Source organism: Lissotriton helveticus, chromosome 8 (assembly GCF_964261635.1).
Source record: "Lissotriton helveticus chromosome 8, aLisHel1.1, whole genome shotgun sequence".
NCBI classification, from domain to species: domain Eukaryota; kingdom Metazoa; phylum Chordata; class Amphibia; order Caudata; family Salamandridae; genus Lissotriton; species Lissotriton helveticus.
Window position 1 is genome coordinate 12,660,189 of NC_136069.1, and position 288,358 is coordinate 12,948,546.

Here is a 288,358-nt window from a genome sequence, read left to right on the forward strand (position 1 = left end):
GTCCACCTCTGGTATGCCAGTTTCCAGTCCTCGTGAATACTACGAATATCAGGCCTATGTAAAGTTACGTTGCCACGTTTCTTAGTGTGCACGTTATTCCATTATAAAGTCCCCGTTTCTAGGCCTCAAAAGGGCCCGGACCCTAGATTCAGCTCCTGTCTCCTGAAAGCCTCGCTGAGGAGCGATACAGCCCCCACCTGTATCCTCGACCCTTCACTTACTTCCTGCCTCGCAGTGCCCGGTACAGCTTGGCTCTGCCTCTGAGTCTGCCAAAAGTATGTTATAGTTCCAGCTATCAGTTCAGTCCTTCTCCTCTGCATTCCTAAGCTACTGAACTGCATCAATAGTTTCCGTCATTGTCTAGCCTATTCGGCTCCACGTTAGAGAAATACTGTATTTAAATGGTCATTTAGTATTCTTCATCACGCACTACATGTAGAATAATGCATGGTCCAGTCTTAGAATCAAGTTAGCTTTTCCCCTCATGACTTCTAGTTTATATCAACATGTTCCCTAAACATCAGATACCAGATAGGGTTTAGGTACATGTCGCTCCGACCCTCCAGACTCTAGTCTCTGCTCCTAGCACAGAGTTCATAGCCCCCAGCTTCTCCTAGTAATACGTCATTGCCAGTTTACGCGCACCACCAGGTTAGAGGTCCCGGCTCCTTAGGTAGCCCCCTCCATGGTTTCCGCCCCATTCATGACATATTCTGTTACGTTTGCACCACATGTTTATGTATACGCCCAGTTACACCCACTTTTACTGTTATCTCTCGCGACTGCTACGCGTCACGCCTTCTGCTCCACCCACTGCTACGCCTACTGCGATGTAATGCTATGTGTTTGCGCTATGTATATAAGTTGATGTATTGTTATTAAAAGTTAGCGCGCTCATCCCAGACCAAGCCCCGGCAGCTGCTGGGCCCCAGTTGTCCTGCTGGGCCCTGTCACTCTGTTCCTATGCAGGTTGTCCTGATCCTGTCCTTATGCTGTAATAAACCTGCAGAAACTCCTACTACCTCGAATCTTGACTCTTATTTATTGAGCTATCTGATATGATATATGTCTAGTCAAAAATAGGGTATTATTTATTTATTTACCACATAATGGCGCCCGAATAGGGACTTGCCCTTTCCCCACGCGTCGGTGAAGCCACGCCGACCCCCTGACCCTCTGCAGCCGTGACGGAACCATACCGGCCACGTGCAGATATTTCTGCTTCAAGTATCCCTCAGGCCCACGGAGGAGACGGAGGAGGCGGTCCAGCATCCAAACGAGACGGTGGAGGAACGCGGCGAGTCCCGACCAGAGCCCAAGCCGAGAGTTCAAGGTCCGAGGTATCCGGAGGCCCACCCGTAACTGAAGTCCGAAGTCCGAAGTTCGTCGTCGTAGCAGTCCAGTCCCGTCCGAGGCCTTCCGTTCCGTGCTGCCCGGTGAGTACCATTGCTGGGGTAGTATCTAGACAGGACCAATCTAAATTGACTCCTGGTCCGTGGGTTGGTGGTGCCCAGACTCACAAACGAAGTGTTCACCTAGGTGGATACGGGTCTTGATGCGTCCCTTTATGGGACCGGTATGTTCCGTACTGTTACAGCAGTGCATCCAGTAATTCTAGTCTGTTCCGTTCTCGAGAAAATTCTTGTATTTCTGTTCTCAGTATTTCAGGTAATATTCTGTTCGAACTGCTATTTATAATGTTCTTCATGTATTTTAATGTTGTGGTATGAGTGTGACGTGATTTCGTGTTTTTATTGTGTATTGTATTGTGTCTAGATTACAGTTCAGTCATGCCTATATTTTCTAAGTTACGACAGTTAAAAACTAGAAAGGGTCTGCTGGAAGCAGCAGTTCCTGTTCCGCCTAGGGACAGTCCAGGTCACTTTATGTATCAGAAACATGGCATAAGCGCCATATTGTATCTAGATTTATGGGTAGAGTATACCAAACAGTTAGAAGAAAAGTATAGATGGCCCGTATCGGGTACATGGGATGCCGAATGTATCATGCGAGTAGAAGAAGCATTATGGAAAAAGAAAGCCAGACAGTCACAGAAGGATGCCATCGAGTTATGGCGTAAAGAAGCGCATAGAAGAACCGAAAAGGAAGTCAGAAAGTCAGAGTTAAGTAGAGAATCCCAAGAACGAGCCCAAGAAAGAGAATTAATCGAGATAGGTGAACAAGTCAAAGCCGAACAGTCAGACAGACAGAGGCATGCCCTCATTAAGGGTATGTATCCTCTTCTTGCCGAGGGCTTGCCAAAAGCGACCCCAGAGGCATCCAGTAATTTCCCGCCACCATTAGTTCCGACCAAGCTACGTCACAAACCGACCGCAGCTGATATTTTTATTTCGTCCTATCTGGACGACACAGTCCCAGAATATACAAATCCTGTTCGCACTCCGCCAGTCCCTGTAAATCAGGCACTTCCCGCTCCTCCAGACACCGGAGTACCTGCTACGGTACCCCCGGTCCAGCCAGCATTTCAACTTCCCGCTCCGCCACGAAGAATGTCCGTCGATGATTCTAGTTTAGGGGCCGCAGGAGGAGGTCCTCCTCAAACCCCGCCGCCACACAAGCGTTTAACGTTAGCCGAATTACATGCACAAGCATCCCAGCGTACGCCTAGACATCAGACTGTTGCAGAAATAAGAAAATCCCTTGCCGAATGTTGCTATGATCCAGTCCCAGGCGAGGATAATATGGTTTTATATTCATTCCGCGTAAGAAAGGTGGCCGAGTATCTAGTCACCTTACCGAATATGAAAGAAGATCTAGACAGAATATATCGTTTCATCCGTACAGGGGATGATCCAGAAAGTATTAGTGAGACTATGTCTCAAAGGAAAGCCGAGATCCAGCTCATGATATTAAAGTTCCTGATAAATTGTCTAATAAGAGAACAAGATTACCCGTCTAAAGATTCAGCCGAAATGAGAATCCTGACAAGGTGGAGTGATAATATAGCCGAGGGTAAGCACAAGACCGTCGGTGCTATGGAAAGTATGTACAAGAAAATCCGTAAAGAGATAATAAAGATACACGAACAGCGTAAAGCAGCACAAGTAAGCGAGAAAGAAAGTATCTCTGATCCTGAAGAGGAAGACGAGAATCCCGCCAGAATAGCGTATGTAGGAAAATCTAGATTTCCAGATCGCCATTTACGTCTAGAACCCAAGTCCATTTTCCGACATCCAGCACCAGAACAAGGTTCTCTAGAACAAGTATTTCAAGCTACCGATCACATTCTGAAATCACGAATCGGTTATAGTGAGTTAAGTACCATGCATGAACAAGAACTAGCCCGATCAGCCGTCCGATGGATTACTGATTCTACCACTTTTCCAGACGAAATAGTGGCACAAATGTTTCTGAAACTGCCCCCAGCCGAGCAGCGACTGGTGGGTATGTATATGATTCAGCACCTCATTACTCTGTATGAGGGTCAACACTCTGATCCAGGTCCGTTACATGATGTTCTGAACGAGTTACTCCAGTATAAGTGGAGAGGTCTAGGTACCGATTTAATTAGTGTCATTCTAGAACAGCGTCACAAATATAGAACGTTCCTGAACCCGCATTTTGTTCATGTCTCACCCCCAGAAAGTAAACCATTCTACATAGACAGACAGAATCCGTTACGAGAAGTCCACCCAGTCCAAGGGGCGGGTGGCGAAATGCAACGAGTGTTTGTATACACTCCGATTTCAAAGATGGAACTTCTTGAAATGAAGAAATTAATTCCCTGTCATGACAAAGATCCAGCAGGGTTCCATAGAGAATTAAAAGACATGCTCCGTATGGGAGAATACACTTACCCAGATATCATTAAAATGTTAAAAGTCCTGTTACCCGCAGGGGTGTATGAAAAGTTAAAGGAAAAAGAATGGGAGGTGGGAGAGAAAAAGATCGATTGGACAGCTCTAGAAGCTGAAGACAAGGCACGAGTACCAGGTACCGGTCTTGGAGATAAATGTAGAGAATTACCAGAATTATTGATTCAAGTTTTACCCAGATTATTGACAACGAGAAAAGAAGACTGGGATGCAATCTCAGCCTGTAAACAGAAACAAGATGAAGATATTAGTGATTTTTATTCTAGGTTTGAAAAATGTTTCAGTATTAACAGTGGTCTCAAGACAAGTAGTGAGTCATACCCTCACCTTTTCGTTACTAAATTAGTCGAGAATTCAAGTCCACAAATTAAAAATCGAGTTTTGAAAGTCGAAAGCACCTGGCAAGCTAATACTCCGTCCCAGATGCTCCAGATGCTTCAGTATCACCAGAACAGAATCAGGGAAGAGCAAGAACACGAGAGAAAACGTATGAAAGACACGAAAATGAAAGTACTAGTTGCACAATCTGTTCCTCAAGACAGTCAGAAGAGGGGTCCGAATCAAGCCAGTCATCCTGCAGCTCCCGTTAAAGGGAACTGCAATTATTGTAAACAGCCAGGTCATTTTATAAACGAGTGTGCAGTTCTGAAACACAACATAGCTACTGGTAAGACTAAAGAAAGACCACGTCCGCCTAGACAAGAACAAGTTTCACAGATTCCTCAGTCACAGAATGCACCACAGACAGTTACAGTACCGCAGCCTATTGCTGCAACACAGCATGTCACATCACAGATGTATCAGTATGCACAGTCCGAGTATCCAGAGTACCAGCAATATTCATGAAACAGCCTAGAGAGGGAGGTAGGCTTGCCTCTCATCGAGATACCTGTAGATCAAGAAGGTCCCTATGTTCATAGTCAAGTATTAGGGAAAGACAGAAAGTTTTTGATCGATACAGGGGCAAGTAGGACCACAATTAGTCATGCCGAAGTTCCAGGGGCTCCGCTCTCAGGCTCAAGAAATGTTTCCCTTGGATTTTCAGGAAAGCCAATAGTTAATGAGATATCAAAGCCAGTTACTCTAGAAGTAGGTCCATTGTCCCGTACTACTGATCTGTTACTTACTAAGTCATGTCCAGAAAATCTATTAGGCATTAAGACACTGAAAGAGTTAGGTGCAGTTATTTGCTGTTCCCCAGAGGGAATACGTCTGTTCCTACGTGACTTTAAGGGTCACTATGTATTACGAGATTTTGATTCAAGATTGTCTAATGTTCCGCGGCATTTATGGGCACAAGGCCCAACTGATGTAGGTTATATGCAAATCACACCCTATCGTGTGACTCTCAAACCAGGTGTAGTGTTACCACGAATCAGACAGTACAGATTGCCACCTGAGGCTGTAGCAGCCTTATCCAAAATTATAGACGAGCTCATTGTTCAAGGAGTAGTTGTAGAAACTGACTCCAATGTATGTAATTCTCCGATCATTCCAGTCATGAAACGTACTGATCCGAATGCACCCCCAGTATATCGACTAGTGATTGATTTACGAGAGCTTAACAAATGTATTATTCCTCAGTACCCAGTTGTTCCAGATATCTCTTTCCTATTAACAGCCATTGATTCCGAAGCCACGTTCTTCACTGTTATTGACCTCAAGAATGCATTTTTTAGTGTTCCCATTCATCCAGACAGCCAGTTTCTTTTCGGATTTTGTTTAAATGGAAGGAGCTATATGTTCACACGCGCTCCTCAAGGTTTCACAGAAAGCCCTAGTATTTACAGTCAAGCACTTAAGAGACAACTAGACAACATTCACATGCCAACTGACACTGCCCTGCTCCAGTATGTCGATGATCTCCTGATCACAGCCCGTTCTGAACGTGATTGCGAGCGAGCGTCACTGACAGTCTTGTATTTCCTAGCCGAGATGGGGCACAAGGTGTCACCTTCGAAGCTTCAATTCTGTGTCCAGCAAGTGGTATACTTAGGACACTTGCTGTCCAAGAGGGGTAGGCAGTTGACATCAGACCGTATCCAGTTAATAGCGAGTCTTCCCCAGCCCAGAACCCAGAAGGAGGTACGTGCTTTTATCGGCCTTACTTCTTATTGCAGACAATGGATTCCCCAGTATGCATTTTTAGCCAAGCCACTGATACAGTTAACGACACAGGAGGCAGCCGTATCGACTGTCCTCCCTTGGACATCTGAACATACACTTAGTTTCAACGAGTTAAAGAAAGCCCTATGCCAAGCTCCAGTTTTAGCTACACCGAACTACAGTAAGCCTTTTACACTTTTCGTTACTGAACGTGAAGGTACAGCATTATCTGTTCTTACACAAGATCAAGCAGGACAATACAAGCCCTGTGCTTATTTTTCGAGCACATTAGATCCAGTCGCCCAGGCGTTGCCTGCGTGCCTCAAGTCAGTTGCAGCCACAGCACTAGCTATCAGACAAAGTGATTCCATAGTTTTAGGACACTCCCTGACAGTACAAGTCCCACATTCCGTAGAAGTTCTTTTGAACCGAACACAAACTCAGCACTTGACAATTGCACGTTTAACAGGTTATGAATTGACTCTGTTCCAGCCTCACATAGAAATTAGACGCTGCAACGTCCTGAATCCTGCTACACTGTTACCATCAGTCAGTTTGAACCTTGACCCACATGACTGTGTGGAAGTAGTTAACATTACGACAAAGCCAAGACAAGACCTGACAGACATTCCGTTACCAGATCCTGACCTGACACTTTATGTGGATGGTTCATGTATGAGAACTAGTACAGGAGAACTAGTCGCCGCGTATGCAGTGACTACCGACACCGAAGTTATTGAAACACACCGTATTGATACCCTGTCCGCTCAAGCAGCAGAGCTAGTCGCTCTGACACAAGCCTGTATACACGCCAAGAACCTGAAAGTTAATGTTTACACAGATTCACGTTACGCATTCGGAGTTGTACACGACTTCGGAGTACTCTGGCAGGAGAGAGGTTTCATGACTTCTCATGGAACCAAGATTCAGCATGGTCTCCTTATCCAAGCCCTGTTAGATGCCATACATTTACCGACATCCATTGCCATCATGAAGTGCAAAGCACATACGAAAGTTACTGACATTATTTCCCAAGGTAACGATCTAGCAGACCGCACAGCCAAGCTTACAGCACAGACTCCAGACATTCCAGTTAACATGACACATACTCCAGATCCAACTACATGCATGACAGTTAAGGACCCTACTCAAGATGTCATAGATATCCAGTTACATGCTACTCCCGAAGAAATCAAGAAATGGTCTGAACAAGGAGGGGTCCAGACAGATCAAGGATGGTTAACGAAGGGTAGAGCCACATGGTTTCTCCCCGACTCTATGGTTCAAGTCATTATTAATACCGCACATAGTCCAGCACATTTAGGAGAAAAAGCTATGTTAGACAGTATCCAGAACATTTGGTTCAACAAGCATTTACGAGCTGCAGCCAAGCAGAAAGTCCGTACCTGTATGATATGTTGTCAGTTTAATCCAGGTAAAAGTGTCCCGGTGGAACAAGGTGGTTTCCAGCCCCCTGACCACCCTTTTGAGGTCCTCCAGATGGATTATATTCAGATGGAGCGATGTCGAGGTTTCAAGTATGTCCTTGTAGTTGTATGCGCTTTGTCCAGGTGGACAGAAGCATATCCAGTCCCAGATTACACAGCCGCGACCACTGCCAAGCAGTTGGTTCGTGAATTCTTCCCTAGATACGGACTCCCTAGAGTCGTATATTCTGATAACGGTCAGCCATTTTCATCCGAACTCATGAAGCACGTTTCCCTGTTGTTAGGGTACCAGTGGAAGTTCCATTGTGTACGCCATCCTGAAGCAGCCGGTCTGGTCGAGAGACATAATCAGACCCTGAAAATCCGTATTGCAAAAGTCTGTAAAGACAAAGGTGTGGACTGGCTAGTAGCTCTGCCAGTTGCTCTGTTTTATATGCGCATGGTCGCACATTCTAGATCAGGTCTGTCCCCGTATGAGGTCGTATTCGGCCGTCCCCCTAATATGTGGGGTACTCCTAGACCCCGAAGTATTACCGATGTTTCATGTAATATGCTGACAGATTACCTAGCTTCCTTGATGTCTGCCCTCAACTCATGTCGTTCACAGGTTGCCGCCGCATTTCCAGACAACACCGAGGTGGCACCGCACGAGATCGTTCCAGGCTCCTTGGTGATGATCAGAAATTTTGACAGATCAAGTCCGCTGGAACCACGTTGGAAGGAGCCACGTCAGGTCCTCTTGACCACCCGTACTGCCGTCAAGCTGGAAGGCAGGAAGGGGTGGGTCCATCTTTCTCATGTAAAACTTTTCAAAGGATTGAAACCGGTTTCCAAGAACATTTCCCAGGATTCCCAGGAATATAAAGACTGTCAAGACATTGTTTTAAAGGACTGTCCCGCACAAGACATTATTACAACCCCTTCCTTGTTAGAGAAAACTCCGCAACAGGAGTATAAGTTAAAGCTCAGGTCTAATAAGTCAGTCAGTTTGATTGTATAAGTCCTCCCCTAGGTGAAACGGTTAGACTGTTTCTGACATGTATAAAATAGACCCCCATAGTGAGAGAGTCAGTAATAGCTCAATTCAATGTATCGTTTTTCTGAGCTTCATATTATTCATCAGCATCTTGATTTCCTGCACCAGCTATGCATTCTATCTGTATTTTCCAGTTCCTCATGTAAATATGTCTGCTAATGCTACAGTAGAGCACACGTTTAGTGATCTGCCTCCTCACGAATATTCTTACCGCCTCGCTATGCGTCACAACACATTTATCCGTATGTTACATTACTCACATCAGACCAGCAATGCCACTAATTGTTGGGTGTGTGGTCGACTCCCCCCTTTCCAGACACCGAAGGGAGTTCTGCCACTTTTTCCTTATCCATTCTCACATAATGGTTCGTGTGGAGCATGGTCCACGTTAACGTCATCCTCAACAGATATGTCTTTTCTTAACAGTACATGTTTCCCAGACAAGCAAGGTTTCACCCACAGAACAGGTTTAGATCTAGAAAATGAAGTGTATAATTTAGGTAATTATTCGTCGAATTTCATGGTCCTGAATGTTCAGTCTGATACTACTCCAGACTCACCTGCTATTTCAGTACTACCAGTCAAAGGCGAATTATGTGTCCGTAGTTATGGTTCCATACACGTAGGACATAGTGAATGTACTACTGTTATCCAGTATAGTGACAGTGGGAAATCTGTTTTCAAAGCTTCACGTCATTCTTATTTTATTTGTGGTCAAACCGCATATGTTCGTCTGCCCCTCGATTGGGAGGGAACCTGTTACATTGCCTTCCTACTGCCACCTGTTTTTCTAGCCCCACCTGACTACCATAGGAATTCCTTCCTAGTACACACTAGACACAAGAGAAACCTCCCGATTGTCGATTATACTGAAACTGCCGCAGAGCAATTCATTGATATAGATAAAGGTGTTTTCCCTTATTTAGGTACAGTTGTAAATAGTAAGCTAATTCGTAGATTAACAAGAACCCTTGAAGCAGTAGTAGATGAGACTGCCTCTGCTCTAGGTAACCTAACCGAAGAGCAATCCTTTATGAGAATCGTTGTTTTACAGAATCGTCTCGTCCTTGACGTCATACTGGCCGATAGGGGCGGGGCCTGTAGAGTCCTCGGATCTAGTTGCTGCATTTTCATTCCAAATAACGCGCCGTCTGTTTATTCAGCTATAACCAGACTCCATAAAATTGCCCATCTGTTACACCAAGATCCAGGCACCTGGACATGGTCCGGTTGGTTCTGGAATATAATTTCCGCCTGGGGATGGAAAGTCCTGTCCTTTCTAGGTATTGCAGTAGCGATCATATTTAGCTGCTGCCTCTGTATACAATGTGGCCCTGCGATTTGCGGCATTTGCGCTACCTCTTGTATTCCTAGTCCCAAGCCCCGTTCTAAATCCCGTTCCAAGACAATTCGAGACGAACAAATGGTACTGTATGAAATGATAGATGGTATCATGAATATTGATGTTTCCTGATGGAAACGTAGTGACAAGGAGGGAATGTGGAAAAGTAAATTTTGCCATGTTCTGTGTCCCTACGCCTCATCCATCATATGTTATGTGTGCATGACCAATATGCATATGTTATTCCCCATGTCTGATCAAGACGCAATTATAGTTGTGTCCACCTCTGGTATGCCAGTTTCCAGTCCTCGTGAATACTACGAATATCAGGCCTATGTAAAGTTACGTTGCCACGTTTCTTAGTGTGCACGTTATTCCATTATAAAGTCCCCGTTTCTAGGCCTCAAAAGGGCCCGGACCCTAGATTCAGCTCCTGTCTCCTGAAAGCCTCGCTGAGGAGCGATACAGCCCCCACCTGTATCCTCGACCCTTCACTTACTTCCTGCCTCGCAGTGCCCGGTACAGCTTGGCTCTGCCTCTGAGTCTGCCAAAAGTATGTTATAGTTCCAGCTATCAGTTCAGTCCTTCTCCTCTGCATTCCTAAGCTACTGAACTGCATCAATAGTTTCCGTCATTGTCTAGCCTATTCGGCTCCACGTTAGAGAAATACTGTATTTAAATGGTCATTTAGTATTCTTCATCACGCACTACATGTAGAATAATGCATGGTCCAGTCTTAGAATCAAGTTAGCTTTTCCCCTCATGACTTCTAGTTTATATCAACATGTTCCCTAAACATCAGATACCAGATAGGGTTTAGGTACATGTCGCTCCGACCCTCCAGACTCTAGTCTCTGCTCCTAGCACAGAGTTCATAGCCCCCAGCTTCTCCTAGTAATACGTCATTGCCAGTTTACGCGCACCACCAGGTTAGAGGTCCCGGCTCCTTAGGTAGCCCCCTCCATGGTTTCCGCCCCATTCATGACATATTCTGTTACGTTTGCACCACATGTTTATGTATACGCCCAGTTACACCCACTTTTACTGTTATCTCTCGCGACTGCTACGCGTCACGCCTTCTGCTCCACCCACTGCTACGCCTACTGCGATGTAATGCTATGTGTTTGCGCTATGTATATAAGTTGATGTATTGTTATTAAAAGTTAGCGCGCTCATCCCAGACCAAGCCCCGGCAGCTGCTGGGCCCCAGTTGTCCTGCTGGGCCCTGTCACTCTGTTCCTATGCAGGTTGTCCTGATCCTGTCCTTATGCTGTAATAAACCTGCAGAAACTCCTACTACCTCGAATCTTGACTCTTATTTATTGAGCTATCTGATATGATATATGTCTAGTCAAAAATAGGGTATTATTTATTTATTTACCACACTACCCTTGATCCATCCCTCGAAAGCTCGGCTGAAATAGTTCACATATTCTATCCAGGTTGTACCCGGGATGCGGGTGCAGTTGCGGAACCTCTGGCGGTACATCTCGGACGTCAGCCCATATCGACTGAGGAGGGCGGCCTTCATGTGGTCATAGGACATCATTTGATGGTCCGGAAGCTGCAGCAGGGCATCACGGCCTTCATTGACGAATCTCCCCCATAGACCGGCCCCCCAGTCACTTCGAGCGATCCGGTGGGCAGTCATGGCGATCTCGTAGGCCTTGAACCACTGCTGTATGTCGTCGTTCCGGACATATTCCCGGACCACATCTTTGGGGATGTGGACCTTCTGTTCGGTAGTACCTGGGGGGCGCGGTTGCTCGGGCACCCCTAGGTCTCTGTTCTGTTTGCGCATCTCTATCTCCGCTAGCTTGCACTCGTGTTCGTATGTCAGTCTTTTTTCTTCGAGTTCTCTCTGTCTCTGCTTCTCCTCTCGCTCTTCTTGGAGCCGTAAGTGTTCTAAGTTCATCTTTTGTTCTGCCAGTTTCAATTCTCCGTCTAATTTGAGCCGTGCCAGCTCTAACTCGTGAAGTCTATTTTTCTCTCGTTCTCGGATCTCTTCCCGGGAGAGATCCGTTCTCCTTTCTTCTGTCAGGGTGGTGTTTGTTTCCGGGGCTTCGAGGTCCCGGGGTCCGGCGGTATTTGTCTCTGCCCAGGATTCTAGGGCGTGTTTGAAGTCCTCTTTCGTGCTCAGACCGGTGGTAGCAATGCCTAGTTCTATGCAAAATTGTTTTAGCTCTCGGTGGTTGTACTCTTCCAGTTTTTCCATCTGGAATTTCTCTGCAGATCCGCTCTCTCTGGTCGTCATTGTGGATTAGTCGTAGGGTGAGTTACTCTCTGTACGGTACGCGTTGGTTCGGATCGCGCCGCTGGCCACCAATGTTAGACGGGGACCTGGAGGGTCGGCCTAGCACAAGGGGAGAGGCCTCCGGTGAGGGCCGTCTCCAGCGAGCGTACAGACAAGTAACTTCCCCCCCACAGATGGACACCACACGAAGATCAGTTTAACACCTTTTATAGGCAATTCTTTGAGTAAGGTGGTACGATACAAGGAGATCAGGACACGATGATCCTCTCAATTCTAGTCTCTATTAGGGGAAGGGGGTAGCGGGACAGTCTTGGTACCTACAGGTACTGAGGTGAAACGGTGGTAGCTCACAATCCTCGAGCTCGGCGTTCGGACGGGTCAGACCGCGGCAGCGCCAGCAGGTCCCGAAGAGGTCGTAGGTGGCAACGGGCCGCGGCAGCGCCAGCAGGTCCCGAAGAGGTCGTAGGTGGCAACGGGCCGCGGCAGCGCCAGCAGGTCCCAACGAGGCTGACGGTTACAACGGGCCGCGGCAGCGCCAGCAGGTCCCACGAGGATGAACGGTGCAGAAGGCCGCGGCAGCGCCAGCAGGCAGGACAATAGTTCACAAGGCAGGGCTGCGGCAGCGCCAGCAGTCCGTCAAGGATGAGTTCTTCTCGGTGTCTCTCGACTCCAGGATACAACTGCCTTCCTGCTCTGGGGCTGCCTCAGTTATAGGTCTGGCGCCCTTTGATGTCCGGACCCTCGCACTGGGAGGTCGGGAGGTCCGGGATGAGGGAGTCCAGACACCCAGCAGGGGGGTGGAGCCAGCACCCGGGGAGGCTGGGGGCGATCGGCACCTGGCGGGGGAGAGCCATCGACACTTCTTTCTCCCATTAACCTGCCAAGTGGTCTGTTCACCTCCTGGATGGATGGTGGTGCCGGGATGTCGGGGCCCGGCCAGGCCCAGGGTTGGGGTCGAGCCGAGGCCACGCGGCCGCGTGGTGCAGTGTCCAAGATGGCGGCTGGGCCGGGCAATGGGGTTGACGGGGGCCTGGGCCCGTGGCACAGAGATATCCGGGAGCAGGCGTCCCGGAGGGGGACGGGTTGCGGGTTGTTTCTGCGGGTAGCACCCGGAGAGCCGATGTCTGGGCTCTGTCATGCGGGGAGGGAGCGAGCCCTTCGTGGGGCCTGTCCAACAATAAACATTCCAGGTAGGTATATAGTCCATGTGCACGTAGTGGTCTTCCTTCTTTGTGCAGCGAACAAGATAACTTATATAAATAACTTAAAGAGCATTGAAGGAATAAACTTGAAGCCATAGAACTTGAGGGCATCGCAGGAAGCTTGTAGAGAAATTAATCTGTAAAATAGAAGTAACAAAGATAAGAGAAAAATCACATCCCCAGGTTGGGAGCAAGAGAGGCGGGATAATCTTAGCCTCCGTGTCTTTAATAAAATCCAGATTTTCTGCCCAGCAGGCTGTGAAAAATCTAAATTTCATGGCATGACACGGAGGCCAATATTATGCAAGTTCAAAGTGTGTTCAAAACATTATCAATTACATTTGATACAGGTTTAAAATAACATCTTTTGAAAATACATTTGTTCGACCAATCCGCAGCCCTAAGGATATCTTGGAGGCCACCACCCAAAATAAAGACCTTTGAATTTGAAGCGCCTCTAAGAGAATGAGCGCCAAAAATTGAAACATCGATCCCAGCTTCTTTCATGACGTCCTTAACCCATCTAGCTAAGGTGGGAGAAGAAACTGCTCTATGAGGATACTTATGGGAAATGATCAGTTGATCTACAGAACCTCTTAGACCTAAAGTCCTTCTCTCATACTCCAACAGGCATCGCACCACACACAAGATTTCATTCTGAGGGAAAAAGGGATAAAAAACAAAAGTTGACATAGTTTTAGTACGTCTTTTAATGAAAAAACAAACACCTTCAGGTTGAAAAGCCCTACTAGAGAGATCTAAGGCTTTTACGTCTGAAGTACGCCTGAAGGAAACAAGGCACAGTAGAACAGTCAATTTGTAGGACAGTTTTTTTAAGGAGAGAGAAGAGTTCTCGCCCCAAGAGGAGATAAGTCTAAGAACATCCCTCACGTCCCAGAGAGCAGAGTATTTAGGCTGAGGAGGATTTAAAACTCGCATACTCCTCATAAGTTTTTTGGTCAGAAGGTTTTGGCCTACGGAGGTACCATCTTGCAAGCAGTGACCCGCTGCAATTGCCGATCTATAAACGTTAACGGTACGATAAGCTAGACCCGATGCGAAAATTTCCGTCAAGAAGTTAAGAACTTGAACTACATCAGCTGAAACGGGATCGTAACCCCGTCGAAGGCACCAGCAAACCCATTTACGCCAAGCCAATCTATAGGCTTTTCTGGTACTAGGGGCCCATGATTCTGACATGAGTCTGAAAGCGCCCTCCGAAAGTCCTGGGATCTGCCACTGACTCCTGAAATCTTCCAGGCCATCAGGCTCAGGATGCCCTGAAGAACTAGTGGGTGGCACTCTCCGTGAGGTCCTGTCAGTAATTCTTCGAAAGTGGGGATGAGAATTGGAAAATCCACACTCATTTCTAGAAGGATGGGGAACCAAGCCTGAGATTTCCAGAGGGGTGTTATAACTACTACAGATTCTCTGTTCCTCCGTATCTGAACGAGGAGGCGTGGGAGCATTGCAAAAGGTGGGAATGCATAGGGTCTCAGACCAAGCCAGTTCTGAAAAAATGCGTCTATTCCCAGGGCAAGAGGGTCCGGCCTCCAGCTGAAAAACTTGGGTAGTTGAGAATTGAGACGGTCCGCAAAAAGGTCTATTCCGAAGGGACCCCAGCGAGATCGAATCGCAAGAAAAACTTTCCTATCTAGTCTCCAGTTGCTTGAATCTACAAAGTTCCTGGAGAACCAGTCTGCTACCCCATTGTTCAGTCCCGGAACGTGTTCGGCAAGAACCGAGATGCCCTTGTTGAGGCAGTAAGTCCAAAAACTCTTGGCCAAGTCCGAGAGGCCTTTCGAATGAGGGCCTCCCATTTTGTTCATGTACCTCACTGCGGAAACGTTGTCCATGCGAAGCATGACTGAGCATTTCATCAGGTCTTTGGTGAAGCTGTGGATAGCAAAGGACCCCGCGAGAAGTTCCAGGCAGTTGATGTGCAGGTTCTTCTCCTGTGAGGTCCAAAGTCCCCCTGTTGAGGAATCGCCGCACGTTGCGCCCCAACCTTCTAGGCTCGCATCCGAGTGAATAACTAGGTCCGGTTCTTCTCCGAAGATTGCTCTGCCATTCCAGGCTTCTGCATTCTTCAACCACCAAATTATCTCTTTCCTGGAGTCTGTGTCCAGGCAAACCATTTTAAAATAGGATGAATTTACTCTGAGGGCTTTGGCCTTGAGTCTCTGTAGTGCCCGATAATGTAGGGGACCCGGATAAATCGCTTGGATAGTTGAGGACAGTAGGCCCAGAATTCTTGCTAAGGTCTTTAGAGGAAAGGTGCGAATTTTTAGTGCTTTCCTTAGTTCTTTTCTGAGTTTCCTGAGTTTGTCTCCGGGTAGTTTCAACTCCACTTGGAGAGTATCCACCGAAAAACCCAAGAACTGAGTGACCTGGGTTGGAGACGTAGAGGACTTCTTTGTGTTTATCACAAAGCCTAGGTGTTCCAGAAGATTTATTGCGAGGGTAGTGTGTTGTGAAGCAACTTCCCTGGACCCGGCCATTATTAAGATGTCGTCTAAGTATAGAATTAGTCTGACCCCTTTGTTCCTTAGCCATCCTGCTATCGGGGCGGAGTATCTTGGTGAAGCACCAAGGGGCCGATGAGAGACCGAAAGGGAGGCTGCAAAACTGCCAAAGTTTGCCCTCCCAGAAGAATTGGAGGAATTTCTGGTGAGGGGGCCAGATCGGGATTCTCAGATACGCATCCTTGAGGTCCAGGCGAGTAAGCCAGTCGCCCTTTCTCAATACATCTCTGAGAAGGTGAATTCCCTCCATTTTGAAATGGCGGTAGATCACCCACTGGTTTAGTTCTTTGAGATTTATGACGGGTCTCATTTTTTTGTCTTTCTTTTCTACTAGAAAAACGTTGCTGACAAGGCCAATCTCTTCTCCCTCCCGAATTGCACCCTTTAAGAAAAGGTCTTTGACTTCCTGGGATACTAGGGCGGAGTCTTTCTGTGAGAAATGTATTTTTTGTGGGAGAGTTCTTTGGACAGGAGAGTCGGTAAACTCTATTTTGTATCCCCTCACGGTGTCTGGTACCCAAGGGTCCTGACTCACCATAGTCCAGTTCCCAGAGAAAAGGGCTAGTCTCCCGCCCACCTTTATAGGGATATCTGAAGGGTCTTTGGAGGTTCTTACCGGTAGAGAAGCTTCTTCCTCTCTTTTCGTCTCTGAAGCCTCTTCCTCTGAATCTTTGTCTCTGGGGAAAGAAGGATGACTGGTACCCATATCCTGACTGGAAGGATCTTCCACCGCGTCCTCCAAAGGGTCTTGATGAAGAATTTCCACGGCCGGGGAATCAACCCCGCATCCTCCCGGCCCGTGAAAAAACTCTGTTGTTAAAGACTCTCTTGATATCTTTTTGGGACTTCTGGATGGAGTTGAAGGCTCCCACATACTTTGCCATTTCCTTGATAAAGTCATCTCCGAAGAGAAGGCCTTGAGATGATGCACCCCCTTCGTTTGTGGCAAGCTCAATCAATTTCGGGTCAATCTTTAAGAGTATGCTCTTGCGTCTTTCATTAGAAAGTGCAGTATTGGCGTTGCCTAGGAGGCAGATCGCTCTTTGTGCCCATTGGCGTAGTCTTTTGGGTCAATGGGGGTATCAGATACATACGCCCCTTCCGCCAGCTCGAACATTTTAGTGAGTGGACCGGTGATGTCTAGCAGCCTGTCTTGACAGGATTTCAGCCCCTTATCAAGTCCCCTTCTGGGATCCTTGCCCGTCTTGGCAATGAAAGCCACCACTTTATTATCTAGGTCAGGGGTGAAAGCAATTTTGTCGGGAAGGGAGGGTCGGGGACATTCGGATCTCAGGCGGGCCCTGACTTCTTTTGGCATTTCTTTACGGAGCCAAAAGGAAAGATATTCTCCAATATGTTGTGAGGGGGTCCATTCTGGCGAGAGGGGGTGTTTAATAAGTAGAGGGTCGAACATGTGTTCCCCGAAGGGGTCAAGTATTCCCATTTTAGACCCAGAGGCCTCAGATGCCTCACCCAAACTCTCTCTGATTTCACCTTCCTCTCCATCTGAATTAAAGTCTGAGGAACAAGAGAGGTTTATGTCGTCTTGTGATCCGTCGTCACTATCAATGGGGATAGGAAAAATTGGGCCTTTAGACTGCCCATCTTGTATGCCCGAGGCATCATTATTGTCACCGCCAGAGCGTGAGTTCTGAAGGTTAGAGATAGAGCTCTTAGACTTTTTGGCATCATCAGGGGGGTTATTATAAATGTGCCTTTTTCTCTGGATAGAAGTAGCCTTTGAAGAGTCCCCTTGGGCTCTTTTCTGTTGCCAATCTGGTTTTGCGAGTAATTCTAATTTTTTGTTTATGGTCTCATCCAGAGACCCCATCACTTTGTCCAGGGCTTTGTTCATAAGTCCCTCTAATTTGTCTTCCATAGCGGAAGTTGAAGGATCTGAAGCCATAGTAAAGGGTAGATGTGATAGCTGTGGTAGGTAAAAGCTAACTGTCAGAAACAAGAATGTTAGTGACAAAATGGAGGTAAGTAGTCATGGAAACGAAGTCGGGTGCCAAGGGGCTTTCCTTTAATGTAATGGAGTCCTTACTCTGTTTCTTGGGTTGTTAATTAGGTTCCTGATCATTTGTAATGTACTTTCCTCTAAGAGAAGAAGTAGTCCTATTTCTATTTCCATGTATTGTAAGGGTGTTCCTAAAACGATCGTCTTTTCTACTTTTTTTTTTTTTTTAATGGGAAGGAGGACGAGCGTAATATAGGAGCTACAGAGGATTAGGCATGTCGAAATGCGTCAGCGGTAAGTGTATGGCTCCTCTGATTAGCCCCTGTATACATGCCGGTAAAAGTCATTCATGGGTCGCGTCTCCATGGAAACCCAGCGTGGGCCTGTTACGCAGAGGAAGGGCCGCGCTGTCATGGAGACGCGTGCAGAAGAATTAGAGGTATGCGGCCGGCGTTTCAAAAGACGCCGGTCTCGAGAAGTACGGGGCCGGCGTTCAAATGACGCCGGTCCCGAGTGGTTTGCTCCTATGGCCTGAAGCGGCCAAGGGAGCAAAGGGATTATAAAATCTGGGCGCGGAGCTCGGAGGCAGAAGCGGTTCCTTGGTCGCGACAGCGCTAGTCAGATATGACGCGAGCCCGCAATTGAGTGAGCAAGGGGTGAACACAAGCATGTAGGCAGAAAAAAGTAACGCTCGAGAGAGAGAGAGGCAGAAAGGGTGGGCATAAGGGGGCACCGAAAGGGACCCTGAAGAAAAGCGACAGAAGAGCTTAGGTAATAATCAGGAAGTCATGATAAAATAGCGTTTTCAGAGATATAGAGTTGCTAAAGGGTTAGGGGAGGGGGAAGGGGATCCACAAAACCTCCCATAGCTCACAATATATACCATAAACAACAGTCAAACAGACAAGAGCATAGAGCAAAGAAGGTTACTTATCTTGTGAGCAGCAGCAACAAAGAAGGAAGACCACTACGTGCACATGGACTATATACCTACCTGGAATGTTTATTATAGTTCTAGAACCCTTCATTGTTGCTGCTGTGAGCTAAGCAATAAAGGAGATTGCATAATATTGGCCTCCGTGTCATGCCATAAAATTCACCACATTCTTGTTACATGTTGACTTATGTATTTGTCTCCTCCCAGAACCCCTTAAAGCACAACTCCTGGAAGCCCGCCGGCACAATCCACTGTGTTTGTTCTGTACTTTTTCTGCAGCCCCCAGGCTGAGGCAGCGTGACTCTCTCTCAGTGACGACGGGCCCTCTCACAGCGGTCGCATGATCATGCAGCACTCTCCCTCACCATGGTCTCGAGTCAGTCGGCCGGCCCGGGCTGCTCTGAAGTAATTCGCCGGCGGGTGGCGTGGCCGCCAATAATTCAGCTCCTGGGCCTATCAGTCCTGCTCCAGTGTGGGCAGACTTGCAGGGCAGGACAGGGTCTGAGGTCACTGCGAAAAGCAGCATGGTTGGTGCGAGTCAGCCGCTGAGCACCATGATGCCCGGGCCCCTGGCCGGCCCCGCAAACCAGTGAGGCTGAGTAAGGAGTCGAGCCGCTCAAAGCAGAGTCTTTACAAAATGAAATAACTCCCTCTGCCCTTTGGTAGCAGGACGTCACGTCACGTGCTCCTGTGGCACTACGGCAAGTCTGAAACTTGTGTCACTCAGCCCATGGCGCCACGAAATCAAAAAAGATACATTGTAGCAGAACTAGCTCATGCTGCCGCTGTGAGGCTGAGCCTGCTCAGCTGCTGGGAGCGCCTAAAGGCTGTGGGAGAAGCCAGTGCAGGCACTCAATCGCGCTGCCAGCTACCACACACAGTTGTTTGCAGCACGCTTTTTGTGACAGCAAAAACTACTGCATTATGCGTGACAATGCATTTCCGTGCAGTGTTGCGGAGCACCACACTGAAATGCATTAGTGTCACGTCTGTTGCGTGATACCTAGCAGGACTGCTTTATTTTACCTGTCTCCCACTTGAAATTGCATTTTCTACAATAGAAGTCAATAGGGAATTTTCATTCTCCCGATTTTGTATTTTAAATCTCTCACGTCCCTGTCATGAAATGTTGGCATGTATGCAAAGTATCATATTTCAAATGTTTTTATTAAAATATAAGTTTCATATCAGAAGTTACATACAGTACATTATAATGCAGAAAGAAAGAGGTGAGAAAGAAAGAGAAAGGGGTGGGGTTTGTCGTTAAGTCCTTCGTGACTCCAGGTATGTGTCGAGGAGCTCCCACATTCCATCTTTGGCATTGTGCTCCTTTGTGAACTTGCTGGTGATGTTGTCTGCGCCTCTGAGGAAAGTGACCCAGTTTATCCATGTTTTGAAGTTTGCTTTGGCTGTGTTCTTCCAGTTTGTTAGGATGATTTTTAGTGCTGCCGTTAGTAGGATGTCTACCAGGTCTCTCTCCTCTTTGCTGTCCAGGTCGTCCGCCATGAAGCCTGTGGTGAGGCTCACGAAGGTTAGCTTTATATTCTTGTTGGTGATGTCATTGATAAAGTTGTTTACTCTCGCCCAGAACTTCTTGACTTTGTGGCATTCGAAGGTTAGGTGTTCCAGGGCCCCTTCCTCTTTATCACAGTTCAATCAGATGCTCGTGTCTTTTATGCCTACTTTGTGGAGTCTTGCCGGGGTCCAGTATGCTCTGTGGAGGAGCCAGAACTTAGTTTGTGCCAGCTGTGGCGTGACCTTGTTTGTTGTTGCCGACCGCCACAGTTTGCCCTTTTCTTCCTCGTTTAGCTGCCTTCCAAGGAGTGATTCCCATGTGTTCGTTACTTTCTTGTTTAGCGAGGATGTTTGAGGGTTGAGAAGCTTGTATATTTTTGCTGTGTGGTGGCCAGTCGCGTTGAGGGCTTCCATGTATTTGATGATGGTTGGCGGGATTTTGCTTAGTTTGCCTTTGTAATGGCCGTTTTCATTTTCAGGAATGTGTATAGTTCCTTTGCCGGGAGGTCGTGTAGTTGTTGCAGGTTTTGGAATGTGACTGGCGAGTTTTTTGTTTCCAGTTGGTTGGGTGTGGTTATGCCTTTTTCCATCCATGTTTCACTGCTTAGTGTCTTACCCTGGTACGTTATTTTTGTGTTTAGCCAGATCGACTCCCAGGTTGAACCCTTCAGTTTCTGTTCCATTTGTTTGTCTATTTTAATTAGTGCTTCTTTGGTGTGTCTGATGATTGGGTTGAATCGGTGAGGGTGTTTGTTCGCTGTGAGTAGCGCTATGGGGTTGAGCCCCCCCAAGATGTTTTTTTCCACCTTCAGCCACTCTGGTTCGTATTCCTGCAAGCTGGTCAGCCAAAAGGTGCCCTGTTTCGCTAAGCAAGCCGTCTGGAAATTTTTGAAGTTCATTGGATTGAGGCCTCCCAAATTTTTTGTTAGCCTCAGCTTTTGTAGACTTATTCTCGGTCTTTTGTCTCTCCAGATGAAGCCATTGATTAGTTTATCAAGTTTCTTGCGGAATTTGTCTGTCGTAGCCAGGGGCAGAATGCTGAGCGTGTAGTTGATAGCTGGTGTAACCATCATCTTGATTGTTTCAATCCTGCCCCACCAGCTTATGTATTTGGGCGACCAGGTGTCCAGTCGCTCCTTTATCTTTTTCAGGATGGCCTCTTTGTTGTGTTCCAGTGTTGTCATTAGGTCCCTGCCGAAGAGTAGGCCTAGGTATTTGAGCGGTTTGTTTTGCCAGGCTAAGCCCGACTGGCCCAGTACATCTTTAGTGGTGTGCACGTTCATTGGCTTACACTACGACTTGTCCTTATTGAGTTTGTATCCCGAGGCTGCTGCGTATTCCCCTATGGTCTTGATAAACATCAAGGCCAGAATGAACCGCGGTAGAAACAATAAAATCAAGGACCTAGAAGAAGAGATTATCCTTCTGGAAAAGGGGCACTGCGCGAACCTGACAGACTGGAACACCCTAACGGCCCTAACCAAAAGGAAATATGAACTAAACAAGATACTCAGCGAGAGGGCAGGTACGTGGATAAATAAATTCAGGGCTAAACCTATGAGCAGCCAACAAGGCGGGGAAACAACTGGCGTCTTACCTGAAGGCAAAACAGACGCAGCACACAATCGCGGCCATAAATGACAAATTAAACAAATCACAAACAAGGGTATCCTAGAGGTCTTCAGACAATTTTACCAAGAACTATAATGCGCTGACAAAAACTTAGACGCCGATGGAGGCTCAAGCCTACTCAGCAAGACCAACCTGCCAGCCCTCACAGCGGCTCAAAGGGATACACTTGAGGAAGACATAATGGATGCGGAAATCGAGGCAGCAGTCACCCAACTCAAACCCAACAAAGCTCCCGGACCGGATGGGTACACGGCAGACTTCTACAAGACATTCAACGGCCAACTGAGACCGATCATGGCCGCAACCTTCACGCAATGCATTCACAGGGGCAGAGTGACAGACTCCATGGCCGAAGCCAACATCATTGTGATACCCAAAGAAGGGAAAGATCCGCAACTTCCACAAAACTACAGACCAATATCCTTAATCAATGTAGAATGTAAAATATACGGGAAAATCCTGGCAAACAGACTGAACAGGGTCCTACCACTACTCATCCACAACTCACAAGTGGGCTACATCAAGAACAGACTCTCCCAGGATAACACGCGACTACTATGCCATCTCATCAACCACACAACACACAGCGAGGACCAGGCAGTAATGATAGCTCTAGATGCTGAGAAAGCCTTCAACAGAGTATCACGGCCCTTCCTCAACGCATGCATGGAGAAATTCGGACTAGGTACAAAATACAGAACAATGGTAATGGCCCTCTACAACAAACCAAGGGCAAAGGTGGTGGTGAACGGATGCACATCGGAGACACTAACGCTGGAAAGAGGCACAAGGCAGGGCTGCCCCCTATCACCCGGTCTCTTCCTCCTGGCACTAGAACCACTACTAGCCAGAATAAGAAACAACAACGACATAACCGGTGTCAAAATCAAAAACAAGACGGTGAAACTCGCTGCCTACGCAGACGATATCCTCATCACCACCACGGAGCCCAGGCCCGGACTGGCCGTTGCAGGCCCCGGGCAATCCCCCGGTCGGCCGCATGGGCGGGGGCCGGTTTTGGGCCCCAGGGGGCCGTTTTTGTTACAGGGCCGTAGCCATAGCTGCAAAAACGGCCCTGTAACAAAATCGGCCGAAAACCGGCCCTGGCAAAGAGTGCGGTCGCACCCCCAGGGTAGAGGGGGTCTGACTGAGCACTTTGCCAGGGCCGATTTCGGTTCCCAGTCCGGCCCTGACGGAGCCCACCTCATCAATCACAGGCCTAATGGAGACCATAGGGGAATACGCAGCAGCCTCGGGATACAAACTCAATAATGTATGCAAAGTATCAACTTAAAAAAAAGAATGCCCCCAGAGCTGAACGTGGCACAGAGCTCTCTGCAGCAGGCAATGAACCCCCTTGTGTCACCTTGGGAGATAGTATGTCTGGAGCCCCAGCCATAGGGTTAAAGGCACTGGCAAAACCAACGTGGCATGGGCGAGACCTGTTGGCTCTGCCAATGCTTGTTTGCATGGAGTGTGACATGTCAGCTTTGCCAATGCTTGTTTGCATGGGGCACAACCTGTTGGCTTTGCCAATGCTTGTCTGCATGGAGTGTGAGCTGTTGGCTTTGCCAATGTTTGTTTGCATGGGGGTGTGACACGTCGGCTTTGCCAATGCTTGTTTGCATGGGGTGCGACCTGTTGGCTTTGCCAATGCTTGTTTGCATGGGCACGACCTGTTGGCTTTGCCATTGCTTATTTGCATGGGCGAGACGTGTTGGCTTTGCCATTGCCTATTTGCAAGGCGCGACGTGTTGGCTCTGTCAATGCTTGTTTGCAGGGGGGCGACCTGTTTGGTCTGCCATCGCTTATTGTATGGGCGAGACCTGTTGGCTTTGACAGTGCTTGTTTTTAAAGTGGTCCGGTCTGTGGATGAATGGCCTCCAGACAGGGCTTCAATGGACCCGCGCGCGCACAGACACGTGGCCACTCCTCACTGGACCCGCTCGCGCCATGGAGACGGAAGGCGAGCGGCGCTGCGAGCGTGGCCGCCATCTTAGCGCAGATGGAGCTGTGTCCGGGGCTGGGGAACGATGGACGCTCCCTCAGTCTCTGCCGAATCCAGCTGGCCTCGAGCTGTACTGAGCCCCAAACTTGAAACTGGGAGTTTTGTCCCTCGGCTGAACACGAGGAAGCTGCAGATGGCCTGCTCCTTTCCTTCGCTTCCTGTACCAACATGGCGACAACAAGCCTCTTCGTAGTCCGTCTTTTGTGTCACGTCTATGCCTGTTTAACCGCGCGTGGCGTCACAGAGAGCGACGTCGGCGTCACGGGGAGCGGCCTGCAGCCGGGCCCCTCCCACGGGGCGGAGCGATGGGCGGGGCTTCCGTATCAGAGGAGAGGGCGGGGCCGCAGAGGTAACAGAGGCAGAGCCCGGGACAGAGAGAGAGGTCAGTGCTGGGGGCAGTGCCAGGGGGGGGAGAGGTGCCCAGGGTCACAGGGGCGTCTGAAGCCATCCACTGCTGCCCCAGCACCAGCAGAACCACTGCAAGGCCCAGAGCTGCCCTATACCTGCCCACACCTGCCCATACCAGGGCACCTAGGGGCAGAGACAGGGGGGGAGAGGTGTCCAGGGTCACAGGGGCGTCTGAAGCCATCCACTGCTGCCCCAGCACCACCAGCAACACTGCAAGGCCCAGAGCTGCCCTATACCTGCCCACACCTGCCCATACCAGGGCACCTAGGGGCAGAGACAGGGGGGGAGAGGTGTCCAGGGTCACAGGGGCGTCTGAAGCCATCCACTGCTGCCCCAGCACCACCAGCAACACTGCAAGGCCCAGAGCTGCCCTATACCTGCCCACACCTGCCCATACCAGGGCACCTAGGGGCAGAGACAGGGGGAGGAGAGGTGCCCAGGGTCACAGGGGGCGTCTGAAGCCATCCACTGCTAACCCTGCAGCAGCAGCAACACCCCAGGGCCCAGAGCTGCCCAGACCAGCCCACACCTGCCCATACCAGGGCACCTAGGGGCAGAGACAGGGGGAGGAGAGGTGTCCAGGGTCACAGGGCGCGTCTGAAGCCCGTCACTGCAGCCTCTGCATCAGCAGCAACACTGCAGGGCCCAGAGCTGCCCACACCTGCCCCACTCCAGGGCAGTGACAGGGGAGAGAGAGGGGTGCCCAGGGTCACAGGGGCATCTGCAGGAGTCCACTGCTGCCCCTGCACCAGCAACATACCAGGGCCCAGAGCTGCCCACACCTGCCCACTCCAGGGCACCTAGGGGCAGTGACAGGTACCAAAGGTTCATCCCATCCCCTCTGCTGGAGCATTCAGACCACCTGTGCCCTGTCCAGCTGCCCCTGAATCCCCTGACTCAGTACAGGGCAGTGCCAGAGGCCACTGCCCATACCTGCCCACCTCAGGGCATTTAGGGGCACTCACAGGTACTCAAGGCGCATCCCACCCACACAGCAGGGGCATTCAGACCACCAGTGCCAGCGTCCAGCTGCCCCTGCATCACCAGCCCCCCTGCAGGACAGTGCCAGAGGCTACTGCCTCAAACCTGCCCATTGCAAGGCAGTAGGGGCATTGACAGGTGCTTCAAGTGCATTCCATCCCAACGACAGGATCATTCAGGCCACCAGTGTCTTGGTCCAGCTGCCCTTGCATCACCATCCCCATTCCAGGCCCCTACTGGACAGTACCACATGCTAATGGCTCATACCTGCCCACTGCAGGGCAGTTAAGGACATTGACAGGTACTACAAGTTCATCCCATCCCCACTGCTGGTACATTCAGTCCCCCAGTGTCCTGGTCCAGCTGCCCCTGCATCACTAGCCCCTTTCCAGGCCCCTACTGGTCAGTACTAGATGCTAATGGCTCATACCTGCCCACCGCAGATCATGTAAGGGTACTGATGGGTACTAAAGGCTCATTCCATCCTCACTGCAGGGTCATTCGCGCCACTTAAGGTCTGGTCCTGCTGCCTCCTTATCACTGCCTCCCATCATAGAGTTCAGTCCTCAGGATCTGCCGCCCAGCATTACCCTACTGACTGCGGGGCCATTCGAATAGAGCCAGGGACCCTCAACCCAGGCTATAGTGGCACCGGGAGCTTTACTGCCCCGGCCCCATTACCACCATCCTAATAGTATCTAATCTATTCCACTCACCATCAAGGCCCTGTTTTCCATTCTCCCTCTGCAGTACCAGCCTCCAGGGTGGTTTCCAAAGGTGCCCCACCGGGGCTCCTCTACTGCCGCAGTAATTTGAACCTTATTCAGGGCAGAAAGATACGGCTTCCTCGGCCGCCTCTGGACATCTGACCCTCTATACTGCCCAAAGTTGCCAATTTCACCACATGGCGTTTAACAATCTTTCAATGTGGGGTGGCACTGGGCCTCCGTCTCCCATTGTGCCGTGTTGCTAATGCCAGTAGTTGATGTCCGTTAAGGGTGTCTGCGATGGACTGCTGCCCGGGAGTGCCCGCCATTAGAGCACAGCTGTAAATCCTTTCATCTGCACCATGGACGTGGAGGAGGCTCTGAAGCTGGTGGGCGAGATGGGCGGATACCAGTGGTACCTGTGCTTCCTGCTGGCGGTGTTGCTCCAGGTGAGTGCACTGCATGTGATGTCACTTCTACACAGTGCCAGGGTCTCGCCCAGCACATGATGAGATGAAATGTTCATGGGACTATGTGCTAAAGCACTTGCATGCACAGCTGTTGACTCCTGCTTAATTGTTATACTAACCATGTGTATAGTGGAAATACAGACATATTTTAACCCGTTAGATGCTGTCGTCGGCCAACGGTCGTTGCGAGCACTACCTTGGTAGTGCTGCTCACGTCCGTTGGCCGACGCTGCCCCACCCGTTTTTCGAACGTTCACCACTGGAGCTGAACGTTCGACGCAGACAACGGGTTAAAAGAGTTTTGGTGTGGCCATTTTGGAGTTGTTTTGGTTGCATGCACAATTTATTCATGAATATCCACTCTGTGTCACGTGTGAGCAGCGAGCCGTTAGTAACGCAAACTGCTTTTTACGCTCTTTCTTGTGGTCCTTTGTTCGTTACATTTGTCAATCAGATAAAACTGTTTACCCATTGTATTATTTCCCAGATAAATTAACTTGTGCCACTGATCAGCGGTCGGTGTGTCAATAGAGTGGCTCGGGGGTAGACGACGGATGAATGATGAGACAAACAAAAAAACACAATAAAACACTTACCCGTCGCATCGCGCTCCTCTCCCCTGCAGGCACAGGCTCCCAGACTCCCCTGCGGGCAATCCTGGGTTTGCTTTCATGCTGTTGGAAGCACCGAAAGGATTAGCTTGAGCGCCGATGATTTGCACTTCCTGTTAGACTGAGAGCCTGCGCCTGCTCTCTCCTACCCGGCAACACAGCTCTGGTTGGAGAGAGCTTCAGTGCGCATGACTATTTGGCCGGCCAGATCGTTATGCACACTGAATAGCAGTGCAACCACTCCTCCACCAACCTGTCACCCCCCTATCCCCGCCCCCAAGCTTTAGCTCCAAGAGCAAACATAAAACAATACTAAACAATGGTTTAGTATCATTTTATTTGTCTTTTTTTTTTATTCTGGCAGGTGGGGTGACTCTCCACCATCATAACGGAGCAGCCACTGCTGATGTGAAATTGATTATATTACAAATTATATACAAAAGGTAACGGAACAGTAGTGTGGGCTATATGGGCTGCACCAGTAAATAAGTCCTCAGAATCTGATACAGCACAAAGGTGCTCACGCTTGACTTGATCCCACTACTGAGCGGTCACATTTCAGAGAAATCGAATTTCTCTTCTAATAGCAAATATAGTATCAAGGAGCACGCTAATATCTAAAGCAATTCAAATGCCAAGTACAATATAATCTTTTAAATCATGGCATTAATGAAACATATTTAGATAGGAGTCTTGATAGTTCTTGAATTCAGTTATGTTGCTTTTATTTTCGCAATTAGAAGAATGAATACACGCATCAGCCCAGCCAACGCGTTTCGTCTGTAAAAGGTATACCATACCATATTGAGCACAGTACACCTGCACTCTGATGCTGTAGGAAGGTGGCTACCTGACTATGGTTACCCCAGATTTTTTGCCTGTGTTTAGCTGGTTTTTTGACTTAGTTGACCTGGTTCCCTGCTAATCAGGGCCCCAGGCCATCTGCTCTCTCTGTAAAATGGATTCCATGTACCCTAGGTACATACCAATTGGAAATGGACTCCTTGTCAGCCCCTGTAGAATGCACTATAGGTGCACAGGGCACAGGAGCCACTAAGGCCTACCAGGGGCTGCAGCATATCTTTTGCCACCCCTGGCTGGTTCTTAAATTGACACAACTGGCTGATCCCTCAGCTGGGGTAAGGTGGTGTACACACCCCTTGCTTAGATATAGTATACCTATGTCTAAACCCATATCTGGACACATGTAAACCTGTGAGCCACTCCTATAGACAGGCCTCACCAATCCTGGAGGCTGGGTGCATGGTTTTTATGTGAGATGGAGCTCTAGCATGAGCTGAGCCTGTCTGCAGCCGTCGGGAACAAATCCCTAAGCTGTTTCAGGATAATGCCATACCATATACTATTAAGTGCCTTATAATCCTCGCGGTTATTTAGCAACTCTGGTTTGGCTTTATCAAAACATGTCGTGTAAGGTGTCATACGCTTTGGAATACCATCCCCTCGCCAGTTCTGGCGACGGGGATGGCATTCCACCCCTCTAGAGGGGTAAGACATGTTACTTCACTTTAATGCGGTTGATTTCTCCAAAGGCCTTAAGATCCACAAAATAGATGCCTCTGCCACAGACAAATGTCTGGACCCCTGGAGCTGACCGAAACCCAGTCAAGGGGGTCCTGGACAAAGGGTTTCCTGTCACAGGAGGGTGTCACCGCCCTCCAGACAGGAGATAGTGTATTGTAGCAGGGAGGTTTGAAAGAAACCAGACACTGCCTGGGGCGCACAAGGCTGCCCCTTGCATAATCCGGCCAAACCGGTTCTGGGGCACTCCAGCCCTCGTGCCAGGGCGGCCTGGATCAAAGGAAGGGGGTGTATCCACCCACTTCCTGGGTCCCACCCATAGGAGGGGACCTAGCAGGTAATCACGCCCACCAGATTCGAATAAGAGTGGGAGCAGTGCCAATGCACATCAGATTTCCTGGAAGAAACATTTGAAACGATATTCTGGACCCTTCGCCCTCCATCTCAACGTGGAAGCCCGAAGAATCTCCCTTGTGGTCAAGGAGTGACCACCCTGCAGCAGCAGGCACCATCCAGCCCTCGACGTCTACTTGGTTGCAGTTCCCGCCGGAACTCGAGCGACTGAGATCGACGAGATCAAGCCTGCCCAGCTTCTAACAGCCCGATCCACAGTCCCTGCAAAGCTGAGACCCGTGGAGGCGACCGGAAGCGTGGGGCACGCCATCTTGAAGTGACCACGAGACGCTGACCGTGCAGCCCACGAGTGACCCTCGAAGCTGTACACCGGGGTTTGAGAAGCCCCCACCCTGAGCTACTCCTGAGCCGAAGTTCAGCCCTCCACACTCGACGAGTGCTGCGTGGGGCCCTTTGGCACGATTTGGCTCAACGCGTTGGCCCGGTCACTTGCCAGCTGGCTTGTGGTCCCTGTGCCGACGAACTACAAAAGAAGACTCGTGATTCTGGTTGCTCCAGATCCACACCAGCTCCCCTGAAAGGGAGCCCCGACTCTGACCTTCCTGGTCCGAGTGAGACGCCATCTTCCAATCCCGCGTGGATTGCTCTTACCAAGGCTTGTTTGCTCCAAACCGGAAGCCGACTGCACCGACGGTGAGAGCCTGCGTGGGACAGATCGTGACCTGCTCCTGGACGTCGCAGATGCCCCAGAGCCCACGTGACAGCGAAGAGAAGCGCCTCGACGACCACCTGATTGCGCCCGACATTGCCTGGTTCCGTCCTGGTTCCACCCTGGTCACTGCTGAGTGACCCAGACTCTGTCCCCTCTGCTTTCAGGTACTCTACAACTTGAGTCCACTCTTGGACTCCACCGGACACTTCGTCTTCACCCTGCCTGCAGCCCTTTCAGCTTCAAGCACCAAGAGCCTGCGTGTCAAAACCCGACGCCACTTCGACCCTGTGCACCCACTTCCTGTGGGTGAGGTAACTTTGCTCCGCCGGTGTTCCCACACTGGTGCACACCTCTAGGGTCTGTGTGTTAAGTTTTGTTCCTCTAGGTTCAGCGGAAGTGTCCTTAAACTTTAACTATTTGACTTTTACGCACCATTGGTTAACATTGGTGCATGCGTGCGCTTTCCGCACATCTCCCGAATCCCGAGGGCCATTCCCGACTTCAGCATTGCTTGTCCTGACTGCTCCCAGCGATTCCCTAGGCCCTAGGCCTAACCACTGTTCGAGTGGCCTCTCTTATACCACTTGTTTAGTATATGGTTTGAGTGGCCCCCCGCCCTCATCCATAATTGTGCAACTTTGTATGTTTAAACAGTGCTTTTGATTTAACGCTTGTGCCCCTTTATTCATAAAGAATACTGGGGATTGTTTTTAGTAATAAACACATATATTTTTATAATATATACTTGTGTGGTGTCCTTTCATTTGGTATTACAGGATTGTATGTGGTAAAACAGCTCGCTTAACACGACCTCTTAAGTTAAGCCTTTAGGCTGCTTAGTCCATGCTACCACTAGGATAGCTTGTCTAATAAGGTTGACTTACAACCAGACACCATAAGGGGATTGTTTGGTCAGGTAGTAGGTGGTTCCAGAATTGGAAACATCCCCTACCAGGCCAACTTCTCACATTGGTGAGCAGCGGTGCGGATTTGAGCTTGCTGTTGTTTTACCATTGCAATCTTTATATCAAATTGAAAGATCACATCAAGTACCTCTAGGTACATATAAAATCAAAAGCTTAGCATATTAAGTTCTACTGAACTTAGTAGTTGTAGGTTGAAGGGAGTAGCACACCCCTGACTACAACTCACTAGCAAGGTCCAGTAGGAAAACACTTAGTGTAGGTAAGTGCACCACTTACACCTCACTAGTAACCATGTCTGACACAGGAAAGGCCTCAGGGTCTAGTCCTGTGACAGTTGACCCTACCCAGGCAACTTTTGGATATGACAAACTAACCCGCAGAGACTTGATTGCCTTGTGCAAAGCAAGAGGGTTAAAAAGGGGCAGAAGCCCCACCTGCCTAATCCTGGTAGAAATCCTAGAACAGGATGACTTAGAGAAGGCAAAAGCAGCTTCCCTAGATACAGGAACTGGAGGGAACCCCCCTGCAGTTGATCCCCTTGAAGAGGAGGATGATGATGACTTGGATGAGGACTCAGATGTTGAGGACTTAGGAGTACAGGATCAGGGTAGCCAGGTTCCAGTTGGTAGGCTTAGCCAGGCCAACTTGGACCTACTGGGGACTGGAGAGGGCCAGCACCTCCCCAGAACCCAACATATGATTCCCCCAGGCAACAGAAGAGTGAGATCTCCCTCAGGGGACTCTCATATTTCTAGTGCCTCCAGAGAATCACAGAGAAGCATGGGTGCTTCTCAAAAGCTAGAACATAGGGCCAGAATGAGGGCTGTCAAACTCCAGATAGAGAGGGAGGAGGTAGCCTTGGCTCAAGCTAGACTTGCCTTGGCAAGAGAGCAAAAATTGTGTGGCTTAGGTGCCACTGGTGGCAGCAATATTCCTAAAGAGAAACCCAGGTCCTATGATAGTAGAAACCTGACAAAGATTGTGCCCCCCTACAAGGAAGGGGATGACATCCACAAGTGGATGACTGCTCTTGAGAGAGCCTGCATGGTACAGCAGGTTCCTGAGGAACAGTGGGCAGCAATCTTATGGTACTCCTTTTCAGAGAAAGGGAGAGACAAGCTCCTCACTGTTAGACATGAGGATGCAAACAATTACAAAGTCCTGAAGAGTGTTCTGATAGATGGGTTTGGCTTAACCACTGAACAGTACAGGTTGAAGTTCAGAGATACCCAGAAGACACAGACTCAGGACTGGACTGATTTTGTAGATTGTGCTACTAAGGCTCTGGAGGGTTGGCTACATGGCAGCAAAGTACATGACTTTACAGGATTGTATAATTTGATTATGAGGGAGCAGATCCTAAGTAATTGTCAGAACCAGCTCTTACACCAGCACCTGGTAGACTCTGATCTGACCTCTCCCCAAGAATTGGGAAAGAAGGCAGACAAATGGGTCAGAACCAGGATTAGGCCTAAGAATCAGGACAGTAACCAGAAGAAGGAGTCTACCAAGCCTCAAGATAAGGGTGGGGATAAAAGTAAAGAAAAGACTTCCCCAGGGCCCCAAAACTCCAAGGATGGGGGTGGGTCCCAAGACACTTCTTCAACTGATAAAAAGCCCTATTGTTATCCCTGTAAACAGGTGGGGCATTACAAAACAGACAGCTGTTGTCCCAAGAATAACAATAAAGAAAATATACCTCCAAAGCCAGCTTCAACACCTCCTGTTACTGTCAGCAGTAATCCCCCAGGAAGTGGAAGCACACCCAGGAATCTGGGTGGGTTTACTTTTGGAAATCAGGTGGACCCTGGCCTATCCAGGTCCCCATCACCCACTAATCTTGTTTATGAGGCTGGCATGGGGTTTGCCAACTTCTCTGCTTGCCCAAATACTTTGAGCAAGTATAGACAAGAACCCATCATCAATGGTTTAAGAGTTGAAGCTTTTAGAGACACAGGGGCTAGCATCACCATGGTGGCTGATGGCATAGTCCCCTCTAAGCAACTTTTACCTGGTGCCACATACCAGGTAATAAACATTGATGGCATCCAAACAAATCATCCCATGGCAGTAGTAAGTCTCAGCTGGGGAGGTGTCACTGGCCCAAAGAGAGTGGCAGTGTCACCAAACTTGCCTGTGGACTGTCTACTGGGTAATGATTTAGAAATCTCAGCCTGGGCTGAGGTTGAACAGGAAACCCATTCTAGAATGGTGAATTCCCATGGAAAGGTTAGTGAGGCTGTACTGGCTACAGCCCCAATCCAAGATGTCCTTCCTGAAAAGGTTGGTAGGGCTGAGAAACTCTCTGCCCCATCTTTAGTAAAAGCTCTTCCTGAACAGAATAGCAAAGCTGTTATGATAACAGCAGAAACCCAAACTGAGTCTCCTCCTGAAAAGGTTGGTGGGGCTGTGATGGCCACAGCCCAAACTCAAACTGACATGTGTGTTGTGAAACCTGAAATGATGGATAACTCCACACAAACTGAGAGCATGGAGGAGGAAGAGAAATCTCCCCCTCCCCAGACTTTAGGACAGGATCAGCCTCCTCAGGGAACTGATCTTACCCCTGATGAAGGAGCTGCCCCAGAGGTGGTTGGGCCTAGCCTGACAGAACCTCTGATGTCAGTGGACCCTTCTCAGGTGGGACCCAGTCTGGAGCAGGTAACCTGCCCCTCTCTACCTTGCCTTAGCCAGCCCAGGGCTGCAGAGGACAAGAAGGACAGTGAGACCCAGAGGGCCCCCTGTCAAATAAAGCACCCCCATCAAAAGATTAGGTGCACCAAAACTAGTAGCCCTAGTAAGGTGAAAACTTTAAAAACTCCTGAGGGACCCCCCTTAAAAGTAGTTAGGGACCTCCCACAGATGGATTCTGTTGGGCACAGCCAAACCTGGGACCCAAGGGGCCCAAACCTGAACTGTCCCTCCAGCAAGCCAAACAGAGGGACCCAGCCTCCAGCTTTAGGTAGCCAGAGGCTGACCCTGAGAGCACAGTGCAACTCAGTTAAAGAAAGAAAGGCACACCTGGTGGAAGATAATTGGAGGAAGCCAAGCCCTAACTTAGTAGAGCCTAACTTCAATACTCCATATCCAAACCAGCCTTTAACTTTGCATAAACACACCCAAGGTAGTGATTCCCTATGGTGGAGACCCTCTAATACCCAAAGGGTGAGGGACTGCTTAGTGGACCATGAGACAGGGGGTACCCATGCTAGTGCAGGTACTTCCTTATATGGCCACTCAGGCAATATAGGCTTACCTGGCCAAGGATAGCCTTATCTCCTTTCGTTTGGGGGGGGGTTATGTAGGAAGGTGGCTACCTGACTATGGTTACCCCAGATTTTTTGCCTGTGTTTAGCTGGTTTTTTGACTTAGTTGACCTGGTTCCCTGCTAATCAGGGCCCCAGGCCATCTGCTCTCTCTGTAAAATGGATTCCATGTACCCTAGGTACATACCAATTGGAAATGGACTCCTTGTCAGCCCCTGTAGAATGCACTATAGGTGCACAGGGCACAGGAGCCACTAAGGCCTACCAGGGGCTGCAGCATATCTTTTGCCACCCCTGGCTGGTTCTTAAATTGACACAACTGGCTGATCCCTCAGCTGGGGTAAGGTGGTGTACACACCCCTTGCTTAGATATAGTATACCTATGTCTAAACCCATATCTGGACACATGTAAACCTGTGAGCCACTCCTATAGACAGGCCTCACCAATCCTGGAGGCTGGGTGCATGGTTTTTATGTGAGATGGAGCTCTAGCATGAGCTGAGCCTGTCTGCAGCCGTCGGGAACAAATCCCTAAGCTGTTTCAGGATAATGCCATACCATATACTATTAAGTGCCTTATAATCCTCGCGGTTATTTAGCAACTCTGGTTTGGCTTTATCAAAACATGTCGTGTAAGGTGTCATACGCTTTGGAATACCATCCCCTCGCCAGTTCTGGCGACGGGGATGGCATTCCACCCCTCTAGAGGGGTAAGACATGTTACTTCACTTTAATGCGGTTGATTTCTCCAAAGGCCTTAAGATCCACAAAATAGATGCCTCTGCCACAGACAAATGTCTGGACCCCTGGAGCTGACCGAAACCCAGTCAAGGGGGTCCTGGACAAAGGGTTTCCTGTCACAGGAGGGTGTCACCGCCCTCCAGACAGGAGATAGTGTATTGTAGCAGGGAGGTTTGAAAGAAACCAGACACTGCCTGGGGCGCACAAGGCTGCCCCTTGCATAATCCGGCCAAACCGGTTCTGGGGCACTCCAGCCCTCGTGCCAGGGCGGCCTGGATCAAAGGAAGGGGGTGTATCCACCCACTTCCTGGGTCCCACCCATAGGAGGGGACCTAGCAGGTAATCACGCCCACCAGATTCGAATAAGAGTGGGAGCAGTGCCAATGCACATCAGATTTCCTGGAAGAAACATTTGAAACGATATTCTGGACCCTTCGCCCTCCATCTCAACGTGGAAGCCCGAAGAATCTCCCTTGTGGTCAAGGAGTGACCACCCTGCAGCAGCAGGCACCATCCAGCCCTCGACGTCTACTTGGTTGCAGTTCCCGCCGGAACTCGAGCGACTGAGATCGACGAGATCAAGCCTGCCCAGCTTCTAACAGCCCGATCCACAGTCCCTGCAAAGCTGAGACCCGTGGAGGCGACCGGAAGCGTGGGGCACGCCATCTTGAAGTGACCACGAGACGCTGACCGTGCAGCCCACGAGTGACCCTCGAAGCTGTACACCGGGGTTTGAGAAGCCCCCACCCTGAGCTACTCCTGAGCCGAAGTTCAGCCCTCCACACTCGACGAGTGCTGCGTGGGGCCCTTTGGCACGATTTGGCTCAACGCGTTGGCCCGGTCACTTGCCAGCTGGCTTGTGGTCCCTGTGCCGACGAACTACAAAAGAAGACTCGTGATTCTGGTTGCTCCAGATCCACACCAGCTCCCCTGAAAGGGAGCCCCGACTCTGACCTTCCTGGTCCGAGTGAGACGCCATCTTCCAATCCCGCGTGGATTGCTCTTACCAAGGCTTGTTTGCTCCAAACCGGAAGCCGACTGCACCGACGGTGAGAGCCTGCGTGGGACAGATCGTGACCTGCTCCTGGACGTCGCAGATGCCCCAGAGCCCACGTGACAGCGAAGAGAAGCGCCTCGACGACCACCTGATTGCGCCCGACATTGCCTGGTTCCGTCCTGGTTCCACCCTGGTCACTGCTGAGTGACCCAGACTCTGTCCCCTCTGCTTTCAGGTACTCTACAACTTGAGTCCACTCTTGGACTCCACCGGACACTTCGTCTTCACCCTGCCTGCAGCCCTTTCAGCTTCAAGCACCAAGAGCCTGCGTGTCAAAACCCGACGCCACTTCGACCCTGTGCACCCACTTCCTGTGGGTGAGGTAACTTTGCTCCGCCGGTGTTCCCACACTGGTGCACACCTCTAGGGTCTGTGTGTTAAGTTTTGTTCCTCTAGGTTCAGCGGAAGTGTCCTTAAACTTTAACTATTTGACTTTTACGCACCATTGGTTAACATTGGTGCATGCGTGCGCTTTCCGCACATCTCCCGAATCCCGAGGGCCATTCCCGACTTCAGCATTGCTTGTCCTGACTGCTCCCAGCGATTCCCTAGGCCCTAGGCCTAACCACTGTTCGAGTGGCCTCTCTTATACCACTTGTTTAGTATATGGTTTGAGTGGCCCCCCGCCCTCATCCATAATTGTGCAACTTTGTATGTTTAAACAGTGCTTTTGATTTAACGCTTGTGCCCCTTTATTCATAAAGAATACTGGGGATTGTTTTTAGTAATAAACACATATATTTTTATAATATATACTTGTGTGGTGTCCTTTCATTTGGTATTACAGGATTGTATGTGGTAAAACAGCTCGCTTAACACGACCTCTTAAGTTAAGCCTTTAGGCTGCTTAGTCCATGCTACCACTAGGATAGCTTGTCTAATAAGGTTGACTTACAACCAGACACCATAAGGGGATTGTTTGGTCAGGTAGTAGGTGGTTCCAGAATTGGAAACATCCCCTACCAGGCCAACTTCTCACAGATGCTTTTTGCTCCTTATGACTGTCTTACTGTTTGAGAGAAATCTTATATTGTGTGGATAGCGAAGTAAAAGGCAACATACATCTTCTTGTGGGACAGTGTTCTGGTGCCTGTCATTGCTCTCACCAGTGTGCATATCCATGCCCGGTCTCTGATTCGTGCTCATGTCCACTGTCCAGGTGTGTAAGTCACTGTATATGTCCCACTGTGCACATCAGTCTTGTGTTATCTCAGCGTGCATGTCAGTGTCTCTGCCACAGTGTGCACATCATTGCCATCTTGTCTCAGTGTGCACATCAGTGTTTCTGACCCAGTGTGCACATCATTATCCTCCTGTCTCAGTGAGCATGTCAGTGCCTGTCCCACCGGGTATATCAGTGTCTTTGTCCCAGTGTGTACATCATTGTTGTCCTGTCTGTGAGCATGTTGGTGTATCTGTCCCAGTGTGCACAACCTTTTTCGTTCAGTCTCGGTCCGCGCCCCCTGTCTGTCCCAGCGGACATATCATTGTTATCCGATCCCAGGGTGTTAGTCCAATTGTGGCCCGCTGAGCCTATCAGTTTTATCCCTTCCCAGTACGAATGTCTGTCTCCGTTGCTGTCCATGTCAACTCGCCCAACACCAATGTTTGTTTGCCCATACTCAATGCCACTGATTTCTGATCTAGTGTCTGTGTATTTGATGTCCCAGAGAGGACATTTGCCTGCCCTTTCCAAAATGTCTTCCAATCCATACATATCTTGAGGTGGTGACAGTAATCTATCTTTAGGACAGAAGAAAGTGTTGCATTTTAGACGACACAAACGTCTTTACTTACTGGAAATGACCGGGATAGGGCACATCTGTGTTTCTTGGAGAAAATGCTCTTTGCTCTCCAGGTTGAGACAAGCCCCAGTTCATGAGCTGATAAAAGCATTGAACAGAATGCCTGGGTAAAAACGTGACAGGCTCTGGTTTGGAGACAACCAATTTCTACTTTGTGTGGCTAATGCCGGTGGGTCTGCAGGAAAGTAGTGGAAAGTATTTGGTGTCTTCATGTTTAGTACCTGGGATTTCTTACTGATGGCTCCACTAGAAGTATTCCCGACCGAGTGCTATATTTTGAACATGCCGTGGAGTCTGATTGGCCAAGGATTTAATTAGTGACTTTGAACACTGTGAGAAGCTGGCCTGGTATATGCTGTCCACTAATGTAAGTGGGCACACTTCACCAGTCCAGACAACCGTTATGGTGATTTAAGAGGTCTCAGACAACCGTAGAAAGCTATCCAAGTGGTAGCTGTGGAGAACAGCCTTCAGGCTTAGTCCTGAAGGAGTGTAAAGCAGCTTGTTTTACCAGAATGCAATCTTATAGTATAGATTAAATGAAAAGAAACTGCAGAAAGTATTTATAAAATATGTATTTATTATAGAACACTCTCTAGTACGTTACAGTATCTCCTACACGACGGTAGACACAAAGCACACAATACTTTAGCAAAGAAATCACAGTAAATAGCACTAATACACAGTGGGCCCCAGGGGGGGGACCAAACCATATACTAAGAAAATGGTATAAGAACCACGACTCGAGCCAGGACAATGTCGAGAGGACGTAGTGTAGTGTAGCTCCTATTTTCCCAATAGGCTCTGCGCATTGGAATAGTACCTACAGCAGTAAAGACCTAGGCCAGACGTTAACTAGGTCTACTACTGTCGAAACTAGACTTAATTTTTGGGTTTGCCAGCTAAGCTCAGAGTTCGCTAGAAACTTTCTCGAATGTTCAAGGAAGGATTAACTCCCCTGATTAGACAAGAAGGGATTTAGTTTCTGACAACCATAGAACATGACAACTTTGCTCTCCCCTAATCAAGAGTCAATCTCGAGAGTCGTGTGAGCACAAGGCAATTATTTTACTCAGTCAGTACGTGCATTCTTAGTCTCATCAGAATGTAGAGAAAAGGAAGAGACGGGCGTGTTCAATAAAAGATGTTATTTATTGACCAGTCTCTTTTCTCGTACAAGAGAAATGGATCGATATTATTGCAATACTTATAGTTAAGTAAAGTGCATACATTAGAAGCAATAGTATAAAATAATACTGTAAAAACATTGATATGGTTTCTGAGCCATATGATGTTTAAAATGATTAAAATATATTTACATACACATATACATTTGACTAAACGTACTCAACTGGTGTTTCTAAATACGCCTACCCCGTGTACCTGACCTAAGTCTAATGCGTGGGCGGGAATAGAAAGTTACAGTTTAGTTTAAGTTTGTTTTTGCCAAGTGAATAACTAAAGAATTCTCTAGGAGGGGTTATTCAGTTCTGTACCTGGAATTTAGGATTAATGAGGAATGGTATCTCTTTCTCTGCTCTCGATATTCCAGGCTGCCTGCGAGGGCTGCCCAGAAGCGCCGGTGCTGGGTCTCTCGGCTTGAGATAGCAGCGCGTCTCTCAGCGCGTCAGGAAGGCGGGGCTGCTGCCTGCGGGGTCTGCTTCTGCTCTCGGCTTCGGCAAGTATGGCTGCTCCGTCTTGTCACCACGCGTGTGTTTGCATAGGGCAAGGTCGGCAATATTTATACCTTAAAGGTGCCGAGATTGACGTAAGGATGGACATAGGTACGTCAATAAAGATGTCATACGACTTGCTCGTTAGCACATTCTTTACTAAAGTTCTCTGTGAAATCAAAACAATGGCCGCACGGATTATCCAGGTTGTCATAGGTTTGATTTGTTATGAGAACGTCGTATGCCTTATCAGGGGCTGGAGGAATATCGCTTGTCTAATTAGATCTCAAGCGTTATGACCTAATCAGATAACACGTTCCTGTGCCGTAGTGTGACTGCGTCAGATAACGGTATCTGCATCATGGGGGATTTCTTGCCTCATGGGCTGACTGTTAGTTAACTAGCTAGTAAGTTTAACCAGAATAGGGTCAGGAATAGGGGGATTGAATCAGAACCTATAGAAATACACGACACCCACTCCACGCTAACTATGGTCATATCTACTAATCTATGCATAGTATAACATAGTACAACATACTATAGAGTATAGTGTATACCTTACCACCCCAAAATACATAAATGCATTTCGAAATTTTCAAATATACTGAAAAATTGCAGTCATATATATTGTATGCACTTAAGCTATGAATTAGATGCAAAAGTGAACACGCATTGTTATGCATTATTGATTGTTGGTATATGAGAAATACACATGAAATGGCTCTTAATATGGCTATACAGAAAAAAAGTCGAAACCATTTCATCACATAAAATCTATTGCGAACATACCAGCGGGCAGCTAAAGTCTATAAAGTCTATAAAGTATCTAAAATAGAAATCTTAGTTCTCTAGGAATAGTCTCTTACTTTAAGCAGAAAATCAGTGTCCCGGGAAAAAATATATAGAAAAATATTTTAGGGGCTTGCTGAAAAAAGTTGCTGTCCGTGAACTGGATTGTAATTGTTCATGTGACTTTATTTTTAAAGTTGAAGGCCGAATTCAGGGAACGCCGTGTGCGAGTTTACTCAAAAGTCTCTATTTCTGTTCCGGAGAGAACATCATATCATTCAGGCTTTCGAAAAAACTGTCAACAGCTTCATGGGAAAGTTCCACTAAGTCGGAAATAGGGGTAACCATGCATTCATGCGCATGATTGTCTCCATTGACATTCTGATTTGCATTGCTGACAGAAGGTCGTACCTGTTCGATGCTGCTTTCATCTTGAACTTCACTACTCTTCAATCGTAGTGGTGAAGATTCCAGGAATGCCGTCATCAGAATTGGCAGCCTTTGAGGGCAGCACAAAGCGTGAACCTTGGTAGGAACCAACAGTGTATCTGCATCCACTGGCGCATCCGATTGTAGCGTCAGACAGGTGTCTAACACGCATTCTTCTCCGCATAGCAGACACCTTAGTACAGGTAAAACACACCTTTGCCACATTGGTCGAAATGATAGAAACCAAGTCATGTTTAGGTCTCTAAGCCGGGATAGTCCCAGGATTTTTGATATCCGGTCCCGGTATCCAATGGCTAGGATCGTATCTTCCATTGTCGCGAGAGTTTGATCTGTGACATGGGTTGCCATAACGAAAAATAAGGACTAGGAATAGGATTCCTGCAATTAGTCCTAGGATCAGGGGAAGTCCGCCAAAAATCGAATGGACGAAGTCTGGAAAAATACCCAGTATGGCTTTGAATGGTGTTAATGCCATCGAAAATACTGTCTTAAATACCTTTGAGACCCCTGTGGTATCAGAAATATTTAAGATTTCGCTCAGGATTTCCGCGAAATGTACGGGGGAATTAGTTGATAATAATGTATGTATCTCTGCAGTCGTCCTTGCGACTTGTAGATCATACGTTTCTTTAGATGACGTGAGCCTTGTAGGCGTCTGAAGAAGCACTGTTTTCATTCTGCTTAAAGTGTCTATTCGAATAGAAGTAATTTTCAAACTGGGCCATGCCCTCGCCTCCCTGTCTGGAAAGGAGCTGGGGAACAAAGAACGTCCACAGCACTTGACCTTCGCCGTCGTAGTGACGAGATAAGGAGTCCCGGGCATAAGACTACAGCATCTGCGGTCTACAATAAGAATGTAACTCCCATTATAGAGTCTTTGAAAGAATGGTTCTATTTCAGTTGCAGGTGCGCCTTGCTGGTGACATGAAAGGTTGTATGAATTCCCTTCACAGGCTCCGTGCAAACTAATACCGTTACACAGAAGCGTGCCGCTTAGTGACATAGCACAATTGATGCCACTAAGTAACACTTTCTGTCCTTTGTTACTGACACATGCATGTGAATAGGGCAGGTTCCATGTTGTTTTAAGGTACCCCTTTCCCAATTTCTCGTACATGCCAGCCTGTATATATTTTTGGCAGTATTGAAACCTGAAGGTTGAGATTGGAATATTTATGATTCCGTGGATTATCCATTCACTGACAGGTCGTTCTGACATTGTCAACGGTAATCTTTCTAGTTTTTCAATGCTCAAGATTGTATAATCAGCACCCTTCTGCGCCATACCGATTTGTCTATCAGTAAGGTTAAAGATTTGAAATAGTGACGTTGTGTTGATTAAACGCCAAGGCACATAGCCTGAACGCAGATTTTGTAACGTCCAGCCAAGCTGTACAATAGAACGCAATTGTGACTGACCATGTTGTAATAACAGTAAGTCTTGCGATAATATATCGATTGCTGAAGACACAATGCTGTCCAATGAAAAAATTCTGGAGGACAGAGTCATTAACCCATTGTCCACTACAGAAAGTGATTTTTCCAAATTAATACGGTCAATTTCCCGTATTCTTTCTGCTGTCTCAATTTGAGTAACCTTCCAGGCCTCATTGTATGCTGCATATACAGAGGCTGCTATGAAACGCTTTTGACGCTGTTTGCGTGGTCCCATTATGAAATCACGCAAGTCAGCACCATCAGTAAGTAAAGTTAGGTGTTGCTTAATTTCAGGCAGTGTGGAAGTTTGTAGCCATTGAAGGCATAATTTGCCCACACTGTAGGTTGTTATTATCCCTGGGTGATGTCTTTGGGGATATCTAGGGTCTGGCCTGGTCATTTTGAAACCCTGTGTTTTATTCAGGAATCTATCTTGACAGTTATTTGTATCTGTGGGCCAGATCAACCATTGTTTCCAATCAGGATGTGTTCTGTTTTGGTTAAGTATATGGTTTATGTCTATTTCTTCATCTGTTTCAGAGTTATTGCTAAACATTGTTGGCTTTGGAATAGACAGGTTATTTAAATCTTTGATTTTGGCTAAGCCAAGACAGGTGGTTTGTTGAACGGTGTCATTTAAAAATATCATTTGTTCTGGGATCATGCAGGCTCTAAACAAAGCTTCTATACCCTGTACTTGCCATTCTTTTGTACCCCAAACACTTTTCAAATCAACATGTTTGTCCCAATAATCAAATCCAAAAGTATTCATTTTTTCAAAGAAAGAATCTGAATATATCAATTTTGTGTTGGTTATCATGGTTTTCATCCCTGTCTTGTTTGACAATTTGTAATAAAATGTTTCAGCATTAGTTATGTTAAAACCTGAAAAATATGAATATTTGCCATACACGGTTCTAGAGCTCCCTTTTGGAGGTGTAGCACAATGTTCCCATTGATTAAAATTTAAAACATTTCTAGGTTGTGCAGATTTATGCAAGAAATGGTTACCATAATGGTTATAGCAGTACATGCTGTCATAATTTGTAGAACCCTGCAAATAATCATGTTTTGTAAATTTAGCAGACATTACTAAGTCAGACATCATATTGTTTATACTTTCAAAGTCCCAATCATCAGCAAATGAGTTTGGTTTTGCAAAGTCACTCAAGGAGATCTTGATTTGGTGTGGATATTTCAGGATCTCGACCGGACCATAAATTTCATAGTCAGTGTTGTCCCAGGCTACCCCACCAGATATTGGAATTGCTGTGAAGTTGGCTGAAGAAAGTTCTGAAGAAAGTTCTCTTTTCTCGACGTGTGAAGATGTGTGTGGTTTGAGGACCAAGTTGATGTTCTGACTTGCTGTGTCCATTTTAGCATATTTTCCCTCAATGAAGCGTCCCAAGGTAAATACCATGATGAGCCAAAGTGTGAGGATAAATGCACCAAAACCCACCCAAAATTCAATCCATGGAGAAACCAGATATGTTTCTTTCAGTTGTTTCAAAAGTTCCTTCGCTTTGTCTTTAAAGGATTTTGATGATGGCTGTGTCTTTTGTTCGCTGAAGCCTTCAGAGGAATCATCGAAGTTGATGAAGTAACCGGATGCAGTTCTGTCAATTGTTCCAATTGGTTCAGGATTTTTGTTTCTCGCATTTTCACTTGGTACTTCTGTATAGATTGGTGTGTCTCTGCTAAATGTCTTTATTTGGGTTTTCAGAGGTCTAAGTTCTATTGCATTGTTGCATAGTCCTTGTTGTTCTTCTGTAGGCGTTTCGAATGTGATGAGCCTCTTTGATAGGACCTCTGTACTGGTAGCAAACCTTGGTGTTCTGCTACTTATTGGGAGTCCACTTGGCCTACTGTTGGTTATCGGCCACATGTTGTGGTTTTACCAGGTCGATGGATACAACTCGGTTCTCCTTTTTTCCAGCAAGTGGCGGTAGTACAACTGATCTTGTCCCGTTGACAGACAATACAGGAACTGCTTTTCTGTAAGAAGGCCCAAATTCCTTCTTTACCGTGATCTTCTCCCTGACTAGATCCCCGACTTTTGGAATCCAGACAGGTCTTGCTGGGACAGGTGGTGATTCTTCAGTGGTCGTTGGCTGTTCTTTCAACTGTATGTTGCTCAGGTCTTTTCTTGTTTTGTTTAAGTCCTGCAAAATAGCCAAACGGTCTTTGACATCAAAGCTTTTTTCTGTTACCACTGAAGTCTGACTATCAAGGTCAGAGATCAACATCCTAGTTCCGAATAATAATTCGTACGGACTGAATCCCTTCAGAGAATTTCTTGGCAAGTTATTTAGACTACGTTGGACACTTATTAGATGTTTGACCCACCCAGCTCCCGAACCTAATGTCCTTTCCATTATAGATTGCTTTCTGCCTTGGTTTTTTCTTTACACCATCCCATACCCTCAGGAAGGAAGTGAGAAGATTCCCGCTGGGCTGTGCTCATTTGGCCATTCTTTCCCCCCCCAGGCTGGTTTGCCTGAGTGAAAAAAAAAATGGTCGAACGTAGCATGCTCTTAGCGTATATGCCATTTAGACTCGCAAATCTTGTATAACAGTCCGGACGTCAGCCGAGTGCTGTGGATCTACATTATAAGTGGAACTAGCCTGTGTATGTTAATCGCAAGCCATTCTTTTTGTTGGTAATATTATCTGCCTTGATACGACGAGGTATTAAACTGCTTCTCTCCCCACTGCGATCTCTGTTGCAGTTTGGGCAGTTTTTTACAAACATGGTGTAGTGCAGGCTCATGCCTGGCCACCAGTACCGTGATTGTAATTCTTCCAGAGAATCTTTTAATTTAAGGTGTCTGAGACCCTCGCCCATGTGTGCGTCTGCGATTAACAAGTTTCTCCTGTCCATGTTTGGAATCACTCTATCCCCCACTCCAGGGATTCGAGCAAAAGGGACGGAGTTTGCATCGATTATGTATGTATAATTGAGTGGATAATTGATCGGTAACGCTGAGCAGTCGCCTTTTGATGACGTTTTCACCGCCAGCAATGTTTCGCCGTCAATGTATTTTAATGTACGCATTTTTCGATCTACGGGAGCCGGTTTACTGGCTGCCGCTGCGGCTGTTTCAGCCAATGAATTCCCTACAACGTGAACGCCATCACGCTGGTGACTCAGTGAGTGTGTCACGTGAGTCTTTGGTAGTTCTTTTTTCAAAAGAGCTACTTGTTCCCAGAGCAGTCTCTGCTTTATTGGTGCATCTGTGTCATCTTTGTAACCGTTCTGAATCCATGTCTGCAAATCCTTGTTATATGCTTTGACGCAGAAATATGAATCTGACACTATAAGTGTCGGGAATTCGCGATCCGCATTATCTAGCGCCATTTTCAAAGCTATTATTTCAGTTTGTAGTTCTGAATTAGTTTCTACTGAGTGTGATTTTGTTAATAGAGGTCTTAGTTTACCTCCGCGCCACACTTCTTTTGTAATCTCACATGTGGGATTGTATGCATGTTCTCCCCAAACGGAGGGTTGAGCATGTCCGTCTGTATAGATTACACAGGCGTAATGTCGTAGAGGCAGAATGTCGATTGGCAGAGGATACGTTTTTTCATATTTTAGATTTTTTAATTCTTCTAGTTCTGGATCAAAGAAGTAATATACTTTGTCCGTTGTGATTGAATTTACCCATTGTAACCATTCTGGATCCAATGTTGCTGTTGGTAAATTACACGGTGTTGTTAATGCCTCAAAGGCTGATTCTGCTGTTCTGACTGTGATATGTCTACCGTCAGCTATGTCTTTTTCTCTAGCTATTGCGGTTTGAACTGCTTGAACAATTTTTCCTTTGTTGCTGAATCTCTGTTCAGCTTTTGTGTACAAATGTGATTTGAATGCAATTGGTACCTTATCTCCCTCATTAGAGGTTAGGTATGTGAATCCGCATCTCCCTGGGATGACTCGGATCACAAGGTTGCGTGTATTATCACGGGTTTCTAATTTTGTTTTAATTAGCATGTCTGTTTGTAAGGATCTCAAAATTTCTGTGTGTGCTTGAGTCCAACTGGATCTTTTAAAGTCTGGTTTAATTAGATCGTAAAGGGGTTTGACCCTTTCTGCGTAATTTGCAATGTAAGTTCTTCCGAAATTTAGGAAGCCTAGAATTGACTGTAGGTTTTTTAGTGTTTTAGGAGCTTGGATTACGGCACATTTCTCTAGGAAATTGTCTGCCAGGCTTTTGCCTTCCCTTGATAACTCATATCCTAAGAATAGGACCGTCAGATGGGCAATTCTGGACTTTTTGAAGTTGAATTTGTAACCCTCTGCAGCGAAACCAAGTATTATGGTGTTCACTCTTTTCAAGTGAGTTTCCAAGTCATCATCTGTTAAGTAAATGTCATCGACATAAGATAATGCTTCATCATCATATAGTTGTAGTAATTCTGTTACTCTCGCTGAGAATACCCCCGGGCTGTTCTTGTACCCCTGGGCTAACCGACAGAATTGTTTTTGAGTGCCATTTACTGAGAAAGCTGTTAAATATCTGCTCTCTGGTGCTATGTTTTGACAAAAGAATCCATTGGAGATGTCCAAGGTTGTTTTGTATTTTTTGCGCACTATGTTATTCATTAGTGCAGCACTGTGTGAGTTTTGCACTGCAAAAGTTTTGCAACATGTGTTAAGGTGTCGGTAATCCAAAACTAGACGGTACGAATTGTCTGGTTTGGAGACCGGAAACAAAGGATTGTTCATTTGTGAGGTGCAAGTTTCAATCACCCCCTGGTATTCTAGCTGATCTAGTATTTCATTTACTTGTTTTTTAGCTTCTTGCTTAATTGGGTACTGCCTTTGTGCAGTAGGTTGTGATTTTAACTGGACTTTGTGAGGAGGAGAATCCTCATCCCATCCTACGTGATTTTTATATAAAGCAGGTGCTAAGGCCACTGCCCACTTTCTAGCAAGTGTGTATTTTTTATGAATCGGTATTTGATTCGAGAAGGCAGGCATAATTACTTCTTCGCCATGAGGGCACTCCCTGACAAACTCCGGTGGCCAGTCTTTTTCAGCTAGAAGGATGTCATAGCCCTTGGATAGGTTATCCCAAAATAGTCCCCTTATTTTCCTAGTCTTATCTCCCTCTATACGTAATGTTATCTCGTATATTTTGTGGGGCTTGCTAACTCTGGTATCTGCAGTTTCCACTTGAAGGTATTCATTCGTGTCCACTGTCTCCAGATGATTCATAAGGACTTTGCGAGCTATGCTCACCTCTGCTGCGCTGTCTAGCATTGTCTGAGCCCATTCTCCGTTTTTCAGTTGTGTCCTCAGTATTCTCGGCATTGTTAACTACCTTGATACTGGCTACCTTCTTTTTTGGAAATTGTGATTTCTTTTTCAGTTGAGCAGGTTCCTTGTCTTTGGACTTGGCGTGCTCTTCTGATCGTCCTCTTCTTTCCGATTTCTGCGAGGAATTCTGAAAAGATTGAGACGGACGTGTATCAATGTCTTGATATCTATCAGGTTTTTTAATATTATCCCTATTTCTAAGATTATATCTATTCCCAGAGGGTTCACTCTGAGGTGACCTTTGTCTCGGGTTTGGAGATTTCTCTCTTCGCCTAGGAGACCTTCCTCTGGACTGGAATTTCTTTTCTTTAGGATTGGATTGTTTATTTCCATCCCAGTTCTTTTTTGGTGAATTATTATTAAAAAATATTTTTTCTGGACTTGTAGTCAGTTGCGGTTTTACTGGTATTCCACCTAGACTATCTCTGCCTAGTTCTTCATAGGATTTTTCTATGATTCTGGCAATTTCAGCTGGTTGGTCTGCTATATCTGTCTCTTTTAACCTCTGGCGGATCGCCACGTTTGCTGCTTCACCCTTTATGTTGGCTAGTAATATAGCCGAGACCTGCTTGAAGTCTTTCAGTAATTTCATACCAAGAGTTAAAGCAGGTTCTGGACCGTATTCATCTTGAATTTGTTTTAGCACATCTGGTATTACCGAAATGGATGGAACACCGTGCGTTTTTGTGTAGATTGAAGCAAAGACCGTACCCCAAGTGTCACAGTCCTCAATGTGTGGTGCGATTCCCATTGGGAGACATATAGTCAGAATCCTGTGCTTTTCTAATGGGGTGGTGTCAGGAAACACCGCCTCTATTTGGGTGATTTTCTGTGCCAACCAGAATGGTATCTGTTCCCGTTTAGCTGGAACTTTACCTAGGCAGGATTGGATGTTCTGTGGTGTGATTTTATTTGTGTTCCCCTGGTGAGGGGTCAGCTGTGGAATTTTAATCGCTGGCTGAATTGTTGAAGTCCGCATTACATACTGAACTAATTGTCTGTGAATTTTTAGTAGTTGTTTTAGCTGTATTAATAGCTCTGGTGCAGTCATCTCGTCGATGTCTGGATGTGGTGTGTATCCGGCTAAGACCGGCCACGTTGCTCCTGGTCTTCCTAAAGGACCGAGCCTTGTAATGTGATTATTATGTTTTAGGGCGCCATCAAATAAGAGCAAATGCTCTTGGAATTTGAGTGGTACTTCCACCTCCTCGAAAGGAGTGTACGTTTCAGGAGGTTCCTCTACTTTGTAATAGTGGAAGTACTTTGTTACAGCATTTGCTGCTGGAAAATGTATCCATGTATAGTATACCTCTGTCTGCCGATATTCGTGTGCCTCAATTACGAATATGACTGTGCCACCTCTAGGTGTCAGTCCATTTTCTATAAGTTTTAAGGTTATAGATCTCCTTTTGGCGACCTGGATGAGTATTATATCCGGGTCTGCTGTTTGCATGGTAGCATCAGCATCTGCTATTTCAGTAGCTAATCTAATTGCCTCTCTTTCTCCATCACTGTCTCCCATTTTACTGACAGGATGGTATTATTTTTATTTGCAGATCAGGTTTCTTTATGGAAACAGAGATTAGGTGCACAATATTTTGGAACTGTTTTATCCTTCAACGTTGACTAGACCAAGAACCGTACATAGGAGTTCCCTCCTGCGAGGTTTTGGAGGATATAATAACCTTTCACCCACTCCAGACGTCTTTGGAGTATTTGGGAAAAGGGGTCTGAGTGAGAAAGCACGACTGAGTTACTCTAAATGTCTTACGTTAGTTTTATCGCCCTTTCCAAACGCGTTGGGCGCCATGTAGTGTAGCTCCTATTTTCCCAATAGGCTCTGCGCATTGGAATAGTACCTACAGCAGTAAAGACCTAGGCCAGACGTTAACTAGGTCTACTACTGTCGAAACTAGACTTAATTTTTGGGTTTGCCAGCTAAGCTCAGAGTTCGCTAGAAACTTTCTCGAATGTTCAAGGAAGGATTAACTCCCCTGATTAGACAAGAAGGGATTTAGTTTCTGACAACCATAGAACATGACAACTTTGCTCTCCCCTAATCAAGAGTCAATCTCGAGAGTCGTGTGAGCACAAGGCAATTATTTTACTCAGTCAGTACGTGCATTCTTAGTCTCATCAGAATGTAGAGAAAAGGAAGAGACGGGTGTGTTCAATAAAAGATGTTATTTATTGACCAGTCTCTTTTCTCGTACAAGAGAAATGGATCGATATTATTGCAATACTTATAGTTAAGTAAAGTGCATACATTAGAAGCAATAGTATAAAATAATACTGTAAAAACATTGATATGGTTTCTGAGCCATATGATGTTTAAAATGATTAAAATATATTTACATACACATATACATTTGACTAAACGTACTCAACTGGTGTTTCTAAATACGCCTACCCCGTGTACCTGACCTAAGTCTAATGCGTGGGCGGGAATAGAAAGTTACAGTTTAGTTTAAGTTTGTTTTTGCCAAGTGAATAACTAAAGAATTCTCTAGGAGGGGTTATTCAGTTCTGTACCTGGAATTTAGGATGAATGAGGAATGGTATCTCTTTCTCTGCTCTCGATATTCCAGGCTGCCTGCGAGGGCTGCCCAGAAGCGCCGGTGCTGGGTCTCTCGGCTTGAGATAGCAGCGCGTCTCTCAGCGCGTCAGGAAGGCGGGGCTGCTGCCTGCGGGGTCTGCTTCTGCTCTCGGCTTCGGCAAGTATGGCTGCTCCGTCTTGTCACCACGCGTGTGTTTGCATAGGGCAAGGTCGGCAATATTTATACCTTAAAGGTGCCGAGATTGACGTAAGGATGGACATAGGTACGTCAATAAAGATGTCATACGACTTGCTCGTTAGCACATTCTTTACTAAAGTTCTCTGTGAAATCAAAACAATGGCCGCACGGATTATCCAGGTTGTCATAGGTTTGATTTGTTATGAGAACGTCGTATGCCTTATCAGGGGCTGGAGGAATATCGCTTGTCTAATTAGATCTCAAGCGTTATGACCTAATCAGATAACACGTTCCTGTGCCGTAGTGTGACTGCGTCAGATAACGGTATCTGCATCATGGGGGATTTCTTGCCTCATGGGCTGACTGTTAGTTAACTAGCTAGTAAGTTTAACCAGAATAGGGTCAGGAATAGGGGGATTGAATCAGAACCTATAGAAATACACGACAGTAGAATTGCTGGGGATCAGCAGAACCACCCACGGTAAGTTGATAGGGGCTCCACGGAGAGCGTGTGCAGTGTGAGAACACGACTACGTGCTCCACAGAAGTTTATGTGCCAATCACAATGGGAATTTTAAAGATTAGGGACCCTTCCCATTGGACCTTGAAGAAACCCAGTGGAAGACAGAAGGTTGTATACTGTGGTACCTAAGTTACCTATCCCCATGGAGGCCGGGTGCCTAGGTGTGAAGTGGCGTCAGAAACCGCAGTCGAGCCCAATTGAGGACTTCAGAAAAGTGCTGCTGCTGAAAGAGGAGAAAGTGTCCAGAGGAATCCAAACCTGGATTCTTGATGAGGAATACCTAAAAGCAGAGGGGACAGAGTCTGTCACTCAGGGGTGACAAGGAGACTTGGAAGATGAACGCCCTCCGATGTTGGGTGCTTCAGGAAGGATGGAGGTGACCGTGACTCTGCAGCTGCTGGGACCGGGCGACGCTGAGGATGACCAGGACCCGGATACGAGCTGACCCATAAAGGAAGTCAAGTGCTGATGGGTCGGTGTCCGGCGGAAGCACTAACAAGCCTTGGCAAACGCTGGAAATCAAGAAGGTGCACATTTGGAACCAGAAAGGTCCAGGAGACTCACCACACGCAGGGGAGTCAGGGCAGGCTTGGAGCACTCGGGGGAGCCCAAGGAAAACAAAGGGGATCCGCAAATGAACCCACAGGCCGAGGCACAGGAGTCACAAGAGGACCTAGAGCAGCTCACCAGCAGGAGCAGGTCACTGTGCCCACAAGGCGATGTGGCTGAAGACCTTTGTGGAAGAAGTTGCCGGACGTTGGGGCTACTTGGAGCCCAATGCACTTATCGCAAAATGCCAACAAGCATATGCACTTGCAAAAGTACGCGGTGCAGAGTAGTTTGGTTAATGCAGTCTCCACGAGGGATTTTGACCTCAGACTTGGTGAGAGGGCAGCTCGGGCCTCCGGAGACGCAGATAACCACCACCTTAGTTGTTGAACCCTCCCGAGTCAGCAGTGTTTAGCTGCCTGCAAATGCAGGGAAGTGACTCCTTCACTTCAAGGGAGATTATCTTTAAGTGTCTTGGATGCTCCACAGGTCCTGCACTGATCCTGTATGGTTCACAGGCACAGACCATGCAGCAGAGTGAAAGGTAGACGAAGTCCGGCCCAAACGAAGTCCAGCGAAGTCCAGAGTCCCAGATGATAGAAGTGCAGTGGTTTCAGCTCTGAATCTTGTCCACGATGAATCTAGGGAACCTCCACCCAGATAAGCCTTTAAGTACCCAAAGGCAAGAGTTTGAAAGATTCAGGGGACCCTCCCAGGGGAGGGTCAGGACAGGGGGGAGGCTACTCCCATGTCCTTTGTCCAGTTTTGTGCCAGAGTGGGAGCCAACTGCTCCCAGGCCTGGTTTGGGTTGGACTATTCACAGGGACACAAAAGCGCCCATCTTGCAGACATTTAGGCGCTGGCAAGCGCACCCACCCAGCCCTAATACACAAAATCCTATCTGGGAGGCGTTCACACCTCTCTGTGACAGAATGCCTATTGTTCTGCTTCCTCCTGCTCGAGCTTGGCTCAGCAGCAGGAGGGCAGAAATGTTTCTCTGGTCGGCAGCAACCATTTTGTGCTGTCTGGGTCTAGAAGGCTGATACCGGGAACACAGAGAGCTTAACGGAAGTCTCTTCCAGTGCTTGGAATCACACCTCCCACACTGTTTACGGTGTGAGGGTATGATTCCAAAATGTGTGTTACCAAACATGATAGGATTTGTTGCAGCCATTTTCCAGATGGTCATCGCTCGGTCACGTGATGCCCCACTATATAGTATATGTCTGCTTCACTGACTATCTGGGAGAATGGACTCCCCAGGCTGCAGGGGTGTCCTGCTCATGCAGGGGCACCCACTGACTTAGAACCAAGCACCCTGCCCTCAGGGTTGTAAAGGCCTGCTAGATGGGTGAGTTATAGGTTTTAAGTGCAGTGACCCTTTGATATAGTAAACCTTTATATTTTGTAAGTGGTGCATGAACCAACTTACACAGGCTGCAATTGTAGTTCCATTTTGAATGGTCTCTCAGGGGTGGCATAATACAGGCTGCAGCCCATGGGAGACCTCCGGGGTACCTATGCCCTGGGTACATGGGTACCATATACTAGGGACTGACAAGGGTACCCCAGTATCCAATGTGGGGTGTACCTAGGTACATAACACAACAGTTTAAGGTGAAAGCAGATCGACTGGGGTCCTAATAAGCAGAATCCCAGTCAGACTAGTCAAAAACAGCATCACATCAAGCAAGAAGTGAGGGTAACCATAAGAAGCAGATCCTACTTTCCTACAAACATGTACTAATAGCAAAATGTTTACTGCCTCTTTACATGTTGAGCATTAAAAGAAAGCCAACTCCTCGACGAACAAGTGCTCTCAGACGGCCAGTTGTAACAGATGGAGAAGATGCATTTTAACTGTCCAGTGTGCTACTCTTAGGAAAGTGCAGTATTTTCATTTCATGCCAAAGGAGTGCACATATAGAATTTCCTGTTGGGTGAGACTATTGTTAGGACAGTGATGTTTGCAGAGCTTTATGGTTGGCACTTGAAAACAAGCATTGCTCAATAAAAACCGGACATCCTTTAGACCACCAGTTTGAGACGACCTGGGCCGTTTGTTGGTGGTTTGGCACTGGTTCTTAGTTTGATGCATTGCCAGGAGTCCTTCAGATAAAGTCACAAAGTACCACATGTCTCTTTTCAACTTCCAATAAGAGAATTTCAAGGAGAAGAGGAAGGGGGCAGCTGCCAATTTAATGTCCGGACCAGAGGCAAGGATTATGCATGTCTTTCTTCACTTTGTATTACACCAGCAGTTATACGTAAACACAAAAACACACTGTAAAACTTCAAGTCCCATGAGTCCTTGGGAAGTGGCCATAGTAACCATTAGAAAAACAACTGTGGACAAACCAAATTTAACTGGTTATCCAACACTGTTGTGCCTGGCACCACAAGAATTTTTTAAAATAACCCTCACACACCAACCTAGTTGGTGCCATGCTTCATCATCGGGGTCCCAGCTGAGTAGCCAAATGCCTGTTCCTTGAAACCTGATCTGCATTTTCGTATTTCAACGTGTAAATATTGTGGTTGTCCTCAATGGCGGCAATCCAGTCAATCGTATTATTACATAATTACAGTAATATGCACGGCGCGTCGCAACCGGCTACACGTGGTTTCACGCAGTATACAAATAGTTCATGTGTCATGTTGCACACTCCACATAGTTTTTACAGCACTGTTTTGAGAAAACCTCAAACTTGCGCCTTGATCAGTCTTGTCACATGCATGTTGCTTCACATAATATTTTTGAGTGCATGTCATGTGTATGAATGACGTTACATGCCTATCTGACACTGAATGCCCTAGCAATCACCTTAGAGGTAAAAATGACCTTGGCATGTGTCATAAAAAGTATTCCAGACTACATATCATACGTGTCTTGTTTTTAAGTTGTACTGTTCTGTATTGTCTTATTTTCTTTCACAGGAACACGCAAAGAGGTGGACGCTTATTATGGTTAACCCATGCAGCATAGAGCACACCTTAGCGTTTGTGCTTGAACTGCATATACACGTGGTTTAATTTTTTTTTACCACTCACACTTTTTTCACTTTTTTCACTTTCACCTTTTATGTGAGAGAGGTCCTGAAGAAAGCCCTATTAAATCTAAAGGATGGCTGAAACATGTCGACCAGAGATAACTAAGATACAGTTATTATTCTAATTAGTTATCAACTCATTGTTTTTAAACATACCCTGGGCCACTGGGAATACAGTTACTATAGGTAGAAACCCAGAGGTATTTTTATATTTCATCACTTCATCACACCTACACAAACAAACAGCTGCACTGTAACTAGGTGTTGCAGCACAGCTGAGTAGCATTCGGCTACTTAGCTGGGAACCCGATGATGAAGCATGACACCAACTAGGTTGGTGTGTGAGGGTTCTTTTTAAAAACCCTTTTGGTGCCAGGCACTACGGTGTTGGATAACCAGTTAAATGTGGTCCAATCACAGTTGTTTAGGTCTCGGCTGGGGGCTGCGCACATGTGCAGTCTCGCTGGCGAAATGTAATGATTTTAAGTGAGCTTCAGTATCGAGATTTAAGCCCCGCCCCTCTTTCCCATTGGCCGGCATCACCGTTTATGCTAAACGGTGGCCTGCCATTGGGAAAGAGCTTTTGGTGACGTTGAATTTTCTCTTTTTCAGACGGCCACTTGGACGGGCTCGTCTGATTTACGTTGGTTGCAAAAGCTTTCTTATCTTTATGGAGCATGGCCCCATAAAGACAAGAAATCGGCGGACCATGCTTGTTCTCCTAGTGGAAGCGGGCTGTTCACATTGACCGGTTTGTGGTAAGTGCTCGATGTAGACACACAGACTGTAAACATGGCGCAGTTTTATTTTGCGCTTCTATGCAGTTAGACTGGAAATATTGCGCTGCCAATATTATGCGTGCAGCTTCGGTGTGCGCACACACTAAACATTTGTCTCTTTGATTGCATTCACATGTGCACGAGGTCTGTGTACATTGGACTGCTTGTATTACGTGCTCACTTCAGGCATTCGGATTGTAAACTTTCGGCTGTGTGTTGTAACTGCACACCCTGCAAACACTACGATGCCTAATGTGTGCTCAGTGTAAAAATATTGGTGTTTACAGTCCACGTGCTTATTGTGTGCATCTTAAGGGCTCCCAGAGTGTAAATAATGCGCCGTCCCTGGATGCTCAGGAGGTCACGCACCTCGCGCACAGCCCTTGAGGAGTGTAGAAATGTTTTTGTTGAATCAAAGTGTTTAGGGGAGGCAGACCTAATTCACCTTCTCGGGAGAAAGCCGGCACAAGGTGGGGGGGTATTGTGCTGCACAAGCACTCCGGGAGGGGGGGGAGTATTGTGCTGCACGAGCACTCTGGCGGGATGGGAGCTGGCTTCACGAGCTGCACACTTGGGGAAAGCGCTTAACGTGCCCCACACCTGGGAAAGGGCTCAATGGTGCCCCACGCACGTCCGGGGAAGTGCTGCACGTGCACCACGCCGAGGGGAAGGACTTCGCGTGCACGACTCCGAGGGTTTTGGAAGCACGCGCACCACACAGGGGGTTGGTGGGGATGGGAGTTGTGTGTCCCCCTCCCCCACTCAAGCGGTCTTGCCTTAGCTCGGCAGAAGACAGACTGTCCCGGTGACCGTGACCGCAACAGGGTTGTTTATTTGCCTTCCATTTTTCGACTTCATTGTTTAATAAATAGCAGCGTTTCAAACAAATGACGCGGCTGAGTAATGCAAACAGCATGTTGGAGCGGAGATGGATGCCAGTGCTTCCAGTGCCCCGGGGCACCAACTCTTGTTTGTTCTGCGTCAGTCTGCCTGCCTGGCGCATGAGCCGCCTTTATTTATGCTTTAAAGTTTTCAAAGTTTGCCAACGGCCCTTCCCCAGCTGTTCCAGGCCTGCTGGGACACATGTGGTCACCATGGCAACGGGAGCCAGGCGCAGGGTGCTGCGGCAGGAGAGGGGACCCCGCTCGTTTCAGAGCTGGGACGTGGGGGAGGGTCAGTACCACCTGTGCCGGCGGGGGTGGGTTGGGAATGTACCAGGTGGATTTGTAATGGGGACCAACGCCCACTTGTTCAAAGTACTCATTGTGGGCGATGCCACAGTGGGCAAAACCGCCCTGGTACTGCGCTACTCCAACGACTCCTTCACCAAACATTACAAGTCCACCGTGGGAGGTAAGCAGACGTTCGATTATATGTGTTAAATCAAGTCAGTGATTGAATTTGACAGCTAGTAAGATATCAATATTTGTGTTGCGCCTGCTGCACAAATGTGCATGTATTCTGCAGTCACCTGTCTTAGTCTGATTAAGATACGTAGGGTGGGTAATGTCTTGCTTCTTTTCCTTATAGGATGAGTTGTGTTACTGAAATCTCATGCATTTACTCTAGTGGTTTGAATGAGAAAAGTTTAGCTGAAGTGGATTAGGAAAGAAAAGAGATGCGATTTTATTGGGAGGGGTGGATGTGTGCATGTGTTAGTCGGATGAATTGGGCAGATCAGAGGAAAACTTTTAGAAAGCATGTTTGAGAGTCCATAGTAGTCCGAGACCTTTGGGAAGGGTCGGAGTGGACGGAAAGAAAGAGGTGGAGATTTTTTAGCATACAAAATGAACATGTATACAGACACACACACCAAACTACATAGATAGACGTATACTACATCTATACAGACACCCAAGTACAATTAAATTTAGTCCCATCTCTGTACAAGGCATAAACCCATATATATCCATCCTTATGTAATAATATTTTCATGTCCGTGTATGTTGTGCATAAATATATAGGTGGTTGGTATCGTTTTCGGGCCACGAAGGGCTGCTGAGTAGGTAGACCGCGGGGAGTCGCCGGCTAGAAAGTTGCATGGCGTGAAGATAACCCCTGCCGTGTAAGCCCACAACATGAGAATCCATTGCGAATTCAATATGGGGCCCCAGAAAATACTGGTTGTGCCCCCACGGGTAAATCCGTGAGTAAAATCTCAATTTTTGCTAAAAAATTTCACATTATTATCCTCACGGCCGGGCATACCACCGGGGTATTAACAGCAAGGTCCTGACGAATGCTGAGCGAATTTAGCTCAAGAACAGAAACATGTTGACCATTTTTTTCAGAGGACTGGGGTTTTCAATCATAAAACTCAGCTAAGTCCCATCTCACTTGTTTTTAACCAATGCCAGTTAGACTCTTAATAAAGTGATTATAAGTCACAGCTAGGCATCTTTTAACTTCACACACATTTAATACTTAATTGGTTTTTCACTGTTTTCACACACAAAAGAACCAGCTCTGCTGTAAACAGGCATAGTAGCATACTAGGGGGACATTCGGTCCCTCTAGTGGGAACCCAATGATGAAGCATGTCACCAACCAGGTTGGTGAGTGAGGGTTCTTTTAAAAGAATTTGTTTCTTTTTCACTTGGTTATGTGGTATTTTTCCCGGTGTTCCTAGTTTAATCTCCTTTGGAGGTGAATTAGTGGTAATTTATTGTTATTTTTCTTTACATCACTCTTTTGTTGTTATGAGTGCATAAATATATATACATATATTTATTCAAACAATGTTTTATTCATATATACCGTTTTAACCTGAAGAATAAACTCCTATACATACACACAGGTATATAGAAAACCTGTATATGGCCAGCCATCGATATTTTGTCTGTCAAAGTCCATGAAACCATAGAGGCAGCAAAGCTTCTCGTGGTAACCATGTTCCAGACACATTCAAAATGTTTCCAATAAAGCATTCTGTAGTTAGAATTCAAGAAGGCAGCTGATACCCAAAGGGAAGATGGTTGACACAGATAGTCCCCTGCCTCCCCACTACCGTGTTGCTTCGGTCTAAGAGCCGCAAGCCTGTCATGGGCCTACCCAGAGACTTCACAAGTAGCCTGGACATTTTAGTTTGAAGTGGCATGTGTATAATGCTTTCCCGCCCCTTGCAAAGTCTGAAGAGATTTGCTGGCATCGGGTCCATTTGTATAGAGTAGTTAAAAAACCTTCAGTTGAGGTGGATCCTGTGCTGTGTTGTGTGTGATGCACAGAGATTGTGTCCGAGCATGTTGCGCAGACATGCAGTGGCGCATTATGGGAATTGTGCGAGGGCATCATAAATATATTTAGTGGGGTCTGTCCAGGAGCTGAAGTCACATTAACCACGGGCACGTAAAGTCTACCCCACCAGTAGATGGGTCTGTGGGGTCCCCCCCAGGAGCATAAGATATGTAAACCACAGCCACCTAAAGTCTAAACCCCCAAAATGTGGGTCTCTGGGTCTATCCAGGAGCGTGAGGCAGGTAAAGTCTACCCCACCCATATATGTCTAGGTCTGTCCAGGAGCGTAAAGCACGTAAACTACGGGCACCTACTCTACTACTCTCTACTACTCACTTTCTACTACTCACTCTCTACTACTCTCTACTACTCATTCTCTACTAGTCTCTACTACTCACAACTACTCTCTACTACTCACTCTCTACAACTCTCTACTAATCACTCTCTACTACTCACTCTCTACTACTTATTCTACTCGCTACTACTCACTCTCTACTACTCACTCTACTCGCTACTACTCACTTTCTACTACTTTTTACTACTCACTCTACTTGCTACTACTCACTCTCTGTTGGACCCGGCCTCGTGGCGTGGTCCTCCCTGACCCATAGTGACCCTTCCTGACCCGTGCAACTCCCCATGACCCTGATTCACCCGACCATTCCCTCCATGACCCCCACCAACGACACTGGGCTTCTCCGTCCTCTCCCGCCATCTTCCTGGTACCCGAGGCCGATGCCCATGTCCCTGCACCTAAGATGGCCGCCCCCGGCCCCAGCACGACCTCGGCCCTAGACGCGCCATACCCGGCTGGGGGGTAGAGCGCTCCCCCGTGAGCGAGAGAGGGAGGAGTAGTGCGATCACACCTCCCACCTCCCCTCGAGAGATGAGTTTCGATCGCCCATCCGGCCTCCCTGAGGGCTGGCTCCAGGCCTGCTGCGTGTCTGGGTTCCCTCCAGACCCAACTTGAAAGGATGAAAGGAGCCGCCTAGGCGGAACCCACAACAACTGACCCCCAGGTGCTAAGACCTCCTCCTGCGAGGACTCCGGACATCAAAGGGGAGCAGTCCTATATCAAGGGTTGCTTCGGGATGATCAAGTCAGTTGTATCCTGGAACTACGAGAGCCCTGCTGACGTCGTCGCGGCTCCTACCTGGCAGAGAAGGACTTCTGCACGAAACCATCTGAGCCCTGCTGACCTCGTCGCGGCTCCTATCCGGCGGAGAAGGACTTCTGCCCGAATCCATCTGAGCCCTGCAGACGTTGTCGCGGCTCCTGCCCGGCAGAGAAGGACTTCTGCCCAAATCCATCTGAGCCCTGCAGACGTGGTCACGGCTCCTACCCGGCAGAGAAGGACTTCTGCCCAAATCCATCTGAGCCCTGCTGATTCGATCGCGGCTCCCTACAGACCGTAAGAGCTGCCTCATCCTTGCTCGAGCCCTGCTGATTCGATCGCGGCTCAGAGACTATCCTGGTCCGGCTGGACCCACGATCTAACCGTATCCCCCGGCTCGAGGATTGAGAGCTGTGCGCCGGATACGCACCCGCATTGACTTTGAACCTTAAGACGGTCCCGCTACCCTAACCCCTACCGAGACTCTTTGAGCCCTTGCTCTACTTGTACCTAAGAATCTGCGGATCATAAAGATCCATTTGCTTGAAGAGATAAAGAATACGTTCTCTTGAATCCTACGGTGTGGTGTCCCTTTGTCGTGTGGTGCTAGCTCAGCGCGTGCGATCCTAGATTCGAGATCCTCTCCCTGAGGGATCTCCCGCCAGTGCTCGGCAGTGTTCCTAGGAGAGGTGGGTCACAGGGTGGTGAAGAAAGACATGCATAATCCTTGCCTCCTGTCTATATATACCAAGGGACAAGGGCGGCCCGGCCCGTTCACGGTCCTAGCTCTCCCAATTGTTTTATCCCATAGTAACCATTAACCAATAACAGCACGTTCAGTCCATTGTAAATGAATTGCCTCTGCGTTCTTAGAGAATAAAAAGTTTCCTTCTCTACAGCTAGGAAATTTCTCAACGAGTCTTTCACATAAAGGAACAAAAATCCTCTCCAATGAGAGAATTTCAACGAGGGAGGAAGGGGGCAACTTCCAAATGAGTCCTCTAGATAAAGTAGCAAAGTGCCATGCGTCTTTTCAAGTTCCGATGAGAGAATTGCAAGAAGGGGGCAGTGCCAAATGAGTCCCCCCAGATAAAGCAACAAAGTACCAATCATCTCTTTCTCTTGCTGAGGTTAAACATTTAGCTGTTAAAGTTGAAAAAAGAGACATAAGTCCAATACTTTGCACACCATGCCATATCAGTTTGGATTTAACCATCTTACGGATCATTAAGTCCAATCCATTTTGGTCTTTTTGATAGCTTTGCTCCGAAGCAGCTACAAAGAATACCCTGTAGATACTTAACATAACATAACATATGTATTTGTAGAGCGCACGTTCACCACTACGGCTATCTTGGCGGTGAATAACAGATGTTTGTTGTTACCCAACTCAATGGTACTCATTTTATCGACCTCAGATGGATGAAAGGGTGAGTGGACCCGCCAGGATTTGAACCTGTGACCATGAGGTCGAACACAGGCCCCTGCAGTAGACGCATTAGTCCTCTGAGCCACCAGACCCTGGTTCAAAGGCAACCATAACGAGGTAAGGCGTCACTTAAGGCTTGCTGAGAAATCATGGAAAGACTTTCTCCTTAGCACACCTCAAGTACTTAAGGTTGGCAAGAAGCAGCTCCAAAAAACTCACTTGAGTATCAAATACTTTAGGACGCAACTGGAAAATGCTTAAATATAAACCCAAAAACGTTTTGGAATCCTCTGTGATGTATTTCCTATGGGAACTGTATCGATATTCCTGTTTCTGACCCTTGTCCGGTTAATAAATCAATAGTAGCCATACAACGGCACAGAAACCCGTTTTCTGATTAGGTCATAGCGCATGCTATCACATTAGGCAAGCACTATTCCTCCAGCCCCCATAGAAAGCATACCGAGTTGTCAAAACAAATCAAAACCTTCAGCAACCTGGGAAATCCCCCGCAGCTATTGTTTTGATTTAGCCAAGAACTCCAGTAAAGAATGTAAGAACGACCAGTTCTTATGACATCCTTATTGACGTATTTATGTCCATCCTTACGTCAATCTCGGCACCTTTCAGGTATAAATATTACCGACATTGCCCTAAGCAACACACGGTGGTGGTGACGAGATTGGAGCAGCGCGACTTGCCGAGGAGCCCAGCTGATGCAGAGAAAGCCCACGGACGCTGCCCCTCCTTTTTGACGCGCTGAGAGAGAGACGCTGCCTTTTCTCTTGCCGAGAAATCCAGCTCCGGCGTTTCCAGCCGCCCTCGCAGGCAGCTGGGATATCAAGTCCTGAGATAGAGATACCAGCCCTCCAGCCTTCTAAATCCCAGGTACAGAACTGAATAACCCCTTACAGAGAATTCTTGAGTCAGACCCTTGGCAAAGTAAACTTAACTTAAACTGCTACTTATCTACTCCCGCCCACGTATTAGGCTTAGGGCAGGTACACTGGGGTAGGCGTAGTTAGAAGCACCAGTTGAGTACGATTAGTCAATGTATATATGTATGTATCTATTTTATCCATTTTAAAGTATCATATGGCTAAGAAACCATATCAATGCTTTTACAGTATTATTTTATAATTCTGCTTTTACTGTATGCACTGTACTTGACTATAAGTATTGCAATAATAGCGATTCATTTCTCTTGTACGAGAAAATAGACTGATCAATAAATAACACCCTTTTATTGAACACGCCCGTCTCTTCCTTTTCTCTACAATCTGGTGAAACTAAGAATGCACGTACTGACTGAGTAAAATAAGTTGTCTTTTGTTTTCACACGACTCTAGAGATATACTCTTGATTAGGGGAGAGCAAAGTTGTCATGTTCTATGGTTGTCAGAAACTAAATCCCTTCTTGTCTATCCAGGGAGGTTAAACTCCTCCTTGCCTATTCGAGAAAGTTTCTAGTGAACTCTGATCTAGCTGGCACACATAAACTTTAAGTCTAATATCGTCAGTAGAAGACCTAGTTAACCTCTGTCCTACGTCTATACTATTGAAGATATTATTCCAATGCGCAGAGCCTATTGGGATAATAGGAACTACACTACATGGTGCCCAACGGTTTGGATAGGCGATAAATCTAACGTAAGACATTAGAGTAACTCAGTCGTGCTTTTTCACACAGACCCTTTTTTCCCATAATACTCCAAAGACGTCTGGAGTGGGTGAAAGGTTAAATCCGCCAAACTTAGTAGGAGGAGACTCCTATGTATGGTTCTTGGTTTATTCAACGTTGAAGGATACACTGTTCCAAAATATTGTGCATCTAATCTTTGTTTCCGTAGAAACCTGACCTGCAAATAAACAAAATAACCTTCCTGTCAGTAAAATGTCAGACAGTGAAGTAGAAAGGGAGACAGCTAGAGTAGCAGCTCAACTCCTAGCAGATGACAATAGTCTCCTACAGCAAGACCCGGAGGCAATACTAATCCCGGTCAACATAAGAAAAACTATAACTTTAAAACTTATAGAAAATGGACTTACACCGAGAGGTGGTACAGTAATATTCGTAATTGAGGCACACGAATATCGGCAGACAGAGGTATTCTACTCATGGATAAACTTTCCAGCAGCAAACGCTGTAACAAAGGACTTCCACTATTACAAAATAGAGGAACCTCTGAATGAGTATACTCCTTTCGAGGAGGTGGAAATACCACTCAAATATCAAGAGCACTTGCTCTTGTTTAATGGCGCCCTAAAACATAATAATCACATCACCAGGCTCGGTCCACTAGGTAGACCAGGAGCAACGTGGCCGGTCCTAGCCGGATACACACCACGTCCAGACATTGAAGAAATGGCTGCACCAGATCTTTTAGCACAGCTAAAACAACTAATTAAAATACATAGACAATTAGTCCAATATGTAATGCGGACTTCAACAGTCCAACCAGCTATTACAATTCCACAGCTGACCCCTACTCAGGGGAACACAAATAAAATTACACCACAGAACATACAGTCCTGTCTAGGAAAAGTACCCGCAAAACGGGAACAAATTCCATTCTGGTTAGCACAAAAAAATCACTCAAATAGAGGCGGTATTTCCGGATACCACCCCTGTTGAGAAACACAGGATTCTGACTATCTGTCTTCCAATGGGAATCGCACCACATGTGGAGGACTGTGACACTTGGGGTACAGTCTTTGCTTCCATTTACACAAAAACACATGGTGTTCCATCCATGTCAGTAATACCAGATGTGCTACAACAAATTCAAGATGAATACGGTCCAGAACTTGCTTTAACTCTTGGTATGAAATTACTAAAAGACTTCAAACAGGTCTCGGCAATATTACTAGCCAATATAAAGGGAGAAGCAGCAAATCTGGCGATCCGCCAGAGGTTGAAAGAGACAAATATAGCAGACCAACCATTTGAAATTGCCAGAATCATAGAAAAATCCTATGAAGAACTAGGAAGAGATAGTTTGGGTGGGAAACCAGTGAAACCCCAACTAATTGAAAATCCTGAAAAGGTATTTATTAAAAATAATCTAAACACTCAAAAAAAGAGCTGGGATGGAAATAAAAAATCCACTCCAAAGGAAAAAAGATTCCAAACCAGAGGAAGGTCTCCTCGGCAGAGAGAAAGATCTCCGGACCAAGGACACAAGTCTCCCCAAAGGGAGCCCTCTGGGAAAAAATACAACCTTAGAAATAGGGATAATATAAAGAAACCTGATAGATATCAAGATATTGATACATGTCCCTCTCGATCTTTTCAGACTTCCTCGCAGAAATCGGAAAGAAGAGGACGATCAGAACACAGGGAAGAGCACGTCAAGTCCAAAGACAAGGAACCTGCTCATCAAAATAAAAAATTACAATTCCCAAAGAAGAAGGTAGCCAGTATTAAAGTAATCAAACATGCCGAGGATACTGAGGACACAGCTGAAAAACGGAGAATGGGCTCAGACAATGCTAGACAGCGCAGCAGAAGTGAGCATAGCTCATGCCGAGGATACTGAGGACACAGCTGAAAAACGGAGAATGGGCTCAGACAATGCTAGACAGCGCAGCAGAAGTGAGCATAGCTCACAAGATCGTGATGAATCATCTGGAGACAGTGGACACGAATGAATACATTCAGGTGGAAACTGCAGATACCAGAGTTAGCAAACCTCGTAAAATATATGAAATAACATTGCGTATAGAGGGGGATAAGACTAGGAAAATAAGGGGTCTATTTTGGGATAATCTCTCCAAGGGCTATGACATCCTTCTAGCTGAAAAAGACTGGCCACCAGAGTTTGTCAGGGAGTGCCCTCATGGCGAAGAAATAATTATGCCTGCCTTCTCAAATCATATTCCAATACATAAAAAATATACACTTGCAAGAAAGTGGGCAGTAGCCCAAGCTCCTGCATTATATAAAAACCATGTGGGATGGGATGAGGACTCTCCTCCTCACAAAATCCAGTTAAAATCACAACCTACTGCACAGAGGCAGTACCCAATTAAGCAAGAAGCTAAAAAACAGGTAAAAGAGATCCTAGATCAACTTGAATACCAGGGGGTGATTGAAACTTGCACCTCACAAATGAACAATCCTTTGTTTCCTGTCTCCAAACCAGATAATTCATATCGTCTTGTTTTGGACTACAGACACTTGAACTCATGTTGCAAAACTTTTGCAGTGCAAAACTCACACAGTGCAGCACTAATGAATAACATAGTGCGCAAAAAAATACAAAACAACATTAGACATCTCAAACGGATTCTTTTGTCAAAATATAGCACCAGAAAGCAGATATTTGACCGCGTTCTCAATAAACGGCTCGCAAAAAAATTTCTGTCGTTTACCACAGGGGTTCAAGAACAGCCCAGGATTATTCTCAGCGAGAGTAACAGAGTTACTACAAATATATTATGATGAGGCATTATCTTATGTCGATGACATCTATCTAACAGATGATGACTTGGATACTCACTTGAAAAGAGTGAACACCATAATACTTGGGTTCGCAGCAGAGGGTTACAAATTCAACTTTAAAAAGTCAAGAATTGCCCATCTAACTGTCCTGTTGTTAAGATATGAACTATCAAGTGAAGGCAAAAGCCTGGCTGACTATTTCCTAGAGAAATGTGCTGTGATCCAAGCACCCAGAACACTAAGAAACTTACAATCATTCTAGGTTTCCTAAATTTCGGAAGAACTTACATTATAAATTATGCAGAGAGGGTCAAACCCCTCTATGATCTAATAAAACCAGATTTTAAAAGAATCAACTGGACTCAAAAACACACAGAAATTTTGAGATCTTTACAAACAGACATGTTAGTTAAAACGAAACTACAAACACGCGACAACACACGCAACCTTGTGATTCGAGTCATCCCAGGAAGATGCGGATTCACATACCTGACCTCTAATGAGGGAGAAACGGTACCAATTGCATACAAATCACACTTGTACACAGAAGCTGAAAAAACGTTCAGCATTAAGGAAAACATTGTTCATGCGGTTCAAACGGCTATAGCAAGAGAAAAATGCCAAGCTGACTGTAGACGGATTACAGTCAGAACAGCAGAATCAGCTTTTGAGACATTAACTACCCCATGTAATTTACCGACTACGGCACTGAATCCAGAATGGATACAATGGGTAAATTCTATTGCTACAGACAAAGTGAAATACTATTTTGATCCAGAAATGAAAAAATTAAAACATCTAGAATATGAGAGAGAATACCCTCTGCCAATCGACATTCTGCCCTTACAACAATACGCCTGTGTAATCTATACAGACGGACATGCTCAACCCTCAGTTTGGGGAGAGCAAGCATACAACGCCACATGCGAAATTGTAAAAGACGTGTGGCGCGGAGGTAAACTGAGACCTCTATTTACGAAAACACACTCAGTGGAAAATAATTCAGAACAACAAACTGAAATAATAGCGTTAAAAATGGCGCTAGATAATGCCGATCGCGAATTCCCGACACTTATAGTGTGCGATTCGTATTACTGCGTCAAATCATACAATAACGATTTACAGAAATGGATTCAAAACGGTTACAAAGATGACACAGGTGCCACAATAAAGCAGAAAGCGCTTTGGGAACAAGTAGTTCTTTTACAGAAAGAACTACCAAAAACTCATGTGATACATTCACTGAGTCATCAGCGTGACGGCGTTCACGTTGCAGGGAATTCATTGGCTGAGACAGCCACAGCGGTAGCAACTAAATCGGCTTCCGTAGCTACAAAAAAGCGTTCAGTAAAATACATTGACGGTGAAACTGTGCTGGCGGTGAAAACGTCATCAAAAGGCGACTGCTCAGCGCTACCGATCAACTATCCACTCAATTATACATACATAATCGATGCAAACTCCGTTCCTTTTGCTCGAATCCCTGGAGTGGGGGATAGAGTAATTCCAAACATGAACAAGAGAGGCTTGTTAATAGCAGACGCACATATGGGGTGAGGGTCTTAGACACCTTAAGCTTAAAGATTCTCTGGAAGAATTACAATCAGTGTACTGGTGGCCAGGCATGAGCCTGCATCATCACACCTTTGTAAAAAACTGCCCAGACTGCAACAGAGATCGCAGTGGCGACCGAGACGGTGTATTACCATGGCGTTTCACTCCAGATTGGATCAACAATAAAAAATAAAAAACCCAGTATGAATAATGCGTCAAATTAACATGTAAAGGCTATTTTCACTTATAATGTAGACCACAGCTCTCGGCTGACGTCTGAACTGTTATACAAAGATTTGCGAGTCTATAATGGCATATACGCTAGAAGCATACTACGTCCTGACCAATATCTTTCCTTTAGCTCTCGAGCTTATGGGGGGTGCCTGGCCAGAATGAGCATTGCATTGCGGGACTCTTCTCACTTCCTTCCTGAGGGAAACGGGATGGTGTAAAGAAAAAACCAAGGCATGAAGCAATCTATAACAGCAAAGGTATTAGGTTCGGGAGCTGGGTGGGTCAAACATCTAATAAGTGTCCAACGTAGTCTTAATAATCTGCCAAGAAATTCTCTGAGAGGTCTCAGTCCGTACGAACTATTGTTTGGGACTAGAATGTTAGTCCAGGACTTAGATAGTCAGACTTCAGTGGTTAAAGAAAAATGCTTTGATATCAAAGATCGCTTGGCTATTTTACAGGACTTAAATGAAACAAGAAAAGACCTGAGCAACATAAAGTTGAAACAACAGTCAACAACCACTGAAGAGAAACCACCTGTCCCAGCAAGGCCTGTCTGGATTCCAAAGATCATGGATCTGGTCAGAGAGAAGATCGCGGTAAAGAAGGAATTTGGGCCTTCTTACAGAAAAGCAGTTCCTGTCTTGTCTGTCAACGGGACAAGATCAGTAGTACTACCGCCCCTTGCTGGTAAAAAGGAGAACCGAGTTGTATCCATCGACCTGGTTAAACCACAATCATGTGGCCGATAACAAGTAGTAGGCCAAGTGGACTCCCAAGAAGTAGCAGAACACCAAAGTTTGCTACATCCACAGAGGTTCAAACTGAAAGACTAATCACATTTGAAAAATCTACAGTGAATCAACAAGGACTATGCAACAAAGCAATAGAACTTGAACCTCTTAAAACCCAAATCAAAACTTTTCATCAAGAAACACCTACCTACAATGAAGTAACAAATGACTATGCTGATGAAACAAAACACATTCCTAAAGCAAAAAGGAACACAGAAACAATTGGAACAATTGACAGAACAGCATCCGGCTACTTCATCAACTTCGATGATTTTTCTGAGGATCCAAGTGAACCAGAAGTACAACCGACAACAAAAACTTTTAAAGACAAAGCAAAGGAACTTTTTCATCAACTCAAAGAAACCTATCTGATTTCTCCATGGATTGAAATTTGAGTGGCACTAGGTGTATTTGTCCTCATACTTTGGCTCATCATGGTACTATGCTTGGGACATTTCATTGAGGGAAAATATGCTACAATGGACACAGCAAGCCAGAAAATCAACTTGATCCTTAAACCACACACATCTTCTCACGTCGAGAAAAGAGAACTTTCTTCAGTCAACTTCACAGCCAATCCTATACCCGGCGGGGTAGCATGGGACAATACTGAATACGATATATATTGCCCGGTTGAGATCCTGAAGTATCCACACCAATTTAAGATTTCATTGAGTGACTTTGTAAAACCAAGCACATTTACTGATGATTGGGACTTTGAAAGTATTAATGATATGATGTCTGATCTAGTGATGTCAGCTAAATTTACAGAACATGATTATTTACAAGGTTCATCTAATTACGATCAAATGTTTTGCTACAACCACTATGGTAACCATTATCTGCATAAATCTTCTCAACCTAGAAATGTTTTAAAATTTTACCAATGGGAACATTGTGCAACTCCACCAAAAGGCAGTTCAAAAACATTTTATGATAAATACTCATACTTTTCAGGGTTTAACATAAGTAATGCAGAAACATTCTATTTCAAATTGTTAAATAAGACAGGAGTGAAAACCATGCTTACAAACACAAAATTGATATATTCAGACTCATTTTTTGAAAAAATGAATACATTTGGTTTTGATTTCTGGAACAATAACATTGAAACAAAAACGATCTGGGGCACAAAAGATTGGCAAGTGCAGGGTATAGAATCATTGTTTAGAGCCTGCATGATCCCAGAACAAATTATATTTTTGAATGACACGATTCAACAGACTACCTGTCTTGGCCTAGCCAAAATCAAAGACTTAAACAAACCGTCTATTCCAAAGCCAACAACGGACAGTAATAGCATTACGGATGTTGAGATAGACGTAAACCATATTTTAAACCAAAATAGAACACATCCGGAATGGAAACAATGGTTGATCTGGCCCACAGACACAAATAACTGTCAAGACAGATTCCTGAACAAAATACAGGGGTTCACATTGACCAGGCCAGACCCTAGATACTCCCAGAGACAACATCCAGGGATTGTAACTACTTACAGTGTGGGAAAGCTCTGCCTTCAATGGCTACATACATCCACACTGGCAGAAATTAAGCAACACCTAACTTTACTTAAAGAAGGTGCTGACTTGCGTGATTTCATTATGGGACCACGCAAACAGCGTCAAAAACGTTTCATAGCGGCCTCTATATATGCAGCTTATAACGAAGCTTGGAAAGAAACTCAAATTGAGACAGCAGAAAAAATACGGGAAATTGACCGTATTAATTTGGAAAAATCACTTTCTGTTGTGGACAATGAGTTAATGACTCTGTCTTCCAGAATATATTCACTGGACAGTATTGTGTCTTCAGCAATCGATATAATAGAGCAAGACTTACTGATGTTACAACACGGTCAGTCTCAATTACGTTCTATTATACAGCTTGGCTGGACATTACAAAATCTGCGTTCAGGCTATGTGCCTTGGCGTTTAATCAACACAACGTCACTATTTAATATCTTTAACCTTACTGATAAACAAATCAGTTTGGCACAGAAGGGTGCTGACTATACAATTCTGAGCATTGAAAAACTTGAGAGATTACCATTGACAATGTCAGAACGACCTGTCATTGAATGGATAATACATGGGATAATAAATATTCCGATAACAACTTTCCAGTTTCAATACTGCCAAAAATATATACAGGCAGGCCAGTATGAAAGGTTGGGTAAAGGATACATTAAGTCAACATGGGACTTGCCCTATACACACACATGTGTCAGTAATAAAGGACAGAGTGTATTTCTTAGTGGCAATAATTGTGCAAGATCACTAAGCGGTATACTTCTGTGTCAGGGTATAAATTTGCATGGGGCCTGTGAAGGGACTTCAAATAACCTTTCATGTCACCAGTTAGGCACACCTGAAACACAAATAGAACCATTCTTTAGGAGACTCTCAAACGGGAGTTACATTCTAATTGTAGATCGCAGATGTTGCAGCCTGCTGCCCGGAAAACCTTATCTCGTAAGCGTGACTACCAGGGTCATGTGCTGTGAAAGAGTATTGTTCCCGAACGATACTCCAGACAGAGTGGCAAGGTTATGGCCCAGTTTTAATTTCTCTTCTATTCGAATTGATACTTTAAGCAGAATGAAGACTGTGCTCCTACAGACGCCAACCAGGTTGACGTCATCAAAAGAAACGTATGATCTCGAAGTTGCAAGGACAACGGCAGAGATTCATTCATTATTATCAACGAATAGTCCCATACACTTCGCAGAAATACTAAACGAAATCTTAAATATTTCTGATACGAGCGGTATCGCAAGTGTATTTAAGACAGTTTTTTCAGGCGCTTTGACCCCATTCAAAGCCATCCTTGGTATTTTTCCTAACTTCGTCCATTCCATCTTTGGCGGACTTCCTCTCCTGTTGGGACTAGTAGCAGGCGTCCTATTTTTGCTACTTTTGCTTCGCTATGGCAAACCATGTCACAGACATGACTCCAGCAACAATGGAAGAAACGATCCTAGCTATCCGCTACCGGGACCGCATAACTAAAGTCCTTGGATTAGCACGGCTACGAGATTTAAATATGACCTGGTTTCTTTCATTCAGACCCTTGTGGCAGTCCTGTGTTATGCCTGTATTAAGGTGCTTGCTATGCGGCGAGGAATGCGTGTTGGACACCTGTCTCATTCTACAATCAGAAGTGCCATTGGATGCAGAGACTTTGTTGAGTCCAGTTAAGGCTCATGCATTGTGCTGTCCCAGCGGCTACCAATCCTGATGACGGCATTTGTGGAGACTTCACCACTGCGATTGAAGGGTAGTGAAGTACAAGATGAAAGCAGCATCGATCAGGTACGACCTTCTGTCAGCAATGCTGATCAAACCATCACTGAAAGCAATCATGCTCATGACTGCATGGTTGCGTCATTTTCCAACCTAGTCGAACTCTCACCAGAAGCTGTTGACTGTTTTTTCGAACATCTTAATGATATGATGTTTTCACCAGAACAGAAGGAATGACTTTAAGCAACGTGCACACAGCGTTCCCTGAACTCTGAATTTGGCCTTCACACTTTGAAAACAAAGCCACTAAGAATTTTTGCAAGAAAATTTTAACTTTTTTCCACAAACCAAAATATTTACACATTTTTTGGGCACTTATCTTCTGCTTAAAGTAAAACTATTCTTAGAGAACACAAACTTCTATTTTTAGGTACCTCTAGAAGACATTACCTCGACCTCTAGGTTGTTTTCGAATAGAATTACATTTCTATGTGATGAAATGGTCTCGCACTTTTTCTTCTGTATTAAGAGCCATTTCATGTGTTATTTTCGCAAACCATTCGTGCTGATATAAAAAGTGCATCCTCTTTGAATGATTACACTGCTTGAATGCATACAGTAACTATATTCATATTTTTCATGTGTTACGCTAATCCAATTAATGCAAATGAATGTATTTTGGGGCGGTTTAAATACACATACATTATTAGTTATGTTTACTATGCTTAGGTTAGTAAATATGGACATAGATTCCGTGGAGTGGGTGTGATGTATTTCCTATGGGAACTGTATCGATATTCCTGTTTCTGACCCTTGTCCGGTTAATAAATCAATAGTAGCCATACAACGGCACAGAAACCCGTTTTCTGATTAGGTCATAGCGCATGCTATCACATTAGGCAAGCACTATTCCTCCAGCCCCCATAGAAAGCATACCGAGTTCTCAAAACAAATCAAACCTCCAGCAACCTGGGAAATCCCCCGCAGCTATTGTTTTGATTTAGCCAAGAACTCCAGTAAAGAATGTAAGAACGACCAGTTCTTATGACATCCTTATTGACGTATTTATGTCCATCCCTACGTCAATCTCGGCACCTTTCAGGTATAAATATTACCGACATTGCCCTAAGCAACACACGGTGGTGGTGACGAGATTGGAGCAGCGCGACTTGCCGAGGAGCCCAGCTGATGCAGAGAAATCCCACGGACGCTGCCCCTCCCTTTTGACGCGCTGAGAGAGAGACGCTGCCTTTTCTCTTGCCGAGAAATCCAGCTCCGGCGTTTCCAGCCGCCCTCGCAGGCAACTGGGATATCAAGTCCTGAGATAGAGATACCAGCCCTCCAGCCTTCTAAATCCCAGGTACAGAACTGAATAACCCCTTACAGAGAATTCTTGAGTCAGACCCTTGGCAAAGCAAACTTAACTTAAACTGCTACTTATCTACTCCTGCCCACGTATTAGGTTTAGGTCAGGTACACTGGGGTAGGCGTAGTTAGAAGCACCAGTTGAGTGTGATTAGTCAATGTATATATGTATGTATCTATTTTATCCATTTTAAAGTATCATATGGCTAAGAAACCATATCAATGCTTTTACAGTATTATTTTATAATTCTGCTTTTACTGTATGCACTGTACTTAACTATAAGTATTGCAATATTAGCGATTCATTTCTCTTGTACGAGAAAAGAGACTGATCAATAAATAACACCTTTTTATTGAACACGCCTGTCTCTTCCTTTTCTCTACAATCTGGCGAAACTAAGAATGCACGTAGTGACTGAGTAAAATAAGTTGTCTTTTGTTTTCACACGACTCTAGAGATACACTCTTGATTAGGGGAGAGCAAAGTGGTCATGTTCTATGGTTGTCAGAAACTAAATCCCTTCTTGTCTGTCCAGGGAGGTTAAACTCCTCCTTGCCTATTCGAGAAAGTTTCTAGTGAACTCTGAGATAGCTGGCACACATAAACTTTAAGTCTAATATCATCAGTAGAAGACCTAGTTAACGTCTGGTCTAGGCCTATACTATTGAAGGTATTATTCCAATGCGCAGAGCCTATTAGGATAATAGGAACTACACTACACCTCAAACAACAAACAATTGACAAACCAAACCACCTCTTGGAAATCACTGAACCATTGCCCAGCGAAGACAAATTCTCCTCCCATTTCACGGAAAAGATGAAAAAGATTGAACCTGAATTGCGACTTGCCTTGCTGCGTCTACTAACCCTGATCCAGCCCCGGCTCCTCCCAGTGCAGCACCAGATGGGACCCCCTTTTTCTGTTCATTCTACAAAAATAATACTACTTGGAATACGTACAAACTTCCAGAAGAAGCTGAGATACTCCAAACATGAATCTCAATACAACCCTCCACTTCAATGATCCTTCGCCTGCCAAGCTATTCAAAGAGCTCAGATCTTCCATTCTCCGCTCTGGTCTAGGATTGTCATTGCAGCTCTCTCAAGGCATGGTTCCTGACTGCTTAAAGATAGGTCAAGTTCCCCCTATCCTAAAAAATCCTACTGCAGACTCATTAGACCTCAACAATTTCTGTCCGATCACAAACATCCCGACTCCGGCAAAACTACTAGAGAAATGTGTTCACTTGCACCTCTGCAACCACATAGGCAATGATAAAGAAGATGACAATGCTCTATCTGAATTTAGAATGAGACACAGCACTGACGGGGCTCTTACACACATTGTAGATGAAGCCCCGAGATTGCTTGGTCAGAACAAATCGTGCTTGCTTAAACTTCGTGATCTCTTCTCTGTGTTCGTTACGGTTAAGCATGAAAATTTGATTGGCCTTCTGTAGCACAGGGTGGGGCTTTCTGGTACCGTTTTAAACTGGCTCTTCTTGTCCCTACATACCTGAACACAAATAATTAAAGTTAGCCAAACCCTTTCTGACATTACTGTAGTCTTGATTGGAGTACCTCGAGGATCCACGCTCTCACCCAATTTATTGAACTTGCTCATGGAACCTCTTACCGAAATTCTGAAACCTACTAACATTCAGTACCACATGTATGCGGATGAGTCACAATTGTACTTGAACATTTCCTCACCAGAAGATATCAAAACTCTCAACTGCACCCTATCGAAAACCCAAAAATGATTAACTCTCAATCACCTTATACTCAACAAACTCGAAACTAAATTCCTTCTGATTGCCCCTCACAAACACTCTGCTCCCATAGAAGAATGGCTGAAACAACTTACAGCTCTCAACTACGACCTCCACGTTATTGACTCTACCAAATCTCTGGGTAGAACGCTGGAAAAATACCCGAATATGCAAGATCAGGGAGATCAGTCGACATCTTTGGAAGTGTTTCATGGCTGCCTGCGTGCCACGGCTCATTGGCTGAGGGACAACTCTCTGCAATTTAAAACGGGAAAGACCAAGGTGCTTTACTGTTCAGTAGGTAAGGTTCCTTCCGTGTTGCCTGGAAAGTTCTGGCCCATAGAGCAATCAACTGCATTGAGGCCGGTGGATAAGGTCTGTACCCTGGGCGTTATGTTTAACAACAAACTCACAATGGAGGCTCAGGTTACCAAAACGGTGGGAAGTTGTTTCGCTATTATTAGGTCTTTGCAGAAAATGTTCTCCCTGTTGCCCATCACGTGCGAGCGCTAGTGGTACAAAGTACCATTTTAAGCAGATTAGACTATTGTAACGCGCTGCTGTTAGAATCCCTGAAATATCTTTTGGATAGACTTCAGAGGATTCAGTCAACGGCGGCCAAGCTAGCCTTAGGATGGCCCAGAGGTTCCTCCTCCTCATCGGCCTTGGCGGGGCTGCATTAGCTCCCGTTGAGACAGAGAATCCAGTTTAAGTCTCTCTGTCTAGTGTTCAAAGCTTTGCATGGGTCTGGACCTGTCTCTATGCTGAGAAAGTTTGAATGGTATGTTCCAGGAAGAAGCCTTCGTTCCTCATTGGCTAGATTGGTGAGAATACCGAGAGTTAGGAAAGTAAAATCAGGTGGCAGAAAATTTGGCGTAGAAGCCGCCAGGCTCTGGAATGGACTTCCATTGGAGACAAGTCAGTGATCTCCCTCTTTTTAGAAAAAGACTAAAAACCTGGCTGTTCCCTAAAGTCTAACTTGGCTGTAAGCCTTCGGGCTCACTTTGAAACTGTTCTTTGGGAATGCCAGCGCTAGGATGCCTGCTCGGTGATAGCGCGCTCTATAAACGAAATAAATAATCATATCAGTGCAACCAACAGTGGAGCCAACTACCATCTGAATACGTTTTTGCCTCTGGATGAACTTCTCTTAGCTGTTTCCCAAGTAGACTACGGGAGTGCTGCACTTGCAGGCTTACCTTAACAGCACTAAAGGCCATACTGAACTCCACTGCCAGGCTTATTATAGGATCCAGACATTTCAACCACACTTTTCCAGTCTTAAAACATCTGAATTGGTTCCTGTTTGAAGCAAAAATCCAGCTGGAGATAGCCTGCATTACTCGAGGCCCTGCACCGTAACACTCCGGCTTACCTGGCCAATAAACTAGAAATATCTGGTGGTTGTCGTTCTTTAAGAAGCACCAACTCCCCACTGCTGAAACCACGGAAGTTCAACAAAAAGAAAACTTGCAATAGCTCCTTCTCCGGTCAAGCCCTAAGATTTTGGAACACACTGCCTCCTGCAATTAGATCTAACCCATGACTTACTCCTAAAATGCATCTGATGAATAGATTCCTTAAAGAGTAGCCCTTTAGCAACTCAGCTTGAGTAAGAGTAATGCAATGTATTTTCTTTTTTACCCTATCACTATGGTACATCTCCCATTGACTAGTTTCATCCTCTTGCTGTCATGGATGTCGATAGTCGGAGGGAAGGAAAAGAGGGAGTGAGGGGGAGGCACTCCACCCTGCTGATGACGATGGAGCACAATTCAGACGTTTCTTTGCAATGTAGGTTAAGGGGTGAGGGTCAACTGCATTTTTAAGTGGCCAAAGTGTCTTGGTCGGCTTGCAAGTCCTGCAGCAGAGCATCCCAAGACGGTACCAGGGGAACCCTGCGGAGCATTCAGACCTCCACGTGACGTAGTGTCACTGCGTCTGCCCTGCCCCAATTTAAGGTTGCCGCACACCAGTGCTGCATGGGCGGTATGGTATTTGCTTTCCAATGCGTTGCTATAGACCATTTGCCAATGAGAAGTCCCAGGTCGATAAACAGATTGGTGTCTCTCTGGGTTCTACACTTTTCATACAGACCCAACAGGACTCCTTCCATGGTAAGTATGTCGGAGCGCACCGTTATTTCAGAAAGAGCGTCAGTGATCTCCATCCATCTAGTGGCCACTACAGGACAATCCCAGAACATGTGAGTTAGATCAGGGAGTGGTGCCCAACATCTGGGGCTGTGAGTGGAAGAGCCATCCATTTTATGCAAACTGACAAGAGGTGAGGTACACTCTGTGCACATGTTGTGTTGAATGTATTGGAATTTCAAGTTTCGATAGTGTTTGCACAGGTATTGAAGGACTTTATCCTACTCCTTTGCCGCGAACTCATACCCCAAATCCCCTTCCTAGCATCTACGTGTCATTAAAAAGGGGTTGCAGGTGCTATATGCCAGTGCATTGGCGAGCCATGTGACAAGTCGGTGGCCAGTGCCCATGATTTGGAGGGTAAGGACCATCTGGTGATGAGCTGGCTTTGTGTCCTTTATGTGCTATAAGCTGCCGTGCACTGCCACCAGAGTCCCACCTGCTAGGAAGTGTCCCATCGGGAGACATGTTCCTCATGCAAGTGAGCAGATGGCATTAGTGTACCATCATGGGAATTTTTTCCAACACTTTGCACTCCTGCATCAGCCCATGTTCGAACACCTTCCCTTCCAGTGTGTGTGCAGAAGGTCGAAATAGTGTCTAGTCGTATTTTGGGTGAGTATGGAGTATGGCTTGTCGTAAGGCGCAAGCCCGCTTGTAACTGTTGTATGCCACCTGCATCAAGGAGTTAGCCCCGGTGGGGAGTCGCACTTGTGGGAGCAACGTTGTGTCTATAATTTCTCTTGCTCTATTCACCAGCATCAGGTCTATTCCCTCTGTAGGCCGCCCTGGTAGCCATCATGCCAACCATTGCAGCTGCAACGCCAAATAATAGTCCTCCCTTGTTCAGTGGTAGCTGCAATATGTGCAGCGCTACTCTTCTTCCTTTGTTCCAAAGGAAGCAGGCAAGAGTTGATTGCAGGGCGGGGAACGTGCTTCTCGGAATATGAATGGGGAGATTGTGAAAAAAATACAATAACCGAGGCAGCATCACCATTTTGGCAAGGGCTACTCGCCCCGGTACCGACAATTGCAGTGTGCTGCACAACTGCTTTTGAGGATGGAGAGAGGAGACTGTGCTCGTGAGGTTACTATCTATAATATCTTAAGTGTTGTGATAAATGCGGAAGCCTAGATACCGAAAGGAGTTGGGTTCCCATTCCAAGGTGTGGGAGTCCACCTGTATCACTTGGGGGTTGGCATTCCAGTCTCAAGGGGAAGACACATGATTTAGCCCAATTAACAGCAAGGTCAGAGGCAGTGAGAAAGTCTTGGAGGATCTGTTAAATTTCCGCGACCCGTTCACAAAAGTCATGTACATATATTAGTACGTCATATGCATCTAGGGCCGCTACATGGAGCTCATCAGGCAACGGGATCCCCAAGGCCATGCCTTGTAGGTGCAGGTTATGGGCCAATGTCTCCATTGCCAGGGCGAACAGAAGTGGGGAAAGGGGCCATCCTTTTCAGGTTCTCCGGCTCACTGATAGAGGTGATATCAAGCGCCTGGGCTTTAGGGCCTGTGTTAAAAAGGTGAGTTTGACTGAGAAATCGGCCATTAAAGCTGAATCTGGCTAGGACAGAAACAGGTCCATCCAGTCCTCTGTGTTGAAAGCCTTTTCTAGGTCCAACATTAGACAGGCTGCATGTGGATTGCGATGCGAGGCTAACTTCATCACTCTTTGAAGCCACTAAATTTTGCGAGTAGTGGATCTCTCTGGTACAAAGCGATTTCGGTCCCTGCGCACCAACCGAGGTAAAAGCTCCATTAACCTTAGGGCTACAATTATATCTTGTAGTCTGTCCCTAACGTTGAGAGCTGACGGTAAAATGTTACCACCAAGGGGTCCCTGTTCGGCTTATGCAAGGACACTAGTAGTGATTCTCATAAGGTTTGCGGGAGACATCCCTCTTCAAGAGCAGCCTGATGGAGCTCTGGTAGTTTCGGGGCCGAGAGAGTATTGTAAGCTTTGTATAACTCAACAGGGAGCTCGTCGTGACTGAGGGCTTTCTTGGTGACAGCTCTTCTGATGGTTGCCCTGATCTCTTGGATAGTCCGTGGAGCATTTAATTCTACCCTTTCGAGGAGGTTGAGGCACGGGAGCTCGATATCTACGGGGAAGTCATTGACGGAAGGTTTTCTGTCTAATGGAGTAGGGTCATATGATGCCTGGTAGTGTGTAGTAAAGGCAGTGTGTATATCTGATTGGGTGCTCAGTAGGCATTGTGTTGCCTCCCTAAGCATGGTGATAGGTGGTATGGGGTTGTGCTGCTGAAAAACCATGCCAGCAGTGGCCTGACTTGTCTCCTTCAGCACACATCTTGGCCTGGCAGGCATGAAAATCGACGCAACACAATTGGTTTATCAGATGGGCATGCCTCTCAGACGCCTTTGTCAGTGTTGGCCTGGCCTCCGGGTCCTCTCTAGAAGCTCACTCAAGCGTTCTACAACCTTTACACCGCGGTCAAAACATCGCTGTGCCATTACAACGTGTCTTTTACAACGCAAGTCGTTACCACGACTTGCGCTGGAGGGCGCTCTAGACTAAGGAATAGTAGATTTACTATTCCAACACCTTCCCTACTGTACGTAGGCTGGAGTTGGAATAGTAAATCTTACTATTCCTAAGTCCAGCACCCTACAGCGCAAGTCGTGGTAATGACTTGCGTTGTAAAAAATGCGTTGTGATGTACCGCGATCCTTTTGATCTCGTTTTAACATCGTACATCCCACTCAAACGCTCCCGGAGACATCTAGACTTTCAGCAAGTGTCTGTGGATGTCAGCGTGTACTCCGCCACGTTGCGGATACTGTGCCCCCGGACCACCACCTCCAGCGCCTCCCGGCCCTCAAGTCTTGAGGTGGCCGACCCTCAGTTCTCAGTAAAGTAGTGTGTTAGGGCTTCACATGTGCTTACCCTAAAAGCTTGATCCTCCAATACAGTGGTTTGGAGTTAAGTGGGGACAGAGGGGGTGGGGCATATCACATTCAAGGCGAACCTGTTTGAAATTGTGGTCCGAAAAGGTTTTTCCTAAATACTCTGCCCCTGTTACCTGTCTGTGCAATGTAGTGTGAATGCATTTGCACTTCCCCCATGACCTGCAGTGCCTGTATTTTAGAGGGGGACCCACCTTTCACAAGGTCGGCTTGCTAGTTGTTTTCTGCACGTAGGTGATAAAGGGGCATGCTGACGCGACTGCGCAGCGGGTGAAGTATTTGTTCTAACTTTGCTTCTGAAATTGATTGAAATTGCTAGACGCTGTGAATGCGAATGCTTCTAAATTGTTTTAAACTGCACCATTGCACTTTGGCTCACAAACCTACTGCTTGATTGACCGCATTTGTACTCCCCCCCCCCCCCCCCGACCTGCGGTGCCTGTATGTAAGAGCGTGTCCGCCTTTCTCAAGGTCAGCAGGCCAGTTGTTTTCTGCGCGTAGGGTATAAAACAGCATGCTGATGCGTCCGTGCAGCCACCGTCCGTCGATGCGCCAAAGGCAGGCCTATCTGCGCCCGCCAGTGCCCGGAATGTGCCATGCGCCAGGACCCCTGCCTTTTTTCCCCTCCATGCCTACACTAGGAAACAGCCACTTGCTTACAATAAGGGTAAGTGTGTTAATTCCCATTTATGGGTGGGGAAAAGGGACAACCTTCCCTTTCAGTGTAACTCCTGTAACTTTACCCTAGCGGTCACGGATACAACTAACACTCCCACAGTCAAACCCTCTCCAAGTCCTTCTAAGAGGGACAGCGACGTCATAGATTTAGCCACTGGAGCCACCTCTACATCAGTGCACTCACCTACAATTTAAAGAGAGAAAATACATCCCACGACCCTGCTGGAAACTTCCTAAACTCTTTCTTGCTGAATACTAGATCTCTGATCAAGCACAAATATGAGTTTGAATGCCTGATGCAGACGTCTAAACCTGATCGGAAACCTGGGCTAATGAAACGTCCGAGCCCAACTGGACTACAGCACTACCTGCAGGCTATGACCTGGCCAGTGTGGACAGGAAGCGGCATAAGGGTGGTGGCATGGCAATTATATACCATTCCTCTTTGCAAGTCACTTTTGTGCCTACTCAGCTGCTTGGAGTAGAGGCTATGGCCTTTAACATTAAAATCGCTAACACTTTGTCCTTCCCTGGCCTCAGGGCCGGCTTTAGGGCAGTGCGACTGGTGCGGCCGCACAGGGCGCTGACCTGTGGAGGGTGTGCCAAACTCAGGGGGGGCAGTGTGTTTAGCAATAACTTTTCAGAGAGATGAGGGGAACCTATGCCCGGTGTGGTAGTGAGCGAATCTGAGGAGGCGGTCCTCGGGTGTGGGGGCGCTGAAAATGATTCTCGCACTGGGCGCCACTAGCGCTAAAGCCGGCCCTGCCTGGCCTGCTCCTCTGGGGCCGAGAGCCCTGTTTACAGATACTTATGGAATTATGCCTAGATTCCCCTACCTTAACGATACTGGGTGATTTTAATTTTCACCTTGAATGCGGAAACAGCGCAGATGTATCTGTTTTGCTAGATAATATGGCAGGATTTGGGCTGACTCAAATTATCCGGAACCCATGCACAAGGCCGGTCACACACTGGACTGCATTTTCACCAAGAATTCTAACCTTACCCTGGACAAAATACTGCCCCTAACATGGACTGACCATAAGGCCATTTTCTTCAAACTCCCTCGCCCGGAAAGAAAGGTGCCACCCCCAAATAGGCCGTCTCCTGTTAAGACCGGACCATGGCACAAAATTAAGAAAAAAGATCTAGTTGAGGCCCTTGATAGAAACTATCCCCTGCTAGGCCCAGACAACAATAAGCTGCTGACAATCTTGATAGATGGATCAGATCAGCAATTGACCAGTTGGCCCCAGTAAAAATAAAAAACAACGAAGCAACCAAACCTCAGCACTCTGGTACCGTTCAGAACTAAAACTCATAAAATCAAAGTGTAGTCGACTAAAGCGCACTTGGAGGACAGACTATAGCGAGCAGGGTAAAGTCGCTTACAGATTAGCCATAGTTGAAAACAAGGAAGCAATTAAAAGCGCTAACAAGAATTATTTCACAAACAAAATAGAGGCGGCAAAAAGCTCAAATAGAGAGCTTTTCAACACCGCCACCGCCTTGTCTAACTTTCTGCGTAGAATCAATTCGCAACAGATCAAGCCTTCTGTTACAAAGTGGCTAACTTTTCCCAGACCAAAGTTCAAACGGTCGACAATGAACTTGCAGGGAGTGCCCCAAACAAGGCCAACATTATGCTAACAGATGACATCATTCCTGAAAACTCTCTCTCCTGCCAATTGTCTGATTCCTCCCCTCTAACCGCGTAGAAATAAAATGACCTGCTATTATCTACTAAATCTGGTCCCCCAATAGACCCGCTTCCTTCTCCTACACTCTGTCTTGCCTCGGACAGGGTTAGTACCCATTTGTCTGCACTCCTGAACAACGTGATCATGTCGGGGACCTTCCCTGGCTCGTGGAAGAAAGCCTGCATCAGGCCCATTCTGAAGAAACCCTCTTCAAATCCCACCAAAGTAAAAAAAATACCAGCCTATCCTGCCTTCCGCTCGCGTCTTAAGACTTTAGAAAAATCCATCAATCAAGAACTGGAGAGGTGTGGTGCAGTGGTCAGGGCAGCTTACTTCGGAGCACAGGGTTCACGGTTCGATCCCCGGCTCCGGCGGCAGATCAGCTCAGCACCATGTGACTCTGGACAATAACTCACTTAATTTCCACGATGGCCCCCAGCGCCTTGAGACCCGTAAGGGTGGGTAGTTCTGCGCTTTACAAATAGGGATTTTACATTTACAAGAACTAACCAGTTACCTAGAGTCCAATGACCTCTTAGACTCCACCCAACATGGCTTCAGACCACGTCACTCCACAGAATCAGCCTTAGTTGTGGCCACTGAGGAGATACGCAGACAGCTGGACTGCGGGGGGAGAGCTGTCATTATCCTACCTGACCTCTCAGCAGCGTTTGATACGGTCAACCATCTGGTATTAACGCAGACGCTGAAGGCAATAAGAATTAAAGAGACGCCTCTAATCCTTCACCTCTTTTCTTACCTCCAGGGAACAGAGGGTGTGCTGGGATAATTTTAAATCAGAGGTGTTCTCCCTCCCACGCCGATTCCCACAAGGTTCAGCATTGTCACCGACTCTGTTTAACATCTACGTTACTCCTCTGGCTAAGCGGATCAAAGCTCACGGTTTCCCGTTAGTCTCCTGTGCCGACGACACTCAGATAGTTAGATCTATTTCCTTGTGTGCAGAAACTGGCTAGGAGATTCACAACTGTCTGAAGCACATCATGTTGTGGATGCATCTGAATTACCTTAAATTGACCACAGATAAAACGGAGGTCGTCGAATTTGGGAAAACACCATGCCTGTGGAACCAATTATGGTTGCCAGCAGAGGCAGGCCGTTGCCCGGTCCGTCTGCAAAGGCTAGAAACTTAGGAGTTATGTTCAATGATCAGCTACATTTTGCAGGTCAGATCAATCTCCTGACTTCCTCCTGTTTCTTTGTCCTAAAGATACGTGCAAAAATTTGCCTTTTTTTTCCCCAGGATCTCAGGAAGACTGTAGTAGTCGCATTAATTCTGTCTAGAATTGTCTACTTGTACGCTCTTTTTCTGGGCATCGACAAGCGCTAACTAGGAAAAGTTTAGTCTCTACAGAATGCTGCAGCACGGTGCTGCTCAACCTCCCTAAATACCACCCTATTTCTAACAGCGTCAGGGAGCTCCATTGGCCTCTGGTCCTGCAACGCACTGAACTCAAGGCTCTGTGCATGGTGCATAAAGCACTATATGGCGAGGGATCGTCTGAGATGCAGAAACTCTTCTTTTGGTACCGCCCGCGACGGGACCTTAGATCAGCAAACATAGGACTAGTTCAGGTCCCCAAAGTTCAAAAGGCCAGATGGGCGAGAAGAAGTCTTTCCCATCGGGCAGCTAAGCTCCTGAATGCGTTTCAGGTCAGCACTAGGCTAACATATTTCTGTTTAGGAAAATGCTGAAGGCTTGGTTATTCCCCTCATAGTAAAATGGAACATTTCCCTCCCTCGAACAGCTGTCACGTGTCACACTTAGCGCCCAGACACCTCAGCATTCGCGTGCTTTACAAAAGTATTACTTACTTACTTACAGAGAGTGCGGTCCAGGCGCACGTGAAGCTCATGCAGGGCCGGGACACAGCGCTGTGTTTCTTTAAAAAAAAACCTTTAATAATTAGTTTGGCGCCTGCTTTAGGTACACCGCGCTCTGTTTACCTTTTATCCTCTAAGCCCAGTCTCCACAAACCTACAGGACCTCGCCCACGCTCACCGATGTCTTGTGCAGCTTCGTCAAACAAGTCTTTCCTACAGGTCGGTCACTTCGCCCTCAGCTGTACAGGCCACGTCACCGGCTCTATAGCATGAGTGTGTGTTTGGGGCCAGGGCCACATTGGGGCCAGTGTTTGGACATGGCAACACTGTAGCATCGAGCAGCATGTCAACAATTATCACTTCAAAACACTCACTCAAACTCTAGCTTTTCACAGTCGCAGGCTCACAACGGGAACCCACCCACACAGATGCCTTCACTGCCTAGGTTTGGTTTTCGGACTTTCTTAAGCCCTTCCCTGTCTGATCTCCCACACCCTGCTTTTCTCATCAGAAGGGTTTTTTGTTCAACACCTCATGACTCTGACGTTGGCACTTTTTGTGCCAAGCCATGCTTGCGGAAGAGCTGTGGCAGGCATCCAGGAGCTGTGTAGGACAGGGCGGATGCAGTGAGTGCTTCAGACTTGTCCCTCAGCGAGGCTGATGCCAGCTGTCTGTCTCCTTCTAGAGGAGCTGGGGACGAGCTGTGCAGAATGCTGTCAGTGTACAAGCAGTGTGTGTTTTACCTGCCTGCAGCAGTGTGTAAGGCAGGGCGGATGCGGTGAGTGCTTCAGTCTTGTCTCTCAGTGAGGCTGATGGCAGGTGACTCCTTTGAGCTGTGCATGAAGGATCTTTGAGTTATCACTTCAAAGCACTCACTCAAAATCTAGCTTTTCGCAGGCTCACCACGGGAACCCACCCACCCACACAGGTGCCTTTGCTACCTAGATTTGGTTTTCAGACTTTCCTTAAACCGCCCTGTCTGTTCCTCCACAACCTGCTTCCTCCTCTTAAGGGTATTATTTTTCATCACCTCATGAATCATGCTTGGTGACGTTGGCACTTTTTGTGCCAAGCCATGCTTGCGGAAGAGCAGTGGCAGGCGTCCAGGAGCTTTGTAGGGCAGGGCGGAGGCAGTGAGGGCTACAGTCTTGTCTCACTGAGGCTGGTGGCAGGTGACTGTCTCTTGGAGAGGAGCTGTGATGACATGACCTGTACATGAATGCTGTCCGTGTACAAGCAGTGTGTGTTTTACCTGCCTGCAGCAGGTGCGTGTGGTAGAGTGTGCCCCGAGTACATTTTTAAAGTTCACCTTGTGCAGTTAGTTGCTCTACAATCCAGATCCCCTCTTGAAAAGCGTGCAGCTTCTAACAGGATGAGTCTTTAAAGGGGCAGCCAGCGAGTGCATACTAGAAATGTGTCCCACTGATTCCAGGATTACCACTCTCAGCGACTGCAGAGTGTGACACTGTTGCAAAGTCATCCTGTGCCCTGGGTACACCCCAACTATTTGCTGACTGGAACTGGTGGTAACTGACTCTGACTGACCCTGGGCTCTGTTTAACCAGGCCCAGGGCCAGTGCCAAGCTAAAAGGAACACATTAGAATACAGTTAAGACACCCAACATACACTAGGGTACACTATGGTATGGCAGGGTACCCCTGTGATTGGCGTGACCTACTCCATAAGCCCCTAGTATGTGATAGGGCAGGGGATTGAAACTACTTAGAAGTCTCCAGTGTCCTGGGGCATGGCATTTTCGAGGCCAGCAGATTCTCTGCACCAGCATGTGTGCAGTGCTGAAGCCTGAGGTCAGGTTAAAAGCAGCACTGGTTGCCAGGACAGCTTTTAAACCTTAAATTGTGCCCAAACTCGACTTTGGGGGTAGGGGCCCTTAAAAATGAAAAACCTAACATGTTTTGCATATTAGGGACCCCTAGGTATCCCAGGGGTGGGGGGTCAGTTATCTATAAGGTACGACCTTATAAAATGAGTTTTCATATGCATGGGTAAAGTGAAATTTTACAATTCACTCCCCACATTGTATTAAGGAGGTGCTCAAATTCGACATTGATGCTAGAAGATCTGGGTACGGATGCTCTGCAATATTTCTGCAGATTCAGAACCACTGAAGTCTCCCCTAGTTACACAGGGGGTGGGGGTCCTGTAGAGATTAGGGAAATACTTCTAAAATATGTTTTTATACGCCCTGGTGCTAGAAAACTGGCCTAAGTCATTTTCCCCACTGCATACCCCATGGCCCATAGATTAACATGGTAGGAAGTTATTGATGAATAAATATTGATAGGAGAGGACTAGCCGGACCATTCAAAGACTTCCCAGAATAGTAGAAGTAAATCCAACAATATTATATCGTTGAATCTCTCCTAAAGTATACATACAAGAAGTTATAAGACTTTCTTGTTTGTAAGTCCAAATTCAGCCTTCCAGTGGTCTGCCCTGATTGGTCAGAGTTAAGTGGATTAGCCAGGCTGCTTTGAAGAGGTGATAAGGAACCCCTCCGGTTGATCACTCAGCTGGGAGGGCCGTGTGCTGGTCTATAGGAATGCCAAGCCAGGGGGTGGTCGTAAACCATCCTCTTCAAAGCCAGAGGGAGGCCTGGGTTACAGCTCCACTCTGACACTCTTGACCCAGAGTCAGGCTAGGCTTAATGAAGGTATGTGTAGATGGTAGGGGGAGAGTCCATGGAAAAATTCCATCCCAGGGGGTGTGTTTAGCCAGCTCTTCCCTCCTTGCTGGAAAATCAGCCATTATGGATTTGGAAGAATGATGCACTCTGGGACAAAATAATGCCACACTCTACAAGATGTGGTCATAACTATGAGGAGTTGTCCTGCTCTCATCGGTCAGAAGTGACCCGGTGCTTGACCCAGAGCATTTTGAATAAGTATCTGAGAGGGGCAGAGCCCTCCAGGTCTGCTGCTTGAAACTGAATGAAGCAAGACGTGCCCTGCTGAGAAGATTTTGCTGTGCAAGGAACTCTAAGGCCTGACCTCTGGAGACTGCACCAAGTGAAACTGCAGCCCTGTGGATTACCTTGCTTCCAACAGACAGAGTGGAACTCCCTGCAAGCTACAGGTTAACAGAGCTCACCTGGACAGCCCCACAAAGACTTCCAAGCCTGGAGTACAGTGGATTTGTAAGGGTTTTGTTCAAGTGGATTGCGGCATTGAAGTTTCACACTTTCAAGGACCCTCTTGGAGATTCCAGAACCTTGGATTGTGTCTTGGATACTTTGGGACCTGCAAGCAGAACGCCAGGAAGGTGTTCTAACTGGACCCCGCTTGCTGAAGATGGCGGCCCACCGCAGTAGTGAGAAAATTCTTCAGAACAATTTATAAAGGTGTGTCCCTGACCGTGAAAACTAAATGACTAAAAGGGGCACTATTGGTTTCTAAGCACTAGAAAGTGACTAATCTTTAAAAATTCATATCTCTGGTTCCTTACAGTGGATTGTCTTAATTTTGGTGTCATTTAAAAGATACAAATATTGCCTATTTTTATAAATTGGTGTTGGATTTTTATTTTGTGTTCTCTCTTAATTATTTACTGAAATGGTGTTTTTAAATGCTTTACATACCTGTCTTTGAAGTTAAGCCTGTCTGCTCGCAGCCACGTTATCACGGGTTGAGCATAGGAATAGTTTTCTAAGACCTATGCTGAGTCCTATCATGTGTTAGTGGCCTTATTGCCAGTGGCAGACCTACATTTGCCCCGACCAATAACCCACTTTCCAACAGACACCCAGCAGATCCTGTTCTGTCACAGGCTTCTCCCCTGGATATTTGTTGGTATCAAACAACCCAAGCCATTGATACTCGACGAGACAGTTAATAATACTGCCCTGAAGGTAAACACTGAACTAAGGAAACTTCTTGATCAGTGGCAGAGTCATCCTGAACATTTTTGCTTGTGAAACCCTGTGTTCCTACCACGTGTATTTAAAAAGAAAACTTTATTGGCATAAAGGGATATCACATAGAAAACACATTCCAGCAGGAATCCATCTCGAGATGTCCTTCCTCCCCACCCCCCCCCCCCCACTGTCCAAATATAAGTGAAAGATGTACAGCATGTTGGATAATTAGCAAATACAAATATGATTAGCAAAGACGAAGGAGATCAAAGGCCGCACAAGTCTCTTGTAAACAAAGTTCTTAATGCTCATCCATATTCAATGGAGCAAACAGCGCACGTCTACCAATCTTGTTTATACTGGAGAGAGAAAAACAGCATACATTATCTACGGAGTTTCATGCTGTCATATACCGGTTTTCTGCTCTTCTCCGGCTTCCCAACCTGCTTCTGTGTTAAGCCAGCACTTCAATGAAAAGAGTGAGCTATTGTAAATAAACCCTGGTTATCTCAATGACCCGTCGTCCATCCAACTTACAATCACCCCCATCAGTTTCGAAACCGTACCTCCTCAGCATCACCTCCGGATATAGGCGGTGTCTGCGGCTCCCGCAACTCAGACAGCTTAGACGAAAAGGTGGGCATGATTCTGGGCGGGCCGGGTGTATCTCATTTAGTGTCCGCGGGGTAAGGTAAGTCTGGTGCACAAAATTATATCGAAGGAGCTTGAAACGCACAGTAGAACTAACTTAACTCCCTCCTGAACATCCATCCATTCCCTTGCTGACAAGGGTCCCCCAACAAAGCGTCCCATTTTGCCTGTACGGGAAGAGCCGCCTCTGGTGAATCATCACATAAAGCCCAGCAGCGATGAGATATCAATGACATCCCTGGGCCATATACAGCATGACTCTTAATATATCAGTTTTCTGAGGTTCCTCTGGAATGGACGGCCACAGCTCCCTCGCAACACTTGATACTTTCCCGTATCGGAGATATTGTCGAACTCCCAAATTAAAGAAAGTCATCGCCTCCTCCTGCCTTATAAACACTGATCAACACATAGATCTCCCGTTAAATGACAACCTCCATCTTTCCAAAAACGCATTGACATTGACTCGGCGATGCACGAGAAAAGTTGCACCGCACAGAGCGGTATGTCGAGTGCATAGTGGGTACGTCACATAACCCGTCTAACAATGTTCTCCCAGGTGATGGGCGCATGTTGTACAATATAAGGGAGCGATGCGAGAAGTCCAGAGTCAAGAATCAAAAGGATTGGCAAAGGTCGTTGTGACGATGACGTGGTCCCTGTCATGGGCGGCGTGGAAACCGTTAACCTTTCTTACTTTCCGCCCCGTTCGCAGGACCCCTGGGACGTTTCCTGGATGGCCTCGGCTTTGCCATTCCCGACTCCGTCCCTGGACCCACCTCTCTTGACGTCAGCAGGCTGTTCCTTCCCGACTCCGTCCCTGGACCCACCTCTCTTGACGTCAGCAGGCTGTTCCTTCCCGACTCCGTCCCTGGACCCTCCTCTCTTGACGTCAGCGGGCAGTGCCTTCAGTGTCAGCCAATCAGGAGGGAGGTCGTCATCGGACCTCGACCAATCAGGGACATTGAGGGCGTTTAAGGAAGCCCCGTTCACAAACAGCGGCGCGCAATCTCTCGGGGAGCAGCTGAACCGCGAGGAGAAGAACGCCACGGAGGAAGAAGACGACGGAAGGGACCTCACGCGTCTACCGGGACTGCCAGAGCCGAAACTCGACAAGCCAGGAGGCCACCGTTCCCACGAGCCGCCCTGCCACACTTCCAAGGGAGAAGTGTGGCTGCACAAGGTACGGGGACGATTGCAAGGGCTCTTCAGTTCTAGGGGTGGGACAGGGTAAGAGGGGACCCACGGGCACACTCACGTTCCCTCTGTCACATTAGATACTGAATAGTGTTTGAAAGGTGGTGGAACCCTGGTGACCCCTCACTCCCTTATCCCCTTCCACGTTGTAGCCCCGGACTGTCCAGTAACCTGGCTCTCTTGTCTCTATCTTTTCTCGAGACGCACCAGACCCCGACCCAAGAGAGCCCGACGAGAAGCCCAGACGAGCAACGAGTGAAAGAAGTCCCCACCAGGAGGAAAACCACACCCCAGCGGGGTGTGCCGATATCCTGTGCTACCCTGCTTTATGCCTATGGACTGAGACATATCTGTTCAATAAAAGCCGGTTACTCCAGTACAATAAGTCGTGGTGTACGTCCTTAACCCCCCAGACCCTGACAGTCGTCTACCGCATGTGCTCGCTAAAAGTCACTTTTCCCAGTTGTCACTGTCATCCAGCCAGTGAACTGCATGCTGCAATTGAGCTGCCATGTAATAGAACTCCAGACTGGGGACCTCCCGTACTCCCTGACTCCGTGTCCTTGGCAAAGTGGGGAGTCCCACTCTTCTATGCTTGGAGCCCCACAGGAGGTCCACTGTCAGGCTATCCAACGTAATGTCTGGGGACCACATAGAAGGTGCTATAGGGCATAGCGACAGCACAGTAATATTATAATTTTCACTATTGCAATCATGTCTATAAGGGACAGAGATACGTGTCTCCAGAACCCAGTGGACCCTCTACTACTCTCCCAACATTAAGGTCTAAGTATGCTAGAGCCGTATGTACCAGATGAACCCCCAGATACCGAGCTCCGAGGTCATCCAGGGAAACCCCACCTCAGGGAATACATCCTCTGGTTTTCCTACCAGTCTCCCTAAGGGATCAGCTTCCATTTTTCTGGGTTAATTCAGAGGCCAGACATGTCTCCAAACATTTGCATATCCTTAAGTAGGATATGTGGAGAGTTAGCCAGTTGTCGAAGGTATACTAATGTGTCATCAGCAGAAAAGGAGACAACGAGATTGGCCTCTCCAAGAATTATATCACACAATATCATCCTGCAGCGCAGGGTTGCCGCCAACGGCTCTATGTCGACTGCAAATAACAGTTGTGATAAAGGGCATCCCTGAAGGGTGCCCCTATGCACCCTAAATGGATCAGAGACTAGTCGCCTGGACCGTATTCTAGCCTATGGAGCAGTATAGCGCATTCACACGCATTGAATGAATCCTGAACCCAACCCAAAATGTCGGACTCTTTTTGCAGGGTCATCCCTGAACTTTTTGCCTTCCTCCTGTATTTTATCTGACCTGTTGTTGGCTGTTTTATGACTCTGTACACTTAACCACTGCTGATCAGTGCTAAAGTGCATATGCTCTCCCTATGGTAAATTGATGTATGGATTAGTGACTCCATGATTGGCTTATTTGGTTTTATTTGTCAGCCCCTAGTACAGTGCACCATGTGTGCCCAGGGCTTGTAAATCAAATGCTGCTGGTGTGCTTGCAGCACTGATTGTGCCACCCACCGGAGCAGCTTGTAAAGTTTGTCTCAAGCCTGCCATTGCAGAGCCTGTGTTCAGTCTGGTACTGCCATGTTGACTTGGCAAGTGCACCCATTTGCCAGTCCCTAAACCTTCCCTTTTCTACATATTAGTCACCCCTAAGGTAGACCCAAGGGCAGGGTGCATTGTATGTAAAAGGTAGGCCATGCCCTGATGTGTGTGCATGTCCTGATAGTGAATTAAAGCCATTTAGGTGTTTCACTATTGCAAGGCTACCTATTCCCCATAAGCCAGAATGGGCAGTTTGATTATAACATTTTATAATTCTAACTGACTCCGCGAACTAGGTAGAAATTCGAGTTTAGTATGCCTGATCTGATAAAATACATCTTTTAGTGAAGTTGATTTTAACATTCTTTGTTTGAAAATACCACTTTTAGAAAGTAGGTATTTTCTTGCCTAACCATCCAAGTTGGTAACTTTGGGCAACTCTCTGGATATCTCTACTGCCCAATCAGTGCCTCTGACTCCAGGTTCACAGAGCAGCTGTCCACTGGAAATCCTCGTTACTCTGTGATGTGCTTACACCTCAGTGTGCGTCACCTGCAGCCCTCAGTCACATAATGCTCTGTGGCCATTGCATGACGTCTCAGGCAGTAACATCCAATGCATGTGCCCTAGTACAGAAGTAGTGTCCTTAGCACTTTCTGTGGAGTATCTTCACATACACTAGTGTTGCAATACATTGTTTTCCAAGCTTACTTGGAAGACCCGGAATACTCATAGCTCCTAGTACAAAGCGCTAAGGAGCAAATACCCCCCAGCGGTCTGCCGTACTCTCCCAGTCGTGACTCAATTGCATTATTATATGATTCTTTAATTAGTAATACCATTTCTATTGCATTCTTATATCTCAGTGAACACATTTTAATTACATTTGCAGTAAAAAAAAGTCTATATTTACATTTATTAAACCAGTGAGTACAAACAATATTAATAGTTCTGTTTTTAAACATTTCTTAACTTAACTGGCAGTGCTGGCAAGAACAGAGGAGTTGCAACAGGTTGAGACATCTTTGAAGGGTGGAACTTGTGTGGAGGGGACACAAGTAACTTCTGAATGGCTTTTTGTGCACCAACGGTGCAGAGTGAGGCCAAAGAAACCCTGAGCATCACAGCCTGCAGCCGCTGACGAGCGCAGTCACAAGCTGTGCTACAGCCTGCAGCCCCCACTGGATGCAGTGTGAAGCTGTGCTACTGCCTGCAGTCCCCACTGAGTGCAGTGTCAAGCTGTGCTGCTGCCTGCAGTGCTCACCGCGTGCAGTGTCAAGCTGTGCTACTGCCTGCAGCCCCCACCGGGCGCAGTGTCAGGCTGTGCTGCTGCCTGCAGCCCCCGCCGGGTGCAGTGTCAAGCTGTGCTGCTGCCTGCAGCCCCTGCTGGGCACAGTGTCAAGCTGTGTTTCTGCCTGCAGCCCCCACCGGGTGCAGTGTCAAGCTGTGCTACTGCCTGCAGCCCCCACCGGGCGCAGTGTCAGGCTGTGCTGCTGCCTGCAGTCCCCGCTGGGTGCAGTGTCAAGCTGTGCTTCTGCCTGCAGCCCCCACTGGGTGCAGTGTCAAGCTGTGCTGCTGCCTGCAGTGCTCACCGCGTGCAGTGTCAGGTTGTGCTGCTGCCTGCAGTCCCCGCTGGGTGCAGTGTCAAGCTGTGCTGCTGCCTGCAGTGCTCACCGCGTGCAGTGTCAAGCTGTGCTACTGCCTGCAGTCCCCGCTGGGTGCAGTGTCAAGCTGTGCTGCTGCCGGCAGCCCCTGCTGGGCACAGTGTCAAGCTGTGCTACTGCCTGCAGCCCCCACCGGGTGCAGTGTCAAGCTGTGCTTCTGCCTGCAGCCCCCACCGGGTGCAGTGTCAAGCTGTGCTGCTGCCGGCAGTCCCCGCCGGGTGCAGTGTCAAGCTGTGCTGCTGCCGGCAGTCCCCGCTGTGTGCAGTGTCAAGCTGTGCTTCTGCCTGCTGCCCCCCGCAGGGTGCAGTGTCAGGCTGTGCTAGTGCCTGCAGCCCCCACCGGGTGCAGTGTCAAGCTGTGCTACTGCCTGCAGCCCCCACCGGGTGCAGTGTCAGGCTGTGCTGCTGCCTGCAGTGCTCACCGCGTGCAGTGTCAAGCTGTGCTGCTGCCGGCAGCCCCCGCCGGGTGCAGTGTCAAGCTGTGCTTCTGCCTGCAGCCCCCACCGGGTGCAGTGTCAAGCTGTGCTACTGCCTGCAGTCCCCACTAGGTGCAGTGTCAAGCTGTGCTACTGCCTGCAGTCCCCACTAGGTGCAGTGTCAAGCTGTGCTGCTGCCTGCAGTGCTCACCGCGTGCAGTGTCAAGCTGTGCTACTGCCTGCAGTCCCCGCTGGGTGCAGTGTCAAGCTGTGCTACTGCCTGCAGCCCCCACCGGGTGCAGTGTCAAGCTGTGCTACTGCCTGCAGCCCCCACTGGGTGCAGTGTCAAGCTGTGCTACTGCCTGCAGCCCCCACCGGGTGCAGTGTCAGGCTGTGCTGCTGCCTGCAGTCCCCGCTGGGTGCAGTGTCAAGCTGTGCTGCTGCCTGCAGTCCCCGCTGGGTGCAGTGTCAAGCTGTGCTGCTGCCTGCAGTGCTCACCGCGTGCGGTGTCAAGCTGTGCTGCTGCCTGCAGTGCTCACCGCGTGCGGTGTCAAGCTGTGCTGCTGCCTGCAGTCCCCGCTGGGTGCAGTGTCAAGCTGTGCTGCTGCCTGCAGTGCTCACCGCGTCCGGTGTCAAGCTGTGCTGCTGCCTGCAGTCCCCGCTGGGTGCAGTGTCAAGCTGTGCTGCTGCCTGCAGTGCTCACCGCGTGCGGTGTCAAGCTGTGCTGCTGCCTGCAGTGCTCACCGCGTGCAGTGTCAAGCTGTGCTACTGCCTGCAGCCCCCACCGGGTGCAGTGTCAGGCTGTGCTACTGCCTGCAGCCCCCACCGGGTGCAGTGTCAAGCTGTGCTACTGCCTGCAGCCCCCACTGGGTGCAGTGTCAAGCTGTGCTACTGCCTGCAGCCCCCACCGGGTGCAGTGTCAGGCTGTGCTGCTGCCTGCAGTCCCCGCTGGGTGCAGTGTCAAGCTGTGCTGCTGCCTGCAGTCCCCGCTGGGTGCAGTGTCAAGCTGTGCTGCTGCCTGCAGTGCTCACCGCGTACGGTGTCAGGCTGTGCTACTGCCTGCAGCCCCCACCGGGTGCAGTGTCAGGCTGTGCTACTGCCTGCAGTCCCCGCTGGGCACAGTGTCAAGCTGTGCTTCTGCCTGCAGCCCCCACCGAGTGCAGTGTCAAGCTGTGCTGCTGCCTGCAGCACCTGCAGAGTGCATGGTCAGCCCCTTCTGGGCACAGTGTGAAGCTGTGCTGCTATCTGCAGCCCCCACTGGGTGCAGTGTCAAGTTGTGCTACTGCCTGCAGCCCCCACCGGGTGCAGTGTCAGGCTGTGCTACTGCCTGCAGCCCCCACTGGGTGCAGTGTCAAGCTGTGCTACTGCCTGCAGCCCCCACCGGGTGCAGTGTCAGGCTGTGCTGCTGCCTGCAGTCCCCGCTGGGTGCAGTGTCAAGCTGTGCTGCTGCCTGCAGTCCCCGCTGGGTGCAGTGTCAAGCTGTGCTGCTGCCTGCAGTGCTCACCGCGTACGGTGTCAGGCTGTGCTACTGCCTGCAGCCCCCACCGGGTGCAGTGTCAGGCTGTGCTACTGCCTGCAGTCCCCGCTGGGCACAGTGTCAAGCTGTGCTTCTGCCTGCAGCCCCCACCGGGTGCAGTGTCAAGCTGTGCTGCTGCCTGCAGCACCTGCAGAGTGCAGGGTCAGCCCCTTCTGGGCACAGTGTGAAGCTGTGGTATTGGCAGCAGCCCCCACTGGGTGCAGTGTCCGGCTGTGCTACTGTCTGTTCCCATGAGGCACAGGGTCAGACTGATTTGCATATAGCCATGTCTGAACTGGGGTGGCAGAGTGGGCTAAAGAACGGTGATGGATCAAACCCAGCTCTTTTGACTGGGTGTGAGTGTTTGATTGGTTCAGATGCTCCGTCCATCACCACCCCCTTTTGTACCACTTTGTTCGCCCTAAGTGTGGCAGGGTATGCTCAGACGTGAGTCCCTTGCTCACTTTGCCACTCGATTCAAGCAAGCCGGGCTGAAGACGGCTGCAATGCCAGAAACCGGTCCTCGGAAGCTTGTTTCCGGTCCAGGGAAGGCATGGCTTGGCAGTTCGGGCTGGACTGTTCCCATGAGGCACAGGGTCAGACTGATTTGCATATGGCCATGTCTGAACTGGGGTGGCGGAGTGAGCTAAAGAACGGTGATGGATCAAACCCAGATCTTTTGACTGGGGGTGAGTGTTTAATTGGTTCAGATGCTCCGTCCATCACCACCCCCTTTTGTACCACTGTCTGCAGCCTATCACAAATTTAGTGAACTTGCAGTAAAGGTAGCCAGTTTTGTTGGCGGTGGGCTGCGCATGCCCAGCACTGATCGCCAGTACAGGATTCAGGCTATTTGTGACCACCACTGATTGACAGTAGAGGCGGCGGGCTGCGAGCTGGCCTGTGTAGCCTCGACGTCTCTTCCCCAGCCAGGTAATTATAATGTCCGCCTATGGCTGAGGAGTGCCAAACAGGCCTACGTTCACTTACCCGCCATCATCAGATCTCATAATGTTAACTTAGTAAACTTTGCAGATGAGACACAGCTTATCCTGTCTTTAGAGGGTGAGCAATCCGTGTCCCTAACAGACTTTCATGCACGTCTGCAGGATATAGCGATCTGGCTCAGGGAGAATTCCCTTCAGTTTAATTCTGAGAAGACAGAGATTCTACATTGTGCAGTAGGAAGAATTCCCCCTACACTTCCATCTAACTTCTGGCCAACTCCTGCCAGCATCTCACCGGCTCCCAGTAATGCTGTACGCAATCTGGGGGTCATGTTTGATAACAAACTGACATTAGAGAAACATGTCAACACGACGGTTGGAAGCTGCTTCAGTCTGATTAGAGCATTTCCGGAAAATCCTGCCGATGTTCTCCTCGGAGGCCAGAACGCTGATAGTCCGGAGTACTATCCTCGGCAGACTGGATTACTGCAATGCTCTGCTTTTGGATTCCCCACAATAACTGATTAACCCCTCCCATGCTCGTGACGGAACCGTTCCGTCACGAGCCTTGGGTGGGCTGTGCTGGTGACGGATCGGTTCCGTCACGGCCCGCTCCCCGAGCCTGCGCGGTGCAAATTCCGCGCCTGCGCTGAAGGTTCTATTAGGCGGGCGGGGCCGTGACGGAACCGGTCCGTCATAAGCACAGCTCACCTGCGAGCCGCGACGTAGCGGTTCCGTCACGAGCACGGGACCGACGCGCGGCCCCGCCTCCCCCTTAGCGCTGCGACGGAACAGCCGCCGCAGCGAAGGGGTTATGAGATTGCAGAGAATACAGACCCTGGCTGCAAAAACAGCATCAGGGCGACCGCGCCGTTCCTCTGCCTCCCTGGCACTCTCTGATCTGCATTGGCTGCCAGTCTCACAGAGAATACAATTTAAGGCCTGATGTATAATGTTTAAGGCCCTGTATGGACATACCCCTAAATACCTGCATGAAAAATGTATCTGGTATAGCACCGCCCCCACGTCCCCCCGAAAGCTTCGTTCTTCTTCGGCAAATCTGGTGAGGGTGCATAGAGTCAAGAAAGTTAAATCAGGAGGCCGGGCCTTCTGCACGGCAGCCCCCCGCCTCTGGAATAAACTTCCATCGGATATTAGACATATAGATAACATTCTGCAGTTCAGAAAAAGGATAAAAAACTGGCTCCCTGCTAATTCCGTCTGGCAGGGGCTATAGTTCTTTCCACACTCAGCTAACCTCTTAACATAGCGCCAGGTTACCCGTAGGGTGTCGGCGGCGCTTTACTAACAACTCTAATAATAATACATAACACTATTGCTTGATATAAATCATAGGGGTTCACATTAGGACTACTTTGGTTTATATATGAAACATATTGCATGTCTGTGCCTATCTCGCTGCTTCACAGCAGTTCTATTTATTTGCAGGCACTGTAGTAGCTGGTTTTAAGTAGCATTAGTTTGAAGAACTAATAGTTTCGTTAATGTACAGTTAAACGATTGGTACACAAATCAAGCTCAGTGGTTTATGTGGGAAAACATACGACTTAAGGCGCTCGGTTTTGAAATGCAACATATCAGTTGTGTTCCATATGTACCATTTATGTCAGAAGACAGCTGCTGCCTCTAGTGAGTGCATTTGTGTTTGCACAGTAAATATTGGTGTTTGCGCAACACGGTTGAGTGCTGGCACCGGGTAAACCAGTTGGTTTACTCTCATAACAAACTGGTTCCTTTGCAACATTTAGGTATGCATATATAACATAGTGCTGTACAAGCGTAATTTCCAGATATGTAATGCATTGGTTGAAATGCATACCATATTAGTTTTCACTCATAATGTGCTAGTTGTGTGCGTAATGGTCTGCGTTGCGTATATATAACACTGGTTTCCCAGAGTAACACATGCGATACCAAAGGGGATGATGGACGGAGCGTTTGAGCAAATCAAACACTCAACCCCAGTCAACTGATCTGGGTTCAATCCATCATCATTCTTTAGCTCACTCCACCACCCCAGTTCAGACATGGCCATATGCAAATCAGTCTGACCCTGTGCCTCATGGGAACAGTCCAGCCCGAACTGCCAAGCCGTGTCTTCCCTCGACCGGAAACGAGCATCCTGGGACCAGTGTCGGGTTCATAACCCTCGCGGTACAAAAGGGGGCAGGGTATGCCCAGACGTGGGTCCCTTGCTCACTTTGCCACTGGATTCAAGCTAGCCTGGCTGATGACGGCTGATTAGTCAGAAACCGGTCCTTGGATGCTTGTTTCTGGTCCAGGGAAGACATGGCTTGGCATTTCGGGCTGGACTGTTCCCATGAGGCACAGGGTTAAGACTGATCTGCATATAGCCATGTCTGAACTGGGGTGGCTTGGTGAGCAAAACAACGATGGATTAAACCCAGATCTGTGACTGGGGGTGAATTTTTTGCCATTGTGCAACATTCCGTCCATCATCTTGTGTGTTTTGCTTTTCACCCTATGTGGGAAGGGTATGCTCAGACGTGGGTCCCGTGCTCACTACGCCACTGGAGTCAAGCTATCCTGGCTGAAGATGGCTATAATGCCAGAAACCGGTCCTAGGATGCTTGATTCCGGTCCAGGAAAGACATGGCTTGGCAGTTCGAGCTGGACTGTTCCCATGAGGCACAGGGTCAGACTGATTTGCATATAGCCATGTCTGAACTGGGGTGGCTGAGTGGGCTAAAGAATGATGATGGATTAAACCCTGTTCAGTTAACTGGGGGGTGAGTGCTTGCAGTGTTCAACACTCCGTCCATCATCCCCTTTGGTTTTGCTTAGAGTAACATATGGTTCAGACATTTAAAGGGCTGGTTCATATCCATACTGTGTTGACTCACTCTTGTAATGTAATGAGTTGTGTGTCTTATATCTTCAATGAAATATGAAATCTGCATTTTTTAAAGCATAGCTCCCTGGCCTGTCTCCCGTATGTACTGGTAGATATGCATAATTGGATGGTTCAGATGCATAACGTGTTGGTCCAATCTGTAATGTGCTGGTTTGTAAGTGTAATAAGTTGACTACAGTGTTCAAGCTATTCATTTGAAACTATGGTTTATTAGTTGAGGTTTCTGGGTGCCCTTCACTAGTAGTAAGGTCACTGTCTCGTTATGTCCTGTCAAATATTTCAGAAATGTAAACCTGAGCTGAAACCCAGGTATCAGAAGTGCAGAGCAGACAGGCTTAACTTAAAGAACATTTTTTCAGTATCAAAAGACTTAAAGTCAAAAAACACAACATAATACAAAGCCCACTCCAATTTATAGCAAAGGGCAATAGCAGTTCATGGTAGTGGTAGCTAGGACCTAGGCGTGATTTGAAGCTGCCTGTGATGGAGCGTGGGTCAGATACAACAATTAGATGGCCTCTCTAGTGCCTAGAAGTAGGGAAGTTTGAAAAGGTTTCTATGTCCCTATCTGGACTTTGTGGGTTTTCTCAAGAAAAGTGTTTCCCCGTGTGGGACAAACCTGAAATGTTGATTAATGCTGTGGAGATGCTGGTCAGATACTTCTCATGGTTGGTGTCTTAGAAGCTCTGGAGCAATAGTTTTGAAAAAGTTCCCAAACTTAGTTTGGTGGTGTGTTATTTCATGTTCTCGCGCCCAGGATTATATAGGCGCTGGGCGGGTGTGAGTCAAGCCACGCTTAGGGCTGGTGTGATTCCTTGAAGAGGTAGGTCTGCTGCTACTTGTGGAATTCAAGATGGTAAAGGAGTGCTCAGCTGGGTAGCAGCAGGTTGTTCCACGCTTGAGAAGCAATGTAGGACAAGGCTCGACAGCCAGATCTGGTTTTCTGCATGAGTGGGATGTGTGTAAGTAGGAGTCCTGCCAAGGTGTCTGTAGTGTTTATTAACCCCATGGCTGTTGGGGCTATTCCCCTTCTGTGCTGGGGGCGAGGGGTGCGCACAGCGCCCCCATGCACATGACGAGCTGAGCTCATGACGACCACGCCCGTTTAATGGAACGCTCAGCACAGCAGGGGAATTTGCCCAGTGTGCGAGCGTTCCACGGGGGATGTATGACATTACAACGCATACTTTTACTACGCACGCCTTTACAACGCAGTTTTCACAACGCATGCCTTTACAACGCATAGCGCTTAGTGGTGCTGGATAGTGAATAGTTTAATTTACTATTCCAACTCCAGCTCGTCATGAGCACCGGAGCACCGTGGCTCATGGCGAGCTGAGCTCGTCATGGGCAATGGGAGGGGTTAAAGCGGATGCATTTGTTGACGTATGCTAAGGCCAGTATATGTAGTGCTTGGTAGGTGTGGGTGAGGGGTTTGAATTGTGCTTGTTTATGTATGAGAAGCCAGCGTTGCTTCTTGAGGGGTGGTTGCATGTGCTATGGGAGGTTGAGAATGTTTCTTGCTGCGGAGTGCTGTTGATCCCTGCATAGTAAGTGTTATGCAGGTCCTTCCTTGTGTATAGTACTGTGACCTGATAGCCAGAGCCAGTACCTACTTTAACCTGAGAGCCGGAGCCGGTACCTACTTTAACCTGAGAGCCGGAGCCGGTACCTACTTTAACCTGAGAGCCGGAGCCGGTACCTCTTGTGCTCTGGCTGCACAGCAGTGTACCTCCTTGTGTATAGTACTGTGACCTGATAGCAGGAGCCGGTACCTCTTGTGCTCTGGCTGCACAGCAGTGTACCTCCTTGTGTATAGTACTGTGACCTGATAGCAGGAGCCGGTACCTCTTGTGCTCTGGCTGCACAGCAGTGTACCTCCTTGTGTATAGTACTGTGACCTGATAGCAGGAGCCGGTACCTCTTGTGCTCTGGCTGCACAGCAGTGTACCTCCTTGTGTATAGTACTGTGACCTGATAGCTGTAACGTATTCCTTTGATGTTTTGACTGTGTGCTTCAGTATATATAGTGCAGAAGGCGCGACAAAAGCAAGCCCGTCTGCGCCCGTCCATGCCCGGAATGCGCCAAGAACCCTGTTGGTTTCCGTAAGTACTCTAGTGATTTTTTAAAACAATTTAAGCATATAGGAGGTATCAAGATGGCCGATGGCTGAGGAGTTCTGGCTGGGAGCTCCCCGGCCAGGGATTGCCTTTTTGCGATAATCTCCTCGAATATACCCCCTACTCTCCTCTTTTCACTCACCTGGGGTTCTAATGGACAACGGTCCTTCGACTCCGATTCCTGCGATTCTACTCGTAACCTCTGAAGAACAGTGCATATTCTTCCGACCACGGAGCCCGAACCAACGTGGCCGATGCCCGGTGGAGCTGTCTTTGCAGCTGTAGGGGAGACTGGCCGTTGGTTCACCCCCTCGGCCGTCACCTACCCAGCCGGACATTGGGCACAGTTTTTCTTCAGCTTTCCGCTCTGTCTCCCCCTCTATCCGACATATCATCGAGGATCTGCTGAGGACAGAACAAACCCTGCGTGGCTGGTGACCGGTGGAGATCCCTCGGAGGCTGTGGTGGTGATGGGATGGGTTTCGTCCCTCTGGTCGTCTCATCCCTTTCTTGGTTTGTCCGCAGCTGTCTGACCTCCTGGTTCACCTTCCAGATCGAGGACTGGGACGCGTGAGTCTTGCAGCGGCAAAAGTACAGCAGTTCTGAAAACCGATGCCCATGAGCCTGTTTTCCGTCCTCGAGGCTGGGGAAGCACACCCCTCGGATACCAGCTGCTGCCTTCCTCACCCGGGGTTTCTGCCTAGGCTGACATCTCCGGACTTTGTGGTGTTGTATAACGATGGCACTGCGGCCCCTGCAGTCCCTAGTGAGCTCAAGTTGACGACCCGCTTGAGATCGGCGTTCCCCAACCTTCATCCCTCCTCAATCCTGTGGGTACCCCCCTTCCTAGCCCTACTCTGTGGAGTTAACCCCCTTTGTGGTTTTTAGAATTGGTTTTTCTGCCTCCCGTCATTTTGTGTTTCTTATTGGTGCCTGTGACCAGGATCCTCCATCTTGGTGACGTCGACCACTGGACTGCTCCCTGTGCCGCTGGACTGTCCATTTCCTCTTTTCGACCCCCCCCCCCCTTCAGGTCCCCTCCACCCCTCTCAACTTGTACAGTCAATGCGACACTGGATGTGGTGAATGCTGGTCCCCTGACGGTTTGTCTGACTTTCTCTTCTGACTTTAGAGTAGAGAAGTGTGGCTTAATGGTTAGAGCGGCAGACCCTGATGCAGAGGTCTGGCCCGGGACCAGGGTTCAGTTCCCGCCACTGCGGGTCTCGGGCTCAATTTCCTCGGACCAGATAATTCTCGCCTCGGTGCCTATTCCAATCATGGGTCCCACTCTTGACGCCCAGTGGGCTAAGTTTGCGCGCGATAAGATCCGATTCATTCATTCATTCATTCACTCTGCAACTCTGGGCAATAGCTTGCTTAATCTCCACAACGGCCCCAACAGAGCTGAGGATGCCTGACTTCACCTTGGGGGTGCCCAGGAGTGGGCTCCTCACAGGGAAAGGCCAGGAAGGGTTATACAAGCGCCAAGATGCCTACGGGTAGTCGTGCGCTATACAAGTGCGTAATCATTTCAATCATTTCACTTTGGGTTTCTCTGAAATACTTTCCCCCTTGCGGGTCTGCCTCATCCGATCGGCTTTCCTATCCCCTTTTTACTTCTCCCCCTCTACCTTCTATGCCCCTTCAGATGTTTTGTCTTTGTTATGTTATGCTTTTCAAACTCATGTTACTGTGTAACACTGTCTTTTGCTATGGGTATTTTAGGCTCTAGTAATAAATGTAATTTTGTAATCTGTGATTCCTCGTGTAAAGCGCGCTGATACCTCCGGGTCTAGCCAGCGCTATATAAGACTCTTCAAATAAATGAATAAATAGGCGGACACTCTAGTTGTACTTATAAGTGTGACTCTTTTGATACTGTACAAATTCCATTTATCTATCCTAGCTGCCAGTTCACAATCTCGAAGTAGGAAAAGGCGGTGAGTATATCTTCCCCTACCCGCTATCCTTCGATCTCATGCACCTTACTCAATGCTCGGTCGATGATTAAGCATCGCTGTGAGATTTATGAGTACTTAGAAGTGCACAACCTGCAAATTATGGTTGTTACAGAAACTTGGGCATATGTAATCTCCTGCCCAGATATCATAGCGACCCTTCCTTTAGGTTATCAGATTGCCAGTCTTGACAGGAACCTGAAAAAAGTTGGCGAGATTGCGATTCTTTATAAAAAATGCCTTGAGATAACCTGTCTTCCTGCCCTTATCTTAGGCTGGGAGGCTCTCTTGTTTAGTTGTAATGTGAAGAACCAAACAAAGTTGCATCGTCTTTTAGTCTATAGAGCGCCTGGTCCTAAGACTGCATTCTTGGAAGCCGTTAATGAATTTCTGGAAAGTAAGGCACTTCTAGATAATTTTACTATACTGGGAGATTATACTTTTCATCTTGATGAGTTGATTAATAAAGACACCATATCTCTTATGGACAATTTATGATGTTTTCATTGAAAACAACTCGTCACTGATCCCACCCATCAAGCTGGCCAGATAATAGATGGCATTTTCACGAATTCTAGGGAGTTGTATTTACTCTATATCATACAGGTTACTTGGTCTGATCATAAGGATGTCCAGTTTGAGTTTCGTTTCAAGCAGACGAAGACCGGCCTTAGCTCAGAACATCAGATTAAGAAGATCAGGCCTTGGAACAAAGTAAACAAACAAGATATAATTAGAACACTAGAGTCCACTCAACCAGTGTTAATGGTCACTCCTGATATGGCAGCTTCGCGATAGTCTAACTAGATTCACGAGGCAGCAATGACATTAGCTCCTTTGAAGAAAGTCATTAGTTACAGAAGAAGCCCATCAGCCCCTTTGTTTTCTGAGCAATTAAGACAAAAAAAGAAAATGTGTCGTCAAAAGGTAATGGAGACAGAACTGTGCCCCGTAGGAAGAAGTGAGATATAAAGAGCAGCTTCAGGAATATAAGAAGTTTGAGGCATGTGGGCTGCTGAATTCATATCTATAGCATAGATCGCCGCCTAGTGTTGTGTCCGGATGATTGCACATTGTTGTCCTGGAAGAAACTTCAAAGTATCACGAGATAGGTGGCTCCTCCCCTGGACTACAGTGCGCATGGGCATCGACTCCATCCCCAGATTGTTTTTTTCCGCCATTGGGTTCGGATGTATATTCGACATCTCCAGTTCGGAATCGATATAGACTTTTCTTAAGGCCCGAAGGCCTTTTCCTATACCGTCGGTATTGTTTTTTGCGTTCGGTCCCAGCTCTGTTCCCGAGTCGGACGTCCAGAGGAGTCGCGCGGCTCTTCGGTGCTCGAGGCGCAGTCGACGCAGCAAGACTTTCGACGACACATCTTGGAACGGAGTCCGTTCAAGAAATGTCCCGTGTGCGGATCCAAGTACCCACACATCGACGTCCACCCGGTGTGCAACAAGTGCCTGTCGCCGGACCACGATGAAGCCAACTGTATGGCTTGTTCCAGGTTTCAATCGAAGAAGACGATTCGACTTCGGCGCGCGGCGCGCCAGGAGGCCCGGCAGTCGGCCCCGGCACCGGTGGACATCTTCGACAGAGAAGAAGCAGACGAACAAGAAGTTCATATGCAGATTTCCCCTCCAGCGATCGACTATGAATACGACGCGGACGTCGAGCTGGTCGATGCAGAAGAAGTCGTCGACGAGGTAGGAGACGACAATGAGGCCTATGGGGCCACGGAAGATAGCTCATGTGAAGAGCTAAGCCCCGATCAGACAATCAATAAGGCTCAGGTCGAGGGATCGCCACGGCCTTACCCAAGACCTTCCACCCAGATCCACGGCCTCGCCTACGGGCCAGGCTACGGACACTTCTGCGGAGCCGACGTTGGTCAAAACGAAACCGAAGCTGAAACCTTCGGTGTCGACGAAAACGAAACTAATAGAGACGCCGTCGAAACAGAAGACGTCTGTCCCTCCGGCCGCCTCCTCGACTCCCGATACGTCGGTGCGGCCGCAGCCGAAGAAGGCTGTCGACCCGGGGAAGTCGACCAAGGGCGCCGAGCCGAAATCGCTCAAGGGCGCCGAGTCAAAGTCGGTCGAGGGCGTCGAGCCAAATTCGGCCAAGGGCGTCGAACCGAAGACTGGGGCCCCACACGCAGTAGCCAAGGCCCCCGACACTCGCTGGTGGACCGAAGACGTCTGTCGGGTCGACGAAACCGTCCGCTACCTTTACGAAGCAGGTGTCGGACTCCCTACAACGCATCAGGTACAAGGCTTCCGCGGCCGCTCCGAAGGAAGCTTCCACCACGAATCCAGCTGCCACAACGCCAAAATCTTCGACGCCACTCCTGTTTACGTTTCCGCCGAAGGTAGCACCAAAGGCCTTCGCACCACGGCCGGTCGCCGAAGCGCCCATGCAAGTGTCTACGGCGTCGAAGCCTTCTCAGCCGCTTGGGAGCTTAAAGCATCGACAACCCTTGGTGGAGGAGCAGTCGGAACACTTTATCGACGCCGACACCGGGAAACTTACCCTCTACAAGAGGACGATCACGGCAACCCAGCCTTTTGAGTCCTACACAATTCCTTTGAAGCGCAAGAAGCCTGCTGCGGACTCCCCAGTTCTAGTGGAGCCGCTTGCTCGACGGACTCCAAGAGTGGCTACACCCTCACCCACTTATTCAGATGTGGAGGGTGGAGAAGGTGATGACGAGGAGTATAACTTTCCTGCCAACACTGATCCTGAGGATCACCAAGACTCATGGACTGATGCAGGTGACCCAGGGGATCAGCACACTGCCCAGGACCCTCAGGTGTACAATGTCAAGACCTCTCCTACGGAGGATTCGACGGCATTTAATGCTCTTAATTGAGAGACGGGCTAAAAACCACGACGTCCAGCTACATGCTGACTCAATCGAAGTGGACTTCCTTTTTGATACCTTTTCCACAGCAGAAAAGACTGTCAAGACTCTCCCCATGCTGAAAGGGGTTCTAAAACATGCTGCAGACATTTTTAAGGAACCCACACGGGCCAGGGTGATCAACCATAGGATTGAAAAGAAATATAAGCCGGCACCTGGCGACCCTACCTACATCAAGGGCCAGTTGCCATTGGACTCTCTGGTCGTTTCTAATGCCCGGAAGAGGGCGAATTCGCAAACCACTGGTGATGCTCCTCCCCCAGACAAGGAATCTAAAGTGCTGGAGGCATCAGGGAAGAGGGTGGCGGCTCAAGCGGCCAATATCTGGCGTATTTCAAATACTCAGGCGCTCCTGGCCAGATATGACAGGGCGCACTATGACACACTAGAGACCCTGTTGCAACATCTTCCAGATCAGTATAAAGAGGCAGCTGAAATGCTTATTCAGGAAGGGAAGCTTATCTCCAACGCTTCAATTAAGTGTGCACTGGACGTGGCGGACACCGCGGCCAGAGCCATTAACACCAGTGTCGTGTTGAGACATCAGGCCTGGCTCAGGATCTCCGGTTTCAAGCCGGAGATACAACCCACCATCCTCAATCAGCCAGTAAACCCAGATAGGTTATTTGGTCCTGAGGTGGATACCACCTTGGAAAAGATAAAGAAGGATACCAAGACTTCGAAGTCCATGGGGGCTCTCCAGTCCCAGCAGTTTCGGGGCAGTACTTTTTGTCGCTCAGGCAATAGAGGTGTTTCCAGAGGCCAGATGTCCCAGCAAACGCAATACAATAAAGGTGGGGCGCAGTCCTCTTACACCAAGCAGAGTAGGGGCGGCTATCAGGGCAACAGCACCAAGGGCAGAGGTTGTGGAAACAACAACTCCCGCTCCTCCGCCACCAACAAACAGTGACGCCATGTCCCTGCCCCCCGACCATACTACACCTGTCGGAGGAGACTCCAGCAGTTCCTGCCGGTCTGGAAATCCATCACCACAGACAGGTGGGTCAGGAAACTTATCCAGTTCGGTTATTGTTTGGAGCTCACATCCACTCCACCCAACATACCACCAAAACACCGTCCTATGTCCACAGAGCATTTGCACTTATTGCAGCAGGAGGTTGTTGTCATGCTGCAAAAAGGCGCTATAGAGCTCGTGCCAGTGGAGGAAGAAGGCACGGGAGTGTACTCCCTGTACTTCTTAATCCCGAAGAAGGACGGGTCCCTCAGGCCTATTCTGGACCTCGGGCCCCTAAACCAGTACATTCTCTCAGAACACTTCCACATGCTAACGCTGCAGCAAGTTCTTCCGTTACTCACGCAGAGGGACTTCCTCGCAACCTTGGACCTCAAGGATGCTTACTTCCACATTCCACTCCATCCATCACACAAGAAATACCTCGGATTCACCATTCAGAATCGGCATTATCAATTCAAGGTCCTTCCTTTCGGAGTGACCACGGCCCCCAGAGTGTTCACCAAATGTCTGGCGACAGTGGCGGCGCACCTCAGTAGACAGAACGTACATGTCTACCCTTATCTGGACGACTGGCTGGTTCAGGCAAAGTCGGCCCAGCAGTGCGCCGCCGACATGTCCCACTCCATTCACCTTCTTCACGGTCTGGGCTTCTCACTGAACTATCCAAAGTCGCACCTTCAGCCGGCCCATGTGCGGCAGTATCTGGGCGCGACGATAGATACCCTGGTGGCCACGGCTCAGCCAACTTCAGCGAGGATTAACAACATCCAGTCGCTAATCCAACAGTTCAGACCGCAACACTCGCTTCCTGCGAGAGTGTTCATGCAGTTGATAGGCATGATGGCCTCCTGCATTTTCATTGTCTCGCACGCGAGGTTACATATGCGTCCGCTCCAAAAATGCTTGGCGCATCAGTGGACTCAGGCTCAGGGGCAATTAAAAGACCTAGTGTTGGTGACCGGTCGGGCATACAACTCTCTGCATTGGTGGAATCCACACAACCTTTGCATGGGCCGACCGTTCCAGGAGCCTGTGCCACAGATTATCCTGACAACGGACGCATCTCTCCAGGGATGGGGAGCTCATGTACTCCACCACACGGTGCAGGGATTATGGACGATGCAGCAAAGGAAGATGCACATCAACTACCTAGAACTGATGGCAATCTTCATGGCGCTGAAGGCATTCAAAGTACATCTGTGCAACAAGGTCGTGTTGATCCGGACGGACAACATGACGGCCATGTACTACATCCAGAAGCAGGGAGGTACACACTCTCCACAGCTGTCTCATCTGGCTCAGAGCATGTGGAAGTGGGCCATTCAGAGGAACATCTTCCTCATGGCGGAACACCTCCCGGGCACAGACAATCAGATGGCGGACCTGCTCAGCAGGTACAGCCACCAAATGCACGAGTGGGAGATACATCCATCAGTACTCCACCCGTACTTCCAGCAGTGGGGTCATCCAGAGATAGACCTGTTCGCCACGAGGGAAAACACAAAATGCCAAAGCTTTGCCGCCAGGTTCCCTCACCCACAGTCGCAGGGCAATGCGATATGGATGAACTGGTCAGGCAGATTTGCGTACGCTTTTCCCCCAGCACCTCTCATACCGCTGGTGGCAAGAAAGCTAATGCAACACTCGATGACACTCATTCTGGTTGCTCCTACGTGGGCACGCCAGCCATGGTACACCACGTTTCTAGAACTCTCCGTGGTCCCGCATCAACGGCTGCACCTCACGCCCAGGCTTTTGACGCAGAACCATGGCGACATTCAGCATCCAGATCCGCAACAGCTCAATCTGGCGATCTGGCTCCTGAGGTCTTAGAGTTTGGCTACCTTGACTTGCCTCCTGAATGCATGGATATCATTCGGGAGGCGAGAAAGCCAACTACCAGAGCATGCTATGCAGCGAAATGGAAGCAGTTTGTACTTTACTGTACTGAACGCCACATCAACCCACTTGATGCGTCCATTCCCAACATCATATGTTATTTGTTGCATCTTTACAAATGCAATCTAGCATATGCTTCCATTCGGATACACTTATCCGCCATAGGGGCTTATCTCCAAAACAGGCAGCATCTCTCCGTTTTCAGGGTGCCTGCCATTAAAGCCTGCCTAGAAGGGCTGAAGCGGGTCATCCCTCCCAGGACCCCGCCAGCTCCTGTATGGAACCTCAATATGGTCCTCACCAGGTTGATGGGCCCACCTTTTGAGCCTCTACATTCATGTGAGATTCAGTTCTTAACGTGGAAAGTGGCTTTTCTCATTGCTATTACGTCTCTACGACGTGTTAGTGAGCTACAGGCGCTCACTGTACAAGAGCCTTTCATACAGATTCACTCAAACAGGGTGGTGCTGCGCTCTAACCCTAAATTTCTTCCTAAAGTGGTTTCGCAGTTCCATGTCAACCAGACCATTGAACTGCCCGCGTTCTTTCAAAACCCAGTAACAGTGGCCGAAAGAATGCTTCACACTCTTGATGTCAAACGAGCTTTAATGTACCAGATCGATAGGACCAAAGACTTTAGGAAAACACAACAACTCTTTGTTGCCTTTTCAGCCCCGCACAAAGGCAACCCCATTTCCAAAGCATGTATAGCCAGGTGGATCGTTAAGTGCATTCAGATTTGCTATCACAAGGCTAAGCGCACTTTGACGGTCCCTCCAAGAGCCCACTCCACCCGAACGTTGGGGGCCTCTATGGCTTTCCTTGGTAATATCCCTTTGGAAGATATTTGTAGAGCAGCCACATGGTCTACACCACACACATTTACTAAACATTACTGTGTAGATGTGCACGCCAAGCAGCTGTAGGGCAGGCTGTTCTAAAGACACTTTTTCAGACTTCTGCAGCTGGCACAGGCGGCCGCCGTTAATGGAGGGACTGCTATGTATTCTATGCTATAGATATGAATTCAGCAGCCCACATGCCTCGAACTGAATATGCTACTTACCAGTATGCATCTGTTCTTGGCATGTAGGGCTGCTGACATTCATATCGCCCGCCCTCCTCCCCGGCGCCCGTAGCGGCTGCAGACTTTTTTACACTTACTCTTAGCATGGCCATCGCTTACACTGTTACACTCCATCTTTGCCACAATGGCTAAAAACAATCTGAGGATGGAGTCGATGCCCATGCGCACTGTAGTCCAGGGGAGGAGCCACCTATCTTGTGATACTTCGAAGACTCTTCCAGGACAACAATGTGCAATCATCCGGACCCAACACTAGGCGGCGATCTATGCACAGATATGAATGTCAGCAGCCCTACATGCCAAGAACAGATGCATACTGGTAAGTAGCATATTCATTTCCCTCTCTAACATCTCGTCTTTGGACTCAAATGTCCATCTCTCTGAGGAGCTCCATCAACTTCTTGGCTTTTAGAAAGCTTCTAAAAACCTGGCTTTTTACTCTTTCACATTAGATCCTGCTTTTTAATCTCTTTCTTTTGCAAGCAGCGCCAAGACGCCTTTCGGCATACACCGCGCTTTAGAAATTAAAATTAGATCATTAACATGATAGCAGGAGTGGGGACCTCTAGTGCTTTGACTGGTGTCAGTGAGCTTCAGTATGTATAGCATTGTGTCCTGATTGAAGAGCCTGGTACCTCTGGTACTGTTACTGTGCAGCAGTGTGTGTCATTGTGCATAGTACCATCAGTGGTAATCTGATGGCAGGAGTTGCTTTGACTGTACCAGTGTGTGTTTCGGTGAGTATAGTGCTATGACCTGGTACCTCGAGCGAGTGCCTTCCTTGTGTATAGTACTGTGATCTGGCAGCTGAATCAGTGAGGAGACTGTGAGTAGATCATGTATCCACCAGAGATCTTTGCCGACGCGCAGTAGCTTTTCCGTCTGTGTTGTTTTTGACTCCAGTTTCCTTTTTGCTTCTCTAGCTCTACGCGGCCACAGAAGCGGTCCTCATCGCGCTAGTTGGTGCAACGCCTCGTTTCCAGTGGGACTGGAAGGGTCTCACCGTTAATAACAGTCTTGGCAACCAATCAGTGATCACTGACCAGGCCTTCCGGGACTGGTATAGGACGGCCAATCAGAGCGAGCGGGAGAAGCGCATCGTGTTCGATAATGACTTCACTTCAATCGCCACCGAGGTAAGATCTGGCCACGCCATTTAGGTAATAATCCTGCATTAAGTATCCTCCGCCAGAATCCCACCTTGGTGTTCCATCTCATCTGGATGCAATCTAGTGATAGCTTTAATAATGTTGATATAACATGCCTCCTGGAGGTGTGGAATCAGATGACTCTTTAATAATGTTGATATAACATGCCTCCTGGAGGTGTGGAATCAGATGACACTTTAATAATGTTGATATAACATGCCTCCTGTAGGTGTGGAATCAGATGACTCTTTAATAATGTTGATATAACATGCCTCCTGAAGGTGTGGAATCAGATGACTCTTTAATAATGTTGATATAACATGCCTCCTGGAGGTGTGGAATCAGATGACTCTTTAATAATGCTGATATAACATGCCTCCTGGAGGTGAGGAATCAGATGACTCTTTAATAATGCTGATATAACATGCCTCCTGGAGGTGTGGAATCAGATGACTCTTTAATAATGTTGATATAACATGCCTCCTGGAGGTGTGGAATCAGATGACTCTTTAATAATGTTGATATAACATGCCTCCTGTAGGTGAGGAATCAGATGACACTTTAATAATGTTGATATAACATGCCTCCTGTAGGTGTGGAATCAGATGGCTCTTTAATAATGTTGATATAACATGCCTCCAGGATGTGTGGAATCAGATGACTCTTTAATAATGTTGATATAACATGCCTCCTGGAGGTGTGGAATCAATGACACTTTAATAATGTTGATATAACATGCCTCCTGTAGGTGTGGAATCAGATGACACTTTAATAATGTTGATATAACATGCCTCCTGTAGGTGTGGAATCAGATGACACTTTAATAATGTTGATATAACATGCCTCCTGTAGGTGTGGAATCAGATGACACTTTAATAATGTTGATATAACATGCCTCCTGTAGGTGTGGAATCAGATGGCTCTTTAATAATGTTGATATAACATGCCTCCTGGAGGTGTGGAATCAGATGACTCTTTAATAATGTTGATATAACATGCCTCCTGGAGGTGTGGAATCAGATAACTCTTTAATAATGTTGATATAACATGCCTCCTGTAGGTGTGGAATCAGATGACTCTTTAATAATGTTGATATAACATGCCTCCTGGAGGTGTGGAATCAGATGACACTTTAATAATGTTGATATAACATGCCTCCTGGAGGTGTGGAATCAGATGACACTTTAACGATGTTGATATAACATGCCTCCTGGAGGTGTGGAATCAGATGACTCTTTAATAATGTTGATATAACATGCCTCCTGGAGGTGTGGAATCAGATGACTCTTTAATAAAGTTGATATAACATGCCTCCAGGATGTGTGGAATCAGATAACTCTTTAATAATGTTGATATAACATGCCTCCTGTAGGTGTGGAATCAGATGACACTTTAATAATGTTGATATAACATGCCTCCAGGATGTGTGGAATCAGATGACTCTTTAATAATGTTGATATAACATGCCTCTACGAGATGTGGCACCTGGTGATACCTTTAATAATGTTGATATAACATGCCTCCTGTAGGTGTGGAATCAGATGGCTCTTTAATAATGTTGATATAACATGCCTCCAGGATGTGTGGAATCAGATGACTCTTTAATAATGTTGATATAACATGCCTCCTGTAGGTGTGGAATCAGATGACACTTTAATAATGTTGATATAACATGCCTCCTGTAGGTGTGGAATCAGATGACACTTTAATAATGTTGATATAACATGCCTCCTGGAGGTGTGGAATCAGATGACTCTTTAATAATGTTGATATAACATGCCTCCTGTAGGTGTGGAATCAGATGACACTTTAATAATGTTGATATAACATGCCTCCTGTAGGTGTGGAATCAGATGGCTCTTTAATAATGTTGATTTAACATGCCACCAGGATGTGTGGAATCAGATGACTCTTTAATAATGTTGATATAACATGCCTCCTGTAGGTGTGGAATCAGATGACACTTTAATAATGTTGATATAACATGCCTCCAGGATGTGTGGAATCAGATGACTCTTTAATAATGTTGATATAACATGCCTCTACGAGATGTGGCACCTGGTGATACCTTTAATAATGTTGATATAACATGCCTCCTGTAGGTGTGGAATCAGATGGCTCTTTAATAATGTTGATATAACATGCCTCCAGAAGGTGTAAATGGCTGCAGATCTGTATCCGAATAAATAACCGCTTTTCTTCATGATAATAAAAGTCCTAAGGGGGGGATGCCTGGCTGATGCCCCTCAGGAGTCACATTGGCATTGCAGGGGATGGTAGCGATTAATTGGTAGCATGTTTGCATATTGCATTGGTGCTCTGTTGCAAACATAGTATCCATGGTGATAGAGAACACTTTCTTTCTATTATGGCATTTATTTCACAGCCCCCCCTCCCATCCCCCCCCATGCTTCCAACATGGAGTCCTTCCATGATCTGCATTGTTAAATATCTATCACATGTCTGGGTACTGGGGCAGATAGAGAGGACAAGGCATCAATTTGGCTGTGCGGTCTGAGACCTGAGCCTGTAAGGTCTGTGTAACTTGTCACCTACTCATCCTACCTTATCCAAGTACATTCTCTGTTAACCTACATGTCATGATAGGAAGATGTAATGTAGTGGTGGCAGAAGTGAATGAAGCTGCTGAACACACTTTAACAAGCATTGGCAAACCTAATCGGTCTGGCCTTAGCAGGTTTTGCACTGGTTATTTTTTATTGCAAGTGTATGGCACAACAATACACAAATAAAACCTAAAGCTTGCATTAAAAATTTAACATTTCGAAACATTCACTGATGTGGCTGTTTTATCGCTTTAAGCTGCACACTTCATGTTATTATCAAGGAGACAACAATAAATCGCCACATAACCAAGCGCTTAAATCAGAGGCGGCTGCAGAGTTAATTAAACACTTTATAACTTTAAAAAGGAAAGTGAAAATAATTCACCGTTCAACGGAGCAGCAAAGAAAAGGCAAAATAAATAGCTAACATGTAAAGTTAAATTACAGAAGAAATAAAACTCAAAGGCGCACTCTAAACCAAGTTGTTACTGAAGAGAAAGGAACTATTTGTAGACGGAAGAGAACAGTGTGCTTAGGCTTTGTGCAGTCACTGAACGTGGAGGGAGCCAATGGGTAAACTGGGCGGACCCACTGCTTCGTGCTGTGTGCTGCGATGGGTGGAAGCAAAATATGATTGACAATTTAGCAGACCAGTGGGTGTAGCCCTCTCACCGAAAGTCTTTCTAAGTAGCTGTGAAGCTATTGGTTTGAAAACAATATTCTGGCAAAGACGGCTAAGGGGATTTCAAAGTCCAAACCTAAAACTGTCACAAAACCCATGTCAAATTGTATTCCTTGATAGTTTGACCTGGTTTAAGAATATTCTGTCCTGGTATGTAGTTCCACTAGTTTCAGATGTTGCCAGTTTCCACTTCTGAAGGTTGATGGCTAAGTTTATATACAAGCGAAATGTATGTGGTTGGCATACGGTGTTCATTGGGCACTTAACCGGTTCAACCGCTCCCCCCCCCTCGTCCCTACTGCACTCGCCAACTGTCCGTATGTGGGGGTGTCATGATGACTGACAATAAAGAATTGATTGGACATTTGAGAGAAGATGCATGTAAATAAAAGGGTACACAAATAAACTGGATATATTTACATTAATGCAAAGCAGGACCTAACTCCATGGGAAAGTGTGGTCTCCTTAAGGTACTTTTGTTAATCAAAATAAAAATTTGTGCTGTATAGAAAATAAATAAAAGAGCTAACCGTTTGAAATAAAAGAGTAGAAGGGATTGTAAAATATCAAGAATACTTCATATAAGAAGACAATAAATAATATTAATGAATAGAAAACAAATCTGGTGAATGTTGCGCATATATGAAACTTGTATTCCGCACCCTTTAACTCAAGGCGATTATGGCGCAGCGCCCCCTTCTGTGGGAAATGGAAGTACAAAGATTCCTAATGTATGGCCTGTGCCTCTCATCACAGCAAAGCTTAGTGTAAACAAAGACCTTTAAGAGTGAGACTTGCCTTCTTTCCACCCTCTAACCACCTCTTGTTCCTCTGTCTCTCCCAGTGGTGCCTGGTGGACACCGCAGCGTACAAAATCAACTTGGCCAGCTCCCTGTTCTTCGGTGGCGTCTTCTTTGGCGTACTCATCTTCGGGCAGCTGTCGGACCGCTTTGGGAGGCGAAAGCTGTACCTCATAGGTAACCACAACAGAGACTTTTATCAACACTGTATGAAACCTTCCCTGTCCTCTGATGGAAATGAATGGGGGCGTCCACAGGGCAGTGTTATGAAGCTTAGCTTGTTTGTGTTAAAACGTGTCTGTTATTGTCTTGGGTTAGTTGTGTATAGATATATCTAAAATTTCAAACTTACTGGTACTCATTGAGTATGTGGCAGTATGTATTTCTATTCATCTGCATGTGAGTGACAGCCCCATCACTTTACAACTTTCTTATTTTTATATTTTTTCGATCTTTATTTGAAAACCTTAAATGGTTTTGCCCTGTAAAAATTGGAACCGATCAATAACTGGCCACGTTACCTGTCCAGATTCAGTAGAAGTAGGGGATAACCGGGAGCTGCCATGTAACATGCGGATAGATACTGGATTGCATTCTTAATGATCCCCGTTAACTAGGTTGAGCTGTCATAATCGAACATAAGGATCAATACTGGATTAAATTCATAACGATTACGAGCTTTGCTAATTAGCTAGTGAAGATAACATGTTAGTAGTAAATAAGTTACAACCTAGCATGAGTATAAATACTGCATTTCATTTTTTTTTGTTTTGCAATTTTTTATTGTTATATAGTTGTGTACAAACAGGTCTGGGCAGTGATAAAGTAAATGAAGTATGTCTCATTCTGGGTGGGCAATTCCCCGACAGTCGGCATGGTGTGATAGTCATCCGGCTCTGAGCTTTTGTGGGCTCTAGCATCAGTCTTGTATCGTTCTGAAGAGAGTAAATGTTATTATAGATTCTCGAACTCCCCGTCTAGATCTCAAGCCACCTCTTTCCAATCCTCTTCCATATATCCCACTTGTATTTATTTATTTATTTATAAAGTTTTATATAGCGCGAACAAGGCAGTCCTTGCCACTTGGCGAGCAATTGTGAAAATAGGGGTTGGAAATGCTTATTTTCTACTATTAAAACCTAAAATCCTAAAACCACTTCCTTAAAAAGTCCCCAATCCTTTAGATATTGCAGTATGGAGGAAAGGTTTCTGACCCATGGTGGTTTACCCAAGGTAGTGCGAAGGGAGTGATTCAATTGTAAGTATTTCCATTCCTGGCTACGAGGGAGATGAAACTCTTCCTGTATTGTTGCAAAGGGTTTAAGGTGTCTCTCTACCAGAAGCTGATCAATCTTCTGAATCCCTTTTGCCTGCCATGGTTCTCAAGCTACGGGTTTACCCCCTACCTGAATCTGTATGTTATGCCAGATCTGTTCCCCAGTATGGATGCAAGTGTCGCCTAGGAAGAATTCATGAGAACGCTGCCAGGTCATATTCGTTGTGTGAATGATTGGATTTGTGAGCTGCGAGGCTGTTGGTTTCTGGCTGTATAATATTTGAAGGCCTTGGCCTCTACGTTATCATCTGTTGAATGTCCTACCATAAACGGAGTATCAGAATGTGTCGGCCAGAGGAATGGTAGCTGGGATAAATGAAGAGCTTTGGACTAGTGTTCTGCACTAGGAAGGCCCAATCCACCATTCTATGGGCTGTCATTCTAGGCTTCATAGGTCTCCACACAAACATCTTTATCCCTCTGTCGGAGCGTCTCATGACGGAGGTCTTGACAGCAAGCAGCAGCATCCGTAACACATGTGTGAATCTGGGGACTGTGACCATCTTGACAGCCCGAACATTGCCCCAGAATGAAAGATTCGACTGGGACCGTTTTCCATATTCTGCCTCAGTATTTTTAAGAAGCAGCTCTATGTTTTCTGCTACCATCATTTGCAGACACTATAAATATAAATCCCCAAGTATTAAAGGAGTTCAAACGTATAATTTACCATAGCTGCTCTTGTCATTATTCTGGACGGCAGTAGTACCTCACTTTTGTCCCAGCGATGCCAGAGAAAGCTGGTATCAATGACATCACAGAGGGCAGCGAGGTGGCCAAGTCTGTCAAAGCAAGCAGAATTTCGTCTGCATAAAGGATCATTTTTAACGGGCCTGCTGGTGTTGGAACCCCCATGATTTGCACATTTTGTCTTATGGTTTCTGCTAATGGTTCTAATGTTACTATGAACAAAAGGGCTTAGAAGGGGCAGCCCCGACCCGTACCACGTAGTACCAGGAGCGATTCCGATAGCAAACCTCCACCGTTAGCCTGAGCCATGTGGTGATATACATAAATCTGACCTTTCCAGTTAAGTCATTGCCCAATCCAAATCTACAAATTGGTACAATACATGTGCTCTCACTTTATCCTATGAAATGCCTTTTTGGTGTTGATAGATAATGCCATCAGTTCCTCCAGTGCATTCTTTGAAAGCCACAAGACATGCTTTAGAGTGCACAGATGATTGCAAACCCTACTTCCGAGCAATGACCTAGAGTAGGGATAACCTCATTGAGATGCGAGGCCAGTATCCCCGCCATTACCTGTATATCTACATTCAGTATGCAGATGGGCTGGTAGCTGCTACAAGGCATTGTATCTATCCCTGCCATGGGGAGAACTGTGAGCTGCTTCCTACTGGTAAGAGATTATAGACTGCCCTCAACTTTAGTCTTGTTGTAGGCCTCCTTGAGGAGATCCACTGCTTCGTTCCTTACCCATTTATAAAATTCTCCTGAAAATCCATCTTCCACTGGTGCTTTGTTGCTTTGGAGATTGGTTATGGCCTGGGAGATCACATCTTTTGTTTTCCCCGTCCAGCAGGGCTCTTCCTGCATCCTTAAGGCAGAGTAGCCAAAGACCATTAAAAAAACTTGCCTTCTTTATAACACAGTTCAGAGATATGTAACTCCGTATAGTAACTTGCAAATGCTCAGATAAGTTCTAGGGCTCAGTGAGGATTTTGCCATTTGGTATTCAGTTCCATTTTGGTCTTTTCAAGCTGGCTTCTAGTATTCTTCATTTGTGTGGCATGGCGGTCCCTCATCGTAGTTTGGATATTCCGTACTAAGGACGCTTGTTTGTCAACTTGACATCTTTTGGCAAGTGCTGCGTCCCTCATTAACTGTCCTCTTATCATGGCTTTCGCTGCACCCATAAAGTCTGGGCTAAATGGACTGAACCCCTATTGTCCGTAAAGTAAGTGGTAAAGTGAGACATCGGTAGCATTTTGTCCTGGGGCTTTTTGAAGTATACAAATTTTAAGGCACCACAGCTTTCTATGGGGCTTATGAAAATTCCAATTCAGCTGTATACCGATTGGAACATTGTTATAGAGGGAAATTTCCCAAATATTGCTTCCCATGACTGTTGGTATTACTGCATGGGAGAGCAGAAAATAATCTGACCTCGATCGTGTACCATGGTCCTATGAAGGATGAGTGTATTCTTTCTCCGTAGGCTGTACAAGGTTCCAGTGTCAGTCGGGCCATTGCCATCTCTAGCATCGGCCAGTCTATTTCATGAACCATGTCGGCAGTGCCCGACTTGTCTTTTATTAGATTGGGATAATGTTCCAGTCCCCACCCAGAATCAACTGGAAGGTCCCTGTTTCTGTTAGGACTCTGTTGAACCGAAGAAGACATCGCTCTTTACTCCTGTTTGGTGCGTAGATGAAGCCCACGCTTAGAACTCTACCACACACCTTGAGTTTCACGATCACATACTGGAATGGCATTGTGAGAAGTTGGCCTGATATGTGATGTTCACTATTCTAGTGAGCACCGTGCACCAGTCCAAACAACCCTTATGGTGATGGTTGTGAGTCAACCTTATAGACCAGCTATCCTAATGGTAGCATGGACAAAGCAGTCTTAGGCTAAACTCTTTTGGCATGTGAAGCCAGCTGTTTTACCACAATATAACCCCTTGAACACCAGATGAAAGGACACCACACAGGCTATATATATAAAATATATATGTATTTATTACTAAATTAATCCTCTGAACTCTTTATGAGGTCAGAGGCACAAGCACATAACAAGATACTTAATTATCATACAATAAGTTGCACAAAATACAGTAATGCCCTAGGGGCACTTCGAACCATATAGTAAAATAGTGGTATAAGAACCACGTCACGAACAAAGGAAAGGCCTAGGGCCTGGAGAATCGCTGGGGCTACACTGTACTACCAAAGGATAGGAAACAGGAGACCCACGGGATGCGTGTGCAGTGTCTTTACACACACGCGAGTTACCATAGAGTTAGAATGGGAACTAAAGAATTGGTAACTAGTTCTTTTAGGTCACTTCCGGATGGACTAGGAGAAAGCTACTGAAAACTAGGACACTAGGATAGTCAATACCCACAGGAGCACCGGATTACTCGCCTTACCTCACCCACAGGAAGCGGGTGCATAGGTGTCAAAGTGTGTCGGGTTTCGTCGCTGAATCCTATGGAGCCTCGAAGAACGATGCTGCAGGCGACCAGGAGGGAAGTGTCCGGTTGGATCCAAGGGCGGATCGAGGATGAAGAGTAGCTGAAAGCAGAGGGGACAGAGTCTGGGTCACTAGCCAGTGACCAGGAAGGAACCAGGAAGGAACCAGGCGATGTCGCGAAGCAATCAGGTGATGTTGTGAAGCTTGTCTCTGCAGCCACGTGGACCAGGAGGTGTCGACGACGAGAAGGAGCTGGATACGGACTGTCCCACGAAGGCTCTCGCTGTCGGCAGTGTTGGCTTCCGGATTGGAGTCAACAAGCCTTGGCAAAGGCAACCCACGCAGGAATCGAAGATGGCTTCTGGATCAGACCAGCAAGGTCCGATGGGCTTCTCCTTTTCAGGGAAGCAGGGGCCAGTCTGAAGCAACCAGACCAGCGGTGTAAATTCAAAGGTTCGTCGCCACAGAGGCCACTAGCCAACGGGCAAGTGACCGGACAGACACGTCGAGCAGGAAAATGCAGAAGGGCCCCATGCAGAACTCGTGGAGTGTGGAGGGCTGATCTTCGGTGCAGTTGGTGCTCGGGACTGGTGCTTCTCAATCCCCAATGCACAACTTCGAGTGAGCCTCAGAAGTTGCACGGAAAGCAATTCGCTGGCTTTCCAAAATGGCCGGTCCCACGTCTCTCGGCTTTGCTGTGGCTGTGGATCGGGCTGTTGGAAGTCTGGGTCTTGTCAGGCTCTGTGCTCGGGCTCCGGCGGGAGCGTCGACAAAGCAAACCGGTGATCGCTTGATGGTGCCTGCTTACACAGGGTGGTCACTCCTTGACCACAAGGGAGATTCTTCAGTCTTCTAGCTTCAGGTAGAACGTCGAAGGTCCAGAGCTTCGTTTCAAGTTTCAGTCAGGATAAATCTAAAGTCTTGGGACTCAGCTCCTACCAATATACCAAATTTAGGGGCTGGATTACCTGCTAGGTCCCTCCTATGGGTGGGACCAGGGAAGGGGGTGGTTACACCCCTTTCCCTTTGTCCAGTTTCGCGCCAGAGCTGGGGCTGGAGTGCCCTAGTACCGGTTTGAACCGGACTAAGCATGGGACACCTTGTGTGCCCCAGGCAGTGTCTCATTTCATTCAGCCCTCCCTGCCCCAACACACTATGGCCTGTCTGGGGTGGTGCTAGCACCTCTCAAGACAGGAAACCTATTGTCCAAGCCTCCCTCGCTGGAAGGACTCCCAGAAGCAGGAGGTCAGACTTGTGTCTGTAGCAGCAGCATCCATTTCGTGATGCTGAGGCTCTGGTTAACTTTAACCGGGATTAGTAGGAACAACATATCTTCTCCCTCTAGAAGGGTGGAATGCTACCCCCATCGCCAGAACTGTAGAGGGGGTAGTATTCCAAAGCATATGACACCTTACACGACATGTTTTGATAAAGCCAAACCAAAGTTAGCATTCAACCGCGAGGATTATAATGCACTTAAGAGTATATGGTATGGCTATATCATAGAGCAGCTATAAGGACATGGTTTCGAAAGCTGCAGAGGGGCTCAGCTCATGCCAGAGCCTCATCTCACATAAAACCAAGAACTCTGCCTTCAGGATTGTTAAGGCCTGCCATAGGAGTGACTTATAGGTGTATATGTGTCTATATATAATGGTAGGTATAGGAATACTATACCTAAGCAAGGGGTGATTACACAACCTTGCCCCAGCTGAGTGATCAGCCAGTTGTGTCAGTTTGGATGGCCAGCCAGGGGTGGCAAAAGATATGCTGCAGCCCCTGGTAGGCCTTGGGTGCACCTATGCCCTCGGTACCTATGGTACACTGTACAGGGACCCATAAGAGTTTCCCAATTGGTGATGTACCTAAAGTGCATGGTGTGAATTTAGAGAGAGAACAGCAGGGCTGTCGGTCTGATTAGCAGGCACACAGCCACATTAAAGTCGAAAACCAGTGAAGCAAAAAGTGGGGTGACCATAGGAAAGCAGACCCTACTATCCTACAATCATCTGCCCATGAGTGTAGTACTGTGCAAGAGAGTAACTTTATAAGTGAAACAGCAACTCCACATTTCCTAGAACTCGAACCGCCGGGTGATTCCCCAATCTGTTGTGAGGGAAGTTTGAAGCTGAAACGAACCCGGCCCACCCAATACCTTTTTGAGTTTGGAGGATTCACTGTACGATATGCGTTTCTTGGATGAGTGCAATCTCTGTTTATTTGGAAACCGGGTACAAGACAATCTTCTTCTGCGTTATGTACTGTTGATGCATCTACTCCAAGCAACCCAAGGAGTCACTGATCCGTGCTGCACTTTAATCGGTGGGTCACCCCTCTAACGATACCAAACTCCTCGGTGTTCAGTAAAGCCATCATCGAACTGTGGAGATCGTAATGACAAACTCCCAGCCCACGTACTCGATATGGCTTTTACTGCATTTATAGTGTCTAAGAGGGAACTTAGACTCTGTAGGGGCATTTTGCTCATGCTGCTAAGCCCTCGCCTGTAGTATTGTGCACCCTGCCTTAGGGCTGTGATCCCTGCCAGAGGGGTGAGTTAACTATGACCCAGGCAGTGGTTGTGGGCATGGTACACAGGGGTGTGTGCCATGTTGACTCTTGTGTTTTGCCTGCACTAAACCAAACCTTCTGCATTGGCAGTGGGTATGTGTTAGGTGAGGGGTCTGAGGGTGGCACAATTCATGCTGCAGCCCTTAGAGACGCTCTCTGGGCACAAGGCCCTTTGTACCACCGGAACTTTTTACAAGGCACTTACATGTGGGCCAGAGGTACCAATTGTGGAAATAAAGGCACAGTTTTGGGAAAGAAAGCAGGCACTGGGAACCTGATTTGCAGGGATCCAGTGCACACTCCGTCAAAGTGCCTCAACTATCGAGCAAAAAGTGGTGGTAACCATGCGAAAAGGGTCTCTTTCCTACAGGGAATAAAAGTCATCAAGACTCCAGCCTCAGTGGCTGTGGTCCTTCCATGAATTGATAAAAAACATACAGAGCTCCAGAAGATTCCTCGGCACTCCAAGGAGAATTCTGTACTATCCCGGTCTGCACACAGATGGTCCAAAAATCCCCCGACACTGATTGCCGCCCATCCTGACAAGGAAGGATGATGCTAGATGCTATTGGCAAAAGCTTCTCCTCCATGGCTGGCATTTCAGTTCAAGCTGCAATACCTTGGCAATTCTGGACCGCTTTGATCCCCAGATGTGGTCAGTATGGCATCTACATCGGACCTCATCCCAAAGGACCGGAAACAAGAAGCCAGGAAGATTTTGCAGGAGGGTGAGCGGGCAGCGTCTGAAGCGATTGACTGTGCAATGGATGTAGCTACCACAGGCTTTCGACAGCTAGCAGACGCAGCTGTGCTACGACGCCAAGGATGGCTGAAAGCAACCTCATTCAGGCCAGAGGCCCAAACCAAAATCCTGGACACGGCATATGATGGAGAATCGGTATTTGGGAAACATATAGATGAGGTTTTCCGGGCCATCAAAACCGATACTGACACCCCCAAATCTCTGGGCACAGAAAATTGTCCTTTCGAAGTGCGTGGGGTTGAGGCTTTTCAAGCTAGAATGGTGGATGCCAATGCACCCATCAATGACAGACTTACCAGTCCCAGTACAGAAAGGGTTACCAGGTTCACTCTTATCAACAGTCGGCAACATCTGGTTCCACCAAACAGGGATCGTGAAGGAGAACACCTTCTCCGGGCCGAGACACTGGTCGCAAGCAGTGACCTCAGTCAGGTACCAGCTAAAACCCTTTCCCGTCCTGTTGGTGCAAAAATATCCAACCACATCCATCACTGGAACAGCATAACATCAGACAAATCGTTTTTGGACTTAGTTGTCTATGGCCACACCGTAGAATATACACACAAACCATCGAGGGGAGCACACCCCCTCCCAACTTCACTTATTAATAAACAAGACCAACATTATGCTCTCCAAAGGAGCAAAAGAGAAAGTTCTTGTAGAAAAAATCTCATGTGCAAAAAGTCAAGGGAGTGGAGACCTATATTAGATCTCAGGTAACTCAACAAATTCCTCAAGAAACAAACCTTCAGAATAGTTATAATTTTCGATATCCGCTGCGATCTTCTGACCTCTCTCAATTTGGAAGACGCTTACTTTCAAATCCCTATTCATCCCAAATTTCAAAGGTACCTAAGATTCACACCAGCTGGTACCCATTTCAAATTCAAGGTCCTTCCCTTCAGCCTAAAATCCGCTCCACAGATATTTTCCAAATGCCTTGTTCCAGTGGCAGCTACACGGAGAAAGAAAGAGCATCAGGTATTCCCCTACCCAGACGACTGGCTGCTAAAAGCCCAAACTGCACAGCAAGCTTCAACAGCTACCAAGAGCTGTCTGGCTCTTTTTCGCAAGTTAAACCTTATGGTAAACCATCGTAAATCTTCGCTCATCCCTACTCAAACACTAACGTCCCTGAGAGCCAACCGAGATACAGTTCAGAACATAGCCTTTCTATCCCAGGGGCGGCAAAGCCAGTTGGCGAACTTGGCGCAGGACATCTCAAAAAGTGCATTCCAGTGAGAGCGTACAAATCGCTTCGAGGTATGCTCTACTCCGCAATCAGCCTTGTGGCCTTGGCTCGCTTCAAAATGAGACCATTGCAGGAGGAACTTCAACTACACTCAGTACAAACAAAAGGGTCCTTCAAGGACCTGATCTCCATCACCGCGAGCATACGAGAAACATTTGAAGTGGTTGTGTCGCAGACCACACCTATCAGAAGGCCTCCCATTTCTAACTTCCATTCCAGATTTCATCATCACGATGGATACATCTATGGATGGCTGGGGAGGGCATTTGCAGGAATTCCAAATCCAGGGCAAATAGTGCTGGTTCGTACAAACAGCATGCATTACATCAACAAACAGGGAGGAACCAAGTCTCTCACACTCTTCAGAGAAGACCAAGAGCGCTACCATTGGCTGACAGATCTTGGCATATCCTTGAAAGCCGAGCATGTCTCAGTCTTCACAATACATTAGCATACACTTTCCGCCCGACAAGGTACAGTTGTCACAAGTGGGAACTGGACCAGCATCACCTGAACCAAGTCTTTTCACGATGGGGAAACCCAGCACTGCACCTCTCTGCTGATGAACAGCTACAGAAAATACCAGTTTTATGCCATCAGATTCCCTCTCCCAGGGTCATGGGAAATGCCCTTTCGATTCATTGGTTTTTCAGAAATAATCCCAAAGGTTCCTTTCCAGTTTCACCTTCGGTCATCCCCTGAACTTTCTTTCCTAAACTGGCTACGCCGGCTGAATAGACACTTCACACTCTAGACATCAAACAATGTCTTAAGTTTTACCTGAACAGAACTAAAGGCACCTGCAAAACTCACCACCTACTGGTGGGCTATGGTCGGGCCTCCAGGGAGTGCTGGAACCAACCATTGCCGGATGGATCTCTGCTGCGATTTAATTGTGTCACATCAAAGCTGGCAAACCTTTGTCAGAAAAGGCTAAGGCACATTCTACGAGTGCAGTCTCCACATCGACTGCTCTGTTTTCTGGCATTCCACTGGGTAAGATATGCCGTGCTCCGACGTGGAATAGCACCCATACGGTCACTCAGAACTATTGTCTGGAATCTACACAGCGCAATGACACAGCCGTGGGTCAAGTGTTTCTCCGACATTTATTCTAATAAATTGAGTCTCTTTAAATACTGGTATTCTTTTCTTGCCTGCATTGAGTATATAGATGACTAATTCTTTTAGTTTTGTTAAAGTTGACATTCACACTTGAATGCTTGTCGTCCCTTTGTCATTCTATAGAATGCTCATGCTTACGTATTTTCTGCATTTACTTATTAATCTAATATGCCCATTTATAATTTATGTTTTATTCTGAAAAGCTTGCTCAGCAAATGCATATTATTTCTACCCACCATCCGCTAAGGATAGGTACATCTCCGGGATACTGCTTGCTAATCTGATTCAAGCATGTGAATCTGTGAAAGATAACCCAAAACTGGATAAGAAAATAAGTTACTTACCTGTAACTGCAGTTATCCAGTATTGGTGTCTTATAAATTCACATACACCCACCCTCCTCGGCGTAGAGGCTCCACTTATACCTGGGATATTTCTCCCACTTGTACTGGAAAACCTGAGGTACTCAGCCTCTCCTGGGAGTATTCTAGAGGGTGCTAGCAGCTGATTATTATAGGTCACGTTTTGGTTCTTTTTTAAAAAGGACATAGGCTATTAAACTTATGGCCTTGGGCGATTATAGCCCATGATAGTTTTATCATACTGCTTAATTAAGGTACTGCTGGACTCCATGCATGTGAATCTGTGAAAAATACCAATACTGGATAACTGCAGTTATAGGCAAGTAACTTTTTTTTCTTATGTAACGTCTGCATATCGGACATCTACTGAGGCCTAGGAAGACGGAAGCCACCCCGTAGGCCTCAGCTTCCAAGTTGTTAAGTGCACAGGCTGAGTAAAGCCAATCTGGAGGAGTACCAGCATTAGATGCTGGCGTAAACCATAGCACTCACAAGATACCATGCACCCTCCATCTCACAGTCTCACAACACTTGTATAATTTGCGTTGTACAGATGTCATGGGGGAATATAGCCTCAGTTGTTGAGAGCTCTTGTTTTGGTCGGAGACGATCTGAGTGTTTTCTCCCACTATGCAGTCCAGTTAAAAAGACTTGAGCCTCTATTCTTTTAATCATTTTACTCCAAGTATTAAGCTTAGGGGCAGCAGCCAACGTCATCTGTATGATTGTCCCCCTACTGTTGTCAGTTACGCTGTGTAGTAATCCGTTAGACTCTTTAATTGAGGAGTCCACTGGGGAGATCCCTGGTCAGTCTGGAGTAGGCTGAACAGATGATGGGTCACACACCTTTTCCTACCAAACGAATACAGTCCTCATTCCATCCTACCGTCAGCGTTACGGTGTACATTGAATGGTAATATATCCATACCTCTGGAGTTGAAGTAGCGGAGTCTCTGTATGGGCAGCATTATTGACTTGCACATTGTTAAGTAATTCAAAACCTGTTTATTTTCATACATTTTTTCCTATTTGATTGAGTTTTAATTAGTTGGCAAAATGTTTATTCCAGCGTACCCAGTATTTGGCCAGATGTTGAAAGTTGGACTGAGACCGTCAACATTATCGGCGCCCTCTTGCTCTCCTTAACCTTTTTGTGCGCGTAAAACGGCCGCCATTTTGAACACCATGGCTTCCCTGCCCCCGCCGAGAGCCAGCGCGCCTCTCTCCCACTCCTAGCTTCGCCGGCATCCCCCGCATACTGACAACCCCCCTGCCTGCACCTGCCGCGAATCATAAAACCCCCCTTCAGCGCTGCTCTGCGCCAGGCCCTCGTCCTGTTCCCAGCGCGACACCTCCCTTCTTCCCATTTATGATCCCCGGCCCTTTGATGCAAACCCCTTTTTTCCCCGTGTGCCCGTTTGTCTTCCTCGTTCCCAGGCCGACACCCAGCTCTGCCGATACTGTTCCTTGCCCCTCCCCGTGCAATAGAAAGTTTCCCCCCCAGCAAGGGATCCCCGGGTTGATCAAAGCCCCCCGCCCTACGAGATCCGATCAAACCCCACACACTCCGTGAATCGGCGGAATATCCAGCTGCGCGATGATCATCACCTGTTGTGAACGGGGCGGGGACTTCCACTGTAACCTTGCGTGGGAACGGGCTGGGAAGGGGGGGATTCTGAGGATGTCTTTCCGTACTTCAAAGTATCGACGAGAATGTGTTACATGCAATAAACAGATAAACGTGTGTATAAGAGGCCAGGCCTCAGGGATGCAGTTAGAGCACCTCAGAACGATACCTTCTGTCCGTTTCGTTGTGTTCTCCTCCGGAGAGAATAAAAACCTTGTTTCCTGCCTTCCAGTCTCCAGCGCCTGCCTCTTCAATAGTTTAACTTCTTTGTGGGTTCAAGAGGCGACACCGCCGGGCAAATACTTAAGGATCTTATATTCTGGTTGGTAGTGCCCCCCAATTATTTTCTACAATTGGCGTCCCAAGCGTGGGGCCCATCAGCGACCCATGGATCCAGTGGGAGAGGTCCTGACGACAAAGTGAACGACTGCAACGATCGGGAACGCGTCTGTCCGATAGACCCTCGTCTGACAGCCGATCATCCGAACTTCACTGATTCCGAACAGACCTCTCTCGAGTGATCTACGGTCCTGACTGGGAACCATCAGGAGTGCCGCGAGGATAACGGAGAAGAGAGGACGATCGGGCGCTGGATTCGGAAGACAGGAAACTGTCCATGCGGTCCGGGTAAGGTCGTGTAACCACGACAAGTCGCGAAATATTTGCTTGATTGCTTGTTTGTTTAAAAATACTAGTATTGCTCTTTTTATTTATTTGGAGATTCACTGTCTGCAAACGGAGAAACAACGGGCTCTCTCTTTGCAAGCAGTGGAGGATAGGTAGGGCAGCAGCCGTGCTTATTTTTTCTCCCCCACTCAATAATCACTTGAAACTGAACTGTTGTTCGCAAAACTATTGTTTCCTGGAGATTCCCTGTCTGCAAACAGGGAAGAGACCACCCTTTTTGCAGATAGTGAAAAGGGTAGGTAACGCAAATTTTTGCGGACCTACTCATTCTCCCCATTGTTATTTATTGGTCTTTTGTTATTTTGATCCATGAGGTATTCACTGCCTGCAAACAACGTAGAATAGAAATATTCTGTCCAGTCTTTGCACCTAGTGATAAGATAGGCAGTGCTGACTTTTTAGTCCCTCGTTACGAGCCGTCATGTCTGTCTTCTCCCCACTGATTAGTAGCCTGTTTAGCCCGGACCGCCTATTAGAGATGGACCATCCAGCCCCACTGGAAGGCACCCCTAATAAGGACATGTTCATGAAGCATGGATTGACCGCTATAGCCTATAGTAAACTATGGCATAAATATACAAAAAAGGGTCAAGAAAGTCAATGGCCCCTGATAGGATCCTTCGATGATGATAAAATAAAAACGCTAGAAACTGCCCTGGGTAAAAACAAGACAACACCTACTATGCTTGACAGCTTCGGCATGTGGCGAAAAGAAACTGAACAACGTAAAAAGAAAACTGAGAGCAGGTTGGAAAAAGAGCTGCGAAAAGCAGCCCACCTAGCTGCTCAGAAACTAGAAAAAGAGATAAAGGAAAGAGAGAAAGCTAAACAGAAACTAGAAATGGAAACGCCAAGCCAGTGTCCGGTTAGAACCCCCTCCATGCTCTACCCTGATTTACCCTCGAAACGACAAGCCAATGAGGACCTGCTGTTAGGTCCTCCTATCATCTACATGCCCCCTCCATATGCCCCTTCTCAACCCGTGGCGCAGCACGCGCCACCCCCAGGTACAAACGAAGGTACCGCCACAGCGTCGGCCCCAATGGCCTCTGTGCCAGCCGAACCCCTTGTATTAAAACCTGCATCCACAACAACGATAGACGACCATGAGACTCGAGGGGCTGGCCCTGCAAGAACAAACAGACTAGACAAAGATGAGCGAGCGGGGATCGACAAAATAGCAAGGACACTGGTAGAAAGGAAGGATGATGAAGAGTACATCACAGATATGTTCAGCTCGTATACAGGGAGTCACAGACGACATTTTACCGTACGACTGTGTTATCATGTCTTGAATGCATACGAGGACCGATATCGAGACAAAGGTCCCGAGAGCCTAAGGACTCTGTACCGGAAGGTCGATATCGGGGATGAGGGCGAGTGTGATGTGTCGGACCTCCTTACGCGTACGCTTGAGGTTTTCCGCCACCTCACTGAACAAAAGCCGGGAGCTAAATCCGCAGCCTCCGTAGTGACCGAACCACCAACCGAGCAATCTAACCCCATGATGCCGATACGTGAGGCTGCCCCTTACTGGGTTCCCCCTCGGGGTACAGGGACTCACGATGATGCAAACAACCAAGATGCGAAGGGAAGGGTAGTGTACAACTGGGTCTACCAGCCATGGGACCGGCAAGAGATACTGACATTCCGGAAATCTCTACCCGACCTACGTAAAAACCCCACTGCCTTCTATACTGAATTGGGTACAGCCCTGGGTTCAACGATCATGACCCTGGCTGACATCGACTTGTTCTTCGGGTTATGTCTACCAGCTGATGTGTGGAAGCAAATCCGGAAAGTCGACCACCTTGAGCTGTTTGGACATACCTGGTCACAACTCGATGACCTGGACAAACAACGGGGACCAGGACAAAAGCCATTGAAATCCATTCTAGACCTCCCAGATAAAATCGTAGAGAAATTAAAAACCCTAATCCCAGAAAAGAAAGTGGACTGGTCGATAGTAACAGCCTGTCGCCAAAAACCCCAGGAGGATGTATCGGAATACTTCTCCCGGTTTGAAACGGTGTTCTCCGATTACAGCGGCCAGGACATGACCACTGCAACCGGACACCATCTGTTTGTCCAGAATTATGTTAAGGGCCTATCATCGGAAATCTCCCAGAAACTACAGGCCAGCGAGAGTAGTTGGGCAGCCTCCAAACCTACAGCGATTCTCCAAATGGCCCAATATTATGAGCATCAGAAAAATGAAAACGATAGGGCGACAGAGAAAAAGAAGAAGGACTTAAAAGAGAGGGTGATGATTGCCAAACTGCAGGGGGTGACTATAGGACGAGACCAATACCGGGGAAACTACCAGACAAACGTCCCTAAGACTACATTCCCCCAGGACCGCACTCTGACTTCCTACAGTGGACGCACAGACCTTAGAGAAGACCAGTGCGCTTTCTGCAAAGGGACTGGCCATTGGAAATCCCAGTGCCCAGTTCTTCTGGAAATGATCAGAAACAGAGACCCCAGAGATGTAGCAAACGGACCGAGACCTAAGGGACAACAACGAGGGCCCCCAAATGACGCGACTAATGACAGATCAAGCAGACCAAATACGTTCGATCGACCCAGGCAGAACCAATATCAACAATCTGACTATGACGACACTCACACCTTCGCATAGGACAGCCAAGGGCGAGGGAGGGATCCAGTCGAGCTCTATGTTGACCAGCAGGGCCCTTATGTCACTGCTAAGGTCCTGGGTACCAAGTCTCCATTTCTGGTAGACACTGGCGCAACACGTAGTGCGTTATCTAAACGACTGATTCCAAGGGCACCCTTGTCTGGCTCACTCATAACATCGACAGGTTTCGATGGAACGCCCTCCACCAACCCTTTGTCTGCCCCGATTCTCTTTGACGTAGAAAACAACACCACCGACACCACGTTCTTGCTTTCCTCCAATAGCCCTGACGCCATTATGGGACTTGACTTACTGAAACACTTCCGAGCGACGATTAGGTGTTCTCAAGATGGAGTTCGAGTGTTTCTTTACGACAACCCCGTTCTGCTTAGACATTGTTCCCCCCGACACATGTTTTCCATCACCGACGTTGACGAGTCCCTGCTTGACACTCTACCTCCGTATCTGTGGGCCAAAGCGGATTCGGACGTAGGGCGTATGTTAATTGACCCAGTGCACATTACTGTCCGACCAGACGCAACACTCCCAAAACTCCCACAATATCGGATATCGCCAGAGGGCGAGAAGGCATTGGTAATGATTATCCAGTCACTGATAGACGCAGGAGTGGTAGAGGAAGTGGTTAGCAACGTTTGCAACAGCCCTATCTTGCCCATTATCAAGAAGCAGGGAGAGGGAGATGAGAAAGCATACCGTTTCATCATCGACCTCCGAGAGATCAACAAAGTGGTGGTACCCCAGTACCCTGTGGTCTCAGACATCACCACCATCCTGACCTTGATTCCATCCACTGCCACCACCTTTTCCGTCATCGACCTCAAGAACGCATTCTTCTCCATCCCCATCCACCCAGACAGCCGATATCTCTTCGGCTTTACCCTAAAAGCCCGCTCATATAGGTTTTGCCGAGCGCCTCAAGGCTACACGGAAAGCCCTAGCATCTACAGCCAGGCCCTCAAAAGACAACTAGACCAAGTCCAGTTACCCGACGGGGTGGTGTTGGTACAATATGTCGATGACATCCTTTTGGCAGCCGACACCACCCCTCTAGCGGTTACCGCCACCATTCAACTCTTGCACTTCCTTGCGGAAAATGGCCACAAGGTCTCCAAGAAGAAGTTGCAATTCTGCCTACCCCAGGTCACTTACCTAGGCCACCTTTTGTCCAAAGATGGAAGAAAACTCACCCCTGATCGAATCCAAACCATTCTAGATACCCCTGTCCCTAAAACCCAGAAGCAGGTTCGCTCCCTATTAGGCCTCACCTCCTTCTGCCGACAATGGTTACCAAACTTCAGCCTCGTTGTAAAACCACTGCTTTCTCTGCTAAACAAAGACGTCCCTTTCCCACTCCCTTGGACTCCTGAGTGTCAAACTTCCTTCACAGAACTGCGAGATGCCCTTTGCACAGCCCCCGTCCCGGGTACCCCTGATTACAGAAAGCCCTTCTCCCTTTACACTCACGAAAGGGAGGGGTGCGCTTTATCTGTCCTGACCCAGGCCATCGGCCCTAAGCAACGACCGTGCGCTTACTTCTCTGCCACTCTTGACCCTGTCGCCAGAGCCTTACCTGCCTGCCTTCGAGCTGTAGCTGCTGCTGCAGTCTCTATCCGACAGAGTGAGGGGATTGTACTCTCGAATTCCCTCACTGTACTGGTACCCCATGCAGTCGACACCCTCCTGAACCAAACCAAGACACAACATCTGACGAGTGCACGACTGACTGGATACGAACTGACCTTGCTTGCCCCCCATATCACCCTGAAAAGATGCACCACACTGAACCCAGCAACTCTGTTACCCTTGCCAGAGAACGATCCCAATGTGCACCCCGTACATGACTGCGTGACTCTTACGGACGAACAGACCAGGAGTAGGGTCGATCTCAGAGACACAGCTTTCCCTGACCCCGACGGGGAGTTGTGGGTGGACGGTTCTTGCATCAAACTCTCCGATGGTACCACTTCCGCTGCCTATGCAGTCACCACGGCTCGAACTGTAGTAGAAACAGCCCGCATCACCCAGCGATCTGCCCAGGCAGCGGAACTGATTGCTTTGACGCGAGCCTGCATCCTGGCAACAGGAACCACAGCGAACATTTACACTGACAGCCAGTATGCCTTCGGGGTGGTTCACCATTTTGGGCTCCTCTGGAGGGAGAGAGGATACTTGACCTCACACGGCACACCCATTTTGCACGGGGATTTAGTCTCCGCCTTAATCGAAGCTGTCCTCCTCCCCAACAAACTTGCCGTTATCAAATGCCAGGCACACAAGAAAGTGACAGACATTATTGGACAGGGAAATGCACTAGCCGACATCACCGCCCGAACGACAGCTGAAAATAGAACGACAACACATATGTACGTGACCAGGTCACAAGCAGAAAACTGGACTGACGCCAAGGACACAATTAGAGACATACAAACGGCTAGCACACAACACGAATTGACTGAATGGACACGGGTGGGATTGAAAGACGATGAAGGCTGCTGGCGGACAAAAGACACGAACAGATGGTTGCTACCTGATTCGTACTTGATTCCCATATTAACCATGGCACACTCCCCTGCCCACATAGGATCAGCCCCCATGATCGAACTTGTCTCCAGGGTTTGGCACAATGACAAGATCCCAGATTCCGCCAAACGCCTGGTCCAACAATGCTTAATATGCCTACAACACAACCCCGGGAAAGGAACTGTAGTACCCCGGGGGGGATTTGGGGTCCCAAACCACCCATTTGAAGTCCTGCAGATGGACTACATCCAGCTAGACAGATGCCAAGGCCTGAAATATGTACTCGTCGTGGTGTGCGCATTTAGCAAGTGGGTGGAAGCATATCCAACCCGTGACAACACCGCTATGGCCACTGCAAAGGTTCTGTTAAAGGAGTTTTTCCCCCGTTATGGCCTCTGTCGTGTTTTATGGAGTGATAATGGCCCCCACTTTGTAGCCCAAGTTATCCAGCTCATCTTAAATGGGCTGGGTATCAAACAGAAATTCCACGCAGTCTTCCACCCTCAATCTGCTGGGCTTGTCGAACGACACAATGCCACACTAAAGCTTAAACTGGCCAAAATAGTGGCTACGACGGGCCTGAAATGGCCAGACGCCCTCCCATTGGCATTGCTATCGATGCGCTCTACCCCCACCCGACATCACTTAACCCCTTATGAAGTTGTTTTCGGTCGACCCATGAGCGTCTGGTCTGCCCCGAAACCAACTTCCATTCATGACGTTCCGGATGTCCTAATGTCTGATTATCTGTACAAATTGACTGAAACTTTGTCTGTCCTTCATCAGCAGGTGCAGCAGGCCATCCCCGATGCTTCCAGGGGTCCGGGTCACGCCATCCAGCCGGGGGACTTCGTGCTGATCCGAAATTTTCAGCGATCAAAGAGTTTGGAACCCCGGTGGACGGGCCCCTGGCAAGTGCTGATCACCACTCGGACCGCACTTCGAGTGGAGGGGAAGAAACACTGGCTGCACGCTCACCACTGCAAAAAGGTCTCTCCAACCCTGGCCACGACAGACACCGTCAACACCCAAGAAGAGCTCCTGAACCAGGACCGACCATCGTTGAACTGCTACCCTGACACTGAGACACTTGAACTTTCAAAACATCCTGACCCCACTGTGCCATCTCGAGAAGGGTATTTCCTGCGTCGAAAGGAGGGAGCTTCGGCTAAGTAGGCCACGGACTAGGTTAAGGGATCTCAGAACGGTGACCCAAACTACCAAGGGTTACCTGGAGAGAAGCTAAAACTAAGTCTGTGGTCCTGCCCACTACCGAGCACCTTGAAGACGAAGATGATGGAAGCGCCAGATAAGAAGATGATGGAAGCGCCAAATAAGAAGCCGACGGAGACAGCAGGAAATACCCACTACAGAAATCCGAGAATAGACAGACTCCATAGCTCAAAGACAATTGCACTCTTCATCGTAATCCTCCTCTGTTTTCTCCTCATGACTACGCTCTGGATTATGGAAGAACATGCACCTGCTCACGAAACATTCCTAACCACTGCTCAGCCTACCACCATGAAGGAACATTATCTAATTTCGCTCTCTCCTCAACTAAGAGAGAGACGAAAGGAGTTTTGGAACAACTCTTTCGTGCAGCTACTTCACCAGCACAATCTTGCCACCAATACCACCAACTGCTGGATCTGTGGGTTGCTACCCCATGCCACTGGACATTCAATACCATTCATCCCTTCACCCTTCTCTGTCCACGGCTCCTGCCTTGCTTGGCTGATCCTCCTGCAAGAAAGCTATACGGGCAATGCCACCTCCAGCAGAACTGCAGCACATTCTTCTCACGGGGCCGGGCGAAACAAGACAAAGACACACTTCTGCCCGCTGACCCCCAGCGACTCGAACCAAATGGACATTCCGGCTAAAGAACGAATCGAAATGCAGGTGTTCAACAATCCAACCAGACCCACCTTCTCCTATCTGCGGAAACGAACGGCTGCCACTCTGACTGTGGCCCTGACGGTCATCAACGTCACAGGCCACATGTGTGTAGAAGGACTTGGGACACAGCTGGTGGGTCGCAGCGCTTGCCGCTTTACCAGAACTTTGGACTCCACGGATCCACCTTCCTTTGTGTCATCCCCAAACATGTATTTCATCTGCGGCACGAAGGCCTACACCTGGCTCCCCAAAGGCTGGGGGGGCACTTGCTACATCTCCTTCGTCCTTCCCCCGACTTATGTAGCCCCAGCGAATCACCACCGGCAAAAACGAGCTAAAGACATTGAACAAGCCGACTCAACAGGGGCGCAGTTCCTCGATGCTATGAAAGGACTCGTCCCCCTCTGGGGCCCGATGGCAAACAGCCGTGCCATCCGACATTTGACCCAGGCAGTCGAGACAACCATGAACATCACAGCGGGCATCTTTGCCAACAACACTGCCGAGCTCCAAGCGGTCCGTTTGGTGGCTCTGCAGAACCGCCTCGTTCTAGATGTGGTTCTGGCGGACCGTGGAGGAGCATGCCGCATTATTGGGTCCAGCTGTTGTACATACATACCGGACAACTCACCCTCAGTGTACAAAGCCATCGAACATCTTCACAGACTCTCTTCGGAAGTTCACCAAGAGCAAGAAGAATGGTCGCTTGGTGGTTGGTTCTGGGACACCGTCAAAAGCTGGGGCTGGAGACTGCTCACCATTATCATGATTCCCGTAGTTGTAATATGTGGCCTATGCTTAGGAATTCAATGTCTGCCACCTATGTGTTCTCTATGTGCGAGTTGCATTTTTCCCAAAACTGTGGACATTGGAAGCGAACATATGAGAGCATTGTATGATACCGAAGTTAGAAATTTGATGAAAATTGACATTGAGTAAAGCAAGGTGGCTAGATATGTTGAAAAGGGGGGACTGTTGAAAGTTGGACTGAGACCGTCAACATTATCGGCGCCCTCTTGCTCTCCTTAACCTTTTTGTGCGCGTAAAACGGCCGCCATTTTGAACACCATGGCTTCCCTGCTCCCGCCGAGAGCCAGCGCGCCTCTCTCCCACTCCTAGCTTCGCCGGCATCCCCCGCATACTGACAACCCCCCTGCCTGCACCTGCCGCGAATCATAAAACCCCCCTTCAGCACTGCTCTGCGCCAGGCCCTCGTCCTGTTCCCAGCGCGACACCTCCCTTCTTCCCATTTATGATCCCCGGCCCTTTGATGCAAACCCCTTTTTTCCCCGTGTGCCCGTTTGTCTTCCTCGTTCCCAGGCCGACACCCAGCTCTGCCGATACTGTTCCTTGCCCCTCCCCGTGCAATAGAAAGTTTCCCCCCCAGCAAGGGATCCCCGGGTTGATCAAAGCCCCCCGCCCTACGAGATCCGATCAAACCCCACACACTCCGTGAATCGGCGGAATATCCAGCTGCGCGATGATCATCACCTGTTGTGAACGGGGCGGGGACTTCCACTGTAACCTTGCGTGGGAACGGGCTGGGAAGGGGGGGATTCTGAGGATGTCTTTCCGTACTTCAAAGTATCGACGAGAATGTGTTACATGCAATAAACAGATAAACGTGTGTATAAGAGGCCAGGCCTCAGGGATGCAGTTAGAGCACCTCAGAACGATACCTTCTGTCCGTTTCGTTGTGTTCTCCTCCGGAGAGAATAAAAACCTTGTTTCCTGCCTTCCAGTCTCCAGCGCCTGCCTCTTCAATAGTTTAACTTCTTTGTGGGTTCAAGAGGCGACACCGCCGGGCAAATACTTAAGGATCTTATATTCTGGTTGGTAGTGCCCCCCAATTATTTTCTACACAGAGGAGTGTGGTCCTCCACGAGACACAGTTTGGGTAACCACATAACACTTGACAGCATAAGATAGTGTGTGTGTGTGATGCTGACTTTTTTCCTAATGCACCTGAAACCTTCTCTTTTTTCATAGGTCTCCTACTAGACATCCTCTTCTCATTGGGGAACGGCATCGCTCCCACGTACGGTGTCTTCGCCGTCACGCGCTTCCTGGTGGGGGTGATGAACGGAGGCATGTCACTTGTGGCCTTTGTGCTGCTGAACGAGTACATCGGTGCCAGCTACTGGGCACTGGCAGGTACGGCTCCACTCACCTTTCATCCTCTCTGCTTCCTCTGTAGGTGTGATCAGAGCTGCATCTCCCTTTAACACACTGAAAGTAGACTCACCTTTTCCTATTGAAATGTAGTTCTTTCCTGTGTGCACTCCTGTCCTATAGGCACTGTTTAGTCTGGTGTGACTTCTAATAAATGGAATCACTTTTATTGTTCAATCCATTTCTATCCTGAGTGGTTGTTTTCTACCTCCAAGTGAGGACAGAACTAGTTTTGCTTGTAAAAATGTAAATTTTCCCAGTCAGATTGTAACTTTTAAAACTTTTAAAATACTGCACCTACACCAGTCTGTAGTTCTGTTTGTTTTTTCTTTTTTTTGAGGCGGTAGCTGGAATATTGGTGAGCGTGTGTGTGTGGGTGAACCTTTGCCTGATACAAAGAGGTTTACTTCCTTTCTGCCTTACTAGCCAGAACTGATTCTTTTCACCTGTTGAGAACCTCTTGAGGTTAATGTTCCTCCTACAGAGATCTGTGTGGGACCTGCTGAGTATTTGGGCATTTTCGGTTCGGAAGCTGAGCACTGCAATTGCCTTTGGAAGGACAAACAGCTGAGAAACATCAAATCACGAGCCCCCCATACAGGGAGTGGCATACCTGGGAGTTGGAACACTACAGTGGCCCTCGATAATGCGAGCAGGGTAGAGGGGGCAACCCTGAGAAGCTACCCTGACTGAGGGCCTCGGGGTTCAAGCCACAGGTACAAGCGTCATTCTTTAATATCCCCTTCACAGTCGACGCCATCTACAGCCCAGCAGTGGACGAGGCCCTGCAACAGATTAGGAAGGACAACAAAATCCCTAAAGCAGTTTTGAGGGTCTTTGAAAAGGGAAGCCAAGGCTGCCAGAAGATATAAGTATTGATAACATTTCTAAAGCGCTCGAAAGCCAATGGCCTCTTGGCGCTAGTGTCAAAGCGCTAGCTAATGAGGTTTTCTAGAACTAAGGCCTACAAGATAGGCTTATCATATTGGACCAGAAAACAGCCATGTTTTAAGCTCCTTCCTAAATCTAATCAGATTTGGCTGGCTTCTCAGGCATTCAGGGAGACTCTTCCACAGTTGAGCTGTAGAATGGATGAAACTTGTGCCGCCCTAATTCTCTTTTTTTATTTTGTGGACGATTACTGTCTGGAGTTGGTTAATCGTAGCATCCTGTTAGGAATATACCAGGAAAGATTCTTTTTCAGGTACACTGGAGCATTGCCACGCAGGGTTTTATGAGCTAAGCATAATGCCTTGAACGTGACTCTTTGCTTCAAGAAGCCGGCGGAGTTCTCCAAGAGTCTCTGCCACTGGATTGAATTTTGGGAGTTTCTTCAAAAGTCTTGCCACAGCATTGTGTAAGACCTGTATTCTTTCAATGAGAGCTGATGAATGTCCCGCTAGAGGGCATTCCAGCAATCCAGCCTCGATAACACTAAGGTTGTGACTACTAATTTCTGAAATTCAAAGGGAATACATCTTCTTCCTCTTACACAGAAAAAAATAAGTAAGCTTGTTAGTCTGAGTCTTAAGGGACAGATCAGAGTCAAAGCTAAGGTCGAGATTTTTAACAGTGGAAACCAGGGTGATGAGTGACTGAGCATCCGAGGCCAATAGGATTGGTCCCAACTTTACCGAAAAGGAGGACCTTGGTTTTGTCTACTTAATCATGAGGTTGTTGTCATCGATCCTTAGCTCAATGGCTGACATACAGCCCTTGAAACAGTGTGCCACCTCATCGACATCATTCGTGAAAGCCACCACAATTTGTTTGTCGTCTGCATAGGAAACTAGAGCAAAGTCAGAGGACCAGATTTGTTTTACGAGGAGGGTCACGTATATGTTAAAGAACGTGGGGCTCAAAGAGGACTCCTGGGGACACCCACTTGGCAATGAATAAGACTTGGCGAGCAGGCCCTCCAAAGCGACTGATTGCACTCTGTGCATAAGGAATGATCGACGCAGCTGCAAGGCAGATCCTTCGATTCCTATTTCCTCCAGGCGATCTATCAGAACCTTGTGATTGACCCTGTCGAAGGCTATCAATAGATCAAGCGTGATCATTGCAGCCTTGCCTCCACTGTCTAAAACCCTTCTCAACTCCTCTGAAGCCACAACTGGTGCCAACTCCCTACTATGATTCAGTTTAAAGCTGAATTGTGGTGAATCTGGGATCCCTTCTCTAGAAATTTGGACAGTGCCAAATTCAAGTGGTTTTTCAAGGACCTTAGCTGGAAAAGATTACCTGGAGATTGAGTGATAATTCTTGGCCCCTTTGGGGTCAAATGATTGTTTCTTCAGCAGTGGAAGAATGGAGATTTCTTTCCACTCTGTGGGAAAAAGACCAGATTTCAGAATGGATTTGAGCCGCAGAGTGAGGGGAGGTGTCACTACCCCAGACATAATGTGGAGTATTTTAGGGGGACAAGAATTAAACGGGGAGCCCCCGATTTAATTTAACCTATGGGTTCGGCTACTCTGTCTTCCGTAAGCAAGGGAAATTTGTTCAGGGCCAGTTTATCTGAAACAGAGCTATGTGGTTCCTTAGGCAGAGATATGGTCTAACATTAATTGATATTTAATTTCCCATGGATTTCCTCCACCTTATTTTTAAAGAAATCCTCCAGTTGATCACAGAACAGCGGACGTGGAGCCACAGTGCTGGCCGACGATAGGCTAGGAAGAATCTCCACGATTTAACCACTTGGCTGCTAAGGCACCTGAGGCACTTCCATTGACTTTTCATTGAAATCAATGGAAACTCCATGACGAGTTACCCTTGTCATTAGCACTGAAGGGGTTAAAGAGTTCTCTTGAAGAATTCTTAGCTGAGTAGATTTTTGCAGAGAAGTATTTAGACTTTTCATTCACAATCAAATTTTCATTTTCGTGAATACATTAATTCTACTGCACATTTTCTGGGGGAGGGTGTGCCTTGGCGGCCCCGTGGCGCACGGGGCTGTGGGTGAGCCTGAGGCTGGAACCACCTGGTCCTGCTGGACTGCCCTATCTACCCCACCCACCTGAGAGCCTGCCAAGCCGGCGGCCTGGAACGAGGCCTGCAGAGGCTGTGACCGGGGCACAGATCAGGAGTGCAGCCCGTGGGCCTGGGCAGCGCTGTTTCGGTCGGCGGGCAGAACGGGCCGTGAAGCAGCTTGCATCGTGGGCGGGGAGAGGCTGCAGAAGACACACTGGAACATAGGGCTGGGCGGTGAGCCTCACCTGCATCTGCTTTGATTGACCTAGACCGACTGTGGTGGGTCACGCTGGGATGCGGAGGGGAGCGCCTGGCCCGAGTTGATGTTGAAGTGGGGCTGGTGTGGTCTTTGCTCCCCTCCCCCAGGCACCATAGTCTGCTGTGGGAGCCCGACCCTCAAATTCTTCCTTTGTCTCTGCTCTGTGAGGACCTCGGCATGGGACGCACTGACAAAAGCAGCGGAAACTGCCCTTTGTGTGCACCGGTGAGCGCGATGACACGACTGGGCCAGCCGGGATGGTGAGAACGGTGCTGGAGTACACACAGTGGAGGCCGTCATGGCTTACAGGGCATTGACGCACGATCCGATGCACTGGCGAGCTGACTTAATGGGTAAATGAGTGCCTGAACCGTCACCAGATCAGGTTGGAGGACGCGGAGGAACGAGTTTCCACACTGAAGGACGTGCCTTCGCTATGGTGAAACGGCTTAAAAAGTTGGAACGGCAGGTTAAGACTTTGGCAACAAATATGAAAGACCTGGAGGTCAGGTTGCGCTTCAACAACCTCTGCATACTTGGCATTGTGGAGTCGACGGCCAAGGGAAAGATGGATCCGTATGTTGATCTCCTTGAGGCCCATTATCACACACATGCTGAATTTCTGCGACAGGGAGACTGCACTGCAGGTGAGCGGGGCATAATCCATTACTAGGTAAGAACCTTTTCTCTCTATCCCTTACTTCACTGTGTTGGTTCAAGAGGCCCATCGTAAGTTCCTGCGAGTGAGGGCCTCACTGAGTTTACTAGGCCTCCGATACGGCATGTTGTACCCAGCTCGTCTTTGTGTGGATGTTGGGGGCAAGGCACAAACTTTCAACACCCCTGCTGAGGCCCAGGCTTTCTGCAAGTCCTACGCCAAGGAGCGCAGCGGCTCATCAAGCACCCTCCTGAGCACTCCGTCCCCAGAAGTACATGCTACGAATAGCTCAGATCTCTTCCCAGCGGACAGAGGCTTTGGCCGCATTATTCCATGTTAGCTCTGGAGACTGCACTCCTTCCCCTGGACGGCTGGAGACAATGGTGGGCTGCTATAGATCCAGTTTTCTATCACTTGGTGGTCCCCTCTGACCAAGTCGAACCCCCGGAGGTGGTTGTTCTGCATTGACCGGAGGGACTTTGAATTGTGTCTTGGACTGGGGGGGATCTGCTGGTTTGGAGTGCCCCCTCTGGCTCTTTTCCCCTGCCGCTCTCAGTGGTGGGTTATCCCGATTTCTGAAGGTTGTAGCAATATACCACTGGGAGATGCAGACAAAGTGTTGCCTCGCCCCATGATGTGTAACACCAAGTCAAATTGTTTGTGTTGTATGTTTATTTTGTGAATGTATTATTGGGTTGCCTTTGGGATTGGGTTGCCCAGGCTGGGTGGAGGGAGTGAGCTGGGAACGGGTTGTTCAGTGTGTTTGCATGTTCACATCACACGGTACAGATGACTGCATTACCACATTCTGCCATCCTGCCCTACCACTGACATGCAGTTCCCCTGAATTGTGATACAAATGCCAATGGCCTGGAAATTCCATTCATGTCCTGGAATATCAGAGGCATCAACCACACCCGTAAGGATGAACGCCTGATACAATATTTGGTGCGACATCGAAAAAGAAATGCTTCTCTTCAGGAAACCCACTTGTCCACTGGATCTGCCCGTCATACAGCTCCTCTTGGGGTCAAAATAGATACTTCTCCAACTACTCCCAGGGTGGTGTGTATTCTGATACACCAGCCACTTCCCTTCTAACTTCCGTCAAGGGTGGTGGATGCCGAAGGTAGAATGCGGCGGTGGTTGGCCACCTGGCAGGTCACACGATCCTGCTGTAGAATGTATACGCGCCCAACACTGACTTCTCTCTGAGTTCTTCCACACTCTATCCTACCTTATGGATAGGTTTTATATGGACTACGTAATAGTAGGTGGAGACTTCAACCTATGTTTTGATCCTAGGCTCGATTCCACTGCGACAGGCACCTGCGGCAAGCCCAGGGCAACACCGGTGGTGTGTGAAATTTGTGACACCCTCTATCTCAGGGAAGCGCGGTTTCGCCAGCATGCCTTGGTGCCGGGTCACACCTTCTATTCTGCACCCCATGGTATGTGGTTGAGACTGGACTACTGATTTATTTCAGTCTTGCTGCCTTACTGGCTCGGAGAGGTGAAGTGACCACGCCGTACTCTATCGGACCACTCCAATGTGTGCATGAGCTTAAGTGTCCAACTTTCGGGTAGGTGGGCCTGGCCATGTTGGTTTCTTTGCAAAAAGAACAATTGATGGACAGAATGCAGCGTGGGTCCCGTGCCCACCAGCATTCCGGCCATCAATTATTTCTTTTGCACATGTTGGTTTCCTTGCCACACACTGCTTGATCCTGTTTTTAGTGACCAGCATTGCACTGCTATTTCTGATTACTTTTAGCACAACACTGGATCCGTAAACCCCCACCCAACAAAAAAGTAATTTACCCTTTCTTCCTCCCTATGGTGTTTTCCCCCATAATTTGTATTTCTGTCTGTATTTTAGTTTTAATTCCTTGAGCTGGGGGCGGACCAAGGGGCGGAGAGTCTGTTTCTGTAGTTTTTTTAACAATTTTGACCGGGCCAAGCTCTAATACTTCAGCTTTCAACGACTGAGGTAAGATGCCACTGTTGAAACTGAACTTTTCAAAAACTGAGATTGGGAGCATTCAAGCTCTGCTATTAGTTCAGTGTTACAGACTTGATTCCAAGCTTTGATTTTCTTTTTTTTACTTGCATATGCTTTTTTTATTTTTTTATGTGCAAAGTAAATTCTAAGCTAAAGTTAATAGCTTTATGATCTGCCCATATAACAGGAAGGATACCACTAACCTTGAGGTCTTGCTTATTAGAGAAAACACCATCCAGGGTGCGAATGGCTTTGTGAGTGGAAGTGGTGACTCGTTGGCGGAGATTAAAACGACTTCAAATGTCCAGGAAATGTTCTGTCACTTTATTGTTGCTATCTTCTAAATGAAAATTTAAGTCCCCTAGAATAGTGAAATTTGTATATTTCATGTATGGTTCCGCCATATCTCCCAGGCCTTTGAGTAAAGATTTTTTTGGACCTGGAGGCCTATATATCAGGAGTCCAATAAATAAGGATTAGTTTGCTAGCTTATAGCTTAAATGCATTGCCTCACAATTGTTAGCTGTAAGAGTAGCACAGTGGACCTCAAGGTGATCCAGATACACCACCTCCAGGTCTGCCTCTCTCTTACCAGATTGGTCAGATCCAAGTATAGAAAAACCACCTGGTAGAGCGTCGGCCAAATCTGGGTCTGAGCTTTCATCCGTCCAGGTTTATAGATTTCAAGATGGTTTGAGACAGGCACGGCCAGTTCAGGTAAGAACAGTGGGGTGGGTGACGGAAGTCGACAGACTAGGGAAAATTAAAAAAAATTAAAACACACCTACCTTGTGCTCGCCGCATCGTCTGTCAACTGCCCTGCCCCCGCACTATCGCTCTTACTTGAACCGGCCGTACCTGGTTTAATCTCATCCATGCTGGTGACAAGCTCAGCTCGTCAAGGAGTACAGTTGAGCTCCACTCATGTCGAGCTGAGCTCGTCATGGCTGATGGAACGTTCGAACGCGGGGCTAATTTCCCTGCTGTGCTGAACGTTCTAAAAACGGGTGCGGCAGTGACGAGCTCAGCTCGTCATGAGGGCAGCTCCGCTTTGCCTCATGACGAGCTCAGCTCGTCACCAGCATGGGGGCGCTGTGCCCGGCCCCCCTCCCCCCCGCACAGCGGGGGGCAAACACTCCGCAGCGAAGGGGTTAGGAATTCAATCTTATGTTTAATATGGGACCGTGTGTTTAACAATATGCCTTCTTTTTTATTAAGGAATTGCATGTAAGACACAGCACTCCGAACCCCGGAGAGGCTGTAGCAAGTACATTACAACAAAATCAGCTATGTATTTGTCAAGAAAATAAACTCCCCTCCATCCCCCCCCTTGTCCCCCAACTACCCCAGTGTCCCCCTCCCCCCCCCCCGTGCACAATGTCTCTCCGATACCATATGGAATAGTTATATACAAAGCAGTGTATACATCATGGCCTCTATGTGTCCATCACAACTGCTCCTCCACGATCCCCGCCGGCGCTGGGGGCTCAAGCCACAGGCCCCTGTAGTCCGCCCACCTTTTCCATATTTTGTAGTGTTTCCGGGGACAGCCTCTAGCCTCGAACACTGGTCGTTCCATACCCATACAAAAGTCAAGACCTTTTTTCCATCCAACCACCGTGGGAGCCCTGGGGTCCTTCCAGGCCTGAGCAATGTCCCTTTTCGCCACCGTGAGGCCTAGCAGGAGCAAGTGTCTTTTGTAGATATTTCCTCCCACTCCTTCCAGGACGTGCAGCAGCCCCAACTTTGGAGTACGGGGAGGTCCCATCCCAACACCTCCGACAGACAATTCCATACTCCAGCCCAAAAACTCACCAGGCCACTACAGCCCCACACCTTATGCATGAGGTCACCCGTCTCACCACTGCACCTCAAGCATGCTGGGGACTCAATCATGCCAGCCTTCCACAATCTCTCTCTGGTATAGTAGGTGCGGTGTAAGTACTTGAATTGTATCAGGCGTAGGCGCACAGCGATGGCCGCCCCCCTGGGGGATTCAAGGGCTTCACGCCAGTCTTCCTCCTCCAGTTCCCCCACATCACTCACCCATCGATCTCGTAGGGACTGCAGATCAGAAGAGCAATGTGTAACTAGTGTCTGGTATATACGGGATATTTTCTTCTCCCCCAGGTCTCCCATGAACACTTTTGCTTCTATCGGGCTGAATTCTGGCAAGGTATCTAATCCTTCCAGCTTGGGCGTAAGGGCATGCCTGAACTGCAGAGATCTAAAGAACTGTGTGCGGGGCATACTGAATTCATCGCTAAGTTCCTGAAAAGACTTCAGTGTGGTGCCCTTCATGACGTGTCCCAGTGTAGAAATTCCTATCGAGTCCCAGCCTCCGAAGCCCTGCAACGACGCCAGTGCCGGCAGCTGCCCCTTGTGCCAAAGTGGGGTTTCCCTCGTCAGCTTCCCCCACCATCCCATACGACGCAATGCTTGTCGCCAAAGTTGAAAAACCACCTGCGTGGCGCTTGGCAGCCCCTTTTTCAACTGTGCTGAGTACAAGATGGTGTGCAGTGTGTTTGGGTCCATCAGATACCGCTCAAGGGCGTAGGCCGGGTCCCCCCTGTCCCCATACCACCAATCGTTTAAAACCACGAGGTGTGCCGCCTGATAATAGGACAACATATCCGATGTCGCTAATCCCCCACAATAAGTAGACAAAAAACATGTACGCAAGGCTACTCTCGACACTCCCCCGGCCCACAAAAATTGACTTAAAGCGGAGTTAACCTGTGTAAACCATAGCAATTGGATCGGGTACGGGTGGTTCTGCAGCTGGTAAAGCATGCGAGGGAGGGCAACCATCTTAAATATAGCTGACCTGCCATAGATGTTGAGGGTAACAATATGCATTTTAATCTTGTACTTAACTCATCCGGAAAGCAGGAAGGGAAAGGGACTTAAGTGTTATTTGCCCATAATTTTAAATCTGCCTGGCTCGCCCATTTGCAATGTTGATAAGCAAGAGTAATAAACAAAAGGAGTGTCCATCACAGAGAAGCCTCAGAACAGCTGCTGTTTAACCAGTCCTCACCAAAAGCCACCCACCCCCCCAATGGCGGTACCCTCCACTGCCGCCCTTTGGTGAGAGGAAAAGGTCAAACCCCAGACGGAGTGGAGCAAGCAAACAAGTGACTCCTGCCTGGCATACCAGAAGGGAGCAGTACAGGTGGATTCCATCAGGAATGGAGGCTTATCCCCTTGGATAAATGGCTACTAAACATAAAGCATGGCTTTGGCATCACATTTCTCAGAAAACCCCATTCCACACCACCAAGCAAGAGGTGACACTCAAAAGAAGAGTTACTCCAGGTGTGACAGGAAGTAAAGGAGCTCATCAAGAAACAAGCCGTAGAGAAAGAAATTTCAGAAGAGGGTCTACTCGTCATGCTTCCTCGTACCTAACCAAGACCAGTCTTTGAGACCAACTCAAGGGAGCCAAACAAATACACAAATACATTACAACTCGATGCTTCAAAGGGACAATGTTAGAAGAAGTCATCCCACTCCTAAAGAGAGGGGACTACATGGCCACAGTAGATCTAAAGGATGCCTACCTACTCATCCACGTGAATCACAAGCACAGGAAATACCTCAGATGCATCATAGATGAAGTACACTACAATTTCAAAATGTTACCCTTAGGCATAAAATCTGCACCAAAGGTTTTTACAAAATGCCTAATGGCAATATCTGCATGCCTAGGGAGACGTGACAAGTAGTGCATACGTGTCTGCCCCTACCAAAACTGCTCAGTAAAAGCAAGTCCAAAATGCCAATGTCAGCAGAACACTGCACATACTAGAGTTCACAGTAAAGCTAGAAAATTAATCTCAATTTCCAGAACAAGAGAAGTAATTCTCAGGATCATATGTTAATTCAGAAAAGTCTGGGGCCTACCCAATCCCCAAGAGCCAAGGTACTAGCAGCCCAAACATACCCATACTGGAAGGGACGGCCTCTGACCGCGAAAGCAACCGTGACGTTAATGGGTGTGATGGCCTCCTGCATCCCACTCGGACCACAAGCCAAGCTACAGAAGCACCCTACCAGGAACGGCTGGGCTACAAATAGACTCCGCCTCGGGGAGTTGGGAATATCGAGTGATTGTCACAGAGGTGATCCAGAAGCAGATAACATTGTGAAGCATCGATGACGACCTTTCAAGATACCACTTCCTCAGAGACCTTCAGCACAGATGCATCCCACACGGGGCGAGTGTCACACATGAGGAAGTCAAACACATAAATCTGTTATAACTCAAGACTGTGTTTCTTGCACTGGAGGGCTTCTAAGCACAAGTAAAGGGCAATGCAGAGAAATGATCGATACAACTACGATGTTCTCCATCAACTAACAGGTCGAACAAAATACTACCTGCTGTCACAACTAGCCCGGAGCAGATGGAAATGGGCTATTCAGAGGGAAAAAACACCAGTAGCAGTATAACTACAGGCATTCAAAATGTAAGAAGCAGGCAAGCTAAGCAGACAGGCAAATGCATCCCATTAGAGGGATCTAAAGAATAGACTTTAAACTAAATTCTTCACAGATGGGGCATATATATCTGTTTGCAACCCCAGGGAATGCAAAATGTTGAGGCGTTGCGTCCAGCTACCCACACCAACAATTCGAGGGTCATACCCCATCTTTAAGCTCACCTGGGTCATTTGTGTACGCTTTACCACCAATTCCACTGATCCCGATGGTAATAGACAAATTAACCCCTTGCGCGCGTCAGACGAGCCCCAGCCGGCCGTCCGACGTCACAGTGGGCGTGTGCGGAGGACGGCCGGGGCCGTCTAAACTCCGCCCACTCATTAATGCACCGCAGAGGAATGTGCGTAGCGCGCAAGGGGTTAAGGCACTCAAACGTGACCCTGACAGCCCTACAGTGATCCAGGCAGATGTGGTTCACTGCCTCAGTATCTGTCGCACTGGGAGCCTCCCACAAGCGCAACTCCCACTCACAATGCAAGGGGAACAAGTTTGCCACCCAGAACCAGTTAGTCTCAGCCCGCGGCCTGGCTCCTGAATGCCAACAGTTCAGTCACCTTTGTCTTCCCCATAGAACCATGAAAACGCTCAAGGAGGCCAGAAGACTAAGTAAACTCAAATGCTACACTGCAAAGTGGAACAAATATATCCACTGGTGCAGGAAACTAGGTCTGATAGAACTTAGAGCACCACGGTTCAACTTTATCTAAACCACCTACTAGGTAACCGCTTATATATGCATTCCTTAAAGTCCAGCGGGCTGCCACCGTGTCCCATACTAGAGGATTCACAGGAGTCAGTCTCTTTGCCCTCTCTGCGGCAGTCTCTTTACATTGTCTCCTCTGCCCTGCTTGCAGTCTCATGGGCCACTGCCGTGTTCCACCTCCAAGGTGTGCCAGCCCTAGTATGCTTCTTAGAAGGAGCAATAGGTGTAGCCCTGCCAATGGAGGCTCCATATTGACCTTGAGTACAGTACTCATCCAACTTATGAGGGAGACATTCAAGCCCATGCACACGTCTGATCTCAGATTCCCAACATTGACAACAGCCTTTCTAGCATCCGCCACTTCAGTACGTATGTTCAGCAAACTCCAAGCGCTCACAATTCTAGAACCTTACTTACAAATTCACAGAGTAGTTATGAGGACTAACCCCCAATTTCTCCCAAAGGTGTTGTCGCATTTTCATGTTAACTAAAGTATACAGCTAGCAGCTTTCTTGCAAAAGCCAAAGATGCACGCTGAAGAGCCCTAGACACACTGGACACAGGGCAGCCTTGCATTACCTGCTAACTTAAAGTCCAAGACAGGAGAGTCACTTTTTTGTCTCCCTTGCATGGACAAGCAAGAGGAAGCCAGTAACCCAGAGAATATTCACTCGAAGGATAGAGTAGTCAATTCAAACCTGCTATACAAATGCGGGGGAACCAAGGGGACACTCCAGAAGGAAAAAGGAGCCGCCCTGGCCTTTCTAACAAACGTGCCCATCAATGGATGACACGCAAGTGGCAGCTACATGATCTCCATACAGACCTCCACAAGCAATTACTATGTGGACAAAAAGTGCAGGTTGGACAAAGAGTACTAAAACTCCTCTTTGCGGATTCAAGCGCTCTGGAACCCAACCTCCCCAAGAAGGCAGCAACCACTACAAAATCAGTGCACAGTGTGTGAACCTAGAAAAGATTCATGCTGCAAAACCAAATGTTTACTTAACTTTAGGAGTAGTTTTGCAGCTAGAAGTGTTTTCTTAATGCACATGTATCCTTCCCGTAAGTGAGAGGGGTCAAACTTTCAACAATACAGTTAACAAAGGGGATGTTCAAACACCATCAAGTCATCAGGGGGAAACAACCTGAAGATTGCGACCACACGCAGGAACGAAGATAGCAACCACACGCAGGAACAAAGATAGCAACCACACGCAGGAACGAAGATAGCAACCACACGCAGGAACGAAGATAGCAACCACACGCAGGAACAAAGATAGCAACCACACGCAGGAACAAAGATAGCAACCACACGCAGGAACAAAGATAGCAACCACACCCGGGAACGAAGATAGCAACCACACGCAGGAACGAAGATCGCAACCACACGCAGGAACAAAGATAGCAACCACACCCGGGAACGAAGATAGCAACCACACCCGGGAACGAAGATAGCAACCACACGCAGGAACAAAGATAGCAACCACACCCGGGAACGAAGATCGCAACCACACGCAGGAACAAAGATCGCAACCACACGCAGGAACAAAGATCGCAACCACACGCAGGAACAAAGATCGCAACCACACGCAGGAACGAAGATCGCAACTACACGCAGGAACTTCAGGGGCGCATATCTGACATCTCATGGGGCGAACATATCACCAAATGATGGTCTACAATGCGCATGATTAAAAAAACAAAAAGAGAGACAGAAGACACAATTCTGGACCCAACCACTAGAAAGCGGAATAATGCACAGCATGACAATCCATTAAACTCTACAAGCTACAAAACTACCCTTACAGGTGAATAACCATTTCCTTTCCATGAGGAGTGGGGTCGCTACTGATTAGCATTAGGAGGGCCTCTGTCTAGAGTGGCACGGTGGCAGAAAAACAGTGGGTAAGAATGCTATCCAGAGAGATTGCCAGTGACTAGACTGCGCACATTTCTTCCGACACCTTTTGAATGATTGTTGTACTAAGATTGCTGCCAATACTTTGATTGGAACAGATAGGCTAAGAACACTGCACACATTTAGGATTAGTTTATGGTAAGAACAATGTGTAAGGAAATCAAAAGCAGAAATGTAAACAGAGATTACAAGACGGATTCGGACAGCAAGGTAAATAAATGTAGGCGGCTTTACAGTACAAAGAGCCTGAATGCAAGATGAGGGGAAATCGGAAATCAATGAAGAATTGGACAAGATAGGAAATACTGGAGGCAGCAGTATGTGAAAGAGTGATAATGTTTGTGAAAGTACAGAAGCAGCGCAGGTCTCAGTAGTACGCGGTAAACATGCTGACCGGAGACGCCCCGGAGTGTAGAGTAAATCTAATTCTAGAACGGTGCGTACTGCAAGATTTCCTGTGTTGTATGGTGGGGTCCTTGCCAAATGTTGTGCTGTGTGAGATCCTCGGGCAATGCCCCCTGGTCAGGTTCCTGAAATGTTTTCAATAGTTGTTTGGTTTTGTTAAACGTGATTTTGGCTACATGTGCAGGAATTTATCCTTCTGGGTGCGGTACAAAACTGTACTTCCATGTGCCCCTTATGAGCTTTAGACATATGGCATGCTTCTCAGACTAGGTCCAAGTCCTGTGCACACGTATCAAAATGTTAGGTTCTAGTGTCAGAACCAGGTAACCGCTACCTGGATTCTCCATGATCATGACCGCACCGACCCGTGCATTTCTTTTTCACTTGAGATAACCTAATATTTGTAGATCGGTCGCGACTTCGGACACAACCGTCCGTAGTCTTTCCATTGCCGGCACACACCTCCAGCAAGGAACCTTTCACCACACCGACCTTTGTCCGCAGCAACTACGTGTCGCAGCCGGGTTGGAATTATGTTATGTTATGTTAAAACTATATTTCTTGAGCGCACGGCTACCCAGAACGGGTGTCCCGGCGCTTTGGCAGAGTCCTAAACACAACCAAGAAAAACCCAGAGGCAGAAACACTGTAGACCCACTGGTTAGGCGGAAAAGAGGAACGTCTTGAGCTCCTTTCTAAAGGCCAGGAGATTGTTAGCCTTACGGAGTGACAGAGGGAGCTCATTCCACAAACTAGCCGCCATGCACTGGAAAGACCGGCCACCCATCCGCACGCGTTTGATCACTGGTACCTCCACTTTAGCCAGGTCAGCAGATCTCAGACTCCTCCGGGGAACGTAAAAAGCAATCCGCTTCCTAAGGTAGGCTGGGCCAATACAGTGGAGGGCTTTAAATGCCAACGTGAGGACCTTGAACCTAATTCTGCAAGCGATAGACAGCCAATGCAGCCTGCCGCGCAATAGAGAGGCACTAGCTCTCCGTGGAAGGCCAAAGATGGCTCTGGCCGCCGAGTTTTGGACAATTTGAAGTCTGGATACCAGATATTTAGGCAGACCTGAGAAAAGTGCGTTAGCGTAGTCTAAACGCGAACCCACGAGTGCTTGCACAATGTTCTTGCGATATTGAAGGAAAAGCAGTGGGAGAAATTTCCTCACCATCTTCAAAATGCCGAAACATTTCCCCGCCAAGCCCGTGATGTGGGGACGAAAAGAAAGACTGTCGTCGAACTCCACACCCAGATTTTTGACTTGGGCAGAGGGTTTCTCAGGGGGGAACATGTCGGAAGGCCACCACGATTTCCAGCCAGGGTCCTCAGCGCAGCCAAAAAAGAGCAACTCGGACTTATCCGAGTTACATTTCAGGTTCTGGTGCTGAAACCATGCAAAAACAGCACTCAGGCAGTCTCTGATTCTGTCGCCATTAAAAACCTCTCCCTTCCTGCAAGTAAACAGGAGCTGGGTGTCATCAGCGTATGAGATGACCCGGGCTCCAAATGCCTCCGCGACCTTCGCCAGAGGGGCCATATAAATGTTAAATATGGTGGGGCTCAAGATAGATCCTTGAGGCACCCCCACCTCTAGCGAAGGCATTTCCGCGGAGAACGGTGGAGCCCAGATCACCTGTCGACGGTCGGCTAAGAAGGATTGAAACCAGTCCAACACCGTCCCCCGCAGTCCTACCTCCCTGAGTCTTAGGAGGAGGCCGGCGTGTGGGACGGTGTCGAATGCCGCCGACAGGTCCAGTAGGACCAACATAGCCTTTCCCCCAAGGTCAAGCGTTTCCCTGATGGCGTCGGTCACCTCCACAAGAGCTGTCTCCGTACTGTAATTGGCACGGAAACCAGATTGGGAGTCATGCAGCAGTTTGTTATTCTCAATAAAGGTGGTAAGAGTATGCTGAACATGTTTCTCCGCCACCTTCGCCAGAGCAGGGAGGAGGGAGATTGGTCTATAGTTGGCCAACTGTAAAGGGTCAAGCAGCGGTTTCTTAATGAGCGGGAGAATAAGAGCATGCTTCCATTCTTTAGGGACCACTCCAGAACTCAGAGACATGTTGAGCAGGGGGTTCAGCAAGTTGTTAATAGCTGGCGCCACCGAGCTCAGGCATTTCGCCGGACACGCATCCAAGGGGGATCCAGATTTCAACCGGGAAAGCAGCTCCAAAGAGGAATCGCAGGATAGCGGGGGGAACGTCGAAAGCGTGGGCGTCAACTCGGCTGCAGCAGATCACTTTCCACACTTTCACCGGTCTTGCGTCTCTCCTTTCAACTTTAGAAAACATACAGCCCTGAAGAGTCACATCCTCTACACGGTGTGACGAAACACGTGTCGGCTGGTTTATTTTCATTTGTACTGATCAAGATTGAATTATAAATATATTCTTTACACAACTCTGGATCTCGACCGTCATTATGTTTTCTGCATCCCACTCATTGGGTTCTGACACTTGAACCTTACATTTTGATACGTGTGCACAGGACTTGGACTTATTTTTATGGTGTGGGACTTGTCCTTCACCTTTACAGGGGTTGTTTCCTGTCTGGGTTTGTTGCCCCTCACCTGTTAGCACCGTGTAATTTGCAATCACAAGTCTAACCTATAACCGTATCCGCTAGAGTGCCAGATCTTCCTGTCCCTTAACTCAAACCCCTCCTCTTCACCCACATATTTCTCAGACTAGATCAGCCTGTCCTTTCTAGTTGTGGAAATAGATATTTTTTTAACTTGGTAGAGTTGCTCACTTTCCTGACTCTGGTTTGGCACTATGCCACATGACCCAGTTTAAGTTGAACAAAGATGAGACCCAAAAATGTACAATGAATACAGAGTTTTCAAACAATGTGCCACCAGCCCTGCGACTGTCCAAGTTGTATGATTATTTTCATGAAAAATAGCAACGTAATCATCTTTCACACAACGCCAACTGACAAGTTACCTGTGAGTTGTCCTTGTACAGGGCTTCGGCCTTCTGTCTGCTAGTGGGTTGATGTAGTGCATAAGCACACATGTGATTTCTCCTTTAGGCCCCATAAGTGCCCTAATGTCGGTGATTTGTCTCATGTTATGTGTGTATTAACCCATCTCTCTGTCTCCTTCAGGTTCTATCGGTGGCCTTTCCTTCGCCTTAGGAATAGCGCAGTTTGCTCTAATGGGATACATCATTCGATCTTGGAGGGCACTTGCGCTCGTAGGAAATGTGCCAGGATCACTTATCCTTCTTCTTTCTGTGTAAGTGGAAGATTCCTGTAGATCCCTCCAGTCTCATCCACCCAGAGTGCACCTGTACTTATGTGTGGATATAAGTTTGGTTCTATTTCCTGGTTTATGATGTTGCTAGTTGGCTTATTTGTTGTGTGAAACTCCCTAGAATGAACCTCTTTTTATTGTTTGAAAATGGAGGTCATGCAGTCTGTCAGTCTAGCATGAACCCGTCTTTCTGCTGCCCACAAGTAATCAGGTTCTAAAGATATCCACGTGTTCCATTGTGTTGACCCACTGAACTATCTTGGGCACCAATTTGAAATCTCTGTGCCTCTACCAGTTCCCAGAGCCTCCTAAAGGTAAACAGATCTGTACTCATCGGCTGTGCCTCGGCCTTTAAGTCCTAAGGTTAGCAGCTCTATATATATTTGCCAGTCGCCGAGCCATCCAGTGCTAGGACTCTGTCTGTGTTTTACGAGCCATACAGCACAAGAGGTCATAGGCCTGCATACGTTTTCCAATCCAGTGAGCCATGTAGTGCCACCGGTGGTAGGCTTAGTACCCGTGTGCCAGGCATGTGAGCCATGGAATGCCCCAAGTGCTAGGCTCTGTACACATGTGACAGGCTCATGAGCCATGCACTGCCGCTGGTGACAAGCTCTGCAGCCTTGTACCAGGTCCATGAGCAATGGAGGTGACATGCTCCGTATCCATGTTCTAGGCCCATGAGCCATCCAGTGCTCGAGTGGCAGACTCTGTTTCAACATGACCATTCTCTCCGCCATCCAGTGCCATGTGTGATCCAGTCTGTACCTATGTGTGAATCTCTGGAGCCCTCTACTACAGGTGACAGGCTTTGTATCCTATGTGAGTCCCTTGAGCTCTCCAGTATCAGTGGTGAAGACTCACGGAAGTAGTAGAGGTGTAAGACTCAATATCCGTTTGGCAGTTCCCTGAATCATCCAGTTCTGTGTCTATATCAAAGTGACTCCATTGAGCCCCCCATTACTAGGAGTGACATACTCTGTATCATGTGTGAATCCCTTCAGCTCTCCAGTACTACCTGCTGGCTTTGGAACTGTGGACCTAGGTTCGGGTCTTGACTTCAGCTCAACATCCTGTGATTCTGGGCAAATTACTTAATCTCCCCGCCTCAAAAAATGAAACAAAATGAATGTGACCTTGTGTAATGTAACTGGCACTTATGTAGAGCGCTCCAAAACCTTTTGGTCTTCTTTACACTATTAAACTGCAAAAAAAGAAGAAATGTGAGAATGTGAGAATGACTCATGGGAGCTGGGCTAAGGAGAATACATCCTTACAATTCTGCAATAAATGCAACCGCAGGTTGCTGTGGTCAGATCAACATAGGATTTGCAACCCCATTCCCCTGTGGGACCATGAGGAATTGACCTGTTCAGCTGCCAGGCCTTCAGTTCTGCTTAGAAAGTAACAGTGGCGTGCGCACTGTAGGGTGCAGTGCCGAGGCTCTCCTGAGCCATTGACTACACCCGTCGATGACCGCATCAAAGAAATATATTCTGATAGAGAAATAGGATGCAGAGTACCCATTAGGACTGTCTTGTTGGGCTGTCTGTCATAGAAAGCATGACACTTGGCGTACAGCTCCCCAGCATAACTCTCTTTTTTGCTCATTTCTTCACTTTCCTCATGCACTCGGTGTTTGTTTTGCAGATTCATTCCAGAATCCCCTCGATGGCTATATGCGCAGGGCCGGTTGCCTGAGGCTGAAAATGCCCTCTACCTCATCGCCAAGAACAATGGAAAGCAAAAGTATAATATCTCGTTGACTCCGCGGCCATGTACCACAGACCGCAGTGCCGGCCTCAAGGATGTGTTCTGTCACCGGATCCTTCTGTTTCGCACAGTAATCATGATGTATATCTGGTACTGATAATCAGAGATGGATTATATATGGTACTACTGGTGGGAGGGGCTGGGGAATAGCTAGGGGAAGGTTGTAGTTTGGCCAGGCATTTAGCTGTTTCTTCTGACTCCCACGTGCACTGTCTACACTCAACATCACATGAATCGTTTATTGCCCATTTCCTCATGACTGGCCTTTTCCCTTGGACAGGGATGATTCTTAGGGAAGCATCCTTTGACGTAGGCATGGTTGCTTCTAGGGTGGATGGTGACAGTGGTTCATTGTATTGGGAATTATTTACTGCCATTGGATATGTGGTGGACATGGTACCTGGATCTGGACTGAGTGGTAGGAGAGGATCCTTGAAGTGGGGTGTGTGATGGACATGGTTTTCTGTGGTGAGATTAGTTTTGGGAATGGTTCCTTAGAGTGGGGAAAGGTTGGGAATAGGTAGTTACTTGGAGCAGGATGAGTGTTCAGAATTTGTCCTTGAAGAGCAATGAGTGGTGGGTTTTCTTCCAACCTAGGAATGTTGGGTGCAACTCCTTGGAGCTGGAAGAGTTGGAATGGTTCCCCTTGGTCCCTTAGAGTGGGTTAAATGATGGAATTGGTTCCTTGAAGTGTGATGAGTAAGTGATGGGATTGGGTTCTTAGAGCGGGATGCGTGGGATTTCTTCCCCAGAGTGGGGACAGATGTGAGCATATTTCTTTAAAGTAGAATGAATGGTTTGATAAGTTCCTTGGAGCAGATTTGACAACAGTTCCCTGAAGTGGGATAAATGATATAATTTGTTTGGGGTATTGGTTACTTGGAGTGGGATGATTGTTGGGATTGGTTCCTTGGAGTGGGATGATTGGTGGGATTGGTTCCTTGGACTGGGATGATTGTTGGGATTGGTTCCTTGGAGTGAGATGATTGGTGGGATTGGTTCCTTGGAGTGTGATGATTGGTGGGATTGGTTCCTTGGAGTGGGATTGGTTCCTTGGAGTGGAATGATTGGCGGGATTGGTTCCTTGGAATGGGATGATTGGCGGGATTGGTTCCTTGGAGTGGTATGATTGGTGGGATTGGTTCCTTGGAGTGTGATGATTGGCGGGATTGGTTCCTTGGAGTGGTATGATTGGTGGGATTGGTTCCTTGGAGTGGTATGATTGGTGGGATTGGTTCCTTGGAGTGGGATAATTGGTGGGATTGGTTCCTTGGAGTGGGATAATTGGCGGGATTGGTTCCTTGGAGTGGTATGATTGGTGGGATTGGTTCCTTGGAGTGGTATGATTGGTGGGATTGGTTCCTTGGAGTGGGATAATTGGTGGGATTGGTTCCTTGGAGTGGGATAATTGGTGAGATTGGTTCCTTGGAGTGGGATAATTGGTGAGATTGGTTACTTTGAGTGGAATGATTGGCGGGATTGGTTCCTTGGAGTGGAATGAGCATTACCAGTGGTCTCTGAGTGATGGTGGTTTCCCTAGGAGTCAAACATTTTTTATTGACTTGTGACTTTCATATGAGAATAGACCACTACTTCCAACTTAGGCCATCCATCTCCAACCACCTGGGTGCCCAACAGCCATCAAATGCAGTAGAATCGTGTTTCTGTTTCTCCTTTGAAAGCTCACATCATCTTCATAACGTCACGATTAGTCAAGATCCCCCTGTAGGGCTTCAGTGGTAGGCGTGCTCTGCTCTCGGTGTCCTTGTACAGGTGAGTGATCTAGCATCATCTGTAAAGAATTCCAGCTGTGGGGCCCTCCTCGTCACAAACGTTTCCCTTTTTCGTGCCATATTCTCTGTGATATCGTCCATCCGATGCCACAGTTTGTGATACAAATCCAAAATGATCCGTCTTCAGCCACCTTCCTAGTAAGGTGTGTAAGACGGCAGCAGTTGTGTCAGTCCTGTGTCGCCTCTCGTTCTCCAGCTCTGCTGAGGGCCTTTAACCTGGGATCCCTATACCCATTATTTTAGGAGATAGCTCAGGACCCTATCCCAGAGGCCACATCCCAGACGCCACATATCATGGGCTTGTCCCAGAGAATATTTATTTGGATGCTTTTTCTCCCTCACTCTCTCCAGCAAGCATTTGACCGTCTTTTTCTTAAATAGGTGATAATTTAATTGGGGTGTAGCGCCACCTGTAGACTATTTTGGAATTCCACTCAAGCCCCCTGACATTTATGACCACTCCACACAGACCCCTTTCTATAGCAGGCCCTTCCTGCCTGCAAATGTGGTAGTCTTCTGAGGGGTTTAGAATGCTCATCTAACTTGTGGCTCCACCCCAAGTAGGACCTTATTTTCCCGGGAGTCGGACGAGTGGGGAGTGTGTTTGTATGGAGTGCAGTGAGTGTTGGGAGTGGTTCCTTGACGGAGATGAGTTTGGGATTGGTTTCTTGGTACGGGATAGGTGTTGGGAGTGGATCCTTGGAACAGGATGAGTGTTTGGACTGGTTCCATGGAACTGGAAATGTTTTGGGATTGGTTCCTTGGAGCGGGGTCAGTGTTAGGACTGGTTCCTTACTGTGGGATTAGTGTTGGGAATGATTCCCTGGAGTGAGACGAGTGGGGAGTGCATTTACTTGGAGTGCAGTTGGTGTTGGGGATTGTTCCTTGGAGCGGAATGGGTGTTGAGGTTGGTTTCTTGGTACGGATTGGTGTTGGTATTGGTTTCTTTGTACAGGATGGGTGTTGGGGTTGGTTTCTTGGTATGGTATGGGATGGGTGTTGGGGTTGGTTTCTTGGTATGGTATGGGATGGGTGTTGGGGTTGGTTTCTTGGTACGGGTTGGGTGTTGGGGTTGGTTTCTTGGTACGGGTTGGGTGTTGGGGTTGGTTTCTTGGTACGGGTTGGGTGTTGGGGTTGGTTTCTTGGTACGGGTGGGTGTTGGGGTTGGTTTCTTGGTATGGTATGGGATGGGTGTTGGGGTTGGTTTCTTGGTACGGATGGGTGTTGGGGTTGGTTTCTTGGTATGGTATGGGATGGGTGTTGGGGTTGGTTTCTTGGTACGGGTTGGGTGTTGGGGTTGGTTTCTTGGTACGGGTGGGTGTTGGGGTTGGTTTCTTGGTACGGATGGGTGGTGGGACAGGTTTCTTGGTACGGATGGTGTTGGGACTGGTTTCTTGGTACGGATGGGTGTTGGGATTGGTTTCTTGGTACAGATGGGTGTTGGGACTGGTTTCTTGGTACGGATGGGTGTTGGGGTTAGTTTCTTGGTATGGGATGGGTGTTTAGGTTGGTTTCTTGATATGGGATGGGTGTTTGGGTTGGTTTCTTGGTACGGGATGGAAGATGGGACTGGTTTCTTGGTACGGATGGGTGTTGGGACTGGTTTCTTGGTACGGATGGGTGTTGGGACTGGTTTCTTGGTACGGATGGGTTTTGGGGTTGGTTTCTTGGTAGGGATGGGTGTTGGGGTTGGTTTCTTGGTACGGATGGGTGCTGGGATTGGTTTCTTGGTGCGGGATGGGTGCTGGGGTTGGTTTCTTGGTACGGATGGGTGTTGGGGTTGGTTTCTTGGTATGGTATGGGATGGGTGTTGGGGTTGGTTTCTTGGTACGGGTTGGGTGTTGGGGTTGGTTTCTTGGTACGGGTGGGTGTTGGGGTTGGTTTCTTGGTACGGGTGGGTGTTGGGGTTGGTTTCTTGGTACGGATGGGTGGTGGGACAGGTTTCTTGGTACGGATGGTGTTGGGACTGGTTTCTTGGTACGGATGGGTGTTGGGATTGGTTTCTTGGTACGGATGGGTTTTGGGGTTGGTTTCTTGGTAGGGATGGGTGTTGGGGTTGGTTTCTTGGTACGGATGGGTGCTGGGATTGGTTTCTTGGTGCGGGATGGGTGCTGGGGTTGGTTTCTTGGTGCGGGATGGGTGTTGGGATTGGTTTCTTGGTACGGATGGGTGTTGGGACTGGTTTCTTGGTAAGGGATGGGTGTTGGGATTGGTTTCTTGGTACGGATGGGTGTTGGGACTGGTTTCTTGGTAAGGGATGGGTGTTGGGATTGGTTTCTTGGTACGGTATGGGTGTTGGGATTGGTTTCTTAGTACGGATTGGTGTTGGGATTGGTTTCTTAGTACGGATTGGTGTTGGGACTGGTTTATTGGTTTGGGATGGGTGTTGGGATTGGTTTCTTGGTAAGGGATGGGTGTTGGGATTGGTTTCTTGGTAAGGGATGGGTGTTGGGATTGGTTTCTTGGTATGGGATTGGTTTCTTAGTACGGATTGGTGTTGGGACTGGTTTATTGGTTTGGGATGGGTGTTGGGATTGGTTTCTTGGTAAGGGATGGGTGTTGGGATTGGTTTCTTGGTATGGGATGGGTGTTGGGATTGGTTTCTTAGTACCGATTGGTGTTGGGACTGGTTGCTTGGTACGGATGGGTGTTGGGATTGGTTTCTTGGTACGGTTGGGTGTTGGAACTGGTTTCTTGGTACGGATGGGTGTTGGGGTTGGTTTCTTGGTACGGATGGGTGTTGGGAATGGTTCCTGGTAACAGGATGGGTGTAGGGAGTGGTTCCTTGGAACTGGATGGGTGTAGGGACTGGTTTCTTGGTACAGGATGGGTGTTGGGAGTGGTTCCTTGGAGTGAGACAAGTGGGGAGTGTGTGTTCGTTGGAGTGGAAGGAGGTTTGGTGATGGTTCCTTGAGGGAGATGGGATGTGGGAATGGTTCCCTACAGTGGGATTAGTGTTGGGAATGGTTCCCTGGAGTGGGACTAGTGGGCAGTGTTTGTTCCTTGGAGTACAGTGAGTGTTTGGGATTGTTCCTCAAGAGAGATGGGTTTTGGAACTGGTTCCTTGGAGCGGGATGAGCATGGGAGTGGTTCCTTGGAGCTGGATTATTGTTGGTAATGGTTCCCTGAAGTGGAATGAGTGAAGAGTGTAGTTCCTTGGAGTGGGTTGAGTGTTGAAGATGGTTTCCGGAGGGAGATGGGTGTTGGTAGTGGTTCCTTAGAGCAGGATGAGTGGGGGCTTTGTTTCTTGGAGGGGTATGAGTGTTGGGGGGTATTAAGTTAAGCAGAATGAGTAGAGGGCTTGGCTTCTTGCCATTGCATTTTTGGTAGACATGGTTCCTTGTAGAGGGATGAGCAGAGAAAATGCTTCCTTTTAGTGGGATGAGTGTTGGGAATTGTTTCTTGCAGTTCGATAAGTGATGGGAATAGTTCCTATGAGTGGGAGAGTGTTGGGAAAAGTTAAGTGGAGTTCAATGAGTGTTGAAATAGTTCTTTAGAGAGGGATGAGTCGTAGAACTTTTAGGAGAGCTGTCAAAGTGGTACAAAGGTGGATGAGGGACCTGGAAATGGGAGGACCTCTGGAGGTTTATGAAGTCCTGGAGGAGTATGGTTGGCATAAGTATTCCTTACAGAGGGAGAAATCCCAGTGAGGGAAGAAGGGAAATAGTTGAGGTTTGAACTTTAACACCGTAGAGAACAAGACGATTTTATGGGGTAAATGCGAGAACACTCCACACAGTGGGTTGAGGTGTAGTCTTTCCCTCACTCTCTTCTCCTTGTTTCTCTTTCTATAGGTTTGTCTGCAGCCTGGTATACTACGGTCTGACACTCAACGCAGGGGACCTTGGTGGCAGTATATACATTAACCTGGCCTTGAGCGGATTGGTGGAAATCCCCTCCTATCCCATTTGCATCTACTTTATCAACCGCAAGTGGTAAGTGTGACCAGCACTAGGAGTTGGCAGTGAGTGATGCAATGTCTGCTGCTGGGGCATGTTACATACATGTGCATAGTGCAATGACGGGTAAGGGCACCAAGCCATTTCAGCCGATCGAGACCTGTGATAGAACTGTTAGTCCATCAATGGGGGAAGATGATAGGGCTATACATTTAATTCAAGCACATGTCCTGTTATAATGGTTCTCATCAGTGCTCCTTGCCACCCCAGAACCGCTTCAGGATAACACATGTTTACATCAGTTCCGCAGATCTTCTAGCAGCCACGAGGGCACACACCATGAATATGTTTCAGACAGACTGGAAAGTAAGAATTTGTTCATTCTCCACCTTCTTGAGAGTTTTTCGAATTCCAATTTATTATATGAACCATTCGTCTTAATTTCAGTTGGTATCCACAGTACAAATCCCATTCATGGCGGTGTATATCACACAAACTCCTACACTCGGGGACTGACGTCATGTCTTCGGGGGAACAGTGTTTAATTTAAGACACTAAGGGCCAGATGTAGCAAAAGAGCATTTTGAGATTCCCAAATAGTGATTTTTACAGAATCTGCCATTTAGGAATTGCAAAATGCTATGTATGTAGTAATCGCAAACGATGATGGGATTCCTTAATATTACCTGATAGCGATTCGGTAAATAGTGAATCGCTATTAGGTAATGTGACTCCATTCGTTCCTGTTTTGCATTTGCTAATTTGCGATTACCTAATTGGTAAATGCAAGTTAGTGAATGCAAAGCTAAAGGTGCCAGAGGGACTAAGCCCCCCCCCCCCCCCCAATTTTAATTGTGCACATGTAAAGTTCACACATTCCCTAGGTGCAGGTCTCTCAGGTGTCCGGAGATGTGGCTGTGTCGGGGGATGTCCAGGATGAGTCGTGCAGAGGCATTCTGGATTCGTTGGAGTCTTTTCTGAAGTTTGGCTGTGGTTCCGGCGTAGAGGGTGTTGCCGTAGTCCAGGCGGCTGGTGACGAGTGCCTGGGTGACCGTCTTCCTGGTTTCAGTGGGGATCCACCGGAAGATCTTTCGAAGCATACGCAGGGTGTTGAAACATGACGACGAGACGGCGTTGACTTGTCTGGTCATCGAGAGGGAGGAGTCCAAGATGAAGCCCAGGTTGCGAGCGTGGTCCGTTGGCTTGGGTGCGGTGCCCAGGGCAGGGGGCCACCAGGAGTCGTCCCAGGCGGAGGGTGATGATCCCAGGATGAGGACTTCCATCTTGTCTGAGTTCAGTTTCAGGCGACTGTTCTTCATCCATTCGGCGACGTTTTTCATCCCTTCGTGTAGGCTGGTTCTGGCGGTGGCTGGGTCGTTTGTGAGGGAGAGGATCAGCTGGGTGTCGTCGGCGTAGGAGATGATGTTGAGGTTGTGTTGGCGTGCGATGGCTGCGAGGGGGCTCATGTAGACATTGAAGAGGGTGGGGCTGAGTGATGATCCTTGTGGTACGCCGCAGATGACTTCGGTGGCCTCAGATCTGAACGGGGGCAGGCGGACCCTCTGGGTTCTTCCGGTGAGGAGCGAGATGATCCATTCCAGTGCCTTCTCTTGGATTCCGATGTTGTTGAGGCGCTGCACCAGGGTGCGGTGGCAGACCGTGTCGAAGGCCGCGGAGAGGTCCAGGAGGATGAGGGCCGCTGTTTCCCCGTTGTCGAGCAGGGATCTGATGTCATCTGTGGCTGCGATGAGGGCGGTCTCGGTGCTGTGGTTGGCACGGAAGCCGGACTGCGAGTGGTCAAGAGATCCGTTCGTCTCGAGGAAGGCGAAGTTCTTCAGGTCGGTGGGGTCAGCCGTTGGTTTCTTCAGGAGGGCGCTGAGTTCGGCGTGCTTCCAGCTCTCCGGGAAGGTGGCGGTGTTGAAGGAGGTGTTGATGATCCCGGAGTTTGGGTGCGATGATGGAATCAGCTTTGTTGAAGACGTGGTGGGGGCAGGGGTCGGTTGGTGATCCGGAGTGGATGGTGTTCATCACGCGGGCGGTGTCCTCGGTGCTGATCGGAGTCCAGGCGCGGAGGGTGGTGGTGGGGGGGCGTTGGCTCGGTGGTGAGGGGAGCGTAGTCTGTGCGTCGAAGCTGTTGTGTATAACGCTGATCTTGCTGTGGAAAAACGAGGCGAGGGAGTCGCAGAGGTCCTGCGAGGGAGTGATGGCGTTGTTTCCGGCACTGGGGTTGGAGAGCTCTTTGCCGATGTTGAAGAGTTCCTTGCTGTTGTGGGCGTTGTTGTCCAGTCGGTCCTTGAATGCGGTCTTCTTGGTGGTGCGGATCAGCTGGTGGTGTTTGCGGGTGGCGTGCTTGAGGGCAGTCATGTTGTCTGGTCTGGTCGTTGCTCCAGGTTTACTCGAGGGTGCAGCAGTTTTTCTTGGAGTTCTTGAGTTCCTCGATGAACCAGAATGCTTTCTTGCTGCCTGGTCTGCTGGGAGGGGTCTTCAGTGGTGCGAGGTAGTCTGCGCAGGTGGTGATCCACTGTGTGAGGTTGCGGCCTGCTACGTTGCGGTCCGTTGTGCTGTCGGGGGGGGGGGTTCTGGCTGAGGCAGACCGTGAGCTGGTCGTCGGTGATCTTGTTTCAGCTCCTGCGAAGAGCCTGTTGCGGGTGGTGGTGGGTGGTGGTCCTTCTGAAGCTGAAGTGGATGCAGCTGTGGTCAGTCCAGTGGAGTTCGGTGGAGTGGCTGAAGGAGATGTGCTTGCTGGAGGAGAAGACGGGGTCAAGCGTGTGTCTGGCGTAGGGGGTGGGGGTGTTCACCTGTTGCTTGAGTCCGAGGTTGTTGAGGTTGTCCAGCAGGGTGGTGGTGGTGTTGTTGTTGTTGTTCTCCAAGTGGAAGTTGAAGTCCCCTAGGAGGATGTAGTCGTCGGAGGGGACGGCGTGCGGGCTGATGAAATCTGCGATGTCTTCGCTGAATTGTGTGCGTGGTCCCGGGGGTCTGTAGATGAGGGTTCCTCTGAGGGTCGTCTTGGGGTCGGTGTGTATCTGGAAGTGGAGGTGTTCAGCGGTGGTGAGGGTGTCGTCGGAGTTGGTCGTGATACGGATGGTGTTCTTGTGTACGATGGCGATGCCTCCTCCGATCTGGTTGATGTGGTCCCTCCTGATGATCTTGTACCCGTCCGGGATGGCGGTCCGTTGTGCTGTCGGGGGGGGGGGGTTCTGGCTGAGGCAGACCGTGAGCTGGTCGTCGGTGATCTTGTTTCAGCTCCTGCGAAGAGCCTGTTGCGGGTGGTGGTGGGTGGTGGTCCTTCTGAAGCTGAAGTGGATGCAGCTGTGGTCAGTCCAGTGGAGTTCGGTGGAGTGGCTGAAGGAGATGTGCTTGCTGGAGGAGAAGACGGGGTCAAGCGTGTGTCTGGCGTAGGGGGTGGGGGTGTTCACCTGTTGCTTGAGTCCGAGGTTGTTGAGGTTGTCCAGCAGGGTGGTGGTGGTGTTGTTGTTGTTGTTCTCCAAGTGGAAGTTGAAGTCCCCTAGGAGGATGTAGTCGTCGGAGGGGACGGCGTGCGGGCTGATGAAATCTGCGATGTCTTCGCTGAATTGTGTGCGTGGTCCCGGGGGTCTGTAGATGAGGGTTCCTCTGAGGGTCGTCTTGGGGTCGGTGTGTATCTGGAAGTGGAGGTGTTCAGCGGTGGTGAGGGTGTCGTCGGAGTTGGTCGTGATACGGATGGTGTTCTTGTGTACGATGGCGATGCCTCCTCCGATCTGGTTGATGTGGTCCCTCCTGATGATCTTGTACCCGTCCGGGATGGCGATGGCGATGTCGGGGGCTGAGGAGGCGTTCATCCAGGTTTCCGTGAGGAAGGCGACGTCTGGTGATGTTGTGTCGAGGAGGTTCCAGAGTTCTTGCTGGTGCTTGGCTTGGCGGGTGCGGTGCAGGTTCGGAGGCAGGTGAACTTGCAGGCTGTGCAGGTGAAGGGTCCGTTTCAGGGTGGCTCGGCAGCAGGCGGGGTTCCAGCCGGCATTGAGTGCGTTGAGGGCGGCGGCGTCGTAGGTCTGTCGGGTGGTCTTGCATCGGCGGGGGCCAGGAGTTCTGGCGCTGGGCGCGGTCCAGGCGCGGACGGGCGCAGACGGGCTTGTCTTTGGCGCACAATCGGCGCGCCCGCTGCGCGTGACCGCTGCGCGTACGCGTGGGCGTCATAAGTAAGGAGCCGTGAGGGAGGAGCAGAACGACAAGGCAAAACGAGGCAGAAGCAGCGGTGTGTGGGGGCGACCTCGCTTGGTTACAGGCTCAGCGGTCGCTTCCTGCACCTCTACGCGGTCCCCTTAAGTGAGGAGCCGGGAGGGAGGAGCAGCTGGGTGGCGGGAGCAGGGTGGCGAATGGGCAGGAGGGGGCGGGGCCGCAGGGAGGCAGCGGCGGGAAAGGAGGTCAGAGGGCGGCTCAGCGGCGGCTGGGTCGTCCGGGGGAAAACGAAGAAAAACGAAGGCACAATGAAGGCAAAAACGAAGGCAAAAAGACAAGGCAAAACGAGGCAGAAGCAGCGGTGTGTGGCGGCGACCACGCCTGGTTACAGGCTCAGCGGTCGCTCCCTGCACCTCTACGCGGTCCCCTTAAGTAAGGAGCCGGGAGGGAGGAGCAGCTGGGTGGCGGGAGCGGGGCGGCGAATGGGCAGGAGGTGGGCGGGGCCGCAGGGAGGCAGCGGCGGGAAAGGAGGTCAGAGGGCGGCTCAGCGGCGGCTGGGTCGTCCGGGGGAAAACGAAGAAAAACGAAGGCACAATGAAGGCAAAAACGAAGGCAAAAAGACAAGGCAAAACGAGGCAGAAGCAGCGGTGTGTGGCGGCGACCACGCCTGGTTACCGGCTCAGCGGTCGCTCCCTGCACCTTTACGCGGTCCCCTTAAGTAAGGAGCAGCTGGGTGGCGGCGAATGGGCAGGAGGGGGGCGGGGCCGCAGGGAGGCAGCGGCGGGAAAGGAGGTCAGAGGGCGGCTCAGCGGCGGTTGGGTCGTCCGGGGGAAAACGAAGAAAAACGAAGGCACAATGAAGGCAAAAACTGGCCCTTTAGGGATTCCTTTAGGGTCCACCCTTTACCGCAGAACCACTTGGCCTGCACCCTTACAGACCCAGAGAGGTTGTATTGATCCTTTTTAGGTCTCGCCTAGACGAAAGCAAAAGCGAAGCTTTTGCGGTCTAGGGAGACAACTTATGTCGCCACTTTCTGGGGAATGTGGACAGCAGACTGTTACGAATTTCTTCTGCTGTAGACAGACTGTCACGAGCTTCTCCTGCTGGAGATTTGACCTCGTGAGCGCGCCTTGACTGCATCTAATGTGTGTGGCTTTTTTTTTTAACGTGGGCCGGTCGCTTGCTTTAGTCAGTTTCACTTTGAAAGTGCAGGCGTCAATGGGTCTGGTAGTTGTTCATGTGGAGTGCCTTTTGACCTCGTGAGCGCGCTTTGACTGCATCTAATGTGTGTGGCTTTTTTTAACGTGGGCCGGGCGTTTGCTTCAGTCAGTTTCGCTTTAAGGGGCTGGCGTCAATGCGTCTGGGATTTGGGGATTGATGTACGGCGTGAAGTGGCGGGCGCGCATTACATGTTCATTTATTTGTGGGGGAGGTATTCGAAAGGGGCTGGCGTCGATGCGTCTGTGACTTACTAAGGAAGCTTGACTTAAATGGCTTGTTAAAGTGCTGCTAAATAGCCCGATCTGGGGACTTGAAGCAAGTAGGCTCGCGCAGGCTTCCAGGGGGGGCTTCAAAGCCACTTTCTTTCGAGAGACAAAACCTACGTTTATACAGTGAGAAAAAAAACGGCGTGGTTTAGGGATTTAAAGCCCCTGCTTCCAATGACCATCATAAATCTGCCAGTTCACCTAACACGCTCGGAGAATCTGCAAAGCGCTTCCCAGCCGCCCTCCTGCTTCCCCCACCTCACCAAAACCCCCACCCCTTACACTCGAGCATATTGGCGACACACGGGACATTTGGTGTGTATTTGTCTTGTTTTCTGTTTGGTAACAATCTGAAGCAACGCGTTTGTTTGACTCTAAACAACCCTCAGGGCTGACACAGAAGTTCCCACGTTTCACATAAAACCGCCACACCTTCCCTGCAGTAAATTGTCGTTTTCCAAAAAGCAGGCTTATTTTTAAACTGCAAAATGGGCGTTCTGAAACCAGTGAATCCACTGCAGATGCCCCTAAATTCTGCGGAGACTCGTAAATATCAAAGAAGCACGTGAGAGGCTGTGATACGTTTAGCACCTGAACCGGCTAGGTGTAGTAGGCCGATTACGAGTGCACTTGGGCTGTGTGCGTTTATGCACATGATAAAAGTCATGAAAGGTTATTATTTTTTGGAACTACTTCCGCCTTCCTCTAAAACGTGCGAAGCTTACTTACATGGAGAAGTTCTATTTACAAGGTCTGTGTGGTTGGGGGGAGGAGGTGGGGTGCGAGCACAACGACTTGCGACTCTGGAGAAGTTTCCAGATCCTGCATCCCCAACTGAACGCCTCTTCGGTGCTTGCATTACGTGGAGGGTGTGCTGCAGTTCTGAACTGGAGTATAAGTAGACCTGTGCCCCTCTCCCCGCGCCACAGACATGCCCACGAGCAGTGGGGCACCGGGTTACATGTCTGAAACAAAATGGAAGCCACAGTCCCAATAAATTCAGGCTTGACTCCTTCGCCTGAGCTAAATCAAATACAACATTTACTCAGGACTTTAATCTAAGAGTTGCACAGATTTAAAAAAGTAAAGTTTAGAGTTTAACCTCCTGGTTAACAAAGGTGTGTACATTTAAATTTCGGCGGCGTACAGCATGGCTGCGTACGTTATACCTTACGAACATACATATCTTTCATACATACCAACGTTTTGAAAAAACATGGTTACCGGGGTGGGTGCGCGCTAAGCTCGTAATGTCTTTGTAATTTTTTCATATAAACAAATAGCATGGTGGGAAACGCTGTACATGGCGTGGGGGGCGTGTTATATTACTGGTGTTAGGGACGCGGTATATTTGTTCACTTTTGTGGGCTCAATGGGTTTTGCGGGCTCAATGCGTATAAGTAGGCAGGCGCGCTATATTACTAGTGTTGGGGGCGCGGTATATTTGTTCATTCACTTTTGTGGGCTCAATGCGTTTATTACTTAAAAAACACAATGTACATTATGTAATCTTTTAATGTACATGCATATTTGAAATATGTTGTGCACATTTAAATTTCGGCGGCGTACAGTATAGCTGCCTACGTTATAACTTACGAACATTTTTTTGATACAAACGAACATTTTCAAAAAAAAATGGTTACCGGTGTGGGTGCGCACCAAGCTCGTAATGTCTTTTTTTTTTTCATACAAAAAAATTGCGTGGTGGGAAACGATGTACATGGCGTGGGGAGTGCAGTATATTTGTTCAGTTTTGCGGGCTAAATGCGTTTTGCGGGCTCAATGCGTACAAGTAGGCAGGCGCGCTATGATGTCTGTATTTGTTTTAATAAAAAAACATAGCGTGGTGGGAAACGCTGTACATGGCGTGGGGAGCGCAGTATATTTGTTCAGTTTTGCGGGTTCAGCGTGGTGGGTAGATTTACAGCGCAATAGCAAAAAGGAGGCGCTTTTATAATTTATACGTTCTTTATGCTGTTTAACATTGCGGCTAAAAGGTTATAGCACTTTTTAAATAAAAATGCGTTGTGTCCTTTTACATATTCTTACATTTGTGCAAATTTAAAGTTTCGTTTGCTATTTTACGCTAACATTGTGCTTTTTTCATCCGCTATACGTTTCTTAGCATTTCACAACATTTAAAGAAACGAAACCGAAACACTTTAGATACTATAGCTGACCTTTGATCTTTTATTTACATTGACGTTTAGCAGACCACTTCCTGTCACACGTTGACATTTTCACACCAGATTTATGCATTTGTTAGCTTTCCTTGCATTTTATTGCCCCGAAGATCTTATCTGATGAGAAAAAAACGTACTTAACTAGAGACGTTTCTCTTCTCTAAACACATCGCTACTTGGCCACCGCTGAACTTTTCCACGTTTGCCATCTCTTTGCAAAAGGTACGTACTTGTCCTTCATTATTAACATTTGTTAATGTATTTTTTGCGCTAATTTTACAATTTATTTCAAAGTATTAACGCGCCGCGGCTAGGGCGACTGCCTTCGGAATCTGGGGATCCCGGTTCGATCCCCAGCACCGGCGGCAGATTAGCCCAGCACCATGTGACTCTGGGCAATAGCTTGCTTAATCTTCTCAACGGCCCCCAGCGCCTAGAGACCCTTACGTGTGATTGTGCGCTTTACAAATGTGGATTATTATTATTTTTATTATTATTATGTACTTAATTTTAGCATCACATTATATAATGTTTCCTAAACACACCATACAAAAAGTCTTGCTGCTTCTTAAGTACAAGTGTTCACTAACTTGCCAAATTTGTGCTCATATTATTTGTGTCGACATACATGTAAATTAACGTAATTTTATATCTTACGTTTTGCTGCAGTCATTGCAATTTATTAAATGCTGCTTTTATATTACCACTAGCCTTTTATTAATAAATTACCTAGCAGTTCTGTTTTTCAAAATCGGCTTTTGCTATACACTATTTAATTTACGAGCCCCCGAAAAAGTCTTTCTGTTCACGCGCGCATAAAAATCATGCCGCCATTTTACAACGTTTCAACATACAATTTTGTCAATTAAGTGGGCAAATGCGTGCGCACAACTTTAATGGGAACATAAATTACAATAAAATATAAATTGCTATATCGCGTTGTCACTATATGCAGAGTAAAAGTAACAACATTCGTTTACATCTAACTTTCGGCCGGCATTTTACGCTTTATAAAGTATTGCTGTTCACGCGCGCTCCAAAATAACACCACCATTTTACAATGTATTAACGTACAGTTTTATCGAGTAACTTGCAAAATGGTGCGCACTTCCTTAATGGCAACAGTCATGTTTATTAACTTACAAATTGCAATATCGCGTTATTATATGCAGAGTAAAGTTCGCAGCATTTGTGTACATTCTACTTTCTACCGGCATTTTACACTTTCTGTTATTGTTTTTATTAAAAATCATTCTGCTATTCCATTTCTATTTGTACTTGGAAATGCATGCAAAGTAAGGTTTGCAGCATTCATGTACATACAACTTTCAGCCGCTATTTTGAGTTTCTGGGATTGTTTCAATTAAGTATCATTCTGCCTTTGAATATACATAATATTACTTATCGTAATACAAGCAGTAGTTAGGTAACAAATTAGATTTAGTACCACACTCTTTTTAAAACTCTGCCATATTAAATATCATGCCATGGCTAAAATGCCCTTTACATAGACTTGCTCGCGCTATGCAGCAAACTTTATAACATCAAAAACTCATTTTTTTTTTAATATAAACAATTATCGTAAACATGGGAACATCTTTGTAAAAGTATAACACATTGCCGTTTTCTTTTTTGTTATAACTATATTTTTGGTGCTGTTTGCGATTAATTATAAATTACCTTTTCGAGCTAGCTTTGTCATCACTTGAACACCCTCTGCAATGGCTACCAAGCAGCTTTTGCTCATACATACAACAATGTTTCAGTTACCTCCCTTCATACCAATACTGCATTCCTATTGGTCCTTACCAAACCCCTATCGTAACGTTCAAACAACAGTATTAACTATTTCATAGCTAAAAATAAACCGCACGTAAACAGTTCTTTATTTCTCAGTACAGGCTATATTTTCGGTATTCACTTTATGTTCAAATTATTTTACATTAGATAAATAGCGCTATTATGATATTTGGTAAAATGTCAGTCTTTGGCGTGTGTTCAAACGTAACATATGCGTTTTATAAATTGAGCAAGTTAGGAAATAATTTATGTTTAGTTTATCTTTTCAAAATTAAGTGCTTTGGGTAATCAGCTTGCCATTTCACTGTATGCCACGTGCACCTTTTGTGCGAGCCTAATAACTGCTTAGCAATGTAATGTAACATTTATCAACATCGTAATTTTTTCCTGACTGTTATTTAGTGTATGTCAAATATAAATGCTGTATGTACATTGCATATTGAACTGGGTAAAAAGTGAGGGTGGTACTTAATTTGCAAATTTATGTACTTATTTATTTTAGCAATTTTATATAGTGCTCACTTTACACACTTGTGTCATAATATTTTACAATACAGCAACGTATATTACATAATCAGCTTTATACCATCAACAAAATGCCAAGCAGTCGTAACAGACATAATAACTGATGTCTTAATTTTACAAGTTTCTTTACAAGGAGAAATATTTAAGATTTGTTTTGAAGGTCTGCTTACAAGTGGTATTCATTAGCCTAATTGTTTGCAACAAAGATATATTCCAGCCTTTCTAATGTATGCTAAGGTGACTTAACTTGAAGTCTATATTAATACAACTAAAATAATTTTACTTTTGCTGCCAGGATATTAGTATCTTCAATTTCAATTTTTTGATAACAGTACAAAGTAATTGCACTAATTGTAATTAAAAAGAATCAATCACCTTCAAGTGTCAATTGCTACATGTAGGATAATTTGCACTCTGCACTGAGTACACTGCATTTACTAATCTGCACTTACTACTCGCTACTCTGCACTTACTACTCTACACTCACTATTCTGCACTCAGTACTCTACACTCACTATTCTGCACTCATTGCTATGTACTAACCACTCACTACTCTGCACTCTGCCTACAAAGTAGTACTGCCCTCAATACTCAGCACTGTGCGCTCACTACTCTGCACTCTACACTCACTACTCCGCACTATGCACTTACTACTCTGCACTTTGCTCTCACTACTCTGCACTCTGCCCTTACTACTATGCACTATGCACTCATTACTCTGCACTATGCATTCACTGCTCTGCACTCTGCCCTAAATACTCTACACTCTGCCCTCACTACTATGCACTCTGCCCTCACTACTATGCACTTTGCCCTCACTACTCTGCACTCTGCCCTCACTAATTTGCATTTTGGCTTCACTACTCTGCACTCTGCACTTACTACTCTGCACTCTATACTCACTACTCTGCAATCTGCCCTCACTACTCTGCACTTTGCACTCACTACTCTGCACTCTGCCCTCACTACTCTGCACTTTGCACTCACTACTCAGTGCTCTGCACTCATACTCTGCAATCTGCCCTAACTACTCTGCTCTCTACCCTCACTACTCTGCATTTTGGCCTCACTACTATGCATTGTTCACTTACTACTCTGCACTCTGCACTAACTGCTTACACTCTGCACTCACTACTCTGCATTTTGCACTAATTACTCTGCACTCTACCATCACTACTCTGCACTCTGCCCTCACTACTATTCGCTGTGCGCTCACTACTCTGCACTCTACACTCACTACTCCGCACTATGCACTTACTACTCTGCACTTTGCCCTTACTACTCTGCACTCTGCCCTTACTACTATGCACTAATTACTCTGCACTATGCATTCACTGCTCTACACTCTGCCCTAAATACTCTACACTCTGCTCTCAGAGAACTATAACATATCTATATAATTGTTGTATAAATGTGTGAAATAAATGTATGTAAATCACATAAATACAAAATATATTGCAGAAGAACTACAATATATGTAACATATGCAAAAATTAAAACTAATGCCATTACCAATAACATAACTATTAATTTGCAGAATACCGACAACAACACATAAATAAAAAAAAAACATTTGCAATGTTAATAGCTTAATCTTAACTAAGGCGAGACCTATTGCATTGCAAATGCTTGTTATCTTTTATCTTCACTTTTGTTTTTTCACTGTGTAGTACTGTGTACTTGAGGTCCTGAGGAATTGCGATACTAAGCAAGAAACATGTCGACCTGATTAGAGGGTCGAGGTAGTTCCACTGTGCCCCTTACAGCCTCTATCTCCCCTCCCACCTTTTAACCAAGGGAATCAGTCATGCGAATAAAAACCCCTGTGAATTGGTTCACCTTTTTTAATATCACCTTCCCCACATGACTACACCCCTTATTCTCCCCCTCACACGCACACAACCGTTGGCTTCAACTAAAGATCTCTGACAAAGAGCGCCTTTTAGACGCCCGTCAGGCATTGCAGCGCCAGTCTGACGAGGAGCAAGAGGCCAATGATGAAGCTTGACATCTATCTCGCTGGGTGTGTGAGGCCTCTCAGTTCTAAAAAGGGAGCCTGCTGCTCCCTGACTCCACTCTCTTATCCTGTTTACACACTCCTTCCCTCCCTAGATGCTCCCGGGGAACTTTGTACCCTCTGTGTTTCATGCACCTCAGTGTGACTGGCACAGGTATCTCTCAGGGCAGTGGCTGGGATTCCATGCACCAGTAGGTGGTAGAAGTGTCTACTCCCTTCTGGAATCTCCAACTCACCTTCTGGGCCCACTTCCCAGAAAAAGGCTAAGAGGACTTCCTCATCTCAGGAGTTACCCTCAAAAGTTACACTTGCAACCCCTAGAAGTGCACTAGTGGGTTTGTTTTTAGGACAGGAAGTGTCCCAGTTCTTACTCTGGTACCCACTTTTTTTGTGAGGTGTCTCAAGACCTTCCCTCCTGGGCAGGTTTTGGGGGGCCTACAGAAGACTCCTTACTTTCATCTGGTGGTCCACCTTCTTCTCTTTGGGAGAGAGGGGGGTGGGGGGCTTTTTGACCTCTTTCTTTTGGCCACCCCCACCATGCATAGTTTTGGACACTCTTGTTTTTACCCACTGATCAGCCTTCTTCCCCATCTCTTGGGGAGAGACTGGCCCAGTTCCACCAGGTATTGATGCAACTTTTCAGAAGTACAGTTACTTAACAGATGTTCTTTCATAAGCAAATTATAAAGCCCGTCATATTCATGCACATTGCTACCTTTTAATTAACCACCTAGTGTTTTCACTGAAAAGTCTACAAAATCTACCCTGGTCTGACTGGGTTTTCTGAACGTGATCCTGTATTCCTCAGTGGTGAGTCTAAAGCCCTCAATCAGGTCATAAGACTTTGCATCTGTCTTATTCAGTGTCAGGAGCCTGTCCCGACACTTCCCAGAGAGCAGCTCCCAAAGAAGAGAGCCCCAATACTTCTTGTTCAGCTGTCTCCATTTACAGGCCTTCTCAAAGGCTGTAAACCATTTGGGGATTTTAGGGTAAAAACCATCTCCCCGATGTATAATTTTGCTGCCGCCACAGATAGGTCCTAGGCCCATCTCAGCTGTTTCCTTTTCTGTATCCAGGAGTTTGACCTCGAATGCTATCCTCCAGGCTTGTTTCTGAAGATCTGTAGCACCTGTGTCTACCTCTTCTCAGGCACTGCTAGGTGGGCTGGCAGTGGTGCTGCTTTCTGAAGAGGTCGAGTTGAACCAGTGTCAACCTCATCCACCTCTGGGTTTACATCATCTGCCGCAGGGGGGGAATTTTCACTGACAACTGCTGCAAATCAGCTTTTGTGGGTTTAAGGCAGTAAATGAGGCACACACTCAATAAAGCAATCCAACATCAATTTATAAAAATACATTTTTTTATATAAATTTAGATACCAAGATCATCGGAATCGGGTAAGTTCTTTTTAAGAAATTAATTTTTACAGGTTTCAGAAACGAACTCTACGTGCATTTCCTGGATCAGAAGTGCTTTCTTATGGAGGTAATCATGAATTGCATTTGGATAGTTAGCTGTGGCCTACGGGACAGTTGTTCTGGACTTAAGGTGAGTATGGGGCTAGGTCCAAGGTCCCATCAGCAGACCACCTCGGGAGGCTCTGGGGCGTACGGGCGCCGAGGTGTGTCCCATTCACTTCAATGGGAGAACGGTTCGGTCAGAAAGAGGCTACAGGCAGTCCCTGCGTGCCAGAGGATCTTGAGCGTGGAGCTCCCCTGTGGGTTCCCCCAGACTGGCCCCCCACACCCTGCTTGCAGCCTCTTTCTGACCAGACCATTCTCCCATTGAAGTGAATGGGACACCCAACTCTGTGACATACATCGGGGAAGAGGTGTGGCGCCGTGGCCAGGGTGACTGACTCCGGAATCGGTGGATTACGGTTCGATCCCCGGCGCCGGCAGCAGATTAGTCCAGCACTATGTGACTCTGGGCAATAGCTTGCTTAATCTTCCCGACGGCCCCCAGCGCCTAGAGACCCTTACGGGTGATTGTTCGCGCTTTACAAATGTGGATTATTATTATCTGCACCTGTATTCCGAGTAAGGTGCGCGACCGCGCGTGCACGTCTGTTCCCCTGAGTGCACAGTGCAGCATGTGGAGCGAGCACCCACAGCACATCCCAGGAGAGCATTCGCGCCGCCGCTTTTATAAAGCAAGCGGTGCAAAAAATGGTCATTTCCTGTTTGCGGTGGCACCTGAACCTGCTGCTGTTTTTCCTTCTTAAAGAAGCGCAGCTGGGGGCTGTTTGTGGGCCTTTGTGAAGATATTTGTTATTTGAAGCACCGTCATGTGCTGCAAATAACATAAATATTTGCACAATGGCCCACAATCAGCCCGCAGCCGTGCTCCATTCAGAAAAGACATGCATCAAGGCCAAAAGAACCACGTGTAAAGCACACGTCGTGCTTTTAGGCTTGCTGCATGCCTTTTGTAAATAGAGCGCGGCAGATCGTGTGCCTTTTTGAAAGTTTTCATGTTAAATGCAAACTTTGTATTAGTATGTCGGGCTCTGCAATTAACGTGAAAACTTTCCAAAAGGCACGCAATCTGCCGCCCTCTATTAACAAAAGGCATGCAGCAAGCCAAAAAACATGTGCTTTTACAATCACTAATATATGTTAGTGATTCTGAAAGCACACGTCCTGCTTCTGGACTTGCTGCATGCTTTTTGTTCATAGAGCGTGGCTGCGGGCACATTGTGTGCATTTTTTATGGATTCCTGTTAATTGCTGCAATTAACATGTATACTTTAAAAAATGTACACAATCGGCCCGCGGCCGCGCTCTGTTAACAAAAGGCATGCAGCAAGCCCAGGGCTTTAAGTGGGCTGGGTCCTGCTGATGCTGAGTTTTCAAAGGCCGGTGCTGAGACTGTTCCCAATCAAGCTCTTCATTTCTGCCCTCACTCTCAGGGTAAAAAATATCTCAACTCTGCAGCAGTGCAACTGCTGAAAGCCTTTGGTGTAACTTCAGAGGGCTTTTTATAGTTTTTCACAGTCTGATCACTTCAGAACTGAGCCATTTTCAACATTATTTTCAAGGGAGCTGTAGTTGTTGCTTATTTATCTTATGCAGCTAACCACCATTGACAAAGTCAATAGTCCTGGCTTGTTGTTGGTATAATGTTACTTGTATTATATATTTTGGTGCAATGACCGAGGCAGCACAATAAAGGTCGGGCGGCACACTATGCTAAGCACAGACGTTTAGCTTACGTGTTTTTAAGCCACGCCCTTAATTACATCCGGCACGCCCCTTTGAGAGACCCCCCAGATTGTTCATCCCACTTAAAGCCCTGAGCAAGCCTAAAAGCACCACGTGTGCTTTCAGAATCACTGACATATATTAGTGACTCTGAAAGCACACATGGTGGACTTCTACGTACATCCCCCCTGCGTATCCAAGAAACCATCTTCAGAGCTGATAAGTGAACTAATGATTATCAGTTTTAAAAAGTGGAGTAACCCCCGCCTTGGTAGAGCCAGCTCTGTTCTGCAGAGAGTCTTGCCCTGATGATCTTGAATAATTCTTAAACAGATTTTTGTAAATAGCATTTTCCTTTCATTTATTTTTAATCTGGGTAATGCGTGAGAGTCTGTTACAGACATTTTATGACAAATGTGTTTTTGTTTCATGCATCATCCACATATATATATTTTTTATTTTAGATCCAAACAGGATCTCCGCTATGAGAAATGGGAGGATGTCACAGTGATTATTTGCAGTAGTATTAGTGAGCTTCTCCTGTGTTGGAATTTTGGAAAAACACATCACTATCCCTGAATATTAACTATAAACACATTTGGAATTTGAACCAGAGTGTCTGTGCACTGTTTGTGATCCGGCCAAAGAGGACACGAGAGAGCCCAAACTGGATCATAAATTCAAAGCTGATCCGCACAGAGGCCCCCAAAATACGTTTGGCATAGGACGCTCAAAGTCCTTAAGTTGTACCTGAGCTACCGCTGTGTAGTTAGTTAGGAAGGAAGACATCCACTGGCGCTGTGGAATGAGGCCGGTTGCCCCGGTTTCCTAATATATATTAGTGTAGCTTTGTCGTGGTTGCAGATGCTCTGCACCTCACTTTCTCATTTCGAACATGACACAACCATTGTACGCCAGTCACCAATAGGAAGGCCACCCCCCTGGCTGGGCTGGTCTTAGCAGGCATCGGGTGTTTGCCTGTGAGTCTAGAAGGGTGTGGGGCAGTTTTGGAGCAGTGGGGGCCAGTTTTGTTACGGGGGCAGCTTTGCAGCGATGCTGCAATATGGGCCCTCAGTAACAAAAGCCCCAGTGCTGGGGACCGGTTGTAAGCAGTAGTACTTGACACGTGCCCCCACCACACCCCTGGTGAGTGGGAGCCTGTGTGGCAACATTGCCAGGACTACTTTGGGTTCCCAGTCCGGCCTTCCTGCCCCATCAAACAGGCCTCCGCTGTTCCAGTACCTAAGTCATTTATCTGCGCAATCAAGCAGGAACCCCAGTGTCAGAACTCGTGTCGCTGCACCCACACATGCGGTCGGGTTCTTGGCGCACATTGCCGTGGCTGAAGCGTACGGAGACCTCACACTGCCGCACACAGAGGAAAACAATTAGAGGGAACATTGCTCTGCACCCAGATGCATCCGAGTCTCCCGGGGTGATCTGTTGTTTCTCAAGGACAGGAGTTGGCCACCTATCGACCCTAATACAAAGCACCAAAGGTTCAACAAGATGCAAAAATGACAATGTTTGCATTCCAATGTATTCTCACCTGGCATCCACGAAGCTGCTGGTACCTCAGAGTAAATGTCTCCAGGATGAACTCACGTACAAGTCTCGTCCTTCTTCTCCTAGAGGGGCCGCTTGTGTTTTCCACTGAAATGTTCCCGGAGTCGAACTTTAGAGAACACCCCTTCCCTCCCCTACTCCCCTCCCCTTTCCTCTCCTCCACTCCCTTCTCTTTCTCCCCTCCCCATTTCTTCCCTCTTCTCTGCTCCCCTCCCCTACTCTCCCAGCCTCTCCTCCTCCTCATCTCCACTTTCCTCCTCTCCTCTCCCCTCTCCTCTGTTCCCCTCCATCCTACTGCATTCTGTTCTACTCAACTTTGCTGTATTCTATTCAGTTTTTTTTGTTGCTATGTCCAATTCTGTTTTCTTCTATTTTACTGTATTGTTTTCTTCTTTTTTATTATATTCTGTGTTCTAACTTATTTTATTCAATTCCTCAGTCTGCTCCCTTCTAATTTATATCATACTCTATGCTATTCTGTTCTACTCTGCTTTATTTTCTTCTACTTTCATTCAATTCTTTTATTTTCTGTTCTACTCTTCTCTTCTGTACTCTGTTCTAGTCAGTGTTCTATTCTGTTCCATATTGTATTCTATATTCTGCCGTGTTCTGTTCTGGTCTATCTTGCTCTTTTTATTTTACTGTATTTCAGTATGTTGTAATCTCTGTTTTATTCTACGTTATTCTACTGTATTCCGTTCTGTATTCTACTACATTCTATTCTACATCTGTTTTATTCTATTATAGACCTCTTCAATTCCGTTGTGTGACTTCTAGCCGCAGATTCCCTATCTTAGAATATTCCCTAGTTGCCAGACTGGATCTGGAATTTTTTTATGTTAAGTCCCCCTTCATGCCAGTAGGTGGCGCCATTTGGCTCTGTGTGGCATCGTCTGCGACAGAAGTTATGTGCATGGTGCCAATATAGGTGCCACCCCAGTGCACTGGTCATCATTTCTTCTTGTCTCCTGGTGAGGCAGGGATATCCACAAAGAAGGCTGTTTTTCAGCTTTGTGGAACCGTCACCAGCTAATTTCAATGATGGACCCTCACCTCGTCTGCTTTTGGTGTCTCAAAGGCGACCACGATGCCAAGACCTGGGCCGAATGCTGCGCCACGCACCTCAAGGACTTCAGGGAGTGAGCCGTCCAGCTCCTTGCTGCTCAACGTTTGACACCGCTATAGTCTCGATCCCGGTCGAGAGGAAGATCCTGGGATTGGTCGTGGAGCCATCTGTCTTCTTCAGTCGAAGTTGTCCAATTCCCACAAGAAGAAGAGAAAGAAGTCGAAGAGACCATATCTGTTGAACTCCTCTTACGTGACAAGGGAACGTTAGCATTTAAGCCTGGATCTCTGGTTGAGCCTGGGCTGTCTCTGCATCTCCCCGAGTTTCCTGGAGCCCGAGTGACCCCTTCCCTACTCCTTGAGTTTTGAGGCCCTGCACCTATTATTTGGGATGCCCATCCCTGTGGTGTGCCTTCAGGCCCTGTGGATTTTGGAGGGGCTTCTACTGGTCTTTCACCAGCGGGTTCTACCCGGGCGCCAGTCGTGCCCCTTGGATCCATACGTGGATCTACCGGTGGCGCTGTTTCCATTCTCATCCCTGACTGAGCCAGATAGGCTGCATCCGACACAGACTCTGGTGCTGACAGGAGGCATTCCCTCCAAGCCGGAGCCAATGCCCTATTCTTATGGGCTAGGACTTGTGGAAGAATGGGAGAGGCCACTGGACCCTGAAGAATACCAGCCCCTAGATTACACCGAGTCCACTTGTCGTGAGGATCTGGCGGACCCCAGCAGTCTGGACACTTCTGGTTCTACCAGTTCAAAGGAGCAGGGAGCATCTTTTGCATTGGTGGTGAGAGAGGGGACTGAGGTCCTGGGCCTTCAGCTCCCCATTGTGGCAGTCAAAACGAACGTCTTGATGGAGATGCTTCAACCGGGGGTGACTCCATCTGAAACCACTTCTTCCATCTAATGAAGCCCTCACAGATATCCAACTTAGGCCTGGTCGAAGCCCTGCACAGGGGCTCCTTTGACTAGGACAATTACCCGCCACCATTACCCCGCCCCTGGGGACCCTAGTTTCTCCTCACAGAATCTAATGCCAGAGAGTCCAAGCCTCCACCTCCAAAGTTCATACTGTTGCTTTCTCTACCACTCTACCGGACAGGAAATCCAAGAGGCCGGATACCATGGGAAAGAAGATGTGTTTTTGTTTTCTTCCAGTAGCCTGGCAGTACGGTCGGTGAACACTGCGTGCCTTTTGAGCCGATATTCCCACTCATTCTGGAACGCGGTTGCACAGGTGTTGCCGATGGTCCGGTCTGAGGCCCTAGCCATACTCTCCAGGCTATGGCTGACTGGAGAGACGCAGGCAACTTCACCATTTGTTGTGGACTGGACACGACTGACTCGCTAGACAGAGCAGTTTTGTCGTTAGTTGTCCTTAGGTGCCACGCCTTGCTGAAAACTACTGGCTTTTGGGGGAATGCAAACCCCGCTTTTATCCTGCTGGTGACCATTGGCATATGCGGTTCTGCAGTGGGGCCTGAGGTTCCAGTGGGCTCAGCATCTGGAAAATCTCTCCGACATGGTCCAGATCTCGGAGGGCACTGCAAGAGATCTTCAGTGGTGGCTGACGGGCTGTGATTGGATCACTAGCAGACTCTTCTTCTTTCCCCAACCAAATCTGACGGTAGTGACAGATCCGTCACTCCTGGGATGAGGCGGCCATCTGGAAAAGGTGGAGATCAGAGAACTCTGGTCTTTGGCGGAATATGGACTCCTCATCAACCTGTTGGAGCTCCGTGTGATCCGATTGGCGTAAAAGCCTTTCTACCCTCCATCAAGGGATGGCTACTTCATGGACTACACCAACTCCATGTGGTACTACAACAAACAGGGTCGGTGGTGTCACGGACCCTCTGTCAAGAGGCTTTACATCTCTGGACATGGCTGGAAAACCAGGACATTTCCCTGGTGGTTCAACATCGGGCGGGTTCTCTAGATGCCAGGGTGGACAAACCTAGTCTTCTATGTCTAGCAGCTCACGAGTGGCGCCGCCTCTATCTGGAGGTGGCGCAAGGTTTCTGCCAAGAGTGGGGAGAGCCTTGATTAGATATTTTTTGCCACCCCTGAAAATGCAGAATGTCAGCACTTCCATGTGCTGAAGTTTATAAGGGGACTCGCTCGGAAATGCTATTCGTCTCACATGGAGCTCTGGCCTCTTATACGCCTTCCCGCCAATACTGCTTCTGCCCAGAGTTATCAAGAAGATCAGTTACGACTGAAGAGTATGTTATCCCGAGCTTTTGAGCATCTCCATTGGACATCCAATTAGGCTTTCTCTTCAGGAGGGATCGTCTGTTGCAGCAGCGGGGGAGGGTTCTCCACCCAAACCTGTCAACGCTCCGCCTACATGTGTGTAGATTGAGTGGCGACAGTTGACATCTTTTGACCTTCTGCCTGATTCTGTGAGGTTATTCTAGCAGCTCAGCGTCCATCCACCAAATCGGTATACATCGATCGTTGGAGCAAGTTTGCTGCATAGTGTGTGCGCAGAGCTCTGCATTGGGCACATTGAAGAGTTATTTGCCTGCTATCATTGCTTTTCTGCGGCTGCCGTACAACCTTCCCTCTTCAAGTTCCCTATTTTTCAAAGGTTTCTTAAAGGTCTGCAACACATTTCTTCCTGCTCCCTTCGTTATGCCCCAGTGGAACCTTAACTTGGTCCTTACCCTTCTGATGTGCGCTCCCTTTGAGCCACTTCATACCTGCCATCTTAGGCTCCTCACCATCAAGACGGCCTTTCTAGTGACAGTAACATTGATCTAGAGGGGCAGTGAACTTCAGCCATTGTCATCTCAGCCTCCATACGTGCCGTTCTTCCCAGACAAACTGATCCTTTGGACTCAAGCATTCTTTTTGCAAAGGTGGTCATCTCATTTCATGTTCCACAGTCCATCACCCTGCCTACCTTTTATGCTCTGCCTAATCCATTCCGCCCCTTGGTATACACAGGAACTGAGGGATCAGAAAGTGAGTTGTAAACATCTGGAGAGAAGATGGAGAACGGAGTACAAGCTTAGTGATAAGGAGGAGTATAAACAAGCTCTTGCCTTATATAAACAGCAGATCGATCAGGCTAAGCGCATATCTTTCACTTTGAAGATTAATAAAGCTTCTAACTCGGCTAGGGAACTATTCAAAACAGTCACCAGTCTGGCCAACCCAGCGGCTATTTCAATTACACCTAGTCAAGGACTATGCAAAACTCTAGCTAGCTTTTTTTATACGAAGGTGAATACCATCTTTTCTGTTTTTACCAATGTAACTCAAAAAACCTTGGAGGACCAAGCTGATAATCTGCAGCCAGAAAAGAAAGGGTTGCTGCAGGAGTTTGCTCAACTCACCACCATAGAAACTACTAGCCTTTTGATGCAGGTGAAATCAGGCTCCCCATTGGATTCCTGTCCGATTGCAATCTTAAAGCTAGCAGCAGAGCCCGTCGCTCGACCTTGACACCCATTTTCAATGCGATGTATAGAGAAGGATATTATCCATTGGACTGGAAAAAAAATTCCATCTTGCCCCTATTACAGAAACCAAATCTTGATATGAAAGATCCTAATAATTTCAGGCCAATATCCAGACTTCCGATACCAGCGAAAATTGTAGAGAGACACATAAACACCCAGCTCAGCCAATTTCTGGAATCCACACATGCTCTCGATCCAACGCAGTATGGGTTTCGAGGGGGCCACAGTACAGAAGCGGCCCATTTAAAATCCACCGAAGAGGTTCCGACTATTTTAGATCAGGGTGGTAAAACAGCTCTGATTATCCTAGATCTCTCCGCAGCATTTGACACGGTCCAGCATGTTTTGTTGATGGACCGGCTGCGGGAGATCGGTATAAGGGGAGCAGCATGGAACTTGCTGAAATCATTCCTGATGAATAGGAGTCAGCAAGTGGCGCTGGGAGAATTTGTATCCAACCTATTTGCGCTACCGTGTGGGGTCCCGCAGGGGTCCTCACTGAGTCCAACGTTATTTAATATATATGTATCCTCATTGGTGCCCCTTATTCGATCATTTGGTTTTAGTTTGACAACATATGTGGATGACACGCAAATTGTGGTGTCGCTACTTCCATCTGAGGTAAAACATACGGCCCGCCATTTTAAAGAGTGTATGACTGCTGTAGGGTCCTGGATGGCACAGAATTGTCTTAAATTAAACTCCAGCAAGACGGAGGTGCTATGCTTCGGCAATGACCCCAATTTCTGGACACCAGAGTGGTGGCCTGATACTCTTGGTCCCCTCCCCGCCCCAAACAGGAAGGTTAAAAAACTAGACCAGAAGCTTAACTTCAAAGATCAGATGAATGCAGTGACCTCAACCACGTCCTTTGTGCTCAGGTCCTGCAAGAAAATCCTGTCATATCTACCGACAGATTGCCGAAAAACTGTTATCACCTCCCTCACCATGTTGAAGCTAGACTACTGCAATAGTCTCTATTTTAACATGCAGGAAGGACTATTGCAGAGGCTGCAAGTTTTGCCGAAGGCTGCTGCCAGAAACCGGTCCTCGGAAGCTTGTTTCCGGTCCAGGGAAGGCATGGCTTGGCAGTTCTGTCTGGACTGTTCCCATGAGGCACAGGGTCAAGACTGATTTGCATATGGCCAAGTCTGAACTGGGGTGGCTTGGTGAGCAAAATAACGATGGATTAAACCCAGATCTGTGACTGGGGGTGAATGTTTTGCCATTGTGCAACATTTCGTCCATCATATTGTGTGTTTTACCAGACTGGTGTTGGGCATCCCAAAATATGCCCCTATAGCGAAAGGGTTAAAGAAGTTGAACTGGCTCCCAGTTAGGAAGTGTACTCGGTTCAAGGCTTTGTGTCATGTGCATAAAGCACTCTATGGAGTTGGACCAGCATATTTAAAAGAGCGACTGTACTGGTACACTCCAAATAGATCATTACGCTCATCGGGTGCCAAATTGGTTAATGTGCTGCTTGCAAAAAAAGCTACATGGGACGGATAAAGCTGTGTTGTCAGTGCAGCCAAAGCCTGGAATCAGCTCCCCCTGTACCTAAGGGGTATGTCGAATCTTATGGCTTTTTGGAAGGCCTTAAAGACCTGGCTGTTTACGGATTAGACTGACTCCGATTTTGTTACTAGGAAGGGTCACACAGTGCCAGGACACCTACGGGTAACAGTGCGCTTAATGAATGTTATAAATAAATAAATAAGAAAGGGGAGAGACTGTGCCTTCTAGACCCAAAATGAGCATTGTTGTTCTACCTTGACCGCACAAAACCACTCTTCATGGGGTATGTAGAAGCCAAGAAAGGGAATGCTGTGCAGCAGCGAGGCAGCTCCCGATGGATCGTACTCTGCATTAAGATTTGCTACATATTGGTGAAAAAGCAGCCCGAGAGGTCTTGCATGCTCATTCGACCAGGGCAAGTGTGACCACCGCGCGAGCGAGCGAAGTTCCAGTCCTGAATATCTGCCAGGCTGCAACTTGGGCCTCGCTGCACACTTTCACGAAACACTACTGCCTGGACAGTCAGGCCCGTTTGTGTGGGCACTGTACCCGTTGGGGCCTGCAGGACTTTCTGCAAGAATCTTGTTTGCAGACTTCCCTCAGGTGAGGTATTGCTTGTGTATCTATAATAAGGTAAGGAATCTGCGACTAGAAATCTCTTTCAGATGAACAACTTTGTTACCTTTGGTAACTCCATATCTGGTAGAGACTCTATCTAGCCGCAGATTCCTTACTAACCAGCCCATCCCCCTCACTCTACGAATGGATTTCTAGGTATGGGGCTTTTTTCTTTTCAGGCACTATTTCCATACACCATTGGTCAGCGCTCTTTGTGACAAAAGAAACTGACGTCAGTACGCTGGGGAGGGGCCTATATACGCACTACACGCATCACTTCTGTCATGTTCATCTTGAACAAAGACACGCGTAGCCGAACCACTCTACCTACGGGCGTGCGGGGGTACTGCTCATGAAATATTTGCAGATCCAGTCTGACAGCTGGGAAATATTCTAAGGTAAGGAGTCTGAGGCTAGACAAAGTCTCTACCAGATAAGGCGTTACAGAATGTAAGTAACTTTTTCTTCTGTTCTATTTTACTGTATTGTATTCCATTTTATTGTATTCTCTTCTGTTCTACTCTCTTCTGTTCTATTATATTCTAAGCCATATTCTGTTCCGTTCCATTTTCTCTTCCTTATTGCGTTCCACATGCTGCTGTGTTCTGTTCTATTCTATTCTAGCATATTCCATTCCACTGTTACTTGTTTTACTGTATTCCCTTCTAGTGTAGTCCATATTCTATTTTACTGTATTATAGTTTATTCTACTGCATTCTGTTCTGTTTCTTCTCCAGTGTATTCTACCTTCTCGTCTGCATCCTGTTCTTTTCAGTTCTGTTCAGGCAGTGCAGTCTTTTCTTTGGAAGAAGTCCGCTGAGTGAGTGTCAGAGCTGCAAAAGCACCAGAGCTTCTGTTGTTGTTTTCTAGTAATGCAAAGGGATCCATGCCATTATTACCACTATTTTCTAGACCTAAAGTGCCCGAGCAAATAAGTGACAGGGAAGAAATTAAGAATATTTGACTTTCACTAAATTTTCCTTTAACTCCACGGAGGAGACTGGGTGGCATCCACAGATCCATGGGACGCGCAGTTCCCCATCCTGATGTTAAAAAGTAGCATAAAATTCCTCTTATTGTGAATATGGAGCTCCCACTACCAACTGCAGTTTCCCCTGTATTACCCCAGGATAGCCCTGTGTGTCTTTTTCAAGTGCATGGCGCTGGTAGAAGCAAGCCTAAGGCAAAAGGGCTTATTTGTCTGTCCTTCTTTGGGTGGCTGGCTGGTGAACACCCCTTCAGTACACAAACTTCAACACAACCTCCAGACAAAGCTGGAACAAAAATCATTCACTCTGTTGCACAATACAGACTATGTGTCTCCCACAATACACACTTTTATGTCCCCTTCGGAAGGAAGACTCATTTCCATTCATGAAGATTGTCTTTCTGTGGAAGACTTCTTCTCCACAAGTCAGACTAGTTTGCTCACTCATAGGTTGTGTGGACGCGTGCATCTTCCTGATCCCTGGTGCCAGTTTTCATTTACGCCTTCTTCGAGAAGGCCTGAACGTTCAGTCGTCCTGGGAGATTGTGATGTCCTCCAGCATCATATTCATGTGTCATTTTTGTAGCGCAAACTCTTCCAAAAGGCAGCAGAGTGCTGTACTGGGTCAAAGACGAGCGTAAAGTTGACGAGTCATTGGAGTGGTAGCTGGATTGTGGACTGCTAATGGTTTGTGATGTAGTGTTCTTTAAAGTGGTGCGTCCTCGTCTCTTTCCTAAGCTGTAGTAGCGTGGGGGGGTCCTGCTGGATACAAGGATGTGTTCCAGATCTTGGGTGCAGAGATGTAAAAGTCCTGCAGCCTTGTTTATTCTCTTTTACACTTCTTTGCCTGCAGTCTGAGGGTGTCCCAGTTGTGTGGGTGCTAAGTACCTCCAGAGATGGAGATTGGTGTATTGGTTTTGTAAATGACACAGCTGGTTAGTAGAACAGGGGTAGCCAGCAGAGTTCCATCAGGTTGGGGGTGATGTCGTCACATTTCTTCAGGTCCTGGATGAGACGCGCTGTGAAAAGAAGTAGGCTCTTAGGGGTGCCAGTGTGGAGCCAGGGAGGCCATGAAGCCAGGCGTTACCAGCATCCTGGTGCTGGAATACGAAGCCATGAACAGTAGTTCTGAAGTCTCTTTGTGGAAGATAAGGTTTCACTTTCTTTAGAGGAGAGAGGTGGGGAGGCGGAGCTAGGCAATGGCCTAAGTGGCTTCCTGCTTCTAAAGCTCCGTCACAGCACGGCGCTCCTTGACCATTTTTTTCTGTATGGGACGGCCAGCGACAAAGGACCAGTAGCTGGACAGGTAGGGAGCCTGGGGGCCCCGTATCAGGCTGGAAGAGCCAGCGAAATAGCAGGAATAGCAGGGCGTGCAGGCCGCAGTCGGCCCCAGATGCCCGCCTGACATTTGCCTGCAATTCTATTGTGAAGCTGTAAACGGACAGTGGAGTACCAATACGTTTCCAAACTTCATCGACGTAGAGGTGGGTTCGTCGCCTACGGAGAGGCCGGGAGGAGACTGCATAGCCTACATTGAACAGAGCGATGGCACATACCATTTATGACTGCAGAACAAGTCTGTGTATCTTTGGGGTGCAAGTGGCCAGGCGCCCCACACCCTGACTTTTTTAGAAGGCGACGGGGTGGCAATGTTTGTGTGGAGTGACGTTCTCCGCTTCATATGCGTCTGCTGACTCTACTCTGTAGCACAAGAATCTGGTCAGCCCTCAGAGCGAGGACACCCAGGCTGTTTCATCCAGTCTTCTGGCACATAGCGCTTACGCACCTACATCACGTCCCCTTAGAGTTCTCGTGTCTTCTGCTGGTCGGTGGTGTGGACATTGGCGCAAATGCTTTCTTCACCCCACTGCCGGGGATGATTCTTTAGGCGCAGGGGCGACATAGCTAGGAACACTCTGAGTGACTTGCATGATCCTCTGGAGCACTAATACAGCGGCGCATACACCCCGGTGGGCCAGGTTCTTGCAAAGTACTTCTGGATCTCTGCTGAAGCCTTGGCTGATGAGGTTATGGGACAAGCTGCCAGACTGCCTTGGGAACGTGCCTGAAGATAAGTCACTGCCCAACTTGCTGTATATTGCTACAGAAACTGGTGTTTTTCCAGCTTCCCTCGTCGGAGGCAGCGGCAGGGCCAGACTGGGAACGCACACCAGCCCTGGCAGTTACATCGGACCTGCTCGGAAGGCGGGGAGGGGGAGGGGAAGGTGAGAAACACTGCTGCTTCGCTTTTGTTGCAGTGGGCCAATTTTGCAGCATTATTGCAAAATCGGGCACCAGCAATAAAAATGGCCCCCAAGGGTCCAAAACCGGCCCTCCGGGAAAATGCCCAGTGCCCGCTATGGCCAGTCCAGCCCTTGGCAGTGGTGTACTCTTAGCCCACTCCGATCTCTGAAACAGACACCCAGTCAGGCCTAGCCCTGGAGTCCCTACTGAAAAAAAGTAAGCCATTGGTAATAGTCTCACTACTATGAAAAATAAAGTTGACCAACCTCTTGTTGCGGTGAAAAGCATAAGACAGGGCATAACCTTCTGGAACAGAATAGACACAATGGATTAGCAACTGGATCATGTATAATCCCAGTGGGAAGCCATTCTGGACTGGAGCAGAGATTTAGAATTCCTCGGGAACTACCCCTCTAGCCGCTCCCGGAGAAAGCCCTGGTAGCAGGTGGAGATGGTTGGCGGCCATTGGGCTACCGGGTCTAATACAGAGTGCCCTTTATGTTGTTCCTTTGTCTTTTCCTGGTTGATTTTCATCCTATTTTTGCTCACCATCACACTCTGTCCTGGTGTGCTCCTGTGCTTGCTGATCTACGATTATGCCCCGGATAGCGGCAGGGCAGGGCAGTGCAGGGAGAAAGCACAGTATGTCGCCTAGTCCACAGTTATGCATGGTACTATTGGGGAGTCACATAGGAGCCCATCCTCACCTCCTTCACCCCCCTCATCCACTCCACCCTTTTTCCATACTGCACTCAACCATGGATATGGCCCCTGGGACCACTCCTCTGCCTGCTTTGGACGCCCTTTCTTCATAGATGTTCATGGTTGGTCCCCACCTGTGTTGGATGGACGTCATGTTTCCAGGGGAGGGAGGCACACCGGTGTAGACTGGCACAGAAGTTAGCTCCAGACTAAAAGAGTACTGTGATCTCCCACCCCCCTTCTTTCCAATTTCTTCTTTCTCATCTCCCTTACTAAGGGCAGTGTTCCACATTATCGAGCCACTCTACCCCGCCCACCCCTGGGTCTACGTCAAGAACTGCTCCTCATTACGTATTACATTATTCAAATCATTATCTACAAATCTTACCAGAGGCGCCTGCCAGCCCTCCTCCACTACACTGAGCGGAACCCCCTCCCATCTGCACACTCGACGGCAGCTCTGCTAGAGTGATGAGTGCAGGCGAGACCTGCCAGAGAAACTAACATACCTAGCCCAGACTCCCACCTCCCAGGTTACAGCACTTAGGTTCTGCAATATTTTGACGGGACATTAACCTATGCTGTCTAAACCTCTTTCGATTGCCGCCTGGAACGGTATGTCCCACTACAATAAACATAAAGTCTTACATTATTTGCACACTTAGGGGGTAGACATTGCACTGATACAGGAGACGCATCTGCCTCTGGAGGAATCACTCAAACTTAGAAGGGACTGAGTAGGCACGGTCATAAGTAACAGTAGAATTGCAGTGACCATTCGTGGCACTGCCTCCCCCTTGCATAATGCATCGAAGCGATGTGGAGTGGCAATCCTGATAGGCCATAAGATACCCTGCAAAACCCTTAAAACATGGAGAGATGATCTGGGGAGAAGGGATTTCACTAAAATACGTATCCAAGACAAGACCATAGTGATCGACTCGATATACGCACCTAATGCTGACAAAACTCATTTCTTGACACGTTTGGCCAGAATTTATACAGGGTTTGGGCACGCACCTGTCCTGGAATGAGACTGACCTGGTTTGGAATAGGACTGGGAGTCCAGACCGCTCCAACCGCGCTGATAGAGCCCTGCTTCAAGATCTGCTTTCTGACCATACCCTGCAGAATGTCTGGCGTCTGTTAATCCCCAGGGATAGAGAATTTACCTTCATATCCTGACCACATGGTAACCAATCTTGCTTTAGTGTCGATTGCTTTCAGATGTGACCGACTGCACTATCCTCGTGGCCAGACTGTCAGATCTTAGCCCAGTCCAATTGGATCTTTGATGAGCGCATATTGGATCATCGTAGCCCCTTCGGTGACAGATGAAGGCCTTTGCATACAAATATTCTGAGCAGCAAAAACAACTTAAGCAGCATATTCTCTCTTCCCTTGCAGGTTCTGTTGTCTCAGACAGGACTCTTTAAGTGGCCGAGAAGGCGGCTACTAGGGGACTGCTGACGAGAGACACTGCTCTCGCGAAATGCAAGGCACTCACGGATCTGGCATCGAAAGTGCACAACCTCACCTCTTTTCATGCTACATCACCATCCACAACACTCCTGAAGGAACTAGAACCATTGAAAAAGCACCTTAACATGTGTTTCACATAAAGTGCTGAAAAAACCCTTGTTAAACTGAAGTGGTGCTGCTATGATCCGGGGAGAAGGCGGTCGGCTGCTGGCCGTACAGCTGTCACAGCGGGAATCGCAGTTGCCCTACTGGCCATCCATGGTGCACTTGGCATCTTATTGACCCACTCCTTGAATATCACAAATCGATTTGTGGCTCTCTTTATATGAATGAGTCCTGCTCTACTGCGGCTCAAATAGACAAGTTTCTAGACCTTCTGGGTGTCCCTCCCTTAATGATGATGGGCGGGCACTGCTGGAGGGCGCATTCACTGTAGCAGAAGTAGCTGAAGTGATCTCAGTGCCACCTACATGCAAACCCCGGGGGATGGTTACCCTGGAAAGTCCTATAAAGCCTGTAAAGCCCTCCTGACCCCTGTTCTGACGAAGGCCTATCAAAAGGCATTTGAGACAGGCTTATTTGTGACCTTGTCTAAGACGGCTTCTATTACCCTTCTCCTAAACGAAAGGAAGAACCCCCTGGAGTGTGCTTAATTAATATGGGCCACAAAATCTTCCCAAAAATACTGGCCCCGTTTAGGACTGTTTTATCTGAGCTGATATATCAGGTGGGGTGCGTGCCGGACTGTAGCTCCCATAAACCTTTACGTACCATGGCCCATGTACTATGGCAGGCTACAGAGGATGCTGAAGAGACGATAGCCTTGTCCCTGGATGTCAAAAGACATTTGACTGGGTGGACGGGCCTTACCTCTTCCGGGTCACAGGAAGGATGGGTCTTGGAGAGTAGTTTATTAAAAAAAAGTCTGGCTTCTCTGATTCCCCCTCGGCGGACATCGACAGTGGGTGCTTCCTGTCGGACTCGTTTTGGATCAATTGCGATGCAAGTTGGGGATGCCACTTTCACCGCTCATCTTTCTGCTGGCTTCGAAGCCCCTGGCTAAAGCCATACATCGCTCACACGCGATAGAACGTATCCAAGTAGGAGGTAAAGAAGTAAAGGTCTTGATATACGCGGATGATATCTTACTACTGCTCTCCCACCCAGCTCACTCTCTTGAGGCTGTTATGTCTATCTTTAGTACAATCTCCTCCCTCTCTGGTAATGAGATAAATTGGGCCAAATCGGAAGTGCTCTCCGTATCCAGGATTACCACAAATGCCTGTATACAGGACTGTAACATGACATGGGTATCGTACTGTGATATCTGGGCATTCGCATTAATGGACGGCACGCCCACATGGTGGAAGACAATCCTCTCCCCCTCATAGAGCGCTGCGATAGGACTTTGTTATAATGCAACTCTTGAATTTCTAACTCTGGGGAAGGGTGCAGATGATTAAAATGACGGTGGCCCCAAGATGCCTTCAAATGGAAGAGGTTCTGCATCTGGTCCCTCCAGAAACAGATGGACCAGGGAACGAGCCAGTAAGAAATAGCACTGCTATGTTTTCTTTATTTTAGCTAAATCTGATCTTTAGTTTTCTTCAGTTAAAATGCATTTCACTGTCATCATTGCTTATATGAAAAGCCCATCACAGTTCTGGTGAGTAAGGAGTGCCTTGAAGTCTTCAAGATGAGTCTTTCCCCTGATTAGAAGGCCTTCTTGTCCACGGTAATTAAACTCTGTCCTATCAGAATCCATGTGTACTCTGTTTGCACCCATGCACAAATCTAACTCAGTGTCTGCCATGGAAGGTAGGTTTCCCTGTGGCTCTTACTTCGACTGGAAGGGTGAACCGGCTTCCAGATCTGTGAATTGATTAACTTTATATGGTGTTCTACCACAGTACCGGGTTCTTGCGATCAAACTACTCCCCTACTCAAAGTTATCTCAAAATTTCACCTCACTTGAAACCTTTTTTTTCCTTGTTGTTTTCCGGTCATTCCCAATCTGGCAGAAAAGCCTCCTCACACATTAGATATCAAAAGAGCTGCGAAATTCAACTTAGACAACATAAGCATTGTTTGTCAAATCTGGGGTGGTGAGAACAAGTGTCGATAAAGCAGGCCATGGACAGGTGCATAGTTCTTGGTGTGTTTACAAGCTGCCAAAAGGTGAACAGGCCTCTTCTGGTGAAACTAAGGTCCATTCAACAAGGGCAAACCAGTTGGTGTTGCTGTCATGAGGACTAGCACTCAGTGTCTGGGACCATTTATGGTTTTGTTTTAAAGGGGCAGGCCCAGGACCGAGAGCTGAGATTACAGGTAAACAACCTTTAATGAAATATGATGCTTTATTAAATTCATAAGAAGTTCTCCCACCTATCTGACTAAGAGTGCATCTTAACTGAAGGTTTTCCTCCATCTGGCTCGCACACTATGCTGAGGCAAGCTGTCCCTGCTCTCAGACTCTGGTGCAGCCCGCTGCCTTTGAAGTGACGTGTCGCGTTGCTGTATGCTCAAGCCACCGACCATCTATCCGCAGATGCAGACTATTCCTAGATAGCGTTTCCTCCTGTATGTTTTCAATGAGAGTCTTGTCAACCCACTTTGCAGCTTTCTGGTGTACTGCTAGAGCTCCTTTGGCACCAGTGTTTCATTCTAAAAGAAACATCATTTAAGCGTTCACGAGTAAGTTCAGGTAGTTTGGTAGATGTTGAAATATCTAACTTTTGCCTGTTTTCTCTGGCAGGTTTGGGCGCAGGCGCACCTTGGCAGGATTCCTGTGCGTAGGAGGCGTGGCCTGTCTCATCGTTATGGCACTTCCTGAAAAGAGAGGTACTTCATGTTTTTATAAGTAATCTGTAGCCATCATAGGCCATAAAGATCACACATTCAATCTTCTGATAACTTGCTAAGAAGTGCACTAGTTCCTCTAAAAAATGTATTTGATTGAGAATTTTACTCTTTATTTTTGTGCAGTTTGTGTGTTTTATATAATTGGGATGTGGATGGTTCTTGACTGGTCTTTTTGGAAGGATGCTCACTTAAGTGGCAACCCCTTTGTACCAATCACCATCCAGCTTTACAAGCAGCAAATAAGAACTTGTGCTGACCTTGTGAAATAGTAACAAAGTAAAGATATGTTTCTGAATTTCAGGTTTGACATTCCCAAAACCACATACACAAATGTTTTTAAATAATTAGCAGCCAATGCATGTGGTGGGGCGGGTGGAGTGGGTGCGGGAGGGAGTGAGAGAGGGGCATGGCGGAGCGCAGTAGGTGGTATCCAGGGGTGGGGGGAGTTAACGCGTTTAAAAATTAAAAATGAAATAAACACTTACCTGAAGCTTCTGCCGCCTCAGTTCTCTGATGCTTCCTGGGTCCCAGCAGCCCCTGAGCGAGCATCCGAGACTCGCTGTGCAATCCCCACGCTGCTCTCAAGCATCAGAGCAGCGTGGGGATTGGCCTGAGCGGGCTGGTTTGACGCTCCGCTCAGGACAGGGAGTTGGAGTTTGGATGGGGTGAGATGGCCCGCCAAACACACATGCGTAATTACAGTACAGGACCCAGTACCCCTCCACTAGCAACGGCCCTGCCCATCCCTGCAGAGGCTGGCCCAGCAGACAGGTAAAAAATAAAACCACAGTATTTTTTTTTTTCACCTGCTGGGTCAGTGGGGCAACGCTCCTCCACCATTGCTGAAGAGCCGCCGCTGTTTGAATAATACTTTCGGAGATTTGTATTGGTGTGTAAACAATGCAAGATAGTTTTTTGATCTAAATTGAATATTCCTTCTAGCAGGAAATTATTTCAAATCTTCCAAGTTCATGATCATGTGTAAGAAAAATGTACAGACTTAAACACACGTCACTGCATAGTCCTTCGTCATACCTACCCAGAGTCCGATTCATAGGGCTCGCAATGTGTGGCTCATATTCTTATAGTCCAGCAGCATCCATTGTTGCACGCCATCCATTGTGAGAATGGCCACTTACTCCAGGTGTCCAAGGACCGTAGGGAAAATCACTCCATTTAGATTATCCAGGTACTTCCTTTGTGTACTCAACATTTCAAGGGTAGGAGGACAAAGCAAGCGGAGCTTCTGCCGGTGTCAGGGGTTTGGGACTCGGTATAGTGTCAGACATGGATCGCACTCAATAGATTCTAGTTCATCACCTATCAATTTAAAAAGAGAGTAGGTCATTACTTACCGGTAGGAAAAGCAGGGAAACTAAAAAAAAACATGCAAAAAGCAAATGGTCCTAGCACCTTTAAGGACTGAGATCTCAAAGTGTTTTAAAGCAGTTATGCAGCGAGGTGCTCTAATGAAGTCAAGATAACCTTGGGTCATCGACCTTCGTATACCTTCAGACCTTAATTCTTCTCTACCATGTTTGTATACTTGGGATCCTGCTGATTTCTATTTCCAGTGAGTCTTCCTTGCCTCACATACATATTTACCCCGGAGGTTAAAATGTGTATCATAAAGTGCAGGGAAAAGGGTATCTCACCTCTAGAGACATCCTTTTACTTCATTTGCTCTTACCTAAAATATCTATACATCATACGTGTCCTGGAGATGTTGCAATCTGTATGACAGATTTCATTTGGTGGTATTGTTGAATATTTAATGATATAGCCACTGGTTTGTCCCATTTTGTACACTGAAACTTTTGAGGGAGTTCTTACTTCTCGAAGAACTCTGAATAATTTCCAGAATGATAAGTGACCATAAAGACACTCTTAGGGCTGGGGATTGGTGGTTAATTGTTAATAAAAAAGGACTGGGTGACCGTCCCTGAATTAGGGCTGAAACATGTTGACCTCCTGGCAGGATTGATTTATTCCCCTGCAGTTCATTTTGATCCTACTCACTGGTGGCACAAATAAAAAGAATCACCGGGCAGTTGTAGTTTTATCCTCAAGACTCCCATCCCACCTTTCCACTCACAACAGTGGAGTTCTTAGTTGTGCGGACCCAATACCAAATGCCCTTGACTTTTGGGTAATTTACTTTACTATATGAAACTTAAATGTCTCCTTAGTCTGAGGCATTTCTTGGGTACCTCAAATATATCCTTTTTTGTGATCCCAAGTGTCCTTCTGTTCATCTTTAGTAATCGAGGGTGCGTTGAAGGATCATAAGCGAAGTAGGGAAGTGCTACGGTCCCTTTGAAATATGCTGTTAGTTTTGAGAGGGAGTGCTGGGGGAGGCATTTGTGGTTGAGAAAAAAGAGTTTCTATGTGAAGTGACTTGAATCAGTAATGACCAAAAAGCACTGACAAACTGATGAAGAGCAGTATGTGAAAAGAGGTGGTTCTCAAGTCTTTTTCCAAGCATGTTCCTTTCCATTATTTACTTTGCCCAGAGTTCACAAACTTTTACTACCATAGCTTTACTCTTTGTTATTGACCTCAACTCTTCTTGTGGGAGGGTTTTTCAAATTGTGGTAAGAAGTTTTGATGCATTCTGTGTCTAGGCGGACGGGATGACTCCACGTAATGAACTGGCACAGTAATGTTCTGATTTTGATCATGTTTAAGATACTTATACGGGTACCCTGTTTCATAGACTTTACGTCTATTGTTCTGCAGCGAATGAGAAGACCTCTGGGCAGGTTTTACGGCATTTTGTAATTTCCAATATTGTCAAATAATATTAACGTAAGGCATGTGCAAGGTTTATGATCACATGCATGTGAGGGTCCTGCACGAACTGCACTTGTCCAAGATTATCATCGATTAGATGTCTCCTAGGGTTTTCTGTGAGATTTTTAACAATATTGACCACCTCGGCACACGTACAGCACTGATGTCGTTCAATTAAAATTGACAGTGAAAGCTTTACACCGGTAACAAAGTAAAAAAAGAAATACAGAACTCAGATCATTCGATGCCTTCCGCTTTATCAACAAAGACACCAAAATTATCTCTGCAGTCTCCAGAAAGGAATGACTCTGTGAATAATAAACATAAAGGGGTTTCTGCCTAATCCTAATCCAAAGGGCAGCTTGGTGGTTGTAATCAATGCCACCAAATCCTCTCAATTGATGAGGGAGGTTGAGAGCTGCTTAATCAATAAATCTATTCATTGGATTTGGCGCATACGGCAATGTATTCGCTCTGATATTTTAAGAGTGAAACATCCTCCCCCCGCGGGAAGTAAATCTGATTGTCTAGAGTTGCTGTCGTCAGACGGGGATCTGTAGGATGGATTAGTGGGGTTAGATCTCTGAACACCTACTCCAGGGAGCTCCATGATCCAGTTTAAAATCCGCTCCCCTGAGGGAGAGAGCATGATCACAGTGGACCCAGGGCCCATCAGTTGTAGTAGACTGCTGTCCGGGGTTGGGGAACCTGTCTGTGGAACACTCTACTATAGACAGGGTCCCCTGAGCCCTGATGCTTCGGGCACAGTTTCTATATCTTTAGCGAGAAACCTACAAGGTTTCCCCCGATACAGCTGTGGATGCTGGAAATCAGCCAGATTTTGCCCAAGTGGCCAATGATGCAAAACGTTTGCATTTGGTGGAACAGCAAATCGCTCCCAATTGGATGGCCAATGATTCTAATATCTTGAATATTATATCCTGGAATACCATTGGGCTACACTCTATCCGATTCTGATTGGGGTATCCTTGTAAGTAAATATGACGTATGCATCTTTCAAGAGATGTGATGCACAATTCCAGAATTCTGACCAGGGTTTATGAATTATAGTGAAGATGCTTTTATCAAAGAGGTGGGACATCCCTCGGGGGACAGATGGGTGTCTTTCCAAATGGGTTAAAACTGCTTTGAATTGTAAGATTAAAATCTTAAAGACGAACTTGTGTGATACCTGAGGCATTATTCGATCATCAAATTCAAGACCGCTGTGTAATATAATGTGTACAGCCACACAGCAAGAGGAAAGAGTGGCACTGAAATATTACACCAACTAGAACTGTTGCTTGACCAGATTGATGACAGACCCTCTTATACTAGGTTTTTCTGTAATTGATTTCGTAGACAAATCGTAGGGGGCTGTCTCTAAACTTTGGATAACACCCCTTTACACGCTGCACACTGTCTGCCATACAGCTAAACACCCTTGCTATATCTTTATGGCTCAGCGCATGCAATGGTTGCATGCAATCCCATTGGTGGGGGTGTTATTCTTACAACAGACCTAATCATGCTAGCTGTATCAACTTTTTTTCAAGATCTGAAACTCTGGAAGATCCTGGTAATATGGCAAGCATAGAGCGTAATAGTAGGGTCCATAACACCCCGCATTGGACTGAGAACAGAACTCTGTTCTGTTTGGTAGGACTTTTGAATCAGTCCCCGGGATGGAGTTTCTTGTTACAAATAACTGACGCAGTGTAGAACGGGGTTCCCTTTTGTGGTACCCGGAGCAGGTATCCAGCCGTATAGCGAGGTCACTGATTTGCTGTTTCAAATGTCTGTCATCTCTGAATGATCTAGCAGTGTGGTACGTTCACATGACCAGCTGTTTAACTCACTGGAAAACCATTTAACTAGAGACACTAAATCAGCGGGCCCCAGCCCGAAGATGCAAACATAGAACAATAGGAAGGTAGGGGTGCGAGGAAAATCTAGTAGCTGCAATTAGGATGAAGAACAGGGATAGTAGAAGACAAGATAGACATATATAGGAGAGAGCACTTTTCCAACGTGAAAGAGTGGGATATTCATAACTAGGCGGGTCTCACTGAAGCGGCGAATAAAAGGGTCACAGGCTGTTCTGGCACAAGGTGGCCCCGCGAGTCGTCGCAGTCGGACGACAGTAGATTACGTTATTCAGCCAGAAAGTTGGATAGAGCACTTTACTATTCTATATTCCTCTAATAAGGACTAATGTGACGATGATGGGTGGGTTGAGGCTCTGTTCCCTTCCCATGAAGTAGAACCTCTGACAGGAACACTTGACGAGACGTTACAAGCTACAAAAGCGATGATCCCAAGCCAGGTGAAAAGCCCCCGTAAAACACCAGCTGGTTTATTCTGGTGCACCCATATTAAGGTAATCTCTAATGCCATTCTGGCAGTGCTGATTTATCCTCCTCTTGGGCAGGGGTGGGGATAATCCCTATGTGGAACAAGCATTGGCAAAGCCAGGAGGTCAGGCATTGACCGCCAATCTTTTGACTGTGGCAATTCTTGTTTTATTCTGCCATGGATTTTGCAAAACGTTACTGTTGGGGAAACTGCCAGGCCCTCATCAATCTGAAAAATATTAAATAAAGGAAAAAATATTGTTTGGTCCAAAAAAGCTAAATATTATCATAGTAGTCCCTGGCACTAAGGAAAACTACTTTGTGCGTGGATCAGTGCTTAATTTGAGCCAGTGGTTTCCAGTGCTCGACACCGGCAATTGTGTACACATGCACTTATGACAGTCTGCCAGGCGGTGGCGATGTTTGTGTAGTAGTGTAATATACACATGGGCACAACAATAGTTGTTTATTAATACAATATACATTACAACTGACTACTACCTGCATCCCAAGGTATTACTTCAGCTTTGTGAGCCTGGAATATTCTGAATTGACACACTTCTAAGAGTGTGATGGTCAGAAGTTGTGTTGGTACTCTCATTGGCTGTCGTCAGGGGCAAAGGGCGGTACAAGCTGCAGCGGCCTCCGGATGTGCTCCTTGTGAAAGGGAAGCATGTTGTAAATCAAAGTGAAGTTAGACAACGGCTAATGTGGTCTGTGGGTGGAAGAAAAGTGTGAATGACACTGCAACAGACTTATATATGAAGTCTGGGTGAAAACTCCTATAAGTAACTATGTTTTACCCATAATCTTAGTTAAATCAAAAGCTCAAACCAACACCCGACCTTAAAAAATAGCTAATCGATTTGGTGTTCCCCGCCAGTCTCTTGCCTTTGCTAATGCTTAATTCTAGTGCATCTATCTATCTGTCAATCTATCTCTCTAGCCATCCATCCACCCATCGCTATCTATCTACAACCCTACATGTGTCTTTGTGAGTCTTCTATCTGTTTTGCAAGACTCTCTATTTATATCTTTTGAACATTTTCTATCTATTTGTAATACAGATTTAGAAGAAAAAAAAATTATAGTAAGAGAGAGAGAGAAGACAAATAAATAAATAAATAAAAAGCTTGCACGCTACAAGCGCTCTGTGGATATGATATAATGCAGGCTTCTCCAATGAGTAGCTCTTGAGCCACTGGTATTTCTCCATCTACCTGTTAGTAGCTCGCCTGTGTATAGTCCAGACTGATAAATAAGAAGCTTTTGCTTGGCTGAATTAATATATGTATTACAAAATTGTAAAGTATACATTCATGATTAAAGCATGTGTATTTTCAAAACTCATAAGCTGATGCTTGGGGAAAAAATGGTTGAATTTCCTTAGTATATTTAAAGCGGATATGTGAGCGATGAGTCTGTGGCATGGGGGAGACTTGTAATGAACACTACCACCTTGGCGTCAGGGCATGGCAGCTGTGGCTCTTATGTATTGATCATGGATGGCATTTCTAATCGGCAGTCTTTTTTTCATTCCTGTTCTGCTTGCGGCACTGATGGGATTCCTTCTCGTAAACGTGCAGAGAGTGTGCACTAGAGTTCTCTTGTCTGACGTGGTGAATATTCTGACACTAATATTAGTGGCTCAAAATGAGTTTCAATGAACATAAGTATCTTTTATTAGAGACGGTTGGAGACCCCTGGTATCGTGTGTTTGCGTAAAGCTGGTGCATGCGCCGGAGGTCTATATAACAGAGAGAGAAGGATCATGTCTGATGTATACGGTTCAGGAGCATCCTGTGCAGTCCATCACCTCTTATGCCGCACTTGAGGCAAGACTAAAAAGAGGTGGTGGTTAAGGAATTTATGTAGTGAGCATTGAGGCACTGAGTGAGGCAAGCTGATAGTTGTGTAGGTAGTTTTACCTGCTGGTTTCATTGCATTTTTAGTCTGTAGATTGGAAGTCAGGGTTTTATGTATCTGGACAATATGTAGCTACATGCATAAGTGAGAGCAGCTGAATGTCAGAGTATAAAGTGCATGGAGTGTGTAGTCTGCAAGAGAACAACATCTGGTGTGATGCATTAAACTAGTAGTTGTGTAAAAGGCACTACCTACTAGTCTGATAGTGTTGTAAGGCTATGATTAAGTTCCAATGTGTTAATAGGTTTCGGTGATGCTGAGAATCCAAAGAGAGGGAGTATAGGATACAACTGAGTGTGTGTTGTATTTTTTACAACTTGATGTTAAGTTGTATTAACCAGGACTGCATGAAGTAGAAATGTGGTGCATTAGAAAGTCATTTGGTACCACCCATGCCAAAACATTGAATGATAGCATTTCTATTTTATTAAATAAGAAAGTCATGATCATATTGGGGGGGGGGGATAACTCCCACTAGGCTCTCCGTGTAAACTCGTTTAGGTTCAACAGTAATATGGCTATGTTTTAGTATCTTTCCTTGAGCGTGTGATATATTCGGCTGCAGCCGCTCATCACATGGGAGACATGAGGAGTTGTTGATGGTCACTGTTGATCTCGGTCTGCTGGCGTTGAAGGTTTCTTCCTCTTTCTCCCACAGACACCGGTTTCTTTTCTATTGTGAACAGCCGATCCCTGTCCTTGGTGGGGAAGCTGACCATCAGCGCCGCTTTCAACATAGTTTACATCTACACATCGGAGCTGTACCCCACGGTCATCAGGTAAGAGACGTACGGCTTCTGCATTGTTGGTAAACCAGAGGTGTCTGTTCCTCTGCAGCCTCCACCCTGCTGGATGGACAGAAGGTGAAAGGTTCCATCGAATGGTCGTCTGATACACCTGGCAGGTTATCGCACCGAAGGCACTGAATGCCACAGTGCAGTCTGGATCTCGTGTCCGCTGGCAGGGCTTGGGGTTTCAGCCCAATGTGACGTTCAGGAGTTTGTCAGCCTGGCACCACAGGACCTGTGGCGTGGGCATCAACATCAAGGCGATTGAAAGGGCAGACAGAGGTCATCCACAGGGGAGTGTTCAGTCTTCAAGTGGAAGAGGCTTTGCATATGTGTGTTCAAAGGGATGTGACTGGTGCACCTGCCATGAAGAAGTAGTTATTTTGTATCATTTGATGCTCTTCTGTACCTCTGCATTTCTCTGCTGTTACTACATGTAGAAAGCCCTAGTCAAAGGTAATTTTTATTCCTAGCCCAAAAGAGCGCATACGCAGTCTGATGCAAGACATTTTCTTAGCTTACAGTGGACTTGGAGCCCGCCCATTGCTTACCATTAGTTGACTTCATGAGGCCACCCATTGCTTACCATTCGTTGACTTTATTGCCACTCTCATTTGCTTACCTCTTGTTGACTTCATGGGGCCACCCATTGCTTATCATTGGTTGACATCATGAGCCCGCCCATTGCTTACCATTCGTTGACTTTATTGCCACTCTCATTTGCTCGCTTCTTATTTGGCTGCTTCTGTAGGCTTTCTTTCTTCTTCTTGTGTTTGTTCCACCCCTGGAGCATGGATGCATTACTTGTGTACGTGTGCAGCTAATTTTGTAGGCACTATTTTGTTACTTTTTGTTTAAGCAATGTACAAAATTGCATGTGTTTTCCACCTGTCTCCCTCGTGTCCTTCTCCCCCTCCATGTTCTTCTTTCTCATTCTCCCTCATTTTCAGTTCTTGCTTCTTCACCAGCTTTTTATCCATTTGCTCTCCCAGCCCCTCCCACCCGCCCTCCATTGTCATCTTGCTTCCTCAGCCCTCCCTCCCTCTGTTCTCAGTTTACTGCCCCATACCCTGCTGTCTTTCATGTCAGGTTTCTTCCCATCCCCTCCTGCCCACCAGCCATTGTCCGCTTACTGCTCATTCCCTCCTGCCCACCATCCATTGTATGCTTGCTGCCCATCCGTTCCCGCCCACCCTCCATTGTCAGCCTGCTGCCCATGCCCTCCCGCTGCCCTCCATTGTCAGCTTGCTGCCCATATCCGTTGTCTGCTTGCTTCCTCAGCCCCTCCCACTTTCCATTGTTAGTTTACTGCCCCATGCTCTCCTGCCCTCCATTGTCAGCTTGCTGCCCATATCCGTTGTCTGCTTGCTTCCTCAGCCCCTCCCACTTTCCATTGTCAGTTTACTGCCCCATTCTCTCCTGTCCGTCATGTCAGCTTGCTGCCCACTCCGCGCCCGCCCTCCATTGTCAGCTTGCTGCCCCAGCACCACCCTCCGTCTGTTTTCAGTCTGCCATCCCAACCACTTCGTTTACTGTTGTCAGTTTACCTCCCACCCACCGATCTGTTGTTTGTGTGTTTCCCTAGCCTCTCCTGTCCACCCGTCTTATCTGTTTTCTTCCCCGGCCCCTCCTGCCCACCCTCTGTGGTGTGTGTGTTTTCCTAAGACTCTCTCGCCCACCTTTTGTTGTCTGTTTGCTTCCTCTGCCCAGCCTCCGTTGTCCGTGTTCTTCCCCATCATCTCCTAACTGCCCTCTCTCCCACCCACATCCCTCTCCATCCATCCATCCATCCCACCCACCCACCCTCCCTCATTTCCTTTTTTTTTTTTATTATTCCCCCGTAGGGACAAGGCATCAATACAGGTATAATAAACAATCATGTATTTATATCTCATCATACATACTATTCCGTACTAGATATTCAGTTCTCCAAATATTCTTGAATTGCACCCCAAATCAATATACGCAGTCGCCTTTTTCTACCCCCCTTCAAAGAATACAAACTCCATTCCAATTCAAAAATATGGTATAACTTTGCCCTCCAAAATTCAAACGCGGGAGGTTCTTCTTGTAACCATTCCGAAGCAATGCAAAGGCGAGCTATTGTCATAGTCACAAATATCAAATATCTAAATCGATATAAATCAGGATCCTGTGTTACATTTTCACCTATACCTAAGAGCATCATGGCTGGGGATATTTTTACAGTAAGCTGTGTAATCATAGATAGAAAATTTTCAATATAAATCAAAAACTGACGCAATTTACAACAACTATAAAATATATGCTTAATGTCCGCGTTATCCGACTTGCAACGGAAACATTTCCCATCATATTGTGAGCCCCACTTTCTCATACGCTCTGGTGTATAATATAATCTAAAGATAGTCTTAAAAAATTGAGCCTTCAAATTGGCCGAAAGATAAGTATCCTTATACATATCAATTGCATCCTTCATTTGTAAACTTGGTTCACCCAGTTGATTTTGCCAATACAAATTAGATTTCTGCAAATCGGCAGGTCTATATTCCATTAGTAAATTATACAAAAACCCTATTTTCTCGCCTTTACGAATTGCTTCTACTATCGGGTTAATCTCCCTGCTGACCTGTCTTCTAGTAATAAAATCTCTGAATTGAAGATATTTAAAAAAGGACGATCTAGTCAAATGATAATTCAAAGACAAACTCTCAAAGGTAACTATTGATCCATCCAGTTCAAATAGGTCTCCTATTTGTACAATCCCTCGATGTGTCCAATCTGACACTACCCGATCTTGAAAAACAGGGGGTAGTATTTTCTCTGCATTAAATGGTGTGTAGTATGATACTTTCCCTATATTAATCATTCTTTTTACCTTTCTCCAAACCTTAAAGGCAGCTTCCATTACCTTAAAGCGAGTTCTCTTGTAGTAGTTGCCCTCCAACTCTTTAAATAGACTACGCCTGCTATATGTTCCCAGCATTAAATAAAATATAGAAGGTGCTTCAGCCATATCCTCTACCGGTTCCCCTGTTAACAGCAATCGCAATCTTTGTATAGTGCATACATAAAAATATAACAGGAAGTCAGGGATTGCCCGTCCCCCTCTCTCAACCGGGAGCGTCATCAATCTCATTGCCCTCCAAGGCTTCCCTGGAGACCACAAAAATTTTGCGCAGATTGATTGTAGCTGTTGTATATATTGAGATGGAAATTCGAGAGGTATAGCTCTAAACATATAGAGAACTTTAGACAGAACACTCATCTTAATGATGTTTCCTCTTCCTATAATTGATAGTTGCAGCCGTACCCACCTGTCTAACGATTGTTGAATATGTTGGTACGTACTGCGCCAGTTGACTTCCACAATGTCTTTCATAGATGTTTTAATTAAAATCCCAAGGTATGTAACTTCGGAAACAACTCTGGTGTCACAAAATCGCAAGTTCTCAGTGCATAAAACTTGGGTCTTCCCAGAGTTTAATTTGTAACCTGATATGGATCCGAAAGCTGAGGCCAGCCTTTCAATCTCTACTAGTGCCTCAACAGGATTAATCGTCATGACAGCCACATCATCCGCATATGCGAATACTGTATGCAGTATATTTTGCGCAATAAATGGTTTAATCAAGGGATTGTTAGAAAAACTATTTATTAACGGATTAATAAATAAAGCAAACAAAAGTGGGGAACAAGGGCATCCCTGTCTCGTCCCTCTTGTAATTTTAATAATATCTGATTTCCGACCTAGAGCAGCAATTCTTGCATTAGGAGCAATATATAGTACTTGTATTGCGGTTAAAAAATTATCACCAAAACCTGATTTTCTCATAACCTCCCATAGATATTGCCATTCTACACGATCGAACGCTTTCTCAGCGTCGAGTAATATTAAGGCTAAATCGCGTTTTTCAGCCTGAGCTATATCCAGCAGGGTAATAACTTTATTTATATGTGTCACAGTACCGCGTTTAGGAATAAATCCGTGTTGGTCTAACGAAACTAAAGGAGTTATGATTTTTGAAATTCGATTAGCTAGTATCTTTGAATATAGTTTGCTGTTGCAATTTAGTAAAGATATTGGTCTATAAGATCCCGGGAGTTCCGGGGGTTTACCCTTTTTGTTAAACACAACGATCATTGCATCATTCCATGATTTGGGGGCTTTGCCCTTCTGTGCCACTCTAAATGTGTCTAACATAATATACTTTATTTGTTAAAAAAATAATTTATAAATCTCTCCTGGTATATAATCTGGTCCGGCTGCCTTACTGTTGGCTAAACTTTTCACTGCCAACTCTAATTCTTCTAGGGTAAATGGGCTATCCAGCCATTCCTTGTCAGTATCGCTCAGTTGTCCAAGCTCCCCTAGCTCAAATCTTACATTAGTACTTTCTACTTTTTGGGAAGTGTACAATTCCGTATAGTACTGCTGAAATGTATCAAGAATTTTATCAGGGTCCTGATGTATATTACCATGTTGATCCTGTATTTTAATTATAGATCTAAAAGTTGATTGCATCTTTATCCTAAGAGCAAGTGGCCTCCCAATTGCCTCACCGTATTCATGCATTTGTCGCTTGTGTACCATATATTTTTTTGCATTTTCTTTACTCCATACCGCTGTTATCCTAGCTCGGCACCTAGCGATCTTCTCTTCCGCATCTACTATATTCCGTTGAATCCCTGTTTTTTGAATTTCCTTAAGTAAATCCTCCTCTGCAGTGCTTAATAACCTATATAGATCTTGCATCTCCCCCCTTATCTTCTTCTGTCGATAGTTACCATAGCTCACCACCTCCCCCCTAATGCACGCCTTAAAAGTTTCCCAAACTATATCAGTACTAGCCGTGGCAGTGTTAATACTAATAAAGTCTGTTATCCACTTAACCATATTTGCCTTAAACTCATCGTCATAGCATAATTTTCTATCGAAAGTGAACGTTCTTGCCTCATAAACCATCGTTCGGTCTGGTAAAGTTAAAACAAGTGGCGCATGGTCTGATGTTACTTTATGGAATATTTCAAGATAAGCCTCGTCTAATATTGATAGAGGAGAAAAAAAGTAATCTAGCCAAACCATTTTTTTATGTGGAAAAGAATAGTAAGTGTATCCAGGTAATACGACATTCAAATTACCCCATATATCTACGAGACCATGATCAGTTACCAAATTATATAGAGCCTTAAACACCCTTGGTTTACGTCCCAGATAATGATCTGGCCCGCTAGCAAGCTCTGTATTTTTTAGATTTATATTCATATCTCCACATATTATCAGCGGTGTTGTCCAATTTGCTAATTCCATATTCAAACTGCTTAACAAATCTGGTTCGTCTAAATTTGACCCATATACGGAACACAACGTTATATGGGCAGACTTGATTTTTATCTCTGCTATAGCCCACCTACCCCATTTATCTGTTAAACTGCGAATTAATGTACACACTCGTGGTTTCGCTAAAATCATAACTCCCCTGGTCATTGTGGACTGTTGTGATGCACAAAGAAATGTATACCCCATATCTCCTACTACAAAACGATTGCTCCAGGGCAAATGTGTCTCTTGTAGACATACAACATCTGGTGAAATGTACCGAAGCTCTGAAGCAACTTTGTCTTTTTTTCACATTATTTAAACCAGAGACATTTAAAGAACATATTTTAATACTGCAAACCATCAAAAAGTATATTCATCCTCACACGCCATACTTTGATTCACATCTTTCTTATGACCAAGTACATCCTGTTGATCATAATCTTTCCTACAGAAATATTTACATTCCTGCACTGTGTCTTGTCCTCAACCGGGTTTTCCCCCCATTTTACCCGCCAGCGTGTTCCCATCCCCTTCACCCCCCCAGTGCCCTAAGTACCCCTCTCCCCTCCACCCCCCTTCCCCACCCTTTTACCGAGGCTTTAGGAGTTATCGTCCTTGGATGTGGAGCTTCCCATGCCTCCAGCCCACCCCCTGGAGGGATATCATTATCCTAAGAAGTTTTTATCTCAATTAACACATGAGAGAAAACTATCACTAATGAACCCTGCTTATCACTAATTCAGTGATATACAGTATTGACCACAGCTACAACCCCTATTTGCCTTGCATAGCATGTAAGTATTCCTTTGCAGCCTTAACATTCATAAAATATCGAGAATTTTCGTTGTAAATCACTCTGAGTTTAGCTGGGTTCATTATATAAGCTTGCGCGCCCTTGCTCTGAAATTGCGCAACCAGCTGGCGTAGCTGCCATCTATTATCCATAGTGTATTTCGATGGATATTGGATATTTCGTAGCAAAACACTCAAAACTGTCTCCCTTTCTTTCCTTGTTGGGTCGTGTATTCATATATATATCCTCCCTAGCCAAAAAGCTGTTGAAAGCAACCAAAATAGGCCTAGGTCTAACCTCAGCAGCCCCCACCTGTAAACGAATATTAAATGGGAGCCTATGCGCTCTTTCTATTTCTCTGTCCCAATCCCATTTGGTAATCTCCGGGAATGCTTGATGAAATAATTGTACAATAAATCGTCGTGTATCTTGCCCCTCTTTTCCCTCCGGAATCTGCATAATTCTCAGATTGTTGCGGCGAGCGCGATTTTCAAAGTCTGCTATTTTCCACTGTAGGTCCTCTTTATTTGCACTCAACAGTTCAGTGGTAGTCTTCTGTTGCGCCAACTGATCCTCAATATTGGAAACACGGGTTTCAATTTCCACGACTCTTTCTCCAAAATCAGTCTGGGATTTTGCCAATCGCCTTATTGAGCTCTGAAGCCTGCAACAAGAATTTTGTATCCTCATACTATCTTGCTCCGTTTTTTCCATATGTGTAAGAATAGTTTGATAGATAGTATGCAATGTGATATCTTCCTCTCCAGATGGTATTATTCTCCCAATGTTCGCTACTGTTTGTAAATCATTGTCAGGCTCCCTCTCATTCATTGAATGGCCTCTTTCCTGTATTGTGGCGGGGCTCTCTTCACCAAGATCTACAGAATCCTCTAATTCGCCATCACTGCCGTCTTCCATACTCATTTGTTTCAAGTACTGTGCTGTTAAATCCTCACATGAAGAGATCGAGCCTTCCGAAACTGAGTAAAAATCCCCTGACTCGCCTTCTGTTGTAGATCGGTCTTCTGGCAAAGCTTGTACTAGCAGTGACTGAGGCGGCTGACACTGTGCCCCGTTTTGGACTTTGTCAATATTTGAGCTTTCAGCTTTATTTCCATGCTGAGAATTAGTCGTAGATATTGTAGTTATATCAATAGCTGTCTCATTATCTGTTTCAACATCTGTGTTAACAATAACCACACTCTCAGTCCCACTCTCTGAATTAAGACTTGTACCCGTGCCAGCATTATCTTGCATTACATTTTCATTGTCATCGTTAGTAGCTGGGACTGCCTTCGAATGCGCCTGTGGCTGTGTAGTTCCTGCCGTAGCGCCTAACTTCTCCTTACGTTTTTCTTCTGCTGCCTTAAATATTGCAGGTATCGTGGTGGTTTTAATCTTTCCCGCTTCGGTTTTCTTCTCCGTGATGCTTGTTGCTTTACCCGGTTTATTACTTTCCTCGGACGGGTTCTCAATACTGCCACCGGGTGTCTCCTGCGCCTGTTTCTCTCATACAGCTTTGGGAGCCATTTTCTTACCACGAAGCTTCCTGCTCGCGGTTTGCACTCCTCTCACGGCGCTCCTCGGGCTCTGTAAACCAGCGGCAGCTGTGCTAACCGCCCGTGGCCACCAGCTGCGATAACGCGTCGAGACGCTGTAGGCTCCCCCGAATGCAGCGAGCATCAATGAAAGCAGGCTTTTCGGCGGCGGAGCCGCGATGTTTCTCCCACCTTCTAAACAAAGATGGATATCAACTCAGTGTATTCAACGACACCCTTTCCACACGCCGTGCAAGCAGAGTTTTTTCTCAACGGCGGGATTTGTAGTTTCTCCCACTCCTCAAACAAAGCGGGATATCCTTTCCGTGCTAAAACAAGTAAACCGAACTGGACACTGTATCAAGTCGCACATAATCCAGGTACAGCGCTTAAACTTCTCATTGTTATCTCTGTTTTTCTCCATATCGGCAATAATCCCTGCAGGAAGGTTGGAAAGGTCAGCCTACGCGTCCACTCGCATGGACGCCATCTTGCCTCTACCCCCACCCTCCCTCACTTCTACCCTCCCTCTGTGTTGCCTCGTCCCCAATCCACTCCCTTGTTTTTTTGTTGTTTTTTTTTTTTATTAAAAAAAACACATTACTGCTGACTCCGTCATAGCACTTTTTCTTTTAATTATTTTAGCCATGCTGCACAGCTATACAGCATGGGTAAAAATCATTACCATAGTCTTACAGCGCAGACAAAGATTACATGAATTAAAGAGATTAGTCAGGAGCACTTTTATTCGCATCTTCTCACTCCCAAATCTCTACAGCATGTGTCTGTTATGCCTGCTAAACTTAGAATGTTTACCATCACCCATGTTCTAAGCTCGCACACATGTCCCAACAGGAAGAAATACAGTGGACAAATAAGCGATATAAACCTAACAGAAAAAAGGAGAAGGGGAGCAATAAATAAGGAATGCAGCACTTTAATGCTAATTTCAATATAAAACATCTTTCTTCTTAAATTTAAAAGTAATAACTGAAGAAACAAACTAATCATCAATTGATTTTTTTTCTCCAAGGAATTCTTGGTCTGGGAGAGAACTTTACTCTGTAAGCCCCTGATTCATTTTCGCCTCTTGTGAAACAAATATAGTCTATCGGAAGTTCATCCCTCTCCTACATATTGGTCATATTGAAATATGACTTTAGAATATCACTGTTCATTTTTGTATTCACCTCAATAAATACCGCACTCTCAACTTCACTCTGTTCATCAACCAGAGGAGGGTGTGTGTCATCTGACCAAGATGAAGTAGAATTTTTTCTAGATTCCAAAATACATTTAGGCAGCCTCCTGAATCTCCAACATTTGCCATCATGAGTGATGACACTTCCTTTGTTCATTTTGACCACCTTCAAAGGCTGTGAGAACTTGCTTGCTCCCTTACCCTTTCGTCTACCCTTTCTTATTCAGATCAAGTCCCCCACAGATATGTTTCAGGGGTAACCTTGCATTACATGATGTATTTTTGTTTTTCAAATTACTCTGCTTTTCATGGGCCTCCTCCTGCCTACATGTCGTATTGTTTCCTGAGAATTTTGACTTGAACCACCAGGGAAGAATTAAGGAAGTGGATTGCCATCCTATGATTAACGCAAAAGGTGAGAGCCAGGTCACAGTGTGTGGTGTGATTCTATATGACCATTACCTTTCACAAACTTCTAAAGCAAAAGCACCACAGCCAGGTAAATACTTTCCTTCGGATAACTGTTAAATCGCTCCACTAATCCATTACACTGTGGATCATATAGTATATTCCTTACGTGCATTATATTATGTGCCTGCATGAACTGTGTCATCTCACTTAAAGTCAACTGTACACGGTTGTCTGTGATTACATTTTCGGGGAATCCTTCCCTGCCTAATACATCCCTGAGAAATTCAACCCCTACTTTTGTGGTCCCACATTTGACAAACTTCACCTCAGCCATTTAGAGTGGTAATCAATCGATACAATGTGAAATCTTAAGTTGCACAGCACATTTCTGAAGGGACCTGCTATATTTAGGCCCACCATTTGGCAAGCACAGTCAGGTCAAGGCATCACTTGCATGGGAGGTACGCGGGTTTTGCAATTTTTGTCGGCCACCTTAAACACTTTACACTAGCAGAACATACGGTTGGTGTCTGCATCCATTCCAGGCCACCAGTAATAACCTTGCATTTGATTCTTCAAAGCGTCATCTCCATATGCCCCTGGCAACACAAGTTCAAGAGGCGGTTACGTAAACTCACTGGGTAACACATTTATTTCACACTAATAATTCCTTATCTGTTGACAACTCAGTTGCCACCTGTGTAAAAGAATGAAGGGAACCAACCAAGCTTTTCATCTTAGGACATCCTTCCACTAAGTACTTTTTGACCAGGTTCAATTCCTTGTCCTTACCATATTAATTGATCTACAATGTCTCATTATTCACACCATCATCCTCTCCATTTACATCATTCACATTGGCTACCACATTATAGTCCTCATGGTTACACATTTTAAACTTTAACTCTTGTCAATGCAACCTAGGCTGCTTGGTTTCTGTGGCAAAGAACAAAGCAAACAATCATAGTTGTATTCCTGCAGCTTTGATTAAAGTCTTGCAATGTGTGCTGTTATGTTTCTCTCCCTTCCTGGTGATAAAATGGGTATAAAAGGTTTATGATCTGTTTGAATAGTAAAACAATTCCCCCAAACAGAATGTCTAAAGTGATTTGTGGCCCATACGCAAGCTAAGAGTTCATGTTCAATTTCAGAATATTTACTCTCACATTTATTTAGTCTCTTTGAGGCGTACGTCGCCTCCCATTCATAACCCCCAAACGTTTGTGACAGAACAGCACCTAACCCATACGCACTTGCGTCTACAGATATGATACCTTCATTCCCATCCGCAAATGGTTAAAGGGCATTCACTATTTGTGACTTTACCAATTCAGACGCACTTTTCTGTTCAGATTCCCACAAACTCACAACCTTTACGTAACCATTTTCTTAATGGTACCATGACCGTGGCAAAATCTTACACAAATTGTCCATAGTATTTTTATAAACCTAGAAATTACATTAGTGTCTCCTTATCATTGGGTGCAGGTACTCTCTTTATGCATCCCCCAGATCCTGCTTGGGAACTACTCTATTAGCAGATTTAATGTGTGTCCCAAATAATCGACTTGGGACTCAAATAGTCTACACTTTTATGCACATAAAACAAGGCCATTTTTGGATAACCTTCTTCAAACTTCCTTTAGTGCCTCATGATGTTCTTTTTCTGTTTGGGCAAACACCAGGCTATCGTCCTGCAAACACCTCACTTGACTGTCCATGTCCCTTAACACATGTAGCATAGCTCTTTGGAAGACATTGACGCTAGCCCGAAAGGTTATCCTTTTGAATTAGTGCATTTCACATGGTGTAATAAAGGCCGTCAAAGGTCATGGCTTATTTGACTTCTCAATTAGATTCTAAGTACTACAAAGGTCTGGGGTGAAAATACAGTGGCTCCATTAAAGAAAGAAAGGTCATTTATCTTTGGTAGTGGATGTCTATTCACAATAATGTTTCCCTCACGAGTGCTCTTAAATCAATGCATAGCCTGCAATTACTCTTGCTTTTCTTAGCAAGGACCACAGAAGAGATCCATTCTGATGTTTATATTTCCTCAATAACACCATCTGTCAACATTTGATCCAACAGTTCCTTGAATTCCTTCCTTTGACTAAACTGTATCATTTACATTTTTGTCTTATAGGTTCTGCACCATGCTTAAGTTTTATTTAACGGTCATAACTTTGTAATTTTCCCAATTTATGACTGAAAACATCCAGAAAGCATGTTATTATTCTTTGTTTAGCATCTATTTCTTTTACTACCAGCATTCCATCCTCAGCATTAGGATCTCGTTTGATATTGAACCTTCTTTGATCTTTCCAGCCTAGCACATTACCTCCTTTTTTGCCACATACATTTTCAATGGAGCTGTCATACCCTTGAGCAGTGTATTGGCCATAAAGTGTCTGACAAAAACATTTGACGTCCGTCAAAAGTAACAGCTCTGACATGAGTAGGCAATAGCTGCTATATTTCTTATCCCAGTTTAGTTTCAATAAATGGCACGGAAATAATTGTAAAAGGAGAGCTGGAATCCTCCATTACTGACAACTGCCTGCCAAGCTCTTGTATGTTACGCATCGGTGTATTGATTAGTTCGTCAGTTCCTTCACTATCATCTACTCGCACAATTGACACCGGGTTATTCCCTGTTATTCTCTTCGCATGTCATTGTACGATGAGCCTTCAATTACTTGTGCTATGCGATGCTTGATCTGTTTCTTTGCCTACCTACACATCTTAGCAAAATGGTCCATTTCCTTACAATTGTTGCACTCTGTTTATAGCAGGACAAGTTTACGAAGACGCAAGATAATTTGGACCTCCATATCTATAGCAGCATGTTTTGCTTTTCTTACGTTCACTTTTGTACATCTCATTCTTCACATGCTTGCCACTAGTGGAACACACCTCTCCACTTTTTCCCCAAGTTGAGTTTCATATACTTCCTTCACCCAGTTCAAGGATTGTTCAATGGCCTTTGCAAATGTGATAACGTCATTCTTGGTGTGGTGCCCATTATCTGTAGCTGCACCTGGATTCTTGTAATACTTGTATTGATCATAAGCTGATCATGTATCATTTTGTTGGTTGCGACTCCAAAATTACTTGTGTTTGATAAACATTTAAAGCAGTTAAAAACTCATCAAAAGATTCACTCTCTTTCAGACCTCTTGTATAGAAATGATACCTCACAAGGGTAGTACTAATAGTGGACTTGAATCAGGCATCGAATCTTAACATGGCTTCATCAAACACATCTTAATTATCTTTGCTCTCAGCAGTTTCAACTTTAGGGATAGGCCTAAAAATCCCTTGTCCCTCCGACCCAAGCAAATGTAACAGTATTCTTTTCCTTCTTTTTGCTTGCATTCTGTTTCCATCAATTGACTTCAGATAGGTTTGAAATTTCTCTTTCCACCTCTTGCACGGTATGAGTCATTCTTCTTTCAATCGTAAAAACTTCAATGGAGGGTTTAACTGCATGTTAGCACAGCTTTACTTTATTCTGTATTAAGATTAGGGAGTGAAAATGGGCGTTACTTTATTCCTGAACCTATATCCAAAAATACTTTTTATATTGTTAAATCTGCACTTTTGTCTAGTTTGCTGGTATTGCATGGCAATTGATATGACTAACTCCTCACATCAAAAAGCAGAGAATTCCTCCTACAGGCCGATGTCTTTGTCTAAGAAAATTCAAAATGGCTGCTAACTTCAAAATGGGGCTTGGTCTGCCAGGCTTGTCTGTGCTTTGTGAGGAGAATAGATTCCCAGGAGGACGACTCAAGGTGTGCTACAATAGAGGCCGGTGAGATGAGTTTGTGGTGAGCTCTGAGCAGACAGAAAGGAGTAGAAGTGTATGTGAGTAAGCAGCAGGGATGCAAAGTGTTGGGAGTTGACATGTGGAGAAAAGAGAAAGGATGAGATGTGTTTGATTAGCTCAGGAGCAGGCAAAAGCGGGGAGCATGGATTCTGGTTTGAGCAAGTGGGAGAGAAGAGTGTGTGTCTGCAGCCAGCCATGCGAGGCCTGAGCAGCACGTGATCGAAGTAGATTGAGTCTGATGGTGTTAGATCTGAAGTGTTCAGGGCTGGACTGGGAAAGTCCTGAGGCAGGAGAGATGGAATGACAGAAATCTAACAGCAGAAGCTAAATAGCCTGAGGGCTGTGGGTACCTCCTGTGCCAAGGCTTAGCTACCACCTGAATGATGTCATTGTCTTTCTTTCCTAGGAATCTCGGAATGGGCCTGTGCTCCATGTTCTCCAGGATTGGGGGTATCATTGCCCCGTTCATCCCTTCACTGGTCAGTATCTTTCCTTTAATTCATCAGACTTGTTAAATGGATTATTTTAGACTTTCCTTCTCCAAGTTAAAAGTTGACTTCATGAGACTTTCAATGTGTGTGAGTCCGGGAGTGGATGAGTGAGTGTGTGACGCCCTCCCCCCCTTACATAGGATGGGTGAAAAAGCATTCATCTACCTGAGGTCAGTGACGTGGCAGTGACTGAGAGATAATTCAGAGGCAGTGAGCCCCTGATAATGTGGTGTGTGAGACACCGATGCTGTTTGAGTTAAGTGACGTAGCAGTGAGCGAGGCAGATATTCTTTTTAAGTGAAGAGCTGAGTGAAATGTCATTGAAGTGAGGGGTGTCTGACATGAGATGAAATTGAAATGGAAGGAGCCTGATGGGAGATGCCACTGAAGTGGAAGGTGATGTGATGGCCCTGGGCAGATCTTTAACTGTGCCCAATACTTGCTTTTCCAAAAAATTGCCATTTGGTCTCTGGATTCCATGATAGAGACCTGTGGCTTACTCAGTGGGCTCTTGGCGGAGCAGTAGGCATATCATGTCATACTGGGTCGTTCTTGAACCTGTGAAGACTCCAAGAACCCTGGTGCACCTCATGTCTTTGCAAAATCGCCAAGCACCTCCCTTGGAGTGAAGGTATTATGCCTCTGCACACCGCAGGCACCGATCCTGCTGAATCCATGTTGTCGATGTTTTCGCACCCCGACGACTTTGACGCAACACCCCCACCATAAGAGGTGCATCAGCTCCGGAAAGTCAGATCTGTCTCTTTGACAACTTTGGAGACACAAGGACCTACCGGAGCTGCCCCGTACTAATACCCAGTGTACCGAAACCCCAAAAGCAAACAGTGAAATGAAGAGTACGTGCCGGATTCCAGCGATTAAAGAAGCAAGCACCCGTCGAGGGACATCGAGACCCACATCGAGAGTGGCCCTGCTGTCCTGGAATCGCCTCTCGAAGATGTCTGCCTATAACCAAGAGGACTTCTTGATGCACATCTTCCAGCTGACCTAGCTGCTCTGCACACGCCCCCACCGGGCCCGGTAACGATAAACCAGTCATGCTTTCATGGTCCTGTGACCCTTGCAACGTCCTCCAGTGGGACTCACCGGACTTAACTTTAAGTCCTCCTGTACAGTGCCTTTCCAGGTGGTCGCCTTTGTCATAGCTCACCAGCTACCAGCACCTTCAGCACCCTGCTTCCGGCCGAATCCGAGACGCTCCCGAACATATATTGCTGGAACTTTGGACCTGGTCCTACTACGACCTAAAACGAGAAGGTGAACTTCGTAAAAAAGTTGTCCAATTTTATGGAACCAATCATTTTATTAAAAAGATTCAGAGTAAAAGAACACAGCTTCACGCCTGCAACCACTGGCCGGCAGCTCTTACATCATATGTGATTACACAGCTGTGTGCCTACAACCCTGAGGCTGGCAGCGTCAATAGAATCGTTTTTTGATTTTATAAACACTGGCTCACATAACTAAAATAGGAGAAATAGAACTTTGAATAAAGAACCCCACCCTCCTCCCTAAAACCCACATCATTCATCCCGTACAACCTAGCCAACCCCCCTCCCCCGAGCTAGATAGCAGAAAGGGTACCTAGATGCATCCTCATAGCTTCAGCCCCAATGTGGGTTGGGAAGGGTCTTGCGGGAGCAGTCGTAGAATTTGTTGATATTTGGGAAATGTAATCTCCCGCATTTCTTTGTAGTCAGTGTTCAGGGATCGTGTGAGACTTCAGTGCAGAATATGTAGTCAGTGGACAGGGAAATAGTGAGACTTCATTAAAGTATATGTTTCCACTGAGTGAGTGAGACTCCTTTGAACTGTGTGAAGCCTTAGATTATAACATGAGGCTAAGGATTATAAAATGAGTGAGACTGTATTGACGTGTGTGAGATCGGAGGCTAGAAAATGAGTGTAACTATAGAAGTGTGTGAGGCTAGGAATTGTAAATATGAATGAGATTCTGTTGCAGTTTGTGAGTCCAAGGATTATAAAATTAATGAGACTCAAATTCAGTGTATGAGTCTATGGGTTATAAAATGAGTGAGACTCGATTGAAGTGTGTGGGGCTAAGGATTATAACATTAATAAGACTATTGAGCCTGTGTGAGGCCGGGTATTATAAAATGAATGAGACTATTGAGGTGTGCGAGTCCAGGGATTATAAAATGAGTGGAACTCCTCTGAAGTGTATGAGGCCAGAAGTTAGAAAGTGAGTGGGACTGTATTGTAGGCCGGGGATTATAACATGAATAAGACTCCACTAAAGTGTTTGAGGCCAGAGATGATAAAATGAGTGAGACTCTGTTCAACTGTGTGAGGCCAGAAGTTAGAAGGTGAGTGAGACACCATCGAGCTGTGTGAGCCCAGGGGTAATAAAGTGAGTGAGATTATATTGTAGTTTCTGAGGAAATGGATCATAACATGATTGAGACTCGAATTGTGGGAGGCCAGGGCTCATAAAATGATGAAGACTCATCTAAAGTGTTTGAGACCAGAGGTTATGGAATGAGTGAGACTCTGTGCTTGCGGGAAGTGTCTAGCTGCTTCCGGTGTGAGGCGTTACCTTCTAATCCATAGTTATCTTTAATTGCACGCTGCTCATGGTCCTGAGACCGTGTCTCCAGGTGCATGCTGTTTCTTCCTTTCTCTGTGCTGCCTGTACTGATCACTGACTCTAACATGACATCCGTCTTCAATCTTAGCTGCTATGAGTGTTGACAAATATCTTACATCCAGTTCTCCTGTTGTCCCACAGAGGTACGTGCAGTGGGCACTACCTTTCATCATCTTTGGTGCCACCGGGATGTCTGCTGGCCTCCTGGGCCTCCTCCTACCCGAGACACTAAACACCATCCTACCAGAAACGATTGCAGACTTGGATAAGTGCGTCTACCGCCGCCTTGGGGACGAAGCCGTACCCCTGCAGTCCTTCAAGAGCACAGAGGTAAGTCTTTCTCCACACTGTAGCACAGGATGCCTCTAATGCCTATATGTTTGCATAAACAGCTGGAATGATGTGGGTATATGTGATACCTTCATTAAGGTTACCTGAAATGCCAAAGCCATGTCCCCTGACGGATGTGTTGTTCCCTCGGCGTGCTCTTCTCCAGTCCCCAGGCTTGTGTAGATAGTCCAAAAGCCAGCAGAGCTGAGGAAATCAAAAGGTCTCGCCTAATTGGCTAGAGGATTGTTTACTACACACAAGAGGTGTGTAAAATGCAACACCAGTCGAAAAGTATTACACTGATTATGTTTGTAATGGAGCAAGAGTGCAGAAGCAACTGTCATAAGGAACCATTCCTTCTGGATGCTGTGTAACCTTTTTTATATATATATACATGCACCATAGTATGAACATGTCTGTTACACAAAACATGCAAGTAATGCGGATAGCAACATATAGCAATGTGTTTTAATACATCTCTGACGCATTGTGTTGTATCTATTTCACTTATTTGTCAGCTGTTCTCCTTTGAAAAGCAAACGTCTGTGTTTGCACGTAGATCTCATCTGGGGCATTTTACAGCAGCTGTGCAGGTTATTCCTTTTTTCATTCTTTCTTCTCTTCTTCCTCGACTCCTTTTTGGAGGTTGATATGTGTCTCTTTCTAGGTCAGTGTGTGTATCTATATACATATTCACTGAAAAAACCATAGGTTTGACACCAGTTATAGTTAGCTGGAAATTTTACTGACATAAAACCATTGAAATTCCCACGTTATAGTTAGTTGGACTCACTATAACTCGCGCGCCCGCAATCCACTGCTGATGATGTCACATATTACATAATTCATGACATGGTTAGTGACATCACTGATGACATCACTGATGACATCTCAAATGACATCACTGATGACATCACTGATGACATCTCAAATGACATCACTGATGACATCACTGATGACATCATCCAGTGTCTGTGTGTTTCTGTAAAGTTAAAATATGTTTTACATATTGAAGAGTGAGTGTATGTATGAGTGTCTGGATGAAGGATTTAGTAGGTGCGCGACTGACTGTATGAGTGAGTGATTAAATGTGTCTTAGTGAATGCATGGGTTAGTGACTAAACTGTCTGAATGTGTACATCATTATGTTTGTTGTTCTGTAAGCTGCTGCATGTGAGAGTTGTCATATATAAATGACTATATATAACAGCCTGTGATTGCATAAGTGACTGTATCTATCAATATGTACTTGTATCAGTGATTGTAAAAGAGAGTAAGTATGTGTTAGTCTATGTTTGAATAAGTAAGGTGTTGTCTGTATAACTGTATAGTTGTGGAAATGGGAGTGTGATTGATTCTTTACATGACTGACTAGGTGTATGAGTAACTCCATGGATGAGTGGCAGTGTGTGAGTCTCTGTATAGGTGTATGAGTGCATATGTTGGTCTTGTGAGTGACTGTATGTATGAAAGATTGTATGGGTGAATGAGTGGATGTGTGTGTAGACCTAGAAATCAGTGAGTGTGTATGTGGTAAGTGGTTTTACTGTGTCAATGGTTTCAGGAATGGTAGTTTGTATTTAACACTAGGTGTATCATGGGTTAGATTAGAGTGTGAGGAGGTGTATTGTATTATCACATGGATGATGTCATCAGTGATGTCATTTGAGATGTCATCAGTGATGTCATCAGTGATGTCACTGACCATGTCATGAATGATGTAATATGTGCCCTCATCAGCAGTGCATTGCGGGCGCGCGAGTTATAGTGAGTCCAACTAACTATAACGTGGGAATTTCAATGGTTTTATGTCAGTAAAATTTCCAGCTAACTATAACTGGTGTTAAACCTATGTTTTTTTCAGTGAATTTAATAGGTTTTTTAAATGCTAATTCCTAACTATAACTGGTGTGAAACCTATGGTTTTTTCAGTGAATTTCATAGGTTTTTTAATAGCTAATTTCTATAGCTATGAATATAATATTTTTTATAATGAATCCTATATTGTATATTTATGTAATACTATTTTTTTTATGTATATTGTTCGTGTTTATTTATTTATTTATTTTTTTGCCCTAGAGCGCTCCCGGTGCGCGTACCGGTGAGCGCACCGGTAAGCACAGTCTTGCGGCACGCCCCGGTGCGCGTACCGGTGAGTGTCCCGTTAGCGCTATTCCCGCGAACGAAAACATCATCGTGACGTATCGCGTAGCCGCGTGATGCGTCTTATGACGCACGGCGTAAGCGCATCCGGAAGCGCCAGAGCGCATACGATCGCGCTACGTAAGCGTCCCGGGGCGCGTAGCGTAAGCGCGTCGGGTCATCTGACCTGAAAATAACACTTTTCATTGGTTCAGAACAGTTTTGTTTTTCCAAATGATGAAAGCCCCCACCTTTTTTCCTCATTCTCACTTTGTACTTTGACTGAGGAAGACCTGTTTCTAGTAAGTGAGAAATGGCTACAGTAGCAGCAGCAGCAGGAGCACCTCAACCACCACCACCACCACCACCACAAGGACCACCACAACACCACAGTGGTGGTGAAGAAGAAGAGGAGGAGAAGGAGGAGGAGGAGGAGGAGAGGCGGTTCCTGCCTGAAGATAATCCCCCCTATAAACCTAAGGAGCACTTTGTGTGGGAGTTTTTTAAAATCCCAAAGGACCAAAAGAAAGTCAATGCACCAAAAGTGACATGTCTGATCTGTGGCACTGTACTTTCCAGGGGGAACCCTGCAAAAAAATATTCATTTGGGAACCATACAATGCTTCGCCACATGCAACGCAGGCACCCTAACAACTATGCTGCGGCAGAGGTCAGAGAACTGACAAGAAACCCTCCCCAATCTTCACCCAGCACCTCCAAAAGAAATCAACCCACTCCATCGGGTCCAGAGACAAGGGAGATGGTCCCAAACATCCAACGCCAGTTTGGAGATTACAAAATAGTTTGTATATTTTGCGGGACTACAATTTCCTATGGTGAGCAAAGCATCAAACTCATCAACCGTGCTGGAGACAACCACAACTGCAGAAAGAAACCTTAATTTTTTTCTGATTTTTTTTGTTCCAGTTGAGCTGTTTACAATTCCCTGTTTTTTGTGTGTCCCCATAAAAATTACAAAAGAAATATAAAATTGTTCATAAAAGCCAAATAAATAAAATGTTAAAAAAAACAATAAAAAAATATAAAACAACAAAAAGAATTAAAAAAACAGTTCTTTTTAGAACTACCTCCAATTTATAAAAAAATGCTACATTTTTTAAAAACTCTGTCATTCTTTTTTCTCCATGGTACGCTCCCCGGTACGCTCCCCGGTGCGCGTACCGGGTGCTCCCCCCGCGTAAATCGAAAAAAAAATTATTTGTTTGCCCCGCGGGGCAATTTTATGGCCCCCACATCAAACCTAGGGGGTCAGGGGGGGTCTACCCTGCCCCCTTTTGGTCATTTCCCCCTTTGTTTTTGCCACCTCTTGTGTCTCGATCTTACCGAGACACAAGATGGTGGCCGCTCCGGACTGTTTGGAATGTTGACAGACACCCGAGAGCCAATCAGCTTTCCGCTCGCGAACTCGCGTAGCGCGCTGGTACGCGCCCCGGTGCGCGTACCGGGGCGCGCTTATAGATATATATTTTTTTTTTATCCTAAATTACTCAAAATCCACTGGAGCACATATCTTGAGACATAGCAAAGGCACATCGGGCTACCAGTCCCTACAATTTTGCCAAGTTTGGTGGAAATCCATTCAGCCGTTCGGGCTAAAAGTGAGTCCAACCGCCCTATGGAAATTAACATGGGGAAAACACGTTTTAGGACCCCCCTTTTATCTCGGCCCCCGCTTGACGAATCCCCCCAAACTTTCAGGGAAGGAGCGGAGCGGAGCTGGCCATTTACTTGGAGAAATTCAGCCAATTCCGTCCATCAACGCCAGAGTTATTCCCAATAGAATGTTGCGGATTCCCTATGGAAACTAGGTCCTAACTATAACTACCTATTGGCGACCGCCAGTAGGTGAGATATGAGAGAGATATATATATATATATATATATATATATATATATATATATATATATATATATATATATATACTCTCCACTCCTGAATTGTCCCATATGAAGTATATATATATCTATATCCATCCACAAAGAAAAGGTCGGAGGCCAGAGGGAACTCAGAGAAGAACCAGCTTAATTGAGGCAGACAAACCAATGCTGGCGGGCGTATGCATTTCGCCATGGAGCCTTCTTCAGCACCCATCATTGCACGAGCAGCTTCAAAGAATTGTCCAATTCCTGCATCCTTTACAAAATTAGGCTGGAAGCTCTGCCCCCCTGCTAGTAGAGCTCACCTGTTGGCTGTCGTGTAAATTGTCCGAACTCCAACTCCCAGAATGCACGGAGTAAGTGAAACTGGGTCGGCGGTGTGGGGAATGCTGTTTGAATAACAGGAGACACATCCAGATAATGCAGGTAGGTAATGAGGTTGCGCGCTGGAATCTGCCCAAGTCCACCAGCTCCTCCTTGGGTCCCCTCGGTCCACTGCTACCTCAAAATTCAGGTGAGCAATTCGGCAGGGACAGCCATTGCGCATAGCGTCCTAATGGAGGTAAATTACCTCGCTCCACCGGTGCCCTTCTGAGCTGGGAGGTGAACACTGGACCTCTCGGTACCCCGAGCCATGATGTCGCTACGAAAGCGATAATGTGCCAGTTGTTGTCCAGGTTGACTTGTGCAGCAGGGCCATCCGGAATACTCCTCTGGCTGGAGTATGTAATATGGAGTAACACCCATCCACAAAGAAAAGGTGTATATATATATATATATATTACCTACTGGCGGTCGCCAGTAGGTATATATAGTTAGGATTTTTTCCCTATGGGATTTCTGAAAATTCTATGTCTAATAACTTTGGCGTTTGTGGACGGAATTGGCTGAAATTTTCAGGAAAATGGCACATTTTGTTTCTGAGCAGCCCTTGAAAATTTGGGGGGGGGGGTTCGTCAAGGGGGGGCCGAGAAAAAAGGGGGGTCCCAAAACGTGTTTTTAACATTGAGTTTTCCATAGGGCGGTTGGCCTCACTTTTAGCCCGAACGGCTGAATGGATTTGCACGAAACTTGGCAAAATTGTAGGGACTGGTAGCCCGATGTGCCTTTGCTAGGTCTCAATATATGTGCTCCAGTGGATTTTGAGAAATTAACGTTCAAAAAAAGATATACATCTGTAACAGCGGACCGGGCAGCGCTCCGGTTCGCGGACTTTACGCGTAACGGAACTTCGCGATGCGAAGCTGATTGGCTCTCCGGCGTCTGTGAACATTCCAAACAGTCCGTAGCGGCCGCCATCTTGTCTCTCGGTAGGATCGAGAGACAAGAGGAGGCCAAAGCGAAGGGGCAAATGACCATAAGGGGGCATAGTAGATCCTCGCTGACCCCCTAGGTTTGATGTGGAGGTTTTAAAAGGCTCCCGCGGGGCAAAAAAAAATAATAATAATAATAATCGAACGGCTGAATGGATTTGCACGAAACTTGGTAAAATATTAGGGACTGGTAGCCCGATGTGCCTTTGCTAGGTCTCAATATATGTGCTCCAGTGGATTTTGAGAAATTAACGTTCAAAAAAAGATATATATCTGTAACAGCGCTCCGCTTCGCGTAACGGAGGTTTGCGAAGCTGATTGGTTCTCCGGCGCCTGTAAACATTGCAAACAGTCCGTAGCGGTCGCCATCTTGTCTCTCGGTAGGATCGAGAGACAAGAGGAGGCCAAAGCGAAGGGGCAAATGACCATAAGGGGGCATAGTAGATCCTCCTTGACCTCTTAGGTTTGATGTGGAGGTTTTAAAAGGGCCCCGCGGGAAAAAAAAAAAATAATAATAATAATCGAACGGCTGAATGGATTTGCACGAAACTTGGCAAAATTGTAGGGACTGGTAGCTCGATGTGCCTTTGCTAGGTCTCAATATATGTGCTTCAGTGGATTTTGAGAAATTAACGTTCAAAAACAAGATATATATCTGTAACAGCGCTCCGCTTCGCGGAGATAAAATTATATCTGTATTACCTAGCTGTTGCTAACACCAGTTAGCGACGGCTAGTAGGAGATAGCGACCATCTTGGGCCCCACTTTGCATGTGAGTGATATTTATCACTAATGACATGCAAAGTGGGCATGCCAAGATGTTAGCGACTGGAAACAGTCGCTAACATCGCTATCTCCTATTATCCACTTTTGGAAATATTCGAGATAAGCGCGAATATCTCCAAAAGCTAGCACCTGCCCTGAGCAGTTCTTAGCCATGTTATCCAATGGGAGGTGGATAACATGGCTAAGAGCATTAGCTCGGTAATGCATGAATATCGCTGAGTTTTCAGCGATATTAATGCATTGCGGTCGTTTATTATCGTATTTGCGATAAACCTTGATAATAGCAAGGTTTATCTGCGATAATTTCTGACGATGCTTAGCGGTAAAAAAATCGTTGCTAAGCATCGTTAGGGATAAATATCGCTTAACTTTGGTAATATGCCCCAACGTCTGTTAACGTTCGATTCGAAGAAAATCAGGAAGTGTTGAAAAACATTGTCTGCGCCATCTTGTCTTTTTTCAAATGCCACACTTTTGTCGTGCACGGCAGCCATTTTAGATGCCTTGACCAGACCCACTCTGTGCACGCTGTCGATCCTTAGCATGGCTCCCCACCCTCCCAAGCATCTCCCCCAGGCAGTGGTCACCCCCGCTCTCTGTCTTATGCATGGGTAATAAACCTCCCCCCATCTGCGCTGCTCTTCCCTGAGAATCACACCCTGTGCCCCCCCGACACCTCCCTTTCGCCCTATTCACTACCGCACCCTCTGACACTCCTTTTCCTCTGTGTCCGATTGTCCAGGCTGGTCCTAGGGTATCAGCTAGCCCTGCAGATGTAGTTTATGGCCCCAGCTGTAAAGAATCACCCCTCTTCAAAGGAGTTATAGTAGATCAAGGCCCACACTCGATGAGATCCGTCACAGCAGACGCGTTCCTATTATCTGAAAACCATCCTGTATTGTGATTGGGGAGGGGACCGAGCCTGAAGCGGAAGATTCCAGGGATGACTCTTTGTACATCAAAGTTTTTACAATTATGTGTCACATTAAAAATATATAGCACTCCGACAAAGTAGTAAGATTATAAAACTTTAATAACTTATAAATATATACAAGAAAACAAAAATAGTAATAACATATAAACATTTTTAGGGAAAAACAACGAAGTAGCGGTCGGCTGTGCGAATAGTCCCAACGCAGCACAACGTCCAGATTTCCGGCGTGGGGCGTCGCGGGGGGTGGGTCATCAGTAGCAAACTGTTGTGCGAATAGTTCCAAGGCAGCAGAACGATGGCACCAAGGTGATGTCCAGTAAGTTGCCGCACTGGTTTTGGTATCCTACAATGCTGCTCCGAATAACGGCGTGGGGCGCCCCGGGGGAGGCGGCGTGAACGGGCCTCTCCAGGTGGAGTGTCATCTGTTGTAGTGGGGCGCCCCTTTACCGTTTCAGTTGCCATTCCGTCCGTTTTTGGTCCACTGTGTCAAAATCCGCCATTCAGCTGAGTTGCGCCCACTCTTGCGGTGCAGCGATAGGCGGCTGTCACAGGACTCTCAAAATGGCGGCAGGCTCTTTCCTTTTTGGGCCTGGTCCACTGAAATGGCCCTGGGACACCTTGGAAATCGGACGCTTGTCTGCTAGGTCTTGGACCCCATTCTCGAAAGCGTCCCCTCCGCCTTGAGGATTCATCAAAAGTTTTGGGGGCCCCCGAGTCCTGTAGGCTTCTGGTGGGGAGCGGTTGCCATGATTGCTCGCGGAATGACCACGACGGAGCTACGAGATGGTGGTGCTCTCATGCTGACGCCAGCTTCAGTCTGAAACATCCAGAAACAAGGTGGGGCTTTCATCGTTTGGGAAAAAAAAAAGTTTTCATCCAATGAAAAGTGTTGTTTTTAGGTCATATGATCAAGCCTTCCATCATTAGGAAACCAAAAGTAAAATGAACCAATGAAAAGTTTTATAAACAAGTCACATGACCTGTTATGCGGCATAGGGTATAAAATGCGGAGAAAATACGTTGGCACGTGAGGCGGCGTCAGTAGCGGACCGATGTGCGAATAGGCCGAAGGCAATACAACGCGCCAAGATCCGGATGGCACCGAGGTGGTGTCCAGCAAGTTGCAGCACTGGTGTGGCCATCCTACAATGCTGAAAGTCGGCGTGGGGCGCCCCGTTGGCCTGTGAGTTTGCGTCAGTAGCGGACCGATGTGCGAATAGGCCGAAGGCAGCACAACGCGCCAAGATCCGGATGGTACCGAGGTGGTGTCTAGTAAGTTGCCGCACTGGTGTGGCCATCCTACAATGTTGAATGTCGGCGTGGGGCGCCCCGTTGGCCTGTGAGATGGCGGCAGTAGCGGACCGATGTGCGAATGGGGCCAAAGGCAGCGCAACAATATTTTCTGACTGACACCACAAGGCGCTGAGATGCCAAGATCCGGATGGCACCGAGGTGATGTCTAAGTTGCGGACCGATGTGCGAATGGGGCCAAAGGCAGCGCAACAATATTTTCTGTATGGAAGATACCACTAGGCGTTGAGATGCCAAGATCCGGATGGCACCGAGGTGATGTCTAGCAAGTTGCTGTACTGGTGTGGTCATCCTACAATGTTGAAAGTCGGCGTGGGGCGCCCCGTTGGCCTGTGAGACGGCGGCAGTAGCGGACCGATGTGCGAATGGGGCCAAAGGCAGCGCAACAATATTTTCTGACTGACACCACAAGGCGCTGAGATGCCAAGATCCGGATGGCACCGAGGTGATGTCTAAGTTGCGGACCGATGTGCGAATGGGGCCAAAGGCAGCGCAACAATATTTTCTGTATGTAAGATACCACTAGGCGTTGAGATGCCAAGATCCGGATGGCACCGAGGTGATGTCTAGCAAGTTGCTGTACTGGTGTGGTCATCCTACAATGCTGAAACTCGGCGTGGGGCGCCCCATTAGTCTGTGAGATGGCGTCAGTAGCGGACCGATGTGCGAATAGGCCGAAGGCAGCACAACGCGCCAAGATCCGGATGTCACCGTGGTGGTTTCATAGTTGAGAGGCACTTCATCTGCAGTGGGGCGCCGAGATCCGGATGGCACCGAGGTGATGTCTAGCAAGTTGCTGTACTGGTGTGGTCATCCTACAATGCTGAAACTCGGCGTGGGGCGCCCCATTAGCCTGTGAGATGGCGTCAGTAGCGGACCGATGTGCGAATAGGCCGAAGGCAGCACAACGCGCCAAGATCCGGATGTCACCGTGGTGGTTTCATAGTTGAGAGGCACTTCATCTGCAGTGGGGCGCCGAGATCCGGATGGCACCGAGGTGATGTCTAGCAAGTTGCTGTACTGGTGTGGTCATCCTACAATGCTGAAAGTCGGCGTGGGGCGCCCCATTAGCCTGTGAGATGGCGTCAGTAGCGGACCGATGTGCGAATGGGGCCAAAGGCAGCGCAACAATATTTTCTGAAGAGAAGACACCAAAAGGCGCTGAGATTCCAAGATCCGGATGGCATCGAGGTGGTGTCTAGCAAGCTATGCAGTTGAGTTGTGTGCGCACTTGCGGCGAATAGGTCGAAGGCAGCATAACAATGTTTTCTGAATAGAAGACACCACAAGGCGTTGAGATTCGGTTACCACCGAGGTGATGTCTAGCAAGTTGCCGCACTGGTGTGGCCATCCTACAATACTGCTCCGAATAACGGCGTGGGGTGCCCGAAGGGGGGGGGGGGGAGGCGGCGTGAACGGGCCTTCCTAGGTGGAGGCTCGTCTGCTGTAGTGGGGCGCCCCTTTACCGTTTCAGTTGCCATTCAGCTGAGTTTCGGCTGCTCTTGATGCTACAGCGACAGGCGGCTGCAACAGGACTCTCAAAATGGCGGCCTGTTCTTTGGATTTGGGCCTGGTCCACTAAAATGGCCCTGGGACACCTTAGAACTCAGACGCTCGATTTTTTTTCCTTTCCTGTACATGCAAAAAAAGGTAAATGCCCGGTACGTTACACGCTTCATCTGCCACGATGAACTCTCCAGAGGAACCGAAAAAAAATATAGTTATGGTAACTATACCATGCATCGTCATATGGAGAGGTGGCACCAATTAATTATAGTGCTGCATAAAAGAGAGATTTGGAGGAGAACCCCTGACCTGCTAGTACATTCATCAAAGAAGTGGCACTGACAGCATCAGAGGCAAGGGAAACGGTCCCAAATATTTAGAAGAACTTTGGAAAGATTAAAATGACATGTTTAGATTGTGGCAAATTAATTTCATGTGGACAGATGAGTGTTACTCTAATAAATACAGCATATGAACATCATCATAGTCGATGGTTGGTAGAGACATTTTGACTATATCCTGGACCTGCCCGTCCTCGCCCAAAATGGCGCCGGAATAAATGGGACTCGTAACTCCTTGTTGTGTACTGGTTGCAGAACCTTGAAATCACGAGATACGTATGCAGTTTTGAAGCACATGGCGGGCGGGGACGAGAATTGATTGAATATTTCGACATCCCTATTGATATTAAGTTCTGATGTGTTATTGATTACTGTACTGTTGAAAGTTCGAATTAACGTCACCCATGGTACTTGCCCGCAAATGTATATCTAGATAATTTTATTGTAACTGGCCCTGTCGTATTTTAATTATAAAATGTACGTCCACCGATTCCGTAACTGTTAGACACCTTAGTTCTTGCAACCTAATGGCCCGCCCGTTACGTTCCTCTACAGTGTAAATGTCTACTCATCATATACGATTACAGTTTGCTCCGTGGCCGGCCCACGTGGCTATAGGCTCGTATTTGTATAATGAAATTTTCACAATAAAGGTTTTTAAAAGAAAACATGGTAGTAGTATATACATTGGTAAAGTTTTTAATAATAGTCACTGTTTTAGAATCATTAAAAGGCAAGTGAAATAAAGCAGACCAATTACATGAAGGGTAAAAGGTATAATACGAAGGAACGCAGTAAAGATAAATGGTCAAGGGCTGTTGTGTTTTCTATTCCTGCAACATAAAGTGATCGATAAGAATCTCATATTCAGGCGTATCGGCGACTAAGACAGCAGGTCGACCCTCTTTTGCTCAACGGCTCCGTCATGGGACGAAGAAACGCACTTTTTTTCGAAAAAAGAATATATTTTACTTGCAGGACAGTTGTAAATTTTCCGGGAAAGTACATTAGCCTGGAACATTATAACATATATTTAAGAAAAAATAATGTTCGGAAGTAATAAAAAGCGTAATTTTTAGGTCATATGACCAAGCCTTTCATCATTAGAATAAGAAAAGTAAAATGAACCAATGAAAAGTTTTATTAACAAGTCACATGACTTGTTATGCTTGCGTTACGCGCTGCGCGCCCCGGATGACTTCCGGATGCGCTAACGCGGCGCGTCATATGACGCATTACGCGACAACGCAGGTCCAGAATCTAGTCAAAATGTCTCCACCAACCAGCGGTCGGAACACAACCCCTTTCAGCAGGCTAAATAGTTCTGTTAAATGACAACAGAAGGGACAGGCAACAAGAACCATCAGTCAAAGAGGGGAGGGCTAGTTCTTCTCTACCGGGTTACATTGGGGCGCTACCGGAACTGATCGAATTGGTAGTCTACAGTGTTTCTGGATGTTTCAGACTGAAGCTGGGGTTAGCATGAGAGCAGTACCATTTCGTAGCTCCGTCGTGGCCATTCCGCAACCAATCATGGCAGCCGCTCTTTATCGTTATTTTGGGCGGGGTGGGTGGCGGAGCCGAGCTGTTTTGCAGCCATCATTGTGTGGAGTTCAGTTCATCTCACTAGTTTTGTATTTGTCATGAGGGGTTGTTCCTAATGTTTCTATTTTAGCGAGGTCAAAAAGAGATCCCGTTAGTGGCCTACTGATTTTGCTCGATTCCTTTTCTTTTTTTTTTTTACACGATTTTTCGTTATCTGCAAAGACTAAACAGAGTATTGCGACTCTGTGTTTGTTTGTAAATAGAGAATGAACCAAAGAGAACCAATTCTAAAACAGTAAATACTTGGATAACAATCAATCAAATGGAGAGAGAAGCAGGCACGACGTATTACAACGGGGGCAAAGGCCTGCGTTAACTACCCTTCACTATGTGCAAAGAGAGAGTACTCCTAATAGAAATGAGGGGGGGGGGGGCACCATTCAAAGCAGATCAGTGTGCATAAACACGAAAATGTTTTCACTTACCACGTACTTGACATTCGACAGCTTATGATATTTGCTATTAAAAAACCATTGAAATTCACTGAAAAAACCATAGGTTATAGATCATATATAGTTAGGAATTAGCATTTCCAAAACCTTGAAAATTCACTGAAAAAACCATAGGTTATAGACCATATATAGTTAGGAATTAGCATTTAAAAAACCTTATTTTACTCACACAAAACCATTGAAATTCCATATATAGTTAGTTGCACTAACTATATATCGCGCACCCGCAATCCACTGCTGATGATGTCACATATTACATCATTCATGACATGGTCAGTGACATCACTGATGACATCACTGATGACATCTCAAATGACATCACTGATGACATCACTGATGACATCTGAAATGACATCACTGATAACATCTCAAATGACATCACTGATGACATCTCAAATGACATCACTGATGACATCACTGATGACATCTCATTTGACATCAATGACCACATCACTGATGATATCATTCATGTGACAATACAATGCATCTCCTCACACTTTAATATAACCTCTGTTACACCCAGTGTTAAATACAGAGTATCATTTTTGAAACCATTGACACACCAATACTAGTTACTACATACGCACTCAGTGATTCCTATGTTTACACACACATTCACTCATTTACCCATACAATCATTCATACATACAATCACTCATCTTTACAACACTATCATATGCACTCATACACCTATACAGACTATCACACTCTGTCACTCATCCATGGAGTTACTCACACACCTAGTCAGTCCTGTAAATAATCAATCACACTTCTATTTTCTAATCTATACAGTTAAACATAGAGCACCTTACATTTTGAAACATATACTAACACATACTTACTCTCTTATACAATCATTGATACAAGTACACATTGATCTGCACAGAGTCACACACCTCCCAGCCAGCCACACACACACTCAGTCTCCCATACAAATACTTGGGCAATCAATCAATAACCCATATAGTTACTCATATAGCTACTGACCAACACATGCAGCAGTTTACAGAACAACAGACATAATGATGCACAAATTAAGACAGTTTAGTCACTAACCCATGCACTCAGTGAGACACATTTAATCACTCACTCATACAGTCAGTTACGCACCTACTAAATCCTTCATCCAGACACTTCTACATCTACTCATTCTTCAATATGTAAAACATATTTAAACTTTACAGAAACACACAGTCACTGGATGATGTCATCAGTGATGTCATTTGAGATGTCATCAGTGATGTCATCAGTGATGTCACTGACCATGTCATGAATGATGTAATATGTGACATCATCAGCAGTGGATTGCGGGTGCGCGATATATAGTTAGTGCAACTAACTATATATGGAATTTCAATGGTTTTGTGTGAGTAAAATAAGGTTTTTTAAATGCTAATTCCTAACTATATATGGTCTATAACCTATGGTTTTTTCAGTGAATGAATATATATATATATATATATATATATATATATATATATATATATATATATATATATATATATATATATATATATATATATATATATATATAATAATCTGCAAGCTTTTAGGACGCACTCCCAGCCAATGTTAACCTTCCGGTTAATTAAAGATGAAAGACCAGCATGAGTCTTCCAGGTAATTCCTTTATTGCCAACGCGTTTCGAGGCTAAAGCCTCTTCTTCATGGGCAGTTTAAGATGCGCCAAAGAAGTTCCAAGTCCTTCACTGCATGCTTCTGTATATACAACCCCCAGTGGGCCACGCCGATTGCTGTAACTAAGCAATGCATGCTGGGACACGTAGTCCGACTTGGAAAATATTGTTTCGAGGCAAATGAGCTGCAGAATACATACTTGTGCATAGATCGCCATCTGGTGTTGGGCTCTGATGTTTGCACTTTGTTGTTGTCTTGGAAGAAGTCTTTGTAGTCACAAGATAGGTGACTCCTCCTTTGGACAATAGAGCACAAGGGCATCGACTCCATCTTTAGATAGTATTTTTCTGTGATCAGGTTCGGATGTGATCTGCTGCACTCCGGTTCGGCACTGTGTTTCCAACCCTTTTCGACGCGCAACCCATCAACACTCAACGGTATTGGTTCGTTTGCGTGCCCTTCGACGAGCTAACCTTAAAATCCTTGATTCCGGTCGTCGACGCGGGCCACTGGACATATTGGCGCCATTCGGCCCTACGGCTAATGGAAAGGACTCAATTTAAAAAATGCCTCCAGTGTGGAGCTAAATTTCCACACAGTGATCACCACAAGGTCTGCAACCTTTACCTCTCACCAGAACACGAGAAAAGGGATTGCCAGGCCTACGCTTCTTTTCGCTCCAAGAAGACTATCCGTGATCGCCCGGCTCAACGACACGTTATGGCTTAACAGGCTGCACCGGAGCCGGACGAGTTTCGATGATGCCCCCGATCGGGACCAAGCAAGCCGTCTCTGGGTACCCATAAAACACCGTTGGTACTAAAATCAGGAATACCCCCTATTCCTGTGACACCTAAAAAGGCCTCGGTAATGAAATCTTCGGCACCAGAAGGCCATAAGTCCGCGGAACCGAAACAACACCAAAAACCTTCGGATCCAAAGAAGATTTCGGACTCGACATCGAAGCCAAAGGAGCTCAAGGCCACATCTACGGCTTCAGAGCCCAAATCAAAACCACGATCGGAACCAAAAGAGTCGGCACAGAAAGCAGACACCAACCAGGAAGAACTGTTTCAGCCAGATCCTATCGATCCGAAACAAAAGACATTACATGTTGACTCTAAAACAGGCCATATTGTTAATGTTCCAGCAAAGAAGAGGAAATCAGATACCTCACACTCTCCTGAGATACCTGTGAAGAAAAGAGACTTTGCAACTTCACCCTTAAGACTCTCTTCTCCTGTTCTTCCTACCAAATCTTTGTCTCCTACAAACTCTCAAATACACTCTCCTACACTCTCTCCAATACTTCCATACTCACCCTTACCACCACAGGATGAGGATGATCTAGGGGACGGAGTGGGCACTATAAGGATTATTTAGATAACCCTGATGACAACACTATTCCACCACAGGATACATGGGATGATTACAACAATCCCACAGAACCTCCAGACATACCTGATCCGGATGTATACCCATCTAGACCATCCTCTCCAGACGACAATATAGGTTTTAGTCCGCTCATTAATAGGGCTGCCCAATATCATGGGGTTCAACTACATTCAGACCCCATTCGAGGAGGATTTCCTACTTGATACATTTGCTCAGTCACAAAAATCAATACAGACATTACCCATGCTTAAATGTGTCATTAAACATGTGCCAGACATATTTAAAGACCCTGTCAGGACCAGGATTCTCATTCCTCGGATTGATAAAAAATATAAACCTGCCCCAAACAATCCAATTTACATTAAAGGACAACTCCCTTTAGATTCTTTGGTAGTCTCAAATGCAAGGAAATGTGCTAATTCCCAAACCTCTGGTGGTGCTCCACCTCCAGACAAAGAGTCTAAACTGCTAGATGCATCAGGCAAACGAGTTGGCTCCCAAGCAGCCAATCACTGGAGAATAGCTAATGCACCACCACTTCTTGCCAGATTTGACAGAGCTCACTACGATGAGCTTGAAGATCTTATTCAACATTTGCCTGACCAATACAAAGCCAATGATCTGATCCAAGAGGGCAGGTTAATTACAAATGCATCCATCAAGTGTGCCCTCGATGCAGCAGACACTGCATCTACATCTCTCAACACCAGTGTCTTACTTCGCAGGCATGCATGGTTGCGCATTTCTGGTTTTAAACAAGAAGTGCAAGCAGCTATCTTAAATCAGCCATTCGATCAAGAATACCTCTTTAGCCCAGCTGTGGATACAGCTTTGGAAAAAATGAACAAATACACAGACACTGCAAAATCAATGGGAGCATTACAGTCTCAAACACCACAAGGTTTCTTTTGTCGCTCGTTTTATAGGGGCGCATCCAAAAACATTAGCACAGACACTTCTTCCTCCTGCAAGAGTCCCACACAAACATCCCCCAACAAGGCATATTTTAGAGGTGGGTACAGAGGAAAGAATAACAAGGGTAGAGGCCGAGGTAATAACAACGAACCTCCCCTACTTCCAAACAATGACTTCCCTACTCTTCCTCCAGACTTTTCCACTCCGTTCGGCGGAAGACTCTCACAGTTCCTACCTGTCTGGCACTCCATCACTACAGACAGGTGGGGAAGACAAATTATCCAGTATGGTTACTGCCTGCAACATACCGCAACTGCCCCAACCATACCTCCCAAACAACGTCCAATGTCCATGGAACATCTAATGCTCCTCAAACGAGAAGTTCTCTCACTTCTTCAAAAGCATGCAATAGAACCAGTTCCCCTTCAGCATCAAGGAACAGGGGTTTACTCCTTCTACTTTTTTCATCCCGAAAAAAGACGGAACTCTCAGACCAATACTAGATCTCAGACCTTTGAACAACTACATATAAACAGACCATCTTCACATAGTCACTCTTCAACAGGCCCTCCCGCTACTCCAACAAGGCGATTTAATTTGCCAATCTAGATCTCAAGGACACCTACTTCCATATTCCTATACACCCTGCGCACAGTAAATCTCGAAGGTTTGTAGTGGAAGGTCAACACTATCAAGTCCAGGTACTCCCAATTCGGTGTGACCACAGCACCCACAGTCTTCACAAAATGTCTAGCAGTAGTAGCCGCCCACTTCCTAAGACAACAAATTCATGTGTTTCCATACCTGGATGACTGGCTCATAAAAGCCAAGTCATACAGCTAGTGTGTTCACCACACTCATCAAACAATTCAGCTGTTCCACAACTTGGGGTTCACAATAAACCTCACCAAGTCAAATCTTCAACCGTCCCACATACATCAGTATCTAGGGGCCACAATAGACACTTCCCGAGTGCTTGCATACCCCAATCCAGTCTGAATAGCCAATATGCAAATCCTCATAACAAAATGTCATTCCCAACACTCACTACCAGCTTGAGTGTTTATGCAGCTAATAGGAATGATGACCTCTTGTATTCTTATAGTACCTGACGCAAGACGCTAGAATGCTTAGCACGTCAGTGGAACAAGACTCAAGGTCAACTTTCAGATCTGGTGTTGGTAGACAGTCGCACACATTGCTCTCTGCAATGGTGGAACACACAAAACCTTTCCAAAGGGCGGCTGTTCCTAGACCCAGTTCCACAGATAGTGCTAACAGCGGACGCATCGCTCACCGGCTGGCGAGCCCATCTCTTAAACCATACAATTCAGGGCATGTGAACCCCTCTACAAAAAGTGCTCCACACCAATCACCTGGAATTACTGGCCATCTTTCTAGCATTAAAATCATTCCAGACACATCTCATCAACAAAACTGTCCTTGTCCACACCCACAATATGACAGCAATGTATTATGTACAAAAACAAGGAGGAACACATTCTTTGCAGCTTTCTCAACTAGCGCAAAGCATATGGAGATGGGCCATCCCACAAAAGATATACTCTCTAGCAGAACATTTTCCAGGGGTACACAATCAGATTGCGGATCTGCTCAGTCGTCATACACAGCGCATCCACAAATGGGAACTTCATCCGCAAGTTCTTCATCTGTTTTTTCAAATGTGGGGCCACCCAGACATAGATCTGTTCGCCAGACATTTAAACACACAAATGCCCAAGCTTCGCCTCCAGGTATCCACACCCATTGTCCAAAGGCAATGCGCTATGGATGAACTGGTCCGGCAGATTTGCGTACGCTTTTCCGCCTCTCCCGCTCATTCCATTAGTGGTTCAGAAGCTCAAACAACAATCTCTCACAATGATCCTAGTTGTTCCAACATGGGCCCGGCAACCATGGTGCACAACCCTGCTGGAAATCTCACTCGTTCCACATCAAAAGTTGCACCTCTCCCCAAAGCTTCTCACACAGAACCATGGAGAGATAAGGCACCCAGAACCAAGTCAACTGAACCTAGTGATCTGGCTCATGAAGTTTTAGAGTTTGGTTACCTCAATCTCCCGCCAGACTGTATGAGCGTCATTACGGAGGCATGACGTTCTACCCCTAGAGCATGCCATGCAGCTAAATGGAAAAGATTTGTGATCTACTGCAATAATACCCCAATCAATCCACTAGATGCTTCAATTCAAAACATTAATTGTTATCTACTGCATCTACAAAAATGTAATCTAGCATTTATATCTATACCATTACATCTTGCTGCTATAGCTACTTACCTACAAAACAGACAACACTTGTCATTGTTTAGGGTACCTGCCATTAAAGCATTCAGGGAAGGCCTTAAAAAAGAATTCCTCCCAGAGTTCCACCCTTTCCAGTGTGGAATGTAAACATTATCCTTACCAGGCTCATGGGTCCCCCATTTGAACCTTTATATAAATGTGAACTACAATTTCTCACATGGAAAGTAGCTTTCCTTGTGGCGATCACATTTCTCAGAAGAGTTAGTGAACTCCAGGCATTAACCATACAACAACTATTTTTACAAATACATCACAACAAAGTGGTTCTTAGGACAAACCCTGAATTCTTACCAAAAGTAGTTTCCGCTTTCCACCTTAACCAGTTTGTTGAACTACCAGTCTTTTTTCCTCAACCAGACTCAGTAGCAGAACGGGCTCTACATACGCTTCACGTCAAAGGAGCTATTCTTTAATACATTGAAAGGACAAAAACTTTCAGGAAAAGTAAACAACTTTTTGTAGCTTTCTCGCCACCACATAAGGGCAATCCTATATCAATAGCTGGAATTGCCAGGTAGATCGTTAAATGCATCCAGGTATGCTACCAAAAAGCAAAGCGTACATATCCATTCCCCTAGAGCGCATTCCACACAAAAATTAGTGGCTTCTATGGCATTCTTAGGGATTATTCCCATGGATGACATTTGTAAAACATCAACTTGGGCTACACCACATACCTTCACAAAACACTATTGTGTAGATGTGCAGGCAAAACAACAGGCTAGTGTGGGCCAGGCTGTACTAAGGACACTTTTTCTAACCACTGCTACAGATGCAGGTGGCCACCGCTAGGGATAGTGCTGCTGTACAGTCTGTGCACAAGTATATATTCTGCAGCTCATATGCCTAGAACGGAAAATGCTACTTACCAGTATGCATCATTTCTTGGACCAGGGTCAACGGACTCGATAATTCTCGCCTCAGTGCCTACTCTAACCAGGGAACACACTCGGTAACTCTGGGCATTAAGCTTGCCTCATCTCTACAACGGCCCCCACAGATGCCGGGGATGCCTGGTTTCACCCTGGAGATACCCAGAAAGGGACCATCTCACAGGGAAAACCAGGACGGGTTCCCCAGCGGTCTACAGCGCCAGGACACTCGGGTAGAGTAACAGTGCACTTTAGAAGTATCAAAAAAAAATGTTTTTTTAAATGTAGAGCTGCTGAATTATATAAACGCATCCGCCTCCCCGGGTACCTTTATCTGTTGCAGTACTATCTTACTTGGATACATCACGCATGGATATCTCTTGCTATTTCTCACAAACTCCATCTTCACCCTTTATGGTGAAAAATGTGGAGTTGATGCCCCTGCGCACTATCGTCGTGACTACAATGAACTTCTTCCAAGACATCAACAAAGTGCAAACATCCGAGCCCAACACCAGATGGCGATCTATGCACAAGTATATGGATCTACAGCTTTACATGCCAAGAACAGATGCATACTGGTAAGTAGCATTTTCTTTTTTCCCTACCTTATTGCCTTTTTTCTGCATTTCTATTGATCTCATTCTGCTGCCTTTTCACATGCCTTAGAGGGTAATACTTGGTGACAAGGGATCTGGTTTTCAGAAAGGATAGGCTAGAGAGCCGCAGGACAATCCCGAAGCTGTGCGCGTGCAAGCTCTGTGCAGAGCGGACCTGGGACTGGTATTTTTCATCTCGGGTTCCGTCTAGTGAAAGAATTTCTCCGTGTTCCAACAAACTCCACCACACTGGAACACATTCTTAAATCCTGTTTTTTGGCGAACCCGCTTTGGGTAACTAGAACCAAAACTTCTTTAAATTCTGAAAGCAATGACCTATCTTGCTGTGAATTTCCTTAAAATATCAAATTGACGATTATCGCCTGATGAGTCAGAATCTTTAGTTAAATGCCTCCGATGCAATGCACATTTAGGCAGTCAATCCATCTTGCGATGTCCTCACCTGCTCAGTGTTGTCAAGTCTTGCATGGGGCGCCTCCCTGGTGTATACAATGACTACGAGCTCCTTCCTTACAACGTAGGATGCCAGAATTGACCTTCTAAGAGTTGTGAGTGTGTGTTCTTGTCGATTGAAAGCATGCTTTACATGTGAATGTTTTCTATCTCTTGTAGAGTGACCGAGAAGACCCAAGTGCGGAGAGCAGCAGTGCAGAGGACGAGTTCTATGACGCTGAGGAAGTGGAGGAACAGCTGTTAAAATGACTTTAGTAGTGCCAAAGAGTGCCCTGTGCGAGCCTCCCTCGGGCCCTGCGTCCGTCGACCAAACGGGGACTCGTTGCGTGGCGTTGACAGGCTTCCAGAGACTGCTGTGCTGCTTTGTTGGCCTGAGGTTGGAGGAACTCCTCACAACCTCTTTATTTAAAAGTAACGTCCATGACGAGCATTGAAAAAAGACTCCTATGCAACAGAATGTCTATTTTTATAAATCCAACAGTTGTCAATGATTGGCAGAGACCGTATGATCTAAAAGGGTCTCTGACGATGGTAAGAGTTAGAGAGCAATAGACGTCTTCAATGTGGTGCCTTCGGTTGTAGGGGTGTACGCTACGCTTGTGATGTGTTCACCATTATGTCTCATTTCTCGGTCCGCTAACTTGCTATTTTCCAGAGATTCACATGTTTATTCCCCAGCATCCCTCAAGGCGCCAGCCAGGGAATACCTTGACCAATGAATGTCAATTGATGGGAGATTCAAGGTTGAGGAACCACAGGTCCTGGTCGATGACTTTGTCTTGGTTCTTGTTCAGACCATGGTTGCCTCTCAATGTGGCAGGTGCTGATGGGTTCCGAGGCTGCCCTCGTGTACGGAGAACCAGCGAGTTAGAGGGGAAACGGTGGGTCGCCAGGGATACAATGGCTTCTCACCGTACTTTAACAGCATCCGCTCATCAGTTACAGAGGTATCTTGCGGCACTAGGCTGATGAGAGTGGAGCTGGTTATGGTTGACATTGATCTGATTCTGACTAGAAGTAGTGGGGAACGCTGCTGGTGGTTGAAGGGGCCTTTATGTACAGTGGCACGCAAGTAGCGTGTACTGACCGAGACATCCCTTCTCATTTACTATACATTCCCTCGTAGAAGAGCTTTTACCATACCAGCACCTACGCATTTCCCACTGGTTAACGACCTAGGTAAAGTGACACTTCTTCTCCCATAATGTCCCTGTCTTTTAAGTCCTCGATTACTAGGGGTTGTAATTGGTGACTTCAGAAGTAGTACTGGATGAATGGACCCAGCAGGTAATCGGACATGCAAGCACAAGCAGACACGTTCTGCCTGCACGTACCTCACGTGTTGCGAGAGCGGTGCCTCCTATGGCTACAGATGGAAAGTAGTCTACGCACCACTGTTCTGGGTTATTGAGGACGAGTACATCCAAGGACAGTGCCCATTGCTCACACAAATGTGTATTTGCATAGAATGGCATAAAATGGGCATTTGCTATTCCCAGATGGTAATTCCTGTGCATATACTCACTTCCTTTGTGCGTATCTTTTCCTCCATTCCATCACCTACACATTCCTTTAGGGCTTTTTCTGCACTCTCTGTCCCTGTACGTAACCCTGTAGGTCAGTTGCCTTTACCTGTGCACAGGCCCCTTGTTTACTGCTTCTAGGTGATTCTGCCCTTGCTCATTCCCCTAGGTTTGCATCCATTGCCGTATCCCCCTAGGCCCTTCTCTCTTTTATTGTTGCCCCGGTACATGATTTGCTGGGACTGTCTCCCCCCTATAATTCTCCTATGGCCACCACCTAATGTACTAGTTTCTTTCCCTTACTCCTTGCCCTGTATCCCGCTAGATGATCGCTAGGTCAGTCTCCACTCTCGTCCTGTGCGCGTCACCTAATGCACGGGTTTCTTTCCCTCACTCCTTGCCGTATATACCGCTACATGGTCTGCTGAGTTTGTCTCCCCTCATGTATCTCCCTCTCACCCCGGTACTTAATCTATTGTGTCTGTTTTCCTTATTCACTGTTGAACAACCAGTACATAATGTCCAAGGTGACTGGGTAGGGCCTCAGCTCATGTAGGTATCCTGGATGGAGTACAATTAGCTGTTCGTCTGTGGCAGTGTAGCTGATGGAACGCTCGTGGTATTATGGGAAATGGTATTATAAGATTTCCGCCTCAGCTGCATTGCTAGTGGTAAAACTCTAGTTTGTGGTAGTGCTTATGAGGGTGCTCCAGCCACTGCAGCAGCGCAGGCGGTGAACGAAAGATCTCCCACGTTTGTCATTATGAAGGAGAGTACCTCCAGCAGCGGTGCAGGGGGCAGCGCTAGAGAGGTGATCGTAGAATTCGAGGTCATGTCGGTGTGTTGCAGGGTACCTCTAGATGCTGCACAGTACAGAGGGCCGGTCGTAACATTCTAGCTCACGTCAGTATGTTGCACGGTACCCACAGCTGCTGCAACAGTGCAGGAGTCCGATGGTAGGATTCTAACTGATATCAGTGTCTCCGAAGGTACCTCCAGCTGCGGCAGTAGTGCAGTCTGGTGGTAGGATTCTAACTGATATCAGTGTCTCCGAAGGTACCTCCAGCTGCTGCAGTGCTGGAGTCGCTGGTGGAATACTTGCCCTGTTAGTATATTGTAGACTATCACCAGCTCCTACTGTAGTGCTGAAGGTCGAGGGCTGAAATCTAGGTGATGCCAGTATGTCGCAAGCTTCCTCCAGCTGCGGCATTGCAGGAGTCCGATGGTAGGATTCTAGCTGATATCAGTGTGTCTGAAGGTACCTCCAGCCGCGGCAGTGCAGGAGTCCGATGGTAGAATTCTAGCTGATATCAGTGTGTCCGAAGATACCTCAGCTGCTGATGTCCGCTAGTGGCATACCTGCCCTGTTAGTATATTGTAGACGATCACCAGCTCCTGCTGTAGTGCAGGAGTCCGATGGTAGAATTCTAGCTGATATCCGTGTGCCGCAAGCTTCCTCCAGCTGCAGCAGTAGTGCAGGAATCCGATGGTAGAATTCTAGCTGATATCCGTGTGCCGCAAGCTTTCTCCTGCTGCAGCAGTAGTGCAGGAGTCCGATGGTAGAATTTTAGCTGATATCAGTGTGTCCGAAGGTACCTCCAGCTCCTGAAGTCCGCTAGTGGCATACTTGCCCTGTTAGTATATTGTAGACTATCACCAGCTCCTGCAGTAGTTCAGAAGGTTGAGAGTTAAATTCTAGCTGATACCATTGTGTCGCAAGCTTCCTCCAGCTGCAGCAGTAGTGCAGGAATCCGATGGTAGAATTCTAGCTGATATCAGTGTCTCCGAAGGTACCTCCAACTACTGCAGTGCTGGAGTCTGCTGGTGGAATACTTGCCCTGTTAGTATATTGTAGACTATCACCAGCTCCTGCTGTAGTGCAGGAGTCTGATGGTAGAATTCTAGGTGATACCATTGTGTCGCAAGCTTCATCCAGCTGCAGCAGTAGTGCAGGAATCCGATGGTAGAATTCTAGCTGATATCCGTGTGCCGCAAGCTTCCTCCAGCTGCAGCAGTAGTGCCGGAGTCTGGTGGTAGAATTCTAGCTGATATCAGTGTCTCCGAAGGTACCTCCAACTGCTGCAGTGCTGGAGTCCGCTGGTGGAATACTTGCCCTGTTAGTATATTGTAGACTATCACCAGCTCCTGCTGTAATGCAGGAGTCCGATGGTAGAATTCTAGCTGATATCAGTGTGCCGCAAGCTTTCCCCAGCTGCGGCCGTAGTGCAGGAGTACGCTGGTAGAATTTTAGCTGATATCAGTGTGTCCGAAGGTACCTCCAGCTCCTGAAGTCCGCTAGTGGCATACTTGCCCTGTTAGTATATTGTAGACTAGCTGTAGTGCAGGAGTCCGATGGTAGAATTCTAGCTGATACCATTGTGTCGCAAGCTTCCTCCAGCTGCTGCAGTAGTGCAGGAGTCCGATGGTAGAATTCTAGCTGATATCAATGTGTCCGAAGGTACCTCCAGCTACTGCAGTGCTGGAGTCCGCTGGTGGAATACTTGCCCTGTTAGTATATTGTAGACTATCACCAGCTCCTGCTGTAGTGCAGGAGTCCGATGGTAGAATTCTAGGTGATACCATTGTGTCGCAAGCTTCCTCCAGCTGCAGCAGTAGTGCAGGAATCCGATGGTAGAATTCTAGCTGATATCCGTGTGCCGCAAGCTTCCTCCAGCTGCAGCAGTAGTGCCGGAGTCTGGTGGTAGAATTCTAGCTGATATCAGTGTCTCCGAGGGTACCTCCAACTGCTGCAGTGCTGGAGTCTGCTGGTGGAATACTTGCCCTGTTAGTATATTGTAGACTATTACCAGCTCCTGCTGTAGTGCAGGAGTCTGATGGTAGAATTCTAGCTGATATTGGTGTGCCTCAAGCTTCCTCCAGCTGCGGCAGTGCAGGAGTTCGATGGTAGAATTCTAGCTGATATCAGTGTTTCCGAAGGTACCTCCAACTGCTGCAGTGCTGGAGTCCGCTGGTGGAATAATTGCCCTGTTAGTATATTGTAGACTATCACCAGCTCCTGCTGTAGTGCAGGAGTCCGATGGTAGAATTCTAGCTGATACCATGTGTCGCAAGCTTCCTCCAGCTGCAGCAGTAGTGCAGGAATCCGATGGTAGAATTCTAGCTGATATCAGTGTGTCCGAAAGTACCTCCAGCTCCTGATGTCCGCTAGTGGCATACCTGCCCTGTTAGTATATTGTAGACGATCACCAGCTCCTACTGTAGTGCTGAAGGTCGAGGGCTGAAATCTAGGTGATGCCAGTATGTAGCAAGCTTCCTCCAGCCGCGCAGTGCAGGAGTCCGATGGTAGAATTCTAGCTGATATCAGTGTGTCCGAAGATACCTCAGCTGCTGATGTCCGCTAGTGGCATACCTGCCCTGTTAGTATATTGTAGACGATCACCAGCTCCTGCTGTAGTGCAGGAGTCCGATGGTAGAATTCTAGCTGATATCCGTGTGCCGCAAGCTTCCTCCAGCTGCAGCAGTAGTGCAGGAATCCGATGGTAGAATTCTAGCTGATATCCGTGTGCCGCAAGCTTCCTCCAGCTGCAGCAGTAGTGCCGGAGTCCGATGGTAGAATTCTAGCTGATATCAGTGTGTCCGAAGGTACCTCCAGCTGCTGCAATGCTGGAGTCCGCTGGTGGAATACTTGCCCTGTTAGTATATTGTAGACTATCACCAGCTCCTGATGAAATGCACGAGTCCGATGGTAGAATTCTAGCTGATATCAGTGTGTCCGAAGATACCTCAGCTCCTGATGTCCGCTAGTGGCATACCTGCCCTGTTAGTATATTGTAGACGATCACCAGCTCCTGCTGTAGTGCAGGAGTCCGATGGTAGAATTCTAGCTGATATCCGTGTGCCGCAAGCTTCCTCCAGCTGCAGCAGTAGTGCAGGAATCCGATGGTAGAATTCTAGCTGATATCCGTGTGCCGCAAGCTTTCTCCTGCTGCAGCAGTAGTGCAGGAGTCCGATGGTAGAATTCTAGCTGATATCAGTGTCTCCGAAGGTACCTCCAACTGCTGCAGTGCTGGAGTCCGCTGGTGGAATACTTGCCCTGTTAGTATATTGTAGACTATCACCAGCTCCTGCTGTAGTGCAGGAGTCTGATGGTAGAATTCTAGCTGATATTGGTGTGCCTCAAGCTTCCTCCAGCTGCGGCAGTGCAGGAGTTCGATGGTAGATTTCTAGCTGATATCAGTGTTTCCGAAGGTACCTCCCTGCTGCAGTGCTGGAGTCCGCTGGTGGAATAATTGCCCTGTTAGTATATTGTAGACTATCACCAGCTCCTGCTGTAGTGCAGGAGTCCGATGGTAGAATTCTAGCTGATACCATTGTGTCGCAAGCTTCCTCCAGCTGCAGCAGTAGTGCAGGAATCCGATGGTAGAATTCTAGCTTACGTGAGTCTGCTGCAGAGTACTTCTAGTTGCTGTGGCAGTGCAGGAGGTAGAGGTGCCCACATCAGATCAGAAGGAAGCAGTAGCATCTCTTGTGTGGTTTTAGGATATCTTCCAGCTTCAGCAGCAGTTTAATGTAAAACCTCTGGTTCCTTAACCGAATGAGAGGGCAGTTTCCCTTCGTGGGGGTCATAAGATTGGCTCCAAAGCCTGTTTCTGTCCTTCACCGGGGCATTACAAGAAGAGACAACGGCAGGACATAGAAGTTGCCTTCTCATCTTTCATTGGACTGTCTAAAGCTACCTCATGCATTTTTTCTGCAAAATATGTGCCTTGAGATTAATATTTATTTTGGATCAACACTAAAAGGGAAGGGGTCCAAGTTTGTTACACCATGAAACAAAGTGAAGGTTGTTTTGTTCTTTGTTTTTTTACATGTTTACTGAAGCTCCAGCCATCGCTGCCTTGAAGGCAGGAGTTTGGATATTTTAAAATTTTATTTCATTTTACGATTATTTTAACAAGTTTTTTCCATCTGTTGCTTTTTTCATTAGCACTAGGGTGGACAGCCTTTCACCCATGGACAGTCTTTCACCCCCAACCCCCCTCGCCAGAGTCGAATGGCTCAATTGACTGTCGACGACATGTAGCTGTTCACCTCTAAGGTGGCAATTAAATATAAGTAGCCACTGTCCCTATCTCCCTTCTCTGCATTGGCAGCATGTGGGCAGCCTGTAATGTTCTGATTCTACATTTGAAAGTTGAAAGTGGCATGGAGGAGAAACACTCTGGTTCTGCCCGCACTGTTACCCTGCAGTCTGCTCTGCCCTATGAATCGGAGTGTGTTGAGTTGAGTGCTTGAGAGCTCTGTGCCTGCCGGCCCTTCAGTCTTCTCTTCAAGGGCACAGCCAAACAGACACTCCAGATGCACAGGAACATCAGCTCATCTGAAAGAACAAATGAGATAACATTACATGTGTTTTTAAAAATATATTGTTTACAAAGGTCCTCTTAAAGAGGAGATTTACATTGCTAACTTCCCACGCACAATAATAAAGGAGATATACTGCTTTGAAAGGGATTGATGTATTTTTGTGTCCTGCGTTGTTAAGTATTGTCTGCTGAGCACATTTCCACCAGGCCTGTTTCATGGGGGCATAGACATTGTCTAATGAGCTAACCGAAGGCATGGTCGTTGCCCAATAGTGGGATCTGGTGCAAACAGTAACACTGTGTACTGGTGAGTATGAACTCTGCACTCACAGCTGCAGGCTGTCACTCTTGCACGGCACAGACACTAGTGCTCTGGAGATGAGGATGGGTTTGTACATTCACAGCAGCTGGCTGTCACTCCGGCGAGGCATAGAGAGTAATGCTCTGGCGACAACGATGGACATGTACATTCACAGTACCAGTCTCTCACTCAGGCGCCAACGCTTTGGAGGTGACAATGGATGTTGGACTTGGCCCTTATTGCAGGGTCATACCTGAACTTTTTGCCTTTTTTGTCTTTTTTCTGACCTGGTGTTGGTAGTTTTAGGACTCTGGGCACTTTAGCACTGTTGTCCAGTGTAAAGTGTGTGTGCTGTCTGTGGTGAACATTGTAAGATTGGTCTACACCTGTTTGGCATATTTAATTTACCTATCAGTCCCTTGTAAAGAGGTATCCCAGATACCCAAGGGCAGTAAATGCTACTGGTGAGCTTGCAGCGCTGATTGCGCCACCCACCAAAGTAGCCTTTCAAACCTGTCTCAGGCCTCTGCTATTGCAGGGCATGCGCGTGCAGGTTACTGCCGCTATAAGTGGCACATAAAGTGGGTGCCACGTCTGTGACTCCCCTTATACTACATATCAGTCACCCGTAAGGTAGGCCCTAGCTAGCCCTATGGGCAGGGTGAAATATAGGTAATAGGTAGGAAATGTGCCTTTACTGTGTGGCAAGTCCTGGTAGTGACAAACAGCCATTTTGATTTCTCACTACTGTGAGGCTGCCCTCTCATAGGAATGTGTTAAAATCTGGATTGTGGCGTAAACCTTATCGGCGCCATCTTGTCCTTTTCAGATCCATACGTGCACGTAAGTGGCAGCCATTTTGTGTGCCATGGCCTCTCTGCCCACTGCCAATAGCCTGCGCGTCTCTCCCCCTCACTCCCCGGCCTCGCAAGCATCCCCCCCCGCACCCCGACAGCCCCCGGTCTCTCCTGCTTGGGCCATAAACGCACCTCCAGCGCGACCCTGTCCCCGAGCCACATCCCGTGCTGAACCCCCTCACTCTTTCATCTCATTCATGGAACAGGCCCGTCTGATAACCTCTTCCTCCCTGCCCGATTGTCCGGCCTGATCCCAGGCCATCACCTAGCCCAACAGATACGGTTTATTGCCCCCTGCAGTAGGACCTCGCCTCACATCAAAGGAGCGTGGATTAATCAATGCCTTCACACCCCTAGATCTGACCGATCGCCCGCATTCCTGTTCCCAGCGGAATGTCCAGCTGCGCGATAGCCATCATGCTGAGATTTGGGTGGGGACCCCTACTGTAGATATGTGTGAGAACGGGCCTGAGCCGGGGATTCCAAAGATGCCTTTTTCGTACTTCAAAGCAATACCACTGATGTCATAAATGTAATAAAGCCATAAACTTGTGTATAAGAGGCCAGGCCTCAGAGATGCGGTTAGAGCACCTCGAGAAGATACCCTGTTGTCTGATTTGACGTGTTCTGCTCCGTCGGAATAAACTCCTGTTTCCTGCCTTCCGTCTCCAGCGCCTGCCTTTTTGTTTGGTAATCTCGAATGGTATGAGAGGCGGCTAACGCCGGGCAAATACTAAAGGGTTCTTGGTCTAATTCGGCTCTACCTTTTCACAATTGGCGTCCCAAACGTGGGGCCCATCAGCGACACGTGGATCCAGTGGGAGAGGTCCCAACGACAGAGTGAACGACTGCAACGATCGGGAAGAGCTCCTGCCCGATAGACCCTCGTCTGGCAGCCGATCATCCGAACTTCACCGGTTCTGAGCAGACCTCTCTCAAGTGATCTACGGTCCTGACTGGGAACCATCAGGAGTGCCACAGCAATTACGGAGAATAGAGGACGATCGGGCGCTGGAAGCGGAAGACGAGAAACCGTCCATGCGGTCCGGGTAAGGTCGTGTAACACGACGAATTGCGAATTGATTGTTTGATTGTTTGAAAATACTAGTATTACTCATTTGATTGTTTCTGAGAGATTCTCTATATGCAAACAAGCACAGAGTCGCAATACTCTGTTTAGTCTTTGCAGATAGTGAAGGGTAGGTAACGCAGGCCTTTGCCCCCATTGTAATCCGTCGTGCCTGCTTCCCTCTCCATTTGATTGATTGTTATCCAAGCATTTACTGTTTTGGAATTGGTTCTCTTTGGATCATTCTCTATTTGCAAACAAGCACAGAGTCGCAATACTCTGTTTAGTCTTTGCAGATAGTGAAGGATAGGTAACGCAGGCTTTTGCCCCCGTTGTAATCCGTCGTGCCTATTTTTATCCCTCATTTGATTGATTGTTTATCCGAACATTGATCGTTCGGAATTGGTTCTCTTTGGGTTATTCTCTATTCACAAATAAGCACAGAGTCGCAATACTCTGTTTAGTCTTTGCGGGTAGTGAAGGATAGGTAGTGCAGACTTTTGTCCCCTTTGTAACCCGTCATGCCTATCTTCGCCCCGTTTGTTGGTAGTTGGTTCAGCCCGGATCGCTTATTAGAGGTGAACCATCCGGCTCCACTGGAGGGCACCCCTAATAAGGACATGTTTACTAAATATGGACTAGTCGCCGTGGCTTATAGTAAGCTATGGCATAAATACACGAGAAAGGATCGGGAAAATCAGTGGCCACTGATAGGATCCTTTGATAACGATAAAATAAACGCGCTGGGAACAGCCCTTTATAACAATAAGGCAACACCCACTATGCTCGATAGCTTCAGCATGTGGCGCAAAGAAACAGAACAGCGGCAAAAGAGAAATGAGGTCAGGTTAGAAAAGGAATTACGCAAAGCAGCTCACCTAGCCGCTAACAAATTGAAGGAAGAAATAAAAGAAAGAGAGGAAACCAAGCTAAAACAAGATTCCGATCATCGGGCCAGTGTCCCGTCAGGACACCCTCTACACTTTACCCCGAGCTACCTTCGAAACAGCGAACGAACGATGATTTACTACTAGGTCCCCCGATCATCTACATGCCCCCTCCATATGCCCCTTCCCAACCCTTAGCGCAGCACCCGCAACCCCCAACGACAGGCGAGAGTAGCGCCGGAGCCTCGGTCCTCATGGCCTCTGCGCCAACCGAACCCCTCTCACTCAGCGCAGCGCGAGCAGCGACTTCAGATGATCCCGAAGCTGGGAGGAAAGACCCTGCGAGATCGAATAGATTAAGTAAGGATGAACGAGCTGGGATCGATAAGATTGTAAAGACACTGGTGGTGCGAAAGGAAAGTGAGGATTATGTAACGGATATACATATGCCAATTGCCACAGACGACACTTCGTCGTACGCCTTTGTTACCACACCCTTAATGCCTACGAGGACCGATACCAAGGAAAAGGCCCTGAAAACCTAACGACTCTGTATAGGAAAGTTGATGTCGGAGATGGGGGCGAGTGTGATGTGGCGAACCTCTTCACGCGTACGCTTGAAGTTTTCCGCCACCTCACGGAACTGAAACCAGAGACTAACACCACGACCCCTGCAGCGACTGAAGCCAGAGTAGAAAAAATTGACACTATGATGCCCATAAAGGAGGCCGCTCCCTATTGGGTCCCCCCACGAGGACAGGGAACACACGACGATATTAACCACCAAGATGCGAGAGGGAGGGTAGTTTACAACTGGGTTTACCAACCATGGGATCGGCAAGACATCCTGACTTTCCGAAAGTCCTTGCCTGATCTGCGAAAGAACCCCACCGCCTTCTATACAGAATTAGCCACCGCTTTGGGTTCGACGATTATGACCCTAGCGGATATCGATTTGTTTTTCGGGTTATGTCTGCCAGCTGATGTGTGGAAGCAAATCCGGAAAGTCGACCACCTTGAGCTGTTCGGACATACCTGGATACAACTCGGTGATGTAGACAAACAGCGAGAGCCGGGACAGAAACCTTTGAAAGCCATTCTAGACCTACCAGATAAGATCGTGCAGAAATTAAAAACCTTAGTCCCAGAAAGGAAGGTGGACTGGTCGATAGTAACGGCCTGTCGCCAGAAACCCCAGGAAGACGTATCAGAATACTTCTCCAGGTTTAAAAAGGTGTTCTCCGATTACAGCGGCCAGGACATGACCACTGCAACAGGACATCACTTGTTTGTCCAGAACTATGTGAAAGGCCTGACACCAGAAGTCTCGCAGAAACTACAGACTAGCGAGAGTAGTTGGGCGGCCTCCAAGCCCGCAGCTATCCTTCAGATGGCTCAATACTATGAGCGACAAAAGAACGAGAACGATCGAGCGACTGAGAAAAAGAAAAAAAGGACTTGAAAGAGAGGGTGATGATTGCTCAGTTGCAAGGGGTGACTATAGGAAGGGAACAGTATAGAGGGAACTACCAGTCGAATGCTCCTAGAAATCCACCCCCTAGAGACCGCACACCCGCACCCGGCGCTCCACGAACAGACCTCGATGAGAACCAGTGTGCGTTTTGCAAAGGATTTGGCCATTGGAAGTCTCAATGTCCAGCTCTGCAAGAAGCACTCAGAAATAAAGACACGAGAGACGTAGCGGGCGGGCCGAGAAATAGAGGACAGGGACGAGGGCACACAAACGACACCTACAATGACAGACCTGGCAGACCGAACACGTTTGACCGTCCCCGACAGAATCAGTGCCAACAGTCTGACTGCGACAATGCCCACGACTTTGCATAGGACTGCCAAGGGCAAGGAAGGGATCCAGTCGAGCTCTATGTTGACCAGCAAGGTCCTTATGTCACCGCTAAGGTCCTAGGTACGAAGTCTCCATTTCTGGTAGATACTGGTGCAACACGTAGTGCGTTGTCTAAACGATTGATTCCCAGGGCACCCTTGTCTGGCTCACATGTGACATCAATAGGTTTTGATGGAACGCCCTCCACTAATCCCTTGTCCACACCGATCTCTTTTAACTTGGACAATAACACCACTGACATGACGTTTTTGCTCTCCTCCAACACCCCCGACGCTATTATGGGACTTGACTTGTTGAAACATTTTCGAGCTACTATTAGGTGTTCACAAGACGGAGTTCGAGTCATTCTGTACGACAACCCAACGCTGCTCAGATCTTGTCACACACACCGCATGTTTTCCATCACTGACACTGACTTGTCCTTACTCGACACCCTACCTCTGTACCTATGGGCAAAGACTGACTCGGACGTAGGACGCATGATGATAGACCCTGTACACATAACTGTTCGACAGGACGCAGTGCTTCCAAAACTCCCACAGTATCGGATATCGCCCGAAGGCGAGAAGGCATTGGTAAAAATCATCCAGTCCCTGGTAGACGCTGGAGTGGTAGAAGAAGTAGTTAGCAATGTTTGCAACAGCCCTATCCTACCCATTGTGAAGAAGCAGGGTGAGGGAGATGAAAAAGCGTACCGCTTCATCATCGACCTACGAGAAGTCAACAAAGTAGTTGTACCTCAGTACCCTGTAGTCTCAGACATCACCACCATTTTGACCCTGATTCCTTCCACTGCCACCACCTTCACGGTAATCGATCTCAAGAACGCATTTTTCTCCATCCCCATCCACTCAGACAGCCGCTACCTTTTCGGCTTCACTTTAAAATCCCGCTCATATAGATTTTGTAGAGCACCCCAGGGCTACACTGAAAGTCCAAGCATCTACAGCCAGGCCCTCAAGAGACAGCTGGATGCAGTCCAGTTACCGGAGGGAGTGGTGTTGATACAGTACGTCGATGATATCCTTTTGGCGGCCGACACCACTCCACTTGCAGTCACAGCCACCATCCAACTCCTGCACTTCCTCGCAGAAAACGGCCACAAGGTCTCCAAGAAGAAGTTGCAATTCTGCCAACCTCAAGTCACTTACCTAGGCCACCTCTTGTCCAAAGATGGGAGAAAACTCACACCCGATCGAATTCAGGCTATTCTAGAGACCCCTATCCCTAGAACCCCGAAGCAAGTCCGCTCTTTGGTAGGCCTCACCTCCTTCTGTCGACAATGGTTGCCAAATTTCAGCCTCATTGTGAAACCACTACTTTCCCTACTGGCTAAAGATGTCCCCTTCCCGCTCCCTTGGACCCCTGAATGCCAATCCTCCTTCAAGGAACTACGAGACGCCCTTTGTTCAGCACCAGTCCTAGGAACCCCTGATTATACAAAACCCTTCTCTCTCTACATCCACGAAAGGGAGGGATGCGCTTTGTCTGTCCTGACCCAAACCATCGGCCCCAAACAACGACCATGTGCCTATTTCTCTGCCACTCTTGACCCTGTAGCGAGAGCTTTGCCTGCCTGCCTTCGAGCAGTAGCTGCTGTCTCTATCCGACAAAGTGAGGGGATCGTACTCTCGAATTCCCTCACTGTACTAGTGCCCCATGCTGTTGACACCCTCCTAAACCAGACCAAGACACAACACCTGACCAGCGCACGACTGACTGGGTACGAACTGACACTGCTCGCACCTCACATCACGTTGAAACGATGCACCACACTGAACCCAGCCACCTTGTTGCCTCTGCCTGAGAATGATCCCGATGTGCCCCCTATACATGACTGTGTGACCCTCACGGACGAACAGACTAGGAGTAGAGTGGACCTTCGAGACACAGCTTTCCCAGATCCTGACGGAGAGCTATGGGTGGATGGCTCTTGCATCAAACTCACCGATGGCACCACCTCAGCTGCGTATGCAGTCACCACAGCCCGAACTGTAGTTGAGACCGCCCGCATCACACAGAAATCTGCACAGGCAGCAGAACTGATTGCCCTCACACGAGCTTGTATCCTAGCAGCAGGGACGACAGCAAACATTTACACGGACAGCCAGTATGCCTTCGGGGTGGTGCATCATTTTGGGCTCCTGTGGAAGGAAAGGGGATTCCTGACCTCACACGGCACCCCCATCCTACATGGAGATCTAGTCTCCGCTCTGACTGAAGCAGTTCTCCTTCCCAAACGACTTGCTGTGATCAAATGTCAGGCACACAAAAGGGTGACAGATATCGTCGGACAGGGGAATGCACTGGCGGACATCACCGCCCGGACGACAGCAGAGAATAGGACGACAACACGCATATACGTGACCAGGTCACAAACAGAAAAATGGAAGGACGCTAGGGAGACCATTAGGGACATCCAGACAGCCAGTGCACCACACGAATTGACTGAATGGGCACGGGTGGGACTGAAGGACGATGAAGGCTGCTGGCGGACAAAAGACACGAACAAATGGTTGCTACCCAATTCATACTTGATCCCTATACTGACCATGGCTCACTCCCCTGCACACATAGGAGCAGCCCCTATGGCTGAACTTGTCTCCCGAGTGTGGCATAACGACAAAATTACAGACTCAGCCAAACGTCTTGTCCAACAATACCTAGTTTGTCTGCAGCACAACCCTGGGAAAGGAACTGTCGTACCCAGAGGAGGATTTGGGGTCCCCAACCACCCATTTGAAGTCCTACAGATGGACTATATTCAGTTAGATAGATGTCAAGGACTGAAGTATGTACTTGTTGTTGTATGCGCTTTAAGCAAATGGGTGGAAGCCTACCCGACGCGTGACAACACTGCCATTGCCACTGCAAAAGTACTACTGAAAGAGTTCTTCCCTCGCTACGGCCTTTGTCGTATTTTATGGAGTGACAATGGCCCCCATTTCGTAGCCGAGGTTATCCAGCTTATCCTGAAGGGGCTGGGGGTACGACAGAAATTCCACGCAGTTTTTCACCCCCAATCAGCTGGACTGGTCGAGCGACACAACGCCACATTGAAACTAAAACTGGCAAAAATAGTGGCTACCACAGGACTAAAATGGCCAGACGCTCTTCCCCTGGCATTGCTGTCAATGCGTTCCACCCCCACCAAACACCACTTGACCCCTTACGAGGTCGTTTTCGGCCGGCCCATGAGTATCTGGTCTGCACCCAAACCGACATCTATTCACGACGTCCCGGACGTCCTAATGTCTGACTATCTGTATAACCTAACTAAAACACTGTCTGTTATTCATCATCAGGTGCTGCAGGCCATCCCCGATGCTTCCAGGGGCCCCGGACATACCATCCAGCCTGGAGATTTAGTCCTAATTCGGAACTTCCAGCGGGAGAAGAGTCTGGAACCCCGCTGGACAGGCCCCTGGCAAGTTTTGATCACCACCCGAACAGCTCTTCGAGTGGAGGGAAAGCGAAATTGGCTGCATGCACATCATTGCAAGAAAATCTCTCCGACCCTGACGTCGACCGAAGACGTGACCACCCAAGAAGAGCTCCTGAACAAAGACCGACCATCCCTGAGCTGCTACCCTGAGACAGAGACACTCGAATTGGCGGAATTCCCTGATCCCACTGTGCCATCCAGAGAAGGGTATAACCTGCAACGAAAGAAGGGAGCTTCGGCTAAGCAGACCACTGACTAAGTTACAATTCTCAAACTGGTGGCCTAACACTACTAAGGCTGCCAGGAGTGAAGCCCAACGAAGTTTGTGGTTCTGCCCACTACCGAGCACCTTGAAGATGATGGAAGCGCCCGATACGAAGATGATGGAAGCAACCGGACATCCGAAGACCCACTACAGAAACCCGAAAACTGACAGGTTACACAGCTCAAAGACTATTGCTCTTCTTATCGCTCTTCTCTTTTGCCTCCTCCTCATGACTACCTTCTGGATCGTGGAAGAGAACGCACCGGCTCATAAGACATTTCTAACGACTGCACAGCCTACCACCATGAAAGAACACTACCTGGTCTCTCTTTCACCTCAAATCCAAGAAAGGCGTAAGGAGTTCTGGAACAACTCCTTCGTACAGATGCTGCACCAACACAACCTTGCTGCCAATGCCACGAATTGCTGGATCTGTGGGTTGATACCACATGCCACCGGACATTCCATCCCCTTCATCCCTTCACCTTTCTCTGTTCATGGTTCCTGCCTTGCTTGGCTGATCCTCTTGCAAGAGAGCTACAGAGACAATGCCACTTCCAGCAGAACTATGTCGCACTTTTATCATGGGGTCTGGCTGAACAAAACCGGAAGAACTGCTGCTCCCTTCTGCCCTCTATCCTCCAATGCTTCTGTTCACATGGACATCCCCGCCAAAGAAAGGGTGGAGATGCAAGTATTCAACAATCCAGCCAGACCCATCTTCTCCTACCTCCGGAAACGAACGGCTGCCACCCTGACTGTGGCCCTATCTGTCGTCAATGTCTCGGGCCTTGTATGCATCACAGGCCATGGGACACAACTGGTGGGCCACAGCGCTTGCCGCATCACCAGAACTTTGGACTCAACCGACCCGCCCTCTTTTGTCACCTCTCCAAACATGTACTTCTTCTGCGGTACAAAAGCCTACACCTGGCTCCCAAAGGGCTGGGGAGGTACCTGCTACATTGCCTTCATCCTTCCTCCGACCTATGTGTCTCCGGCAAACCATCACCGACAAAAACGAGCAAAGGACATTGAGCAGGCCGACTCCACTGAAGCACAATTCTTGGATGCAATAAAGGGACTTGTTCCACTTTGGGGTCCGATGGCGAACAGTCGTGCCATTCGGCATTTGTCCCAGGCAGTCGAAACAACGATGAACATTACAGCTGGTATCCTCACAAACAATACAGCCGAGCTTCAGGCGGTCCGTCTGGTGGCTCTTCAAAACCGCCTTGTTCTAGATGTGGTTCTGGCGGACCGAGGAGGAGCATGCCGTATCATTGGGTCCAGCTGTTGTACCTACATACCAGACAATTCGCCCTCAGTCTACAAAGCCATTGAACACCTCCACAGACTCTCCTCAGAAGTTCATCCGGAACAAGACGGATGGTCACTTGAGAGTTGGTTCTGGAGTGCTGTAAAAGACTGGGGATGGAGGTTGTTCATGATCGTACTGATACCAATCGTCGTAATATGTGGACTCTGCCTGGGTATTCAATGCTTGCCGCCTCTGTGCTCACTGTTTGCTAACTGTATTTGCCCTAAGACTCCGAACTTCGAAGCTGAACGTATGAAAGCTCTGTATGATATCGAAATACGTAATATAATGGGCATAGACATAAATTGACAAGCTGGCTAGATATGTTGAAAAGGAAGGACTGTTAAAATCTGGATTGTGGCGTAAACATTATCGGCGCCATCTTGTCCTTTTCAGATCCATACGTGCACGTAAGTGGCAGCCATTTTGTGTGCCATGGCCTCTCTGCCCACTGCCAATAGCCTGCGCGTCTCTCCCCCTCACTCCCCGGCCTCGCAAGCATCCCCCCCGCGCCCCGACAGCCCCCGGTCTCTCCTGCTTGGGCCATAAACGCACCTCCAGCGCGACCCTGTCCCCGAGCCACATCCCGTGCTGAACCCCCTCACTCTTTCATCTCATTCATGGAACAGGCCCTTCTGATAACCTCTTCCTCCCTGCCCGATTGTCCGGCCTGATCCCAGGCCATCACCTAGCCCAACAGATACGGTTTATTGCCCCCTGCAGTAGGACCTCGCCTCACATCAAAGGAGCGTGGATTAATCAATGCCTTCACACCCCTAGATCTGACCGATCGCCCGCATTCCTGTTCCCAGCGGAATGTCCAGCTGCGCGATAGCCATCATGCTGAGATTTGGGTGGGGACCCCTACTGTAGATATGTGTGAGAACGGGCCTGAACCGGGGATTCCAAAGATGCCTTTTTCGTACTTCAAAGCAATACCACTGATGTCATAAATGTAATAAAGCCATAAACTTGTGTATAAGAGGCCAGGCCTCAGAGATGCGGTTAGAGCACCTCGAGAAGATACCCTGTTGTCTGATTTGACGTGTTCTGCTCCGTCGGAATAAACTCCTGTTTCCTGCCTTCCGTCTCCAGCGCCTGCCTTTTTGTTTGGTAATCTCGAATGGTATGAGAGGCGGCTAACGCCGGGCAAATACTGAAGGGTTCTTGGTCGAATTCGGCTCTACCTTTTCACAAATGCATTGGGGATTCCCTGATAAGTGGTTCAATGGTAATTCCTAATATGAGAGGAGTAGCGTGATCAAGTTTGGTATGTTTGGAATAGTGGTAATAAATGCTGTGTAACGGTGTGCGCAGATTTATTATCACTATTATAGAAATGCCACTTTTAGAAGTTGGCATTCCTGTGTGTCTTTGTGCCTGCCAGATGTGTATTGCATGTCTGGCTCTGGAGTGACAGGGGCTGGGGAGGTGCAGTGGCTCCAGAGGGGCTGGGCGAGTCAGCGCTAGGCTGAATAGGCAGATCTGCATTTGGAGTGGTGGGAGGAGTAGTACCTGTCCCTGAATGGGTCTGGGTCTGTGCCTGTGCTCCGCTCCCCTGGGTGTGTCTGGTGCCAGGACCTACTCTGTCAATGGGGACTGTTGTGCATTGTAAACAAATTGTTGAGTGCCCCCCAGAACTGGTTGGAACTGGGTCCCTAAGCCCTGTGCCAGGGCACAACGAAGAACATAACTAATCTAAATATTGGGGCTGTGACCCCATGTAAGGTGGTACCTGCTTGGAGCTGTGAAAGGAGGACTGCTGGGTGCCTGGAGGAACCGCCATGGAGGACTTCCCCTCTACGAGAGGGCCCTGTGAGCTGGCCTGCCTGAGCCCAGCTCTGCCCCTCTGGACTTTGGGGCTCAGCGCATGGTGAGCGCAGGGTTATGCGACCCTTGTCCCTCCCCACACCGAACTGCGTGTACCGCACAGCAGAGGGGCTCTGCGAACGTGGCCCGTCTACAAGGAAGTACCAGGTGGGAGCCCACCGCGTATTCTTGTGACAGAGAGCTTGTCTTGAGTGCTTCATCTTTTGCCTGTGGAGTCTGAGAGGCGGGCTCCTGCCTCAGATTGCCTTCATGTCCTAAGCGCCCTGGTGCTTTCATGCCAAACTGCCTCTGTTGTCCGAGCAACTGGCCGTAGGCACCGTCACGCCGTGTCGAGGAAGGAGTCGACTGAGATTTTGCTCTGTGATCCCCAGCGTGCTGGAAGCCAGGCGAGGCTGAGCATGGTTGTTGGTGGGGCCGAGCCACACACAATGGACCAATCAGGGTGGACATAGCCACCGGAAGTCAGGCTAGCTCGTGCCTGGAGGAGGGCGGGGCTTCCATGTGCCGGAGAGAGCCCCGCGTGTGGCGCAACAAGAGAGACCGGGTCAGTGGAGACTTCGCTCCGGGTTGGACAACCTCCACTTTTCCAAGGAGGAGAGAGGAAGTACAGTGGGTGCTGATTCTACCCTCGAGGGGGAGCCCCAATGAGTGGGGGTACCCAAGGCACTATTGGTGCCTGTTGCAATTTACACAGCTGCACCGCCGGACAGCTGCAACGTGGGGGGCATTTGGTGTCGATGAGGAGACTCAGGTGAGTTGAACCCTCGCCCCCATTTGTGTACCGGCCCATTGGGGCCAGTACTCTGCTGCAGTGTCAGCCTGGTGGCAAACAAAAGGCACGTGCTCATAGAGCCCTGACTTTGTGGGACAAAGGGCATACGGGACAGCCCAGACGGGCCCCTGAGGAAGGCCAGTTGGCCTGGGATCACTTTGTGCCCTGGGGGAGGCATAGGGCCCTCAGGCGATGTGGGCACCTTACTAGTGATACCATGGTGTACTGCTAAATGTGATGTATGCATAATGTGTTTATTCGTAATGTGAATGCTTAATGTGGGTTATGCATAAGTGCTAATACCAGTAGTTACTGGTTGTTTTATTTTCACTGCTTGTGATTCAAATGGGTAAGACAGTGGCTTGATTGGCCCTGTGGTGTATAAAATCTCTGTAAAGTAATACCTAGTGCCAGGTGGCACAGTGTAGATATGTGCTTACATTATAATGTATTTATGAGAAATACAAATGCCATTTTTGTTATATAACCTTGTGTGGAGTTTCTTTTGTGGTGTTCCTAGGGTGTCGCTGCTGTGTGTGTGTTGCGCAAACGCTTTACACATTGTCTCTGGGATAAGCCTGACTGCTCGTGCCAACCTACCAAGGGGGTGAGCAGGGGTTATCTTCAGCATGTAACTCCCTTGCCCTGACTAGAGTGGTGGTTTCTGCCTGCCTTAGGCGCATGCCCTAGCCAACCATAAATCCCATTTCTAACAATGGACATGTACATTCACAGCAGCAGGCTGTCCCTCCCGCACGGCACAGACAGTAATGCTCTAAGGCGAGTATGGAAATGTACATTCACAGTCTAAAGTCTAAACCAAGTTATTTGAACAGATATGGAATCAGCAATTAAAATGACAAAAATCTGAGGGAAATCTGAGGCATGATTCTAAAGGTTTAGCAAAGATGAATGCCAGTGCTTCTAAAAAGAAAACCAGCCACGGAAACCAAATCTAACTATGAAATGCGGTTCTCAAATTTGACCACCAGGTGGCAGTTGCACTTTTTTTTTTTTTTTACACTAAAATAAGTCATATTCACAAGGAAAATAGTTTCAAGACAAAATGATAATGTAGTTGACTAAGACACTTTTTATAGCATTGCAGTCTCATGTGTGTGCCCCTGAAGCTTCAAATTGAGGCAGCTGAATAAATAAACAAAATGATCACAGATGTGTGGAAGGCACTTCTTTATGGAAGTACACGGAAAGAAAAACAAAAACTTGTACTTCGGACTTCCAAAATGTGGGAGGAGCCAAAGCCCTTCTCAAGTGAAACCCACATAATTGGGTGGCGACAGTTGCGCCCTCAAGCAAGACCAGAAACGAGTTTTTTTAAAACTAGTTATAGCCAGCTGTAGCAGCAAATGTTCTTATGTAAACAAAAGCTGTTGAAAAAGATGTTTAGATCCCTAGGACAAAAGACAACAGTTTCCATTTGCAGGGCCTGGCTACATGTGCAAATCGACTCTAGAGTAATCTATCCAGTTGTTACTGGTTTATAGGTGTCCTCAGCAGCTGCTCCAGTGCTGTGAGAACAAAACGTGTGCAGTTCCTATGGGGGAGGGGGGTATCTAGGTGTCTCAGTTAGATAAGTCAGGGGGGTGCTCCTTTCAGGAGCAAAGGGCCCTCACTCACCAAAGGGTGGATGCTTCATCATCGGGCGGCTCCCCGTTGGTCCGGCACTGCAATGCCCGACGGGCCCCACGATCGGGCTCTGTGCTGGAGTTCTTTTCTTTTTCACTGATGTGAAGTGTGAAGTTGGATGACTAGGTGTGGGTAGAAAGGGGAAAAAAGTATTTAACCCTTCCCTGTGCCGCAAATTCCCCGCCCACTCATTAATTTGCCCGTACAGGCGGGAATTAGTGCTACGCGGGCGGATCGGCAGCAGCATGACAGCTTCACGCAGTTATGAGAACACGCCACCTGTGACTCATGACGGCGTGGAGCCCTCATGAGCACCCAAGGGGTTAACAATGAGTTTGTTATATTTAAAAAACAAAACGTGAACTGAGCGAGTAATAGATACATTGGTCTATCCTAGCTACAGCAAGTGTGAGTCAAGCGAGCGTCGCAAAGTTTCATGGCTGTTACTGTCCCATAGGATCATGGTATTTCGTCAGGACCAGTCATCCTCTTTCTACTCAACCAGGGATGGAAAGTAAGTGCAAACCACACCCTGTATATATTACATAGATATGTGGTATATCTTCTGGGATAAATTTAGATTAGGGAGAAAAAATTGTAAAAAAGGGAAATATTGAAAACATATATTTTTGTTATTAGTTTTCAAGCGTAGAGCATGACCACCACAGACCCGGTCAGAAGCATGCTCATGCTGTTTGTCACAGGCAATAGAACAGACAGGTGCTAAGTGCATGCGGTTACAAATCCCATTGTATATTTGGACTGGGTGTGATTAACATAAATAAATATAACCAGCATATTTATTATGACGTATTAAAGACTGTTATCGTATATCTGTCTAGTGAGCCCACAGGGCCAATCGGATGTCACCATAAAGCAGGCAGGCGCAGTTGGACCCACCATCGTAGCGGACACACGCGCGGGTCCCTTATTGATAAATAATCGAAAACATACCCACAAAGGGATTGCACCCTTATGAAATGAACCCTAATGGACAAACTTGAGGCAACAACACCACAATCACTATTAAACCTGCTGACAAAGGAGGTGCTATAGTGATTATTAACAGAACTGACTATGGACAGAATACCAACGACAGCTGGGGCACCGGGTATATTATATTGAGTACACAGATAACTTCGCTGGTGACGGCGCAGAAGTAAATGGCGGATCAGCAAGAGTCTGAGTCCTTGATCAATAAGAACACCAAGACTCCCTATTTGTATTCCCTCCCCAAGATTCACAAGGGTACCCAGCTTCCCCCGGGTAGACCCATAGTGGAAGGCATAGGAGCTCTCCTCGAGCCCCTGTCGCAATTCTGCGACCACTTCCTTCAACCCTTGATGACTAAGACTCCGTCTTTTGTAAAAGACACCACTGATGTCCTAACCCTACTAGGAGCCATCAATGTCGACATCCACATCGACTTACTGATCACCTTGGATGTCAAGTTACTTTACACTTACATCCCCCAGGATGCTTAGCTAGCGGTGATAGAGCACATCCTCCTATCAGAAGAGTGGTCCTCTCCGACACCAGTGACTTTCGTTATCAATGCGCCATCATTGCTGTGAAGGTTTTTCAATTCCAAGATCAATTATACCACCAAACTCAAGGTACATCCATGGGTAGTACCTTTGCTCCAAGTCTAGCCTGTCTGTATTTGGCAGACTTTGAACAAGGACACATTTTAAGGGGGGGGCGAATCCTTTCTCCACGAACACCCTGATCTGGTGTCAATTTATTGACAATATGTTAATTCTATAGCAAGGTACATCAGACACATGCCAAAGATTCTGCTAATGGATTAGCACCTTGAACCCGTACCTGAGGTTCACCAAACACATTTCGGCGATGCAGTTACCGTTCCTTGATTTATTAATAGCTTGCGGGAATGGCAAGCTACGTACAACTACATAGAAAAAAAAAACGATTGCAACAGCCTGCTGAGGTATAACAGTCACCGCCCAAAGCACCTTCAGAGACAATTTGCCCTTCGGTCAATTTCTGCGACTTCTTCATATTGCAGCTCAGTGAGTGACTATAAATCTTATGGGTTCCACTAGCATTCCCAGCAGCCTCCGCAGCAGCTTGCTGTCTCAGGGGTTCAAGAGAAGGACAGCTCAGCTGCTCCTGACTCAGATCTGCCCTGGAAGGGCCCCCTGTCCCCAGAAACTCAACCTGATCAGGCGCAAGCTCATCTGGGACAGTTCCTTCTTCAGGAGCACAATCATCTCCCTCAAGAGACTGTCAGGGGGGAAGGCACTGCCTTAACCCTACTGCTTCTTTTCTTGGAAGACACCTGGTCCATTCTTCCAGAATCCAGGGCCTGTTAAGTGTTAGACATTTTGGCCTGTGACCTGGTCACATTAAACACATGTGCGGAGATCCCTAACATTTCTGCATGGGTCCTAAACTCCACTTCAGCCCAGGCTGAAGTCTCTAATCATTTCCAAGCAAGCATTCAACTGGGAGGTCTGCACTTACCACAACCTTCTTGAGGCCAGTTACCCCTCCCCAGGAGAAAATAACAACTGCCAGGGCATGGTTGGTTCTGATATTGCTAGCATTGGTCAATTGGTAGGTTTCACCAAGTATGAGCTGCTCAGGAGCCACACGGTCTTGTGTCACCATAGTGACACTTGCCCCAGTGTCCCTGTAGGCCAAAGCCTCTTTTCCATTTATCAAAGTCTGCTTTCTGTATTTGCCCAGATTACTGGGACTCACAAAGAAGGACATGTATATGCCTCCATCACAGATCAGTACAGCCTGAGTTGGAACTCAGACCGAGAGTCCATCTCAGAACCCAGGGTTCACCCTACTACACCCTTATTCTGAGAACCACCACTTGGACCTGAACTAGGGGGAATAGTTGCCTTAGGAGCAATGGCGGCTGAAGTTGAGTCTTTGGGCCTAGTGCAATCACTAGTCCAGTGGGTGTTCTGTTTACATATTTTACACCATGGTTTCTTTTGGCCTTTCTTTTTGGATGATTGGGATTCCCCACCAGTTGAAGACTTTTGGGGGCCTTGAGAATACTTCTGGTCTTTACCCTTTTCCCCACCCTTATTAGAATCTTGCTTTTTCTTGTCACCACCTTGGTTCTGTACTTTCTGCTTCACCCTGGTTCTGACCCATTTGTATGCCTTCCTTCCGAATTCTTGGGGAGAGGTCAGATCAGAGTCTACCAGGTGCTGATGCAACAGCTGATTCTGACAATTATTAAGGATCTGCTCCCTCATAATTAAGTTGTACAATCCTGTATAGTCATGTACTTTACTGACCAGTAACCAGCCCTCCAGAGCCTTAGTAGCACAATCTACAAAGTCAACCCAGTCCTGTGTCTGATGCTTTTGAGTATCTCTGAACTTTATCCTGTATTGTTCAGTGGTTAGGCCAAACCCCTCAATCAGAGCGCTCTCCAGGACTGTATAATCATCAGCATCCTCTTCTCTAACAGCGAGTAGCTTGTCTCTACCTTTGTCTGCAAAGGAGAGCTACAAGATAGCTGCCACTGCTCCTGAGGGACCTTCTGAACTTTGCAGGCCCTTTCCAGTGCAGTTATCCATTTGTGGATGTCATCCCCACGCTGGTAGGGGGGACAATCTTGTTTAAATTCCTATGGTCATGAGATCTTTCTCTACCACTAGGGAAGTTGCTGCCACCATGGGACTCTAGTCCCATCTTTTTTCTAGCTCTTTCAAACTCTAGGGATTCCCTTCCTAAGGCTACTTCCTGCCTTTTATTTCTCAGCTGGGTTTCTTCAAGCCTCATCTGTCTTTCTCTCTTCTCCTGGGAGGATTCCCTCCTATGAGAAGAGACAGAGGTCCCTATAGATACGCCAGAATGGTCAGACTCCGCAGAAGGAGATCTGGGCCTTCTAGGTGTACCTCCAACTCTTCCTGGGGGGGGACAAGGAGAGGGCCACCTTGGCCTTCTTCCTCATCTCCAGTAGGAGATTCTTGGTCCAGGGGATTGTCACCATCCTGGTCAGTATCAGAGTCTGAGTCCTGGTGGTTTGTACCACTGGGCTCTGCCTCTTCTACTGCCCCAACCCCACTGCCTGACCCCTCAGGCTCTGAAGCCTTCTTAAGATCATCTAGCAGTAGTACCTCCTTGAGGAGTCGGTTGTTGGCACCTTTGCCCGTCTTCAATTTCCTCATAGTACACAACGCCCTCAATTCTAAGCATGGGAATGTGTCATACTTGGATGCCTGTAACATACTGACATCTGGCGGGGACCCACTGGTTCCTGGCCTTGAAGACATTACTAGTGTGGTGTGATGTATGCACCTACCTACTCCTATGAGGCCTACTAAACTCTCTTGAGTTGTAGAAAGAGTGTGCTAAGCTCTTGACACACAACTCTAAGTTCGGTAGAACTTACTGTATTTTAACCTTGTTTTATATATGTACCTCTGGCAACTTTAGTGGTTTTCAGTTAATCAAACACTTGAGATTATCTGGTAAAAGAATGGCAAGGTAGAATCCCACACGCTGCACACCAATGTGAGAAGTTGGCCTGGCATATGCTGTCCACTATTCTAGTGGGCACCTTGCACCAGTCCAAACGACCCTTATTGATGGTAGGTTAAAGACAACCTTTATAGAAAGATATCCTAGTGGTAGCTGTGGAGAGCAGCCTTCAGGCTAAGTCTTGGAGGAATGTAAAGCAGCTTGTTTTACCAGTCTATAATCTCGTAAATGACCAAATGAAAGGAGAACCGCACCAGGTAAATATATAAAATATATGTATTTATGATAAACACATCCCTCTAGTCTCTTTATGAGGCTAGAGGCAAAAGTATATAAGGAAAACTTAATAGCACACAGTAAATTAGCACAATATATGTTGAGCCCTCTGGGCGTACCAAACCATATATTAAGTGTTGGACCCGGCCTCGTGGCGTGGTCCTACCCCTCCCGCATGGCGGGCCCCGGACGACATCGGCCCTCCACCCAGCCCGGGTCGGCCCTGGGCACACCTCTGCCCGACCTACAAACCACCCGATCCGCCCCCGGCGGTCCACCACCACTGTCACGGCACCCTTGGGCCGCCCCAGCGTTACCGGTCCGGTGCCCACCAAGGACCCACATTCCAGGCCCGACGCCATCTTGGGCCCATCACGTCACAGGCACGTGGTCCCGGCCCAGCCGCGACCCCAGCCCCAGCGAGCCGCCATCGAGGCACCAAGAACCTCCGGGTGGTAGAGTGGCCACTCAACCAGAGACAAGGAGAGGGGAGTTTCGATGGCTCTCCAACCATCCCCGGACGCCTGGTAGCGATCGCCCTCCGGCCTCCCTGGGCGCTAGCTCCACCCCCCTGCTGGGTGTCTGGACACCATCATCCCGGCCCCTCTGACCCCCAGGCGAGAGGGTCCGGACATCAAAGGACCCCAGACCTATATCTGGGCCAGCCCCGGAGTAGGACGGCAGTTGTATCACGGAGTCGAGAAGCCCTGCTGACGCTGTCGGCTGACCCTGAGACGAACTCACCTTATTGCCCTACCTGGAGCCTGCTGGCGCTGCCGCGGTCCACCTTCGCTGTAACCACCTTGGAGCCTGCTGGCGCTGCCGCGGTCCACCTTCGCTGTAACCAACTTGGAGCCTGCTGGCGCTGCCGCGGTCCACCTTCGCTGTACCCACCTTGGAGCCTGCTGGCGCTGCCGCGGTCCACCTTCGCTGTACCCACCTTGGAGCCTGCTGGCGCTGCCGCGATCCACCTTCGCTGTAACCACCTTGGAGCCTGCTGGCGCTGCCGCGGTCCACCTTCGCTGTAACCACCTTGGAGCCTGCTGGCGCTGCCGCGGTCCATCTTCGCAGTAACCATCTTGGAGCCTGCTGGCGCTGCCGCGGCCCAACCTTCCGGAACCCCCCAGCTCGAGGATTGAGAGCTGTGCGTAGGGTCTCCTTGCCACCGACCATCTATAAGACTGTCCCGCTACCTGACCCCTTGTCACGAGACTTTCCCGGTCCCAGGATCGGCTGTATATATTGAAACGATACTTATTGCCAGATAAAGCTTGAAAACTCTATCTACGTGTTGTGTACTTTTGTAGTGGTGTAGTTACTCTGCTGTACGATACTAGAAGAGGGCCCCCCGTCGGAGGCCCCCTCGACATCGCTCGGTCCCTTCTCCGAAGGAGGGGTAGACCTAGGGGTGGTCAGTCAGACACCTTCTGCCGCCCCCGGGTTCGCCTTTCTAACATTGGTGGCAGGCGCTGCGATCCGAGCTCACGCAAAATCGTACAGAGAGGGATCTACCCGCTACAGCGAAAAAACACACGGAGACCATGACGACCCAAGGAACAAATCCATCGGCCGAATTCCAGAAAGAAAAGATGGAAGAATACAGCCACAAAGAACTAAAACAATTCTGTAAAGATATGGGTATCGCTATCACTGGCCTGAACACAAAAGAGGACTTCAAATCGGCCCTACAAGCCTGGGTGGAAACCCGAGACGGGCCACCCCAAGAGGAGAATAGTCCGAATGGACAACGGGAAACCAGCGCACCCCCGACGGGGGAAAGAACCGCAACCCTAAATGCGGACCTCATCTATGAAGACGCTCGAGAACGAGAGCGCAACCGGCTACACGAATTGGAGGTTGCACGACTCCGGTTAGACGGAGAACTCCAGCTAGCAGAGAGAAAGATAGCCCTCGAGCAACTACGGCTGGAGGGGGATCTAGAAGAAAAACGGAGACAACGTGACCTCGAAGAAAAACGATTAGCCTATGAACACGAACGAGGCCTGAAAGAACTCGAAATCAAAGCCAAACTAAGCGAAGATAGCACAGCCGGGGCCAAGACCTCGGCCCCTCCCGTGGACACCAAGGTTCACCTACCGAAAGATGTAGTCAAAGAATACTACAAGAATGACGACATCCAACAGTGGTTCAAAGCCTACGAGGTGGCCATGACCGCCCATCGGGTGCCCCTGAAGGACTGGGGCGCCGGCCTGTGGGGAAAGTTCGTCAACGAAGGGAGGGACGCCCTGCTGGAACTCCCTGACACCGAAATGACTTCCTATGAACACATGAAAATGGCCCTACTCACACGCTACGGACTCACCCCCGAGATGTACCGGCAGAGGTTCCGAGACTGTAAAAAAATCCCCGGTACAACTTGGGTGGAATATGTGAACTTTTTTAGCAGAGCCTTCGAGGGGTGGGTCAAAGGCAGTCAGGTCACTACCTACCAGCAGTTGGTCGACCTGATATTATGGGAGCACCTCTCCAACAACTGCTTCATTGAACTACGACAACACCTCCTCGACAGCAAGTTGACCGAGCCGCGAAAACTAGCGATCGAAGCAGATCGGTGGGCGAGCACCCGTGTCCACCGGAACCCCACAGGAGAATACGGACGAGGGTCCCCGGGGAACCACCGGCCGCGAGGCGGCGGGTCGGGCATCAGCCGAGGCCGAGACCTCCCGCCGGGGTCTTCGGCCGCCTCCGCTACCCCAACCTCCGGCCCGAGGGGGGCTCCTCCGGCCCGACCGGGACCATGACCCAACGTTACGTGCCACAGATGCCAACGGCTGGGTCACTATGCCAATGACCCTCTCTGCCCCATGAACCAACGGCCCGGCACCACCGGCCCCCCCGGTCGACAAATCACTGCAGCCGCTCTAAGCGAAGAAAGAGATGAAGAAGAAGAGGTCCCTATGGAACCAGAAGAATGGGAGTCCGCGGCCATGTGCCTCGCCTCCCTGGGCGACAAAGACATGATCCCTCGGGACCAGATTCCGATCAACACCCAGAAGTACCGCCAGTGGGTCACCATCAACGGACGCCAGGCCGAGGCTCTCCGTGACACGGGGGCCAGCATAACCGCCGTCCGCTGCCATCTGGTGACCCCAGAACAAATCTTGCCACACGTTCTGTGCCCTGTCCGGTCAGCGGACAATTCCGAGAGCCTGTGCCAGATGGCCCGCATCCCCTTCGAGTGGGGAGGGGTGTCCGGCATGCTGAAAGTCACCGTCCGAGACGATGCCCCAGTAGACTGCCTCCTAGGGAACGACCTGGAAAGTTCCCCCTGGGCACAAATCGAATGAAGAGAGCATCTGGGGATGCTAGGCCTTCCTGAATGGGTTTGCGTAACGACCCGATCCATGTCCACCCGGGACGCCATCCCCACCGAAGCCAATCTGCTCGAAGAACCGAATGGCCGGCACCTCCGCCACCCGCCACTGCCACAACCGAACCCGAACTGGGGCCGCGGGGCCCCGGCCATGAAGAACTTTCCGAGCTCGGGCCCCTTCCCGAACTAGCCCAGTGGCGCCAAGAAGGGGGCCCCACCCATGAGCAGTTCCGTCAGGAACAAAGGACCTGTCCTTCCCTTGAGGGACTCCGACAACAAGCCGCCACCCAAGCCACAGGAACCCTCTCGGGGTCCCACTGGGTCTATTGGGACCAGGACCTCCTATACAGCGAACAGAAAATCGCCGAGCTGGAGGCCGGCCGAGTGCTAGTCGTCCCCCTCCCCTTCAGGGGTTTTCTCTTAAATCTGGCACATGATGTGCCCCTCGCTGGGCACCTGGGGCAGGACACAACCTACAACCGCCTGGTGACCCATTTTTATTGGCCGAAGATGCGCAGCGATGTGTACAACCACTGCCGAACCTGTCCGACCTGCCAAGCCAGTGGAAAGAGTGGGGGGAAAATCAAAGCCCCACTCCAACCGTTTCCCGTGGTGACCACTCCCTTCGAGCGAGTAGGGATCGACATCGTGGGGCCCCTGGATCCTCCAACCTCTCAGGGGCACCGCTTCATCCTCGTCCTGGTGGACCATGCCACCCGCTACCCAGAAGCTATCCCTCTCCGGACTATCACAGCCCCCGTAGTGGGGCGAGCGCTCATGGGAATCTTCTCTAGAGTCGGCTTCCCCCGAGAGGTCGTAAGTGATCGGGGCACAAACTTTATATCAAAATATATGCGGTCCCTATGGCAACAGTGCGGGGTCGCATATAAGTTCACCACCCCGTATCACCCTCAAGGGAATGGACTAGTAGAACGGTTTAATAGGACCCTGAAAGGAATGATCAAGGGCCTAGAAGAACCACTCCGGCGCAAATGGGATGTTCTGCTGCCGTGCCTCCTGTTCGCCTACCGGGAGGTACCCCAGAAGTCCTTGGGGTTCAGCCCCTTTGAACTATTATATGGACACCCTGTGCGAGGCCCCCTCAGCCTGGTCAAAGAAGGCTGGGAGCTGGCCCCCTCCGATGCTCCACCCGATGTTTTCCGCTACTTCTTGACTCTCCGCAACCAGACTCGGAAGTTCCGGGAACTGGCCGAAACCAACCTAAAAGCCAGTCAAGAGGAGATGAAGCGCTGGTATGATGAAAACGCCTCGTCGATTGAATTCGAGCCGGGCCAACAGGTCTGGGTCATGTCCCCAGTCGACCCTGGCGCCCTCCAGGACAAATGGACAGGGCCCTTCCGTGTGGTGGAGCGCAAGAGCCCCGTCGCCTACCTAGTGGACATGGAGTCCCCCCGGAACCCCCTCCGGGTCCTACACGCCAACCGGCTCAAGCCCCACTTTGTCCGCACCGAACTGAGCCTGTTGTTGGCTACCGATGACGGAGCAGAGGACGACTCCGAGCCTCTACCAGACCTCCTGAGCACCTCCGAGAAAGATGGTTCGGTCGAGGGGGTCTCCCTCTCTCCCACGCTGACCCCCAAGCAGCGCCAGGACTGCCAGAAACTGCTGGGTCAATTTGCGAACTTATTTTCCCTCACCCCCGGGGTCACACAGTGGTGTTTCACGACGTTGACACTGGGGACAGTCCGCCCGTGCGGCACCGAGCCTACCGAGTCCCCGACCGAGTGCGGACCTGCATCCAATCCGAAGTTTCCAAAATGCTAGCCCTAGGGGTAGTCGAACCCTCAGACAGTCCATGGGCCAGTCCCGTCGTCCTGGTCCCTAAGGCCGCCGCCCCCGGAGTGCCCCCGGAGCTGCGGTTCTGTGTCGACTACCGGGGGCTGAATGCAGTCACTAGGACCGACGCCCATCCCATCCCCAGGGCGGATGAACTGATCGATCGCCTGGGAGCCGCCAGGTACCTCAGCACCTTCGACCTCACGGCCGGATACTGGCAAATCGGCCTCACGCCAGGAGCCCAGGAACGGTCCGCGTTCTCGACCCCGGATGGCCACTACCAGTTCAAAGTGATGCCCTTCGGCATGAAGCACGCCCCGGCCACCTTCCAGAGACTCGTGAATAGGGTGCTGGCGGGGCTGGAAGAATTCAGTGCCGCCTATCTCGACGACATTGCAGTGTACAGCCTTCAGTGGGATGAACACCTGTCCCACCTCTGGAAGGTCCTGACGGCCCTCCAACGGGCCGGACTAACAATAAAAGCCAGCAAGTGCCAGATCGGTCAAGGGTCCGTGACCTATCTGGGCCACCAAGTGGGGAGTGGCCAAGTGGCTCCCCTTCAACCCAAGATCGACGCCATCCAGGCCTGGGAACCCCCCGTCACCCAGACCGCCGTCCGAGCCTTCCTAGGGCTCACGGGCTACTATCGGCAGTTCATAAAAGACTATGGAAGCATTGTGGGGCCCCTCACAGAACTAACCTCCAAGAGACTACCCCCGAAGGTGCACTGGACCCCCGAGTGCCAAGTAGCCTTTGAGACCCGCAAAACTGCAATGTGCACCGCCCCGGTGCTCCAGGCCCCTGACTACAGCCGAGAGTTCATCGTCCAAACTGACGCCTCGGAACAGGGCGTTGGGGCCGTCCTCTCCCAAATGACCTCTGACGGAGTCGACCGTCCGGTGGCCTTCATCAGCCGGCGCCTGCTGGCTAGAGAACAACGATGGAGCACCATCGAGAGGGAAGCCTTCGCCGTCGTATGGGCCCTAAAGAAGCTCCGGCCCTACCTCTTCGGCACCCACTTCCGAGTACAGACCGACCACCGGCCCCTGCGGTGGTTGATGCAGATGCGAGACGAGAATCCGAAGTTGCTGCGTTGGTCCATCTCCCTCCAAGGGATGAACTTCACCATGGAACATCGCCCTGGCAACGACCACGCCAACGCTGATGGCCTCTCCAGATTCTTCCGCCTTGGCGAGGAGAATCCCCAAGAAGATGGGTGACTCTCCCCTGCCTTCAGCTGGAGGGGACGTGTGTTGGACCCGGCCTCGTGGCGTGGTCCTACCCCTCCCGCATGGCGGGCCCCGGACGACATCGGCCCTCCACCCAGCCCGGGTCGGCCCTGGGCACACCTCTGCCCGACCTACAAACCACCCGATCCGCCCCCGGCGGCCCACCACCACTGTCACGGCACCCTTGGGCCGCCCCAGCGTTACCGGTCCGGTGCCCACCAAGGACCCACATTCCAGGCCCGACGCCATCTTGGGCCCATCACGTCACAGGCACGTGGTCCCGGCCCAGCCGCGACCCCAGCCCCAGCGAGCCGCCATCGAGGCACCAAGAACCTCCGGGTGGTAGAGTGGCCACTCAACCAGAGACAAGGAGAGGGGAGTTTCGATGGCTCTCCAACCATCCCCGGACGCCTGGTAGCGATCGCCCTCCGGCCTCCCTGGGCGCTAGCTCCACCCCCCTGCTGGGTGTCTGGACACCATCATCCCGGCCCCTCTGACCCCCAGGCGAGAGGGTCCGGACATCAAAGGACCCCAGACCTATATCTGGGCCAGCCCCGGAGTAGGACGGCAGTTGTATCACGGAGTCGAGAAGCCCTGCTGACGCTGTCGGCTGACCCTGAGACGAACTCACCTTATTGCCCTACCTGGAGCCTGCTGGCGCTGCCGCGGTCCACCTTCGCTGTAACCACCTTGGAGCCTGCTGGCGCTGCCGCGGTCCACCTTCGCTGTAACCAACTTGGAGCCTGCTGGCGCTGCCGCGGTCCACCTTCGCTGTACCCACCTTGGAGCCTGCTGGCGCTGCCGCGGTCCACCTTCGCTGTACCCACCTTGGAGCCTGCTGGCGCTGCCGCGATCCACCTTCGCTGTAACCACCTTGGAGCCTGCTGGCGCTGCCGCGGTCCACCTTCGCTGTAACCACCTTGGAGCCTGCTGGCGCTGCCGCGGTCCATCTTCGCAGTAACCATCTTGGAGCCTGCTGGCGCTGCCGCGGCCCAATCTTCCGGAACCCCCCAGCTCGAGGATTGAGAGCTGTGCGTAGGGTCTCCTTGCCACCGACCATCTATAAGACTGTCCCGCTACCTGACCCCTTGTCACGAGACTTTCCCGGTCCCAGGATCGGCTGTATATATTGAAACGATACTTATTGCCAGATAAAGCTTGAAAACTCTATCTACGTGTTGTGTACTTTTGTAGTGGTGTAGTTACTCTGCTGTACGATACTAGAAGAGGGCCCCCCGTCGGAGGCCCCCTCGACATCGCTCGGTTACTTCTCCGAAGGAGGGGTAGACCTAGGGGTGGTCAGTCAGACACCTTCTGCCGCCCCCGGGTTCGCCTTTCTAACCTTAAGAAAGCGGTATAAGAACCACAACTTGACTAGACACAAGGCCTAGAACCTGTAGAAATGCTGAGGCCACAAGGAACCACCCAAGGTAGTGACACAGGGGACCCACAGGGGATGTGTGCAGTGTCTAAACACAGCCGCAGATCACCATTAACTTCTATCGGGAAAGTCGCGATTGGAAATGTAAAGATGAAGGACACTTAGGAGAGAACTTTGAGCAAACCCCTTTAGACTTAAGGGGTTCTAGAGCCAACACCGACGGGAGAACTGGAGTACTCGAGTTACCTAACCCAGGGAAGCCCGGTGCATAGGTGTCTTTTGGTGTTGGGTTTTGACGTCGTTTTCAATGGCGTTCTGCTGCAAAGTGCTGCTGCCATCCCAGAGGAAAGTGTCCGGTGTGATCCAAACCTGGATTGGAGATGAGAAGAACCTGAAAGCAGAGGGGACAGAGTCTGGGTCACTTGCCAGTGACCACGGGCGCGATAGTCGAATGCCCACCGATGTCGGGTGATTTCAGGTAAAGAAGTGAAGCTTGACTCTTCAGCCACGAGGACCAGGAGGTGTCGACGATGACCAGGATCTAGAATCGAGCTATCCCACAAAAGATGTCGAGTGCTGCGGTGTCGGTGCCCGGATTGGACCCAACAAGCCTTGGCAATAGCAACCTACACAGGAATCAAAGAAATGCTTTGGTGCAGACCAGCAAGGTGTGAGGAACTCACCACACAGTGGAGAGTCAGGGCACATCTGGAGCAACCAGGAAAACCCAAGGAAAATCAGAGTTGCTTTCACAGGGACTCAACAGTTGATGGACCAGGGATCACGAAGGAGCCTTGAGCGGAAATGCAAGAAGCAGGCTCACGGAACACTCGTGGAGTGTAGGCCCACAATCTTCAGGGCAGATGGTGCTCGGGGCTTGGGCTACAAGTAACCCAGTGCACAACTTCAAGGAATGTCGAGAAATCAATGCACTAGCAAATGAGCACAGAGTCCAGTGGTTCCAGTTCCACGTCACTCGCGAGAGCTGTGGGTCTCAGCTTTGCTGGGGATCTCAGCTTTGCTGGGGACTCGGATCGGCCTCTGAGAAGTCTGGAAATCTTCCTGTGTTGCAAATACTTCGGAGTCCGGCAGGAGCTTCGGAAATGCAGACCAGCAAGAAGCTTTGTTGGTGCCTTCCAAGCAGGGGAGTCACTCCTTGACCCCAAGGGAGATTCTTCCATCCTTTAGTCTTTAGTAGAGTATCGAAGTTCCAGGATTCAGTTTCAGAGTTTCATCCAGGTGTAATCTAAAGTCCTGTTGCCAGTGGTTCCTTACCTATACCTAAGAAAGGGGTTGGACATATTCTGGAGACCCACCTATGGGAGGGTTTGGAACGAGGGGTGGTTACACCCATTTCCTTTGTCCAGTTAGGCACCGGAGTAGGGGCTGGTAGACCCTGCAACCGGTTTGAACTGGGCTATGCACAGGGACACCAAATGTTTCCCCAGTGCAGACTTTCAAAGCACTCATGAAGCGCACCCACCCAGCCCCAATACACTAAAGCCTGTCTGGGAGGTGGTTACACCTCCCTGTGACAGGAAACCTATTGTCCAGGCCTCCCCTGCCGGAGTTTTGGTCAGCAGCAGGTGGCTAGACTCATGTCTGTGGCTGCAGCATCCATTGTGTGATGCCAGGGCTCTTTTCACCTCATGTGTGCTCATGACGAGCTCAGCTCGTCATGAGGCACGGTGGCCGTGTGCTCATGACGAGCTGAGCGCATGGCATGGCTGTAATGTCTGAACCTTATAGATACAAATTCAGATCTCTTAAAGTCGATTGCAGCCCTTGCACCCATTTATCGACGCCTGTTATCATTTATTTTTGTTATTATTGCTTTATTTGTGTTTGACCCCGCACACTTGTTGGTTTACGTTTGCTGTGTGTAGGGGGTTGCGCAGGAAAGGGCAGGAGGCGTGTTTTAGTGATAGCCGGTTTTATTTGGGAAAACAAATAGTCAGTACAAGTCTTTCTCCACGGCAGCCTCCGGGGTGATCTGCTTCTGACCGTTCTCCTTTGCGGGCGGGTGCTCTCGTCCCTTGGGCTGCGTTGAAGGCTTCTACGGGAACGCAATTCCTCCGCCTCCGTGATGGTGGTGGGTCAGCCGTATAGAAGGAAAGGAAGAAAGGACAGGAATCAGTCCTACGTCCACTCTCGTGATTATTACAGGGGAAGGGGAGTGAGGGAACACCACTCGTGGTACTGTACAAACAGGTGAGAGGACAGGGAAGTGACGGGAGGGGGAACCGGGTTACTCCACAGGGTCTCAGATCACGGGACTGACCTCCCCCTTCTCTCTACCCAGCCCGCGATACGGCTCCGTACCTCGGTTAGCCGCACACCTCCTGGCGTGCGGCTGGGCGGCTCGTGGTGCCGATGGCCTCCTGGCTCCCGCGCCGCCAACGGGTCTCTTCTCCTTTCCGCTGATGGTAATTCGGTTCTTCTTCCCTCGTCCTCTTCTTTCGCTGCTCTTTCCGACTCCGCACTCGACTCTGCTCCACACTCGCCTCCAACTCCTCCGGTGAACAAGCACACCTGTGTGCCGTCGGCTTCCGGATTTGACTCTGCTGTAGGCTCCTCCTCCTCCTCTAGGATCTGCCAGTTAAAGAGACCGCCGTCTACTTCTTCTTCGTCCCGGGTGCAGCCTGGGTCTATCGGACACCTCCAGTCGTTATGCTGTGGAAACAAGAGGGGGGGGTCATAGGATGAATCCCCACTCGGGGTTAAGGTTTTCCTACGCTGGGGGTTTGACGGCCTCTCCGCGTTACACACCATCCCCCCTGGACGGTTCCGATCGGGAAGGGGATTCCGTGACAGGAAGTCCGCCCCAATGTTTTCAACACCCTTCCGAGGACAAACCTTGAAGGCAAAGGGCTGCAACGCCAGGAACCACCTCATCAATCTGGCATTGTTTGATTTATTCCGGGACATCCACAGCAGAGGGGCGTGATCTGTGAACAGGGTAAACGGGTGGCCCTCTAGGTAATAAGCCAGTTTTTCTACTGCCCATTTGATCGCCAAACACTCTTTTTCAACGGTGGGGTATCTGAGCTCTCGGGGAAACAGCTTCCTACTGACATACAGGATTGGATGGTCTATCCCGTCCTCTCCCACCTGGGACAACACCGCCCCTATCCCATAATCGGACGCATCTGTATGCAGGGAGAAGGGACGGGAGAAATCCGGGGAGGATAGGACCGGGGTCATTGTGATTACGTTTTTAAGGTGTTAAAAGCTTCATGCATCTCCTTAGTGGGGTTTGCCAACACTGCCTGTTTGACCTGTTGTCGTAGTGTATCCGTGAGAGGTGCCGCCATCTGAGCGAATTGCGGTATGAACCTGCGGTAATATCCGATGAGGCCCAGAAAGGCTCTCATCTCTCTCTTGGTACCCGGAAACGGGGTATCGGCTATGGCGCGGACCTTCTCTAGCTGAGGTTCAATTAACCCATGCCCCAGGACGTATCCGAGGTATTTTACCTTCTGGTAAGCAATCCGGGACTTTTTGGCGTTCACTTTCAGGCCTGCTTCTCCTAGCGTCCAAAATACCTGGTGTAGGTGACGTAGATGGGATTCCCAATCCGGGCTGAATATGACGATATCGTCCAAATAGGCGGAGGTATAACCTGTCATGTCTTGCAGCACGGTGTTCATTAGCCTCTGAGAAGTGGCCAGGGCCCCGTGGAGTCCGAAGGGTAATACGGTAAATTCGTAGTGGCCCTCTGCGGTCGAGAATGCAGTTTTCTGACGGTCCTCCTCCCTCAGGGGTACCTGCCAGTACCCCTTGGTCAGGTCCAGCGTAGTAATATACTTGGCCTTCCCCAGTTTCTCTATCAGCTCGTCAATACGCGGTAGGGGGTAGGCATCGAAGGTAGAGATCTCGTTCAGGGCGCGGAAGTCCATACAAAATCTTCGTGATCCGTCCGGTTTGGGAATCATGACGATTGGGCTGGACCAGTTGCTCTTCGAAGGACGTATTACCCCTAGGCGTAGCATGTCCTGTACCTCCTTCTGTATGTCTTTTCTTCGGGATTCAGGAATCCGGTAAGGTCTTATCTTTATTATCTTCCCCGGAGGAGTTTCAATGTGGTGTTCCGCTAAAGTAGTTTTCCCGGGTTGGTCAGAAAATACTGCGGAATGGCTCCTGAGGGTGGCTAGTAGTCCTCTTCTCTCCTCTTCTCCTAGTTCCTCGTTGATGACCAGCTGTTCTAGGGTGGATGGAGATTCACTCGACGTAGGTGTGGAGAGGTGTACCACTTTCGGAGGGGGGTCCTAGCCACTTTTTCAACATATTTATATGGTAGATTTGGGTTTTGCATGGACTCAGTCTCAATTTATAGCTTGTCTTGCCAACCGTAGAGACCACTTGGTAGGGTCCCATCCACTCGGCCTTGAACTTCTGGGTAGAGGAGGGAAGTAGGACCAGGGCCCAATTATTCAACTCTAGTCGCCTCCATTTCTCTCCTCTGTCGTATACTTGTTTCTGTTTGAGCTGTTTTTTTTCCAGGTTCGTGTAGGCTAGGTCACGCAGTTTGCCGTGCTTGGACCTTAGGTTTTTCGCATACTCCAGGGTCTTCAGGGTTTCTTCGGGCAACTCTTGTTCCCAGGCTTCTATAGTCATTGCCAGTAGGGAGCGCGGTTGTCTCCCATACAGGAGCTCGAAAGACGAAACGCCCAGGCTGCTTTGTTTCTGTCCTCGAATCACGTAGAGGGCCAGAGGGAGTATCTGATCCGTCTGCGGATGGTATACCGACGTTCTTATTTGCTGTATGTTTAACAACTGGCATACCTCCTTCATCAATCGCGACACGAAGGGGGTCCCCTGGTCCGTCAAGACTTCCTTGGGGAACCCCACTCGTGAAAACAGCTCCAGCATCTTGTCGGCTACTTGTTTGGTGGTTGTAGCGGTCAAGGGGAAGGCCTCCGGGAACCTCGTGGCGTAATCGACTATCACCAATACATGTTGGTGCCCTCTCCTGGTCTTGGGTAATGGTCCGATGATGTCCATACCTACCCTCTCAAAAGGGGTTCCTATGATGGGTAGGGGCTGTAGTGGGACTGCAGGCGGCTTTGTCATATTCTTTCTCTGGCACACATCACACTCTTGGCAATAGGTCAGGGTGTCTTTATAGATTCCGGGCCAGTAAAAGTGCGCAGTATGTTTTGGGTAGTTTTCTCAGCCCCGGTGTGTCCGGCAACCAGGTGTGCATGGGAAAAAAATAATATCTGTTCCCTAAAAGATACGGGCACCAAGAGTTGTTCTGGTTCGTTTTCTTGTCCTTGTCTATATACAAGGCCGTTTTTAATAAGGAATCTAGGGAACCTGGGGGGTCCTGTTCTAGGGTTCTATGTGCACTCTTCCAAGCGTTGAATAGGGTGGCATCATTACTCTGGGCGAATCTAAAACTTCTGTCAAGTACCCAGGGCTCCAGGGTCACGAAGGCAGGCAGGGGAGAGGAAGTCCCATCGTTCTTGGATACCCTCCCGTGATCCTGATTGAGGCATTGGTTAAACATGCTTAAAAAGGACAGGTTGTCAGTCCCTATTATGAGGTCTTCGGGAAGGGTAGACAGAACCCCTACTCTTACATTGTGTGGGTCTCCCTGTTGGGGAACTATTGGAATGTAGGCCACAGGGTAGGGTTTCACATCCCCGTGTACACACCGGATGTTAACCCTTTCATGGGGTACGTATTGGGAGGGTTCCACATGCTGAGACTGCACAACCGACTGCCGACAACCAGAGTCTAATAGGCTTGTATTGGGGACCCGTTTACCATCACACTCACTCTACAGCTGTTCCCCATCTCGGCAGAGTATAGTACTGTCCTCGGGAGGTATCCCACCTCCATAGGTTCCTCAATGTTTTTCCGGCGTGGGCAGAGCCTTGCTATGTTTCCTCAGTTGCCACACTCGAAACACTGGGGTCCTCCGGTAGCAGGGGGCTCCGGTCTCCAGGGTCTAGGCCGTGGGGGCTCCGGGATTTTTGTCGGCTTCTTTTCTATTCTGGTGCCAGGCCGGTTGTACTTCTCCGTCTCCCAAGAGGGGGTTTTTGGTTGAGCCCTGGAGAAGGTGGTGGCCATCTCTACTGCATGGGCCGTAGTTAGATTATGGTGTTGTCTTAACCATTTCTGGGTCGAAAAGGGCAGAGCTTCCAAGAATTGTTCTAAGTATACTCGGTCCATGATTTCTTCCTTTGAGCTCACATTAGGAGTGAGCCACTTATCGGCCGCCATTTTTAGTTTTACAAACAAGGTCTTAGGGCTCTCTCCCCGGGTCCCCTTTTCTCTCCTGGACCTCAACCGGTAGGCTTCAGAGTCCAAGCCCAAATGGTCCAGGATCACTCTCTTTACCTCGGCGTAGGCTGTATCCCCCGTAGGGTTGGCCACCTGATAAGTGGCTTGTGCTTCACCGACCAACAGTGGCCAAGAAAGAAAGGCCACTTGGCCACCGGCCACCCACACGCCCTGGCGGCCCGCTCAAAGTTTAGCATAAAAGAATCAGGGTCGTCCCCAGGTTGATATTTTTGTAACGACACCCCGCCCAGTCCATGTGGGATTACTCTTTCTCCCACCCCTCCTGTTCTCGGCCAGCTGGTCGGAGCTTCGCTTGTTTTGGAGGCCATGGCTGCCTTCATGATTTCCCGGTCGTCTTCGGCGGACCGTAGTTGCTGTTCCACCAACCATTCCAAACGTTCCTGGCCCTTCACTAGCTGATGTACGACGGTTTCCATCTCGTTTAGACAGATGGTGTTGCCCACATTCTCCACCACTGTAGCGGGTTGCGCAGGAAAGGGCACGAGGCGTGTTTTAGTGATAGCCGGTTTGATTTGGGAAAACAAATAGTCAGTACAAGTCTTTCTCCACGGGGGCCTCCGGGGTGATCTGCTTCTGACCGATCTCCTTTGCGGGCGGGTGCTCTCTTCCCTTGGGCTGCGTCGAGGGCTTCTACGGGAACGCAATTCCTCCGCCTACGTGATGGTGGTGGGTCAGCCGTATGGAAGGAAAGGAAGAAAGGACAGGAATCAGTCCTACGTCCACTCTCGTGATTATTGCAGGGGAAGGGGAGTGAGAGAACACCACTCGTGGTACTGTACAAACAGGTGAGAGGACGGGGAAGTGACGGGAGGGGAAACCGGGTTACTCCACAGGGTCTCAGATCACGGGACTGACCTCCCCCTTCTCTCTACCCAGCCCTCTATACGGCTCCGTACCTCGGTTAGCCACACACCTCCTGGCGTGTGGCTGGGCGGCTCGTGGTGCCGATGGCCTCCTGGCTCCCGCGCCGCCAACGGGTCTCTTCTCCTTTCCGCTGATGGTAATTCGGTTCTTCTTCCCTTGTCCTCTTCTTTCGCTGCTCTTTCCGACTCCGCACTCGACTCTGCTCCACACTCGCCTCCAACTCCTCCGGTGAACAAGCACACCTGTGTGCCGTCGGCTTCCGGATTTGACTCTGCTGTAGGCTCCTCCTCCTCCTCTAGGATCTGCCAGTTAAAGAGACCGCCGTCTACTTCTTCTTCGTCCCGGGTGCAGCCGGGGTCTATCGGACACCTCCAGTCGTTATGCTGTGGAAACAAGAGGGGGGGTCATAGGATGAATCCCCACTCGGAGGTAAAGGTTTCCTACGCTGGGGGTTTGACGGCCTCTCCGCGTTACACTGTGACTAGGTGGTATTGTCATTTTTAAATAAATAAATTATTTTTTAGTTGAAGGCAGAGAACTATCTCCCTCGTGGTCAGCGCTGGCCATTTCATAGCGCCCTTTTACCTTTCAGCTGTGCGGCACAGCAGCTGCTTTGCGGAACAACATGGCTAAATGACAATGCTTGTTTAAAAATAATTCAGTTTCTGTTATGATTCGCACTTTGAACTGCCACCTGGATTTCCCGCATGTGTATAAAATGGCAGTCATCCTCGAAGTCCCTGCAACACACCTACCGTGTGCAGGTGATTGACAGGAGGGCCTGTTTGGGCTCTACACTGTCAATCACAGTGTGACACAGGGCCACCTAACACTGGGCAGCCGTGACGTCAGTGCATAGGAGCCACTGGGCTTTCAGAAGGGCGCACTCACGAGCCTCCCCTGCTGGCACCCTTGTACACTGCAACATGGTTGCTCTTGTCCAGTCCTCTCCTGGGCCAAGGAAAACGTTCAGATACTTTAAGGGGAACATAAAAATAGTCTGTACTGAGTTATGCTATGATGATTGATTTGTATAGCACACCAATCACTCAAGAGAGTATCCAGGTGCTTGGGCAGGTGTGTAAGTTTGTGGTCCCGAGGTGCTTACACGAAGAGTCACGTCTTCAGATTCTTGCAGAAGTCATGTGAGGAGGAGGCTCTGATGTGTTGACGAAGGCTGTTCCATGGTTTTGGTGGGATTTAGCAAACTGCAGTCTTGCTTTTGCAGATGCAGGGAATGTGTGCGGTTAGAGTGAGGCAGAGCGGAGGTGTCTGGTGATTTGGCGAAAGTGTATGCAGCTGTTCAGGTAGTCTGGATCTGTGTTATGTAGGGCTTTGTACCTGTTTGTGAGACGTTTGAATTGGCTGCGCTTGCGACTTCGGAGCCAGTTAAGATTCCTGAGGTGAGGTGTGATGTGGGTGTGACATGAGAGTTTGTGTATGAGTCTCGCAGCTGTGTTCTGGATGGTCTGAAGGCTGTGTAAGGATGTTTGGAGGTTCCAGCATAGAGAGTGTTTTTGTAGTCCAGCCTGCTGGTGATGAGTGCTTGCCCAACAGTTCGTCTCTAGTTGTGAGGCAACCATTTGAAGATCTCTTGCAGCGTGCATAGGATGTGGAAGCAGGAGGTGCTCACTGCGTTGACTTGAGCTGTCATGTTGAGTTGGTCATCTAGGATTGAATCCTAGATTTCTTGTGTTGTCTGTGGGTGTGGTGTTAATCCTATCGTCAAAGGTCGCCAGGTGGAATCCGATGGTGAGTTTTTGTATATACAAAACCCCTGAGCAACTATACACTATTTCATAGTATCATAATTACTGATAAATGGGCCATCAAACTGATGAATAAAATACAAACTACTTAATATTGACTTTACATCGCTATAAAATGCAATATACAGACTGCAGAAGTATGATCCCATACTTATAAAAGTATGGGATCATAATATACATAATATCATTTATACATAATATATAAAAAGATGACTGTCACTTATGCACATGGAGTCACACATTGGTGCAACAGTACAACAGAGATATACAATCATTTTAATATATCAATATATTTTATTTTCTTCAAAAGGGACGACAATAGTGCAAAAATCATCAATCAACAATATATCTCAATGATTGATTAAATGACACAAATACATTATTGTAATAAGATGGAAATTGTGGGTTAATATGTTGATAGGTCATCATGAGATCTATGCACGTTTCAGTGACGTCACCTTCATCAGGAAAGCTACATGTAGAACTATAAAATACCAAGGAGAGGGACGAATATTAATCCAAGGACGATACAAACAATAAAATGCACAAGAAAAACCACTCTTAATTCATAGGAAGTAGATAGTGATAGGCTTTATAGTAAATGATTAGCACAAAGCCAATCGCTGGTTGTCCAGAATTTCAATTGTCCATGCGAAAAAGTGAATGTGGAAGAACTCGTGTCCTAAGGAATTTTGTTGTCCAGATCCCAGCTGGCATATCTGTAGCGTGGACAATTCGGTCCTCGCAGCTAAATGGCAGTATTTCAGTCATGGCCAATTTATACAGTAAATATAATACTATGTAATTGTGCATCGTTGCTCAGGGCTTTTGTATATTCAATCGTTTTTTCCCTGCCCTGAGAACTTCTATTGTTCACAGTGTTTCCCTATTTGTACAGGGATTCCCATGGGGAGGTCTTGTTGCTGAATGTCTGTACTTCCGTCTTGTCAGAGTTGAGCTGCAGGCAGATGTTGTGCATCCAGTCTGCTACCATGGTCGTGGCGTTGGTGAAGTTGGTTCTGGTGGTGTTTGTCTTGTCCGTCAGGGAGAGAACGAGTTGGGTGTCATTGGTGTAGGAAATGACAGTGATGTCTTGTGATCGGATGATGTTGTCGAGCGGTGTCATGGGTATGTTGAAAAGGGTGGGGCTGAGGGGTTATCCGTGTGGAACTCTGCATGTCAGTTTCTTGGTCTCTGATGTGAAGGGCGGCAGCCTGGCCCTTTGGTTCTTCCTGTGAGGAAGGAACAGATCCATTTGAGAGCGGATCCTTGTATGCCAATCTCGTGGAGTCTTCTGATGATGGTGCTATTGGTGACAGTGTCGAAGACCGCAGAGAGGTTGAGCAGGATGAGGGCTGCTGTTTCTCCTTGGTCCAGGCTGATTTGAATATCATCGGTGGCCGCCGTGAGTGCAGTTTTGGTGCTGTGGTTATCCTGTTTGAGTCAAGTCTGAAATCCTTAACGATCGAGAAGATCTCCTTGCAGCTGTTGGAGCTTCCTTCGATTCAGTCCACTGGTGCTTTTTTCCTTGGTGTCTCTTATTTGCTGGTGATAGTGGCTGAGAGCACCCTTGTAGGTAGTTATCTTGGTAGTTGTGGCTGGCTCTCCATTCCCTTTCTAGCAGTTTACAGTGTTGTTTGGTGTATCTGGGGTCTTCCGTGTACCAGATGGGATGCTTGTATTATCTGCTATGCGTATTGGATTTGATGGGTGCAAGGCAGCCACGCAGTACTTGATCCAGTTGTTAAAGTTGTTGATGTCCTTGTCAAGGTTGTCTGTGGGGCTCGTTTGATCAGTGCTGAGGGTGCTGAGCCAGACTGCTTCTGTTTTCTTTTCTCCAGCTGTGGGTTGGAGTGCTGAACCTGGTAGGGTGTTCACTTGAGGCGAGTTGTTTTGGAAGTGGAGGATGGAGTAGTCGGTCCATGTAAGCGGTGTGGTGGAGTCGTTTTTGATGCTGTTGCTTGCTGTGACTATGGCATCCAGTATGTGTTCTTCGTTGTGTGTTGGTTCTGGGATGAGCTGGGGATTCCAATGTTGCTCAAGCTCTCGGGCAGTGCTGTGGAGCAATGGGTCGTTTTGGTCTTCCAGGTGAAAGTTGAGGTCACAGAGGAGACTGCAGGCTGTGGAGTTGTTGGTGAGTGTAGTGAAAAAGTTGGTGATGAGATTGGTAGAGGTGGCTGGGGTGCCGGGTGGTCAGTAGGCGAGGGCTCCTTGCAGGGTGAATTTTTCGTAGATTTGCAGTTTGAAAGGGAGGTGCTCCATGAATGGGGAGGCATTCTCTGTGGATGTTGTGCCTTCGATGGATTCCTTGTAGATAAATGCAAGTCTTCCTCATGCTTGTAAAGTCGGTCCTTATGAGCAAGCTTGTAGCCCGCTTGGTTTGCAGTGGGGATGTCGGGAGCAGATGCGGGGTTAAGCCAGGTCTCTGTGATAATGAGTATGTCGGGTGTTGCTACTTAGCAGGTCCCATATTTCAGTTGTGTATTTGCTGAGTGATCGTGAGATGTGGGCGTATGGCTGCTGGAGAACCAGCAGTGGGCGCAGGTGAAAGCCCATTCTGTGGTGTGAAGCATGGAATGGCAGCAGTTGGGGGAACGGCGTCCAGGATCTAGCGACCTAAGGAATGCTGCGGAATATCGCTGGGTGGTGATTGGACCAGGGTTCCTGGCGCTGGGCGCGGTCCAGGCTCAGACGGGTTTTGCCTTTGGTCCGCTGCACGTCCATGTTACAGTTGCCATTAAATAGGTCCTGGGAGGAGTGAAGGGCGCTGTGATGTAATTTCCTGTGCTGATGGGTGATGGGAATTACTTGGGATTAACAGGTAATTTGCAGCACTGGGAGCAGGTGAGATCAACCGTTGAGTAGAATCCCAGACTTATCTTAATGCTGTCGTTTTTCAGCTTTGTGAGTCAGCTTGATTTAATATGTAATATTTGCATTTATTTTAGTACAATGATTTATCACCCCAGAGAAATAAAGACAAAGCATTTGTGTAGGAAAGTGGATTTCTGTTGAGGTAGCCCCCCACACTTTTTGCCAGATTTCTTATGCACCTTGGCTTGATGTGTCCTGGGTCCCTGACAATCAGGTTCCCAGGACCTGTGTTCTTTCCCAAAATTGTATCTTTGTATCCCCAATTGGCACCTCTCTGGCCACATGTCAGTTCCTTGTAAAAGGTGCCATGGGTACCCAGGGCACTGTGACCAGGGAAGGCGTCTAAGAGCTGCAGCACATATTGTGCCACCCTTAGAGGCCCTGTACCTTAACACACACACACTGCCTTTGCAGGCTGTGTGTTGTGGTGCAAAACAAAGTGAAGAGTCGATATGGCACACTCCATGCCTGCAACCCACTGCCTGTGGTATCGGTACGACACCCCTCTAGCTGGATGCATTGTACCACCGGGGAGGGTACAGTTGCATGAGCACTGTCCCCCTACAGTGTCTAAGTCCATTCTTAGACACTGTAAGTGCAGTGCTGCCATTAAAGAGTATATGGTTTGGTAGTTTGTCATTACAAACCATAATGGTTTTACTGAATTCTGCGAAGTTTGGTATCAATCTTCTCAGCATAATAAACCCACACTGATGCCAGTGTTGGATTTATTATACAATGCACTCAGAGGGCATCTTAGAGATGCCCCCTGTAAAACAACCACCCTCTGGGGGGTTACCTGACTGGTACTCACCGGCCTGCCACCAAGAGACAAGTTTCTGGACCTCCCCCAGGTCAGGAAGAGCCATCTGCCTTTGCAACGCAGCCCTCAGCCTCTGCTTCTATCAGGAGCAGGCCCGCTTCCTGCCTCACCCCTTTTTCGGTGAGAAGATAGGCATGATAAATTAGAACAGCACAGAAGATGTGTCCACCTACCCCACCCCTCAGGTCGGTGAGACGAGGTTACGCCCACTCTTCAGTGTGTACCATCTTGCAGATGCAAGGCACTCTCCAATCAGGATTAGGAATTGTGCCCACTCCTTCATGTGGGGTGAGCACACCAAGGGTGTAGTCATCCTAAAGTCAGTAGCCCATTGGCTACTAACCCGAGACCACTAAAACGCCCCTAAATACAGTATTTAGGGGGGAGCCCTGAACCCAAAAGGCAGATTTCCCGTAACCTACGAAGAAGAAGAATGAAAGAAGACGCCCAGCAGAGGAGACTGCAGAAAAGAACTGACTTGGCCCCAGCCCTCCGACTTGTCTGCAGTTTCCAGAGATCTTGCACCAAAGGTCACCTTGGCCTTCAGCCAATGACCTCCAGAACCCCTGGAGGACTGGCTGCCTTCGACAAAGACCGGATCTCCTGTGAACAGCAGCTCTGTTCAAAAGAAACACCAAACAAAGACTCCGAGCCTGCTGAAGACAAAGAACCCAGATGCCTGGAAGCACCACTGCACCCGTCGCCCATGGTCCTAGTCCAAGTGGCCTACCAGCCCATCAAGGTCCCCCAGCACTCCAGAGTCTAAGTCCACCATGGGTTAACCCTTTCAGGACTCCCCGACGTTGCCTGCGGCCTCTGCACGGAGACCTCAAAACAGCAAGCGACCCAGTAAGGTGAAATCTGACCTCAAAAGGCACCCCTGCATCCAGCTGCCCTGCGCCCTGGAGAAGAGGACCTGAGGTGCACCTACATCCCTGAGCCCTCCAACTTACCTGCCCAGCTGTTGGTTTCTCCTGGAAGACTTCCTGGACTGAGCCTGCATCTAAAAAACAAACTCCGCAGTCTCCATTGGATTGCATTGGGCTCCCGACCCCTTCTAAGCACTCTACACCTAGCCACCCCTGCACAGTTGGTGGTGTGAACTTAGTACTGACCTGGGACCCCCTTTGCCCTCACCATAACCCTATGAGCTTGGCTCCCAAAACCGAGTGGCCTGGCTGTGAGCAGCCCCTAACCGAGGGGCCCCCAACCCCATTGGCTAACATTGGGCCCCTGCACTCTGTACCCAGCCGCCCCAGTGCTGCTGGTGGTGCAGCTTGAGTGCCTACGTAGACCTTGGGGAACCTCGGTCCTAACCCCCAAAACTCACCCTTGTGAGCCAAGTACTTGCCTCCAAAACCGATAACCATTTTTCTCCCATAGGATCACATGTTATAAGATTTTGGGCCTAGATTTTTTTGTGTGGACTTGCTAATGTATGGAGAAAAGTGAATTCAATTGGACAGTATAAAAAGTTGTACTTACCATGTATATAGAACTCTTAGGGTGTGGTATCTAGGCACACCACCCCAGTACGCAAAAATAATCTAAAGCAACTCAAAAGTAATTTAAAAGTATTTACTATATGATACAGATTGCATTTATACATTATACAAACTTGTAAGAATTGTGATTTCCTTCAACAGTCTTGCATTTGAATGTTTATTTTACTCACCTGTGCCAAGTCGTTCTTGGTTCTAAAATAAAACCTATGTATATCCTTTTATATACTTACTTAATTGGTCTGGATTCAGTCTGAGTGTGCCATCAGTCTTGATTGAGTGAATACAATAAATGCTTAACACACTCTCTTGATAAGCCTAACTGCTCGCCCACACGACCACAAAGAGAGCTGTTGGTACTTGTCTAATTAAGCATATGCTATACCTCTGGGGACTCCCTGGACCATGTGCACTCTATGCCTTACTTTGGTATGGTATATACAGAGCCAGCTTCCTACAATGATGCACTGATGTAAAATGGGAGAAAGTGATACTGGGCAGTGGCTGAATTCAACAATGTGAAACCAGAAATTCTTCCATCAATCCCGGCTTCCCCATTTGACTGCATTGTGATCCTAGCCAATTACTTTACAGAGTCTCCCTTTCCTTCCTCACCACAGTTGAGAACATCTTGGAATCGTCCGTTTATGGTGTGCACGGCACAAAGGCCTCACTGGTGCATTGTTTCATTGCCTGTACTGTTGCTTCACCTTTAATAACAACCTAGGCCATGAATAGGCTGTGCACGACCATCAACTTCCCTCTTCCTTCACTATGTACACCTAGACAACAATGGCTCACCAAGGACTCATGTAGGGAAATGTTTCACAAAAGAATGGGAATCAAAGCATAGAAACCTGCACCAGTCTCAACATCCCTGTAGTATTAATCACAAAAAGGTGCAAAGAGCTTGGGACACAATCCCCTAGGTCCCAAAATAGAGAGACCAGACGCAACCGGGCTGGTTCCTCTAATATCATGCAACAAAATAGCTCAGCACACTTATAAGTATCAGATATAGACAATCCACAATCAGACAGATTTATAATTCAATTGTTTTCCCAAGAAAAAGTCGATATGTTCTTTCAGTGTTGAAATTCATCCTTTATTCAAACATTTTTTTGCAACCGCCAACCCGTTTCGTCCACAATCGGGCTTCTTCAGGGCTCACAGTATAAGCTTTGTGTGTTTTCATTCATCCATTGCCAATGTATTTCGCCAATTTGATTTGAGAGTACGTGTGTCCAAACTCTGTACATGTGTCAATTCAAAAGGGTCATTTAAAAAGTGTGTTGGTGAGTAAGTGCACCCGTCTCGACACCGTCGTCTGGTTCCGAAAGAAGTTCCGGTAGGGAAATGGTTTACATTTTAAATTGTAATTCAATTGTCAATTAAACTAATGCGACAGAAACCAAATCTAGCCAATAAAAGCCTATTTATTGTGCACAGTTGGACATCAAGCTACGAAGAATGTACTCGGGGCTCAAATCATCACTCAGCGAAAACATAACAGTGACAAGCGAGCGTACTAGCATATGTGTATACAGAGACAAATGACTTGGGTCAAAGTGGTGCTTTTAGGTTTGCAAAGTTTTGATATACCAGATAGTCTCTTCTGAGAGCAAACTTAGTCTGAATGTTTAAGCGTTGACGTTTCGACCTTGTTAGTTAATTTAAAGGGTCTTCATCGGGATCAGGTGTTTTGGATCAAGGTAGTGCCTGCATTTGAAGATTCATGAATGAAGCGAGTTGGACGTGCCCAAAGGAGCGCCCCAGGAAGGGCAGATGAGCATTATTCACCCTGATCCATATGCTTGTTGGACAGGCCGGCATACGGGACACGACGGCCTGCTGGTTGAGGTCCTTTTTGGAGAACCGCACTCAAGCAGTACGTCTTGGAGACCTAGCTGGTGCCAAACAGTCCATCACATGTGGAGTGCCACAGGGCTCCTCCCTGTCACCCCACCTGTTCAATCTATACATCCTCCCTTTGATTCAGACCCTCAGAGACGAGCAGGTGAAGGTTTTCAACTATGCATATGATTTACAACTGCTCTTCACAATCAACAACTCTGAAAACGCAATCTTGCACTTCCAATCGACCCTGAGGTTCATCAAAGCATGCACGGACCAAAACCAGCTGAAACTGAACCCGGGGAAAACCGAGTTGGTCCTTACTGAGGACAGCGCCAAGTACTGGGTCCCCCACTATTGGCCACCAGATTTAGGTCAAGCTCCGACCCCTTCTCCATCGGCTAAAACACTTGGGGTCACCGTGGACTGTGATCTCTCATTAAAAGCACAAGTGGGCCAGGTGGTCTCCAAATGCTTTTTTCAACTAAAAAAAATTCGGAAGGTCCGGCGTCTACTTACCTTGGAGGCAATCACGCAGGTTGTGATCGCTACCGTTCTGTCCCATCTGGACTTTGCGAACTCCATATATCTAGGTCTCCCCATCTACCTGTCGAAACGGCTCCAGTTGGTACAGAACTATGCCGCTAGGTTGATTTTGAGTCAGCCTAGGTGGCAGGCAGCGACTCCCCTACTCAAGAAACTGCATTGGCTCCCTGTCACCCAACGTGGTGCCTATAAAACAGGATGTATGATTTTCAAATCCTTGTACTGCAAAAGTCCCAAATTCATTGATCAACTAATTACTAAGTACGTACCATCTCGCAACCTCCGCTCTTCTCATCAGGGCCTCCTCCAGACGCTCCCTTTCAAACTCAAGCGCTCTGGTGGCCGCAGGTTTGCAATTCTTGCTCCCCGCTTGTGGAACACCTTCCCTCTTGAGATTCGGACCTGTCAGGACCTCCTCTCATTTCGGAAAGCCTTGAAGACCTGGCTCTACAGACAAGCATTTCAATAAACTCTTCACTCCTCATCCACGTTATGTTACTGTTGATCTCAGGGCCAAGAAACCAATCGGTGTTCGTGCGCTTAACAAATGCCTTATTAACATAACATAACATAACATAACATATGCTTCTGCTGCAGGTCAAGGCAGAGCTAACCATCACTGTCCATACAAAGGATCCGTTATTGTCATCGTCTTTAGGACAGTGGGAGGGGGCATGAGTGTTTCTAAGTTCATGTTATCAACTATCACTTCTAATCATTGTCCATCAATGTAAATATAATATTGAATGTACTAAAGTGAAACACTTTGTAGAACCAAGAAATGCACTTTTTTGAATTTTGAAGTCTTTGTCATATTTTGCTGTGCGGTTGTTGCATGCAGGCCCGGACTGGCCATAGCCGGCACCGGGCAATCCCCCCGGGTGGGGGCCGGTTTTGAGCCCCTTGGGCCGATTTTGTTACCGGGCTGTTTTTGTTACCGGGCTGTTTTTGTTACCGGGCTGTTTTTGTTACCGGGCTGTTTTTGTAGCATAGCTGCAAAATAGGCCCTGCAACAAAACCGGCCGAAAATCG

General features: G+C 47.7%; 1 protein-coding gene across 1 annotated transcript; it reads left to right on the plus strand.

Moving 5' to 3' along the window:
- The first annotated feature begins 26,119 nt into the window (after window positions 1-26,119).
- LOC144772221 (solute carrier family 22 member 15-like) lies at window positions 26,120-237,669 on the plus strand. The gene is made up of 12 exons (XM_078656367.1): window positions 26,120-26,346; window positions 109,818-110,030; window positions 114,136-114,268; window positions 136,049-136,213; window positions 152,779-152,908; window positions 154,577-154,789; window positions 160,287-160,427; window positions 192,176-192,261; window positions 200,014-200,134; window positions 213,627-213,699; window positions 216,482-216,670; window positions 237,338-237,669. Exons 1-12 carry the CDS (start codon window positions 26,260-26,262, stop codon window positions 237,425-237,427), a joined length of 1,641 nt encoding a protein of 546 aa, XP_078512493.1. The 5' UTR covers window positions 26,120-26,259; the 3' UTR covers window positions 237,428-237,669.
- Window positions 237,670-288,358: the final 50,689 nt, after the last annotated feature.

Coding starts and splice junctions, on each gene's coding strand:
- LOC144772221 (XM_078656367.1), top strand. CDS start 26,260: ATGGACGTGGAGGAGGCTCTGAAGCTGGTGGGCGAGATGGGCGGATAC. Junction 110,031..114,135: donor TCACTTCAATCGCCACCGAG/GTAAGATCTGGC, acceptor TGTCTCTCCCAG/TGGTGCCTGGTGGACACCGC. Junction 136,214..152,778: donor CAGCTACTGGGCACTGGCAG/GTACGGCTCCAC, acceptor TGTCTCCTTCAG/GTTCTATCGGTGGCCTTTCC.